The sequence below is a fragment of the Staurois parvus genome, unplaced genomic scaffold (genome assembly GCF_062004578.1).
Source record: "Staurois parvus isolate SC_StPar_1 unplaced genomic scaffold, SC_StPar_1.0 ptg000025l, whole genome shotgun sequence".
NCBI lineage: Eukaryota > Metazoa > Chordata > Amphibia > Anura > Ranidae > Staurois > Staurois parvus.
This window is the reverse complement of record NW_028317821.1, coordinates 4,593,884-4,853,344: the sequence shown is the minus strand read 5'-3', so window position 1 is coordinate 4,853,344 and position 259,461 is coordinate 4,593,884. Positions and strand designations below refer to the sequence as shown.

The window sequence follows — 259,461 nt, the reverse complement described above, 5'->3', positions numbered from 1 at the left end:
TTCTTAGATATGAAATAATAACTCCCCAGTCATTTTTATACATGAAATAACTCCCCAGTCATTTTTATACATGAAATAACTCCCCAGTCATTTTTAGATATGAAATAATAACTCCCCAGTCATTTTTATATATGAAATAATAACTCCCCAGTCATTTTTATATATGAAATAATAACTCCCCAGTCATTTTTAGATATGAAATAATAACTCCCCAGTCATTTTTATATATATGAAATAATAACTGTCCAGTCATTTTTACATATATGAATTAATAACTCCCCAGTCATTTATATATATATATGAAATAATAACTCTCTAGTCATTTTTATATATGAAATAATAACTCCCCTAGTTTTGAAGACGCTAAATGAGGTAAAAGTTGAAAATAAGAGCTTAAATTGATATGCCTTATCTGTTAATATATACGTAAGAGTGTTAACAGGTTTTAATTAGTGAAAGCTATCATTAATTAATTATTTAGAGGATCAATTCTTTAAAGCACCAAATTCTTTAAAATGCCCAATTCATGTAATTATTGTTTACTTTAATAAAAATCTACAATGTAAAAAATTTAAAAAACCATCGTTATTCACATTTGTTTAATAACAAACATTTAATTCAAAAATTTTATTTTATTTATTTTAAATAACTTACGCCTTTTTCTGTGTGGGAGTTATTATTACATATAGAGTGTTATTATTATGATTATATCATATAGAAAAATGACTGGGGAGTTGTTATTACATAGAGAGAGTTATTATTACATATATAAAAATGACTGGGGAGTTATTATTAAATAGAGAGAGAGAGAGAGTTATTATTACATATATATAAAAATGACTGGAGAGTTATTATTTCATATATATATAAATGACTGGGGAGTTATTATTACATATATAAAAATGACTGGAGAGTTATTATTTCATATATATATATAAATGACTGGGGAGTTATTATTACATATATAAAAATGACTGGAGAGTTATTATTTCATATATATATATAAATGACTGGGGAGTTATTATTACATATATAAAAATGACTGGAGAGTTATTATTTCATATATATATATAAATGACTGGGGAGTTATTATTACATATATAAAAATGACTGGAGAGTTATTATTTCATATATATATATAAATGACTGGGGAGTTATTATTACATATATAAAAATGACTGGAGAGTTATTATTTCATATATATAAAAATGACTGGAGAGTTATTATTTCATATATATATAAATGACTGGGGAGTTATTATTACATATATAAAAATGACTGGGGAGTTATTATTTCATATATATATAAATGACTGGGGAGTTATTATTTCATATATATATAAATGACTGGGGAGTTATTATTACATATATAAAAATGACTGGGGAGTTATTATTACATATATAAAAATGACTGGGGAGTTATTATTACATATATAAAAATGACTGGGGAGTTATTATTTCATATATATATAAATGACTGGGGAGTAATTATTACATATATAAAAATGACTGGGGAGTTATTATTTCATATATAAAAATGACTGGGGAGTTATTATTTCATATCTAAAAATGACTGGGGAGTTATTATTACATATATAAAAATGACTGGGGAGTTATTATTACATATATAAAAATGACTGGGGAGTTATTATTTCATATCTAAAAATGACTGGGGAGTTATTATTACATATATAAAAATGACTGGGGAGTTATTATTACATATATAAAAATGACTGGGGAGTTATTATTTCATATCTAAAAATGACTGGGGAGTTATTATTACATATATAAAAATGACTGGGGAGTTATTATTTCATATCTAAAAATGACTGGGGAGTTATTATTACATATATAAAAATGACTGGGGAGTTATTATTACATATATAAAAATGACTGGGGAGTTATTATTTCATATCTAAAAATGACTGGGGAGTTATTATTACATATATAAAAATGACTGGGGAGTTATTATTTCATATCTAAAAATGACTGGGGAGTTATTTCATATATATATATATAAATGACTGGGGAGTTATTATTTCATATATATAAAAATGACTGGGGAGTTAATTCATATATAAAAATAACTGGAGAGTTATTATATATAATAATGACTGGGGAGTTATTATATATAATAATGACTGGGGAGTTATTTTCCAGGAGAGTCATTATATGATACACCCGGTTCTACCAATGCCATTGGCGTTTTGTCCGTTTTGCAGTGCGTTTTGAGTTTTGTTTTTTTGGGGCCAACTTGTTGCCATGCAGATTAAGGGCCAGTTCATACTACATGTGTTTAAGTTGCTTTTTTTTCTTTGATTACATAGTTACATAGTTAGTCTGGCTGAAAAAAAGACAAAAGTCCGTCCAGTTCAACCATTTAAAAAAAATGATAATCCTACACCCTCAGTTGATCCAGAGGAAGGCAAAAAAAAACCAGCAAAGCAAAATCCAATTTGCTCCTGCAGGGAACAAAATTCCTTCCTGATCCCCCTAGAGGCTATCGGATATTCCCTGGATCAACTTTACCTATAAATGTTTTTATCCAGTTATATTCTGTGTATCTAAGAAAGAATCCAGGCCTTTTTTAAAGCAATCCACTGAGCTGGCCAGAACTAACTCTTGAGGGAGTCTATTCCACATTTTCACAGCTCTCACTGTAAAGAAACCTATTTTGAAGTGTTAAAACTGTCTCTAAGGCTATTAATGCAAACAAAAGAATTCCTGTCTCTTGAAGAGTGCTACTGTATATGACAAATCTCTGAGTATACCTGTCTGTGGTGACAGTGTGTGTACAGACGTTTATTCTAAAATCATAGTTGTTATTGCTAATATTGTGAGTTTCCTCCTTCTCTGTAAAAATGCAGTGGTGGCATTTAAAGGGTTAATCGTTTAATTAACTTAACCCAGTGACAATCGCTCTCAGGTTGCTGGCACCTAGATTGTGGAAGCTGGAAAATGTTTGTGCAGGGTGCAGCTGAGAGTGGCATTGTTAGGTGACAGCGTGGTGTGAGATTAGCCAGTCCTTTGTCACGATTTGGTGAGAAGTTATAATCCTATACCCACAGTTGATCCAGAGGAAGGCAAAAAAACCCAGCAAAGCATGATCCAATTTCCTCCTGCGGGGGAAAAAAATTCCTTCCTGATCCCCCAAGAGGCAACCGGATATTTCCTGCATATTTTCTGCATCCAAAATGCACAGAAAGTAGGTTAAGCCCTGGTTAACACTGGATGCAACTTGGCATGAGATTTGCATGCCCTGCGACTTGCAACTTGCATGCCAAGTCACACCCTATTGCCCGCAATTGGTGCGGTCATATTGATATGGTTCCGTCTTGGTCAGAGCAGCACCGATTTCTAAACTAGTACATGCACTACTTTTGGTGCGATTTGCATAGACATTTGTGTCAGATGTTTTGCAAATCGCAACTGAAATCGGCTTCACTGTAAGTCGCATGATTTCAAAGTCAGGCTTGATGTTAAGGGCCAGTGCACACTACAAAAAGTTTTGCGTTTTAAATCTGCCTAGCAACAAGAAAAAAAATGTAAAAACCCCCCCGCAAAACTCATAAAAAACGCATGTACAAAAATGCACTGCAGAAACGGATCAAACGCAAACTGCATAGGGGTAAACCTAGCCTAAGGGCAAGTTCACACTACAAAAATGCATTTTGCATTTTAAATCTTTCTACCAACAACAACAAAATTAAAAAACACCCCCGCAAAATGCATCAAAAATGCATGTACAAAAACGCAAAATGCACTGCAGAAACGTTTCAATCGCAAACTGCATAGGTGTAAACCTAGCGTAAGGGCCAGGTCACACTACAAAAAAGCCTTTTTGCATTTTAAATCTGCCTACCAACAACAAAATTAAAAAAAAAAAACCCACAAAACGCAGCAAAAATGCATGTACAAAAACGCAAAACACACTGCAGAAACGGATCAATCACAAACTACATAGGTGTAAACCTAGCGTAAGGGCCAAGTCACATTTTTTCCAAAAATTAGTTTTGCATTTTAATTCTGCCTAGCAATAAGAAAAAAATGTAACCCCTCCCGCAAAACGCATCAAAACCGCATGTACAAAAACGCATAACGCACTGCAGAAAAGGATCAATCGCAAACTGCATAGGTGTAAACCTAGTCTAAGGGCAAGTTCACACTACAAAATACAAAAATGCACTCCAGATATGTTTTTGCTTACAGTTCCCATCACACTCCGTTCCGGTGCAGTTTTGATGAAGTTTGCTATGTTCCAGTACAGTTCTGTGCAGTAAAAATGCAGCATGTTCTACTTTTTTTCTGGAATGCATAAAATATGCGTATGCAAAAACGCATCCGGAACGCATCTAGACTGCATTTCTATGGCGGGAACCGGCCCTAAGAGCCAGTTCACACTCCATGCGTTTCAGTTGCTCTTTTTCTGCATCCAAAACACACAGAAAGTAGGTTATATGGTTGTCAATGTCATAGCTCACATCAATACTTGCAGTTCCAGGGCGTTCCGGTTGCAGGAAAGAAAAGCAAAACATGCTGCATTTTGTCTGCACAGAACTGTACTGGAACGAGGTAAAATGTATCAAAAACGCATGTACAAGAACGCACTGCAGAAATGGATCAAAGGCAAACTGCATAGGTGTAACCCTAGCCTAAGGGCCAGTTCACACTACAAAAATGAGTTTTGCATTTTAAATCTGCCTAGCAATAAAAAAAAAATAACAAAAAAACCTGCAAAATGCATCAAAAACGCATGTACAAAAACACAAAACCCTCTGCAGAAAAGGATCAATCGCAAACTGCATAGGTGTAAACCTAGTCTAAGGGCAAATTCACACTACAAAAATGTACTCCGGCTACGTTTTTGCTTACCGTTAACACCCCACGGAGTTCCGGTGCAGGTTTGATGCAGTTGTTCCAGTATAGTTCTGTGCAGAAAAAAGGCAGCATGTTCTACATTTGTTCTTGCACCGGAAACTGACTGGAACTGACTGCATTGGTGTGAACTAGGGCTATTGGAATACATGGAAAACACTGCATGCATTTTTGAGGCAGAAAAAAAGCACACTGAGCTGCATCTAGTGTGAACTAGCTCTTATTGTCAATGTCATAGTTCACATCAGTGCTTGCAGTTCCAGGGCGTTCTGGTTGCAAAAAAAAAAAAGTAGAACATGCTTAATTTTTTCTGCACAGAACTGTATTGGAACAAGATAAAACACATAAAAAATGCACCAGATCGCACCGAAAACGCACTAGAACGCACATGTCTTTATTTAAATTGAAGAAAAAGGGGGGGAATGAACTGGAATGCATAAAAAACACACTGGAACGCGTAAAAAATGCACCGGAAACCATCAAAAACGCATATGCAGAAACGCATCCGGAACACATCTGGACTGCATACTATGGTGTGAACCAGCCTTAAGGGCCGGTTCACACTACATATGTTTCAGTTGCTTTTTTTCTGCATCCAAAACACACAGAAAGTACAGTTGTGACCAAAATTATTCAACCCCCAATGCTGTAAAGGGGTTTAGGGACTATAGTGTACATTTGGAATTGTATTCAGAATCAAATCCTACAAGGACGTTGTAACTACCCAAATGCAACTAAAATGACATCAATTGTTTATGTAATACAGTAGTAAATGGTTCTTATGTGGTTTCTTCATTGCCACAATTATTCAACCCCTTAAAGACTACCACTCTGAAGAACAGAGGTTCATACAGGTGCTTTCCATCAGGTATTGAAAACACCTGTGGATGTCACCGAGCAGCAATCAAGCATAATAAGCACCAATTAGGCAGCTTTAAAATGACTGTGATACTCAGCTCCTTCTAGACATTTACTGGTGTGGTTACAAACATGGTGAAGGCAAGAGAATGGTCCAGGAAGACAAGAGAAGAGGTGATTTCTCTTCACAGGAAGGGCAATGGCTATAAGAAGATTGCAAAGATGTTAAACATACCAAGAGACACCTTAGGAAGCATCATTCGCAAATTCAAGGCAAAGGGCACTGTTGAAACGCTACCTGGTCGTGGCAGAAAGAAGATGCTGACTTCGACTGCTGTGCGCTACCTGAAGCGTAGAGTGGAGAGAAGTCCCCGTGTGACTGCTGAGGAACTGAGAAAAGATTTGTCAGATGTGGGTACAGAAGTTTCAGCCCAGACAATAAGACGCACACTGCGTAATGAAGGCCTCCGTGCCAGAACTCCCAGGCGTACCCCCTTGCTGTCTCCAAAGAATAAGAAGAGTCGACTGCAGTATGCCAAAAGCCATGTGGACAAACCACAAAAGTTGTGGGATAGTGTTCTGTGGACTGATGAAACAAAATTAGAACTGTTTGGGCCCATGGATCAACGCTATGTTTGGAGGAGGAAGAACAAGGCCTATGATGAAAAGAACACCTTGCCTACTGTGAAGCATGGTGGAGGGTCAATCATGCTTTGGGGCTGTTTTGCTTCTGCAGGTACAGGGAAGCTTCAGCGTGTGCAAGGTACCATGAATTCTCTTCAGTACCAGGAGATATTGGATGGAAACGTGATGCAGTCCGTCACACACCTGAGGCTTGGGAGACGTTGGACCTTTCAACAGGACAATGATCCCAAGCATACCTCCAAGTCCACTAGAGCATGGTTGCAGAGGAAAGGCTGGAACATTTTGGAGTGGCCATCGCAGTCACCAGACTTAAATCCGATTGAGAACCTCTGGTGGGACTTAAAGAAAGCAGTTGCAGTGCGCAAGCCTAAGAATGTGACTGAACTGGAGGCCTTTGCCCATGAAGAATGGGCGAAGATACCCGTAGATCGCTGCAAGACACTTGTGTCAAGCTATGCTTCACGTTTAAAAGCTGTTATAACTGTAAAAGGATGCTGTACTAAGTACTAAGATTGAATGTCACTTGGGGGTTGAATAAAACTGATAATGCTGTGAGCACAGAAAAGACATTTGTGGTTATTTCATTATAACTGTTATGTTATATTTGTCTGACCTACAAGTGCCTCTTTAATGTAAATGTAAGCAAGATGACTGAATGATCAAAAGCAATGTCAAACTGGCCAAAACACTCAATTTCAGTGGGGGTTGAATAATTTTGGTCACAACTGTAGGTTATATGGTTGTCAATGTCATAGTTCACATCAGTGCTTGCAGTTCCAGTGCGTTCCGGTTGCAGGAAAGAAAAGTAGAACATACGTGTGTCCGCTCTCCTCTCTCCCCTTCATCTGCCAGCACCCAACATGGTGCTCCCTGGGCCCACAGATGGGCAAGCAGGGCCCAGATGCATAGCAGGATGTGTGTGTTACCGGGGGCTGTGGAAGCGGTCGGGCAGCAGCGCAGCCACTTGACTGCTTCCACCTGTCAGTTTTATACATTATACAGCTGCAGCCATCGGATTGTGTATAAAAAAAACCCGCTGTCAGGTCTGTACAATGTACGGACCTGGCAGCAAAAGGGTTAAAAATGACCTTTCCTTTTCAATCTGCAGCTCTGTAATTTTTTGTAAAATGCAATGCAATATGGCTACCTGGAGGCGTTCTTTACACAGATGCTGTATAGAACTCCCCCTGAAAATGTCATTTCCTGCTTGAGTGATTGGCTTATTGATTTTCCCAGAAGTCTTCACTAAGATACAAGTCAGATTTTTGGCATCCCCTGCAACAAAAATGTCATTTTTGGTGAGATACTCCCAAAGGGAAATCACATCTAAAGTGATGCAGACCCTGCGGTTTTCCTCAGTACAGCCCTGCAGGTGCAGCAGCTGACTGATAATTATAAAGCCGCTCCCATACACATTCAGTCTACACATGGACACAGACAAACAAACAGCTTTCTTCAGAATAACAAAAGGTAGGAATCTGCCACAAAGTTTGGTCAAATCCTTGCAATGTTCATAGATCACCCAGAGGGGAATGTTTTTCTTTCTCAGCAAAAGGGGAGTTACAGCAGCTCTGCAGTATAGCTCTTCATTCACCTGAGTGATATGAAGCATGGTTTGAAGCTTTACTAGAACATTAGCACTTGACACTAGGATTTCCATTCTATTGCCTGTTCACACCTTAGCAAAGTGTAGTTTGAAACATGTCACATGGAAAGTACATGAACTTCTTTCTTTTTTCTTTTTTTTGGCAGAGTTGTTTGTTTGGCTACATTTGACTCCAATGAGAGCAGCTTTTTGTACATTTTCTTACTTAGCGATTAGGTTTCTATAGCTTAAAAATATAAAAACACCTAAAGCAAGTGGACTTCAACATAATGGCGGCTGTTTGCACACAGAGAACCCTTCCATATACCCAGTGAAGTGACTGGCCTCAGGTGATACATAGAGATGAAACGAATCCTCCTATATAAGTTGTACATGTTTATCTGCAGACCACAACTACTTACAACCACTTTAAGCCCCTGTTCTCCACCTGTAGAGAACTCCTCAGATGCATTTTGCCCTTTATGGGGCTTATTTGTAGAGGCCCCTACAATTGAGCCAAGAAAAGGGTGAAATGCATCTGCAGACTTCTCTACAGGTGGAGAACAGGAGCTTAAAGTGGTTGTAAACCTCAGATGTGAAATATGAACAAAGCATATCCCTCTATAGTGTGTAATTGTCTAAATTACCCAGAAAGTTTTCCCACCTAAGTAATGGGACTTTACAGACAACATGTATGCATATAAAATACACTGCTCAAAAAAAATTTAATCAGAGTATAGCATCAAGTCAATTATACTCCTGGTTTATTGATCTGGTCAGTTAAGTAGCAGAGGGGGTTGTTAATCAGTTTCAGCTGCTTTGGTGTTATAATTAACAACAGGTGCACTAGATGGGCAACAATGAGACAACCCCCAAAACTGGAATGGTTTTACAGGTGGAGGCCTCTGACATTTTTTTCCCTACTCCTCTTTTCTGACTGTTTTTCACTAGTTTGGCCTCAGGTGATACATAGAGATGAAACTAATCCTCCTATGTAATTTGTACTGCCTCACTTTCTTTGTTTATCTGCCACACTTTCTTCTCTACATCCTTACAAAATGCCAAATTTATAAAGCTTGTCTGAGCTACCAGAAAATACGAGGCAGAGAGCTGACGTTACACACTGCAGAGCTCAATGAGGAGAGCTCAGAGAGCTGATTGGAGGGAAGGGACACACCCCTGTCACACAGCTCACAGGAGCAGAGCTGAGGCTGTCAATCTACGCATGGTCCCTCCCCATCACCATTTTTCTCTTGGTGTCAGTAAAACTCATCAGAAGTGATTTATGCTGATAACAGAGGAATTATGCAGCAGACAGAGATGACATTTAGTGCTCTTAATTGAGACAAGAGTAAATGATCCCACTACAGGTTTCACTGCCTAGTTGCCAACATCCAGAAAGGTATAGAGCAAAATGTTTTTATATGCGTGTATGTTGCCTGTAAAGTCCCTGTAATGGGACTTTACAGGTAACATACACGCATATAAAATATAAATACATTTTATTACAAAAAAAATATTAAAAAACGTATTAGAGCAGCACACTTTGTGCATGCAGCTGGAATATAGATCAATATTTGCAGGTGGTTGCAAGATGACATGCTAACTTGCTGTGGAAATAGAACCTCTTCAAAATGGTAGAGAGGGAAGGAATGCGGATATTTCTTCATCTGGAATATTCAGAACTCCTTGGATGGTATGTAACACAGATATACGCAGGGGCGGACTGACAACTCATGGGGCCCCCGGGCAATAGGGGATCATGGGGCCCCTGTGTCCTAACTCAAAAAAGCCTATGAAAAAGGTACCAGGAGCATCTCATGGGGCCCCCTACTGACCCTGGGCCCTCGGGCAGTGCCCGAGTTTACAAATGGTCAGTCCGCCCCTGGATATACGTCTTCAAATGTAGTACACTTATCATGTATGGAATCTTCCTGTTCTTTATTGTGTTCTATAGAATGTTTTCTAACCATCCTCTTTCTTCAGTTCAATCCTGATGAAAGACTTAGTTCTGAATCTAGCAAGTCAGCATGTTCTCTTGCAACCTCCTGTAAATGTTGATCTATATTCCAGCTGCATGTACAAAGTGTGTTGATCTAATACTTTTTTAATCTTTTTGTAATAAAATGTATTTATACAGTGCTCAAAAAAATTAAAGAAACACTTTGAAAACACATCAGTTCTCACTGGGGAAAAAAATATCATGCTGGATATCTATACTGATATGGACTGGGTAAAGGGATGCCCCATCGTTTGATGGAAATGAAAAGCATCAACCTACAGAGGACTGAATTCAAAGGCACCTCGAAAATCAAAGTGAAAAAATTATGCAGCAGGCTAGTCCATTTTCTGAAATTTCATTGCAGCAACTCAGAATGGTCCTCAGTAGTTTGCATGGCCCCCACGTGCTTGTATGCATGCCTGACAATTTCGGGGCATGCTCCTAATGAGACAATGGATGGTGTCCTAGGGTATTTCCTTCCAGATCTGGACCAGGGCATCATTGAGCTCCTGGACAGTCTGAGGTGCAACCTGGCCGTGCCAGAAGGACCGAAACATGATATCCCAGAGGTGTTCTATTAGATTTAGGTTAAGTGAGCGTGGGGGCCATTCAATGGTATCAATTCCTTCATCCTGCAGGAACTGCCTGCATACTCTCACCACATAAGGCCAGCAATTGTCGTGTACCAGGAGGAACCCAGGACCCACTGCACAAGCATAGGGTTTGACAATGGGTCCAAGGATTTCATCCCAATACCTAATGGCAGTCAGGGTGCCATTGTCTAGCCTGTAGAGGTCTGTGCTTCCCTCCATGGATATGCCTCCCCAGACCATCACTGACCCACCACCAAGACAGTCATGCTGAACGATGTTAGAGGTAGCATAACGTTCTCCACGGCTTCTCCAGACCCTTTCACGTCTGTCACATGTGCTCAGGGTGAACCTGCTCTCATCTGTGAAAAGCACAGGACGCCAGTGGTGGACCTGCCAATTCTGGTGTTCTATGAGCTCTGCAGTGGCAGGCAGTGAGCACAGGGCCCACTAGAGGATGTCGGGCCCTCAGGCCACCCTCATGAAGTCTGTTTCTGATTGTTGGGTCAGAGACGTTCACACCAGTGGCCTGCTGGAGTTCATTTTGTAGGCAGTGCTTATCCTGTTTCTCCTTGCACAAAGGAGCAGATATTGGTCCTGCTGATGGGTTAAGAACCTTCTACGGCCCTGTCCAGCTCTCCTACAGTCACTGCCTGTCTCTTGGAATCTCCCCCATGCTTTTGAGACTGTGCTGAGAGAAACAGCAAACCTTCTGGTGATGGTATATATTGATGTGCCATCCTGGAGGAGTTGGACTGCCTGTGTAACCTCTGTAGAGTCCAGGTATTACTTTGTGCTACCAGTAGTGACACTGACCGTAGCCAAATGCAAAACTAGTGAAAAACAGTCAGAATAGATGAGCAGGGAAAAATTTCCAGTAGCCTCCTCCTGTAAAACCATTCCTGTTTTGGGGGTCATGTCATTGTTGCCCATCTAGTGCACCTGGTGTTAATTATAACACCAAGGCAGCTGAAACTGGTTAACAACCCCCTCTGCTACTTCATTGACCAGGTCAATATCCCAGGAGTTTAAATGATTTGATGCTATACTCTGATCAAAATTTTTTGGAGCAGTGTATTTTATATGCATGTATGTTACCTGTAAAGTCCCATTACTTACTGTAGGTGGGGAAAACATTCTAGTTAATTTAGGGAAGTACACACTATAGAGGGATATGATTTGTTCATATTTTACATCTGAGGTGTACAACCACTTTAAGCTCCTGTTTTCCACCTGCAGAGAAGTCTTCAGATGCATTTCACCCTTTTCTTGGCTCAATCATAGAGCCCTCTACAATTAAGCCCCATAAAGGGCAAAATGTGTCTGAGGAGTTCTCTACAGGTGGAGAAGAGGAACTTAAAGTGGTTGAAGTGGTTGTGGTCTGCAGATAAACATGTACAACTTATATAGGAAGATTTGTTTCATCTCTATGTATCACCTGAGGCCAGTCACTTCACTGGGTATATGGAAGGGTTTACAACCACTTTAAGCCATCTTTTACTCATTTTATTCACAATCATGCAACAGGGAGTCAGTGTCTGTGTGCAAACAGCCGCCATTGTGTTGTAGTTTACTAGAGCCTGACAAGCCAATCCTGTTTGTCATCCACCAGTCTACGTACATGCTGATCCAACTGATACGGGATTGTAGGGGGAATTCGAGCAGTACTATTTTCATTGTTTTGGGCTACACCTAAAGCAAGTGACCTTGGAATTTCTCACTTCTCACCAGCATTCTCTACATTGCCCACAAGTTGTCTATTGCCAACAAGATTCAGGGGTTGGGATGTAAACTTGAGATGTAAAATATCGAGATGCTACGGGGTGCCTTTGACCCTTTACAAATGCTATTCCTAGGTCACTTCAGCTCGCTGGCTGTGCAGGGCAGATAATGGTACATTCTTACATATTTTTGGGGAATATACTTCTCCCAAAATCTTCTGGGGTAGGGTACAAGGGTAAAAATCTCAGACGTTGACCTGGGGGACAACCCTGCTGCCTTCTTTTTACACCGCCAACATTTATCCAGGAAGCAGAGGTGGACTGACCATTTGGAAACTCGGGCACTGCCCGAGGGCCCGGGGTCAGTAGGGGGCCCCATGAGATGCCCCTGGTACCTTTTTCATAGGCTTTTTGAGTTTGGGCAAGGACACGGAGCCCCATGATCCCCTATTGCCCAGGGGGCCCCATGAGTTGTCAGTCCGCCCCTGCCAGGAAGCGATACAAAAACTCCTTATTAACTCCTATTGGCTGCTGAGGATGTCAATCACTTGGTGATCGTTGGTAGGGCTGAGAGGGGATCGATCAGTGTGTAAACAACACAAGTATCCCTCCTGTCAGCATGGACATGCTGCTGTGTATCTCTCTGCACAGAAGAGAGATACAAAGCAGCATGTCCCCCTAGTAAAACACACACAGCACACTATTAACCCTTTGATCACCCCAGATGTTAACCCCTTCCTGCCCAGTGTCATTAGTACAGTGTTAGTGCTTTTTATTAGCATTGATCACTGTATTAGTGTCACTGGGGATGTCAGTGGCAGTTAGTCAGTTCCCACCCAGTGTCAGAATGCCTGCCGCAGTCCCGCTATAAGTTGCTGATCGCCACCATTGCTAGTATAACAAAAAAATTCCAGTATATATACTGCCATTTGTAGATGCTATAGCTTTCACATAAACCAATTAATTTACACGTATTGGGATTTTGTTTAGCAAAAACATGTAGTAAAATAAAGTTTGGCCAAAATTTATGACAAAATTTGAGTTTTTACATTTTTTTTATTGGATATAATATTATAATTTATTTATATGTTTTATAGCAAAAAGTCAAAATTATTGTTTTTTTTTTTTCAAAATTGTCCTTTTTTTTGTTTATAGCGCAAAAAGTAAAAACTGCAGAGGTGATCAAATACCACCGAAAGTAAGCTTTATTTCTGGTAAATGAATGACATAAATTTAATTTATGTACAGCGTTGCATGACCACACAATTGTGAGTTAAAGTAACACAGCTCCGTATCACAAAAAAATGGCCTGGTCAGGAAGGGGGGTAAATCCTCTGGAGGGCAAGTGGATAAACAAATAAATAACATGTCTATACTTACCTGCTGTGTGCAGTGGTTTTGCATCCTCCTCTTCTCAGGTCCCTCGCAGGCTGTCCTGGTCCCTTCCTCCTGTAGGGTGCCCCCATAGCAAGGAGCTATGAGGGCACCCTAGGGTTGCCACCTCATCCCTTGAAAACCGAACACATTAATTACACAGGTTCTGAGGCTAGTTTAATGCAGATAAGGTACTAAGTGAGTTTAATTACCACCTTAATCAACCACAGAACCTGTGTAATTAATATGTGTTTGGTTTTCAAGGGATTAGGTAGCAACCCTAGGGTACCCGCTGCTCTGTGTATCCATTCACACATGGAGTTGTGGCTTGGCCCCACCCACCTCTTCTGATTGGCTCACTGGATGTGATTGACAGTAGTGGGCTCCTGCTTCTGTCTCACCCAATGAGGAGAGGAAGTCCCAGGATAGCTGAGACTCCAGTGCACAGTGCTGGATTGAGAAGGGGCTTAGGTGAGTAGGTGAGTAGGTGAGGGGGCTGGGGGGATGCTGCACAGAGAAGGTTTTTTACCTTCATGCATAGAACACATGAAGGTAAAAAACTCTGAGCCTTTAGAACCACTTTAATGTTCTGGACAATGGAATGATTGAACACCCGAGCAACAGAAATGCTTAAATGCATTTGCAAAACACAGCTTTACATGAGTTTTCTAATGCTGCTTTCTCCTCACCCGGAGTGTAGGCATCCAGAGGAGGAAAAAAGTCTTATGTGCGTGGGGCCTTAATGTCAGACTGGTACTTTATGCTTCATGTGCATGCATACTTTCCACTCCCCTTGCATAACTCGTATGTTATGATGCTCTTTGGTATGTCTTTCTTCCTTAAGCTGCCTCATTCCTATATTTGGTTCTGGTATTAAATAAAGAATGAAAAAAAAACTTAAGCCTGAAATATGCACAAAAATGCCATACAAAACAAAAATGTCAAACACCAAGGACGCTCAGCTTAAGTGTGAAGGCCAGGTCACACTACAAGAATGGACTCTGGATGCATTCCGGATATGTTTTTGCTTACAGTTCACACCACACGCAGTTCCGGGGCAGTTTTCATGCAGTTTGCTATGTTCCGGTATGGTTATGTGCAGAAAAAATGCAGCATGTTCTACTTTTTTTTTTTCTACACTGAAAACTTACTGGAAATAACTGCACTGGTGTGAAGCAGGGCCATTGGAATACATGGAAAACACTAAGCATGCATTTTTGATGCAGAAAAAAAGCGCACTGAACTGCATCTAGTGTGAACTAGCCATGAGGGCTGGTTCACAGTAGTAGAAATGTAGTCCAGATGCGTTCCGGATGCATTTTTGTATGTGCGTTTTTGATGCATTTTTGGCACGTTTTTGATGTGTTCCAGTGCGTTTTTATGCCTTCCAGTTCATTTTTTCCTCTCTTTTTTTTCAAAGGGACATGTGCGATCCAGTGCATTTTGGTGCATTTTACCGCGTTCCAGTACAGTTCTGTGCAGAAAAAATGCAGCATGTTCTACTTTTGTTTCTGCGCCTGGACCACCCTGGAACTGCAAGCACTGATGTGAACTATGGCATTGACAACCATATAACCTACTTTCTGTGCATTTTCGATGCAGAAAAAACACAGCTGAATGCATGTAGTGTGAACTGGCCCTAAAAGTTTAAAGCCATTACACTTCATTGGAAGAAGCCCAATCCTCCCTCAGTTCGCTTCTGGATGAGACTGGTTAACCACTTCCTGTCCGGCCCATGTATATAAACAGCCAGACAGTGGCAGTGCAGGGTCGGGTGGCCGTTTATAAACAGCCTCCCCGCCCCCTGCTTGTGCGCGCTCCCTGGGAGCATGCAGCACCGCAATCCGGTGCCCGCTATGACACAGTGAACACCGATCGTCGTACAGGACCTCTGTGCGAGGTCCCGATCATGTAATCACTGATTGGCCAATCAGTGATCACATGAATAGTAGTAAGCAAGATGTCACTTCTGATATCATTGTTTACTACGTGTGAAATCTGTGAATGATCACAGAGGTCACATGGTACAAGGCTATTCACAACAGCTTTGTACCATGTGACAAGCTGTGACCAATCACAGCTCACACAGTATTTTTCAATGGCTGCAAGAATGCAGCTAGAGAGAAGGAGAAATGATTGCTTTTACAGCCTTTATGGGTGTAAAAGCAATGTGTAAAAAAAAAAAAAAATCTTCATCACCCCCCCACAAGTAGTACAGTGTCATCATGGTGACACTGTACTGCTAGGGTGACAGTATGTAAAAAAAAAAACATAAATAATAATATAAAAATATAAAAAAAAAGTTTAAAAATGATAATTTTTGGTTATAAACTCATTTGGGTATTTTTTTTTTTTTTTACTAAAAAGATAACGGAATACATTTTGGCCAAGATTTATGAAGAAAGATTATTTATTTGCAATTTTTATAAGAAAAACACATTTTTTTTCAAAATTTTTGGACATTTTCATTTACATAGCAAAAAAAATTAAACTCGAAGTGGTGAATAAATGCCACCAAAATAAAGCTTTATCTGTCTCAAAAAAAATGCTAAAAAATTCATATGGGTACAGTGTTGCATGACCGTGCAATTGTCATTCAAAGTGTGATAGCACTGAAAGCTGAAAATTGGCCTGAACAGGAAGGGGGTATAAGTGTCTGGACTGGAAGTGGTTAATATTACCCACGTATCAAGATACTTACTGTAATAGAGATTGTCCTACTAAGTTTAAATAAAGTTTGTTCATGCTGGATGGATAATTCCTCCAGTCACTTCAATGTTTTCCTAATGGAAAGTTTCCAAGGCTATGCTTAACCCCTTCACCAGGGTTGCCACCTCATCCCTTTAAAACTGAATGAATATTAATGACACAGGTTCTGGGGCTGATTAAGGTGGCAATTAAACTCACCTATTGCCTTATCTGCCTTAAATTAGTCTCAGAACCTGTGTCATTAATATGTGTTCGGTTTTAAAGGGATAAGGTAGCAACCCTACCTTTCATGCCACCCTCACACAAATATGAGGCCTCACTGCACTGGGCTTTATGCCGTGGGGCCACATATTTGTGTATCTCTCTTTGTGCTGGGAGCGCGCCGCACGGCACACTTCCAGCACAGAGACCGGGGTAGCACCATGAGCCCCGGGTCCCGTACTAACAATCAGGACCCGGTACTCCTGATTCCGGGTCACCTGATAGCTGTGATAGCCTCTGATTGGCTATCACAGTGATCAGTCACTGTGAAGCCTGCCCCTGTGTGTTTTTCCTCTCTGTATGGAGGAGAGAGATACATTGCATCTCTTTCTGTCCTGTCAGAGAAAGGAAAAAACAACAACACAGAGTTAAATAACTAAATAAATAAAAAATACCTAAAACAAGGTTTGATCTTGGTCAGTGCCAGGGTTAGTGTTTGGGTCAGGGTCAGGGTCGAAGGTCAGGGTCAAAGGTCAGGGTCAGTATATTTTGGGCAGGGTTTTTTTTTTTTAATTAGTATATGTGTTAGTTAGTGTCAGTGTGTTTGTAGGTAGGACGAAAAAAATAGCAAAATCTGCACTATTGTTTCTGAGCTGTACTACGGGTACAAACAACAACTAACATACAGATATGTGGTACCGCTGCAATCAGGAGCAGGAGAATTTATTTTGGGTTGTCCTTTGGTGGTAGGTTATGGTGGTAATGATAAATATACAGCTACATTTTTTTTAAATTCTTTCTTTTTTTACTATTTTTGGCCAATAAAAAGAATCAGTAGGTATCGATTTCCATTCAACACCAAATGAAAGCCCAATTTGTCCAGAAAAAAACAAGGTGTAATTCACTTGGAAGTACAAAGAAGATGTGATAATATGTACAGAGTTAGTAACACATGTCAAAGTTGCAAAATAGTGCTTAGGCATTAGTATTTGTTTTATCCTTAGGCATGAAGGAGTTAAGGTGACCTGGGATTCTAGATGGGCATACATTTCCCTATATAGTTTACTGTGTGGTGGGGCCTTGCACAGCTGGTAGCTGTTTTTTGTTTTTGTACTTCTTTTGGTACAGTAGTGTTTGTACAATTTTTTCTTTCTTTGTTTTATGAGGTACAGGTTATGCATTGTACTTATTTGTACCTTTTTGATGCTACAGGGCAGTGCCCCTGCGTAGACTGATTGTCTGCCCAAAAGCCTCTATCTAATGAAAACTACATAGCAAACCTAGAGGGCATTACAATCACAAACCCATATTTTATTCACAATAGAAACAGAAATTATATCAAATGTTTAAACTGAGAAAATTTACCATTTTAAGAAAACAATAAGGTATATTTGAAATTGTTAGAAGTAACACATCTCAAAAACGTTGGGACAGAGCAACAAAAAGCGGCCATAGTAAGTGGTACTAACAAGGAAGAGCTGGAAGAATATTTTGCAGTAATATGATTGGGTATGAAAAGAGCATCTGAGAGAGTCAGAGTGCAGCAAGTGACCAGGCATCTGTCTCTCCCAGAAGTGTTGGATTCTGAAGATTCTTCAAACAGCATTTTTTCTTGATTACAGCAGCTATCAGATGTGTGTGCAGCGAGAGGTAAGTATTTACTGTATGTAATTTTTTAAAAATATTTAATATAGCAAGAGAGTCATGGCTATGTTCACACTAGTCAGCGTAGTAAAATGTAGCATTTGACAGTCCAGGTTAGTGACAGTGCTGGCTATGGCAAGGAGCAGTGCAATGTGCATGTCAGCACATTGTAGTACTTGTTTTTTTTTTCTTAATTTTATTTGAAGTATAGTGACACTTTTTTCTTGTTGCACTACTGTGAGGTGACATGCTGTGCCATCCAGTCCACTGCCGAAAAATGCAGACATGCTGTATCTAACGCGTCATACCATATCACGCGTCACACCAAGAGTTTCAGTGTGAATGGGAAAACAATTGTTTGCATGTGCCCTAAAGGTGACCTGCATTTATCCAGTGCAGAAAAACGCAGGTCACCACTGATAGTGTGAACATGCCCTTAAACTGAGTGGCAAAGTACTGAAACCCAATTCTCAAAAGAGAAGTATGGCCAAAACGTTTTTGGTCATATTTCTCTTGTGGGTCACATTAGTGCACTTATTTTTTTCTCCTGTGACCCATATTTGGCTAAAGCTTGCTGTTGGCTGACATCACAGAGCTGGTCTAGGCTCTAAAAGGATCCCAATCATATTGTCAGGATCCACCCTGCTGCCTGCTGACAGCTGGGAGCCGAAGCCAGCTGCACACCCGCCCCTCTCCAGACCACCAGCATTCCAGTGAGTGCTGGAGGGGCAGAGTGGAGAGCAGTGACTGACAGTCACTGCCCTCCACTCTGAGAAGACCAAGAACTGAGAAATCACTGGTCATCTAATTGCTCAGTTCTTAGTCTTAGAGCTGTCGAGGGACAGCTGCAGCATCACAGCAATGCTACAGCATAGAAGTGAGAAGAGATGAGTATGTATGTTTGTTTTTTTAGTAACCCATACATACATACATACAGTTCCCCACACACGGCTAATGTGTAGGGTAAAGTCTACAGGCTTGGAAAAATCTGTATGTAAATTGATAGAAAACTGGCTAAAAGATCGTATTCAGAGAGTAGTGGTTAATGATTCATACTTTGAATGGTCTAGGGTTGTCAGTGGTGTACCCCAAGGTTCAGTGTTGGGACCATTACTTTTTAATATATTTATAAACGATATAGGGTCTGAGATTACAAATCCCATTTCAGTCTTTGCAGATGACACCAAGCTGTGCAGTGGAATAACGTCCTTACAGGATATCTCCAATTTACAAGCCGACCTCAATGCACTGTTTAATTGGGCAACTATGTGACAAATGAGATTTAATGTTGATAAATGTAAAGTTCTGCACTTGGGGGCTAAGAATATGCATGCATCATACATACTAGGGGGGGTACAACTGGGGGAATCAATGGTGGAGAAGGATCTGGGGGTTCTGGTAGATCACAAGATTAATAATGGTATGCAATGCCAAGCTGCGGTTCCTAAAGAGAGCAAAATCCTCTCTTGTATTAAAAGAGGTATAGACTCCAAAGAGAGAGATATCATATTACCCCTGTACAAATCATTAGTAACACCTCATCTGGAATATGCAGTTCAGTTTTGGGCAGCAATTCACAAAAAAGAACATTGGAGAACTGGAGAAAGTACAGAGAAGGGCAACCAAACTGATAAGAGGCATGGAGGAGCTCGGCTATGAGGAAAGATTAGAGGAACTGAATTTATTCTCTCTTGAGAAGAGGAGATTAAGGGGGGATATGAGCAACATGTATAAATACATCAGTGGTTCATATAGTGAACTCGATGTAGAGCTATTCACCCTGAGGTCATCACAGAGGACAAGGGGGCCACTCTTTACATCTGGAGGAAAAGAAATGTAATCTCCAAATACGGAAAGGTTTCTTCACAGTAAGAGCTGTGAAAATGTGGAATAGACTCCCTCAAGAGTTGGTTCTGGCCAGCTCAGTGGATTGCTTTAAAAAAGTCCTGGATTCTTTCTTACATACACAGAATATAACTGGATATAACATTTATAGGTAAAGTTGATCCAGGGAATATCCGATTGCCTCTTGTGGGTTCAGGAAGGGTTTTATTTCCCCTGCAGGAGCAAATTGGATTATGCTTTGCTGAGGTTTTTTTGCCTTCCTCTGGATCAGCTGTGGGTATAGGTTATAACTTTTTTTTTTTTTAATGGTTGAACTGGATGGACTGTTGTCTTTTTTCAGCCAGACTAACTATGTAATCATGTACACAGGGGGTTTCATTTTGTCCAAATATAATTCTTATTAAGTAAAATTATTTATATGTAAGGTTTATTTTCTGAATGAGTTTGGAGAACTATGACATTAAAATAGATCATGGACTGATTAATAGTGCCTGCCTTTAGCAGCTTCATCGTTTTTAATTTGTTTTATAGTCCAGCAAATTATTACAGCTCTTTTGCAGAGCTGTAAATATTCTTGCAAATTTCCTTCCTAAGAACTGGATTAAAGTGTTTTAAACATCTGATGCTTTTTGAAATAGAAATAGATAGCTCGACCGTCACACACCTCGCCCAGCAAAAGTTGTTAGCAGATAAAAGCAGCCTCAGCTCGATTCATCCAAGCCATGCCCCCAACATGTTTCGCCCCACCCCCAGCTTGGATTAATCAACCTCAGGATGCTTTTACCTGTTAATCACTCCGGTTGGGTGAGGTGTGGGGTGGCCGGGCTATTTCTTCCTATTTCTATAGCGTGCTTGGGTCTGGACGAACCTTTACCAAGCCTGCACCCTCACTAGTCAGTAGCATTCCAATTCATTGGACTTCGTTAGCCTGAGCGGGGGGCCATTAAGCATTTATCGTGGGTCACATCTGATGCTTGTTCTTTCATTTACTGAGTAAATAAAGTGGGCCATAACAGTGGTTGCTACCCGCAGGGCTATAGCTTGTCCCAACCCCTGTCACTGTCACCTGCTGGACAGCTTAGTTGGTATGTGAAGGTGGGGAAAATATTTCTTAAAAAAAAAGCATGAAAATTTTCAGGTATTTATTTAAATAGTAAAGGTAAAAGGTTACACTCATGTTCAGGCTTATTACAGGGTGTCTATTGAGGAAAGGGAAAAAATCACAAGGAAACAGAAAATGAAAAAACATTTGAAATTCCTAACTTATTAGAGTGAGAGATTGACACTGGACTGTTTGTCTTCATGGTAAAAAAAAGGGACTTCCTAGTTTTTAGAAGCTGGTAGGCTTGGCAGAGGAGGCATATCCCTCATATGCTCAGGGTTTGTATGTAGGGTTTATGTCTTTCACATACAGATGAATGTAAGTTCAAGTGGGAAAGAACTAAAAAAACACTACAGAAGGAATTAGATGACTTCAAAAAGGACCTTGAAAAGAAATCAAAGAAAAAAAAACAAAAGAACTTGAGAAGGACCTCAGAAAAACTCATAAAGAATATAAAGAGCCTCAGAACAAACTAGAAGGACCTTAGAAGGTAATCAGAAGGAACTCAAACAGCTCACAAGAAAAACTGTTCGATAGTTAGAGGTAGTTAACGATGAACAGGGGTGCAGGTGCGTCTATAGAATTCCATGAAAGCCAAAGTACTAGTTATGTAGGATAGCAGGCAGTGGTGTATTTAGGCTTTGTGATACCCTAGGCAACACAAAAATCATCTGCCCCCACGGACACCGACCAAAACAATCCCCCTTCCCCCTCCCACGGAAAGAGCCTGACATTGACCAATAACACCCCTGCCCCCCACCTGGGAGAGCCTTCCACTACCCCCCTCCGCTCCGACGATAGGGAGACACTCATCTTCACAGCTCCGGACATCCCCGGGAATGAGAGCCAGGCTCTACATACACCATCAAGCAGCCCGCAGCCTCTCTCGGATCCCAGCTGGTTCCCATGGTGCGCGAGTCCCTTCTTTCATTTCTTCTTCTGGTGGGAGGTGCTGCCCCCCTGAAAAATGCTGCTCTATGCAAGTGCCTTGTTTGCCTTGTGGTATATTCGCCCCTGATAGCAGGTCAATGGTGAAAATCAGCAACTGCCATATTTGGAATTGGAAAGGAATTCTCCCTCCTTGAAGGAGACCTATATTGTATATCTCTGGGATTTCTCTCCTTCTTCTGGAAAAAGATATTTATCTCTGGTTTGTGGCTTAGACCTGTTGATTACAAGCACAAGCTACCCGCAGACTGATCCAGGAATTCAGTTTTTTCTTTTTTTTTTTACTAGTACAGACTTATGAAACTACACATTCAACATACTCTTTTATTTCTGATTCACTGTGCTTTATGTGCCAAAACTATTTTTCTTGTTTGCCTTTCTGAACAAAGTAATGTTTATTGTAATCAATTAAAAGCCTAATTTATGACATTTTATTTTTTAGTTTTGGATAGGGTAGACTGAGATTATAACGTGTCAGATTTTAAAATCCTATCAGTATACACACACACTTACATTTTCCCTTACTTCCTGCACTAATCTGACATCACTGCAGGAATGATCTTTTTTTTTTAACCTACTGCAGACAGTTTAGAGGTCATCTAATCCTTCATAGTTCATATTTGGTGATCTGTTTGAGATGCAGAAATTCACTGTAGTAGCCTGTGCTACATAAAGTCAGGGCTGGTTTCTTCTGGATGCTGTTTGAGAGACTTGCCTCTGCTGAACAGAGGTGGTTTCTCACTAGGCACATCCGTTATCCAGGGAGCAACTTATATTTCTGTAGCTCTACCCTTTTGAGGGCCGCTGTATTGTGGGTATCCCTAAGCTTCCCTTCGCACAGCCAGGCAACTGGTATTTTCACAGAGACTTGAATCCAGAGACAGTGACCAGTCCATGAACTTGGTTTTGTTGTTTTTTTTAGGGAAATTCAACTTGGATAGGGAAAAAGGGATTATGGGAAGCCCAATTTGACTTGAAATAATGGAAAGGGGACACTTCCTTCCTATGAACAAAGCAGATCCTGAACTGTTCTTTTCCTGAAAGCCGTTAGTCATTGCCAGGGGCGGATTGACAACTCATGGGGTCCCCGGGCAATAGGGGATCATGGGGCCCCTGTGTCCTTGCTCAAACTCAAAAAAGCCTATGAAAAAGGTACCAGGGGCATCTCATGGGGCCCCCTACTGACCCCGGGCCCTCGGGCAGTGCCCGAGTTTCCAAATGGTCAGTCCGCCCCTGGTCATTGTGGATCAGTAGCAGCTGCCCCTTACGGGCGAGGAGCTAACAACCCCTCAAAAAGCACTTTACTTTCTGTAGCTACATGCAGAGATATCTTCTTTCCCTCTACAGAGCTGCTCCCAGCTCCCTGGCCTACAGAGACTACCAGCCCTCCTGGTTTCTCAGAAGATCTCCCAGATCAAGGATAAAGGGATTTAGCTCAATGCTGTCCTTGCTACGTGTGGCAGCCTTTCCCCTTGTAGATCCCAAAGTATGCTGCTGTACTCACACTGTCCTCTTTGCTCCCTACTGCTCCAAGCCTGATCCCATCTGTGCCTCTCCATAGAATGTATCCTCCAGAGTCAACCTGAGCATGGCCTAGAGGCTGCCACCCCCCCACCCCCCTCCCTCAGACCTAGGGGATCCTTCCTAGACTCTGTCAATCTCCTCAGCACTCCATCTTCCACCCACCTCCCCTGTCAGCCTGACTCTCCCACATTTATAGGACAGTCCACTACTCTACCAGGGCATCCAACCCTGGGATTGGCCAAACCCTCCATGAATATGCAGATTAGGCCACCACTCCTCGTTACCGACCTCTGGAAGATTCTATGGTCCTCCAGAGTCAGGAGGAGGCAATAGAGCCACAACCTGCAGAGTCGTCCAACTGACCTGCAATAACCTGACCTTAATCACATGACCTACACAACTACCATGAGTCATAAATAATGATTTTACCTGTAATACTCTACACTATTCTAGTAGCACACTACTGTAGAATGTGCTACATTTCTTTCAATAAATATTAGGCATTCTCTGATTGGATGAGGTAGAGATGGTAACAACATAACTCCTCTCTGCCTCAACCAGTTGGAGAATATATTGTTTTCATCAAGAAAAAAAAAAGACGCTAAAAAAAGACACTGTCTAAATGGCAGATATGCCATCTGAGTGACTCTCTGTGCTCACTATATTGAAGGCAAGTCTCTCAAGCAGCACTCGATGGAGACCAGCAATGACTCTATGTTGCACATGCTGCATCCCCATTGGTCCCTCTAGATGTGAGCTATGAGGGATTATATGTAACCAAGTTGGACCAATGAAACTAGAAAAAAAAACATTCCAGAAATTCAAACTTTAGGTTCCTAATATGGCATCACACTGAGAAATTACATTGTTAGGAACACAACACTGGTTTCTTCTGTAACAAAAAGGTGCAAGTCAAGTTCTATGGGAATATGGCATATCTCTGCCTTTTGTGACATAGGATAGTTGACTTGCTAATGGCTTTGTTTTTAGATTTATATCAAACCCCCTTTACTTCTTTCTACAGATTACTTAGGTATCAATAAAATATCTTGGTGGTGGGGTGTTATTGTCTCTCTTGAGTTTAAAAAAAGCTGATAAAATGTTTTAAAGAATGAGTGCATCTTCAAAAAGCCTGCTAGAATTTTAAATAATTTCCGTCCTTATCTTATGAAAAAATGCCCAACATAATCACTTCTGCCCAAGCTTTTTAACAATATCAAACCAGGTAGCACATTCGAGCAGGGATACCTAAGGGCCAGTGTCGATGAGCTTCTGTTCACATTGAAATGCTTCCTTCTTCCTTCAAGTGTATGGGAGTGCAAAACAAGTGAAATACAGTTCAACTGTAACTGCAATGCATTTTAAAGCAGTATTAAACCCAAAAGCAAACATTTAATATATCGCAGCAGTTCAATTCTTAGATGAAATTGTTGCATTTGTTTTCTTTTTAGGCTTTCTTTCTTCTATTTTCATCTGGTGATCCAGCCAGTAAGTCTGTTGGTTTTTAACAGAAAAGCTCTCTTTCAGCTACAGGGATGAAACAGACCATATCAAACTGGCAGGGTTGCTTACAACAATCAACTTTTTTATTTATGTAAAACTTCAATCCCAAAAGAAAACAAAATGTTTGCTGTAACTGATTATAAAGTATTAGCTGGAATTTGGCTTCAATTTGATAGTGTATCTAAATGTGCTAGTGCATCTAACACTTCCCCTCTCCCCAGACTGATAATGCTGCTGTTTGCTGTGCCTCCTGTGCTCATGCCTTCAGAATTGAGTCTGTATAATACAGGTGGTATTAATAGCCAGATCACCAAGTGAAAAACAAAGGGTAAAAAGATTAAAAAAAAAAAAAAAAAAAAAAACTAATGCCACAAGCACGTCTAATGATTGGTAAGCTGCATATATTACAATTTTGGTTTTCGGTTTAACACCATGTTAAATTATCTCAGAAGTGTCTTAAATTGATGTCATGACTCTGCATTTGCCCATTGAGGCCTGATGACACAGAGGAAAGAAAAAATGATCATATTAGCCATGCTGGGTAAAGGCCACTGCAAGGTCCAGCAATTGGCCAATGTCATTTTTAAATATTGATATAAATCTCTTGTAAAAATATTGACCAAGCACATCGGAGCAATCATTTGAGAAAACCACCCTGTGAAATGCCAAGCAGATATCACTGGAGTCATGCATGTAGAAAGAAAGTGGTTAGAAAGAACCTGCAGCACTGACTTGCAACAAAAGATAAAAAAGGTTAAAATATATATTTGCTTAAAACAAAATGGCAGTTTTTTATGGTTTACAGTGTTTCAGCTAACTCGTTCTAATTCAGTTAGGGTTTACATTTAACCACAGTCCATATCGCTAAATGTATACTCAATCAACCCTCTAATGCAGCCTTTCTCAACCTTTTCAACACAGGGGAACCTTTAAAATGATTTTCTGATCTCAGGAAACACCTGCTAGAAATGACTATATCTACATCTTATGATACAGTAGTGTGATGGTCAACATTGGGAGGAATTACCTTTTACAGAAAGCTAAAAAGATCAATAGTGTTAGTGGGAACTTATCTGAGAGGTAGAAACTGATCATTGCTCAAGGAACCCCAACTAACCTCTGGAGGAACCCTAGAGTTCCACGGAATCTGGTTGAGAAACCTTGCTCTAACGGTTTCCAAGGTTGTAGTTTAACAGGTATTAAGTGGATATGTTTTTTAGTTAATTTGGCTTATGGTTAGGGTCCATAAAATGATAATAATGGCAAAAGCAATATAACCAAAATTCCAACATTTATCTCTTCCGGAAGAAAATGTCTAAATACTGTACTGTATATATTTGTATAACCAATACAAGAAGACTCTAAATATAGACTGTTTGTAGGCAGGTAGAGGTCCCCTTAAGGGTTGCTTCTTCTACTGGTAGTGCCATGTGGGAGTTTCTACTTAAGGTGGGTGGAGCTTAGACTAGTGGTCCTTTGCTGGGAGCCAGAGAGAGGAAAAGAACTTACAAGGGTGCAGGAGCGGACTGACCATTTGGAAACTCAGGCACTGCCCAAGGGCCCGGGGTCAGTAGGGGGCCCCATGAGATGCCCCTGGTACCTTTTTCATAGGCTTTTTTGAGTTTGGGCAAGGACACAGGGGCCCCATGATCCCCTATTGCCCGGGGGCCCCATAAGTTGTCAGTCCACCCCTGCAAGGGTGTTTATGTTCCTCTTTTAGATGGAGGGGCTGCAGAGGGGAAAATAACTTAAAAGAGAGGCTGAGACAAATATCTGCAAAGAGTGATAAGGCTGGTGTTTCCCCTTGTTCTCCCCTGGGGGAGAAGTGGTCAGCACCTCCAGGGGCGGACTGACCATTTGGAAACTCGGGCACGCCTGACCATTTGGAAACTCGGCCCGAGGGCCCGGGGTCAGCAGGGGGCCCCATGAGATGCCCCTGGTACCTTTTTCATAGGCTTTTTTGAGTTTGGGCAAGGACACAGGGGCTTATGATCCCCTATTGCCCGGGGGCCCCATGAGTTGTCAGTCCGCCCCTGAGCACCACATGAGAATCTTATAACAAAGGACTGAGAGAAGGAGATATCTATTCAAGACAAAGCCATAATAAACCTGAATGCTCTTGCAGTTCTTGAATACTATCTATTTCATGCCATTATTTGGACCGTTCATTTCCATTTAGTGACTAATGCAAGTAAAGAGTTTTATTACAATGATAAGCCTCTGTGTGATGATCCGATGAAGTGAAGTGTTTAATACAGCCAATACCTGGTAGTGAAGTGAGTTATGTGCTTTACTATTAGTCAATTCGGTGCTGGAGTTGGTGGTGATGGAGGAAAAAGAGTCGCTCACCTGATGGTGAGAGAAAACCCCTCATTCAGCATGCAGCAGGTGGCCCATACCTCCATGTCACATGGGCTTCAGTTGGTCAGCTGGATTTCTGGAGCTTCTTCTGAGCCACATATCCAACATAGACTTATGTGTGTGAGTACTCCAGGTGGGAAGAGGTTAACTGTGAGTGAACCAGGAGGATGGAAAGAGGAAGTCTAAGACAACCATCCATGCACATTATAGTATGTGGTTTGGGCTGAGTAACCTGTGATGCCCCTCAACCTGCATGCTGAGGTGGTGACCCTATCCTGGTGAGCAAGCAAGCAATGCTGAAACACACCAAGGCTGGTTTTGGGTTGGAGACATCACTAATGGAGTCAATACACTGATTATTAAAAATACAAGAAGAGCTAATTGGAGTGTGGATAATTTTCTCTTATTTTCAATGAAGGGCTGAGATGCACTGTGTTGGCCGGCACCTAGTTTGTCCATGTACAGGAGAGGCCAGTTTTGAGTGGAGCTATGGGCCTGCGTGTGTTTCTGAGGTGGTGACTGTGAGCTGTACGTGATAGACCCGTGGAAAGTGTGAACTTAACAGAGAGGAAGAAAATGCTCATTGCTCAAGGAAGCCCTACCAACCTCTGGAACTCTGGTTGAGGAAACCCTGCCTTAGGTAACTGATATCAAATGCAAGCTATGGCTGCAGGCTTTTTCCATTGTCATATTTTCTGAGAATTGTAATGCATGACCTGGCACTGGTCTTTCTATGACATTCCTTGTTAAGAAAATGATCAATGCTATCAAATATATAACTGTGACTATATCACCATGACACCTACCTGACTGCTATAACATATGATACTGATATTCAAGTCAGAACTCTGAGTTGAACATTTTAAAACATGTAATCTCTTCTTTTTGAGCTACTATGTTGTTGACCTACTACTGTGTTTCAGGTCAATGTCATGTTGTATTACTCAACTTCTTAAAGTGTATGTAAAACTTAACAAAAGAGAGCAAATAAGTGGTTATTTGCTCTCTTTGGGTCTGCTAAGTACACATTTGAATGTGTTTTGCTTTATTTGTTTGATAAGTGCAAAAATTACCTGTTGATTTTGCCAGAAAACATGTGAGCTGATAACTTCCTGTACTTTGAACTCATGCAGCCCCAGACCATGACACTCCCACCACCATGCTTGACTGTAGGCATGACACATGTCTTTGTACTCCTCACCTGGTTGCCGCCACACACGCTTGACACCCTCTGAACCAAATCAGTTTATCTTGGTGTCATCAGACCACAGGACATGGTTCCAGTAATCCATGTCCTTAGTCTGCTTGTCTTCAGCAAACTGTTTGCGAGCTTTCTTGTGCATCATCTTTAGAAGAGGCTTCCTTCTGGGACGACAGCCATGCAGACCAATTTGATGCAGTGTACAGCGTATGGTCTGAGCACTGACAGGCTGACCCCCCACCCCTTCAACCTCTGTAGCAATGCTGGCAGCACTCATACGTCTATTTCCCAAAGACATCCTCTATATATGACGCTGAGCACATGCACTCAACTTCTTTGGTCGACCATGGCGAGGCCTTTTCTGAGTGGAACCTGTCCTGTTAAACTGCTGTATGGTCTTGGCCACCGTGCTGCAGCTCAGTTTCAGGGTCTTGTCAATCTTATAGCCTAGGCCATCTTTATGTAGAACAACAATTCTATTTTTCAGATCCTCAGAGAGTTCTTTGCCATGAGGTGCCATGTTGAACTTCCAAAGACCAGTATGCGAGAGTGAGAGCGATAACACCAAATTTAACACACCTGCTCCCCATTCACACCTGAGACCATGCAACACTAACGAGTCACCAGGGAGGGAAAATGGCTAATTGGGCCCAAATTGGACATTTTCACTTAGGGGTGTACTCACTTTTGTTGCCAGCGGTTTAGACATTAATGGCTGTGTGTTGAGTTATTTTTTAGGGGAGAGAAAACTTACACTGTTATACAAGCTGTACACTCACTACTTTACATTGCAGCAAAATGTTATTTCTTCAGTGTTGTCACATGAAAAGATATAATAAAATATTTATAAAAATGTGAGGGGCAGGGGTGGACTGACCATTTGGAAACTCGGGCACTGCCCGAGGGCCCGGGGTCAGTAGGGGGCCCCATGAGATGCCCCTAGTACCTTTTCATAGGCTTTTTTTAGTTTGGGCAAGGACACAGGGGCCCCATGATCCCCTAATGCCCGGGGGCCCCATGAGTTGTCAGTCCGCCCCTGGTGAGGGGTGTACTCACTTCTGTGAGATACTGTATATATATGCAGTATGTATGTAGTACTATTCCCAAAGGAGCCACTGGTTAAGATGGGTCCTCTGTTTCTGGCCTCAACTTTCTCAACAACCTCAGCCCCTCTGACACACCAGACTGAACACAAAAACACAGTATGAATGAAAAATTTCCGACCGTAACACCAGCACTCAAATATAATGATAAATTCAAAGAATGCAAGCACCAAGCCAACTAAAAAAAACAATATATTTTCAGAAAATGAAGTTGGTTAAGCCAGGTAATGTTAAAAGGAGAAATGAGTAATAACAATATTAATACACTTAGTATACTGTATAGGATATTTAGCACTAAGGACAAGATATAAGGTGACACTTTCTATCCAGAGCAGTATAAACAGTAACAACGCCACCTGAAGTGCAGCAATGAGCAGTAAACTACATGTACTACGTATATACCACTGGCACTATACTGTCAGAGTGCACTAATGGTGGCTATGCTAGGCTGAAAACCATCTGGTAAGCACTATCAATAGTTGACAGGTAATAAATGGGTATAGAGAGGTATAGGGGGTTTGCGTACAGGTTGCATGACAAAGGCAGCCCTTGAGATCTTTCTTCTGCCGGCTATAAGTTGGGGCCCTTTAAGAAGCGTTGCTGCACTTAACAGGAGTCCTGATTAATCTACATGCAATTAAGCATTTCTATAAAGGGTGGTATAGTAAACACAAAACAAACAAAAATGCCCAGCGCTCAAAATATTTGTGCATCTACAAGGTCCCAACTGTATGTAGAATGTGATCTTCAACTGGAATGCTTTGCCGATGTAGCCCTCCTCAGTCCGGGAAATCTTTACAAACAGCTGTAGAAACAACAGGATGGCACAAACAGAAGTAAACACAAATGTCAATTCCATACTCACAAAGGAGATAAGACTCAAGCAGTATATTACACCAAACTCAGGTCCAGTGGTAGAGTTGTGTCACCTGGCCCAATACGTCATTCCTCCATCCCGGGTCTCCACCGGGTTGTTCTGAATAATTGTAAAGAAATTTTGTAAAATAACAAACAGTTTTATACTTACTGTTGCACAGAAAGGCCCTGAACGCCCTCTTCTTGGGCCTTCCGCTGCCACTACTGGATTTTCCTCTCCTGTAAGTGCACACGTATCAAACCACTTGCTATGGAGGCAGTTGTGCATGCTCATTCCTGAGCTGCACTGTGCATACTGTATATTGACACACATGGTGTGGCTCAGCCACACACCCCACTCCCTCCTCACTGAATTTGACTGACAGCAGCAGGTACTAATGGCTCTCGTTGTTGCCTGCCAGTCCCTGTGTGAAGAGGGAGAGAGCAGAGAAGACTGCAGACAGGCACAGTACAGCAACAGTGAGGACTCAGGTATAATGGGGGTGAGGAGGGCAATTTCGCTACCTAAACATTTTTTACTTTAATGCAGGGAATGTATTAAGGTAAAAAATGTTTATTCTTTAGAACCAATTTAAAGCATATGTCAAGTCAAATCAAAATTAAGGAAAAAACTTTTTTTTTATTGATCATCAGTTTGTGAGTTTTTCAGTTGAATACTAACACATCTCTGCAATACCTGTACATGCAGTATGTTTAACGGGATAACATTTTGGGAAGTGTGCAAGTACAGAAAAATAACTGTAGATGTGCTAGAAATATAGTGTGCTTCTACCATTCCCTTCAACATGACAACACGGGTTGATTTACTAAAATTGGAGAGTGCAAAATCTGATGCAGCTGTGCATGATAGCCAATCAGCTTTTAACTTCAGCTTGTTCAATGAAGCTTTGACAAAAAAAAAACTGGAAGCTGATCAGTTTCTATGTAAGGCTGCACCAGATTTTGCACTCTCCAGTTATAGTAAATCAGCCCTGCAGTGTCATTTCTGGCTCTGAATTGCAAACATATGGGGAGGATTTACTAAAACTGGAGCATGCAAAATCTGGTGCAGTTCTGAAATTAAACCAATCCGCTTCCAGTTATTGTCAAAGCTTAATTGAACAAGCTAAAGTTAGAAGTTGATTGGCTACCATGCACAGCTGCACCAGATTCTGAGTGCTCCAGTTTCCATAATCTCACTCATAGTGTCAGCCTACTTCATTTCTGATAGATTACAAGGTACACATGCCTCTTCTCCCCAATCTCATTTTGATAACCCCATATTTTCTGAGAAAATCTATATTTTTTTTACACTTATCAAACAAACATAACAAAACTCATTTAATGGTATATTTACCAGACTAAAATGAGACAAGAATGAAAAGTTCAGATACACTTTAGGTAATTACCTTACCGCTGTCTCTTGAGAAAGCTGAGAATCACAGAGCATGTAAAAATACACTCCCGCAGAGGGCAAGAGTGCATTTTGATCTAGAGCTCTCTAGGTAGACAGAGGCTAGGTAGCAGCCTGGGATGAGTCAGCCTGGAAGTGAGGTGTGAGTTCACCGCAGGACAGGCTGGGAGGTTCCACAGGTGAGGGCTTCTGGAGCCCTCCCACCCTTCCAGAAGTGCGTAGGAGGGGAGGAGGCCCAGATCTGCATGTTTGCGGGACCTTGGAAAATCCCCAGGCAGGGAGTCAGGCATAGTGACCATGGAGAACCCTTACATTTGGCAGAGCCTAAGCAACAGGGGAGTCAGGTGGAAGATGGATTGAAAGAAGGCTGGAGTGTGGAGCCGGGGAGAGGGCACTAGGGAGGGGAGCCCACCTACAGGCTGGTTGCTGGGCAGAAGGATCTCCACTGTCCCACCGTCTCCTAGGGAGGGCAACCTGTCAGCCGGGAAGGAGCCAGCCCAGCGAAAGGCCTGAAAGCAGCTTCAACCCACCAAGCTAACAGGACAGGTCAGTTTGAGTACTTCTACAGCCCCTGGGCCAGATAAAGGGAGAGGGCAGTCAGCTGCAAGACCTAACTAGTTCTCACCCGGGACTACTTAACCACTAGATCTTGGAATCCCTTGCTCAGGGATACCCTCAGTGCAGCTGGGGTGAAGAGGAAGGATTCTTCTGGAGTCTGAGGAGGTATACAAAGAGGACATTAGAGCTCCTTAAAGAGACAGATGGATCTACATTTTGTACAGGGTACAGGTTGCTAAAACATTTATCCTCAAGTTCAAAGATAGACTGAAACTTTGATATGCAGTATTTTTTTTTTCCTAGCAATATACATTTATGGGTAGTTCATCATTGCTCAAACCAGCCCTTGGTGATTGTTTTTTTTTGTATTTTGTTTTTTTTTTTTAAAGGCAGACATATAAACACAAATCAAGTGCAATAGATGCTTGTAGATCCTTAGTTGCTATCCTGGAATCCTAGAAGTCATCTGACTGAGGAATAATAATTATTGATTGCATTATACTGTATAAAATCTACTCTTTGGGGGGCCAATTCAATTTGTGTTTAATACACCCTCTGTGAATTGTGAACTCCACTAAAATGTGGTTTTAAGGCCGGTTCGCACCTATACATTTTTTGCTTTTTGCAGAAACTCAATACAGTCCATTTAGCATGGTTTCCTATGGGACACATTCACATCTATGTGTTTTGAGGTGCTGAGTTTTTGGAAAGGGTCAGGGACTTTTTTTCTCACAACAGATTGCAACACACATGGGTGTGAACCAGGCTATTGGGTTTAAAGTGTTACTAAACCCACAACAGTAAAATCAGTCTGTATATGCAGTAAAGCATGCTTGTTATACTCCCTGTGGAATCTAAGGGGTTAATCCTCTGCATTGTGTAAAAACACTGTTTGATCCTGTCTTCTCTGATCCTTTCCTTCTCCCAGTGTCCCCCTCTTATCTCCTGATAAGACATATTGTGTGGAGCCACTCTGCACATGCTCAGTTTGTAGTGTGTTTCTGCAAACTGGAAAATGTACTGAACCTAGGGTAAAGGACCAGTAACTGAAGCCAAAGGATTAGGTGTTCAGACAAACACATGAACATTTGCCCATATGGCAGGAGCCAAGCATCATACAGTATATAGAAGAGGTATTCCTACCACTTTTATATAGGACAGCTTCCTGCTGACACTGGTCCCTAGGAACAGCTGACGATTCAGCACGTTGTCTCACGTGAGTGGAATTCCCCATGTTTGGGCAATGATCTCACACTATACCTACCCCTTCCATTATGTAGCTGATACAACACTGGGCTTTTCTTTTTTGTTTGGCAAGTTGGTAGGTATCGTAATTGACGATGGATTTACAAGGTACTTTTTTGGGGATATTTATTGTTTTTAAAAGTACTTGTCAAACGTTTGGGTGTCTTTATTTCTAGCATGCAGTTTTTTTATTTTGTGAGTAGGGGTACTATGTACCCCATAATCATTCACATAGGAAGGGGGCAGTATCTGAAGGCCCCCTTATTTTTAAAGGAGGGCTTCCAGATTACAAAACTCTCCCGCCTGTAGACCTCCACAACCACTGGTCAGGGTTGTAGGGAAGAGGCCCTTGTCCTCACCAACATGGTACCCCTCAGTGTTGAAGGCCTGTGGCCTGGTATGGTCCAGGACGGGAGGCCTGGAGTTTCCTGGAGGCCTCACTTTTTTTTTTTTTGCTTGAGGTACATTTCTGTATGTATTTTGTGAGGACATTCTACATTTTCTTCTCATTCTTGCTGTAAAATGTACTACAGAAAAAGTGACTTTTACAAAGAAAAACATACAGTTTAACTTGCCAGCAAATACTATTAAAATTCCAAATACATAGCAGACCCTTGAAGGGGTCCGAGTGCTGTGTTTTTTTAAAAAGCTGGCAATGAAATGTAATTTCTCTGCATTTTTAAACACTTTTTTCTTTGTAAATGTCAGTGCTGCACTTTCTGTACATCACAGAGATGTGTCCATTCACAGGCAGGTATAGGGCACCTCCCAGACAAACTATTTAAAAGAATTGGGCATTTTTAATGTTTCACTTTTAAGGTGTTATTAAACGCAGGACCCTGCAGTCACTATATCTGGCCTCCCACAGCACACACAACATGGAAGTGCAATTATTTTAGTAAATATAAACTGCTAAATACCTTTTATCATCAGCAGTTAGAGCAGTTGTGTGACTTCTATCTAGCAGAGCACTGGTAACAGCTTGTAGGAGAAGTTTTCATTCTGCTGTAGGAGGATGCAGGACCCTTGACCTCTGTCTGACAATGCTGATTGACCCTGTGCTGATCCCATGGAAAAAAAAAACCTCTCTAGCAATACACACTAAACTGAGCATGTGCAGAGTGACTCCACACAATGTTTTATCAGGGGATAAGAGGGGGACACTGCATATACATACTGATTTTACTGTTGTGGGTTTAGTAACACTTTAAGCATTTAAAAAAAACCCTGTTCCTGGCTCAATAGTTTAAGGCATGCTTGAGAGTGGAACACAGAACTGTGCTTGCTCTGATGCTGAAAGTGAGTATTTATTGTTCTGGAGCAGTCCTGACAAGGCAGAACATGGCTGATCACTTTCGTGGGAGTTTTTGGGGCAGGCTTTGATGATGTTGGTCACATACTAATTGTGAGGCATTAAAACTAAGGACACTATTTAAAGGAAAAGTTCACTTTTTAACAAAAAATAATAAAATGCACATTTTTTTTTTTACAGATAAAGAAATGTGCATTTATTTTTTGTTTCTGGAGCCTGTAAAGCGTTGCCCCAGCAATCAGCAGATCGCTGGTGCCATGCAGGTCTCCCTGTGACCTGTCCGTGCATCTGCTTGCTCGTACATTCCATATGAGCAAGCAGATACTGAGAGGAAGGCTCAATAAACTACCAAGGCGCTGTTGAGCGCTATCGTAGTTCATTGAAAAGTATAAGCTGACAGTTGCAAAGGCTGTTGGAACTTGTAACTTTCCCCTTTACAGAATACTGTGAACGAGTGACATGGCCAGGCGGGTGGAGCTCCACCCGCCTGGCCGCGGTTTTTTTTTTCTAATTGTGACAACTAGCAGGAAGGAGAAGATCCCCCGCTAGCTGTCACAACGGGAATTGGGGGAGTGCAGGGGCCAGTTCATTCATAACATGTTACACCCTGAATATGAGTGTAACATGTTATGAAAGGTGAACTTATCCCTTAAGTCTTTCTTTAATACACTGGGGTCCTTACAAAGCATAGTGTTTCTTAGTGAAAAGGTAGACCTAACCTTTAATACAGAAAAAAAATGGAGGAACCTTATGTTCCAAACTGTAGGCTTGAATGATGACTTGTCTAACGCACCTAGCAATCCACTCTATGGACACTTAGGAATGACAGTGAATCTGCTTGTCTAAAAGAAGCTGTGTCCTAGAGCAGGGGTCTCCAAACTTTTCAAAGGGCCAGTTTACTGTCCTTCAGAGCTTAGGGGGGCCGGATTGTGGCCAGTGGGGGTAGAAAATGTCCTGGGCCCAGCATCTGTGAGAATAAATATGACCTCAGAGTTGGTGTTCAATAGAAGTAGTAGTGCACAATCATTGGTATTATTGGGAGGACTAGTGCCCACGATTGGTATCAGTGGAAGCTTGCCAGGAATTATGCCCCACCGTTGGTGTCAGTGGGAGGGATAGTGCCCCATCACTGGTATCAGTGGAAGAATAGTGCCCCAGTGTTGGTGTCAGTAGGAGGAATAGTGCCCCATCATTGATACTAGTGGGAGGAATAGTGCCCCAATCATTAGTGTCAGTGGCAGGAATTATTCCACACTGAGGAATAGTGCCCCATCACTGCTACTAGTGGAAGAAACCATGCCTCATCATTGGGAGGAAAAGTGCCCCAAGGGCCAGATAAAGGCTAGCAAAGGGCCACATCTGGCCCTCGCGGCACAGGTTGGAGACCACTGTCATACTTCAGAGGTTGCTGGGGTTCCTTGAGGTATGGCTGATTGACCTTTCATTTGATGGTGCCTGCATGGTTACATGGCCAAAGCCACTTGGCAGAGCCAGCAGCATGACTCCAATGATCTTCTTAGCTATCTGTAAGGGAGGCGTTCCAACCACCACTATAAGAATGGTATTTCTCCCCCCCCCCCCCCCCCCTGACCACAGGTAAATTGATTCTATCAGGGTTGCCCTGAGACCTAAAATATTACTTCAAGGGTTTACCAAGAGTAACAAGGTTGAGGAAGGCTGATTTAGCCGTGGTTCACACCAGTGTGGCTTTGAAGTTGCACTACTTCAGCGTGATTTCAAATCCACAGATCAGTGCAATGTTGATGTGTGATTTCATTGCACCTTGCGACTTAATTTAGCAGAAGTGAATGCAAGTCGCAATGAAATCTCAGAAAAGTAGTACAGAAACATTTTAACAGTCGCTGCGACTTGAGTCACAACAATTTGAATGGTTCCATTGCTGCAAATGGGGTGCGACATGTCATGCAATTTTGAACTGTCAAATCACATGACAAAGCTCACTGATGTGAACAAGGGCTTAGAATGAGACAGAGAAGGCCAACAATTTAAGCCATGCACTGTAAGTCTAGAAATGGGAGTTACTTACTAGAGAAAAAACGCATTACCTGATCTGTGTGCTGCTTTTTTTTTTTATTGGCCAATCGGCCATCTGACAGTGGGAAGAAGGCCAAGAAAAGAAAACTACAGCAGTTATTGTCAAAAAGCAATAACACCGTTTTATGCAACTTGTGACATCCCAGCACCTATTATTTATATGCTTATTCAAAATAACTGATGCAGGAAGGAAGAATAAAACCCCCTGAACATGCATCTTCAAGATGAGAGCAGCCATCAAAACTCCCATTTCTTCGATATATTCCTTTTGAAGCGAAACTCCAACCAGCTAAATATGCAAATAAAATACATATGTAGTATGTTCACCGTTTTGCCTATTCTAACCTAGTGTTTCCTGTCTTGTGATTTGCACACATATTCCACTATGCCACAGGTAGATGAGACACGTTTAGTTGTTGATTAATCAATTCAGCTTATGTCACCTTTATGTAATTTTAAAGCACTAGTGACCAACCAGACGTAACAAGGAGTGATGTTCCTAAAAGGCTAAACTTACAAATCCACAGCCAGATAAAACATGAAGCATATGTATTTAGTCCAGTCTTTCTCAACCTGTGTTCAGTCAAGGCACACGTTAAAATTATGGACAGTCCAGAGGCACCCTTTAAAATTATGGACGGTCTTGAGGCACCCTTTAAAATTATGGACAGTCCAGAGGAACCTTTTAAAATTATGGACAGTCCAGAGGCACCCTGTAAAATTATGGACAGTCCAGAGGCACCCTGTAAAATTATGGACAGTTCCAAGGCACCCTGTAAAATTATGGACAGTCTTGAGGCACCCCATTCTAAAATGTGAAAAACTATTCTAATACTTTTATATAACATAGCAACATCCATACATGTAGGACACCCAACATTAGAGGTGATTTATTCTTCCAAAACAAATACACTTTTGCACACTGGTACTGACTAGTATTCCAGTGTTTCTTTTCTCCCTCAGTTTGTATCCATCACTGAGCTAATGTGACCCCAGCACTGATGGAGAAGGGCAGGGGAGGGTCAAACGAGGATGCTGTGCTGGCAACTGACATCCTCCTTATCAACTGATGATGTCATTGGTTGTCAGGATGCCGGCAGCTAGAAGGTCTTAATGGTTCACAATGAAAACCTGTGGCTTTGTGTAACTAAAAGGCAGGCTTGTTCCACCTGCTGGCTTGTATACAAGTTTTGGGCAATTTGTAGACATTTGGCCAAGGCATCCTGGTTGAGAAAGGCCGATTTAGACATTCGTATGCAGTTCTGTATCTTAAGCTGGGGCCTCTGAGGAAGAACAGTCGAGGATGCACAGAGAGCGAGAGGTTGCACCACGACATTGGTTACCTGGGCTTGAGAGGGCTAACCAGCTAGTAAGCAAGGCTTGTTAATACTGGTTGCCAACACATCAAAACACATTATGCATTGGACACATATGGACATACATTTTTCAAAATGCACTGCACTGCAGCACTGGGATGGGAACACACACTGTATTTATTATAAGGAAGGTGGACACATCAGTTTTAGTGTGTTATACCAAAATAAGGTAAACAGGCCCTTAAAGCAGAACTAAAGGACAAAGTATAAAACTTTTTCTTTCATTTTTGATAGGGAGGATTATAACTCATGTCAGTTTTTTTTCCCCCACCATCTTTGTCGCATTGGAGAGATTTCCCTTCACATCCTATCCATAAGTAAAAACATGAAGTGACAGGAAATTCCTCCAAAGTGAGAAAATTCCTGAGCATAACAAACACATTTTGGCCAAACATATCAGGATTTTCTGATATTACTCTTTCCAGTGTATGAAAAAGGATGTATAGTTACGAAGCTGTTATACAGTGGCAACAAATCACCCTAATTTTACAATGAACATCTTTATTAAAACAACAATACTCTCCATTTTCTCAATTCATCTTGATTTTATTCCTTAATATATCTAGGCCAATAATTTGAAGGGAAACACATCATAGACATGTATAGAGAGCTCTTCATAGACACATAAAATGAATCTGAAATGCAGTCTGAAAAAGTGATCAATTTTACTGTCATTTACGAATAGCCGAAAAGTCTTTATTAAATCGGTTGAACAGAACTATTACCAGTGCAGGGAAAACCCTTTTTCACGGAATGCCAGTATGGCATCTAAAAAAATATAGACGTTTCGTCCAGATAGAGTACCCAACATTTAGTCCATTATCTGCAATCTTTATTGACCCTTTATTCTTCTAAGTCAGAGATTCCCAACCAATGTGAATCTATGCAGCATAATGCCAGGCTGGATCTGGCAAAGTCAGGAAAATATTCGGATAGGCAATGAAGATTATGCATAAACTGTATTTAATTGCAAATGGCACCATTTAGCTATCATTCAAATATACAGATACTTATTCACAGTAGTGATTCTGTTTATAAGATTATTGTCATAAAAATGAGTTGTGTATTATTGTGTATGTAGGTATGTGTCACTATGTCACATAGGTTTGGAACCCCTGAAATGAGTTTTAGCTTAGTTTTTACTGTTTGTTGTTAAACTCCAGTAATTGTCTCAAATAACAATAAAAAGATACCTGCACTTTCTGTATGTTTTACACACCACTCACTGTTTTTTAGCACATTTGTTGACCTTCACTCATCCAACAACAGAAAATAAATAAATAAAAATGACATTTCAAATATAAAAATAGGAAGGTACAATTACAGTTACAATACTAGAATGATAACGCCGTCGCTGTAGAATGTGTAATAACTTTAGTTATTACCTGTTTTGTTTTCAAAATTCAATAACTTTGATAGAGGTCAGTGTGTGAACAAGTAGGTGGATTGCTTCACAAATGCCACCAGTAAGTATTCTTCAGGTGAAACAAACTTTTTGCAAGTTGTCCAAAAACACAGTGGAGGGAGCCATTTTATCGCAAGTAATGCAGTATTGTGTGTGGCAATTCAACAGACACAATGCAACCAGTGAAGGGTTAATATCCATCAGGCAGAGATGACAGAACCTATTTCCCAATCACTTGCACAGATTACCAGAATAAAACTGTAAACTTGCTATCTACTAGCAATCTGCCATGGATCAGTATAATACATCCCACTGGGCAAAAAAATGTTTAATACATTTACCACCAGTAAGTGCTACATTGTAAAAAAAACAAAAACAAAAAAAAACCCAATAGCTAGGAGCTGCAGGAATAGATACATATCCATTGACCCTTGCCACAAAAAGTAAAATATGGCGAGGAAGAATTGGGGCTAGTTCAGCAGATGCCATAAAGGGTGTACTTGGCAAGTGGTTTCAACATCTTCCAAATTATCTTCTCCCCAATCACTGGGTAGGAAAGGGGTGTGTTGAAAAAAAAAAAAAAGTGTTTGGTTTTACACAGCTATAACTCCAATGTTTGGGGTCTTCCTGGAGGAAGGTGTTAACATCTCAGGTCTCAGCTTGCAAAACATGGAGACAAAGCTATTCTGCACCAGAAAGGATATACGCCTACGGCATTAGAAAAACAAGGGCTGGAGCATTAAAACCCAAATAACAATGTAGCCACATTTGGTTTAGTATGGTGCAGATGTGTTACCAACTACTCCTTTAATTACCGACACATCAAAGTACAAAAGGTTGGACAGTTAATCAGATTCAGGCAATTTGATGCCTTTTTAATAGCCGATACCTGAAATGCACAGGTTCAGTGGCAGATAAAGAGAAGAGTAGGTAACCCTAATGAGGAACCTCTTGGGTTGGACTGTAGAGTTTAGGACTAAGGTGACAGATCCAATTCAATGTGGGTATTGGCAATACTAAATTACTATGTGAAATATTATGCTTTTTAATGGAGCAATAATGTATAGATGGCATTTATAGTCTATGGCACCTTGGATTGCCCATCATACAAGCTGAAAAGCGAGCACATTTTTGGACTAAAGTCTACTATCATATAACCATGCTATGAAGCCACATTTGTGTCACAAGGGCATGAAAATAGTGGGCTTGTAACTCACTGATTTATGCAATCTTCTTCACATCTCCAACAGAACAAAAAAAAAAAAAAAAAACACAACTGCAGTGTCTAGAGTCCCTTAGCCACAATCCAGTTAATTCAGTAGGGCAAAGAGCAATTTGCCAACTACTATAACCTAGACAAGCCAACCAGAATGAATATTTCTGGTCTAGAATCTGATTACTATGGGGCTTTGTAATGCTTTGCTGAACAGGCTTTTAGCAGTTTATCTATAAGAACTAACACTGGGCACAATTCATGATCTACAGTATATTCTAGGTTTGGTAACATTATTGTAAGTGAAAAGGACAGTGTATGTTAGGGTAATTGGTCCATCAAGAGCACTGGAAAGTATTTTCAGAATCTATGCACCAGCATTGTGTCTTTTCATCTATGGCATTTTGTCAAGCACCATTAGGGATTTATGCCCATAAGGCTTTGTTAATGAGGACAAACTAACTCTAAAAATATATGCATGAGAACCCCTCATCTTAATCTTTAACATTAAGCCCTGGTTCACACTATAGCTTGCATGTGAATCACACTGCATTACTGTGCAATTCACATGCGATTCTGTGCAGCGATTCATTTTGAATGGGCCCAAATCACACAGCATAGCACCAAAACATGCAGGCACCTTTTTTTGAGCTGCACTGGAACTGGGTCTCATGATCGTTTTGAACCATTCGATCCGGTGCAGGCAAACGCGCTGCGTTTGCGACCTGCATTTAAGGTGTTGTTACCTTTAAATTGACACCCGCAGCAGATCGCAAAACACAGTGCAATTGGGATCCCTGTGCATTGCAGAGTTTCCCCTCATAGCCTACGAGTGAACCAAGGCCTAAATAGTGTGTTAAACCAACAGCTGTTAACTACAAACCAACCTTTTCGCTCATGTACAAGCAGGGCTCAGTTCTCTGTTTTGTTAGTGAACGGAAAACCCAATAACATCAAATAGAAAATAGCTATCTCCACTGTGTTTCAGCAAAAAGTCTACGGCTTCAAATGGTTTGTCCATCAATATATTAGATATTGCAAGAGAAATGTTTCAAGAGAAGCAGTGCCACACTGCAAAGCAAACCATAACTGGACAGGTATTGGAGTAGATGGGATCACAGTTTCTGTTTAATGTAAACTTGAAGGAAAAAAAAACAAAAACAAAATAGCACACAGGCTTGCAGACGTGGGGGCCTGCACATAAAATCACAGTACGATACAGCAATTCAACTCCTTAAAAGATGTATGGACTTCAAACAAGGCATTGAATAAGAGAATTCAAAAGGTAATATGGACAACAGGGAAATGGGCATGAAATGATTATCAATGAAATGCTTGCAGAAACAGCCATTATTTGGGATACATCCAAGAAAATTTAGAATTGACACATTCATTACAGCTTTCAATCCCACCCACCGCTGGATAAGGAAGCACTCCAATTCAGCATATTAAATGGTTTATGGGCAGCTTTTGTAGTATAGGCTCCCATTAAGGATCAAAATACTTAAACCAGAAGTTTTTATGTAGAAGACCTACTGGTAACCTTCAAAAAATGTGTAATTAAAAAAAAGAAACTAACTCAAAATTGTGCATGGTACAGGTGATGGTCAGCCAGATTGTGGGGAAAAAAAAAAAAGTTGCTAACAGGAAGCAAGCACATCTTTCATCAATATTCTTCGTCAGAAGTTTGCCCATCTGTGGCCATCCAAACTATGGGCAAAAATCGCTCACCACCCTAAATTCAAATTAAACAGAGTTCGCGTAGCTCGGTATGCAGTAATGTCAAGAGCACGTTTATGTAAACCTGTCATTTTTACTGGCCACTTAACATCAGGAAACTACGATGACAGACAAAGCAGGTCAGCTCCTGCTCAGGATGTTGGATCAGGTCAAACCAATTCCAGTGTTTGCAGTTACTTCACTTCAGCAAACTATTCAGTATAAAGGGTTAGTTCACCTTTAATGGCCATTTTCAAAACTCCCAAATATTATAGATTTTCTGAAAGTAGAAGCCATAAAGAATAAAATAGTGATTGTTGCATTCTCATGTCATACAAGATTTGGGCAGCCATTTCCTGAACACAAATTTTCAGGAAAAAAAAATACACTTAAATGCATTTTAGTACACATAAACACAACCCAATACCCTTTTTTTCTGGTAAAATATAAAAGACGATGTGCCGTGTAAATAGCTACCATACATGTCTAGATTTAGAGAAATGGCGACAAACTACAGTACCTAAAAATCTCCATAGGCAACACTTTAGCTCTAAACTGGTAACCTGTAAAGGTTTTTAAAGTGGTTGTAAACCCTCGCATATACCCCGTGAAGTGACTGGCCTCAGGTGATACACAGATGAAACAACTCCTCCAACATAAGTTGTACCTGTTTATCTGCGGTCTTCTCTACACACTACAGAGGGATATGCTTTGCTCAAGTTTTATGTCTGAGGTTTACAACCACTTTAAACTTGAGCTCTGGCACTAGAATTATTTCTCTAACTCTGACATTTACATATGTGAACGAAACCTATGTGTGTGTTTGCATTTGCGCATGAGCATGGGGGACGAGGGAGCTTTAATTTTTTTTTTTAAATGTAATTTTATCTGCACTCTTTTTTTCTTTATTCAACTTTATGGCCATCGCAAGGGATGAACAATACCACTTTTGACAGCTGGAGCAGTGATAGGTACTCTTTATGGCGAGATTTAGGGACTATTAGACCCCCGGTCCTCTCTGCCCTCCAAAGCAGCTGATCAAAACACAGAAACTCAGTCTGATCAGCTGCTTTAAAACCAAAATCATTGTTCCACCTTCATTCGTCACAGAACAGGGAGAGGAACGGATGTTCCTCCCTGTCCTCTGCCTGAAGCTGGCATGACAAGTGTGCATTGATCCTTTGCGAACACGGGAAGGAGGGGCCCTTCTGATTCCTGTAAAAGTGATTGGGTCAAGCTGAAATCCCAACTGTGGCTGCAAGTTTTGAAACCAGGAATGTGGCTGGCATAAATGCTTCCTAACACACAAAAAAAATTGAAACACTACATGATTTGTAGGTGTGAAAGTGATGACATGTTTTGCGTTGAAAGAGGAAGTGACCTAACATTCTTTTGCTTTCGCTGTGTGATGAGACACCTAGCTAACAGGTGGGAAGCCTCACTTTCATCATTTACTGCATGCGCTGCTAATAATACGGAGTCATATCAGAACTTACTGAGCTTCAGAGAAGGTAAAAATTGTTAATGCCGCTAAGCTGGTGCCTCTGACTGAAGTTGCCAATTTATTTGCCGTGTCGTGAGGTACAGTATCAAAGGTTATGACAACATATACAGTTTCCGGGAAAACGTCATCTGATAAGCATATGGACAACTGACAGAAAGAGAAAAGGACATTGTGCAGGATTGTGACCCGGAATAAGAAAACAACTGCTGCAAAAGTGACTGCAATGCTCAATCTCAGTCCCGTGAAGACTGTTCCTGGAAAACTGTATATGCAGTCATAACCTTTGATACTGTACCTCACGACACGGCAAATAAATTGGAAATTTCAGTCACAGAGGCACCAGCTAAGCGGGCACCAACAATCTGCCCTCTTTGAAGCTCAGTAAGCTCTGACATGACTATTACTAGCAGCGCAGTGAAAGACGAAAGCGAGACATCATATCTGTTAGCTAGGTGTCTCATCACACAGCAGAAGCAAAAGAATGTTACATCATTTCCACTTTCAATGTGAAACATGATGTCACTTTCACACCTGAAAATCATGTAGTGTTCCCATTTTTTTAACATATACAATCATGGTCAAAAATATTGGCACCCCTGAATCTCGGTCATTTCGCCGAGAAAATTGTTGCACGTACAAATGTTTAGGAATTCTCATGTGTTTTTCTTTTGTTTCTATTGGCATGACAATCGACGCAAAACCCCCAAAATGGACTGGACAAAATTATCAGCACCCTCATATTTGGTAGCACACCCTTGGAAAAAATACCTGAAATCAATGGCTTCCTGTAACCATCAGTAAGTTTCTTACATCTCTTTACTGGAATTTTGGACAACTCTTCTTTCACCAACTGCTCCAGGGCTCAGATTGGAAGGGTTCCTTTTCCCAAATACTGTTTTGAGATCTCTCCACAGGTGCTCTATGGGATTGAGATCTGGGTGAAGTGGTGCATTATCTGACAAAAGTGCAGGGGTGCCCATATTTTTGGCCATGACTGTATATATTTCCAAGGGTAGACACGGCACTCTATGCTTGAGGTAAATGCCCAGGTGCTCACCCACAAAAAACTCCATATAAATCCAAAACTGGTTTAGAGGCACTTATGGGACTTGCAGAGGAGGAAGATTAAATACTGCAGTGTTTTCATTGTCAACGTTTCGATGAAGCTCAGTCCAGCTCAGGTTTTGAGAAAGATGGACTAAGCTTCATCAAAACATTGCCAAGAAAAACACTGCCATTTTTGATCTTTCGCCTTTGCAAGACCCGTGAGTGCCTCTTTCAGTTTTGGAATACACACACACACACACACACACACACACACACACACGAAGCAGTTCGATAGTTGCTCCTATCCCCCGCCACATATGTAAACCATTCGTACCTTGCCTGGGGGAGGAAAAAAAAAAAAAAAAACACAACCCCCCAACTTATTGGCTGACCTCAATCCATCCTGCTGATAAATCAGATGTATGACTCCAGTGGCTCCTCTGACTTGTCCAAAGATACATGTGGGATTTTTTAGAATGGCCATTAACGTTGAACTAAGCCTTAAAATAAATATATATGTGTGTATGTAGTCTGGGTTGGTCACACATGGGGAAATATTTACATGAAAGTATTACATTTAAAAGGTGGTAGAAGATTAAGGGCAAAAATAGAACTGGCATCTACAAGATGCAAATCTGTTCCCACTGCTTTCTCTTACTGCTCTCCTGCTGCTGTGTTTCAGCACATTCTGCATTATGAGGCCGACACAAAATTCTGAAATAAGGAGGCAGAGGAAACACAGAATTGGAGAAACTGTCAGGGGAACTTTAGATGTTTAATGTGTGCAACTACACACACAGGGGTAGATTGTGAAATGTGGACAAAGAAATATGGAGTGGTTGCCCATTCATACCAGACTCCATGCTTCATTAATTTCTCCATACAGGTTAAAGACTGAAAACTAAACCTGAATAACTGCATCATATGCATCCAAGTTCCTTGTTCAAAAACAAAAACTTGAAGAACCACAAGTACACAGATAAAGCAAGAATATCACCTCTGCTCCAGCCTATTCATTGGACAGTGAACCAGCATCTTCTAAAACCAACATCGCCTAAAAGCAGGGAGCAGAATCTAAGATTCCCCCAAGTACAATATACAGCATTGCCCTGCCAGCTGTCAAAATACCCAAACAGTGACTGCATCTGGTTGGATGTAGACACTTTTCGGACAATTTTCTCTCAATTAAAATTTAAAAATATTTTAAAACTGAGGAATGTCAGGCAGGAGCGTGAATTTCGCCCACTTCATGAGAAACCTGCCAGAATTCACTCCTTGTATGGCCAACTTTAGATATTCGCTTGAGGTTAAAGTTTGAAAGGGTTTTGCACTTTTTTTGAAAGTGAAAATCCTGTCCAAATCACTACTTTAAAAAAACAAAAAAAAACTTTATGACTATTGGTTTCAATGCTGCTGACCAACAGTCTTAGTGCTGCCAAGACATTTAACAGCAACTACTCAAAGTGCAACACATCTCTAACTTGGAAAATGACTGGTTTTTAATAAGGAGTGTGAAAAGCAAGGCTAAGGACAAGCTATGCCATTCCAATGGAATGGTGTTCACATTAGAATCCTCATATGTTAGATCAGACATTGATTTGGGAACATAAAGAAGCAAAAAGAGCAGGAAATTATTACAGGTGATACTTTTGACAGCCAAACTAAACAATTTTTTTTTTTAAACTACCATTTGTGACCTACAAAAAACAGTACAGAACTTTTGATTTGCCCTCTTTCTTTATGCTCCCAATCAAAATGAGCAGTAAATACAGAGCCACTCATACAAGAGCCCTTAGGTTACATTCACATGGCAGTTTTGCTGCAACCAAGGGTGGCTGCCAGCAAGAATAAGTAGGTTCCTACCAGCAACTGTGAACACTCATCTGAGTGATTACATGCAAACAGAGCCTCCGACTGACCGTCAGCTCAGCCAATGTTTGTCCAGGGTCTACATTTCCGCAGAGTTTTGGCCACACACAAATAGGCAGCAGCAAATTGTCCAGTTTGTATTAGGTCATAGCACAGAGGCTGTGTTTAGCCCCCTTTGAACACAGCAAAACTAAGCTACGGTGTTAATGTAGCCTTAGGGCTTTGCAGCGCTTTGATCCAATATGCATTACCAGTCACTATTGCATTAGGCAACACAAAAGCTAGAAATCTGTCATTTGTTCTATCAAATGTATGATATCAGAAGGCTTTGCTCCAATAGAAATGGGAACTTTTGAGAAATTGAGGCTAGAACAAATTGCTTACTGAAATGCAGTAAATCAGGTACTGTACAATGAGAACATTATTGGCAAATTAGACAGAAAAAGATATTCAGATTTTCTTGAATATCACTTTTCCCGTTCTTATTACAGCAGCAATCTCTTAGAGGAATCACGGTCAGGTGATTTTCCCTGCAATACTGCTATGCATAAACAATACACTGTTATTTCAGGATGTATGCTTTCATAGGTTTACACTGAACTGAAAATGCCGTTTCCCCATTACATAAAAAAACATGGTGAAAGTGCTGCATTTTTAGCATTTAAAGCCAAAACATTACGAGAAGAAAAAAAAATTAAAAAAAAGGAAATGGAGCTTTCAACTCAATGTACTAACAAAATGTTTATGAGGGCTTTTTTGCTGTGGTGAAAAACGTTAAAAATCCACTAAGGTGATGACTGGATAGACGCTAAAAAGTCTTCATCTCCTTTACGTGCTGCATTCTCAATACCTATCTTCACATTATATGCTTGTCATAAGCAGAATTTCTTTGGGAGGTAATCAAATTATTACATTTTAAGGCTTCATGCACCCTGAGGCTTTTATAAACACTTTCGTCCTGGCAGGAGAAAAGCAGCTTCAAATCCCCGTAAGCCACGTATTTGCACGTCAAGAGCTTGAGACTTTATTTCATTGGCCAGAATATTAAAGCGGAACTTCACCCCCCTTTCTCCTCTTTCACATTTGGCACATTTTTTTTTGGGGGGGGGGGGGGGGGGCACAAAGCAGGTACTTTGTTTTGACAGGTAACTGCTCACACTTCCACACAGAATGCCTAGGTAATCCAAGTGGAGGTTCTCCTCTCCCCTCCCTGCTCACATCCTTCTGGGACAAGTCAAAGGGTCCCAGAAGGCTACGGGACCATTCTCAAAGCGCAGCGTGGCTTGCGCATATGCAGTGAGCAGCTGGCTATGAAGTCGAAAGCAGTCACAGTCGGTTGCCCACAGTTAATATGTCGGCGGCAGGGGGGGAAAAAAAAAAAAAAAGTTCATATGCCTGTAAAAGCAGAGTTTTTGAGCTCAAGTGTGCATGAGGCCTAAATGGTAATATGATTATTAAAAGGCTCCATTTGAGTAATATATATATATATATATATATATATATATATATATATATATATATATATATATATATAAAATAAGTGATGCTCACAAACACTACAAATGATTGTCGTTCATAAGCTCAAGGAGCTCGAAGACTATTCTAAATTCTAAACCATGTGGGAATTTCACAAGACTTCCCTTTAATGACTGAAGTGTATGTAACCTAAAAATGTATTATTTATTCTACACATCTGTGTTCATGTGGAACTAAATAAATGCAATCTGTTATATCTTCATTTCATATCTTCATAATACTTGGTGATCTTGCCAGTCACACTTCTTTACTTTTCTATTCTGACCACGCAAAGCATAGAAGCAGATCCCTGCTGGTGTGGTCATTTGGAGTCTCAGGGTTTTGTTTTTTTAGATTTAGGATGTTGTGCTGGTATTTTCTGTAGCCCGTTTGGCTGCCTTGCTCCCTGCCCAGATCAGTTGATTCACAGCTGCTCCCAGCATGAGCCTCAATGTCAAATTGTAGCTGCTGATAGCCAGTAGAGAAGTGCAGTTGGCTGTCTGACATCATGAACGGACCTCCTCCCTAATGCGAAACAGTAGCTGAAAGTAGGCTGTGCGGTCACTTGACCACCAAATAAACCCTCATGAAAAAAGTAAAAGTTTATTTTTTAAATAACTAAATACGAATATGGAAATTAAAATATATTTCCTGTTTTACATCACGAGTTTGATGTAGTGCATTCACATATAGTTTAAATAGGAGCAAATAATGTAGACCATTAGATAAAATGGAGATTGATTATTTTTAAATTAGAGAAAAATCTTTTAAAATAACTGGATTTGCGACTAGGCAAATCGCTGGCAAGTTTTAAAAAATATCAAAAAGGAACAGAATCCACCAAGTATATGACCACATACACATCCACCAAAAAGTATAATGGCTTCATACACATCCATGTTATATGTAACTGCAAACACAGGCTGATTCCCATCCTTTTGTCAGGATATACCATAATACTTACTGTACAATACATTGTATATAGTAGCATACTATATACCAACAACATTCAGAGAGGACATGACACCTTGACTACTTCCTTCATTAAGCGGTTATGAGACACTGTTCTGGGGGGCTCATCAACACTAAAGAATAATACAATCATTCATACACCCACTGCAAGACTCATACCTGAGGAGGTAATGGGATGGTGACACCCAGGAGGGATTGTGTAGGCAGAAGAAATAAAAAAAATATAACACCTGTCTGAGGTAATGGCATGGCCATGTAATGACTAAGATGGCAGTGCAGGCAACATAGGTTCAGGGTGAACTGGAAGCTTCCTTTTAACTGGCCAGCAATGTTTAAGAACAAATTCATTACAGCTTCTAAAACATTTGCCACAGGCAAACATCAATAAAATAATGAAAAATAAAAAACAAAAAAACCCAAAAGTTAAAAAATAAAATAAAAATAAACACCACACACATACGACAATTGGAAACATTTGTTCTGTTGTCAGCCTTCTTCATGATGAATTGGAGAACAAAAGAAAGTGTTCTGAACGGAACACACGGGATTTGGCTTCCTTGGTGTGAAGCTCTAAACTCATGTCTCGGGGAATTCATTTGAAATCAAGGCCTCAGCCTTTGTGCACAACCAGATTTTCCATCTTGTTGGTTATTTTTTTTTTTTCCCAACAGTCAGTTAAGCATGAAGAATTAATCACACACCTATATTTGCATGTGATCCCCTCAGGGCAGTGCAGAACATCCTTCCAAAAGCCATCTGTAAAAAAATAAAGCAATCCCACAGCACCCTTTATGTGAAGTTTGTAACTCAGTAATGGGAGATCCCGATTCCAGCTGTATTACTGGGAATGGAGAAGGGTAGTTGGGGGTTCATATGACCCAGCTCCAGGCTTCTCCTTTAGGAAAAAAAAAAAAAAAAGAAAAAGAAGGACAAAGCTTTCTGCTCACTCTCTTTTGCCCTACACCCCCACACAATATCTATAAGTCATGAAGTTTAGAATGTTTGTGGAATGCTCCTGGTGCAAGTCTCCTGGCGGTGCCTGGCAGCCTTAGACTCTCACTATGTCCACCTTACAATAACTCCATTTGAAGTATGATGTTTCCTGAGAGTGTTAATTCTCTTCAATTAGATTTAAATCCAGGTCCGCAAAATCGTGCTGGAAGAGCATTGCCTGGGAGCAGGAGGAATGATCCCTCCTACCAATATCTTCTTCACTAAGTGCCAGTGTGCAAGTGGTGACAGGACTTCCAGAAGTGCAAGGAGACTCCCCATGGCAAGCCATAAAAGGAGATGAGCTGCCTTCATCCGAGTTGTCCAAGAAACACATAGCACCAGCATTCTGAAAAGAATAAAAAAACACTTTTAATATTTGGACATTTTTAAGGGAGACCAACACTACGTACAAGGCCAGGCAGCTCTACAAGCATCTCTACATGGCAAAATGCAAACCTAAGCCTTTAACATACTCCTGCTAAAATAAATTTCTAGAGTTTTCTGCAAAGAAGACATCTCTTCCTCTGCCCATGCCGCTGAAAAAAAAACCCAAAACCCTAGTGGAAGAATCTGTAGAGTCCCGACTCTTCAGTAAGTATTGATTTAATGGTCCCCCACTGCATGCTGTGGTTCCTCCCACTGGTTCCTACATTGCTACAAGACACAGTAGTGATGGAAAGACTGGTGGACCAAACCATAGCGAGCAGTGGGTGACGGCAGAAATCCAACCATCTTGGGAGAGGTCAGATTCTTCAAGCAGCAAGACTCATGGTAACAAACTTAAATTTTTGTTTCTGAAAATAGCCACTTCATAGCATGTCCTGGTACAGCAGATACTGTAGAGCTGCTGCTTACATATCAGATAATCCAATAAAAAATGCAAGAGAAACTTTGTAAAGTGACATTTCAGCATTTTTTTCTCACAGTAACAAAAATATAAACTTGTCAATGGTTAGATCGACAGACCTAATAGGGTTTATATACTAAGTAGAGCATGTTCACTTTGCACAGTGAATTTTTACTTTGCACAAGAATTGTAAAAATATTTTGCGAGAATTGTGAAAATACATTTTGCAAAAATTACCCGATCATGTGCAAGAGAAATTTAAAAATTAGATGGATTTTTGCTTGCACATAATTCTATGATCAACAGAGATTTATCTCATTAATTAAGCTAAGAAAAGTACTTTGCATAGTGAAAATTTAATTTGCCAAGTATTCAGCCTTACTATTTTAGTAAATCAACCCCAGTGTTTCATTGCCGTTTTTATCCCTGCTGTGAGTATTTCTGCCCCTTTTCTGTCATTTTGACACCCAGATCATTGTTGTAAACTGAAAGCCACAATTACTTGCTCTGGAGCACACTCTCAATAGGCTCCTATGGGGAACTGAAATACAGCTGGTGACATTCTTAAGAAGAACAGGACCTTAGAGACTTAAGCCGGCCATGGATGGATCGAATCTCAGCTGGTTCAACAGGGACCGGACAAAATTCAATCCATCTATGGGCAGGCTGGTTGTACTAAAGTTGATCCAGTACAACCAGTCGGTCAGATTTTTTACATGCAATTTTAGGTGGCAGCTATAGCTGCTAACCTTAATCGTGTTCTGCCAGCAGAGAAGGCTCCCTGCCGGGAGAACACAATAGCACCGCGATAGGAATAAAGCATTTTAATTTTCTGCTACCTGTGGTGGGGTCAAAGGCAGGGCATAGATGATGCGATTTTCTCTCCTGAGACCATGGGTTGCAGAAAGGGAAAAAAAAAAAAAAATTTAAATCGCTGGATTCCCCCATCAACACAGTGAGTGTTGATGGGGGAATCTTTCCTGCAGAGCTACTGTGCTCTCCTGCCTGGGGAAAGAGGGCGTGGAGAGCCATCCCTGCTAGGAGAACACGATGATTACTGCTAGCAGCTATAGCCGCTGGCAAAAATTGCATAATATATATCAGACATGTTGGTTATACCCAATTCGATCTTCTTGGGTACAATCAGCCTGCCTATCGTTGGATCAAATCTCAGCTGGTCCCTGCTGAGATTCGAACCACCTATGGCCAGTTGAAAGGAAGATTGAGAACAGGGCAGGAAGAAATTACATTAAAAAAAAGGTCAACAGGAGGCCTAACCATTTTTCTTTTTCTAGAGCTCTCCTAAAAGATTTAAATAATGATAAAAAGCATGTTGATTACAAGAATAAGGATTATAATGCCAATATCAATAACATATAATGAAAAGCACTTCTTGGGAGTCTTTACCTGGTTCATCTTGTAGAAGTCCAGAGAAGGACGATGCCACCGTGTATCTTCCTCGTGCCTTCGTTTGATTCCACATTTCCTGGTGTCAAGATCACAGGGTTGTGACTGGCTACGAGGCAGACATTGCTGTCTCCGGACCAGCTCTGGCGTGGAAGGTGGGGAGCTGCTGGCTGAAGGGAGGAACCGTCCTGCTTCCTTGATGAGTACTGGTGACAGTGAAAAACGGCGCTGCAATGGAAAGCAACTTGGCCCTTCTGTGTTTTCCCAAAATATAGTGGTTGGGGAAAGGGTGTAGGGACCTGGTGACTCCCGGCACAAAGCCAGGCTGAAGAAGGGAGGGCTGTTGGCTTGGATGCATCGTAAAGAGGCACTGGGGTCATTTTGAAACCTGAGATTGGAGACCCCTTGGGATGGACTTTGAGTCTGCACCCCTAGTACTGCTCCAACCCCACCACTATTACATCTCCTCTTGACAGGAGTCCAAACTTTAGACCCACTGGGCCTCCAAATAGGCCGCCAGCGTGATAGGTCCTCTGGCACTGATAAAGAGCGGCAGTGTCTCTTCGTAGGGGGAGCTGGAGGAGCCGCAGAGTTGGATGCCTCAGGCTCTTGGGAAGGGCTCCTGCGGTTAGGGGAGTTCTCCCTGCTGAGGACTGGAAAGTGGAGACTCAGGCTTGAATGGTGATGGCAACCAAGTCGAACTCCATCTTCAAGTTCAATCCTTGGACAATGACTAATAATTCCCCAGGAGCGTTCTTCTGCTACAAAAAAAAAAAATGCATGTTAACACAGGCTAAAGGTTTTAGATAATTGAATAAAAGCTGACCATTTTAAGTTCACCTGTCATTGTTACGTGGTTTGTGCCCTTTAGCTGTGACATCTGCTGTGTATTACGTACTGTACTACTTTTTGCATTGCACCTTCGTTAAGCCTTACAGCAGCGGCAGAGGGGGGTTTTACACACTTCTGGCAGCTGAGGTTCCCCTAGCTAGAATGAACATCGGAAACAATGTGTACAGCATTACTTCAAGTTTCTGGCATCACTTTCCTGTCTTTTGACCAGGGAAAAATCTAATGGAGAGCTATCTGTGCTCCACTGGCTTCAATGGAAGGCAGAAAAAAGGTCAAAAAGTAAAGTTAAGTTACACGTAAGTGCTTAAAAACACCCCCCCCCCCCCAAATTTTTTTTTAGCCTGCACTACCTCCACATTAGCAGACACACGAACACAACACACATCGGGGCACCTATATACGAAAATATCACTTGCCATACACGTTACATATTGACGCGCACGCATGGAGTGAGAGCAATAATTCTAGGCTTATTATTCATGGTTAATTCGAAGCCGATGACCTGTAGAGGCTTTTAAATCATCACCAATGGAAAAATATATGGTTTAAGTTATTGCAAAGTCAATTTTTTTCCCGAGGTTTATGCTCACCTGACCTGTGCAATAGTACTGCACAGATTTGCTCCTTACCTCTTTCTTCTGCAGTCCCCTGCTGTCGCTGTCTGCTCCTCCCCTCCTGTGTGTGCTCCTATAACAAGCTGGTTGCTATAGGGGAACAAGTACAGGCACGCTCCTGAGGCAGGCTGTGTGCGTCCACAGAAATACACAGTGCCCCATGTCTCCATCCCCCACTCCCTCCTCACAGAATTTGATGGACAGCAGCAACAGCCTATGGCTCCCGCAGCCATCAATTGTCCTCTGAGAAGAGGAACAGAGACCAGCGCTGGATCAAGAGAGGGCTCAAGTATTTAGAGGAGGGGGGGGGAGGGGGGAAGGAACAAGCAGTGGGAAATTTTTTACCTTAATGCAGGGAATGCATTAGGGTAAAAAATGTATGCGTTTACTTAGAGAAACCAAACTTTTAAAAATATTTTACACACACACACAAAAAAAAAAACCGCTGGGTAATTGTGTTTGTGCACCCTAAAATTAACTTTAGTATATTTTTTATTGAAATTTTGCACTTGATAAACCGGTGTGCAAATATTGCATGACATAAAAAACTGGGACTACTACCATTTTGTTCTACAGGGCGTTTGCTTTCAGAAACTATATAATGTTTGGTGTTTTAACTCATTTTCAACCCTAAAAGAAAAAAAACAACAAAAACAAAAGTACACCATACACACGCACACAAGGGGTGAAGTTCCTCTTTAAACACTACACTGTTCAAAAAGCATCTCAACTTTGATCATAGAAAAACAAAGATTTGCCTGCTCCTCCTCATCCCAGCTGGTTTGCGTGTGGTTCGTTATCACCAGCTCTTCAAAAAGGTAAGCCTGATTTTTGAACACACTTACCATAGCTACGCCTACACCCCCTAAACCAATCTCGGTTCTCTCCCACAATGCACAGGGACTAAAATTCCCCCGTCAAGCACCACAAGGCCTTTCATTATCTGTGGGGACTGAGGTGGTACTCTTTACAGGAGACCCATTTTCAGGATACATTTAATCCCTCCTTTCTCCATGGCCTCTACTCCCAAAGCTTTCTGGCAATTTCACCTGATGAGACTCACGGAGTGGTGATCTATATTTCGAAAAAACCTCTCCTCACCACTCAATGTAGTTAAGGATCCCAATAGGAGGTACCTGCTGGTGATGGCCAAGATTGAGGGGGCTAAAGTGAGTTTTGTTTCTTTTTACTCCCCTAACACTGACCAACTGTCCTTTTTGCAATCCACCCTGCAGACACTATCTCAGCTTTTTGTCGGATCCCTTTTCTTAGGAGGGGGCAGACTCCAACCTAGCTCTGGATTTGACCTTAGATAAATCTAGACTTCCGGGTTCTCAGATTTTAGAGTGGGCACTAAATACGCACAGCTGTTACATCACTAGGATTTGATCAACGTGTGGTGAGAATGTAACTCCACTCAGCGTGACTTTACCCTAAAGTTTTTTAGATGAGAGCAAAAAAGGGACATCATGGAATGGGGTCGAAATATAGTCAATCCTAGAATATGTGGAATGTACAGGGGTATAGTCCCCCTGTACATTCCACATATTCTAGGATTGACCATCCCAGGATGTCCCTTTGTTGTTCTCGTCTAAAAATGTTTGAGGTCCCCTGGTCTGACCATTCCCCCGTCTTTGCGATGCTCTGTGCCTTTTGTGAGATTGTTATTTCATTCTCGTGCAGACGGAACAAATTACTCGAGAGATTTGTTCCATTTGTTCTGATGTAGAGTAACATTTGAAGGAATTCTTTTCTGTCAATGACCCCACTAAGACTTCTCCCCAAATCAAACCAAAAGCTCCTGGTCTGGAAGGCTTTACGGATTTGTATTAGAAAATGTTTGCTCCCATTTAAATCATTATTTAGTGCTATATTTCATTGCAATCCGAGAAGGGGTCCCTATAGATAGTGACTCCAATGGAGCCTTTATTAGTTTCAATACCAAACCCAATAAAGACCCAAGCGACGTAGCTAATTATAGGCCAATTTCCTTAATTCAGATTTGAAAATATTGGCAAAAATCTATGCCACTCGCTTGAATGGTTTCATTGCACATTACGTCCATCGTGATCAGGTCGGGTTCAACCGGGACAGCGTCGGATCAGATCCGTTTGGCTACAAATAGCATCTCAATCCTTAATTTTTTGTGAGAATGGGGGGTGCGGGTGTCTGCAAAAGGGTCTATTGCTTTCTTTGGACATCAGGAAAGCATTTGAGATGCTATTGTCATGTTTGTTTACAATTTTATCCAAGTGGCAGTTCGGCCCTAAATTTATGTCCTTTTTGGGGACTTTATACAACAATCCTTCAGCTGAAATCCACATGAAGGGTTATACCTCTGCGCCCCTCAATCGCTTCAGCCACGCTCTCTCCACTCTTGTTCATCAGCGCGAAACTGGGTGTGAAGAGCGGGGTATCCAGCATAAATGCAAACTTTTCACAGACGATCTGCTTTTCGCACACACTCCCCCCCCCCATACCTCCTTGATATCACTTATGGGTTTGCTCACTCACTTTAAACATTTCTGGTCTGGGGGTGAATTGGGCGAAATATAAATCTGGATGAGGATGTCCTGTCAAGTTTGAAAAGACAGTTTAATCTTTCCTGACAAAAATCACATGCCCTTCCCTACATTGGGATCAAATTAACTCCCTCCATAGCATCTTTATATAAACAGTTGCTCATCTTTGATGCACAAATCATTATGGTAAGTGGACATATGGTCATCCATGGGACATCTTTACTGGATGGGTAAAGTTGCGGCCCCTAAAATGGTGTTGCCCAGAATTGTCGCCCCATGGCAACTTTTGTTAATGATTTGATAGTATGGCTGTCGATAATTTTCCTTAGTACCTTTATGATCACCACTTGGTTGGTTTTAAGGCTGATTATTATCTTTATTTCTATGTACCCACTGTATAGCTCCTGTGAGGCCATACCGTCCCAGTTTATGGTTGGATACCTCAAACTGGGCCACTTGCAGGCTGAAGGCCTTTATATTATTCTTTATTGGCTATATTGTATGTAAACATTCAATAAACATTATTGGAAAAGAAAAATGAAGAGGTCTCTTTATAGGGAAAGTGGATATCATTATCCACTGTACACCCACAGTGTTTACTTCACACCACACCTGAGTTTTAGGAGTGGTTTATAAAATGCAGGTCACCTTGTGCAGCCTGCGGTGTCCCACAGACTGTTCTCTGCATAATGCTGCAGAAAAGATACCGTGAATGTGTAGAGGATGATCATTTGATTTTGAGTGGGGGGAGAACCAGGTCAGATGACCTGTCACTTACATGAATAGGGATTTGTTTGACTTCACAAAATACATTTTTAGAGCACATCACTGTTTTTTCTTTTGGCTTTTTTTTTCCTCTGTGGCCATGCCACGGACTTTAACACTGGGCCTTTTAGTGCTTACATCAACTAAATTCTAAATAAATGAGGCTTATGTGCAATGCTAAACTATGAAAGATGTTTAAAGTGGTAGTAAACACAGCTTGGACACTTGTAACCTACAGGTTAGCATTATTATAAACTTACCCGTAGGTACAAGGAATATCTCCCACATATGCACCATTTGGGAGATATTCAGTGTTTCTGAAGGACTCAGGTCATCCCTTCAGAGCTCTATGCCATGGTTGTGACATGGGTGGTCAGAGGGCACGGACCCAGAGGGAAGACCGAGTGAGGATAGAAGCCTGGTCAGCGGTGACAGCATGCTGCTGGAGGGCTTCGTTGTAAGAGAAGTCTTTCATAATGTGTTAGTATGCGATGCGTACTAGCAAATTATATTACCTTGCAGAAGTCCCCCCCACGCAAGTTTACTACCACTTTAATGGCCCATTCACACCAGATGCAGTGGGACGGCGTTGGGCAGCTATTCCTGCATAGGACCAGTCCCACCAGTTGACATGGCAAAGTGCCTTGTCTCCTTATCTGCCCAGTTCACACTACTGCATTGTGGTGGTGTGCAAGCAGGCAATATACTGCCTCGCACTGTGCAGCAACTGAACTTTAGATGTGCGAGGTGCCGAGACCATGGTCAGACCACACTGCAAATAAGCTGCTACATTGTAATGCAGCAGCTTGTATGAATATACCCTAAACAAACATTTGTACCACCACGTATCATTTCTTGGCCATTTAATTCCTGTGCACACAGGAATTATCACCATGCCCATATACATTCAATATCATACCTATTTTTTATATCCACCTCTCTCAGGCACACACCCTCACATCTACCACTCACTGAATCACGTTCTCACATTGCTGGATATGTTGTGGGGGAGTAGTAAAGAAATCACCCCTTAACATCTGTGAAAGGAAGCATCCGATGTAATATACTACAGGTGAAACTCGAAAAATTAGAATATTGTGCAAAAGTTCATTTATTTCAGTAATGCAACTTAAAAGGTGAAACTAATATATGAGATAGACTCATTACATGCAAAACAAGATAGTTCAAACCATGATTTTTCATAATTGTGATTATGGTTTACAGCTCATAAAGACCCCAAATCCACAATCTCAGAAAATTAGAATATTGTGAAAAGGTGCAATATTCTAGGCTCAAAGTGTCCCACTCTAATCAGCTAATTAAGCCATAACACCTGCAGAGGGTTCCTGAGCCTTTAAATGGTCTCTCAGTCTGGTTCAGTAGGAATCACAATCATGGGAAAGACTGCTGACCTCACAGTTGTGCAGAAAACCATCATTGACCCCCTCCATAAGGAGGGAAAGCCTCAAAAGGTAATTGCAAAAGAAGTTGGATGTTCCCAAAGTGCTGTATCAAAGCACATTAATAGAAAGTTATGCGGAAGGGAAAAGTGTGGAAGAAAAAGGTGCACAAGTAGCAGGGATGACCGCAGCCTGGAGAGGATTGTCAGGAAAAGGCCATTCAAAAGTGTTGGGGACTTTTACAAGGAGTGGACTGAGGCTGGAGTCAGTGCATCAAGAACCATCACACACAGACGGATCTTGGACATGGGCTTCAAATGTCGTATTCCTCTTGTCAAGCCGCTCCTGAACAACAAACAATGTCAGAAGCGTCTTACCTGGGCTAAAGAAAAACAGACCTGGTCTGTTGCTCAGTGGTCCAAAGTCCTCTTTTCTGATGAGAGCAACTTTTGCATCTCATTTGGAAACCAAGAACCCAGAGTATGGAGGAAGAATGGAGAGGCACACTCTGCAAGATGCTTGAAGTCCAGTGTGAAGTTTCCACAGTGTGTTGATTTGGGGAGCCATGTCGCTGGTGGTAGTCCACTGTGCTTCATTAAGTCCAGGGTCAACGCAGCCATCTACCAGGAGATTTTGGAGCACTTCATGCTTCCTTCCACAGACGAGCTTTATGGGGATGCGGACTTCATTTTCCAGCAGGACTTGGCACCTGCCCACACTGCCAAAAGCACCAAAACTTGGTTCAATGACCGTGGGATTACTGTGCTTGATTGGCCAGCAAACTCGCCTGACCTGAACCCCATAGATCAGTGGTTCTCAACCTGGGGGTCGCGACCCCTTTGGGGGTCGAACGACCATTTCCCAGGGGTCGCCTAAGACCATCGGAAAACACATATTTCCGATGGTCTTAGGAACCGAGACACCGCTCCTCCGTCTCAGGCGATGTGTGGGCGGGATGATACGCTGCTCCTGTCACCTGGCCACACCTCCGGGATCGCTCAGCAGCTCCGCCTCCTCGCCGCTGATTGGCCACCGGAACTGTAGCTCAGGAGAGGCACACAGGCGGCCAATCACCGGCGAGGAGGTGGAGCTTGGAGAGGAGGAGCCGAGCGGCAGCGCGCGTACATCAAAGAAGATCGAGGGAGCTGCCGGAGCGAGTGAAGAGGAGAGCGGCCAGAGAAGGAAGACAGCTGACAGGTAAGTGAGAGAGCGAGCCCAGGCTGGAGCAGGGGTCAGCAAAGTAAGTATCATTGGTGTCAGTGGGAGGAATAGTGCCCCATCATTTGTGTCACTAATACCAATGATGGGGCACTATTCCTCCCCCCACTGACACCAACGATGGGGCACTATTCCTCCCCCCACTGACACCAACGATGGGGCACTATTTCCCCCCCCCCTGACCCCAATGATGGGGCACTATTCTCCTCTCCACCACACTGACATCAATGATGGGGCACTATTCCTCCCACTGACACCAACGATGGGGCACTATTCCTCCCCCCACTGACACCAACGATGGGGCACTATTTCCCCCCCCCCCTGACCCCAATGATGGGGCACTATTCTCCCCTCCACCACACTGACATCAATGATGGGGCACTATTCCTCCCACTGACACCAATGATGTGGCACTATTCCTCCCACTGACACCAGTGATGTGGCACTATTCCTCCCACTGACACCAGTGATGGGGCACTACTCCCCCCACTGACACCAGTGATGGGGCACTACTCCCCCCACTGACACCAGTGATGGGGCACTACTCCCCCCACTGACACCAGTGATGGGGCACTACTCCCCCCACTGACACCAGTGATGGGGCACTACTCCCCCCACTGACACCAGTGATGGGGCACTACTCCCCCCACTGACACCAGTGATGGGGCACTACTCCCCCCACTGACACCAGTGATGGGGCACTACTCCCCCCACTGACACCAGTGATGGGGCACTACTCCCCCCACTGACACCAGTGATGGGGCACTACTCCCCCCACTGACACCAGTGATGGGGCACTACTCCCCCCACTGACACCAGTGATGGGGCACTACTCCCCCCACTGACACCAGTGATGGGGCACTACTCCGCCCACTGACACCAGTGATGGGGCACTACTCCCCCCACTGACACCAATGATGGGGCACTACTCCCCCCACTGACACCAATGATGGGGCACTACTCCCCCCACTGACACCAATGATGGGGCACTACTCCCCCCACTGACACCAATGATGGGGCACTACTCCCCCCACTGACACCAATGATGGGGCACTATTCCTCCCACTGACACCAGTGATGGGGCACTACTCCCCCCACTGACACCAATGATGGGGCACTACTCCCCCCACTGACACCAGTGATGGGGCACTACTCCCCCCACTGACACCAGTGATGGAGCACTATTCCTCCCACTGACACCAGTGATGGGGCACTATTCATCCCACTGACATCAGTGATGGGGCACTATTCATCCCACTGATACCAACGATGGGGCACTATTCCTCCCACTGATACCAACGATGGGGCACTATTCCTCCCACTGATACCAATGATGGGGCACTATTCATCCCACTGACATCAGTGATGGGGCGCTATTCCTCCCACTGATACCAACGATGGGGCACTATTCCTCCCACTGATACCAACGATGGGGCACTATTCATCCCACTGACATCAGTGATGGGGCACTACTCCTTCCACTGACACCAATGACATGGCACTACTCCTCCCACTGCAAAATTACAGTTATGAAGTAGCAACGAAAATAATTTTATGGTTGGGGGTCACCACAACATGAGGAACTGTATTAAGGGGTCGCGGCATTAGAAAGGTTGAGAACCACTGCCATAGATTCTCTATGGGGTTCAGGTCAGGCGAGTTTGCTGGCCAATCAAGCACAGTAATCCCACGGTCATTGAACCAAGTTTTGGGGCATTGCCAAGAGAAAGATGAGAGACATGAGATCGAACAATGCAGAAGAGCTGAAGGCCGCTATTGAAGCATCCTGGTCTTCCATAACACCTCAGCAGTGCCACAGGCTGATAGCTTCCATGCCACGCCGCATTGAGGCAGTAATTGCTGAAAAAGGGGCCCAAACCAAGTACTGAGTACATATGCATGCTTATACTTTTCAGAGGTCCGATATAGTTCTATGTACAATCCTTGTTTTATTGATTGCATGTAATATTCTAATTTTCTGAGAATATGGCTTACAGCTCATGAAAACCCCAAATCCACAATCACAATTATGACAAATGACGGCTTGAACTATCTTGCTTTCCATGCAATGAGTCGATCTCATATATTAGTTTCACCTTTTAAGTTGCATTACTGAAATAAATGAACTTTTTCGAGTTTCACCTTTATATGGGAAATGGAAAAGCTTATATTTGGTATTCTTGGAATCACAAAGCATCGAAATAGGCCAACATCAAATTTGGCTATGACAAAATTCACTTTTCTGAGAGACAGCACTCGCTGTTCTTGAAATAGTATAGCACTAAGTGGAAATTCAAACACTAACTATACTTAAATCTACTCACACCTCCATTCTAAGCCTATTCTATCTGCCCTGTAAAGGAAAAGTCTGTTCTGAGGGTGTTCCAGTCCAGTCACTGGGACCTAATCATGCAACCGGAATAGAGCACCCTCAGAATAGGCAAGTAAAAGCTTCTTTCCTTTTACAGGGTAGATAAAAGACCACTGTTTCTCAACCTTTTTCCAGTCAAGGCCAACCTTTAAAAATTGATTACCGAGGCACCCCATTCTAAAATGTAAAAAACAAAACTAATATTACATAATGCAGCAGCATCCACATACGTAAGACCCCCAACACTATATGTGATTTATTCTTTCAAAGTAAATACACTTTTGAAAAGAGGTACTGAATAGTATTCCAGCATTTCTTCTGCCTTATTTGCTCACCCCCACGCAGCTAACATGACCCCATTGCTGACAGAGGGCTGGGGGGATCAAACAAGTATGTTGTGCAGGTGCCCAATGTCATCAGCAGTTGTTAAGAAACTTGTGGCTTTGTGTAACAAAGCAGGCTTGATCCACCTGCTGCCTTGTAGACAATTTTTGGGCAATCTGGAACAAATTTTAAGCATTTAGCCAAGGCACCCCTGAAGAACCCAGAAGGCACTCCAGAGTACCTAGGCATCCTTGTTGAAAAAAGCTGGAATAGGCTTAGAATGGGGTGGGAGTAGATTTAAGTATAGTTAAGTGTTTGAACAAACTTCCATTTATTGCTGCTACTTACTTACCCTGTTTCCCCTAAAATAAGACCTACCCCAAAAATAAGACCTAGTTGTGATCAGGGCTTTCTTTCACCCGGAACGCCATTCCGCCACCTCCGGCACTGGCACTGCGCACTCCCATATCTACTGTCTCTTATAAACACAGAAGCACGGCTGAAGTGACAGCACCATCCGCTCCCATAGAACCTCCCTACCTCTGTACTTACTGTGGGACAGTGAAGGAACAGATATTTGCGGGTGCAGTATGCAGTGTGTTTAGAGATGGGGCATCTCCTCCTGCAGCCTAACGCATGGAAGCCGATGCCCCAGGGGTGATCACCAGCCAGTAGGGAAGAGGCGGAGCAGTGAGTAAGTGCGCTTGGTGCACTGTGTGGGAAGATAGGACCCGAAACGGGAGTTACTATAGAGAGGGGCCGGCTGCTGACAGCTGTGTTTTGCAAAGCTAGCTAACCATACGAGGGCAGTGGAAGGGGAGGGATGTGCAAAGGGGAGCTGCAGTCAGGTGTTGCAGAGGTAAATTGAGTCAGGTGAGTTGCAGACAGGGTGAATAGGTGAGCTGCCGCTGGGGGGGGGGGTGCAGAGGTGAGCTGAGTTGCAACCCACCTTTGCACCCCCCCAGCAACAGCTCAGCTCTGCACCCCCTGGCCACAGCTTAGCTCTGCATTCCCCGGGGTCTGCAACTCACCCCTGCACCCAGTCTTTGGCTCATATCTGCACCCTGTCTGAAACTCACCTGTCAAGTCACCCCTGCAACACCTGACTGCAGCTCACAACTGTCATCAACCGGCCCTCTCCATTGTAACCCTCATCCACAACTGCCTGCAGCTCACCTCTGCATCCCGTCAATACCTGTACATTTAAAAAATAAGACCTACCCTGAAAATAAGACCTAGTGTGTTTTTTTGAGCCAAAAAAAAAAAAAAAAAAGAAAAAAATATATAAGACAGTGTCTTATTTTCGGGGAAACACAGTACTAACTTACTTCTAAAATTGGTGCCAAGTTCCTAAACTGGCACAAACTTCTCATACCTTTTCTACCTTCCACTAAAGCAGAGGGAAGCGAGATCTCGCACACACTAAAAATATGGAAGGGAGGATGCAGGATGGGAATAGGAGAAACTTACAATTTATGCAGTACCTTGCAATGCCCCTTTGCAGAGAGCCAAGTGTCTGGATTTACAGGGGGAAAAAGAGAAAAGCTCATGACTTCTAAAGCCAGGCAGCTAGAAATAGGCAGAGGTGATAGAGATTCTAAGGTCCTGTTCCTGCAAAACAGCTGGAACAGATCAAGGCAGAGGTCATGGAGATTCTAAGGTCCTGCACCAGCCCACCAACAGACATATTTGCTAAGCCACTTTTTCAATGCACCAAGGTAGATTTAGCAATAAATACAGTTATAAATGGTGAGGCTACAGATCTGACTTATACTGCTCCACAATCCAAGCTGTGCATTTACACATACTAAAGGAATTTCCAGGATAGTTCCCCGTACCCTGCATATCACAGTACACACCTGGAATGGCAGATGGCAACTAGCATATCTAGCTACTACAGTCACTTGCCACTGAGGGCAAGTCTAGGCAAAAACACATTTTGTAATCTGAACAAACAGGCCTCTGAATTGACGGCTAAGGTGACACAGCAGACCCACAAATGAATATTGTCCAAAATATTTAAAATAAGCAAAAAAACCAAAGGCTAATCACCCACACATTAGGCAGCTTTATGATATAGCTATATGAAGCTTAAAAACAGCAGGCTGCAAGGTTGTACACTCAAAAGACAACCTTACAAAAAAGCATAATACTGTTGTGGTCAGTTCCAACATCGCAATGCTATAAAAGACCAAAGTGTCCGTTCACAAAACTACACAGGATACTTTACATATGTTTGAACTTAAAATAATGTGATAAAATTCCGAAGTATCCCAAGCCACAAATATTGCACTAATATTGAACAATTTTTTTTTGTATAAAACGAACATTTAGTTACTGAAAGCCTCCGTGTCTGATAAAACTAGTGTTCAATCTTATGACTGCTCCTGCCACACCTTTAGGCTGAGGAGTTTTCAAAGCTTTTTGTGTTAAAAAAAAGCACCTGAAAAGCTCAAGAAAAATACTTCCCTATGTATGTGACTATATATCTATGTATGTTTTCACACTGAGGCATTGCGTTTGCGGTGTAAAAACTCCTGCTTGCAGCATCTTAGGGGGAATGTTAGGCGAGTTAAAAAAAAAAAAGCCCCAAAAACGCCACTTCCCATTGAAATAAATAGAAAACGCCTCTGAGAAGCATTTTTGGTTCAATTATATTTTAAGTCACGTGTCCTTTAAAAATGCTCAGAAAGCGTGGCAAAAGCACAGTAAAACCGCCTATGCGTTTTTGCGATGGATCAGTGTGAAAGTAGCCTAAAGGAGCTACTTTTCCTGCTCTTCTCAACAGACCTCACAGAAGCACACCATTAATGCCAGCCAGACAGCTAGCAATTTTTTTTTCCCAGACACAAATCCCTGTACAAAGATTTTTGTATATCTACACAAATTAATCCATAGGAAGATAAAGATGATAATCATAACCCTGGCAATATGGCTTTTATTGAAGAGTTAGAGATAACTGAGGAGCCCTGGGGCCAGCTGAAGCCAAGATGATATCTCTGACCTCCAGAGTGGTGTGTCACAGATATTTATGTTACAAAACGCATGCAGCAACTATCCATCTGTTTATGCAGCAAGTGTTTTCAAAATGTACAACTGACATATATATCCAGACAAGTTAAGGTAGATCGAGTTTCAAGTGGAACTTTTGTATCCAAAATTGTCCTGCTGGTCAATGCTCTGTTTTATCATTTCACTTTGAATGTTTTTTTTTCTTTTTTCTTACTTTACGCTGATCTGCCCATTTACGTCTTCCTAGAAAAAAGTCGGTTAATCTTTCTTCTAAAATAGTGCTTTGTCCACTGCTGGGCGCAACCATCTTGGATCTGGAGTCAGCAATCCAGCAGAAACACAGCTGTCATTCCAATTAAGTCTCCATTGGAATATAATACTGTATTACGGAGGCAGTTTGTACATTCATAAGACTTTTACCAGGTTGGCCTGCAAAATAATTCAGTCATGTGACCTGACTCACATGACTAAATACTTATACAATATAATAATGAAGTGTCATCCTGGAAAATGTGCCAGGTCGTTTTCCTATTGAGCTCTGGTTCACACTAGTGCAATTTCAGATGCAACTTGAGTTGCAAAGAATCACATGGCAATGGAAATCACATTTTCAACTGTGTCCCTTCACATCAATGTGACTCCATACAGAGCAGTTCTGGAAATGGTTTCTGTACTTTATTGCAATTCCAGCACAATTTTGGCCCCATAAAATATACAGACCTCATTCAAATAACATGGAAAGTCGGATCAAATTGCATTACAGTAGTGTGAACCTAGCCTTACAATATTTGTATGATTTACAGATGCCCGTTTTCCCACAACTAACTGCTATGTCTGTTTACTGGCCTCGGCCATTCCAAAAACAGCAAAAAAAAAAAGTGTTCAACGTCTTAGTGCTTTCCTTTACAAATCTGCCACATCTGAAGTAGTAAAGCCTTGACACCATACTGTAAAAAAGAAGCATCTCTGTGTGGGAACAGTGGTCTCTCTATAGAGGTCCAACACAACCTTGGCTGAGTCAGAGATAGAGCTCTCCAATCAGCAGGGAACATGAGCATTGTTGATTGCAGAGCTTTTAGGGAACACGTTGGACCTCTGCAGACAATGCTTTCGCAAAAGAGCAAGGGTCTCACAAGGGACAGGCTTTTCTATGTGGGCCGCAGCTGCTTTAGAAAGAAAATTAACTAAGAAATTGAACACCTTTTGTTTTAATGCACCTGAACTGTACTTAGCTGACTGGCTGAGAGTTCAGTTGGGATTTAAGGAAACTTAGGAAATTTGAACCAAGCATGCCAAGCACATGGCAAGAAAAAAATGCAAGGTCAAAATATTGGAAAGATCCAAAAGTATAAATAGATGAAGGTCAATATAAAGTCCCTCTTTCCCTACTGCTCCCCTACAGAAAACCTGCACTGAAATAGGCAGGTGATTATGACGGACCTCCCACATACATTATTCACTTGGTTAGCTCTAAAATACTTCCTGAATAACTGCCTTGAAACAAGCATGAAACTAAAAAAGCCAGAGGAAAGACAGAATTCCTCATCTACATACATGTTCCAGATTAGGGGCTTAACATCCTAAGGGAATTTTACCAATCTAATTGCCAGGCATTTTCAAAAGAAGAGCCAGCAATGGCAGCTTGCACAGAGTTTTATTTGTTTTTTTTATGTGAGAGGCAGCCTCACTAATCAATAAGAAGGCTCATGCAAGGGCAGAGCAAAGCTTTACATTTACAGAACTTGATATTTGCAAACTGCAATTTCAGCTGCCTGTATCTCTGGTTTGTTACAACATAAGATTTTTTACTGAAGGTAACCTTGCTATTTAGATCCTTTCATCATAAGCTTGGTTTGAATTGTCCAGGCTGGTCACAGCTTTCTTATGATAGGCCTGCCACAACCTGTAGTTTCCCAACTTATCTGGAAATACAAGTTCCTGCTTGCTATGTCAACCACATACTGTACATAGGGTAGCTGAGACTTCGTACCACAATAGCAGAACACATGGAGGAGACAGCTCTTAAGTAACTCACAGCAAGCACACTAAGAACAAGTGTGAGTTCTGTGCGATTCTTTAGCTTCCCGGCACATCAGACCGTGTAACCTGCAATATATATATATATATATATATATATATATATATATATATATATATATATATATATATATATATATATATATATATATATATATATATATATATATTACACACACACACACACACACACACACACATACATACATACATACACACACACGCGCATAGAAACACACATACACACTATATTGGAAAAAGTATTGGGACGACTGCCTTTACACGCACATGAACTTTAATGGCATCCAAGTAGTCCGTAGGGTTCAATATTGAGTTGGCCCACCCTTTACAGCTATAACAGCTTCAACTCTTCTGGGAAGGCTGTCCACAAGGTTTAGGAGTGTGTCTATGGGAATGTTTGACCATTCTTCCAGAAGCGCATTTGTGAGGTCAGGCACTGATGTCAGACGAGAAAGCCTGGCTCAGTCTCTGCTCTAATTCATCCCAAAGGTGTTCTATCAGGTTGCGGTCAGGACTCTGTGCAGGCTAGTCAAGGTTCTCCAAACTCGCTCATCCATGTCTTTATGGACCTTGCTTTGTGCACTGGTGTGCAGTCATGTTGGAATAAGAAGGGGCCATCCCCAAACTGTTCCCACAAAGTTAGGAGCATGAAATTGTCCACAATGTCTTGGTATGCTGAAGCCTTAAGAGTTCCCTTCACTGGAACTAAGGGGCCAAGCCCAACCCCTGAAAGACAACCTCAGACCATAATCCCTCCCTCCATCAAGCTAACCTTGGCACAATGCAGTCAGGAAACTACTGTTCTCCTGGCAACCGCCAAATCCAGACACGCCCATCAGATTGCCAGACAGAAGCGTGATTCTCCACTCTAGAGTCCAGTGACGGCATGCTTTACACCACTGCATTCCGTTTGCATTGAACTTGGTGATGTAAGGCTTGGATGCAGCAGCTTGGTCATGGAAACCCGTTCCATGAAACTTTCTACGCACTGTTGTGCTAATCTGGAAGTCTTTAGCCATTGACTTTCCAGACAGTTGCCGACTTCTGCACACTCTGCGCTTCAGCATGCGCTGACCCTGCTCTGTCATTTTATGTGGCCTACCTCTTTGTGACGGAGTTTCTGTTGTTCCCAGTTGCTTGCACTTTGTTATAATACCACTAACAGTTGACCGTGGAATATTTAGTAGCAAGGAAATTTCCCAGATGGACTTCTTGCACAGGTGACAACCTACCATAGTATCACGCTTGAATTCATTGAGCTCCTGAGAGCAACCCATTCTTTCACAAATGCTTGTAGAAGCAGTCTGCATGCCTAGTTGCTTGATTTTATACACCTATAGCCAAGGAGGTGATTGGAACACCTGAATCCAATGATTTGGAGGGGTGTCCCAATACTTTTGGCAATATGGTGTAATTTTATTTTTTAACAGGGCTGTTTAACCACCTTTCGCTCACCATATAGTACAATGATGGGTGCAAGGTGGTTCTCTCGTTCTGATAGGACGTCATATGGTGTCCTTCCATTCTCACCGCGCATGCACGGCTCAGGGAGTGCGCAGCGCGGCGATCGCAGGTGCGTGGTGTCCCTCGGACACAGCAGATCACGGAAAGAGCCGAAGATGTCGGCTCCATCATGTGATCAGCTGTGTCCAATCACAGTTGATCACATGTAAACACGGAAATGCCGGTTATCGGCATTTCTCTCGTCTCGAGCTGTCACGCTGACAGCTCGAGAGGTGAGGCGAGCCGGTAATCGGCTTTCCGCGGAGGGGACATGTACACAGATCATCAGGGCACTGATGATCAGTGTGGCCCCAGAAGTGCCACCTGTCAGTGTCCATCAGTGCCAGCAGTCAGTGCTCATCAGTGCCACATGCCTGTGCCCATCAGTGCCACATATCAGTGCTCATCTGAGCTGCCTTTCAATGTCACCCAGTAGTGCGCGTCAGTGCCGCCTATCAGTGCGCGTCAGTGCCATGTATCAGTGCTGCCTTTCAGTGCCCATCAGTGATGCCTGTCAATGCCCAACAGTGCAACCTACCAGTGTCTCCTCATCAGTGCCACCTATCGGTGTCCATGCGTACAGCCTATCAATGCCCATCACTGCAGCCTCATTAGCGCACATCAGTGGAGAAAAATTACTTATTTACAAAATTGTATAACAAAAACTTTCAAAATTTTCAGTGGTTTTTGGTTTGTTTACGAAAAAATAAAAATCCCAGAGGTGATTAAATACCACCAAAAGAAAGCTCTGTCTCAAAAAAATGATAAAAATTTCATATGGGTACAGTGTTGCATGACCGCGCAATTGTTATTCAAAATGTGACAGCGCTGAAAGCTGGAAAATGGCCTGGGCAGGAAGGGGGTATAAGTGCCCTGTAGGCTAGTGGTTAAGGACCAAGTTTGGGCCATACTTTTTCATAGTGACACTAAACTATAGTTACAAAAAAAATAAAACATTCTATTCAAGTATGTATTTCAGCTCAGCTAAGTACCTTCTATTGCTCCTAGCTTCCTCCAAATTGCTTTATCTTGCAGTTGTGATCTGACTTCCTCTTGGAGGTTGGCTACAGTTGTGGTCCCCAATGTATGTAGAACTTGGCCCCCTTCTCTTGCTTGCTCCTAAGATGGACTAGGGACCATGAAGTATAGGATTTGTAGTGTGCCCAGAGCAGTGCACATGACTGAAACCAACGAGTATTGCTCATTCCAAACAAACAGAAGTGCGGACATTACAATGTGGCCGAAAAATATAGAAAGAACCAATTTTTAAAAAAAACAGATTACAAGGCCATTAAATGGAAACTAAAGTCTCAATTTCCAAAAACGGTTAGCAGGTAGGCTCATTGCAGAAGAGACATGCAAGGTCTTTTCTGCAATAAAATAATCCAAACTGCCTGCTTGTAGTCTTGTTTATATTGCTCAGTGAGCTGTGCAAGTACAGTTCAATTTACATTCTCGCATAGATTCTGTGTGTCGGGATGACTGAACTCACGCACATGTGTAAAGTCATCCCGCGCTGGCCAATGAAGACTGTAGCTGCCCAGCACCCTGAAGAGGCTAGGCTAGCTTTTAGCGGCGAAGGATGGACAGTTGGAGAGGCAAGAATTCAGGACTTTAGTTACACCAAGTAGTGGATGTGTATGAATTATTTTTGGAAAATAAGGATATTGTTTAGCGTCACTTAAAAGGCAGGCACTTGCTCAGAGATTTTAGTCCTGGAGCCATATTTTACAAACCTTAAAATGCACATTTTAGGCCGGAAGATTAGTTAAACTCCCCAAACATATATTTTCTTAAAGCAGAGACCCTACAAATCAAAATGCTGGCAGTTGCAGTTTTTTGTCACATGAGATTAGCGGGATGGTTTATAAAGCCCATATAAAATTTAAGTTAATTTTAGTGCACACAAATTTAATAGATTACCCAACTGTTTCATGAAAAACAAAAGATGGAGGTTGTGCCGAGGAAATAGACACCCAACATGTCAAGCTTTAAAAGTGCGCACATCAGTGATACCCAAACCTGTCCATCTGCAGCATTTTAAAAACTCAAATAGGTCATCAGTTTCGACATACCCGTGAATGATGGCCCTAGAATAAATTGCTCTCACTCCAGCATGTGCAGCAATAAATAATGCGTAGGGCAACTGAGTTTATAGATGGCTCTGAACCAGGAACTGACATAATACATGCGCCCTCTGTCCCACCCAGAAACACCTGCCAAGATTGGCCCGGGTCTACTGGTGAGACAGCCAAGCTGACCAAAACAAACTATTTTCATTACATACTGAAGCACCTGCTGTGTGCACTAAAATGCACTGTAGTAGTATTAGCTACATAGAGTAAGCAGAGCTGTTCTGTTTGAGTGACTTCCTGTCTGTTAATGAACTAATCAGAGGCCATTTTGGGAGATGCCTTAACTTTTTATCAATTAATACAAGGCTTCCTCTAATTGGCGCAAGTGGAAATAGTGTAGTCATCAGTTTACCTCTCCTCTTTGGCCAGAGAAAGCCTTGTACTCATTAACAAAAATTACAAGGTTTCTCCTGAATGGCGGGGTTGCACTCAGGCCACCTGCATTTAGTCCCAGCAGCAGACGGAACTCACCTGTACTGCTGCAGAACACTTCACCCCATACTGTATGTACTAAAGTACATTGCAGCACACATAGTGGCTGCAATAATGTGTAATGGAAATAGTTTGTTTGGGCCATGTTGGTCCAAACTACCTACTCAAAGAGAAAGAAAACTGTGATTCTGATTTACATTAATGGTCTCTCTGCAGAATTGGAGCTTTTCAGTCAGCAGGGATAAAGAGCTTTGCTTGTTTAATTTCAGCTTGTGCTATTGAGCTTTGTAAACACACAATTGAGTGACTCAATAACAGAACATCTGTAATAAAGGTAACCACTTCTATTGTGATGAGAAAAACCCTTGAGAATTCCTTGTCACAAGATATGAAAACAAAATCAGTAGGTTTCAAAAATAAAATATACAATCCACTATAAACGCACTTTAAAGACCATCCAAATTTTGTTTCTGATAGACAAAGAACTGTTAAGAAAATTCTGTCAAGTTTTTATCTCTGTTAGTGACCTTACTGGGGCGATCTGCCTGTGACACTCATACAATAGAGAGAATGTTTGTTACAAATAGAAATAAAAACAAACATTGTTCTAATTCTTTACCACATTACTATTAAAACAAAAGAAGAAAAAACTCTGAGTGACACAGGTGGCAATAAAAGCCCAACCTGGTCTCTATTCCTTGATACTGAACCTGATGCCACACGTGGCCCTTTGGTAGTTGCTGTGTGGAACCTTCAGACCCTAATAATGGGAATTGAAGCACTGATTTGCAAAGGAGCAATACTGGCAGTGTTCTCTAGCATGTTCACAGTCTCTGACAGTCTCCTGCAGCAGGTTTTCAGTCTCCATCAATACCCACAATCTCTGTCCATCCCCTCTATGAAGTCTGCAGTCTCTAAAAGCAGTGTTTCGCAACCCTTTTCCATTCAGGGTATTTTCAGTCTAGAGGCAGCCCAGCCTAAGACTTGGTTCAGATTACTGTGCAACGAGGAATGCAAACAAAAATCGCAAGTGTTTCCAACTCACTTCTTTAGCAGATGCACAGGGTGTCATTAATTTGTATTGATACCCCCACATATTGGCAAAATGCAGTGGGTTTTCAGAGTGGCACAACTAAAAAAAAACCAAACAAATACACAACAGGGTTAGGGACATCTTTCCCTTTGTTTCTGCGGGCGTGAAAACCGACTTAAATGAATAGTCTGCCCTACAACCAGCTGCAAAGATGTGAACCAAGGTTTTGTTGACATGTGAGGTTGGGGGACAGTACAACCAAGTGGTTGAGCTTCGTTTCTACCATCCCCAACTGCTCCCCCCTTTAGCTGCAGTGAGAACAGTGAGGGAAGTATACATATAAAAACAGAAAAGATACGAGCGCTGGATAAAAAACCCAAAAAGCGACTAGCATGAAAGGCAAACACCAGGAGCCTCAAAAGTTTGATACAGGGAAGTATACATGCTTTGGCTGTGGCTGGAAGTATACCCTCAGGTGAATGAAGGGGAGACAGCGTGCCCAGCTCACTGTACAGGGGCAAACAGGCAGAAGGGTCATTTTAATGTGGAAGAAACAAAGCAGGGCTCTTCTGCATTAAAAATCAAGTCTGTTGACTCATTTTTGTTGTGACCATAAACTTTCACTTTAAGAACTTTCGACCAGAAGTGTTAAAGAACATTCCACCAATACAGACAACAGCCTAACACCATAGGCTAAAAACATTTAACCAGAAGAGGACAAAAGTACAAAGTGTGTGGAAATTGCTTTCCTAACAACAACAACAACAACAACAGTGTAATGGATCCGCTACTCTAAAGAGTGAACAGTTATACAGAATTGATACAATATTGCAGAGATGGAACTCCAATGTTTACCTTCGGTGATTTGTTGTTCAAGATAGACTTGCCAAACAAATGGAGCATTGTATCAATTCTGTATAGTATTTCACACTGAAGTTGCTGAGCACAGGAATGCACACAGTACAAATGTCTCCCTCAAATTATTTCCTCTTTTGGACAAATGTTTATCCCATAGGGGGAGATTTGCTAAAACTGCAGCACTCAGAATCTGGTGCAGCTGTGCACAGTAGTCCATTAGCTTCTAACTACAGCTTGTTCAACTAACAACTATAAAACCTGGAAGCTGATTAGTTTCTATGCAGAGCAGCATCAGATTTTCACTCTCCAGTTTTAGTAACTCCCCTCCTTATAGTGTTAGGCTATTTTCTCTATTGGTCAAATGTCATTCAACTCTTCTAGTCAATTGTTCTTAAGGCTTTATTCTCTGAGGAACGAAGATTGGGGAAGGTTACATTTGTCCTGAGAAAGTCAACACATAGAAACTGACATTTCACAGATTGTTTGAGATTTTTGTGTGGATGCAAAGCAATTAAAAAAAAAAAACAACAAAATAAAAAACAGACTCTTCGGTGCGATGCTTGACTTCAATTTAAAGTGGAATTCCAGGCTATTACTAAGTATGCTTAAACCTGCTCCCACCTCCTAAACCCTATTCTAACTACCCTGTTAAAGGAAGTTGCTTATACACTTACCTATTCTGAGCACTTCATTTTGGTCATGTGATCCACTCAGTGGCTGATTTTAGGGGAGAGGAGAGAGTAGCAACAACCAGGATTGAAAAAACAAAAACAAAAAAACAAAAAAAAACAAAACAAAACAAAAAAAACACTCCTTACCTGTTCTCCCATCCACATATTCAAGGTCATTGGGGGAATCCTCTACACTGTCTTTCTTTGTATTTGGACAGTGGGAGGACTTCCCCGCTGTCAGAATACACTATAGCCTGCAGCGCTCATTGAACGGGGGAAAATCCAACAGGGCAGTTGTACCACAGTACCCATGCCTGGATCGAAACTCTTCTGGTACCTGCTGAACTGGCAGAATTTTGATCCATGTATGGCCAGCTTTTGTAAGCTTGGAATTCCACTTTAACTCATATCTAAAACAACCACATTTACTTTTAATTTAACTCAAATCAACCTAATTATAGAACAGCCCTCCACTGCTACACGGCCAACACATGCAGAGCAGAATATTTACCAGCCATCTCCAGTACTGTAAATCTAGACTGTTTCCACATTCTCTAGTAAATAAATCTCCCATAATAACAAAAGACAAAGCCAAGTTGAATGGTAATATAATAATATGCTCACACTATATTTATGACAAACGCCTGCTGAAAAATCATTCCACTGCCCTCTGCATGATAACATGACCTACAATCCTCAGTAACATGAGACTATTAACAGCTAATCTCAAATAGTGGTAGTGGTAGTCCCAACATGCACCAAAGCAATGAGGGAAAAAAGGAACAATACTTAATTGCTGACATCTGTCTTGAAACAATCACCACATGTTCAAGAGAGTACACTGATTTTTTTTTATTGTTTTTTTTTTGTTCACCAAATATGAAATAATGACCACAGCCAGTCATCATGCAAACGTAAAGTGAACCTGTGCCCAGACTACGCACACTAATGAAGTTACATATTTTGAACTTGCAGCAACAGCCCTCATTCACCTCTATAGTTCTAGACACTGTGGAGAAATTAATCTTCAAAATTGACAACCGAGGCACTGAAATCTTCAGGCCCCTTTACTTTATATTGCACCAGAATTATGGCAGAGTGACAGCCCTCTGATCAACAATCATCAGGTGTTTAAGCTTTTAAAAACTAACTGAACCCAATTGAGTTTTTGCTGTTATTTTTTATAATGATTTACTTCACAGTACAAGCAGCTAGAGGTCGGGGATGACTTGTTTGAAACCTTTTAGTGCTTGTGAAAAATAGGAAAATACTTTAACTACTTGATATTCACATATGTTAAATCCAGCATTTTTGCAAGAAATGTATTAGAACCCCAAACGATTATATATTTTCTAAAAGCAGAGGTTCTGTAGATTAAAGTGGTGCAACTTCTTTTTATGTTGCACGATATTTGCGCAGCTATTAAAACGAATATTTTCAGGGAAAAAAAAAATACACCAAAACAAAATTTTAGTGCAAACAAATATAATACTCAATTCTCTGGTATCTGGCAAAATATAAAAGTTGGGAATATGTTCAGTATATAGAGAACAAACATGTCAAGCCTTAAAACTGCATGTACCTATGAAATGGAGAAAAACTAGGGTACCCAATATTGTCCATATGCTATGCTTTAAAACCCTTCATGGGTTATCAATTTAAAAGGTCAACCAAGAATTATGGCCCTAGAAGTTTTGCTTTCACATCTGCGTTCATGGTGATACCTCACATATATTGCTTCAGTTGCGGTTTACATACATTAAGATGCTTTTAAATTTTATTGTTTTTATTTAACACTTTTTCTCCATTTCACTTTATAGCAACTAGAAGGAAGCCAATGTGATAGCATGAGGAGATGACCGGTCCTCTTTATAGAGACATCAATTAGACCCCCAATGTCTTCCCTGCAACCTACTGCAGCTAATCAAGAACAGATCGTCCTGAAGCTACACATAAAGCTCATGGCTTAAGACTTCATTACTTGCAGAGAAGATCAGGGAAAGGATGTCCCTCTATCTCCTCTTGCCCTCACTTTTATGGCAGTTTACTGCAATCCCAGGCTCCATGGAGGAACAGGAAAACCTAGGAACCCCTACGATCAGCAGCAAGAGGTTGGGATGCCGCACTCTCACTACTGTGAAAGTGATCAGGCAGCTGTAGAGCCAGCCAAATCACTTTTACAAAGCATTTAACTGATAGCTAAAAAAAAAAAAAAAAAAAAAAAAAAAAAAATATAATAATAATAATAATAATAATAATAATAATAAGGATACCAGCTTTGAGCTTGCTGGGTGGTTTATGAACAACAGAAAAGAGAGTGGTTATTGTCCGCAGTCTATGTACAGGTGCACTTTGAAAACAGATATGGCAGGCATGCACAGATCACTGCAATCTATCAGAATTGCATGCATTTTTACCAACTTAGAAAGTAATTAATGTACTGGACAAATTCTTTACACATAGGCAGTGTCCTTTCTTGATCATTTATAGAACAAATAATTCTATACTTGTTTGTCTCAATCACACGTACATGTACCTGCAGTAGTACGCATTCCCAGCACAAAAGACAAAATAACGTGTGTGGCTCCTAAGTGACCCAAGAGTTGAAAAGACTCATTTACCTGTAACAAAATGGTAAGGACTGCTGCACGCCTCAGGGTCTGGATGATCAGGCAGTGGCTGGGAGAAAGACAGATAAGCATGAGAGGCACAGGGAAAGTCTTAGTTCCATACAGAAAACATGAAATAAATATTAAAACTTCAATCTGTGCAAAAAAAAAAAAAAAAAAAAAAAAAAAAAAGAAGGACCGACATACTAATCTAGTGACTACTTTATTCCCCACCGAGCTTAACAAAGCGTGCCAATTAGACAGTACATATGAAGTCGGCACTCCTAATCTGCATATTTGTTCCAGGTCAGTGCCTAAGGAGGAACTTCACTCGGCTATCCGAAAATAAACGTCAACAGCTACAAGTACTGTAGCTGCTAACTTAAAAAAACAAAAAAACCTCATGAAGTCCAGCACAGTGTTCCTTGCACCTGAGGTCTTTAAAAGTTGTTTTTTTTTTTAACCCCCACTGTCCTTTAGGGTTCAGGAGTCACTTCCTGGTCACTCAACTGGCCCCACCGCTGCTCATGTGTAAAATTGCCTTACTAGGGGGGACTGTCCTGAAGTCTCCTGGATGTGTAACATGTATACCAGGAGGCTTGGGGGGGGGGGGGGGGGGTTATACAACAAATGCAAACGACTTAAAGGGAGAGGAATTGAATGATGCTATATACTTGGATCATGCTAATCCAGCAACTAGACTATTCCAAGTACATAGCATTTTAAGAAGGGGGAATCGCCATATAAAAGTCTCTATATCTTCCTCTGTACAGGGTTACTTTTGGCTACTCCTTTGCCACGTTTGTTTTGCAGCAAAGCACATCTTCTGTACCCTTAAAAAAAAAATGCACAAAGATCTGAGAATGCAGTCTAACAGGAAAGCATTGGATAACTAAATAGCAGAAAAAAAAAAAAAATAAAACAAAAAAAAATAGGAGTGGGGGGGGGCAAATAGAATGTTTTTTTGCAGATATTAAAACATTCTAACTCCTCGTCTCCACCGATCTAATGAAAAAAGGACTGCAGAGCCCGGTCATTACAAAATGTGCAGCATGTAGAACTTTGCTCTCTGACCAGTTTTCACGCCACGTTCAGCGGAAGCACAGGATTCATTTCCTGCTGAGTACTGTTGTACTCTAGCTAATCCTATCCACAATTAAATCCTTTTTTTGTTGATGACAAAAACTGTAACCAAGCAGTGACAAGCCTGAAACATTACAATGTGCAGTGGGCTCTGCTTGTAGTAAACCAGTCTAGAAAACTCCATCAGCAAGGTTCTGCACCAAGAACCCACTTAGGAAATCTGCTGCCACACAGGCCAAAGTGCCAAAGTCTGCAGTAGGAGTGCTTCTATAAACTAGACCAGGTGCACAAAGGCAATATTCTAGACTCATTTGCACCAAACCGCATGCTAAAAAGCATGCCCACAGCATACGTTGGGAAAGGGCATTGCAATGTGTTACAACACATCACCCTTTTTTTTTTCTTAAATCTACTGAAGTGTCGTATGGAATGGGCAGCTTGCACATCTAGAAAGGCATCATCATTGCTGAAAAATATATCTAGGTTTTAGAACAGCATATGCTCCCATCCATATGTGTTTTTCAGAGAAGGCCTTGCATATTTCAAAAGGACAATGCTAAACTGCATTCTGCATCTATGAAAACAGCATGGCTTCGTAGTAGAGTCCAGGTGCTTAATTGTCCTTCCTGCAGTCCAAACCTTTCACCGATTAAAAAATATTTGGTGCATCTTGAAACAAAAAAATGCAACAAAGAAGACACAGGACTGTTGAGTTAGAATCCTATATCGAGCTTGAATGGGACAACATTCCTCTCACAAAACTCCAGCAACTGGTCTCCTTAGTTCCCAGACGTTTACAGAGTATTGTTAAAAGAGCGAATGCTACACCATGGTAAACAAGGTCCCAGCTTTTTTAAGACATGTTGCTGCCATAAATTTAAAAAATTACCTTATTTTGTTTCGTACATGCTCAGTTTAACTAGTTCCCGCCTGGCCAACAGCAGACTTCCGGCTGGTTGGACCTTTCCCTCTTCTGGGTGGACATGATTTGACCTCCTCCCAGTCACGCCGCTCAGGTGCGCCCTCGGGGGCATGCAGCATGGTGAGTTGTGTCCCTCAGACACAGATCATCACAGATCAGGATAAAGAGCCAAGGACGTTGGCACTTTTCACATGTAAACAAATGCCATTGGCTCCCGCTGCTATGATACAAATGTTATGGAGTTGCAGTTCAGTGAGTAAAATAAGTATTTGATCCCCTACCACACAGATTAGTCCTGTCAATTTAAGAAGGTGCTCCTAACGAAAACTCATGTATAAAAAACACCTGTCCACAGAATCTTTTTTTCTATTCAAACCTCACCATCATTGGAAAATGACCAAAGGGCCGTCAAAGGACGTCAGGGACAAGATTGTAGACCTGCACAAGGCTGGAATGGGCTACAAGACTATCAGCAAGAAACTTGGTAAGAAGGTGGCAACTGTTGGAGCGATTATTCACAAATGGAAGAAATACAAAATAACCATCAATCGCCCTTGGTCTGGAGCTCCATGCAAGATTACTCCTCATGGGGTAAGGATGGTCATGAGAAAAGAGAGGAACCAGCCTAGAACTACAAGGGAGGAGCTTGTGAATGATCTCAAGGCAGTTGGGACCACAGTCACTAAACAAACCATTGGTAACAAAATACGCCACTATGGATTGAAATTCTGAAGCACCTGCAAGGTCTCCCTCAAGAAGGCACATGTACAAGCATGTCTAAAGTTTGCCAATGAACATCTAAAAGATTCAAAGAAAGATTGGGAGAAAGTGCTGTGGTCAGATGAGATCAAAATTGAGCTGTTTGGCACTAAATCGACTCGCCATGTTTGGAGGAAGAAAAATGCTGACTATGAACCTAAGAACAGCATCCCTACAGTCAAGCATGGAGGTAGAAACAAAGGAGTTGCTCAAGAATAAACGCGTTGAGATCATTGTGTGGCCTAGCCAGTCTCCAGACCTTAATCCTATGGAAAATTTACAGAGGGAGCTGAAATGTTGAGTTGCCAAAAAAACCTTAAAGGCTTTAGAGAAGATCTGTAAAGAAGAGTGGACCAAAATCCCTCCCAAGATGTGTGCAAACCTGGTAACCAACTGCAAGAAAACATCTTACCTCTGTGCTTGCCAACAAGGGTTTCTCCACCAAGTACATGTCTTGCTTGGGGATCAAATAATTATTTTACTCACTGAACAGCAACTCAGTTTACTACATTTGTATCATATGTTTTTAATAGATTTTTTGGTTGATATTCTGTCTATCATTTAAAATACACCTATGATAAAAAATTATAGGCCCTTCATTTCTTGCACAGTACAGGTTTACGTGAGCTTTTGCACATAAACTCCTTTCCTCCCCTTGTTCAGCCCAGAAAATAAATGTCTGAAACTTAACACGAGTCCAAAAACCCTTGCACAAAGATTGCAAAAAAAAAAAAAAAGGGGACCAAAAAAATTGCTTCAAAATCACTAGGATTATGCTCTGCTCAGGTGTGACAGCAGGTGAATATCACTTCCTCTTTATTCTTTTAAATGACAGTCTTTTTAAAAGCATACAAAATTATGTTTACCACCCTTTAACCACCACAATACCAGACACTTTCACCCCCTTCCTGCACAGGCCATTTTTAAGTTTTCAGGGCTGTTAGAATTTGAATGACAATTACTCAGTCATGCAATACTGTACCCAAAGGAAAATGTTATCATTTGCAACTTTTTTTTGGTGGCATTTAATCACCACTGGGTTTTTGTTTGGCAGCCGAACAAGCTGCTGATTAGACCTTTACTTTTAATTCACAATGGAACAAACACCATTGGTGGTCCAGTCCGCTTCTGGTCTGTTCACGTTATTGCCAGTCAAGCCCTGATGAAGGGGGCGCTTAAACCCCCGAAACACGTTGGCTACTTCTCAAACTATACCCGACTTTTAAAGGGAATAAAGTTTTCTCTATACCTCTTAACAGTGGTTGGCACTTCAATTTCAACTCTTCTTACAATAAACAAACCAGGGCTAGTACATGTTGTGGCTGCAATGCTTTGCTTCATGGCTTTGGCAGGAATCATATCCCCTGTACTCCCGATGATCATAACCCATTCAAGTGAATGGGATTGCTTGTCGGGGTACAAGGGGTTAAAGCAGGTGATGAGGAAGCAATACAACACAGTTAACTATATCCAGGCTTGGAAATCTGCCCTCATCCCCAGCTAACTGCTGTGTGTATGGCTACATGCAAACAGCAGCAGCCACTGCCAGCCAGTCATTGGTTTAAATAGGCGGAGCGTCCACTGCTGATCGCGTAATATGGTCATTCCAGCAGTAAGAATCCACAATTTCTTGCCTCAGGAATCCAGCGGCCACACCAACCTGGCTGTGTGAAAGGGGCCTAACTGGTGTGGTGGTGATCAGGGTCACTGCAACTGGTGCGGCTGTAATTTAGGACAGTGGGTGGCATCGTGTGTGCACTGCCGATGAGCCGGCTGTGCTGCGATTAGACAGCACAAACCGATCAGCGGTCAGCCAATAGATGACCACTGACACCCACTGATTGGCGAGGAGAAAGAAGAGCTCTGCCTATTTACACAAGGCAGAGCTCTGTCCTGTCAGTGGAGTTGTGCTTGATTTTGTTTCTCTGCAAAACAGGGAAAAAAATCCAGCACATCCCTTAGTGAAAGCATCTGAAAGTACACACAAAAACACTGGCTAGGCACACATTTGACCTTTTAATCACTCTAAATGTTTAACCCCTTTCCAGCCAGTTTCAGTGCATATTTTTAGCACTGATCACTGTATTAGTGTCACTAGTTACTAGTATAAAAAAATAAATAAAAATTTCCGTACATTTAACAGTTTGTAGACAATATAACGTTCGTGTAAACCAAACAATATTAACTGGGAATATTTTTACCAAAAGTATGTAGCAGAATACATATTGGTCTAAATGTATGAAGAAATTTGATCTTTTAATTTTTTTAATTGGATATAAGTTTTATAGCAGAAAGTAAAAAATATTTTTTGTTTTTCAAAATTTTCTTTTTAAAAAAAGAAAACAAAAACCCAATGGTGATCAAATACCACCAAAAGAAAGCTCTATTTGTGGGAAAATAATAATATAAATTTTATGTACAGCATTGCATGTCCACGCAAATGTCAGTTCAAGTAGTGCAGTGCCCCTTTTGCTGTAGTAAGAGGTATGTGCTTATGCTGCTGGCAACCTGAGGGGGTTTTGTTGTGAGAATTTATTTAACCCCCCCTTCTCCCAGTCTATCATGAATGCTGCTGCCAGACTTATCCACCTAACTGCTCAAATCAAAGTACAAAGCCTTCCGAACTCATCAAGATATCACCCAAACCGTACTCTTCACGCCTCCCAAGACCTCCTGCTCTCTACCTGCTTTGACTTCTTTCAATGATTACCTCAGGATTTCGCCAGAGCCTCTCCCTTCCTCTGAAACTCCCTACCCTAATCTGTCTGGCTATCCCCTACTCTGTTCACCTTTAGGTGATCTTGGAAAATCATCTCTTCCTGGAAGCTTATCCTGTCTCCACCTAAAAATGAAACCTTTTTACCTGCTCCATCAATTGATCCACACACAGTTATCACCTTCTGCATCACTTGCCCATATATTTTACATGGTAAGCTCTCATGAGCAGGGACATTCTAACTAGGGCTGAAATAACTGATCAAACCTGTCAAAACTGATTACAATCAGTAAAAAAATAGTTGTCAACTATCTTCATCATCGATAGTTGGGCAGTACACTGTCCAGACATGTCAGTAAGTGCCTGAGAACTTGTGAATGTGTGAGGAGCAACACCTCATGGGACATATAGTCCTGGGCAGGAGAAGGAAGGTGTTAAGTGATTCTAAAGGATGAAGGTGTTTAAAGTGATAAGGTCGTTGTTTGTTATCTTTAAGAAGAAAAAAAAATGTCATACTTACCTGCTCTGTGCAGTGGTTTTGCACAGAGCAGCCCAAATCCTCTTCTCGGGTCTCCCGCTCGCACTCCTGGCCCCTCCCTCCTGTCAGGTGCCCCCATAGCAAACCACTCCCAAGCTATGGCTCTGCATGTCCCCCCCCTTCCTCTCCTGATTGGCTCACTGGTTGTGACTGACAGCAGCGGGAGCCGATGGCTTCTGCTGCTGTCTCAGACAATCAGGATTGAAGCTTCCCCGGGAACCAAGGCTCTTGTCGACATCGCTGGATTAAGAGGGGGCTAAGGAGAGTGTTGGAGGGGCTGCTACACACACAAAGGATTTTTACCTTCATGCATAGAATCACTTTAAAGGGTCTGTGCAGGGAAGATCAGTATCTGAAGCTAGAGAAGCTGAAGGCTTAAATTTAAGTAGCAGTATGGGATGGCTTTTTCTTTCAAAATCATACTTACCTAGGTGGATACAGCACCAGTTCGATGCTGCATCTGCCCCCTGCCGGCTCTAAGTGTGAGAACTGTCAGTCACCTGTCTGCTCTGCCAACTCGCCCCTACGCTCACTGGAGCTATGGGCTGTGAAGGGGACGGGAGTGGCTGGCTCAGCCTCTTAGCAGATCATGGAAAGGCTGAGAAAGGTGCTGCTCCAGACTCTGGGGTGGATCCTGACTTTAAAGTTAGGATCATTCCCCAGCCTGGACTGGCTGAGTGACATCAGCGGTCTTCAGCCTGCTGTCAGCTGAAAATGGATGACAGGAGTGCAGAACAAACTCTACTCCTGTGATCCACAGGAGAAGTACAGCCAAAAGAGCTTTGGCTGTACTTCTCCTTTAATGTAAAAGTTTACCAGTATTGTGCTTTATAATTAAAAATGACTATATCTATGCTAAAAAGTCTCAGCCGTTAGTCCTACTTTAATATAAAAAAAGATTTATATCCCCCCCACCCCACATGTCACTCCCAGGTAAAAGAACCTGTATATCCTACCTTTGGGTGGATATATACAGTCAGGTCCATAAATATTGGGACATCGACACAATTCTAACATTTTTGGCTCTATACACCACCGCTTCACAGTGCAGATGGACAATGACCCAAAGCATACTGCAAAAGCAACCAAAGAGGTTTTTAAGGGAAAGAAGTGGAATGTTATGCAATGGCCAAGTCAATCACCTGACCTGAATCCGATTGAGCATGCATTTCACTTGCTGAAGACAAAACTGAAGGGAAAATGCCCCAAGAACAAGCAGGAACTGAAGACAGTTGCAGTAGAGGCCTGGCAGAGCATCCCCAGGGATGAAACCCAGCGTCTGGTGATGTCTATGCGTTCCAGACTTCAGGCTGTAATTGACTGCAAAGGATTTGCAACCAAGTATTACAAAGTGAAAGTTTGATTTATGATTATTATTCTGTCCCATTACTTTTGGTCCCTTAACAAGTGGGAGGCACATATGCAAACTGTTGTAATTCCTACACCGTTCACCTGATTTGGATGTAAATACCCTCAAATTGAAGCGGACAGTCTGCAGTTAAAGCACATCATGTTCGTTTCATTTCAAATTCATTGTGGTGGTGTATAGAGCCAAAAATGTTAGAATTGTGTCCATGTCCCAATATTTATGGACCTGACTGTATATGTACTCCACAAAAGAAAAAAAAATTCCAAATATGGGAGAGGAAAAGCGGAAGTTCCACTTAATTTTTTTTTCATTATTCTACACTCAGTTCACCATAATGACAAAAAGAAAAAACAGAGTTTTAGAAAGGTTTTTGATTTTTTTTTTTTTTTTTAAAGAAAAAGCTGAAATATCACATGTACTTATGTATTCAGACCTTTTAGGCTCCATACATACTAGCATTTTTTATTTAAGCCCCTAGAAGCTGTTATCAGCATTTTTTTTCTGATCCTCAAAGCTAAAGAGTGTTATCCTATGTGTCCATGCACACTATTTTAGTGCTAGTAACGTTCAAGCTTTAGCATTTAGGAGTAGGAAAAAAAAAAAAAAAGAAGATAGGATCTGGAGAGTTTTTGGGAGCCCTTTTCCAGCAGAAAAAAACCCGCTAAACGCTCCCAACAAAGTTTCATCCAGCCTTTTGTCTAGAGCTTTTTGAGCTTATAAAAAACGCTAGTGTGCATAGAGCCTTACTCAGTACTTTGTTGAAGCACCTTTAGCAACAATTAAAAATCCTTTTTCGGTATGACGTGATAAGCTTTGCCCATCTGGATTGGGGGATTTTCTGCCATTGTGCTTTGCAAATCCTCTCAAGCTCAGTCAGTTTGGAAGGGGGCCATCAGTGGACAGCCATTTCCAGGTCTCTCTAGAGATGTTCAATAGGGTTCAAGTCAGGCCTCTGGCTGGGCCACTCTAGGACATCCACAGAGTTGTCCCCAAGCCATTCCTATGTTGTCTTGGCTGCGTGCTTTGGATCGTTGTCATGTTAAAAGGTGAACCTTCGTCCCAATCTGAGGTCCTGAGTGCTGATGAACAGGTTTTAAATCGAGGATTACTCTGTACTTTGCATCTTTCAACTTGCCCTCAACCCTGACCACTCCTCCAAGTCCCTGCTGCTAAAAAAACACCTCCACACATGATGTTGCCACTTCCATGCTTTACTGTAGGAATGGTATTGTGCAGGTGATGAGCGCTGCCTGGTTTCATCCAGACATAACATTTAAAATTGAGGCCAAACAGTTCAATCTTGGTTTCATCAGACCAGAGAATCTTCTTCCACACAGGCTGAGAGTCCTTCAGGTGCTTTTTTGCAAACCCTAAGCAGGCTTTCATGTGTTTTCAATGGAGAGGCTTCTGTTTAGCCACCCTGCCATAAAGCCCAGATTGGTGGAGGGCTGCAGTGACGGTTGTCCCATTTCCACACAGGATCTCTGGAGCTCAGTCAGAGTGACTATCAGGTGCTTTGTCACCTCTCTTACTAAGGCCCTACTCCCCTGAGTGCTCAGTTTGGCCAGGCGGCCAGCTCATGGAAGAGTCTTGGTTGTGTCAAACTTCTTACATTTGAGAATTATAGGAGGCCACTAAGCTACTGGAAATGTTAAGTGCAACAGACATTTTTTGTAGTCTTCCCCAGATCTGTGCCTTGCAATAATCCTGTCTCTGAGATCTGCAGGCAGTTCCTTTGGCCTCATGGCTTTTGTTCTTCTCATACAGTATGCATTGTCAGCTGTGAGACCTTTTATAGAGGTGTGTGCCTTTCCAAATCATGTTCAATCAATTTATTACAGGTGGACTCCAAATCAAGGAGTTGAAACATCTCAGCAACGATCGAGAAATGGGAGGCACATGAGCTAAATTTGAGGTGTTGTTGCAAAGGGCCTGAATACTTAGCCCTCATGCACACTTGATGTTTTTACAGCTGCTGTTTTTGGCGTTTGATGTTTTTTTCTACAGTCAATAAACTCCCCAGCATGTTATCCTATGTGTCCATGCACACATAGGCTGTAACCAACGTTTTTTGGCTGGAAAAAAACCCCAAAACTTGTGGGATTCTAAAGGTTTTTTTTAGCTGTAAAAACCGCTGTAATGCTGAAAAACGCCGCAAAGTGGCATTTTTGGACTTTTTTTGAGCAAAAAAAAAAACCGCAAACGTGGAAAAACCGCTAAATGCGAATGCAAAAACGCTGAAAAACTCACGTTTTTAACCGGGACTTTACACAGTTAACGTTACCAGCGTTATCGAAACGTCAAGCGTTCATGAGGGCTTATACCAATGTGATATTTCAGTTTTTTTCTTTTCACACATTTGTAAATATTTCTAAAACTCTGTTTTCATTTTGTCATTATGGGGTATGGAGTGTAGATTAATGATAAAAAAATTAATTGAAAACAACTGTAGTATCAGGCTGAAACATAACAAAATTGAAAAAAGTGAAGGGGGTTTGTAAACGTTATAAATGCACTGCATATACACATATATATTATTACTTTCACAGTATAAATTAACCCTATATAGTAGTGGATATCTGCAGCTGAGCTCCTCCCTGGACCCCGCCGACCTGAACAACCTTTGACCCATCTCCCTGCTGCCATTTACATCCAAACTCCTCGAGCGCTTAGTCTATAATCGCCTAAGCTCCCACCTCAACGACAACAACCTCCTTGATCCCCTACAGTCTGGCTTCTGTCCCCTACACTCCACCGAAACTGCCTTACTCAAACTCACCAACAACCTGCTAACCGCCAAAGCTAATGGCCACTATTCAGTGCTCCTACTCCTCGACCTCTCCGCGGCCTTCGACACAGTCGACGACCCCCTCCTCAAACTATACTCCCTTGGCCTCAGAGACTCTGCTCTCTCCTGGCTCTCCTCCTATCTATCCCAGCGCTCTCAGTGTTACCTACAATGCTGCCACCTCCCCCTCTCTGTTGGGGTCCCCCAAGGCTCTGTCCTCAGGCCCCTTCTCTTCTCCGTCTACACCTCCTCCCTTGGCCAACTGATACACTCCCACGGCTTCAACTACCACCTCTATGCCGACGACACGCAAATCTACCTCTCGCCTCACCCCTTCAGTCTCCGCCCGAATCACCAGCCTACTGAACGACATATCAGATTGGATGTCACTCCACTTCCTCAAACTAAACCTTTCCAAAACCGAGCTCCTAGTTTTCCCTCCAGCCCGCCCCCCCAACCTCTCCATCACGACCAATAACGCCATCATCAATCCCACCCCGCAAGCCAAAGTTCTAGGTGTAACTCTAGACTCCAATCTATCCTTCCAGCCCCATGTCCAATCGCTGGCAAATTCATGCAGGCTCCAAAATACATTTGCTCCTAACCCCAGACACTACTAAACAACTCATTCACTCCCTTATCTCACGACTCGACTACTGCAACTCCCTCCTCACCAGCTTACCTCATCACAGACTATCCCCGCTTCAGTCTATCTTGAACTCTGCAACCAGACTCATCCACCTTACCAACCGCTCCGTATCCACCACCCCGCTCTGTCATTCCCTCCACTGGCTTCCGATTGCCCAACGCATAAAATTGACGTACGAAGCTATTCATAATACTGCCCCAAACTACCTCACCGACCTGATATCCAAATACCACCCTACGCGTACTCTTCGCTCCTTACAAGACCTCCTACTCTCTAGCTCCCTGGTCTCCTCCTCCCATGCCAGACTCCAGGACATCTCCAGGTCTTCCCCTATCCTCTGGAACTCACTACCCCAATCCATCAGACTGTCACCTACCCTCCTCACCTTTAGGCGGTCCCTGAAAACCCATCTCTTCAGGGAAGCCTACCCCGCCCTCACCTAACTGCCGATCTCCTCCACTCCTCCTACCACTCCATCCCCCATAGCCATTTCCTCCAGTACCACTATCCCCTCCCTCCTAGATTGTAAGCTCCAAGGAGCAGGGCCCTCGAACCCCTCGTGTATTGTATTGTTACTGTATTGTCTCGTGTACTGTCTCCCACTATAATGTAAGCGCTGAGCAAACTTTTTGGCGCTTTATAAATACTGTATAATATTATTTGTTTTTGTACTATAAAAAAAGGGCTAATTTTTTGTTTTTTAACCCCATCATGACAGGCGATACAAAACGCATACTGCTGCTACTAAATGTCTTAGTGAAAGCCAGTGCAGGTAGCTTGTATCAAGCTAGCTGTTCATGACAAGGGAGTGTCATGCATAATATATTACCGTCCTGTCTGAAAATCTGCAAAAACAGTGTTTCAGGTCTTTTTTTTCTTTAACCACTTGACCTCTGCAAGGATTTACCCACCTTCCTGACCAGGCCATTTTTAATACGACACTGCATTATTTGCGTTAACGGACAACTGTGCGGTCATGCAATGCTGTACATACAAAGCAATTTATGTCATTTTTTCCCACCAATAGAGCTTTTTTGGTGGTATTTGATCACCTCTGGGTTTTTTTTTTTTTTTTTTTTTTTTTGAGCTATAAACAAAAAGACCGAACTTTCTGCTATAAAACATATCCAAAAAAAAAATTTTTTTAATCAACTTGCTTCATAAAGTTTGGCCAATATGTAGTCTGCTACATATTTTTTGTTAAAAAAAAATAATAATCTTAATAAGCGTTATTTATTGATTTGCACAAAAGTTATAGTATCTATATATATATTAGCAATAGCGGCGATCAGCCCACTTTGTGGAAACCAGTGACACGAATACAGTGATCAGTGCTTAAAATATGCACGGACACTGTATTAATGACACTGGCTGGGAAGAGGTTAAACATCTAGGGTGATCAAGGGGTTAACTATGAGTTTTTTTTGTTTGTTTTTTTTAAACTAGGTAATGCGCTGGATTCTATTCCCTGCCTTGTGAGAATCCAGCACATTGCTGCTGACAGGACACAGCTCTGCCTTGTTTACACAGGCAGAGCTGTGTTCTGTCAGTCTCCTAGATCAGGGGTCTCCAAACTTTTTAAACAAAGAGCCAGTTGACTGTCCTTAAGGCTTTAGGGGGCCGAACTGTGGCCAGTGTGAGTAGAAAATGTCCCAGCATCAGTGGGAGTAAACATTGCTCCACCATTGGTTTTAACAGGAGGAATAGTGAATCATGGTTGGGATCAATTGGAGGCATAGTGCCCCATCGATGGTGTCAGTGGGAGAAATAGTGCCCCATCGATGGTGTCAGTGGGAGAAATAGTGCTCCATCGACTGTGTCAGTGGGAGAAATAGTGCCCCATCATTGGTCTTAGCAGAAAGACTAGTGCCCCATCGATGGTATCAGTGGGAATAAGAGTGTCCCATTAATGGTGAAAGTGGGAGGAATGGTGCCCCATCATTGGGGTCAGTTGGAACAATAGTGTCCCAAGGGCCGGATAGAGGCAAGCAAAGGACCGCATCTGGCCCCCGGGCTGCAGTTTGAAGACCACTGTCCTAGATGATCGGCGGGTGATGGTGCTCATCAATTGGCCGGCACTTGCTGATCGGTTACTGCTGTGATAAATCAGAGCAGAAGCGGCATGCATGTGCACATGCGACCAGGAAGCACAGAATCACATTTATACAGTGGATATAAAAAGTCTACACACCAGTTAAAATGTCAGGTTATTGTGATGTAACAAAATTAGACAAAGATAAATTATTTCAGAACTTTTTGCACCTTTAATGTGACCTATAAACTGCACAACTCAGTTGAACAACAAACTGACATCTTTTAGGTGGAGGGAAGTAAAAATAAAAAACTAAAATAATATGGTTGCATAAGTGTGCACACCCTTACACTAGAACTTTGTTGAAGCACCTTTTGATTTTATTCCAGCACTCAGTCTTTTTGGGTATGAGTCTATCAGCATGGCACATCTTGACTTGGCAATATTTGCCCACTCTTACTTGCAAAAACATTCCAAATCTATCAGATTGCGAGGGCATCTCCTGTGCACAGCCCTCTTCAGATCATCCCACAGATTTTCTATTGGATTCAGGTCTGGGCTCTGGCTGAGCCATTTCAAAACTTTAATCTTCTTTTGGTAAAGTAATTCCTTTGTTGATTTGGATGTATGCTTTGGGTTGTAGTCATGCTGAAAAGATGAAGTTCACCTTTCTAGCAGAAGCCTGAAGGTTTTGTGCCAATATTGACTGGTATTTTGAACTGTTCCTAAATTCCCTCTACCTTGACTAAGGCCCCAGTTCCAGCTGACGAAAAACAGCCCCAAAGCATGATGCTGCCACCACCATGTTCAACCTTGGTTTCATCAGATCAGAACACATTTTTCCACATGCTTTTGGGAGACTTCAGATGTGTTTTTGCAAAATTTATTCAGGCTTGGATGTTTTTCTTCATAAGAAAAGGCTTCAGTCTTGCCACTCTACTCCATAGCCCAGACATAGGAAGAATACAGGAGATTGTTGTCACATGTACCACACAGCCAGTACTTGCCGGATATTCCTGCAGCTCCTTTAATGTTGCTGTAGGCCTCTTGGCAGCCTCCCACACCAGTTATCTTGTCTTTTTATCAATTTTGGAGGGATGTACTTGGTAATGTCACTGTTGTGCAATAATTTTCTCCACCTGATGATGACTGTCTTCACTGTGTTCCATGGTATATCTAATGCCTTGTAAATTTGTTTGTTCCCTTTTCCTGACTGATACCTTTTAACCATGAGATCCCTCTAATGCTTTGGAAGCTCTTTGCAGACCATGGCTTTTGCTGTAGGATGCGACTAAGAAAATGTCAGGAAAGACCTACTAGAACAGCTGAACTTTATTTGGGGTTAATCAGAGGCACTTTAAAATGATGGCAGGTGTGTACTGATTCCTATTTAACTTGATTTTGAATGTGATTGCTTAATTCTCAACACAGCTACATCCCCAGTTATAAGGGGGTGTGCACACTTATACAACCACATTATTTTAGTTTTTTATGTTTACTCCCCCCCACCAAAAGATTTCAGTTTGTTTTTCAAACTGAGTTGTACAATTTATAGATCACATTAAAGGTGGAAAAAGTTCTGAAATTATTTATCTTTGTCTCATTTTTCTTTTTACATCACAGAGACCTGCCATAACAGGGTAGTCTTTTTATGTCCATTGTATATGTGATTCTGCACAGCACAGCTGCCCTGTAGCAGTGTATCTTCTATGGAGTGGTCGGCAAATGGTTAAATAAAAATTTGGATCTGAGTCTAATGATATGTGCCATATTCAATCTCTAAAAGTGTGTTGGTTAGATATTTTGTTCTCTAACCATATAGCTGGGTTATTTATATTTACCGCTATATATATATATATATATATATATATATATATATATATATATTTCAGATTTTTTTTCTTAAACGTTACATATAAACTAAAGTGCACAACACACTTTTTTGTGAGGTTTTTATCACATTAATTGAAACTGTAATCAACCAACTAATTTTTCTGAAAAGCATCATTAGCTGCAGCCCTAAAGCTAACCCTCTTGTATTGTACTGTAACTGTATTGTCTCTCTTTATTTTGTAAAGAACTGCACAAACTGTTGGCGCTTTCCAAATCCTGTATCTCCTATTAACAAGACAATGGGAATAACTCTGAAAGCTATGAGTCAACCTTAAAGCAGTATAAAACCCCAAACCAAAAATTTAATATATTGCAGCTTTCCAATCAGACATGGTGGCTGCATTAGTTTTCTAAATCTGGCCGGTAACACACCTCCTGTATCAGAGTGCCCACACTCTAGATCAGGGGTATTGAATTAAAATTCACAGAGGTCTAGTCAGTAAAATATTCTTCCAGCAAAAAGGTCTGAATCGCACATTTGTGCAATGACTGATCCTTCACATCACAGCCCCCCATCCTCAGGCTAGGTTCAAATCTCTGTGGATGTGGAGCATGTGCAAAATCACATATGTTCCTGACCTGCAGAAAAACGTGATGCACTTTAGCAGATGTGTGGGGTTGCCATTGACTCATAATGGCACCCCCACACATCAGGCCCTACATCATATTTTCATGTGCACCAAACCAAATGGTGCTGCAGCAATATGGTGCATGGTGTGGCACAATTTTTTTTTCTTTTAAAAGGGTTGGGACTTCTTTCCTGCTTTCCCTGTATTTCTCACGGGTAGGGCAGCTCAATAAAATGAACTCACAGATTTGAACCGAACCTCGTATCACAAACCTGTTCTTACATTATCCTCAGTCACATCAAAATCCCCCCATTATCGTCCTCAGCTCCCCCCATTACTGTCCTCACCTCCCTAACCCCATCCTGTCCTACCTTAGACAGAGCAGAGGATGGGAGGTGCAGCAGGTCTGGACAGATTCTGGGAGATGCAAGCTGGCGATTGGTTGCTAGGACCACCCTGCATTCTGGCAACCAATCACCTGCTTAACTTGGGCAGCCACCGTCCTCCATCCACACCGGTCTTGGCTCCAGCTGCTGGCTCTGAGAATGTCAGAGGCGGCCATGATGGCTGTAAGGCAGAATGGCTCCTAAATGGTGGGACAGCGACTCAGATCTAATTTGGACCGTGGTCCACCATTTAGTGATGCATGCTCTAGATGAAGGAGCACAATGGAGACAGCGGTATTGGATCAACTAGCAGATTCAGATACACTATTAAATATAAGCCAAATTCCAGCTCACACCGCAGTTACACAAACAGTCACAGCAACAATTTTTTCATGTGGGATAAAAGGTTTTACAGAAATAAAAGCTAATTACTGTAAGCACCCCTGTCAGTGATAAATGGTTTGTCTCTACATACTTAACTGATATATTTGAAAGAGAGCTTGTTCTTTTGAAAAGCATGCAATAGCTGGATTACCAGTTGAAAAGGAAATAAAGCCTAAAAAGTAAGCTAAGACGTGAATCACGCATGTGCGGTGCGGACTGAAGCCCAAGTTTAACAACTAATTGATACAGTAGTTGTTTGGCGGTTCAGGTCATGTTTACATCAGGTTTAGCTCAGGATCTTATCCTGCTCACATATATGCAGTTTAAAGGTCAACAGCCTGTAATCTGCACCTGAAGGCACTGCTCAGAAATCACATATGACTCTTTTTCAAACCACACTGAATCTGCACCACCAGTGCATGGGAAATATGTGAACAGGCACCATAGGAAGCAATGTTATTTCACATGTCATGCGGATTGGATGCGGTTCAAACCACATATGTGAACCGGCACTACCTGCAGCCATCACATCTAAGAATTAGTAAGCTGTAATATCATAAAGGTTTGCTTTTGGGCTGAATACCATTTTAAATGCAATATTCTGGCAGCTACAACACATCCATACAGTAGTTTATTAGCTATCAAAAGTCACAGTGCAATAAAAAGGACAAAATTAAAACATATTGCTAATGCCGTTCATAATGCACATAAAAGTTATTACACAAGACTGAGGATCCATATAGTCATACTAGAGCTTGAGAAATAAGTCCCTCTATAACAGAAGTGAATGTTGAACTATTTCTTCACATACAAATTAGAGAAAAGCCACAAGGTCGAGTTTGTACATAGTTTCTCTCAGATTTCAACTGTTACATAAAAGAATTGCGTACATTTTTCATGGGATGGGCTGCACATACTTTTGCTTGCGTGTACTCATGACAATTTCCAGAAATAAAAGAGGCCATACAGCACAATCTATGATTTTTAACCACTATCTGAAAAGTAGCCAGACCTTTTTCAATTACAAGTTAGAAAATGAATCGGAGACATATAGACAGTATTTTCTATGACATATGCAGAGTCTCACATCTACAGTACATGTATACGTCCCCAGTGTTATTTACTGTTGACTTGACAAAGTGCGTTAAATCAGGGCTGTACAAGCATATGGAATTCAGGAACCAATCTGTCCAATTCAGGAGCAAGCTCCATTGACAACAACTAGAGAAAACCTCAAAAGTTAGGCACTAGCTGTACTTTTTAAGCTTTGGCTATCTGGGATTTGTCCAGCCCTGTGTTAAATACCTTTTGAAATGTCAACAACTGTATTGTTGCTGTATGGCTTTTGAATATAAAAGAACTGAAAAAAAGCTGTACGGTTTAAATTCTGTAACACAGCATAAAGGAGGCCTGCAGAATCCCACAAGCATTTGTGGAAAGTATTCAAACACAAACTAGAAAAACCCAACCATGTTGCGTCTTGCATAACAATCATGCGGTAACAGAACATGTCAAAAAGACAACCCTTAAAGAACAGAGGCTGTAGAATCCAAACTTTCAACAGTAGTGGGCTTTAACCACCAACAACCTTATATTAAATGGAAAAGTCAGTTTTCCCACATGCAATAAAGATCTTAAATGCATGAACTGCTATTTATGCTAGTTTCCAAAATGTCCTAACGTTGGCAACACGTGCAAATATTTGATTGTTCAACATAATGACCATTTCAATCAAAAGGACTGTGCCTCCCAGAAACCAAATGCACTAAATAAGTGTTTCTTCAAAGAGATGATCCATCCTAGAGAAAAGGCTCATCAAGTTCAACCGATTAGTTTTTTTTTTTTTTGCTTCAGCAAATATCTTTTTGAGCATAAAATTGTTTGCAATCTACTAATCAAAGTCTCCCTCAAATTTTTCACCTGGGAGGAACCCTTAAAAAAAAAAAAAAAGTTTCAGGTCTCAGGGAACCCCTTTAAATAATGCTTATAGCCACAGCTCATGGTATATTAGCATGATGAGTAGATTGTACAAAATTTTCCATACAAGAATGTGGAATTCCTAGATAATTTGACACCCAGAGCAGGTCATTTTACAACAATCCCCAATGTATAAGACAATCATTTTAGATCAAATAATAAATGGTCTTAAAAGGTGAAACTTTAGTTAGAAAATTAAAGGATATGTTCACCTTTGGAACATGTAACATGTTCCTGCAGCTACTCCCCGATCTTCGCACTTCCTGTGACAGCAGTATGCGGAGAAGTTCCCCGTATTAGCCGTCACGTTTTAAAAACAGTGCGGCTGTACAGGGCTCCACCCACATGGCTGCGTCATTCATTCACAGTGTTCTGTGAATTAATGAACAACAAGTCCATACAGCCTTTGCGGCTGTTGCCTTGTATTTCTCAATGAACTACCACGGCACTGTGGTAGTTCAAGTCTTCCTGTCAGACTGTATTTGCTTGCCTGTTCGAGATGTATGGTCACAAAGATATACTGACAGCTTTGCAGGAGTTCTGCTTTCCAGCATTATTAATAATTGTTCTATATATATATATATATATATATATATATATATATATATATATATATATATATATTTTATTTTTTAAATGCACATTATTTTACCTGCACAAAAAAAAAAAAAAAAAAGCCCATTTATTTTTTTTTTTTTAAGTGAATGTATCCTTTAAGTCCTGCTAGATCACTTCAGGCTGGCCCCTTTTGCAGGTATAGCTATGTAAACCAATCATTCAAAATAAATGCCTATACGGTTTAAAATCCAGTAATACACGGTCTCACCCTGCTCTGCACATGCTCAGTAACTCTCTATTTTTCAGCACTGTACTGAAAAATTAGAGGCTAATCTGTTGACAGCCTAAAGATTTGCTGCTTTTCAGGGGTTCTGAGCTTCGGCAAAATAGCAGCCTCCAGCAAGAAGAAACAGGGACAGTGCTGGAGGCAATTTACAACACACACTTGGCAGCATAATTAATAATGTGGAATGTATGTTCCTTGCTTAAAAAAAAACAAAAAAAAAAAAAAAAAAACACAACTTTTTTTTTTTTTTTAATCAAAAGTTGTTATGGGCAAAGTTCCACTTTGAACTACAGACTGAAATTTGTAGCATCCCATTACACTGGTGGTGGGGAAGTGTCCCCATATATTTTAGTTCAATGAAAAACTACGACAGTCACTGTAGATGAATCTAACACAGCTCAAAGAACCACTAGCAACCTTTGAAGTAACCGTAGTTAATAAAGCCAGATCTAATCTTTTATCAAAAACATTCATTTAGGCCTGTTGCAAACTGGAGTAAAAAAGGCTGAGTTTTTTTTTTTTACAGACTTGAAATGAGATTCATTGTTGTCTATTTACATTGCACACAGCTAAGTAAAGATCAGTAATACAGCATTGAGTACAAAGCAGTAAAACAAAAATAGAACATTTTTCATTTGAGCGCAGTAATTTACTTGCATGTTTACAAGAGTATAAGTGAGTATATTACAATATTGGCAATGGAGAATTTTACTGGTCGATATGCTTACACACCTTTACTCGCCTATACTGAAGTCTTTACACAGAGGTTTTGCCCCCTGCACATGGGCATCACAAGTTCCTGAGTAAACATTAGTAAGGCTGGCCACACACTATACAATTTTCCGTTCCCAAAACCATTTAATATGAGGTCAAACCTAAAAGGGTCCTTTTACATGAGTGTTCCATTTTTTTCATCAGTTCCTCACGTTTTTTTCAAAGAAAAAAACGGATCAGTTTACATCAGTTTCTTGGCCGTTTTTACATCCTTTGCCAATGCAAGAACAGGGTTTTCTTCTGTTCAAAAATACAGATGTTAACGGATGTGGACATTAACTGACAAACAGATGGATTGTATGTCCATTCATCCGTTCTGTTTTTTTTTTTGGAACAGAAGAAAAATAGGGGTTTCTTCTGTTCAAAAATACGGATGTTAACGGATGTGGACATTAACTGACATAAACAGACGATCATAATCTGTTTACATCTGCTAGTCCATAGAAATACATGGGTGTCTGTTTTTCAGTCATAAATGGACGAATGAAAAACGGACATACAGAACGCCCATGTGAATAGACCCAAACACGTTCAATTTGTATGCAATTAAGCAGGCCCTTGCACTACATAGTTGAAGGTAAATTTAAAGGAAATAGAATAAGGCTGGCCATAAATACACAATTTTCTGTCCGATTTCCTTTAGATTTACCTTCAACTATGTAGTGCAAGGGCCTGCCTAATTGGATACAATTGAAAGTGTTGTTAGGTTTGACCACCTATTATATGGTTTTTGGTAATTCTAAGCCAAAAATCTCAAGAAAATCATATAATGTATGGCCAGCCTAAGAAAATGGTATAATATATGGCCAGCTTAAGGGCCAATTCACACCATGCCAAAATGTATAGAAAATGCATGTACAGCTCCATCCATTTTAGTCATGTTTTAATGCACCCTGACATACATTTTGACATCTGTTGACAAACATGCGCAGCGTTATGGTGTGAATAGGACACAATGGAAATGATTGTTTTTCAGATATCCTTCCACGGATCTCCGTTTTACGGATGCGCTAAAACGCAGATCAACGCACTGGTGTGAATTGGCTCTAAATTATGACGCCCGTGTGCAAGGGGCCTTATTGTTAAGTTTACAGCCAGCAGGCGAGGACATATCAAAGTGTCTAAAAACAACCTGAAAACCCCCACTACAAAATCTTCTACCCACGAGTTGTTGGATGAAACCTTACCAGGCTTATACTGAAAGATTTGCATTTTAGGTCCTCCAGACTTTGTTTTTGTAATTGTTCAGTAATCATGGAGATCATGATGCCTAGGAAGGGCGTCTCATTTGTCTTCTTAGTAAGAAGCATAGGACATGATGCCAAACTTTGTGCCAGTCTTGACTGGGCTCGACAAAGTGTAAATTTCAGTTTGGCCCCATCATTCCACCCTGCATTGAACAAACACAAAGTCATTCATGCACACAATACAGGAACAACTAAAAACGTGAATTAGGACTGGTCAGCATGGATTACATACAAGCAAAGGATCGGCTTTGGAAAACAAACTCTCATGGGGCCTAAGCACTTTGTAGGTGTAAATTCGATCTCTCTAAAAAGTTGCCATGGCCTGGTTAAGGCGTCAGGCTAAATAAGGGGGGGGGGGGGGGAGGGGAGAGAAGGCCTTGTGTTAAACTTGAGCTGTGATCTGCATAGTGTTTGTACAGATTGATCAGTGAAATGTTGTGCATTGTGGTGTTGTAGGCCAAGCCGTCATGACATGGTGTGGAAGGAGACGGCTTTTACTAGCATTGTGGAGGGAGCTCACAAGTTGACCTTATGTGTGCTTTAGATGAGCATGCAGTGGGCCCTAGCAGCACTTCTAGAATGGGCTGAATGAAAACATGATGGTGTCATCTGAACATGGCTTGCTGATGTTACCAACACAAACACAGAGCAGCACAGGCACCCTCCAGGGGGGTCTCCTTCTCTTCTCCTGACTGCAGACATTGGATGTACAGATTGATGCTCGGGTATCATGACATGGGGATGCTGTGTATGAAGGAGGATGAAGGGGGAAGGAAGGAGGAGATGGGGGGGGGGGAGCAGAGCATCTCTCACCACCTCCAAACCATTGCAGTGCCGGCCTGTGTGCCCAGTGTCATCTTCCGCCAGCCTAGGAGAACGATGCTGTGCTGAGGGCAGCAATGACAGGCCCCCCAGTGACTGCAGCTCTTGCTCCGGAGCATGAAGAGTTAAGGGCTTGTTTATCTCCCTCCTCAGGAGATGGCCTGGCCGGCGCCTTTCCCGGGCCGCATCCTACACCGCCGCCACCATCCAGGCCTCCCCCATCAGCCCGCCTCCCCCCTTTACCTTGTCTCCGCCGCCCCCACCTGCTCTGTCGTTACCTGCCCCGACTACGACCCTCCCTACGACCCAGAGCAGCTCTGAGCCACCAGCGGCCCTGCAGAGCCCTTAAATATCGTCTGGAATGTTCCTCTTTTGCAGGGGGAGCACACGGCTATCGGCACCGAGGAGGAAAATGTAGAAGGCGCAGATACCCGTTAGTTTACCCCGACGTGAAGCAACTTATTCATTCTGGTTCTAATACGGCCTCGTTCAGGCGGCTAATGGGTCCCAAGGTATAAAAAGCGAAACGGGTTTATTGCAACCTCCCCACAGAACGATGGAGCGGCCCGGTCCCCCAGTGCGGAACAAACCATCTTACGCTATAGACGGGGCGAGCGGCTGCTGCTCGGTCAGGCTGCGGGCCGAGCTTCAATGGCTGGTCATGCAAGCGCGAGCTCAGAATACCTCAGGACCGTGTCGCCGTCCTCCGAACATCATTAGCGCCTGCTAGGTGGGAAGCCGGGCTTGGCCGCTCACCTTATAGGCCACAAACACACCCCCATCGGCTGTGTCTACTCCTGGAGGACAAAGTGCATGCTGGGAAGTGTAGTTTGTGTGCAGCTGGCCACTGTACTATGGCTGTGCTAAGCATCCAAGGGATGCTGCAGGTTTGACCCTCACTAGGAGCAGCTCCTGGATAGGCTCTGGCTGCAGCTACAGCAGTACCAAGATGTTAGAACAACACGAGCTTTATTTGTCAAAGTGTGGTTCTATTACAACTCACCTTAGGGACTATGTGTGGTCAATAGGCCAAGGGTGCAGGTGAAGCCATATAGTCACAACACAATAATACCTGAGATGAAAGATCTCTAGCCAGACTAGAAATATAAAAACTACTCCATTGTCCAGGAGTCTCTGTGGTTTTAGAAGGCTTCCAAATCAAAACACAGACATGCACAAGAAATAAATGTAATAGAGATCAGGTTGCCAGAAGGAACTGACACCCCTGAAAGGAACAAACCGTGGGCAGTACTATTCACACTCTAGCAGTAAAATGCTAAGGTGGAGGCAAGGCTACCACTACCCACTCCCTTTATTAAATCACCTACTGCACTCAGGCAAAAAAAAACCAAAAGGCATATAGAAAACAAATTTATAACCAAAGCAGTAGTAAAGTCTCTCTCTGCCCTGTGCAAAAAATAAAACAAATTGGGGGCCCTAAGCAATCATAATGTGCCAACAGGCACTGTCTACTAGCACCTGCTAACACTTCCCTTACAACAAAGGCTTCCAAGCAGCTTGCTCCTACCACTTTCATCTCCACCCATTCTTCCCCTGGCTGCTTGAATGGCCAGGCCACAATATTATCACTCTCACAGATGAACAGGAGTCACAGGCACTGCACAACCCTCTGAGTGAATGAATCTTCCAGCCTGCACTGTACAGTAACATCACCAGCCTTTACAAAATGCTAATATCTCCTAACTAGTACATACATAGGAGATATTCACTGTACCTACAGGTGAGCCTTACCCATAGGTGCAAGTCAATGTGGACCTTACTGCTTTAAAAGCCCATAAAAAAATATGAATATATAATACCAACTTATGGTGTCTGCTTTAAGCTACCCATAGCTTGATCAAAATTCAGCCAGTCCAGCATGAAGCAGCTGGATTTCAATCCATTCTAAGTCTCTATTAACTTTTGAGATACAAGACTGTTGGCAAAACTCCACTGACCTGCAAAAGCTTTCAATCAGAAGGGAAATTACAGTTTTTTTCCCCTACGCTTAAATTTAGCCACAAGATGAAGCCTGGGATAAATTTACTGTTTAGTTAATAAAAGTTCCCATCAACCTTCATTCTAAGGAAATGAAACAGGTGCCTCTGAGGTACATAAACTCCACCTTAAAGCAGAACTTCACCAAAAGGCAATGTTTCACTTGTTTATATTCTCCCCCTCAAATGCCACAATTGGAGCTTTCTTTGGGGGGTGGGTAGCAGGTACCCATTCCCACTTCTGGTCAGATACATCATGGCGATCTGATCATTCACCCTCCTTCCCCTGCAACCTTCTGGGATACTTCACAGGTCCCAGAAGACTGCAGGACCATTCACAAAGCACAGCACACTTGCTCATACACAGTAGGAAACTGGCTTCACTGAGTTCTCCATGAGATATCTACACCTGAAGCCAACTGAAGAATATGCTCAGACAAGGCCATTTGCTCAATCCCTGGGCAGGTAAGTGCCCTTATATTAAAAGTCAGCAGCTATTGTATATGTAGCTGCGGACTTAATAATTGTTTTTGGGGAGAGCCCACATTAAGAATTCAAAGAAAGGAACAGCTACAATTCTCTGCAGCACACTCTACAGGCAGCATCACTGATGAGTATGGACTTGCCATCCACAGCCTATTAATTGTGTTTGTATTTTAAACATTGGATTGTATGCATACCTCATCTGTTTAATAGTTTGACCCAGTTTTGTTAATAAAGCTTGAGGAATACATTCACTCCATTCTCTCTGTTGGAGATTAGGAGAGTTTAAGTGCATGTCAAGTTACACACAAACTGTGTAATAAGGACAGAAGTGGCTTGCAGCCACTAACGACCATATTCTGACAGGTAGAGTCCCACTGTCAGAATACAATGATTATCTACATAAAACTGGATGTGAAAATCCGCTCTGCAAGTTTTACCTTGCAAATACCCAAGCACATGCAAAGAGGTAAAAAAAACCCAAAAACAAAACATTTTGCTTGCACATGGGTAATGAAATTCCCCTCATTTACCAAGCTCTGGAGCAAATTCCCTTGCAGAGTGCATCTGCCTTTACAATGGGGTTGATTTACTAAAGGCAATTAGACTACTTTTGCAATCAAAATTCAGGTAAAACAAACCCAGAGGGCAAGCAGATTTTATGCCAATTGGCTGTTCAGTCCACATAGTTGGAACATTTGACAGTAGTTGAAGTTGTGAATAAAGTACCCATCTAATGTAGCAAAAAAAGTAAGCATATAGCCACACAAACACAGCCTAAGGCAAGGCTCACACCTCTGCAGGTTGTATTTGAGCAGTTTCTGCATTGCATTTTGGCACTTGTGTTTTTGATGCGTTTTCTGTGTTTTGCATTTTAAATCTGCCTAGCAACAAGAAAAAAAAAAAAAAAACAACACGTGGCAAAAATGCAATACATGCTTTTCTGCAGCATTTGCATTAAAGTCTATAGAACCAAAAACAACTTTGTGCATTTAAAAAAAGGCACCGGGTGGGGAAAAAACCCCCAAAAAAACAAAAACAAAAAACCCCCCAAAAAAAACGCAGAGATGTGAACCTGTCCCATAGGAAATCATGTTAAATGGGCTGTACTGCGTTTCTGCAAAACACTGCAGAAAATGCTTAGGTCTGAACCTAGGGTAACATCACACCATAGAGGTTGCTTTACTAAAGGAAAATAGTTTGTTCACTTTGCAAACTAGTTTTTTTTCCCCTCCAGCACTTTGTGAATTGGGTGAAATTTCATTTTGCAAGAGATCAAAATTACATGCACGGAAAACAAACGGTATTTTTGCTTGCATGCAATCAACAGAGCTTCACCTCATTCACCAAGCTCTGGGGAAAATGCCCTTGCAAGCCGATAGTATTTACCTTCAGCAAATCAACTCCCATGCACAGAAATCAGGGAACCTGCACAGTGTATTAGGTGCACCCAACACATGACAACTGGTATGGGGTTAAAATAAGTTATTTTGTTTTATAAAGCATTTGGAACCATCCACACTGTTTAATGCCCACATTTCTCTGATCAAATTACCTTCATACAGGTACCAGATGTGAGTACTGCATTTTTTTCAGCCAGAACATGAAGCATCTTGAAAATAAGATTTTATTTAAAAACTCAATGTATACAATCAATTGTACTGATTTTATAATTCCCAATGAAATCTTGAATCTGGCATCCATGCAAAATACCCGACAAAGAAAATGCCTCAAAAAGGCATCCAGATATGGAGGGCCACACTGAAATCACTGCAATGGTGACTTATTCCCCCAAATAATTCTGTTGTGAAAGGTTTCTTCCATTCCCCCAAATAAATCTGTTGTGAAAAGTTTCTTCCATTGCTGGCAGCCGTGTTAATCAGTACAGAGCATAAACTGATTATGGACCAATCTTCCCACAAATGTATCTGCGTTCCTGAGTTGACTTGCACACCAGCGTCTATTTTTCTCAGGGGCTCCAGCTACAAGAGCTCGGCACACAGGTATCAAGGTGCATCAACCATTGTAACACCCCAACCATTGTAACACTCCCGATCTACCATTACACTTCACTTATGCTGCTGGATTTTCCATATATAGAAACTGCAGCAGTAGAGAGACTCAGACACAAAGGTGAATGCACTAGCAGGGCAAATTTTCCAAGATCGAAAATAATTTGTGAACCAGTTATCCACCTATAAACACAATGCATACGTTAGGTTGGAATTCATTTGCAACTGCAATATTTTAAAATAGTTGTTTTACAAGAACACTGGTATATGTCTTAAATCTTCTACCAATGTCTCTGTAATACAAGTGATACAAATTGTAGAAACTGTATTTCTCAGTATGATACATTAACAAGACATTCAGCATTCTGGGTCAAAATTCTTACAATGTAGCAGAAAACTGAGTTTATGCCTCACAAGAAGCATTACTGAACCTAGACAGAATTTCATGCCACCACTCCACATACTTTACCAAGAGACATTTATAATACAAATTAATGTGATCCATTATTGCACATACAAGACAGACTCAATTACAAATGCATACATTCAGGTTCCATTTTAGAAGGAAAAAAGTAGTGCTTACATAGGAATTCAGATTTTTTTTTATTTTTATTTTTTTTTATACTAAAGAAAAATGCCCACTGATCTGTGTTTATAATTTACCATACCAGCTAGGTTTTAATATTCAAGCACACCTGTTCCTTAGGATGAACACAGATTTTATGCGAGCCATTTTAAATCGGTATCAGAATGCTGTTCATAAGTTACCACTGACCATTTATGCCACAAAGAATATTTATATGGCATCTACTGTTACAACTCACAAAAAAAGCCTCTCCAACACATAAGAAATAAGCGTGCTTTAAAGACCCCATTTAAATTATTTTCCTCTTTTGCAAAAGACAATCTATTGCCCTATCCAATATGGATAACTGTAAGTTTGTGTAGGGTCATAGCTCTGCATCCAGCTGAAGTAAGTCTGAGTTGGATCCTCCGAAGGGCAAACCACATCAGGTACATCTGATATCTGTAAGAAAAAAACACTTCAGAATGACACAAAACTGACATTTCTACTGTATATTAGCTAAAATTAGTACCGGCTGAAAACATACATGCACAAGCAGTAAAGCAGAAATGCTTAAATCCCATGAATTCAGAAGGGGGGGGGGGGGGAAAAAGCACAAGGGACAGTACTTAATATCAACATAAAGTGTCTCTTGTGGTGATGACTGCTGCTTTAGTTTAAATCTGAAGTCCTTTGAACCTTTGAAGTCCCCCACCACCACATTGGTAATCTTCAGTGCTGTGGGACTTACAGTGATACTAAACCCAGGACCCTGGATTTACTATATCGGGTCTCCCACAGTACACTGAAGATGGAAATGCAATTATGTTAGTAAATATAAACTACTAAATACCTTTTCTCATCAGCAGTTAGAGCAGTCTTGTGACTTCAGCTGAGTACTGGTTAAAGCTTGTAGGAGGAGTTTTCTTTCTGCTCTAGGAGGATGCAAAACCCCTGAACTCTGTCTAGACAGTGCCAATTGGCCCTGTGCTGATCACATGCGCTCTCCCACGGGAAAAAACCTCTAGCAATACACACTAAACTGAGCATGTGCAGAAGGGCTATGGGTTTAGTGTGTTTTAGGAGCGTGGACATTTGAAGAGGAGGGGGCAGAGAAGTCTGGATCAAACAGCCTTTTTACACAATGCAGAGGATTAACCCCTTAGGTTCCACAGTGAGTATAACAAACATGCTTTACTGCATATACAGACTGATTTTACGGTTGTGGGTTTAGTAAAACTTTAATAGAGTCATGGTTGCTGTGACAGGCACTAATCAAGAGTACCAGCTATGCCTAGACTCTCTACCCTCCCCCTCAGACAGGCTTCTGTCAGTCAAATATTTCAGGTTTTGGACTCCAGAGCTGACCTTTCCCTGCATCCCAGTCTGTTTTCATGCATACACATTTAGCTATATTTCTGCCTTGTAGGAATTGCTTTTTTGGTTGCAACTTTTATGAACACCAGTGATGGTAAGACTTTCCTGAAGTGTAGATGGCTGTACCAGTGGTTTCTAACATTTCTGAGCCGATAGACCCAAACATGTCCATTATTGCTAACACTAGACGTCTTAAAGCCTAACTCATGCCCAGTATTTATTTATTTATTGGTACTTATATAGCGCTGTCAATTTACGCAGTGCTTTACATATATATTGTACATTAACATCAGCTCCTAACCCTCAAGGGGCGTACAATCTAAAATCCCTAACTCCCATTCATACACACACACATACTAGGGCCAAGTTAGACAGGATCCAATTCACCTACCAGCATGTCTTTGGAGTGTGGGAGGAAACCGGAGTACCTGGAGGAAACCCACACAGGCACAGGGAGAACATGCAAACTCCATGCAGGTGGTGCCATGGTTGAGATTCGAACCAACGACCCTAGCACTGCCAGGCAGAAGTGCTAACCATTTAGCCACTGTGCTGCCCCAAGTACTGCTACAAACTCAAAATTCAGCATGATGTATTTGTCTGCTCCACATCATTTCTCTGGACCAGTTGGATTGTTACTATGGTGGACCATGCATCAGCACAGACACGTCTAGTCTATACCTGGGATGCATGCACCAAGGTAACAGGAGCACAGCTGGAAGACCATTGTCCCAATGTCCCTGAATAAGGCCTCACTGCAGGTTCACCAGGTGTTCTTTAAAAGCTGAGCTGCACACAGGTTTTTTTTTTTTCCTCCCCACTTTCATGCATAGGATGCTTGAAGGTAAAAAACCTTGACCCTTTACAACCACTTTAAAGACATTCAAATACCTGATCCCCAGCCTTCACATTTTGAAGAGTCATGACACCTTCTAATGACAGACTAATACAGAAGCCATAAATTAGCAAGACAAAATACACAGACATCTAAGGTGCCCAAGACATGCACAGTAGTGTAGTTTTAGCAAAAGCAGGCTCCTAACCCTATCATAGATGGATTGAAATTTGGCTGGTTCAGCAGGAATCGCTGAAGTTTGATCCATCGATGACCATTCTCACTAAACAGAAGTCAATCTGATGAGCATCTTATATCAAGAACAGGACTGCTGGAAATGTCTCAATCAGCAGCAATCCTCTGTTAGAATACACTGATCAGCAGCTGAGCCAGCAGTCAGAATACAACCCAGTGGGGAAGATTTCTCCATCCACCTTGAATGTGTGGATGGAGGAATCCATTCTTATTTTATCAGTCAGAGGACTGATTTAGAAAAAGGAGCATCTATGGCCAGCCTAAGCTCAGGTATATATCAATTATGCAGTTTTAACAGCTTTGGCAGTGCATTGTAAAAAGGTGAAATAGTATGGTCATACAGGCATAAATTCATGAATGAAAAAACTAGAATATAATTCCCTCTCCAAACAACCAAACAATGGCAATTTATAAGAAATTCCTAATGCAGAAGAGCGAATTGATGCATTAGAATAGTTTTAAGCCAACTGCCTTCAGTATAAATGAGTGCCAAGGAAACTTTTCTTGGGGCACTGTTAAGCAATGTGACAATTAGTCCTTTATTTTTTCTCCTTTATGCAGGGAGTATATTTCAGATGCATAAAGATGCTGGATCAGAACGACAGCCAAACTAGAATGAATGAACATTGCCTACTCAAAACACTTCTGCATAATACAGATAACAGTTACTGAGCATTCAGTTATAGGATCTTGCATACCTGTAAGTCAAACAGATCAGCCTCCAAACCTTGAAGGGAACTCCAGGATTCAAACAAACTTTGGTTTGTATCATATGACACTTCTTTCCTAAGTAGCAAATATAACAGTGATATTACAAGTGAATTTAACCGATGAAACATTTGCAGAAAACGGGCTGTTTCCACATTCTCAGCAGCTATGTTCCTGCTGTCTAATATCTTCTTGGATATTAGAAACAGTTTTCTGACACTGTTTTATACCTGAAGTTTTGTTTTTCCAATAAAAATGTACTAAAGTGAAACATTTGCAGAAAATGCAGCCTGGACTATAGCCTAGATTTATAAAAAGTCTGTTGGTATGTGGTCTGAGATGCCATAGCTTAAAATGTAAATATGGCATTTGTACTGGTTTGTTGAGTAGTTTTCGAATGGCATCCCTTCAGAGCTCTGCTGAAGGGATGCCCTTTGAAACGCGCCAGCTGCACTGAGTATCTACCCCCATGATGGGATCCGCGCTGGCTTTCTACTTTTCAGGTCCCTTTGAGGACCAATATGCCTGATTTTATTCGCTGTTTGTGAGTATTATTTTACAATTAATAAACTTTGGTTACTGAGGTAATGCGCAAGGTTGGTGCGCTTCTCGTTTTTGATTGCTGAATGGTAAATCACTGATGGAACAAATTGTTTCCTGTGGTGTAATCTACATGGTAGCATACACTCGCCAATCAAATTATACAGGTTTGGAGCATTATAAGTATAAATCAGCACTATATATATATACACACACACACACACACATATATATATATATATATATATATATATATACACACACACACACACATATACATACATATATATATATATATATATATATATATATATATATATATATATATATATATATACACACACACACACATACATATACATACACATACATACACACACACCTCAAAAATCCCTTAAAGTCATATCAATATCCTTCCCCTGAAGTACTAATAAAAATATATATTCATTGACTTAAACCCAAAAACCCACAATTATAGTGAAAAGATCAAAACCCAAAGAGTTTACCCAAAAAATACATATCAAATATATATAAAAGAACAAAAATAAATAAAGTCCCAATATGCAAAGTGTCCAAATAATGTGTCCAAACAAAGATCAATTTGATAGGAAGACGCTTCCTACTCCACTGAAGAAGATGCAAATCAATCACAGGTGCTCTTCAAATACCTCAAAAAACAAAATCTCAACATAGTATATTACCTTTTAAATCCCAGAACTAAAGTGCCACACGTGTATCATCAAAAAAAAAAAAAAAAAGAAAACACTCCAGTGTCACAGCACTCATGTGAGGAAAAAAAAAAAAAAAGAAAAAAAAATTTAAATTTTATAAATATCACTGCAAACTATATATAAAGTGCATAATTACCCTAAAACAAACAAATTCCAGCTTGTAATCAACCACATATGTACAGAGTTTGGAGCATTAGTTCACATCAAAACACCAGAATGATTGTTGGTGTTGAATGGGCTAGTATCAGTATTTTGTAACTGCTCATAGGATTTTCATGCATAGCCTTCAGAGAACGTAGGAAAATTCATCGAGTAGTAAAGTTCCGCAGATGGCATTACATTCTAAACACCTTAATGAGGAAGGTCAGAAAAGAATGGCCATTAAGATTCAGGCTGAAGGAAAGGGCTATAGTAACTCAACTCTAAATAGTCACCAGAAAAGCACTCCCAGAATGCACGTCAAACCTTGAGATGAATTCATTATCTACCGCAAAATTAAAGTTGGCCAGAACTAATTTAAGAGCATCCATTCCACATTTTGACAACTCATTGTGAAGAAGCCTACATCTGGAGAAAATTTTAACCTCCACATACAGAGTACCCCCTGGACCATTGTACTGACTTTAAAGTGAAAACAGCACCAAGTTCACTATACTGACCACTTATGTATTTTTCTGTAGCGTTTTCAGTAAAGGTAAGAGTACAAAAAGAGCCTCTGGGCATCCTGACTCAAGGTAATACAACAAAGTGCATAAACAGAAAGCAAAAAACCAAACAAAAACCTAACTCATCCTTGCTATTCATAGAGCACACATACTGCCACGCTGAGGCAATTATGGCTAATCAAAGAGTAATTGACCCAGGATAACTCATCCCTTCACCACCATCCAAGACACAGCCTCAGGAACTCTAGGATGATACAGCACTGATCACTTTATGGGTCAAGGAGCTCTCAGTACCTTTGTACCCAGGTTTGGGAGTGAACATAGGCAATGCTTTGATGGTCTGGTAGTGGCCCCAGAGTCCTGTTGATCTACAGTGGCAGCATCCGACTCTAGCCAGATATTCCACACCTTGTGGAACTTTTGTGCAGCCTTGAGACATACGTCTCCTTATAAAAAGGTGTATGGCAGAATTACAAGATGTATCCAAAATCCCACACTGGGAGCCTTTCCAAACTTCCATTTAATAATTGATTTCCTAGAGTAAAATGAAAACCTCAGTGGTGTATGAACAGCCCAGGAGGAGGCCAGAGCTTTCACCAGTCCAAGGCAGATGTCAGTTTGTTGTGGGATGGGGATAGTGGGATGGGGATAGTCGATTAAACCTTTTGGTCAGAGGCTTGCAAATTTTTTTTTTTTTTTTTTTAATGTTGGGGGCATGACCAAATTATATGGAAATAATCAGCCAGTTCTGCTTGACAATACCAGCAATGTGGAAGGCAGTTCAGGTAAATACTATGGAGTCTAGATAAAAATATAGAATTTTAAACTGGATCAGCTGATCCCTGGAAGAAACAAGTTGGGAAAATGGGCACTCCCAAATTTCCTCCCAATCCTCACTATCCAGCTCCACCAGCCAGGAAGATCTCAATTTGTCCAGACTATGATGCAGAGTAGGCTGCAAGGTCCTATATATGGTTCAGAGGGGTTGAAGAGACTCATCCCAGAGGAGTGATTCAATATCAAAACTGTTGTATAATCAGAGGTGAACTTCCAAATTGAGTGGACAAAGCCTGGTGTAGCTGAAGGATCTGGAAGACATAGAAGTTAGGCAAAACTGGCGTTTGAGGATGTCATATTTTAGGGATGCAATTCTCACAGATGTGGGCCAAATAATGCACACCACCAACAGCCCAGAGTGAAGGAACTGGAACAGAGAAAAATAGGAGATTTGGATTCATCCACAAGGGGGTATTGGGAGAATAGCATCTAGGAGGAATTCCCAGCGGGAGGGGTTACTTGAATCCATGCCATGAAGTAGTTTCTATAGCAATCCGGCAAGAAAGTCAGATGAGCGGGACTCCCTTATTTATCATATCACATAGAAGACTTCTTGTATGCAAGTTTTAGTGAAAAAGTTAGAAAAAGAAAAAAAATATAATAAATTATAAAAGGTTGGGTATCCATTTATATTTGGCACCTCATCTTTCATATTTCACCAAAATAAGGGGTAATACATGTATATTGCATTTTGTGTCCTAAAATTAAATATATTTTTACTGAATTTTGCACCAATAAGCCATTGCATAAATATTGTGTGACAAATTGGAACTTCACTTTATGCTCCATGGACTTTAGACCTAAAATGATTTCTTAAAAACATGAAAAAAAACTGCCCTGGCAGAAAAAGGGTTAGATTCCTTGCCCATGGAATATATTTTGCAGTGTTTTTACCTACAGTCTGTACTGGCAGAAGGGTGCAATTTTTGGTTTATTCCATGTAGTGACCTGTGTGTTAACCACTTCTAAAGGCTGAGCATACATTCTACAATTTTCTTATTCAATTCCTTTAGGTTAGGTTTGACCTCACATTGTGTGGTTTTGCTAAATCTATGGAAAATTGTACAATTGTATAATTTATGGCCAGTCTAGGCCCTGCACTTTGAGCTATCAACTTCTGAATGTGTAGGTACAACTATTGTGGCGTGCGTTGTGTATACAGTGAGTAGGCTCAGGATTTATTAACCGTACCCCTTTAAACCCCTCCCACTATTCATGTAATTTGGCCACACCCACAATCAGGTGCTGCAGACACTATTCTATGTGTGCAGGGGGAAGGAAGTGGGGCAGTGTTAAACGTTTTTGGCCTCCATTACCAGATATGACAGGTATGCCACTGATGTTATGATCACTGCTACCCATATGTTTTTATATGGACATTAGTAATAAGTTGTAAGTGTCGCAATGTAAGTGTCACAATCGTACACCCAGAGATTGACGCAGTCCTCCATTTTGTTAAGAAATCTCCATGTTGTCCCTCATTCTCCCCCTTCCCTCTGTTAATCCACAGGGACATGTGTGTTGGAAGTGTCTCAAGGTGCCTGGTTGTCAGAGAGCTGTGCAATATCACACCTCGGAAAAGATAACACAAGCCTTCCCAGGAGTTCAAGGCAATCCAACGAAGCAAGAACCAGATAAAACACTTTTAAAATCCATTTTCCCCTATGTCTCACATCTTGGAATATGAGAGACTTACATAAAAAACAGGCACATCGTCAGATTGGCCAAAAGGAGACGAACCGTTTGATAGGTCACTCCTTGACTGGAATACATAGGAAAGCAGAAAAGTAGATCTCGTGAACCATTCAGTGTAGAATTTCATATTTCATATCTAATCAATCCTCAGACGTGTCTGCATAATAATCTACCTGCGGGTGGAGTGTCACTTGTGCATATGGAAAGTTATGAGCCAAAATATGAACTAGAAGAGATTTTGGCTCTAGTTTAAGTCTACGCCCAGACCTTCCAGCCCTAAATGGGGTATTGGTCCGTGACTTCAGAGACACCCCCTGCTGGGGAACTACAAAATGAGCTGTTAGGCCTAAGAAAGTAAGTTATTATTATTATTATTATACAGTATTTATAAAGCGCCAATAGTTCACTCAGCGCTGTACATTACAAAGGGGGACAGAACATGTGACAGAACAATACCAATACAATGCAAAACATGAGGGGATCGAGGGCCCTGCTCTTTCGAGCTTACAATCTAGAAGGGATGGAGAGGAGATAGCTGTGGGGGATGGAGTGGTAGGAAGAGTGGAGGAGGTCAGCAAGTTAGCAGGGGGTGAGGTAGGCTTCCCTGAAGAGATGGGTTTTCAGGGTGCGCCTAAAGGAGAGGAGAGTAGGTGATAATCTGATGGGTTGGGGCAGGGAGTTCCAGAGGATGGGTGACACCCTGGAGAAGTCCTGGAGGCGGGCATGGGAGGAGGAGACCAGGGAACTAGAGAGAAGGAGGTCTTGTGAGGAGCGGAGTGTGCGTTGAAGAATTCTCCCTTTTTCTCAGAACCACCTGGGGAGACCCGCACCCTTTCGCTCTGAAACTTGATCTGCTAACCCATAGCTCTTTATTGCAAAAAACAAATTCCTTCCTCTAAAAGAGTGCTACTGTGTTTGTATAACCCTCTGTATAACCGGCCTGTGGTGACCACGTTATACAGACGATTATCTCAACCATTATATTGTTATAGCTGATATCGCAGAGTTTCCTCTGTACAAAAAGGAGGTGGCAGTGTGAAGGGTTAATTGCGTAATTAACCTGACCCAGTAACAATCGCATTCAGGCTGCTGGTACACAGATTGTGGTCCAATTAGCTGGAAAATCATTGTGAAGGGTGCAGCTGGGTGTGGCATTGTTACGCACGTGACATCGCAGTTTTAGATTGGCTAGTCCTTCAGCCACGAGTTTGGTGAGAAGGGCTGGGGTCTGACGCCACGTTCGTCACATATTGGTGGCAGCGATCGTCACATATTGGTGGCAGCGATCCTGGGATCGTCACAGTAAGTGCACATGCAACTCAATATCAAAGCATCTTGAAAGCCCCCCAATTGAGAACAATTGATAAGACACTTGTGATCATTTCAGATTGTGTGCAACATGTTGTACAGTCACCAATTCAAAATTCTCTCATTCCACTTTCAGGACATTATCGACAGTCAGTACCCAGTTAAAAATGATGTAAACTGACAACACTGTACCCAGGTTTCCAAACAAAACTAGATTTCTATCCACTAGCTTACCAACACAAACCACAAATTAGTAAGGGTCTCTAGCTATGCATCCTAAATACACCCATATTTTAGTACTCCTTAAGCTATTAACCTTTTTCCTGGTGCCCCAGGTCATTTACCACCCTTGCAGCACCCACTGATCAAACGGCGGTTAAAAAAAAAAAAACAAATCACATGACTTTTCATAAAACAAGGGCATTTTTAAAGTCATCAAGACCTTGGTAAACATGAATGGGAGACTTACTCAGATGACAGCTCTTCAGGGGGATCCCAAGCATGAAGAGCACGCCTCCAAAGTTTAATCTGCATGTCCCATGATCGCCGACTATATTTCCTATATTTGTTGGGCGTACGAGGGTGAATACCTGGCTCCCTTTCCGATCTGCATAAACAAAATCACACATTATAATAAACCTGCCAACTAACTTGAGACTTTGCATGTGGAATTTTGTTTAGCCATTGGGAAAAGAAAGCTGTGTAAGCTAGGAGACACGGATACCTATATAGCACTATGGACTTTCTGGACAAGTGCAGGCTAATGCTGTAAGCTACATACATCTACAAACGCCAACACCCACCCAGATGTACTGTATGTGATGAATACAATTCTCACCCTGTGCAGAGATTTCTAGCACATGGGACAACAGTCTAAGCCAGGGGTCCTCAAACTTTTTAAACAGGGGGCCAGTTCACTGTACCTCATACAGTTAAGGGACAATCTATAGTTTGAAAAAAATATGAATGAACTCCTACATATATGCCGGTGCAGGGGCATACTTGGCACACAGCTCAGCAGGTCTACAGACAGGAGAAGGCAGCCATTTATGTACTGGTCACCAGTCCTGCATACAGACTGCACACTTGAGGCTTCAGCATAGTCTCCCCTCCCCAGTATATTCTTGCGCCCAGCAGTGGTGTATTAATTTCTGGTGCTGCCCTAGGCAACACAAGAATCAGGCACCAAGCCTCCCCGTCACCTCCATCCTCCACCAAATAAGGAGTTTGCCTCATGGTAAATACACTGCTGGGGAGGTGTATTGTACATGAGGTGTACTGTAAATTGGGAGGTTATTGTAGGTCATTACTGGGGGGGATGTATTGTAGATCAGTAGGTGGGGAGTGTACTGTTCGTATTGGGTGATAGGGGGGAGGTGTACTGTAGGTAGATACTGGGGGAGGTGTATTGTAGGGTTAAGACTAAACCCTTAGCCTACAACACACCTCCATCTACATACAGATCTATAATACACCTCCCCCACTACCCAACCATTTAGGGGGAGGTGTATTATGGATCGGTGCCTCCTGGGCATGCTTCCTCAGCACCTTTTGCTTGTACTGGGTGATGAGCTGCTATTTGCCCTCTCAGTAGCTCCAGCTGGTGGCTCTGTACAGGCTGCCTCCAGGCTCTGTAGCACAGCCACCGCCAGCATCAACTCCTTCACTGCCTTCCCCTCATAGCAGCCGATCAGCCGCTCCTTCTCTGGGTATATGGAGGCAGTTGGAAAGTAAAAAGTACTAACCTGCAAAAGCAGCAGCATGCCATCCCCACACCCTCCAGCAGCACGCAGCCGCCTCACCAGGTCCCCGTTCCTACCACTTCTTCTGGGGGGAAGCGCCCAGGTCACTCGCCCACCCCTCCTCGTTTTGGCTAATGGGTGGGCTGGATAATTGACTTTGGTGGGCCATATCTGGCTCGCACACTGTAGTTCCATAGTTTGAGGACCCCTGATCTAAGCCCTAGTATAAAATCACTGGGGAAAGTACAGCTACAATACCACTCAATACAAGAGGGTTCAGATGGCTACATCCATCACTGCCACACCTAGAAAGAAATGTAACAGTTTACACTACATTAGCTTCTTTAGAGGTAAATGTCTTAATTTCCAAATGAAGCATTCAGAGCTTTAACGATTTGAAACTATTGTTGAAGGTTACATTCACTTTTGTCCAAGTAGAGAAAGGTCGGCACCCAGCCATTCAGTTCATAAAAAGTTGCAGTTCATAAAAAGTTGTGGCTATGACTTCAGCAGCCCATAGATTAAGCAATTTGCTTTCTTTCCACCTCAGATGGAAGAAAAGAAAATTGTTCGAATCCTCCATCACCACAGACAGCGTTGATGGGGGAATCGCTCCCACAGCACTATTTTGTTCTGCCTGTGGGGAACACAATAACGGCTGGTGGTTATAGCCACTGGCAGTGGTTACATGCAAAAAAAATCTGACCGGTATACTGAAGTCAATTGATGTACTGAAGATGAGCTATGATAGACTTCAGCACAACCGGCCTGCCCATAGATGGATCAAATCTTGGCCAGTCACTGCTGGACCAGCTGAGATTTGATCAATTTATGGCCAGCTTAAAGCCCGTAAGGGCAGAAACACGTCTGTATATATTGAGTAATTAATTTTTTGTCCCTATGGGTTTATAATAAGATTTTATATGCACTGAACGCCTGGGTGCTGGTCTTTCTGTACTTGGATGTATGTTTCAACAGCGTGTCTGGCTGTGGTCTCCGTACAGGTGAAGTAACTCCTATAATTTATAGGGAGTCCATAGGTTGTAGCACCATGATTTTGTATAATGGACATTCACACTTTTGTATGGAACAGACAGTATATATGCAAGAAACCCAGTGAGGGGGTCCCGGCGATTAGACCAATTGAAAGCATTGGGAGGCTACCAGCTCCCACAGCTAACTGCAGCAGTTATGTAATTGCTATGCAGCAACCACCTGTTACCGATTGGCCCTGGCCACACTGTTTGGATTTCTCATGTACACGTCACGTCAATTTGCAAGTATAAATGTGGCCTTAAACAGTGCATGAAAAGGTTACAGAAAATTACAAATACTGTAATTTAATATTATAATCTGTAAACTTAAAAAAAAAATAAATAAAAAAAAAATACTCAAGTCCGCAGGGTTTTTGCCACAGCGATGTCTGCAGCAACAACATTATACCCCGAATACAGATGTAACATGTTACAAAAAGGTTAACTTACCCTTTAACCACACTTCATGAAAGTAGTTCCATTACAGCAAGAAGAATAAAAAAAGTTTGGCTCTGGGAGATCAATTTCCAGTCAAACAGGTCAATACAGCCAGTCATGACAGATGTGTATGCCTCAAACTATTCTCTAGACTGGTTTACAATTTAACCATGTACTACAACAGGGCCACAGTAAAGTTTTTTTTTTGAAGATCCTGGGCTGTAATGTTTATAGGTCTCTGCATTCCAACATGAAAATGTGTTTTAAGCATGGTATGGCTTAAAGTGGTTGTAAAATTCAGACATGAAATATGAGCAAAGCACACCCCTTCTACGCTGTGTACTTCTCTATCCAAAGCACAGAGTGTGATTTCTCTCAGCTGCTCATTCATGTTATCCGACAGGTTTTCCCAACACGAGAAAAAATAAAAAATTCTCCAATCAGGGATCAGAGCTCCCTTCACCAAAATCTACACCGAGACAAAATCCTTTTATTTTTTAGAACGATCTACAGAAGAGATGGCTGCAGATGCAGCTGCAATTTGTGTAGGATGATTTGTTTCATCTGTGTATCACCTGATGCTAGTCACTTCATTGGGTATATGCGAGTGGTTTCAACCACATTAAGCATTGCCATGAGATTTAAATGTTACCATTTTTAAGGACTTTTGAGGTTTGGAGAAAATGAGGGTAGCATTGTTTAGTATGACCTGCCCATTCAGTCCACCCCTTTTGGAGTTTGTCAGACCTCACAGCTCCCGCCACTGAATGGAGACCTAAGAGAGCAAAGAAACCATGTTAATGCTGGGGAGGGGGGTTAAAGCATACTAACCTACTTGCTCTGAATGGACAAAAGCACTAGCGTGACACTAGTATGCTTTTTAGCATTAAAAGCAAACATTGCAGGTGCTAATATGTTTCTGAGTAACATTGTCCTCATTTTAGAGTCTAAGACCAGGTTCACATGTGTGGGATTGGTTTCAGTGCGACTTGTAAAAGGAGTCTGGTGCGATTTCGTTTAGCAGGTCAGGAGTGAATATATTTTTTTTTTTTTATTAAGTGTATGACACTTGAAAATCACATCTGAACCGGACACAAAAAAATAAAATAAAATAAATTGCACTGCCAACTCCATAGAGTGCTATTTTGGTTCACATATCATGCGAATTGGATGCAGTACAAAGAACGCATCCAATTTGCATACATGTGAACCAGGGATTAGACTTCAGGAAAAGTGTATTGGTAAGGCATGACCAGAGACAAGGCAAGCGCTGCTATAGGTGGTTAGCTGAAATTTATTATGGTGTGCAAACAGAAAAATAAAAAAGTATCCTGCTGAAAAGGACAGGCCTGTAGAAGACAGCAAATCCAACTGGCAGAATTTAAAAAAAAAAAAAAAAAAAAAAAAAGAAAAAAAAAAGGATTTCCATAAACACACCTTGTACCATGCAAAAAAAATCAGGTCTTCTAAAAGCCAAAAACTGATATGCTGTGTACAGGAGATATCCCCATGCTTTGGCCAAAAAGGTCCACTTTTTTGGCAAATTAGGTATCCCCATAGAAGCCAATACACGTGCAATCTTTCAACCACAGCACATACTTGAGTGGGTGAAAAAAAATAGTGAATGGAATGTTTTGGGTCAGTTTCTTTCAAGTTTACATATTTGTATACAGTTTTAAAGTACTTACCAATTATCCAAGAGTATGTAAACTTTTAGCAAACATAATATACAGTATGTACCATAGCAAAACAAGAAATTAGATGTTTTGTCTGCTCACTCAAAGGATTCATATTCAACTGTAGGTCATAACAGAATGGCACAATCAAAAATCTGCATACCCCTAGTTCAATACTGTGTATTGTTCCCTTTAGCATCAATGACAGCGTGCAGTCTTTTGTAATAGTCTATGAGGCCCTGAATTCTTGGTGGTATAGCCGCTCCTTTGTCTTGGCAAAATGCCTTCATGTCATGTGAAATATTTGGTCATCTTGCGTGAACTGCAAGTTTGAAATCTCCCCAGACTGGCTTATATTAAGGAGACTGATGACCACTCCAGTGGTTACAGCAGAAAAAGGTGAAGGTTCTAGAGTGGCCAACTTGGTCTTGTGCTGCGGGCCATTGTCATGCTGGAAAGTTCAAGGGCGTCCCGTGCACTGTTTTCATGCAGAAGAATGCAAATAGTCTGCAAATATTTTCTGATAACATGCTGCATTCACCTTGCCATCAATTTTCGCAAGGTTCCCTGTGCCTTTAGAGCTCACACCTTCAAAGCATAAGTGAGCTACCAGCATGCTTAACAGTGGGGATGGCATTCTTGTTGCTATAGGCCTTGTTCACCCCTCTCCAAAAAGGTAGAGTTTATGGTTGTGAAACTATTTTGGTCTGGTCACTCCTGATTATGGTGTGCCACAAGCTGTGAGGCATGTCAAGGTATCGAGGAATATTTTAACCAGGCTTTTGTGTTGCATTGGCACAGTATAGGCTTCTTTCTGGCAACTCGACCATGCAGCTTATTTTTGTTCATATATTATCATACTGTGCTCCTTGAAACAACCAGTCTTCTTCCAGAGCAGCCTGTATTTCTCCTGAGTTTACTTGTGGCAGAATGTGTGAGAGCAACAGAAGGAGGGCCAAAAGACAGATCCAAAAAACCTGACTGGTTGCTTTGGAGGAAGTTCCAGTATCAGATGTGTTCCAGGATCATCAGATGACTGGTAAAGGGGGGGGGGGGGGGGGGGTCAGTGGACTGGAGCCTGGCCTGAATAGAAGACTAAAGTCCTGAGGTGAGATCCCACTCACAGGTTTGGGCTGAGAGAGGAAACAGACAAAGCGAGTAAATTTCTGGGAGAAGAGTTATGCTTTAATCTGATCATCTTCAGTTTTTTCCTACTGCTGCTCTGGAGTGATGGCATCTGGCCACAAAGTATGACCGTTTCGGAGGACGTACTAATTGGAGGTGACTGATGTGGAGCCAGGTTTTCCATTGAAACATCAGGCTTTTATGACCACTCTAATTTGAGGGTCATATCCATCTGGTAAGCTGCTTGGCTCTATCACCATGGTGCAGTGTGTTAACTTCTCACGGAATTGGGGTTGAGCTCCTACCTTTGAATGAAGATTTTGCATTTATATTTGCATCTACAGGTGTACCTCGGTTTACAAACGCCTCGGTTAACGTAATTTTCAGTTTACAAAAGACAATCCATTGCAAATGTCTCGGTTTACAATTTTTTTCTCTCAATACGAAGTGCATGTCAGTGCCAATTTTTAAATGCAATTGCCGGCTTTTTTTCCCCTCACAGAATTAGTTGTCACTTTCTCCAGATACTTTGTTTCTTTTATCTCAGGAAACAAAGGAAACCTTGTTTCTTACAACTTGGGGAAATAAACGAAAGGAAACACTTTCTTTTAGCTTGGGGGAAAGTGACAGCTGATTCTCTGAGCTATCGTGAAGACAATAAAAAAAAAAAGCTGGTACTTACATTTAAAAACGGACACTGACCTATAGTGACAGCAACTACTTTTTTCTGACCTTTGGAATGGATTAATTGGTTTTCAATGCATTCCTATGGGAAACCACGTTTCGGTTTACGAATTTTTCACAATAAGAAATGTCCTGGAGAATACATTAAATTCGTAAACCGAGGTACACCTGTATATTTAAGGAATTGTTTTTAATTATAGGGACTGTAATTGTCAGCACTTTAGCGCTGCCACAAATTAATTATGTTATATTTGGTGATAAAAACAAGTTTATGCTGGCTGCTTTGGGGTGGTTTATCCAAGTTAATTAGGAAGAATCAATTAGTCAATTAGGAAAAATGCTAAAATGGTGACTTTTGGGGTGCTTCTATTTAGCCCCTTGTCTAGTCCTGCATGAAGAATGCCCAACATCAGGAAAAAACCAACAAAAAAAAAAATAAACTAGGAGCACTCAAAGGATCAACATTTTTACTCTTGAAAGTAGCGATTACTTTGTCAGAGACCACCTTTTGAGGGTCCCAGCTCAAAAGCACCAGGCAGTCAGATTTATCTGCTTTTGGATGCAGAACTGGTCATCGGAAGAAACCAATGTCGGCATGGGAGAGGAATTATCTGGCCACCATTATTGAAGCATAAATCTCACTCTCCTGTGTCAGCAAGAAGCTATAGCAATTACTTCCTCCCACTCCTGTCAGGTTTTCATTAAAACCCTTGGAAGAATAGGCAGAGGGGAATCGAAAAAGAACAGTCTCGTGCCTCTGAGGGCACTCAATCCATCTAAAAGGTCCCTCTTGTAAGGATACCACCTTGGAAAAAAGGGATTTGCCTCTTGTGGCAAGAAAATAGATCTGGGGATGCCCTCCATGATCTAGGAATTGTCAAACACCATTTTGCAGATCCAATTTCTTGTGGCTGGACTTTGTTTTACTCTCAGATGTACTGCTGCTAAAATATATCCCTCTGCCCAGAACATATCTTTTGGCTTAAATCCCACAATGACTCCTTGTACCACCCTGTGTTCACAAAATATACTATTGTGGTATTGTCTTAAAAGATTTACTCCTTTAATTCTTTAGCTTCTTCAGGGACAAAAAAAAAAAAAAAAAAAAAAAAAAAGTTATTTTACCACATCCTGCACCAGTTCACCTATACTGCCTGAGATTCTTTGCATGTAGCTTCAAACGCTTTCCATTCAGAGTAAGCTTTATCAGGTGACTGGGGAGAGAGATCCATAGGAGGAGACTGGACATAGTCCGCATAAGATTACAGAGCCGAATTGGTCTTGCAAACCTCCATCAACTACTGCATTATAGAAGGCAATACTTCTACAGCTATTTTGTCATTGCATTTAGTACATAAAGGTTTGGAGCGTGAATCAGTCTAGAACACTAGTCTCCAAACTGCGGCCTGAGGGCTAGATACAGCCCTTCGCTAGCCTTTACTTGGCCCTTGGGGCACTATTCCTCCCACCGATTAGAGACAACACTGACACCAACAATGGGGCATAATTCCCCCAAATGACACTAATGTTGGTGCATTATTCCTCCCACTGACAATAACTGGGCAACTATTCCTTCCACCAATGACTGTGTACTGTTCCTCCTGACCACCATCACTATGCAACTGAACACCAAATCTAAGGCCTTGTTTACTCACGGATGTTGGGCCTGGGACATGCTCTACTCCCGCAGGACGCAATCCAGCACCCCTAAAACTGTGAAGGACAGTAAACCAGCCCTTTGTTTTGAAAGTGGAGACCCCTGGTCTAGCACTACAAATAATAAATTGATAACTGGCTAAAAAGTTATTTTTCTTTGCAACCATAGTGACCATATTCTAAGGAAAACCGTTTATAACCGATTAAAGGTTTCAGGTAATGTCATCCTAAAGCAGAACTAAACTTAAAATATTCACCTTCCAGAGATGCAACAGTATTCTCTTGCCAGCTGCTGTGATTTTTCCTGGGTTCAGTTTCTGGCCTCTTGATTGGCCAGTAGGAGGATGGAGTCTTCCTGTGCATGCACACTGGAATCAGTCATTCAAGCATACAGAGTGTGCCAGGAATGCGCAGCTCCGTGTACATGCAATAAAATACTGAGCAGGCAAGTGAAGCTTTTCTACAAAGTGTGAAGAGTTACTATCCTCTTCTCAAAATCTCATTGCTTTACCACTCTGCTCCACTCCAAAGCTTATACACATCACCCTCCCTTCTACCATCTCCCTACTACTGCTCTCATCACCTCCTGCTAATACTTTACTCACCTGCTGACCCAATCACCAGGACAGGAAGGCATGTGCACTCATACATCCCGCTCCCATTTTACTTTCCTCACCCTCCTTCTCCTAACCTCTGGGGATATCTCCCCAAACCCTGGTCCTCCAGTATCTCACCCCCACACCAAGCACCCTCCTTCCTTTGGGAATAGTTGCAATCCACTCAACTTAATCTCAATCCCCGTGTTCCTAAAAACCACCCTCCCTTTTTCATGTGCACTCTGGAATGCCCACTCTGTAATAAGCTTACCTCTGTCCATGACCTTTTTTGTCTCACACGCCCTTAAGCTACTAGCAATTAGAAAAACTGGCTTCAAACATCAGATTCTGCTTCTCCCGCAGCACTTTCCTATGGAGGCCTTCTCTGGACTCACTCACCCAGACCCAGTGGTCAGAAAGGAGGTGGAGTTGGTTTGCTTCTATCCCCACTAATCACCTTTCAAGTCCTTCCTATCCTTTTCTTTGAGACTCACTGCATTCGGCTGTTTTCTCCAATTTCTGAGGACTGCAGTGATCTACCAGTCTCCAGGACTGGTATTGCACTTTGATTACTTCTCTGCTTGGCTACTTTTTCTACTCTCTCCTCTGAACTACCCACTATCATTTTTAGAGATTTAACATACCCATTAATGTGAACAACCCAGCTACATCCCAACTCTTCAACCTAACCTCATCTTTTGCCTTAACATAATGGATACAGTCCCTCCACTCACTCTGATGGGAATACATTAGACCATGGTTTTCTCCCATCTTTGAACTCCCTACTACCCCACAAACACCCCCTTTCCTCTTTGATCACAATCTCATCACCTTCACAGTGTCCTCATCTTCAAACACTTATCCCTCCAAGCAGCAAGCAATTACCCGCAGAAACCTTCACAACTTAAACCCTGCTCCTTTTCACTCTGCAACTGACCAACTCTATGACAGAATCTCTCCTTGTCCTGCCCTGACCACTGCTGTCTACAACAGTTCGCTTTCATCCACACTAGACTCACTTGCTCCTCTTATACAAAGCATCAGGCCCCGACCATTACAACCGTGGCAGACCGACACCAGAAATCTTAAGCGACAGTCATGCACTGGAGCGATTGTGGCATAAAACCAAATCTCTGCAAGCATTCACCCTATATAAATCTGCTTTCTTAAGATACAATTCTTCCCTTCTTCCCTCCATGCTGCCAAACAAGCCTACTTTGTCACTCTTATTAATACCTTGTCATCCAGTCCTCATCCTCTTCTAACACTCTACTTTCTCCACCTCCACCCAGTAACTCACTCACGGCTTACGAGAATGGAAATCATTTAAAAAACAAGATTGATGCAATTTGTGGGGGCATCTCTGCTATACAGACATCTATCCCACTTAGCATACCTTATACTAAACCTCCCTCAACACATTCCTCTTTTGACCTTACTACTGCTGAAGAGGTCACTAAAGTTTGATCAGAAGCCCGTCTCACCATGTGCCCCCTGGATTCTGTCCCCTCTCAACTACTACGTCACCCTCTTCTGTCCTATGCTCTTTCATATCTTCATTCTCTCCCCTTTACCTCTAAACTCTTAGGACACTTAGTGAGGTAGGAGCTCAGGCGATTGTAGACTGACCACAACCTTCTTTACCCTTTACAGTTTGACTTTCGCTCACTACACTCAATTGAAACTGCCCTACTAAAACTAATTTACTAACTGCTAAAACCAATGGCCACTACTTCATACATTTACTACTTGACCTTTCTGCGGCTTTTGATACTGTTGACCATCCCTTCCTCAAAAAAACTCCATTCTTGGCCTCAGACTCTGCTCTCTCCTGGTTCTCCTCCTACCTCTAATTGTCTCCTCCTCTCCACTTCCTTTCTGTAGGGGTCCGTCAAAGTTCTCTCCTTGGACTCCTCCATCTACATCTCCTCCCTTGGTCACTTGATAAACTCCCATGGCTTTAAGTACCATCTCTATGCTGATAACACAAATCTATCTTTCTACTCCTCATCCCTTTAGTCTCCTCTCGCATTGCTAACCTAAGTGACATATCAGCATGGATGTCACTCCACTTCCTCAAACTAAATCTTTAAAAAAAATGGAGCTCATACCATTTCCTTCAGCCCATGCCCCCTCCCCTGAATTCTCCATCAAGATCAATAATACATCCATCAGTCCCTCCCCTCATGCCAGGGTACTAGGTGTAATCCCAGACTCCCATCTGTCCATTTCAGCCCCAAATCCAATCACTGTCCAAATCTTGTAGACTTCACCTCCACAACATCTCCAAGATATGCTCATTCTTAACCTCTGAAACCAGTAAGCAACTTATTCCACTCCCTTGTTATCTCTCGCCTTGAATATTGTAACTCCCTCATTGGCCTACCTAATCGCAGACTATCCTCTGTTCAGTCTATCATGAATGCTGCTGCCAGACTCATCCACCTTACTAACCGTTCCATATCTGCCACCCCTCTTTGCCAATCCCTCCACTGGTTTCCCATTGCCCAACAAATAGCATTCAAAACCTTAACATATAAAGCCATTTATAACTCTGCCCCAAATTAAATCACCAATCTCATCTCCAAATATCACCCAAACCATCCTCTCCTCGCAGGACCTCCTGCTCTCTAGCTCCCTTGTCTCCTCCTCCTCCCATGCTCATCTCCAGAGCCTACCCCCCCATCCTCTGGAACCCTCTACCCAAATCTATCCAACTATCACCTACTCTGCCATTTTTTAGGTGATCTCTGAAAACCTCTTCAGGGAAGCCTATCCTGCCTCTAGCTAATAACGGAATCTATTCCTTCTATCAGTCCATCCCCCACAGTTATTACGTTTTGTACCACCAGCCCCTCCAGATTGTAAGCGCCAAGGAGCAGGCCCTCCTAACCCTCTTGTATTGAACTGTATCGTAGCTGTATGGTCTCCCTTTATATTGTAAAGCGCTGGTGCTAAATAAATCCTGTATAATAGTTAAGCATTAAAAAGCCTGCACAGAACGTGAAAGACAGTCTGTTGCATGGAATTCCTGTTAAGACACAATTCATCACTAATGGGGTACTTTTATTGCATGCTGGATGTCCAAGATGCTGCATGGGAGTTTCTAATTATTATATTATACAGTATTTATAAAGCGCCAATAGTTTGCTCAGCGCTGTACATTACAAAGACAAGTCTTTGACAAATCACATATTTGAAGCATACAGTTACAGTGTGCTCATAATACTACCCCCCCCCCCCCCCCATCAAGACCTTGCTTGTTTTAGTATGTATTACTGTATATATGCTAAAATGTAGCAGGCATGGTAGTGTCTGCTACACATCAAGTACTAAGTCCATATGTGTATCATTGAAGTTATGACCTCCTTTATGCCAGGTAGCATTGGCAAGCTGTTCTAATACAGTTTTTTTTTTTTTTAATCTATGATGCAAAGAGCTAGGACTGCTTACCACATCTGTTTTGGTGAACATCACTACAAAGATACATAAACTTCTGCTGTAGAGTGCAAACTGATGGGTCTTCACCTATCTAAAATGTATACCAGAAGCACTAGATGCGCAAAAACAGGAAAAAAGGAAAAAAAAGGAAAGGGCAATGGAAGAAAAAAAAAAAAACCCCACAGAAAAACACAAGTGCATTACATTGGGCTTACTTGGGTACCTGTTGACGATATCTTCTGTAGCCAACTGTGTTCTTGCCATAGTCTAGTTGCTTTTGCCGCCTCTGTAGAACAGCTTCGTCCGTCTCCAACCTATAAGAATGCTGTAATTTGTGGGAACTGCTAGAGCAAGTACATAAAAAAAATAGGAATACTAAAGACCAACATGTACAGAATTAACCAAGTGATAATTATAACAACTCTGATCGGTTGTTCAGAATCCCCATAATCTTCTTACATCCTCCATCCCACCATCCTACCTTACAGTTTGTACCCTTCCAGTATGGGATTGTTGTCCTATGAAACCTTGAGGCCACTTTGGCTAAATAAAGAGGGTCCTGTCTAAGTACTACCCTGTCCTCTAATTCCACCAGAAAGGGTCCCTTGATAGACAGGCTCTGAAAGTCACCCATCTTTCTTGCCGTTGTGATGGCTAAGTAGGCCAAGATTTTTTTATTTTTTTAAATTTATGAATACTTTACAAAGGATAATGTAAATATCAATGTAGAATACAGAGGTATAGACTTGATAACTACATCACATTTCAAACATTCGTCAAACGTAAGCGAACAGGAAGATTGCAGCACATTGAGTCATAAAACACGTACTTCATTTAGATGTTCCAAGTTATATGAGAAGAGAAACATTTTAACATGCTGTTCTAATTAGAGCTTAGCCATATAAAGCTGCCTGAATTTGTGGTCGATACAGACTGCATAGAGTCATAACAATTGATACCTACTATGGCAAGACAGCTGATATGATCTAAGTAACTAAGAAAATAAGGGTAGCAGGGAGTATGGAAGGAGAGAGGGAGAAAAATGAGAGAAACCGGAGAAAAGAAAAAAAAAAAAAAAAAATGGGGGGGCAGGGAAAGGCAAGTCACTCTCTTGGGATGTCTTCGGATCCATGTCTTAGAGGACAGACGTTTAAGCCCCCCCCCCTTGAGGTGCTTTAAGGTAGGTCAAGGTCAGCTTGTGACATGACCTGCAAATATTTATCGGTACAGGTAATGTGTCTCCATCTTTCTCTGAAGGCTTCCTCAGTGTTGTGATATTCTTCCATATGGAGAATATCCTTGACTTTGGAATACCCCAGTGGCCTAGTTTGGGGTTGTGCCTGCTTCCACATCCACAGCTGGGATGCAAGCCTTGGCCACATTCAAATTGATAGTAAGGGCATCCTTGTACTTTCACCCTGGGCTTTTTACTGAAGGAACCAGTAGCGGACTCCGTGGCCATCCCGCTCACCCTACAGGGGCGCTGCGTGACTCTACATGCTGGCCGGTAGTACTGATACCCAGGAGAAGCCGCCTCGTGGCCCAGTCCTCTCTTGACATGCCTCTCCGCTGCCCTGGAAGAGGGAGGAAGGACGCCCATCCCTGGAACACCAGGTACACCTCCCCTGCACAAGTTGGACTCTGATTGGGCAAGTTACAGCCTGCCCTCCCTGGCTCAGCTGTTTACCCCCCAGGGGGGACCTCCAGCCCCAGGCCTTATGTCCACAAAACAAACTTTTCGCTGCCAGGGAAACAATCAAACTGAGGAGTGGAGGTAAGGGTGGGGAATTTAAACTATCAATTGTTGATTGTGTTTTCTGTCAGGTGGAGCTAGTCATCTTTCAGGTGTGCAGTCCTGGAAGATAACTAGAGATAAAAAGGGCTTTACAATTTGTGCCCCTTACAGGCTGCAAAGTTTGCCAGTGCAGATTAAATATCAACAAAAAACCTGCACTAAGCGCTTAAAAAAGCACAAGAAATATAAATCAGTAAATACTTTCCACAGCTGCACTCAGTCACTCCTAAATACTAGTGCATAACAAAGTGTGTTGTGTCTTTAAAATAAAAAAAAAAAAATCTATGCGAGTATCACAACGGTTGGTATAATGCCCTGAATAAGGCTATTACAGCAGTATATTAGCCAATGGGTCTCACCACTATTTCAATAGTGCAATAAAAACATTACAAAATACATAAACATACATTTAGTGGGTGCCACAACCACTCCTAGCATGAATCAAAGTTGAAAAATAAAAAAAGCTTGTAAAATACAGATGAGTTCCAAAACCACTCTACAACTGCGAATAAACCATATTCTCCATGTTGAATTAGCAGCAGTTACTTTATGCGATTCACCACCACCGAAACATGCAACCTCTTACCATGTTGGGTAGACCCCAAATTATAGGTGGTTCAAAACAGCACTATCAGGGATCATCCACCCAAAGCTCAGACTAAAAAGGGACATCACAGAAGCAAGATGTTTCAGAGGCACTTGGGAACCATAGGGCAAATCAGCAGGGCTCCTAGATTGTAAGCTCCAAGGAGCAGGGCCCTCCTATCCCTCTTGTATTGAACTGTATTGTTGCTGTATTGTCTCCCGTTATATTGTAAAGCGCTGAGCAAACTGTTGGCACTATATAAATCCTGTAATAGTACCAGCACTTCTCTGCCATGCATGTGTTTTTGGCAAAATAAACAAGCAGGAATTCTATAGGGCAACCTGTTACTTTTATTATGCCAATATACTGTGTACTCACATAAAGAGGTAGAACAATCAGCACCGACACTTCCTTGCAGGCACCACCCTGATGTGTTTCAAAATGTCCCATTGGATGAAACGTGTTGAAGTGGTGTTGGAACGGTTTTCAGAAGCTTTATTTTTGTATTTGAACTTTGCTTCATGCTAGGAGTGGTGGTGAAACTCATTGAATATAGATTGAATATCTTACAAATTTTTACTGAACATTTACTGAACACTAAGCACACAGCTTGAAGGAAAATATTAGCAACTGTGCATAATGGGAAATACAAACCTGGGCTTTGACTTATCAAAGTCCAACAAATCCAGTTCTGTATCAACACCAACACTAACCCCTGTTACAGCACAGCCCCGTTCAGGAGAAGCTGGTTCAGGAAAAGGCAGCCTGAAATATTTAACAGCACTTTATTAGTCTTATAGTCACTTGTCAATACAGAATACAGTTTTTCCTACAAGATTTGCTAAACACACATGAAAAAAAACAAGTGTTGTAGGGCAGTTGACCAGAGCAATTTGTACCTTGTAGTCTGTGATGCATCTGACTGATTATAATCTCTCTTTGCCAGAAATCCAGAAGAACCAAACAAACGAGATCTTGATGGCACCCTGGTTGAGATATAGAACTATTTTAAAGATTCAACACAATATAGACAGTGGTTGAAGATCACAACGCATTTGAAACTTCAAACCAGGGGCGGACTGACAAATCATGGGGCCCCTGTGTCCTTGCCCAAACTCAAAAAAGCCAATGAAAAAAAAAAAAAAAAAAAAAAAAAAAAAAAAAAAAAAAAAAAAAAGGTACTAGGGGCATCTCATGGGGCCCCCTACTGACCCCGGGCAGTCCGTCCCTGCTTCAAACTGAATATTCCCATAATGAGGTTTTCTGTTTCTTATGTGACCGTATTGTGCTTTTCCTGTGTATGATAATTTCCACACATACATTGGAATAAGCTTTTACAATCAGCAAAGGGCTTAGTTCAACAAATCATTGATAATGGTATGCAAGTTTCTTCAAGAATTTTCTATAACCCTAAAGCTGGCTATAGATGGATTGAAATTCAGTTGGCCGAGCAGTGTACTGTGGATAGCACAGAGTCCCGCTGTCACACCACATGGGTGGTGTCCACCGAAGCATGAACATCTTCCAGATAAAACGTTGCAATATGTGTGCAGAAGATCAGGTAGCTGTCTAACATTCCTGGAAAATTGAGGCCTAAGGCTGTAAAGTCCACAAAGCACTGACACTCCTTAGTAATGATTTGCCAAACCCACCAAACAAGTGTAGATTGACAGGCAGCCTTCCGGTGACTGGCAGTTCAGAGCCTTGGCCGCAAAAGACTTGCACAGCCCTAACCACATCCAAACAATTAAGAGCAATCTCCCTAGGATATTTTGGAGCCAGACACAGGGAAGGCAACAGTGTCCAGATTTAAATACTCTGGTGCTTACCCCTAGAAGAGGGTGGAGGCGGCTGGGATGGAGTCACTGAACAATCCAGTTCACCAGTTCATAGGCTGCCAGGTACAACACCAGTTCCAAGCACACCAGCAAACAAGCTCAGTCTAGGGGTTGTGTTTTGTGAATTTATTGTAGCAATCAACAGGAGAGAGGGATGAAGGTGCAGAATACTCCAACAAGCAGAAACAAGAGAACAATCTCAACACAATTCCTCTAGCAGCCTTAGCTGGAGATAAAGGGATAGCCAGTTAACCTGAGACGCTTTATGAGCAGTCCAAGTCCTTACAGAAACGTCTGGCATTCAAGCCACAAAATACATGTACACCTTCAGCCCTCAATTGTGAAACGTACTTAACTTGTTATACTCGACTGCTCTATGGAATGGTATTGCACAAAGCAGCCGTGAACCTCTTCTGGTGTCCCCACCCAATCACACCAGGACCTTCTTCTGAGTGCTTGCTAGGGGGCACACCTACTGGCTTGATCCCAAGCCAGACTCTGCATCTACTGATAGTGTAGCTGAGCCCCACACCCCGCTTTCTGCTCACAGGATTTGACAGAAGGAGCCCAATGCTCCTGCTGCGGCCCAGCAATCTGTGAGAAGAGGGCAGAGAAGAGCAGTTCTGCTGCAGATGGGCAAGTGTTGGATTGAGAATAGGTTCAGGCAAGTATTTGAGGAGTTGCGAAGAGCAGACAATGAACGGTTCTTACCTTAATGCTGAGAGTGCATTAAAGTGGTTCTAAAGGCAGACGGTTTTTTTACGCATGAAGGTAAACCTGTGTGCAGCTCCCAGTCTTTGGAAAAACGAGTGCCAAGCTTTTGTACTTTTAAATAAAGTATCAAAACTATACGGTTATGGGGCCCTGGGTGATGTGAGGGCAGCTTCCGTGAACTGAAGAGCTGCCACAGAAGCCTTAGATTGTGAAAGTAATACTTTAATACTTCAGTGTGGTGCTTTAATCTTCATTTAAGTATAGAGTCCAAAATGTGGTTTTATTCCAAACCTACAACAGCCAATGCTTTTCAGGGGGTCACACCACGATTTAAAAACAAAATTAGACTAAAGGGTCTCACTCTTGTTTGCACACATCTAAAATATGCATTAAACCATTTCGTAGTAGTGGTGCATATGTATAAATTGTGAACCTGTGTGTGAAAACACAATCATGTCAGCAAGCCTGGCTGTAACTTAAACCAGCTACTGAACGTTGCCAAGTTTTCATTAAAATACCAATTTACTCCATCAGCACACGGCCACAGCACGGGCGTATCAGCAATTTTCATGTGCTGTACCCATGGTTTTCGTCACGGGCACATTGACTTTTAGGTCGCAGTTTCTGGAAATGAGATGCATGCCACATATTTGGTGTGCATTCAGAAACGACTTCAAAAACGTGCAACCTAATAGAAAGTCTACAGGACTAGCTAAAACCACAGGTAAGGCAACTGAAAATTGTGGATACACATGCATGTGAAACCAACCCAATTCATAAAAGACCAAACATTCATTGTTCATAGCCATACTCTAACAACTTCCAGAACAAGTTTAAATAATGGCGTCAACACCCTGATGATTTCACATCTAAGGTAAACACATTTGTACTGAATTTTTTTTCTCTTTTCCAATAGGTTTATTAGATATTCAGTAGAAATGTGATGATAGAATATGATAATTACACTTGCAAGAATAATAGCCTTCACATTCAGCATTTGGAAGTGTACAGCGACAAATTTGTCAAAAGGTAACAGATTAACTACTATAATTATTCCGCTAAACAGTCCAAAAGTTTTAATCCCTATACTGGGATATATGGGCTTAGACCCAGGTACATCCCCATTACAAAAAACAGGGGGATCTAGGGTGAAATCCCACATATTACCTCCTAACATGTGGCCCAAGGGCCTCATCAGATCCTTCATACAATAAGAACAAGGAAGAGGAAAGAATTCTAGAAAAAGAAAAAAGGGGAGAAGACTACCTGATCAAAAGAGGAATTACAGACCCTATTGTATCATGTTAGGCATCTGAGAGATATTTGATCCAGGGGTATCAAATCCTTTCAAAGAAATCCAGTCTGTCTTGCAAGACTGCAGAAAGGAGTTCATTAACCATTCTCCAAGACAACTTGGATTTCAATAGGTAAAAAAATTAGATGATTTCCAAGATCTAGCAATGGAGATCCTAGCGGCTTCAAAAATAAATGTAATGAGCCTCCTCGTGTGTCCCTATACCCCCTCCACTGGGCATCCAATTAAAGCTTGTAACGGTGATTTAGGAAGATTTACTTGTGTAAGGGAGTAAATAAAAATTATAGGTGCAGATCTTCTTACCTTGGGGAGTACTGAATTCTGTTTTTTTGCTTTTTTAAACCCATGCCTTAGCATACATATTGCCATTTAAGTTTTAGACTATTAAGATTAGAAATCATGTTCTGTACCGTATATAGGTTTTTTTCATAACTAAGCTATTTGACAATGTTGCATTATTTTTGTTTTAAATAATGTGGCCACTTAATCATAGGGTCATAAAAGGTAACTGATAGAAGTAATATTAATGAGTTCTAGCGTGTGTTCTGTGATCGATCTATCTATACACAACCACCAAGTATCTGTAATGGATATTTACATATGTACACATTACAAGACAGGCCCTTTTTAGTCGAATTTTAGGATTTTATATCATGTTTTAGCTCTGATGAAGTGGGTGATGTATGGCCCCTGAAACACATTGGCACCTATTAGTGGGTTGGGCCAAAACCCTCCAATACCAGTATTTGATCACCAGATTCAGCTTATGGTTCAGTAGGCTGGCATAAGAAGTGGCGGCTTAAGTCCATTTTCCACACTGTGAATGTGTAGAGCAGACCAGAACATGAATCTTTGCCCAAGTCAGAATGAGCTTCTCTTCTGAGTGTGAGCCGATTCTTGGTACTGCCTTTGCAATATACACTATGTTGCCAAAAGTATTGGGATGCCTGCCTTCTCATGCACAAGAACTTTAATGGCATCCCAATCTTAGTCCGTAGGGTTCAATATTGAGTTGGCTCACCCTTTGCAGCTGTAACAGCTTTAACTCTTCTGAGAAGGCTGTCCACAGGGTTTAGGAGTGTGTCTATGGGAATGTTTGACCATTCTTCCAGAAGTGCATTTGTGAGGTCAGGCACTGATGTCAGACGAGAAAGCTTGGCCCGAAGTCTCCACTCCTATTCATCCATAAGGTGTTTTATTGGGTTGAGATCAGCACTCTGTGCAGGCCAGTCAAGCTCCTCCACCCCAAACTCACTTATCCATGTCTTTATAGACCTTGCTTTGTGCACTGGTACGCAGTCATGTTGGAACAGGAAGGGGTCATCACCAAACTGTTCCCACAAGTAGGGAGCATGAAATGGTCCACAATGTCTTGGTATACTGACGTCTTAAGAGTTCCCTTCACTTGAACTAAGGGGCCAAGCCCAACCCCTGAAAAACCACTCCACACCATAATCCCCCCTCCAAACTTTACACTTGGCACAATGCAGTCAGGCAACCACCAAACCTAGACAAGTCCATTGGATTGCCAGATAGGGAAGCACTATTCGTCACTCTGGAGAACATGTCTCCACTGCTCTAGAGTTCAGTGCCAGTGTACTTTGTCACTAACTGACACTTTACATTGCACTTGGGGATGTAAGGCATGGATGCAGCTGCTCGGCCACGAAAACCCATTCCATGAAGCCATCTAGGCACTGTTGTGCTAAGCTGAAGGCCACACAAAGTTTGGAGGTCTTTAGCTATTGGCTCTGCAGACAGTTGGCGACTTCTGCACTCTGTGTGCTTCAGCATGCACCGACTCCGCTCTCTCATTTTACGTGGCCTACCACTTCGTGGCTGAGTTGCTGTTCCCAGTTGCTTCCACTTTGTTATAATGCCACCAACAGTTGACCGTGGAATATTTAGTAGCAAGGAAATTTCATGGATGGATTTATTGCACAGGTGGCAACCTATCACGGTACCACGCTTGAATTCACTGAGCTCCTGAGAGCAACCCATTCTTTCACAAATGTTTGTAGAAGCAGTCTGCATGCCTAGGTGCTTGAGTTTTTACACTTGTGGCCATAAAGGGGATTAAAACACCTGAATCCATTTCGAGGAATGTCCCAATACTTTTGGCAATATAGTGTATCTAGGGAATTGACAAAGGTATTCACCCTCCAAGGGAACATGTTCCAGCTGACACTCTGCTGACCAGCATTTCAGCCACAGCACTTGCCTCATGTTGACCTACATTAGGCCCAGGTGAGAGGTCAAGACTCAAGATAACTCCTGTGGAATGTTTCTCATCCTGCAATAAATCCTAATGGGCATATGCCAATTGCAGTAGCACAGTGGAAAATGCAGCTGCAAATTCCTCCTTGACATAGGTACTTGAGGAAGTGACCACCTATTGAGTGAAAACCTGGATGTCAATTCAGAGCCAGAATTTTGCACCAGAAATGAGTTCATGGAAGGAAAACAGTTTCCAACAAGAATGGGTTTCCCTTTCCCCTGCTTCTAGACCCCTTGGTGTCAACTGTGCAATGACCATTGGGTGCACTACTAACGGCACCAGACTAAGAGGGGAGAGGTGGCCATTCAACCCACATGTTGCAGGGCTGGATCAAGCTTTCCATTTGCCAGTGTCCAGTCACCTGGAGGTGGAAGATAACCCAATGGTCTGAGAATTAGCCGTCTCCTGCTATGTAGGATTACAAAAGGATGGCTCTTCAGAAGACAGGACTTTAAAGAGCTTCACCTGTTGACTGCATTTGGTAAATAAGAAAACCCAAATGTGAGTATGCACTGAAGGTGTTGAAAGTACAGTGTTGCATGTCTGGTGCAGTCTTAGAGAACGTTCACCTTTGGGAACATGTTGCACCTGTTTTTTGGTTGTAACATGTTCCCACTCCAAGAGCCGCAGCCTACTCCGCCCACCTGGCCGTGTTCTTCAGTTACAGAATTCTGTGAATTGAAAACTACAAGTCCTGACAGCCTTTGTGGCTGACAGCTTGTAGTTCTCAATGAACTATCATGACACTGTTTAGCACCGTGGTAGTTTATGGTCTCTTCCCATCAGTGTATCTGCTTGCACGTACGAGGTATGAGCACATAGATAAGCCAAGAAGTCTGCAGGAGTCCTGCATGGCACGCATGGTCGGCTGTTAGTGGATGAAATGCTTTCTAGGCTCCAAAAATAAAATGTTAATTTTTTACCTGCAAAAAGATGTGTGAACTTATCCTTTAAAGTCCAAGTTCATTTCTTTTTCAAGCGCTTACATTCAATGAGAAGTGTCCCTTTTGCTGGCACTAAACCTGTCACATGCACTAGTTGAGAGTGCAGACTATGCTTGCCCTTTCAGCCCTCCTCTATTCTAACAGCATGTACTATAGCTTACTAGAATGAAAGGTGCTTCATTCTGCACTCCTGTGATCTGTATTCAACAGACTAAAGTCCACGGACGTCATTCTGACGGTCCAGACTCTGGGTGAATCCTGACATTAAAGTTGTAATCTGTCCAGATACCTGGCTGGTGCTGCTTAGACCCTGAGGCAGCTGCTCATGCTCAATCCACAGCCCAGAGCCTCACTGCGCAATGGAGGGGGTAGAGCAGAGAGCCAGTGACTGTCAGCAGCTGTCTGCTCACTGAGAACTGGGTGATCAGCAATCTATGATCGCTCTGGTTTTGGTCTCAGAGGTGGTGGGGGACCAATGCTGCATTTACCTAGGTGAGGGAATATAGGTTTATATAGGTTTATTTTTTTCAAAACCAGCACCTTTTTTTTTTTTTTTAAACCAAAAGAGTTTAGGCTTTAGAACCACTAAGGGTTTTAAGGAAGTGGTTCCTTTGTATACTGTGCTACACAATAAAGGTGAAACTTGAAAAATTAGAATATCATGCAAAAGTTCATTTATTTCAGTAATGTAACTTAAAAGGTGAAACTAATATAGGAGATACTCATTACATTTAAAGCAAGATAGTTCAAGCCGTGATTTGTCATAATTGTGATGATTATGGTTTACAGCTCATGAAAACCCCAAAGCCACAATCTCAGAAAATTAGATTACATGCAATCAATAAAACAAGGATTGTACATAGAATAATATTGGACCTCTGAAAAGTATAAGCATGCATATGTACTCAGTACTTGCTTTGGGCCCCTTTTGCAGCAATTACTGCCTCGATGCGGCGTGGCATGGAAGCCATCAGCCTGTGGCACTGCTGAGGTGTTATGGAAGACCAGGATGCTTCAATAGTGGCCTTCAGCTCTTCTGCATTGTTCGGTCTCATGTCTCATCTTTCTCTTGGCAATGCCCCATAGATTTTCTATGGAGTTCAGGTCAGGCGAGTTTGCTGGCCAATCAAGCACAGTAATCCCACGGTCATTGAACCAGGTTTTGGTGCTTTTGGCAGTGTGGGCAGGTGCCAGGTCCTGCTGGAAAATGAAGTCAGCATCCACATAAAGCTAGTCTGTGGAAGGAAGCATGAAATGCTCCAAAATCTCCTGGTAGACGGCTGCGTTGACCCTGGACTTAATGAAGCACAGTGGACTAACACCAGCAGATGATACGGCTCCCCAAATCAACACAGACTGTGGAAACTTCACACTGGACTTCAAGCATCTTGCAGTGTGTGCCTCTACATTCTTGCTCCATACTCTGGGTCCTTTGTTTCCAAATGAGATGCAAAAGTTGCTATCAGAAAAAAGGACTTTGGACCACTGAGCAACAAACCAGATCTGTTTTTCTTTAGCCCAGGTAAGACGCTTCTGACGTATGTTGTTCAGGAGCGGCTTGACAAGAGGAATACGACATTTCAAGCCCATGTCCAGGATCCGTCTGTGTGTGGTGGCTCTTGATGCACTGACTCCAGCCTCAGTCCACTCCTTGTAAGAGTCCAACACTTTTGAATGGCCTTTTCCTGACAATCCTCTCCAGGCTGCGGTCATCCCTGCTGCTTGTGCACCTTTTTCTTCCACACTTTTCCCTTTCACATAACTTCCCATTAATGTGCTTTGATACAGCACTTTGGAAACATCCAACTTCTTTTGCAATTACCTTTTGAGGCTTTCCCTCCTTATGGAGGGGGTCAATGATGGTTTTCTGCACAACTGTCAGGTCAGCAGTCTTTCCCATGATTGTGATTCCTACTGAACCAGACTGAGAGACCATTTAAAAGGCTCAGGAACCCTTTGCAGGTGTTATGGCTTAATTAGCTGATTGGAATGGGACACTTTGAGCCTAGAATATTGCACCTTTCACAATATTCTAATTTTTTGAGATTGTGGATTTGGGGTCTTCATGAGCTGTAAGCCATAATCACCACAATTATGAAAAATCACGGCTTGAACTATCTTGCTTTGCATGTAATGAGTCTCTCATATTAGTTTCACCTTTTAAGTTGCATTACTGAAATAAATGAACTTTTGCACGAAATTCTAATTTTTCAAGTTTCACCTGTATATTCCAGACTGCTCCATTTTGCAATGGAGTTGGGTACTGGGGATGATGCAAGTTGTGTTCATGTGTCAGTGCCTGAAGAGAGACACTGTCGGACCCAAGACTGCTTTCACACTGATGAGTTTTTGATGCACTTTTCTGCAGCTTATGGGCCCTTTCACATTGATCAGTTAATAAGTTCACCTTTGGAAAAAAATGTAACATGTTCCCACTCCCAGAGCCACTGCCTGCTCTGCTGCATCTAGTGACAACTAGTGGGGGATCTTCTCCCGCTACCTGTCACTATTTTTATAAAACCCACCGGGCTGCATCATTCATTCACAGAATTCTGTGAATAGGAATCCTTTGCGGTTCTCAGCTTGTAGTTCTCAACAGGGGCGGACTGACCATTTGGAAACTGGCACTGCCCGGGGTCTGTAGGGGGCCCCATGAGATGCCCCTGGTACCTTTTTCATAGGCTTTTTTGCATTTGGGCAAGGACACAGGGGCCCCATGATCCCCTATTGCCCGGGGGCCCCATGAGTTCTCAGTCCGCCCCTGGTTCTCAGTTAACTACTACAGTGCTGTTGAGCACTGTAGTAGTTCATGGATACTTCCTGTCAGTGTGCATCTGCTTGCCCGTATGAGCACACAAATACACAGATAAGTCTGCAGGAGTCCTGCCTGGCACCTGCAATCCACAGCAATGCTTTGTAGGCTTCAAGTAAAAAATAAAAAAACCTGTAAAAAGTTTATTTTTTTAAAGGTGACCTTATCCTTTAAAGGAATGGCAAGAGGATAATGGTGGCAGTATCAGAACACAATTGCAGCCCTGACCGTCATTGCTGGAGGGCACACTGACAGGCAAGCGCGCCAAAAATGTGCCGTCCCATTATGGCAAAGCTCACCTGCACACAGAATTTAGCTTAGCTTTCACTTTCAGATGTGACTGGTAGGAATGAAACAACTTCATACTAATCATGTAGCCTTTGCGAAAGTAATGTCCAACAGGATTTTTTGACATGTGTATGCCAACTCAAATGCACATTTTTCATTTAAAATATAACTACCCAAATAAATCTTCCATGGCAGCAGTGTTGCTTATCAGCATCCATGGTTCTGGAAGGAGAGAGTCTGAGAGTGCAGGCAGTTGTTGCTCGTGGCTCTGTGGCAGCATATGAGGCGACAGCTGATGCTCTAGCCTAAAACAAAGATAAGCAACATGGGTAAATCCATCCTGAACGGGTGATAGGAGAAAAATCCTAAAGCCTCTGTCGGCAATACAGCCATTCTAAATACCATCAGTACTCATAAGCTGGACACTTTACCATATCATATTAAGTTCTTGACACCCCTGTATATTACACATTGAATGAACCACATAAGAACCATTAGGGCCCATTTTGAATGGGCTGCAAACACCAGTTAGATCACAGTGGTTATACAAGACCATCAAATGCCAGAGTGATCGTATCGCGAAGAATGGGAACAGTTTGGACTGTTTGAGTACAAAGGGTCCTATGGAGTTTCCCCAAGGGTGGGGGTGGGAGTGCCGATGGTCTGTCTCAGAAAGTGAAATGTGGCCTAGTCAGTTTGCTTCCTTGCATGGTAGGAAGTCCCTAGCCTTTCCCTACTCATCTGGAACCTTGCCATGCCACTAGTTGCTTTCCCTAATTGGGGGGTTTCTCCCACACTAGCCACTTGCAAAATGCATGCCAACACCCAGGGGCAGGAGCTTCTAAAGACCCCGTTGACCCAAGACTGCTGAAAAGGGTTAAATGACTGCAGCATAGCCAACCGGATTGCTGCTCCATTAACCCAGGGTACCATAGAGAAACCATGTTTCTCTTGACTTACTCTCCAGGTTGTAGTACCACCTACATTGGTGACTGCACCTGCCTACATGCTAAATAAATTTACTAAAGGTTTGCCCACCAATAAAATTAGAGAAACTGCTAGTATGTAAGAGAATGGGAAGCCACCATATAAGGATTAGGTCACTGAAAATTACGTATGGGCATGTCCAATCTTATTCGAAAAGAAAAGGCCTCCAGGATCTTAAATATATATTTACTTGCTGAGAACTCCAGACTATAGTAATATAAGACTTACTACTGGGATTAGGGGAAAGATGTTCCATTCCATAACTACAACATGCGGTTTTGTGGGATTATCAGACTGTCCTCACCAGGGGCTTAACCAACAAACTCCGTGCCAACTAACTTTACCCTAACCCGGTAAGACATATTACTCTACTCTTTGAACAGTTTGGAGTTCTCGGAAAGAGAATATATAGGTTTAGGATTCTGAAGACTTTGTACGACAATAAGCAGTGTTTTTAACAGAGTCCATAAATAATGAAGATTTGTATACATTTGTTTGGTGCCTCAAAAAAAAAAACAAACAAAAAAAAAACAAAACAAAACAAAACAAAACAAAACAAAAAAAAAAACTGTATTTGTAGTATAGCACACATTCAGGTGTCTGGGTACATGGTTCTTTCAAATGGAGGGCGGGAGGGAAGGAGGGAGGAAGATATACGTCTATATATATTAGATATACGTATGTCCAATAGGAGGCGTAACAGCTGCAGCACAGGAAAATTTTGAAACTTTAAATCGGCAAATGAGGACTTGCCTCTCCAGTGAGTGGCATATACCTCATGCAATGATAGGCCGCTAGCAGAACCTTTAGGAACGGACATGTCAGATGTTGAGCATGACGATTCTACTGAAGGTCGTAACTCTTGTGAGTGATAGCAGTTCACTAGTTAGGTCAGTATTATGCCATCAATGCCTTACGACTCAGCAACACATGTAACATGAGCGACATTCAGTGTAGTAGTACTACACCAATGTACGCTCAGAAGTTGCCTTATGCTGGCCATGATTCAACCTAGAAGACTGGCAACATCTTGTGGCAGAAAGACAATACTATGGAGGACAGCCAGATTAAGGTTAGGTTCATATCTATGCAGGTGCAGGACTGTAAATGGCATGTGTTCTTGCACCAAAATACATGCTACCGTTTAGCAAGTGTGTGTGGGGGGGCATTAGTTCTTAATGGAACCCCTATGAGTCAGAAACCACAGCATGTTTTCTCACGCAGCTACAGTTTTAGGAAAGGTGCAATAACCTTTTCCCTGTATTTCCCACAGGTACTGCAGATCACTCAAATGAATAAGGTGCTGTGCCCACACCAGATGCAGCCTGGAAATGTTGTGGGCCGGCGACAAACAGTACTCAGTATGATAAAATAGAAACATTAGTAGGAATAGGTCAGGCAAAAATAAATACAAAAAAAAAAAAATACAAAAATTCCTTTGTCTCTGGTTTTGTGAGGGACACAGGAATTCTGATATAGTTGCGATGCAAACAGAAGTCCAACTGGGAACATGTCACACAGACAACCACATGGAAGCCTTTCAAGTCAAGGAAACCATTGCTTGATGCCATAAAGATGAAGAAGCACTCACAGGTCTAGTAGGAATCACCTTGACAGAAAAAGGGAACTCAATCCATAAGGCAATTAGACAAAATGATTGTCTGAGAAAAGGGGGAAAAAAAAAAAGCCGTTTCGCCCTTATGGGAAGATCAGCAATGAAGAGTCCTTAATAGAAATAGTGGCTGTGGAGTAAATATAGACTGGAGCCAAACAACAGATTGAAGGATGTCCTGGTTGAGGTGAAATATGAAAACTACATTAGGAAGTTCTGGGCCTCACTGTATTGAGAAAGACCAAAAAGGCTACTTTACATGAGAGCCTGGCCATCTCAGCCACTCACCTTGGAAGAGGTGATGGCAACAAGAAATGCAACCTTGTGAGTGGAAATACTCCCAATAAGTTCAAAAGGCAAGTTTCTGAAGTGCCAAGAGAATAACAGTTAAATCCCATTCATGGAGGAGCCACCCTGTACAAAGGTGTTCAATAGGAAGCCAGCAGTCTTTGAACAAGATGGTCAACACTGAAACTGGACTCCTGATCGTACCAAGAGCCAAATGCTGATTGAGGCACATTTTCAAAAAGGCCAGGATTCGTTCCACTGAGAATTTACTGAACACAAGTTGTTTTGCTTTGTGCAAAGCACGCTTTCCATTTATGATGGTACACTTTGTGTGAAAGCACGTCCTAGCTTTTAGCATTGTGGGGGATCACCATTTCAGGTATGACTCCTGTCTCGGAACCTAGGCTTTGACAGGAAAGCCTTTAAAAGGATATGTTCATTTAAAAAAAAAAAAAAACCCACAAACCCCCCCCCCAAAAAAAAAAAACACCCAAAGAACCCCCCCAAAAAAAGAAAAAACCCCCACAGCTTTTACAGGTACAAAAATGTACTTTTTTGAGCCTGGAAAGAACTGCACCATCAGATTGCTGGTGCCGTGCAGGACTCCTGCAAACCTGTCAGTTTATCTGTGTGCTCGCACCTCGTATGGGTAAGCAGATACATTGTGACAGGAAGAATCAATTAACTGCATTGAGAACTACAACCCGACAAGCTGCTTCAAAAAAGTGACAGCTAGAGGGGAGAGAGGACAATGGGCAGAGGCTGAAGCAGTGGGAACATGTTATATGTTCCACCCTAAGAAACGGGTGGAACATGTAACAGGCTCCCAAAAGTGAACTTATACTTTAAGGCTCCATTCACACCAATGCATTTAGTGCTTTTTGCAGTCCATTTAACATAGTTTCCTATGGAACATGTTCACATCTATGCTTTTTTTGAGCTGCTGCGTTTTTGGAAAGGGTCAGCGACTTTAAAAGCAAAACAGAAGATTTTTGCTACAATAGATTTCGATGGAGAATCTGCTGAAATGCATGGTCATACATTTTTGCGTTTTGCATTTTTATATTTGGTCCAGCAACAAAAAATATTCTACTGAAAAAAAGACAAAAAGCAAACTGCATAGGTGTGAACGAAACCTAAAAGCCAGTGTCTAATGATGGGCTGCAAACTGGACAGAGCAGTGGATAGAAGACCAGGACAATCTTGAAGAAACCATGGAGTGTTCTCCAGGAGTTTGATTAGGCTGGAGTATCACATCAGCCTAGCAAGTCCAAAACTATTAGTATCACTTGACTGCCCTCTAGCCAAGATCTGCAAAAGCAACTGAGGAATACTTCAAGAAAGGAAAAAGCATAGATCAGTGCACTGACCACAAAGATCCACCACAGCATCTACCTCTTCTACTACACAGGCAAGGAACAGCTGAACAGGGAGCAGCACTGAGCAGCCAGAAAACTGACCATGCTGGGAAGGATGTGCTTCAATGCTTAATGTGGTCAGTTTGAAATAGGAAAGCAGGGGGACTGACAGGATGACCAGATATTTCACAGCAAGGAAACAATACATCAAAGCACTTTTACATACAAAATAAACAGACCAACATACACATATTCGGAGTATAAAATGTTAGGGCAACTCCTCTACACTGTAGTTCAAAGCTGCATGTATGAGCTCCAAATATTTTATGGTCAGTTCCCTTCTAATGGCCTTAGGTCAGCAAGGGTCAGACAGACTAATGTGACAGCCAAGACAAGTTGGAAAGCAGGCCATGTCAGAACAGAGTGTAGCCAGATGTTGCTGCTGCTGCCAGCTGTATGAAATCCCCTGCCTTTTCCCCACTGGTATATTGTGTGAGATCTGGGCTGCCTTATGTCTGCAGCCAACATCACTCTGCTATTACTGCTTTTGCTGAGTGGATCTGTGTAATTCTCTACTCGCGCTCTGCTCTCCCCCTTCCTGGCAGTGCAGTTTGAATCCTATCAGTGCAGAAGAGAGCCAATGAGAGCCTCAAAAATGACTCAATGTGCAGGCACTATGAAAGATGGGAACTGTAGTTACTAAAAGGAGCACAGCACCACCATTGCAAAAGAGGATCAACAGGCTACTGGAATTCAGTTCCCACACATCCTTGCACCTGGATAAGCTTCACTGTTTCCAGGCAAGCTGATCTTTATTGGTGGCAGTCGAGGGAGGAGTAAGACTAGGATAGGCCAACTGCTAGGGTCTGTGCCTCACATCTGAGGGACCCAAACCATGAGCAGAGCCAAGAGGACATGTTGCTGTGCCTTTTCCCCCATAACAGGAAGACAGGACAGACATGCACGCGAGCCTGCTGGAGCTGCTGTCAGACTGAAATGAGTGAGAATTGGTGAATCTTCAGGGTCCGAGCTGAGAGACTGGCCTGTGTGAAGATCCTGGACCCGATTGCTGGACGCTGCTGATCACCAAGCTAGTGGGCTATTAACTGTCTGCCAGGAAGTGGTGAGCTGAACTACATATTCAACATGCCCACCATACTCTTAGCACAAATGGAGACTGCTCCCATGTAGAAGCTTAGCCTCTTATCTACTAATACACTTAAAGGATCAGTGCACCCTCTAAAGAAGGACTCCACCAAAAGCCGGGCAAAGTTAATTACTAGGCACCAACTTTCAACTACCTCCAAGGGTACCCTCACACTAGGAACACGTACACCCACTTGTTGCAGGGGCTGTATCCACAAGGTTTACACCAGCATCCTTTCTATCCAGCTAAACTGGTTGAAATTGTTTAGAGACTAGTAACCCAGGTAAGATTCAAGTTAAAAGTGCTATAGTTTAAGTGCAAGTTAGTGGTTTTTTTCCCCCCCCATTTGTTTATAGTGCTCTTTTGTCTATGCATTTATCAGTGTGTTGATTTTGCACTGAATTGTCTTAATACATTCATTTAATTTACGATCAAGCCATTTGTGGCCTCATTCCTGTGCATTCATAGCTATAGTCTGCTAACCCTAAAATGGTCTTTAGTATATCACCAAGTGTCAGTGGGGACAGAGCAGTTTAGAGAATCGTGGCAGAGCAGAGAACCCATCATAACCAGTGGCTTCTTCAGGAGTAGCCCTACAAGTGGTTCACAAAAGGCTTATAGTAATTACCAATGGGGTCCTTAAAACACAAATATATCCTCTACTGGGATGTTCACTTTATTACAATGATAAACTATCAAATCTACAGAGGCAGCAGTCCACTTTAATAAAATCATCTTCAAATACTTCCTGTCTACATTCACTTGCTCCCACTACCCGCTAAAATTTATTACTCTGGACCAGCTTCCCAATAGTGACAACAGTGGACTATACATTCACAAACTGTCAGCAAGGTCAACTGTACTCACCACCATGCATCCTTGTGGGAGGGTGACAATGCAGTAGTAAAAATGGGATACAGTTGACTCCCCATAAAAGGAATGCCTGAATGAAGACTTACCTCAGCACTAGGTATTTTTCTTTTCAGTTTTTATTGAAGTTTAGAGAAGACATTATGGTAAAAGTGGATTCAGTTAGCCATCAAGCATATTCAGTTAGATAGCAACAGTATCATATAGGGAGATAAACCCCCTCATACTAGTCATACAACATCTGAAGCACTTAAGGTTGTGGGGTCAACAACCAACTGCGCCCTGAGGAGTAGAATAACTTACAAAAAGGTAGTGGTTGGTGTCAACTCTGACGATTAGTTTGAGGGTCAATCTAACAAAATATATTACAATTCTACAATGCGTATACTGTTCTTAAAAGACTATAGAACATATAAACAAACAGGTTTCATAGAACCAAAGTTCCCAGTGCCTAACGAGAACACCATGCTTTAATACTTGGGCCAGGCTAAGAAGAAACTCAAGCTTGCACTAATGTATTGAAGTAGTATGGTGAATCGTGAAGTAATATGAGAACTTCAAAGAAGGAAAAGAAGAATGGGATACGAGAGAAGAAAAAGGAAAAGATATGAAGTGGATCACATCCCTGACTACCGACCCTCAGGTCACCCTGCACATTACAGAGATTAGAGGCATCTAATCAAGGGGTTCCAGACTTTCAAATTGAAGATGTTTATCCCAGAAGATGCTAGTCAGTTTTTCATTATTCCCGACCAAAAAGATGGTATTTGACAAGCGCAAGGTTAATCACAGGTGAAGTCCATGCTTGTGCTATAGTGATTTTGGCTGTCAAAAAAAAAAAAAAAAAATTATGAAGGCAGGGGTTCTGAGATGTTTAGGCAACTCGCACGATAGGTCAGAAAATAATGCAGTCTTGACATTTTTGGAGACATTCAACCAGGTTACAGAGTAAATCAAAGTAAAAATCATGGTCCAAAACCACTGGACCTTTGGGCAGATCCACCAAATGTGGAACATGTTACCCACTTGCCTGTAACCCCTGAAACATAGGGGTGAGGCATCAGGGTAGATCTTAGCCAACTGTGCTGGGACGAGATACCAACAGGACAATACTTTATAGTTCACCTACACCAGGGAGGTATTGCATATTCCCTTGTGCACCATGGTCGACCATTGGGACCAAACGTCCTCCCTAGTTTCACCCAGATCTGAATCACAATCCAAATTGTTAAGAAAGTTTGGGGCCTTGGTCCACAAACAGTTTAAAACACTGAAATACTTTCACGATTCCCTGGAGCAAGCAAACACCTATTTTCATTTAAGGTCCTGGTAGAGATATCCGCCTGATCTCAACATAGCGTCTGTAAATAGTGAATGATTTGGCAGAGGTGGAAGGTCTGAGGGGGGCATTTGTAAAGTCTCCAGGAAATAGGAGGGCTGTCTAATTCCTTTGTGATCTATAAAATTGGCTATTCTATGGAGGCCCTTGTTAACCTACCATGTAAACTGTTGGTGTTTTGTCCGGGGGGGGGGGGGTAGATAACGCCTCTGGGAACACAATGTCCCAGAGGTGTAAGGAGTGAGATAGGGAGAGCCTGAGAATGGCCTTACATTCCTTAGGGGATAACCATAGTAGGAGGTCAATGGGGAGTGGAGAACTAGCTTGCGCCTCCAGCTGCACCCAATCAGGTTTGTAGGTAGAGGAGATTATTATAGAGCTGCCCAGTTGGTCCAGCTTTATCAAGAGGAGAAAGTGAGGGAACCCCCAACCCCCCCACCATTTGGAAACATACAATGTAGAGCAAGCTACCCTACAACATCCAGAGGTCCAAGTGAATTTGAAAAGTATCCCCAGGTATTTTTAATAAAAGCTGCAGTTTTAAAGAAAACAGCTGATGAAATTGGCATCAGTAAACTGTACGTGCTGTCATGCATTCTGCTCATATACACAGTTTTCTGTATTCTGCAAAAAAAAAAAAAAAATATGGGTTGTTCCCGCTGTTCCTTCACTGTCCCTCCATCCTGGTCTGTCCCTGCTGCAGCCTGTGATTTACTGAGCATGCTCCAGTTTCTGTTCCCATCTAGGTTTTTTATTTTCTCATCTCTACAGCCCACATGACAAGAAAGCCCCATATGAGGGTGTAGACAGGGGTAAATGGCAGCCTCCTCCCCCTCCATGCCCACTAAACAGCTAAACACAATGAGGGTGGGAGATTACATGTTGATAGATGGAGGAATCACATCTTTGTAATTCTAAACATATACAATGGACAGAGACTGGGGGGGCGTGAAAAAGGCTGTGATTTGCAGAAGTCCCCCTAGATGGCCCATACTATGTTCTTGCATAAAATAAAATACACTGCTCAAAAAAAAATTAAAGGAACACTTTGAAAACACATCAGAGCTCAATGGGGAAAAATATTATGCTGGATATCTATACTGATATCGACTGGGTAATGCATTAGGAAGGAAAGGATGCCTCATCGTTTGATGGAAATTAAAATCATCAACCTACAGAGGACTGAATTCAAAGACACCCCGAAAATCAAAGCTAAAAAATTATGCAGCAGGCTAGTCCATTTTGCTGAAATTTCATTGCTGCAACTCAAAATGGTACTCAGTTTGTATGGCCCCCATGTGCTTGTAAGCATGCTTGACAACGTCGGGGCTTTCTCCTAATCAATTGACGGATGGTGTCCTGGGGTATTTCTTCCAAACTCTGGACCAGGGCATCACTGAGGTCTGAGGTGCGACCTGGCGGTGGCAGATGGACCAAAGCATGATATCCCAGAGGTGTTCTATTGGCTTTAGGTCAGGCGAGCATGGGGGCCATTCAATAGTGTCAATTCATTCTCCAGAACCGCCTGCCTACTGTCACATGAGCCAGGCATTGTCGTGCACCAGGAGGAACCCAGGACCCACTGCACCAGCGTAGTGGTCCGAAAATGGGTCCAAGGATTTCATCCACATACCTAACTGCAGCTAGGGTGCCATTGTCTAGCCAGTAGAGGTCTGTGCATCCCTCCATGGATATGCCTCCCCAGACCATCACTGACCCACCACCAAGACAGTCATGCTGAACAAAGTTACAGGCAGCATAACGCTTCTCCAGACCCTTTCACATCTGTCACATGTACTCAGGGTGAACCTGCTCTCATCTGTGAAAAGCACAGGGTGCCAGTGGCAGACCTGCCAATTCTGGTCTTCCAATGGCAAATGCCCATCGAGCGCTATGGTGCCAGGCAGTGAGCACAGGGCCCACTATGGGAAGTCGGGCCCTCAGGCCACCCTTATGAAGTCAGTTTCTGATTGTTTGGTTAGACCTTCACACCAGTGGCCTGCTGGAGGTAATTTTGTAGGGCTCTGGCAGTGCTCATCCTGTTCCTCCTTGACAAAAGGAACACATACTGGTCCTGCTAATGGGTTAAGGACCTTCTACATCCCTGTCCAGCTCTCCTAGAGTAACTGCCTGTCTCCTGGAATCTTCTCCATGCTCTTGAGGCTGTGCTGGGACACAGCAAACCACCTGGCAATGGCACGTATTGATGGGTCATCCTTGACGAGGTGGACTGCCTGTGCAACCTCTGTAGGGTCCAGGTATTTCCTCATGCTACCGGAAGTGACACTGATCCTAGCCAAATGCAAAACTAGTGAAAAACAGTGAGAAAAGATGAGTAGGGAAAAAACATCAGTGGCCTCCACTTGTAAAACCATTCCTGTTTTGGGGGTCATCTCATTGTTGCCCATCTAGTGCACTTGTTCATTTCATTAATACCAAAGCAGCTGAAACTGATTAACAATCCCCTCTGCTACTTAACTGACCAGATCAATATCCCAGAAATATCATTGACTTGACGCTATACTCGGATTAAAAAGTGTTTCTTTAATTTTTTTTGAGCAGTGTATTTGAGTTCAGATACATATTTGTACGAGTATTTAAAATATTTTATATAAATTATGTGTTTTCCTCTGTATTCTGAAGTCTTTTCTTGAACATGTGACCTGCACAAGAGGACTAGAAGCTCTTCCCACTGATGTTTCTTTGCAGAGAGCTGGGTCACATGACAACTATAAATACAGCACCCTTACACAAAGAGAAGGGATCATTTACACTAAAAAGTCTGTTTGGTATCACTTTAAATCAATTGCTGAACTCTCAAGCTTTAGATGTATTTTAATTTGCATAAGTAGCTCTTCTTATGCCTTAGGATTCCTGGGAAGCTCTAAATGCAAGGTAAAGGAATCAAAGCAAACACAGGATCCCTAGGAACACTTTATTCAAAACTAGTCATTTTTTTAACAAAGCACTTGCCTCAGGTCATGGTAAAGCCAGTGCCTTCAAAGGAAGCAGGTACGAAGAGAAATATCCAGGCTGCCATAGCCTATCCGCTTTTTAAAAAGAAAATTTCAGAAGTAATGCTGACCCAGTGGCTTCAATCATTTAAAGCTGGGGTCTCCCAAACAACCTTTTGCATTATCTGGCCATTTTCTCCCATCAATATAATGCAGTATTTTTTTTTCCCCATTGACAATAGGGCACAATTTCACCCAGTGCCCCCTCCAACAGTGGTGCACCATTCAACCCAATGTCCCCTCCCCAAAAGTGGGGCACCATTCCATACAATGGACCACCCTTCCAACAGTGGGGCACCATTTCATTCAATGCCCCCCCAAGAGTGGGGCAACATCCCACTGAATGTCAACCTCCTCCCCCCCCCCCCAACAGTGCGACACCATTCCACCCAATGGCTCCTAAAAATAGAGCACCATTCCACCCCATGCCACCCCCAAAAAAAAACAAAAACCAGTGGGGCACCATTCCACCCAATGCTCCCCCTTCCCCCAACAGTGAAGCAACATTCCACCCAATGCTCTCCCCCCCCCCCCCACTGTAGGGCACCATTTCACCCAATGGCTTCAAATAGTGGAGCACCATTCCACCCAATGCCCCCCAACAGTGGGGCACCATTCCACCCAATGCCCCCCACCCCCTGCCAACAGTGGGGCACCATTTCACTCAATAGCGCCCCCCCGACAGTGAGGCACCATTCCATCCAAAGGCCCCTCCGGCAGTGGGGCACTACTCCATCCAATGGCACCCCCCTCAAGTGTGGACACCATTACACCCAATGCCCCCTCCCCAACAGTGCAGCAAAATTCCATACAATGCCCCCGCCCCCTAACAGTGGAGCACCAGTCCACCCAACAGTGCCCCCTCAGTAGGGCACCATTCCATTCAATGCCCCCCCCCCCCCCAACAGTGGGGTACCATTCCTCCCAATGCCCCTCTATTCTTCTCCCCCCCCCCCCCCAACAGTGGGGCACCATTCCACCCAATGACCCCAGCCAACAGTGGGGCACCATTCCACTCAATGCTCTCCTCCCCCACCACCCCCCAACAGTAGGGCAACATTCCCCTGAATGGCACCCCCAACAGTGGGACACCAATACCATTCCACCCAATGGCACCGAAAAATAGAGCACCATTCCACCCCATGCCACCCCCAAAAAAAAACAAAAACCAGTGGGGCACCATTCCACCCAATGCTCCCCCTTCCCCCAACAGTGAAGCAACATTCCACCCAATGCTCTCCCCCCCCCCCCACTGTAGGGCACCATTTCACCCAATGGCTTCAAATAGTGGAGCACCATTCCACCCAATGCCCCCCAACAGTGGGGCACCATTCCACCCAATGCCCCCCACCCCCTGCCAACAGTGGGGCACCATTTCACTCAATAGCGCCCCCCCGACAGTGAGGCACCATTCTATCCAAAGGCCCCTCCGGCAGTGGGGCACTACTCCATCCAATGGCACCCCCCTCAAGTGTGGACACCATTACACCCAATGCCCCCTCCCCAACAGTGCAGCAAAATTCCATACAATGCCCCCGCCCCCTAACAGTGGAGCACCAGTCCACCCAACAGTGCCCCCTCAGTAGGGCACCATTCCATTCAATGCCCCCCCCCCCCAACAGTGGGGTACCATTCCTCCCAATGCCCCTCCATTCTTCTCCCCCCCCCCCCCCCAACAGTGGGGCACCATTCCACCCAATGACCCCAGCCAACAGTGGGGCACCATTCCACTCAATGCTCTCCTCCCCCACCACCCCCCAACAGTAGGGCAACATTCCCCTGAATGGCACCCCCAACAGTGGGACACCAATACCATTCCACCCAATGGCACCGAAAAATAGAGCACCATTCCACCCATTGCCCCCCCCCAAACAAAACAGTGGGGCACCATTCCTCCCAATGGCACCCCCACCCCCAACAGAGGGGCACCATTCCACTCAATGCTCCCCCTTCCCCCAACAGTGAAGCAACATTCCACACAATGCTCTCCCCCCCCCCCCCCCCCCAACAGTAAAGCACCATACACCCAATGGCTTCCAATAATGGAGCACCATTCCACCCAATGCCAACCCCCCCCCCAACAGTAGGGCACCATTACACCCAATTTCCCCTTCCCAAGAGTGCAGCACAATTCCATACAATGCCCCCAACAGTAGGGCACCATTCCTCCCAATGGCCCCCCATCCCCCCCCCTACAGTGGGGCACCATTCCACCCAATTACCTCACCCAACAGTGGGGCACCATTCCACCCAATGACCCCACCCAACAGTGGGGCACCATTCCATCCAATGCTCTCCTCCCCACCCCCACAGTGGGGCAACATTCCACTGAATGCCACCCCCAACAGTGGGACACCATTCCACCCAATAGCGCCTAAAATTAGAGCACCATTCCACCCAATGACCCCCCCCCCCAAACAGCAGGGCACTGTTCGACCCAATGGCACCCCCCACTCCCAACAGTGGGGAACTATGCCACCCACCCCCAACAGTGGGGAACCATTTCACCCAATGCTCCCCCTTCCCCCAACAGTGAAGCAACATGCCACACAATGCTCTCCCCCCCCCCCCCCAACAGTAAAGCACCATACACCCAATGGCTTCCAATAATGGAGCACCATTCCACCCAATGCCAACCCCCCCCAACAGTAGGGCACCATTACACCCAATTTCCCCTTCCCAAGAGTGCAGCACAATTCCATACAATGCCCCCAACAGTAGGGCACCATTCAATACCCCCCCCCATGGGGCACCATTCTTCCCAATGGCCCCCCATCCCCCCCCCTACAGTGGGGCACCATTCCACCCAATTACCTCACCCAACAGTGGGGCACCATTCCACCCAATGCTCTCCTCCCCCACCCCCACAGTGGGGCAACATGCCACTGAATGCCACCCCCAACAGTGGGACACCATTCCACCCAATTGCGCCTAAAATTAGAGCACCATTCCACCCAATGCCCCCCCAAACAGCAGGGCACTGTTCGACCCAATGGCACCCCCCACCCCCAACAGTGGGGAACTATGCCACCCACCTCCAACAGTGGGGAACCATTTCACCCAATGCTCCCCCTTCCCCCAACAGTGAAGCAACATTCCACACAATGCTCCCCCCCCCCCCCCCCCAACAGTCCACCCAATGGCTTCCAAAAGTGGAGCACCATTCCACCCAATGCCCCCCCCAAAAAAAAGTGGGTTACCATTCTACCCAATGCCTCCCATCCCCTCCCAACAGTGGGGCACCATTCTGCTCAATAGAACTCTCGACAGTGGGGCACCATTCCATCCAATGGCACATCCTCCCCTACACTGTGGACACCATTCCACCCAATGCCCCCTCCCCAACAGTGAAGCACAATTCCATACAATGCCCCAACAGTGGAGCACCATTCCATTTAATGCCCCCATTCCAATCGTGCCCAACAGTAGGGCACCATTCCATTCAATGCCCTCCCTTCCCCAACAGTGGGGCACTATTCCTCCCAATGCCCCCCTAACAGTAGGGCACCATTCCAACCAATGGCCCCCAACAGTGGGGCAGCAGTCCACCCAATGCCCCCCCAACAGTGGGGCACCATTCCACCCAATGCCCCCCACCCCGTCCCCCAAGTAGAACATGCTGCATTTTTTCTGCATTGAACTGTACTGGAACGCAGAAAAATGCATAAAAAAATGCACCAGAACATGTCCTTATTTAGCACCAGTTCACACCATAGAAATGTAGTCTGAATGCATTTATGTAGGCACATTTTGGACTTGCCCCAGTTAATTTTTTCTCCTCTTTCTTCAACTGTAAGGACATGTGAGCTCCCTTGTGTTTTTGATGCGTTCCAGTACAGTTCAGTACAGAAAAAATGCAGCATGTTCTACTATTTTTTTCTGGAACTGGAACACACTGGAACTGACTGCACTGGAAACCATGTGACCCATCAATGAGTTTGTGATGCAGAGAAAACAAAAAAAAAAAAACGCACTGGACTGCATGTGGTGTGAATGGGCCCTTAGCATCACTTTAAAGCGATATCAAAGGTTCATTTTTTATTTATGATATACTTACCTGCTGTGTGTAGTGGTTTTGCAAAGAGCAGCCCGGATTCTCTTCTCAGGTCCCCTGTTAGCACTCCTGGCTCATCCTATCAGGCACCCCCATAGCAAGCTGCCTGTTATGGGGGAACCCGAGCAGGTGTTCCCGAGCCGGTACTCCGGTACACATGGAGCCGTGGCTTGGCCCCACCCCATCTTTCTCCTCATTGGCTGTGATTGACAGCAGCAGGAGCCAATGGCTCCTGCTTGCTGTCTCAGCCACTGACAGACCAAGGACACACAAGGCTGTCGTGCACTTTGATGGATCACGATGGGGCTCTGGCAAGTATTGAAGGGGCTGCTGCACACAGGTTTTTTTACCTTCATGCATAGAATGCATGAAGTTAAAAAGCCTTGAACCTTTACAACCGCTTTAAACATTTGTCTGATACTTCTATAGCGCCGCCAATTTCCGCAGCGCTTTACATATATATTGTACATTCACATCAGTCCCTAACCCTCAAGGGGCGTACAATCTAAAGTCAATAAAACTCACATTCATACATACACATACTAGGGACAATTTAGAGAGGAGCCAGTTCACCTACCAGCATGTCTTTGGAGTGCGGAAGGAAACCAGAGTACCCGGAGGAAACCCACGCAGGCACAGGGAGAACAAGCAAACACCAGGCAGGTGGGGCTATGGTTGGGATTCGAACCAGCGAGCCCTAATGCTGCCAAGCAGATGTGCTAACCATTTGGCCACTGTGATAAATAAAGTTTATCTGCTGAAATGCATGCCCAGAGCTGTCGATACAATCAGATGCAAATGACTTCTCTAAGAATCTACAACTTGCAATATCCTGGCAAGCATGTTCACATCATTTGCATGGCACTTTCAGATCATTGTGCTTATTACATACACTGCTTGCTTTGAAGGGTGGTAAATCAATTATTTTTACATTGATTTTCTCACAGCAGTCTAACCAATTATGCAGAGTGTGCCATTTGCCATAGATACACCTAAAAGGAAGGAAACGCACAGCTCTGTACAGAAAAAAAAAAAAAAAACAAAAAACTACAATTTAGACCTGAACAAGGCAGCTAACAAACCTAGACTATGAATGACGATCATACACCGCTTCAACTGCAGAGCCCAATGACAAGACTTTCAGAAATCTAGAACAGCAGAGATGCAACTACTTTTTGCATCATTTCAGGGAAAAAAAAAAAAAAAAAAAAAAAAAAAAAAAAAAAAAAAAAAAATCGGATTACCCTAAAACAATTTCACTTATGGAAACAAAGGCTCCATGCACACTGGGCGTTTTGATAACGCTAGTAACGTTAGCAGTGTAAAGTCATGTTAACATGAGTCTTTCAGTTTTTTTAGCCATGTTTTCCCACATTTGCACTCCACTAACCCAACGTATACAATTCAAAATACAAACCACAGCTTACAAAGCCATCCACAACACTGCCCCTAGCTACATCACCAACCTCATCCACAGATACCGCCCAAATCGCCCACTCCGCTCCTGCCATGATCTCCTGCTCTCTAGCTCCCTCATCACCTCCCACGCTCGCCTCCAGGACTTCTCCAGAGCCTCTCCCATCCTCGAACTCCCTACCACAGCATGTTCGGTCAGCCCCCACCCTGTCTGCCTTTAGGCGATCTTTGAAAATTCATTTCTTCAGGGAAGCCTACCCCACCTCCACCTAAGAACTGTACTTGAATCACCTCCACCAGATCATCCCCCGCAGCTATCACCTCCCCCTTCCTTTAGATTGTAAGCTCCACGAGCAGGGCCCTCCTATTCCTTCTATACTGAAATGTATTGTAATTGTACTATCTCCCTTATATTGTAAAGCGCTGCGCAAACTGTTGGTGCTACATAAATCCTGTATAATAATTTGCGTTAGCTTTTTTTTTTTTTACCAAAAAATAAATAAAAAAATGTGTCCAAAAACACCAGTTTGTGGTGTTTTACAGCATTCAAGCATTTTTACAGCTAAAAAAGAAAACTCTAGAAACCCACTAGTTCTGGTGGTTTTTTTTCCAGTCAAAAACGCTGATTACAGTCTGTGTGTGCATGGACACATGGGATAACATGCTGGGGGATTCACTGGCTGTAGAAAAAACCCCATCAAAAGCCAAAAACAGCAGCTGCAAAAACATCCAGTGTGCATGAGGGCTAAGATGCTCTGTTGCAAGTCCATTTGCACTAAGACAATGTTTCTCAACTATTTTTCAGTCAAGGCACCCTTTAAAATTATGGACAGTCTTGAGGCACCCCATTCTAAAATGTAAAGAGCTATTCTAACAGTTATACAACAGTAATATCCACATAAATAAGATACCCATCATTAAAGGGGATTTATTCTTCCAAAGCAAATACACTTTTGCACACTGACTAGTATTCCACTGAGCTACTGTTACCCCAGCATTGATGGAGAGGGACAAGGGAGGGCCAAACTAGGTTGCTGTGCTGGCAGCTGAAGTTCTCCTTATCAACTGATGATGTCATTGGTTATCAGGACTCCGGCGACTATAAGGTCGAAATAGTGCACAATGAAAACCTGTGGCCAGGGGCGGACTGACAACTCATGGGGCCCCTGTGTCCTCGCCCACACTCAAAAAAATCCTATGAAAGGTAATAGGGACATCTCATTGGGCCCCCTACTGACCCCGGGCAGTGCCCAAGTTCCCCAATTGTCAGTCCTCCCCTGCCTGTGGCTTTGTGTAGCTAAAAGGCAGGGCTTGTTCCACCCGCTGGCTTGTAAAAAAGTTTTTGGCAATTTTTAGACATTTTGCCAAGGCACCCTGGTTAACCCTAGGTTCACACCTAGGCATTTTCTGTAGTGTTTTGCAGAAGCACAGTACAGTCCATTGAACATGATTTCCTATGGGATACGTTCACATCCGCGCGTTTTCACCCAGTGTGTTTTTTGGAAAGGGTCAGGGACTTTTTTTGAATGCAAAAAGTTGCATTTTGTTTCTATAGACTTTAATGGAAACACTGCAGGAAAAGAACATGCTACGATTGTCATGTTTTTGATGCTTTTTAAATCTGCCTAGCAGCCTGGAAAAAAAAAAAAAGCAACACTCATCAAAAACACAGCAATAATGCGTAAAAAAGCAAGTGCAAAAAAAAAAAAAAAACAGAAAAAGCTCAAACGCAATCTGCATAGGTGTGAACCTAGCAAAAGAAAGGCTGCGATAGAGATGGGAAGAGCTATGGAGCAACTAGGAGGTTCTAATCATTGGTTAATCACGTGTTCAATCTGCGCTGTCAAGAACCGAACATCCAGTTTAACCTGGAAGCTCCCTTTAAAAAGCCTACCATAACCTAACATGGTTCATCTTCTAGACACACCAACCAAGGAACGGGGGCCATCCGCAGCCTCTCCCAGCCATACACATGCACTACCACCGCCTGCCCAGCCCCATTACCGATGCATGGCTCTACAAACAGCTGATCAGAGGCGCGCTACCACCCACCAGCTCTTTAAAAAGTCCCGCGACGTGACCTGAGGCGGAGCCTGCATGCATAATCAGGGAACAGGGGGCGTGACTGCGGCTGGAAGCTGTCATTGAACCTGAAACGAGCACCAAGCCAATCAAAGGCTCTGTTTTCTAACACAGCGCGGAGGCGACCAATCACTGATATTGTCGTTTTAAAACGGACAATCCTCTCCTATCCTGAGTCATCTTGCCCAGGCGTTTTTATCCCATTGGTTGCTAGCGGCTTCCTGACCCGGATACTGTCTGGTGATTGGTGAATAGCCGGGGCGGAAGATTTCAATTCCTCGAGTGTCCCCAGTCTTTTCGGCTGGTTGCTGCTGGCTATTTACATTTGATATCCGGTGTGGGATAGGAGAGAGCTGAGCCAGCGGGAACACGGCTTGGGGCGCTATGTGGTGATCTGGGCGTCCTGGTCGGCCATCACTTCCTGGATGAGGAGAAGCAGGAAACATGTGAGAGCCTTTATTTTGTTCATATGCCTTCACTAGGCTTTGTGCCAGTCCTGACTGATCAGAGCATTTACGGTAACCCCTATTCCTTACATTGCTTTCTGTAGGACATGCATAGTGGATTCAACTGTTTACATCTGAAGTGTTTTGGGGGGTTGGGGTTGGGAATGGCTCTAAACACATTAGTTATGTGTAGTGGTGTGTATCTTCTGTTCTGCAGGCTGCTGCTTCATAGAAAAATCTCCCATTCATACTGCCCAGCGATGCAAGGGTTAGCTGTGAGCATGGAGGACTTGTGCTGCTCCACCATTCATAGAACTTATTGTCTCACAATGTAATGCATTCTGTGATTGGAGGAGGAGCGGATAAATGATCGGAATCTCCTCTGCCCATTTCCAATATTATTATGACTTCTGTGAATAAATAGTGACAGGAGCAGACAAGCAGAGCAAGGCTTTTGTACTAACAGGTGCTGCTGTTGAACCCTACAGCACCAGGAGGTGACCGCTCGGGGCGGTACTGCAGCACCAGGAGGTGACCGCTCGGGGCGGTACTGCAGCACCAGGAGGTGACCGCTCGGGGCGGTACTGCAGCACCAGGAGGTGACCGCTCGGGGCGGTACTGCAGCACCAGGAGGTGACCGCTCGGGGCGGTACTGCAGCACCAGGAGGTGACCGCTCGGGGCGGTACTGCAGCACCAGGAGGTGACCGCTCGGGGCGGTACTGCAGCACCAGGAGGTGACCGCTCGGGGCGGTACTGCAGCACCAGGAGGTGACCGCTCGGGGCAGTACCTGGCTGTGCTGCAGCAGCAGAAGGTCCTCGCTCTGGGCAGTACCCAGCAGCATGAAGGGAGGTGTTGTACATGAAGCTGCAGCCTACAGGACATGGGATACACCCTATTACATGTAAAGAGTTTGGCTCTGTACCCCCCCCCCCTCCACAAATATTAAGCTTCAGCCTTAACGTGTTCACTTCAATGGAAAAAACATTAAGATGCACACCCTCCATACCTTGTCCCTGCTGGACCTACCTCCGCTGAGCTTTTAGCACTCCTGCAGTCAGTCCAGCGGTCCGGGGATTTGAGATTCCTACTCTTCTTCCTCTTCATGCAGCGCTTCCGGGATAGAATAGATCGGCTATGATTGGTCAGTGTTGTTACAGTAAATCAATCTGGCCTGTCCTGGAAGCACTGCATAGAGAAGAGGGAAAAGAGTAGGGATTTCAAATCCCCAGAATACTGGACCGGCTTCAGGGGTGCTCAGCAACCCCAAAGGTAAGTACAGTGGAGACTGAAGTGTCTGGTGTTAGTTCACCAATGCATTTTTTCTGTAAATGTGAACTAACCCTTTAATGCCTGGTTCACACATGCCTGCACTCTGTTTTCCTGTGCTGATAGCTGTAAATGTGAGCTTCAGCAGGGTGCAGTGCAATGCACGGAGCACTGCTCCTCCCTTTTTTACTTTTTGTTGTGGACACTTCATTCATGTCTTCACACAACAGCTTGGTGAAATGCAGTGCTGTCCACTATGCTGTGGGAAAAATGCAGACATGCTGCATTTCTTTTTTTCTCTTCCCATCACACCAGCATTGTGGTGTGAACAGGGAGCATAGAATGTTAAATTCAGTGTGTTTGTGACCTGTTCATCCAGCTCAGAAAAACACAGGTCATCCCACATACTGGGAAAGAGCCTTAAGGCTAGGTTCACATCTCTGTGGCTGGGGAATGCTTGTTCCTGACTCACAAAGAAATGTGCTGTACTTGAGCAGAATTACGGGGGTGTCATTAAAGTAGTTCTAAAGGCTACTAGTTTTTAAGCTTAATATATTCCCTGCATTAGGAGAAAAAAAAACAAACCAGTTTTTCTCCTCAACCCTTCCCCATCCCTAAACACTTATCTGCCTCCTCTTATGATCCAGTGCTTATTCCGTTTGCAGGTCTTCTACCCTCCCTTCCTCTTCTCATAGGAGACACAGGCAGGAGCGGAGCCATAGGCTCCTTCTGCTCCCAATCATCCTGTGAGGAGAAAGCAGGGGACATGGCCAAGCCACTCTGTGTGTGTGTCTGAGAATGCACACAGCCCGGCACGGGAGCGCAGAAAGGAGTGGACAACGCCAGCGTGGGATCACCAAAAAAGTGCATAGAGCCTTTGGAATTGCTTTAATTCTTAACCACTTTAGGACTTCCCCACAGCAGATATGCTACAGGTCAGCCCTCCTGTGCAAAATCATGTATATAAACATGATTCTGCACTTCCACCTAGGGGGTGCGCACATGCTCCGCCAGCGGGTCGCTCCTGCTGTGAATATTTGCAGCAAAAACCGGTCAGCAGGTGCTGGCCAATGAATGTCCTCCGACACCTGACAATCGTTGGGCAGAGACTCAGAACTGAGCTCTGCCTATCTAAACAAGGCAGATCTCCGTTCTGAGGGGGGGAAATGATGGATCTTGTGTCCCTACATAGCAGGGAATAAGATCCATCACTTCCCTTAGTAAAAACACAGTACACAAAACCCTGGCTAGGCACACAGTTAACGCTTTGATCGCCATAGATGTTTAACCCCTTCCCAGCCAGTGTCAGTACATAATTTTAGCACTGATCACTGTATTGGTGTCACTGGTTCCCACAAACTGTCAGTGTAAAAATGTCTTCCACAATATCGCAGTCCCACTATAAGTCACTAATCGCTGATATTACTAGTATTTAAAAAAAAAAAAAATCCAGTGTATATCCCATAGTTTGTAAACGCTATAACTTGTGTGCAAACCAATCAATATGCGCTAATTTGGATTTTTAACTAAAAATATGTAGCAGACTACACATTGGCCTCAACCTATGAAGAAATTTGATTTTTAACCGCATGCCGGCCAGCCACTGTACATGCAGGGCGGCACTCACAGGCAAAACCACGTTTTAAAACGTGTGTTTTGTAAACAAATAGGGGGCGCGCGCGAGGCGCACTGCCGCCCTATTTGTCCTGTGGATCACCGCCGCAGATGTCAGTTGCCGGGTCACAGCCGCTCGTTAGCGGCTATGTCCCGGCGATCGGCGGTAAACGGTGACAGAGAGCACAGCTGCAGTAGCTGTGCTGTATGTCGCCTCTCTGTCAGCTCGAGGATGAGCTGATCGAGAAAGAAGTTTCACTTTCTCGATCAGCCTTGTCCCGCCCAGCACACACCCCCGCCCCCTAGTAAAACACTCCCCTCACTCCTATAACCCTTCCCTGCTAAATAAAGTTAACCCCTTCCTCCCCATTGCCATTAGTACAGTGTCAGTTTTTTTTTTTTTTGCACTGATCACTGTATTAGTGTTTTTGGGGATGTCAGTGACCCCAAGTCAGTACCCCCCAATGTCAGAATGTTCGTCGCAGTCCCGCCATAAGTCCCTGGTTGCCGCCATAAGTCCCTGATCGCCGCCATAATTCGCTGATCGCTGCCATTATTAGTATAAAAAACCCTAAAAATCCCAGTATCTTTCCCGCCATTTGTAAACGCTATAACTTTCACGTAAACCAATTAATTTACACGTATTGGGTTTTCTTTTAGCAAAGACATGTCGCAGAATACATTTTGGCAGAAATTTATGACTAAATTTGATTTTTGCATTTTTTTTTTTACTGGACATGTTTTATAGCAAAAAGTCCAAAATATTGTTTTTTTTCCTCAAAATTGTCAGCCTTTTTTTTTTATAGCGCAAAAAATAAAAACCGCACAGGCGATCAAATACCACCGAAAGAAAGCTCAATTTGTGGGGAAAAAAAGGATGTAAATTTCATTTATGTACCGTATTGCATGACCGCGCAATTGTCCGTTAAACTAGCGCAGTGCTGTATAGCAGAAAAATGGCATAAATTGCAGTATTTATACCATAGTTTGTAGATGCTATAACTTCCACACAAAGCAATAAATATACACTTATTGGGATTTTTTTTACCAAAAACATGTAGCAGAATACATTTTGGCCTAAATTTATAACCAACTTTGAGTTTACTATATATTTTTTATAGCTGAAAATAAAAAATATTGTTTTTCTTCAAAATTTTTGGCTTTTTTTGTTTATAGCGTGAAAAATAAAAAGCGCACAGGTGATCAAATTACACCAAAAAAAAGCTCTATTTGTGTGAAAAAAAGGACGTAAATTTTGTTTGGGTGCAGCATTGCATGACCGCACAATTATCAGTTGAATTAGTGCAGCGCCAAGTAGCAAAAAGAGGCCTGGTCATTAAGGGGGGTAAATCCACTGGAGGGCAAGTGGTTAAAAAAATATTTTATTGGATGTGTTATAGCAGAAAACAAAACTTTTTTTTTTTTTTTTTTTTTTAGTGGTGGTCAAATACCACCGCTCTACTTGTGGGGGGAAGAAATTACAAATTTCATTTATGTACAGCATTGCATCACCGCACAATTGTCAGATAAAGTAATGCAGTGCCATATCACAAAAAATGGGCTGGTCAGGAAGGGGGGAAAATCTTCTGGAGTCCAAGTGGATAATGACGCATGCCAAACCACATGGTGCTGCGCTTTAAGGAAAGGGTTGGGGACTTGTTTCCCACTGACATGAATAGGCTGCCCTACCCAGGAAGTGCAACCGGAATCGTACAGTTCTGAATAGAACCCAAAATCCTGCCTCTGTTATAATACAATATGATTGCAATCTGTTCAGTCAGTAAGAGCAGAAGTAGCTACAAGCTGTTCCTATGCTGAAAAAAGACCTAAAGTTCTGTAGTTACCTACAATAGTATAAATGAGACTAGCAAGTGATATATCTTTTATAGTGCATTGATACCCAAAAACAAAAAAATATAATATATTGCAGCTTACCAGTCATTGGATGTGGTGGCTGCATTCGTTTTCTTTTTGCAGGCTTCTTTTGCCTGGTTTTCACCTAGTTATCTTGCACAATCATTCCTTTAAGGGTGGGGGGTCATGGTTGCCAGCCAGGCTGTACATTAAGCATGTCTTAATTTGTTCATCTCCATTATGTGGGGGATGGGGAGATTAGTAGTGTACACAAGATGAACAACTTTGTTTTTGCTTGCAGTTCAGTTAACAGGAAGTGACAAGGAGATAGCATTTTTAGCAAGATCAACAGGTATTTTCTGTATTTGTTGAAATCTTTTCAGCCTGAAAAAAGAAAACTAATGCAGCCACCACATCTGCAGACTAGTAGGCTATAATATTTTACATTTTGTTCTTTGGGTTTAGTTACATTTTAAAGTGGATCTCCCAGCCCCCAATACACTTGACCAGCTGTTCAAAATTTAAAAAATGTACTCGCTTATAAGTGTAGACTTCTGATTACCATATTTTTATTTTTTTTTCCTTAAGCACTGGTCCCTCCTGCCTGCACTCCTCCTCCTGTGCCACAATTTTAAAAAGACACATCATTGGTGAATAGCTTCTTGTTCTTTGAGGCAGCCCATCTGTGATGTGTGCTCAGTGAGAATCTTGTCCGCAGTCTCTCTATGCCTTGTTACAATAAGATCTTGAAAGATTCTGCAGTTTATTTCCGCTATGGCAATGTAGCCATACCAGGGAGAAGCAGGGAGGCCCTGGCTACATTACAAGTGCCGACTGAAAACCAAGATGGGGGGGATAAATATACAGTAATACCTCCAGTTTCCGAATGTAATTCATTCTGCAGGACTTTTCGTGTAGCGTAAAATTCGTAAACCGAAACACCTTTTCCCATAGGAATGCATTGAAAACCAAATCATCCGTTCCGAAGGTCAGAATACTAAATTTGCTACTAAAATACTGCATGAGTTATTTTATCAAGTCATGCAGTATTTTAGTAGTGACAACCATGTGTTAGTGTTTCAGCTGTCCCCCACTGACACCTGAATGTAAAAGAAGATCCTCCCTGAATATGGGTGTAACCTGTTATGAAATGTAAACTTATCCTTTTAAGGAGTAGAAAAGGTGTAAATGAACCCTTAGGGCCAGTTCACACCACAACAATGCACACAATGTGTTTTTTTTCCTTACATTTTTCATCACACTCCATTCCAGTGTCTTTTTGATGCATTTTGCTATATGCAGCATGGGTTGTATTTTTGTTTTGTTTTTGTTTTTTTTGTTTTTTTCTCTGCACTGGAAACTGACTGGAACTGCCTGCACTGATGTTAACTAGGGCCAATGGAATGTTTTAGTCTTGGACTTAAATCGTCCATTGCTTATCTGTTCCTGTCCTAATTTATGACGCTAGCTTTGAAATGTGCGCACATTGGAAGGGACTCACGCTGACACACAAGTTCAGTCTATGAACACTTCTAGTTTATTATAATGAGAAAGTGAGCTTATATATGAAGAATGATGCGAGAGTCATGTGACAACAGCATAAGCATTATATTACTCTTTGATTGGTCATTTCCACACGAAAACAATCTCCGTCATGGTATAGGTGTGATCTTCTTCCATCTTATCTCATAGAGAAGAAAAACATTCCTTTGTTTCCCAAATCACACGGTGGGAGGGGGTCTGTGTGTGTGAGCAGATATTTCTTAAGCAAGGATTTCTTATAGTACCACAAAGCCCAGCAGGCAGAAAATATTCACACAACATATGTATTAAAGTATAAAAGTAAATATTTATAAAACTTATAGAAATAGTGTATCTATATATATTCAATAGGAAACGAAATAGGCATTTTACCAAATCCATCACAGGAATACATGGCAAACCCTGTGCAGGCATTTTTGCTGCAGAAAAAAAAAGCGCAGTGCATCTGTTGTGACCGAGCCCTTAAGATTTTAGAAGGCTTAGGGAAGATCTATAAATATTTATTGCATATAACTTTTGTCTAGAATTTCTCCTGAAAAATAGTGTGCTTTCTGGTATGTGAGGATGTCTAAGCACTCCTGTGCCTACATTCTCATGTCTGCAGTGTAAGATCCAAGGCACTGCTGTCTCTAACTTCTAATCTCCGGAGAGTTGGAGTGACATTTGACAATGTCATTACCATGCAGTTCACTGTTCTCCTTCTGGATGTTCTGACATATGAAAACCATGTCCATCTAGCACAGTGGTTCTCAACCTTCCTAATGCCGCAACCCTTTAATACAGTTCCTCATGTTGTGGTGACCCCCCAACCATAAAATTATTTTTGTTGCTACTTCATAACTGTAATTTTGCTACTATTAATCGAAATGTAAATATCTGATATGCAGGATGTATTTTTATTGTTACAAATTGAACATAATTATAGCATAGTGATTAATCACAAAAACAATATGTAATTATATACTGTGAAATATTTATTTCTAATTACAAATAAATGAAATGTCTTGAAGCATGGTGTAGCATGGGTAACAGTCTTAATATAACAACAGTAAACTACATTGCCACATTTTGCGATGGGGTTGGCGCAATGATGTCATCACGTCGGGTACTCGTATGTGGGCGTATCTGCATGTGGGCGGACCCGCCTGGAGACGGATAGAGGAGCGGTGTCTTGGTTCCTAAGACCATCAGAAATATGTGTTTTCCGATGGTCTTAGGTGACCCCTGTGAAAGGGTCGTTCGACCCCCAAAGGGGTCCCGACCCACAGGTTGAGAACCACTGATCTAGCAATATGGCCGTCTCCATACAAAGTACAAAACAAGACCGAAGTAATTTAAAGTGTTACTAAACCCACAACAGTAAAATCCGTCTGTATATGCAGTAAAGCATGCTTGTTATACTCACTGTGGAACCTAAGGAGTTAATCCTCTGTATTGTGTTAAAAAGGCCGTTTGATACTGTCTTCTCTTCTCCTCTTGTTCAAATGTCTATTTCTGTTAAGACAGACTGAACCCATAGCCATTCTGCACATGCTCAGTTTAGTGTGTATTGCTAGAGGTGTTTTTTTTTTTTTCTTGGGAGAGTGTATGTGATTAGCACAGGGCCAATCAGCACTGCCCAGGCAGAGGTCAGGGGTCCTGTATCCTCCTAGAACAGAAAGCAAACTCCTCCTTCAAGCTTTAACCAGTGCTCTGCTGGACACTGATAGAAGTCACAAAACTGCTCTAATTTCTGATGAGAAAAGGTGTTTAGTAGTTTATATTTACTAAAATAATTGCATTTCCAAGTTCTGCAAACTGTGGGAGACCAGATATAGTGAATGCAGAGTCCGGGGTGTAGGAACACTTTAATGGAAAGATCAGCTGCAGAGAGACTACAGACCATACTAGTGATTAGTCCTTTACCCTATCCCCTTTTTTTCTGTTGTGTGAAAAGTACAGGAGGTAAAAGGAAATCTTCCTAATGGGACACAGATGACAACAAAATAAAACCTTTATCAGAGATTGAAAGCGACTGTCACTTACACGTTTAATTTAAAAAGGATTTACCTGCAAAAAAAGTGAACGTTTACTTACCTCTCCTACTGCCTACACCACCAAACCCTACACCAAGAATACCAGCTGGAATCAGTACTAATGAGTTCTGCAATGAACACGGGAGACTAACTCTTCTGAAAAGTGCCAACAGGGGATTACTTTTTACCAGAGTGGAGTTCAGCAATGTGGGCAATTTTTGATTGTATATCTTTATCATTTCTTTTGAGGGTATACTCCCTTTGAATAAACTATTGTGCCTGCAAATCTCAATGTCAGTTTGACTGTTCATTCACCAATGCCAAAACGGTCATTGCATAGACTTTGCTTCATAAACAAACTAAAGAAGCAGGTGATATTGTAGTTTTAGAATCAATGGCTGCAAACGCACAATAAAGGGTAGGCATGGACTTTCAAGTGTTACTAAGCCCACAATAGTAAACATCAGTCTGTATATGCAGTAAAGCATGTTTGTTATACTCACTGTGGAATCTAAAGGGTTAATCCTCTGCATTGTGTAAAAAGGCTGTTTTGATCCTTTCTTCTCTGATCCTCTCCTCCATCTGCTGGTAGTACAGAGCTCTAGGAGTCACTCTGCACATGCTCAGCTTAGTGTGCATGGCTTGAAATTTGTTGTGGTGTGTGTGTGTGGTGTTTTTTTTTTTTTTTCTCCTCTTCCTCCTTTCTTCCTTCTTCTTTCTTCCTTCTTTCTTCCTTCTTTCTTTCTTCCTTCTTCCTTCTTTCTTCCTTCTTTCTTCCTTCTTTCTTTCTTCCTTCTTTCTTCCTTCTTTCTTCCTTCTTTCTTTCTTTCTTCTTTCTTCCTTCTTTCTTTCTTCCTTCCTTCTTTCTTCTTTCTTTCTTTCTTTCTTTCTTTCTTTCTTTCTTTCTTTCTTTCTTTCTTCCTTCCTTCCTTCCTTCCTTCCTTCCTTCCTTCCTTCCTTCCTTCCTTCCTTCCTTCCTTTCTTTCTTTCTTTCTTTCTTTCTTCTTCTTCTTCTTCTTCTTCTTCTTCTTTCTTCCTTCCTTCCTTCCTTCCTTCCTTCCTTCCTTCCTTCCTTCCTTCCTTCCTTCCTTTCTTTCTTTCTTTCTTTCTTTCTTTCTTTCTTTCTTTCTTTCTTTCTTTCTTTCTTTCTTTCTTTCTTTCTTTCTTTCTTTCTTTCTTTCTTTCTTTCTTTCTTTCTTCTTCTCCTTCCTTCCTTCCTTCCTTCCTTCCTTCCTTCCTTCCTTCCTTCCTTCCTTCCTTCCTTCCTTCCTTCCTTCCTTCCTTCCTTCCTTCTTCCTTCTTCTTTCTTCTTTCTTCCTTCCTTCCTTCCTTCCTTCCTTCCTTCTTCTTTCCTTCCTTCCTTCCTTCCTTCTTCTTTCCTTCCTTCCTTCCTTCCTTCTTCTTTCCTTCCTTCTTCTTTCCTTCCTTCCTTCTTCTTTCCTTCCTTCTTCTTTCCTTCCTTCTTCTTTCCTTCCTTCTTCTTTCCTTCCTTCTTCTTTCCTTCCTTCTTCTTTCCTTCCTTCTTCTTTCCTTCCTTCTTCTTTCCTTCCTTCTTCTTTCCTTCCTTCTTCTTTCCTTCCTTCTTCTTTCCTTCCTTCTTCTTTCCTTCCTTCTTCTTTCCTTCCTTCTTCTTTCCTTCCTTCTTCTTTCCTTCCTTCTTCTTTCCTTCCTTCTTCTTTCCTTCCTTCTTCTTTCCTTCCTTCTTCTTTCCTTCCTTCTTCTTTCCTTCCTTCTTCTTTCCTTCCTTCTTCTTTCTTCCTCCTGATACAAGTCACAAGACTGCTATATACTTCTGATGAGAAAAGATATTTAGAAGTTTATATTTACTAAAATAATTGCATTTCCATGTTCTGTGTACTGTGGAAGACTGGATATAGTGAATGCAGGGTCCTGGGTTTGGTAAGACTTTAAAAATGATAGTAAAAAAATATATATTTGTGCTTTAAAAGTGTTACTCATTCTACTTCCTGCTGGCATGGTTGTGGTTTGATATTACCAGCAGTCAGCAAGTTTTGACCTTCGTGTTTGCAGCTTGTTTTCAGGTGTTTATCAGAAAAAAGTACTTCATTGTCTGCATGTCACATCAGCCGCATTTCCTCAGTGACCCTGTCAGCATGGAGTCCCGTCATATGTTAACGCATACCTGTAATAGTGGTAATCTATCCTTCTAGTAAGTTGTTTGTAGATATGCCATCTATTTGCTTCTGTCTGGCTGCTGCAAGTATTCAACCATTCACATGAGTAGAATACCTGTCTCCCTTGCTTCTACGTATATCCTGCGGTGAGTGGAAGGCACTACTGCATGTGTTGGGGAAATGCATAGCTACAAATTGGCTACTGGAAAATACAGATTTGCCTCTTCTATTTACCGGTACGCTCTAACATACATAGTGAACCTTCTAACAGGGTAACTTTTAGAAGATGTGAGTTGCTGAACTTGCCCTTCTTCTTTACCTTGCTATATTGCCTTCTATAATCTAGAAATGATGTTCATGCTGCAGCATTCCCTGTTGACAAACCTGGACCTCTTCTGGGGCCCCCTGCTGGTACTTCTGCCTCCTCTGTCTTGCCAAGTGCCCCCATAGCAAGCTGCTTGCTCTGAAGGCACTCAGGTGTACTCACTCTCCAGCCAGCTCTGTGCATCTGTTGACGCACACAGCGCAGCCCCGCCATCCGCTCTCTCCTCATTTGCTGTGATTGACAGCAACCGGAGCCAATGGCTCCCATTGCTGCCTTCTGTCCAGTGAGGAGAGAGATGCTGCTCTTGTGGACATCGCTGGATCGAGATTGGGCTCAGGTAAGTATTTAGAGGGGGGGCTGGGGAGAGCTGCATGCAGACGGTTATTGTACCTTAATGCATAGATTGCATTAGGGTAAGAAACCTTGTACTTTTCGAACCACTTTCAGGATTAGCTCATTCTCTGCATAGTCTTGGAGGCTTTACTTAGACCTTCCAGTGATAAAGATGCAGGGCTGGTCTGTAATGTGCCTCCCAACACTGTACTCTGCTCAAAGTGCTCACTTAGGCACATGCAACAAGATGAGGCAGCTGCAGAGTGCTTTACAGGTTCAGGGCTGTGGTCAACTCACATGAACAAAGAGTAAAGGTCTGCCCAACCCCTTTTTCTGGTGGGATACTGCAGGATAAGAGCTTTAGTAAGCCAGGACCTTGCACCCTTGGGAAGCCTGGATGTGCAGAGGTTGTCTTTCAAAACCCAGATTTCTGTGTTAACCGCAGCGGGAGTTGCAGGGTTGGGACCTTTTTTATGGCATTTACCGGGCCCAGGCTCTGTAATGGGTCTGTGTGGCCATCTTCTAAGTTGTGCCTACTGCGCATGCATGTACCACCACCTTACCACATCTTCACCGCCATCTGGAACAGAGCTCCCTGCTACCTGTAGTGGTCACTCTTTTATCTGTAGTTAATCCTTTCTGCTCCAGCAAGACAGCAGCCCTACAGCTGTTGCCAAACTACTAGTCCCATGAGGCATTGCAAGACTGACAGTTACAAGCATGACTCCCAAAGGCAGAGGCATGATGGGACTTGTGGTTTCACAACAGCTGGGGGGCCGCCAGTTTGATACCCCTGCTCTTGTGGGATTTCCGTAACCCATACATGGCTGATCACAGGAGCAGGGGAACATTGGATCTGACCGGTGTACAGTCAACTAGCAGTGTGGGGAGGGGGGCAGCTACAGTCATGCGTAAAGACCCTGATGACACTATTGTAAATAATTGTCCCCTGCCTTAGTCACAGCACGCCTCGGGGGTCTCCATTAAAACCCCTTCAGAGGTGAAACCTTCCTCTTGTTTATCCTGAGAGGAATTTTGTGCTTTCAAGTCAGAATGTATGTGCTAAATCAAAGCTACATTGGCTGATTCTGATTGCTGGACTTGCAAACATGCTTACAAGCCCTTTCTTCCAGTGTCTATCTCTGGCTTTCCTGGGGCTGTAGTTGCACAGTTAGCTGAGAATGAGGAGGATTGTACTTTTATCCTTATTACCAAGTCCTCCCAGTCTCCAGACATAACCCTAAAACTTAAAGATACCATCTTGATGCTTATTGATGCAATCCACACATTCATAGATCTGGAGCTGACTGTGTTAGGTACTCTTAAGGAGACAAGCCTTTTTGTTTGTTTTTTTTGAAGAGCCCTCACCCTCTTAAGTCTTTTCCAGCGCATTTCGTGTTACATTCTATCTTGTATAAGGATTGTCCGAGCCCGGAAAAACTCATTTGCTCAGCTGTTTTGCCCAGCTTAACATGTCATGGTCATGAACTCCATTTCCTGTCTTAACATGATTCTGACTGTACCTGCTGAGGATATCCCACGTTTAAAGACCATTTGGACAAAAGGCTAGAAGCCCTTTTCAAGGTCGTACTCTCCCTTGCAAGCCCTGCTCTGCTTTTTGCCTTTTCTAACTATTTCCATTTGTTAGACCTTAGCTGTCTGGTCTGAGGTCATGTCTCAGGATCCTGTTTTTTATCCTGGCTGATCCTTTTTGAACTTTGACAATTTTCCCTGCTTTGTGTTGATGGGTCTGTGGATAAATTATGTCAGAGTCTCCTTTTGACACCTATCAGGCCAACTTTTAGACTCAAATGTTGGTCTGCAGACCACTGGTGCGTGAAGAGTCTCTGACATATGTCCTTTCAGGGGGACCATGCTGGAACCATCTTATCACTTGAGTATTTGGGTCTGTTCTTCAAAATGGGCCCGTCCAAGGTTTTCCTTCCCCTGGGCAAACCTCAGAGTCTCCAGTCCATGACCAATTGACCCTTGATATATTTTTTTTTTCTTGCATTAGGGTCATACCCTTAATGGTGTCCTCCTTCAAGGCAGTTCTGTATACCCAATTTTACTCAAGACTGTTGCTTATCAACAGGGTGCAGTCTCTGGATTGTCCCATATGCTTGACCAGAAGGACCAGGCTTGCCCTGGCTTGGTGGGTCACAAATTCTGTGCTGGAATTGAGAAAACCCTTTTTTCCACTGGTTTAGAAGGTGCTCTTTGTCAAGGCATGCTCTACCAAATCAGATAGTGCTTCTTGGGTTTTTCTACATCAGATATCTGCTTCTCAGATTTGGAAGGCAGCCCCTTGAGTTTCTGTTCACACTACATTAAGTTTTACCAGGTTCAGGCCTTAGCTGATGCCAGCTTTGGTCCTATGGATAGTCGGGTGGTTCTGCTGAGCCATCTATCTGTTAACCTGTTGGTTTTTATTTTAGTCCTGTTAGCCTTTTGTTTGCTATGTTGTACACCCCATTGGTTCCTAAATACTCCATCCTTCCTTTTTAGAGAACATTACAGAACACAGGTTCCTCCCCTTTTTTTCTTATGATCCACTTTTGTTATTGCTTGCTAACCAAACTGAGGCATGCTGGGTATGGGAGGAATTATATTGGGCTGTCCCTACAGTTTTTTTTTGGCAGTATCCAATCTCCTGAAGAAAGCAGCATAACCAGTTGGTTCCTGGATTTTCAGAATATTCCATCCTTTGATCCTGTAATGTTCTCCTGGAAACTACTTTACATGTACAGTAAGACAGAAATCCTATTTTTTTTTTTTTTTTTTTTCCCTGCTGGATTTTCACCTAACAATTTCCTGCCATGTACCCATTGTACACAATGTACCCACTGTGCCTCCTGTCACAATGACAAAATTATAATTGAAACAAGAAGTAAGGGGAACTTTCCAGTCAGGGGCAGAAATGAAAAACTGGTTTGGGTGCTAATCTTTTCCCAATATACTTTACAAAAAAAATGTTTAAGCTTTACATGTCTCAACCAGATTTTTACTTTCTCCATTAGTTCCACAAACTAATTATGTATTGCAGGGCCTGAATGAATTGTTTCAGCAGGTCCTCCTAATACATAGGGCAGTCAGCTTGTAAAGTAAATGGCTAGCAGTGTTTTTTTTTTTGTTTTTTTTTTATTGCATTTCCAGTGTAAGAATTAAAGTGTTAATTTGTAAACTTAAACTTCTTTCATCTGTCCTTCAGCAACTGCTCTCCAGGTTCCACACAAGTGGTGAAGAATCGTAAAGCCATGGCAGATGGACACTCTTTTTCATCAGACAGTTACTCGAAGTCTACTGGCCTTAATTTCCGCACAAATTGTCGAATGGTACTAAATCTACTGAGGGACAGAGATGCATCTGTTGTATTTTCTCCAGAGCAGCCATTAACACCAGTCACTGACCTTGCGGTGGGCTTCAGTAACTTAAGCACTTTCAATGGGTAAATATCACATAAGTATTATGCACATGTTTTGTACGAATGTGGCATGAACTACAAAAGCTGCGGCTGTATGTATACCGCAAATGCAATTCTTGCAGCTACCAGATTTTACTGTGGTGTTTAAGAGCAATACAATTATACTGTCTGAGACCCTGGTTACAATTTTGCATTGACATAAAACTGAATGTAGAAATGAAAGCATAATTCAGGGCCAAGTTATATTGCCTTCAATGGAAAAGGCCCAGAAATGTTCAAATAAATTTGCTAGACCTCATATATGCCGGTAAGGAAAGGTCCCAGGCTTGCTTTTAAAGTGTTGCTGCAGGTCACTACAGGAGCCCTCAAATATTATAATATTCACTAGGTCTTATAGTTCAGAAATTATTTGTTTATTAATTAGTTGACCTTCAATCCATACTCCTATAGGAACCATGTCTTTCATGGAAAAGGTTTTTAAAAATAATTAAATGAAGACAAGTACCTTGAAAAATATATAAATCTGGTTAACAACAATGCAGATTCCACTTTGTGTGGACATTCAAAATATCTGGTCTTCAATGATGTAGTCCAACTCGGTCGGTTGGTGCAGACTGTCCAATCCCAGCCAAACGCAATGGACACTAGGAAGGCCTACAGGCCCATATACCCTTTGCCTCCCGGCACGGGTAGCACTGTAAGGAGCAACAGATAATCAATCAATCTCCTTACCTAATATTCTAGTCTGCCCCTATAAACGATAGGATCTTGGCCCCCAAATAAAGGAAAGGAGAAAAAAGAAGACGACGAGATGTTGGTCAGAACTATTGTAACCTTCTCTATTACCTGGAATTCTAATGGTGCACTATATCCTCCTGTGATGGTCAAACCACAAAAGTGACTGCGGGGTCCCCACTTGGTCAATAATACAGACCATATACTCCCATCCACATACAGTGAATGCTGGTAAGCCTACAGGCCTGTGCACCTTTCGCCTCCCACTGCAGGTAGCACTGTAAAGAGCAAAATACAAATGATCAATCTCCTTCCCTTGTAATTTGGTCGGCCCCCATAAACAATAGGATATGGCCCCCAAAGAAAAGGAATGAAGAGAGATATTGATCTGAGGTAATATAGCCTTATCCATTACCTGGAATCCTAATGACGCACTGGGATTCTCCTATGGTGATCAACCCACAACTGTGGTTACAAGAACAGAGTCACACTGCCTAACTCTAAATACCCCCCGATCTGGACGCGCACGCTGCATGTCGGCGGTGTGTGACATCACATGATCCGGCCTAGAAGACTGCGCAAGCGCGCTGGAAAGACGATTTCCCCCAGAGTCATCAACTGAACTGGGAAGACAGCACATGCACAGAGGGACCGGCCAAGAGCCGAATCCTGCAGTCGAGGTTGGGGGAAGGGGAGTCTCTCCCAACCCTCCTGAAGGGGCCGCAAAGCATGGCAGAGGGGGAACCAAGAGCCCTCTGTAAACGCACATGTACACCCGTCAGCCATGCAACACGCCCCCCACGGCTGCATGTCTGGACATGGAACTCACCCAAAACACAAAAGTTCCCCCCGGTAGACAATCACTTACATAAAATACAATTACAATTGCAAAAAAAAAGCCAGGCATTTAAATAGGTATTTTTTTAGGATGTAAATACATTTGATTATATATCTGGCTTAGGTTTGTTCAACACGTGTATTCACTACAATATAATATTACATACCCAACGTTCATAAGAAGTGCCAAACAATGTAGGGTGATTAAGTTGACATTTGCTGTTTATATAACCATTTTAACCCCTTCGCAGCGGCGCCTCCCGGCCCTTTAAGGGTTTCAGGAGGCGGGCGGGGTTTAGGGTCATGTGACCGCCATGTCATGGCGGTCACATGATCGGGAAAGGTCCCAATCGAAAGAGGAGATCGGGACCTTTTCTGTGAGTACCGGACATATGTATGCTGGGCGCTCGCTCTCAGCACAGATGTGTTTTTTTAATAGAACGCAAATGTGCGGCCGCTCGGCGTCTAGGCCCAGACGCCGGGAGGCTGCACATTTGTGTTCAGCCGGCGTGGAGAGGTTAAGAAAAGATCCTAATATACTACTGCATGTTTATTTGATACCTAATTTTTACAGAAACGGCTTATATGACAATATTTAATGCCAGTGCATGTAGGTGGCTTTGAGGCGTTCAATCCACAATGTTTCTTTTTGGAGTATTCTTTTGTCCCAGTTCCCACCTCATGGGTCCTTGGGCACAACATGCAAAGCCAAAAACCTTATCTGTGAGGTATCAAATTTGTGATAAAGGCCTAAATGTCTACTGACTGGGGTCAGAATTTTGCCATTACTGGAGTAGTATTTATGATCCTTGATTCTTTGTCTAAGCTGGTGAACTTTTTTTCCCAACATAAAACACCCCACATGAACATAACATAAGATAGATGACCCCCTGGGTGTCACAATTCGCATGAAAGCGTGAGTTAAATGACTCCTCATTAGGTAACTCGAAACGCGTACCACATTGTATCCAAGGACAAAATGAACATTGGCCGCATTGAAAAATGCCTCTCAAAGAGACCTTGGGAGTGGTTCGTAGATTATATAGGCTACATGTATTTTTATCTCTTATAGAAGGAGTTTTTTTAACCGCTAGCCTACAGGGCACCTTTACCCCCCTCCTGCCCAGGCCAGTTTCCAGCTCTCAGCGCTGTCACACTTTGAATGACAATTGGCGGTCATGCAACACTGTACCCATGTGAAATTTTTATCATTTTTTTGTGACCGAGCTTGATTTTGGTGGTATTTAATCACCTCTGGGTTTTTTATTTTTTCTTAAACCAAAAACCGCTGAAAATTTTGAAAACATTTTTCTTAGTTTTTGTTATAAAATCTGGTAAATAAGTGATTTTTCTCCTTCACTGATGTGCGCTAATGAGGCTGCACTGATGGACACTAATAGGTGGCACTGATTGGCACTGATGAGGAGGCACTGGTAGGTGGCACTGATGGGCATTGACAGGCAGCACTGATATATGGCACTGATTGGCGGCACTGACTGGCACTCTTAGGTGGCACTGATGCGCACTGATAGGTGGCACTGATTGGCAGCACTGATAGGTGGCACTGATAGGTGGCACTGATTGGCATTGATGGGTGACACTGAAAGGCAGCTCAGATGGGCACTGATATGTGGCATTGATGTGCACTGATGGGCACTGGCACGTGGCACTGTTCAGCACTGACAGCTGGCACTGATGGACACTGACAGGTGGCACTTCTGGGGCTACACTGATCATCAGGGCACACTGATCATCAGTGCCCTAATGATCAGTGTACATGTCCCCTCCGCGGAATGCTGGTTTCCAGCTCTCCTCTCGAGCTGTCAGCGTGACCGCTCGAGAGGAAAGAAATGCCGATAACCGGCATTTCTCTGTTTACATGTGATCAGCTGTGATTGGACACAGCTGATCACATGACCGAGCCGACGTCTTTGGCTCTTTCCATGGATCGGTGATCAGTTCGAGGGACACAGCGCACCGCTGATCTGCGCACTCCCGAAGCTGCGCATGCGCGGTGAGAATGGGAGGACGTCATATGACCTACCTTAGAAAACTAAAGCGTTTGTTCAAAAACAACTGAGTAGGGCAAATGGAAAATTCCCAACAATAAGTCCACAAGATATATAAAAGGCAGTGGCTGTAGCCCTGTGAATCACACAGAACGAACGTTGCAGAAGACATGACAGATGTTGCAGAACGAGTAAAGAGGAGGCTCAATGAGCCCCAAAACCGAAGGAAAAAAAATGGGACAGTAAAAAGTAAGAAAAAGAAATGAGTGGGAGATAAGTGAGTCGAATCGGGAAATATCAAGGCACTGAAATGTAATGAATCCATGGGTCCCATGTTTTATCAGATTTGTCAGTATTGTGTAGAATACAGGTGAGCCTGTCATTAACCATGATTCAATTTGATCTTAACATATTAAAGCGGGATAATTGATCTTTTCCAGTATTTAGCTATAGTGATTCTTGCTGTTGACAGCATATAAGTAAGTAACTTAAGGGATTTTTTGGGCACTGTAATTGGAAATTTATGAAAGAGAGAGCCGTCTCTGGGCTCCTGCGAACATTCACCCTCATCACCATGTAGATAAGGTTAAAAATAAAGATCCAAAATCTAGTTGCTATCGGACATCGCCACCAAACGTGGAACATCGAACCCACTTGACCACAATGCCAAAAGCACAATGGTGAGGCAGATGGATGCATCCTTGCAGTCCTGGTTGGGATCTGGTACCATCGCAATAATGTTTTAGAATTTGCTTCAATTAAGGTGGTATTGGCGCATAATACGAAGAGCGGCTATTGCACTAAAAAGGAAAACCATATTGCTTCAAAACAACAGATAAATATAAAGTTGTGTAGGGCTAAAGACTATATATCCTCAAAATGGACAAAAGGACATCAATCGATGATCCAAATATAAGAAGAAAAAATATATATGTGTATGTGTTAGTGAATCAGGGTTATAAATAAATAATAGTGAATGTCCAAATATAAATTATCACAGTTCAAATGAGTATCAGTGGTTTCAATAATTTCAATAATGGTGACTCTAGTATTCGCAGCCGTGCACGATCAAATATTCCGGTGAAGTGCGGGGTATAGATAAAATGCTAAATAAGCAGTGATCTGCCAGAAATCCCTCTGGTAGGATGGAATGCAGCCCTGGATGAATGGTCCTCATCTGGGATTGGGATAGTAGTCAGCCAGAGGTCCCCTTTAAGGATAAGTTGGAATGTGGTGGATTACCCTCTTCCGGATTCTGGGATGGTCACCAAGGTATTCTGGGAAATGAAATGCTCGGTGCAGAGCAAAAAGGGATATTGCCCATAGTGTAGTAATTTGAATCCAAGTTTAATTGTAATCAAGGTTAAAATGCCATAGGATAAAATTACATACAGTGGCTTAGCCAATAATGCATGCAGCTTAAAGCTGCTGAGAAAACTGATCAGCTGGTATTCCAATATGGCCGCCGGACCTCCGTGATCCAGCGGCATGACGTCATGGCGTGCAGGCTCCTCGATGCGTTTTGTACAACTGTATGTTCTCAAAAGGGGTGTGCCATTGCCGCCTGATGTCTGGTATGCTCCTTATATAGCCCAAAATTGCGTGCGCAATTAACGGGCGCCATCTTGCCGGAGATCAATGGAAAATGAGCATGAACGCGGCGTGCCAATTTCCGTTGGTCTGAAACAGTTACATTATGCCGGAGACCAACGGAGAGTGAGCAGGCACCAGTTGTACGAAATGCATCAAGGAGGAGCCTGCACGCCATGACGTCACGCCGCCGGATCATGTTGGTCCGGCGGCCATATTGGAATACCAGCTGGTCAGTGTTCTCAGCAGCTTTAAGCTGCATGCATTATTTGCTAAGACACTGTATGTAATTTTACCCTATGGCATTTTAACCTTGATTACAATTAAACTTGGATTCAAATTACTACACTATGGGCAATATCCCTTTTTGCTCTGCACCTGAAAATTTAATTTCCCAGAATGCCTAGGTGACCATCCCAGTATCCGGAAGAGGGTAAACCACCACCTTCCAACTTATCCTTAAATGGGACCTCTTGCTGACTACCATCCCAATCCCAGATGAGGGCCATCCATCCTGGGCTGCATTCCATCCTACCATAGAGGGATTTCTGGCAGATCACCACTTATTTATACATTGCACTTTTAAAATGCGCATCTGGTGAGTGTGCATTTTATCTATACCCCGCACTTCACCGGAATATTTGATCGTACACGAATACTAGAGTCACCACTATTGAAATTATTGAAACCACTGATACTCGTTTGAACTGTGATAACTTATATTTGGACATTCACGATTATTTATTATCCTGATGAGATAGAGATGGAGATATATATATATATTGTGGGAGCTCGCTTCAAATGGTAGGGCTTTGTTAAATGTACACAGCTTTCTTTTTTAGGGCCTTTTTAGCCCACTTTTATTTAAGAAAATGTTCCATAAAGCTTCCCACGCAGGGGTATCCACCATCAAACACATGCAAATGAAAATTCAGCCTCCTGGCTTGTACACCGTTTTATGTCTGTCTCCTACAGACTCTTTCCAAAATATGGCTCTTGCACACAGCTGGCCACTAGCACACAGCTAGTCTGGCTTCCACCTCTCCTTGGTGAAGCCCTCCTGACTCCAAGGCAGAGACCTCCTGTCTGCCAGGGTGGAGCCCTCCTGACTCAGTCTGCCGAGGTGGAGCTCAGAACCCTGGGTAGGCCTCTATGAAAAGGCCTGCACACACCTGTGCAATCAGTGTCCTGGCCATTCCCAAAACCTGGTCCCAGGATTGGAGATTTCATCCCTCCCAAATCGCTTTGAAATCTCCAGGTCCCAAAATGGACCTTACAAACAAATAAGGAAAGTGAAAATCCACTCTCCTCTGTGTCAAACACGTACCCCGGAGCCCCTCAATCTGCCTTGCCTTGTTGAGAATTCTGGGTGAAATAACCTTTCCACATTGTGACAGATCGCCACACTGTCACTAATAAATATGTTGTCACTGATAGAGATATATATATATATATATATATATATATATATATATATATATATATCTATATATATATATATATATATATGAGGGAGAGGGAGAGGGAGAGGGAGAGAGAGAGAGAGACTGACTGTATATAGATCATCTATTTATGTCCATTTTGAGGATATTTAATCTTTAGCGCTGCACAACTTTATATTTATCTGTAATTTTTAATACAATTGATCCTGCCAAACCAAGATATCCAGTAAGCAGCCCAACAACGAGGATCTACCTTAAGGTGTTTGAAAAGAGGGGGATAGTTTGCTTGGTAAAGGGTCTCAATTGAAGCTGTCAAGTTAATCCTTAAATAGGGCAAAGAGCTGCGGGCCCATTGAAGGTCCTATATATTCCTAAGCTGTCGTTCCATGGAAGAGGGTAACAAAACATTAAAGGCTATTGTTTTTTGGGAATTTAAAGAGAGCCCAGAAAGTTCAGAGAAGTGGTGCAAAAGAGACAGTAGATTAGGTATGGTAGTCAGAGGGGAGGTAACATACATAACGCCGTCAGCAAATAAATAGCATTTATGTTCCTGATGACCGCAGTGGACCTTGTGCATTTCAGGGTGAGAGCGTATCGCCATAGCGAAGTGGGGGGAGTGGACAACCTTGTCTGGTGCCACATCGATTTGGGAACACCGGGGATCTGTAACCTCTGATGGACACTTGAGCTGTGAGGGAGTGTTGTATAATGACTGTAGTAGTGTAAGGAATGTAGGACCAAATCCAAAAGCTTGCAAAATAGTAAACAAATATTCCCTCATTTCTTTTCTTTTTCTTAGTGGGTTAGCAGGGAAAGTCTACAACCCCAATCAACTTACTTTCAATGTGGAAGTAACCATGAAAGTAACTGCAAGGCTGCATTCACACCTGAGTGGCATTTTCATTTTTTGCATGTTTTTTTTTTTTTTTTTTTTTTTTTCAGGTGTATTGCTGTGTGATTATTTATTTATTTATTTTTATGCAAGTTTTTGCACATTTTTAAAGTGTTTTTGAGCTTTGGTGTTTCCAGAAGATGGTACCCACCGACTTCCCAACGAGTGACTCATACCTACTGTCAGCAGCAGGGATGAGTCATCAGTTGTTAAGATGCTGGCACCCGCTGGCTTCCTAACAATGATTCACATGCTTCTTGATGCATGTTACTGTTTTTTTTTTGTTCCTATTTTTCATCTGTAAGGAGACTCTGCGACAGAGGCACCATTACTATTAACGCTTTCTATGTTAACGTAACACTAAAGCTTTGTTTTTTTTTTTTTAAATAACAAACATGTCTATACTTACCTGCTCTGTGCAGTGATTTTGCACAGAGCAGCCCCAATCCTCTCTTTTGGTGCCCTGCCAGCTCTCTTGGATCCTCCTCCTCAAGCAGTGCCTCCAGGGAAAGCTGCTTGCCCTGGGGGCACCACTGCGTGATCGTCCCTGAGCTGCTGCTCTGTGTCCATTAGTTTAGAGTCCTAGAGTATACAGTACCATAGATGCAGCTACAAACATATAAACACTGCCATCTACTGGTTGAAGAATATATCTCTACTGAATACTGATGTCCTTGCTGCACAAAATACATAAACACTGTATTCCAACAGTATCTTTTTTTAAATCTACCTATATTTCAGTTTTAACAGAACAAAAAGGGACCAAGGGACTAACGGGTCTATGTATAAAAATATTTGCAGTGCAAATGTCATTCACACAGGCACAATTAATATTAACTGTAATTTTCCTAAAGTGATTCTAATGCCAAAACATTGCTTTTAAGTTAAAGAATGTTTGGATAAAATTATTGCCCCCTCATCCCCCAATGCTTACCTCACTCGATCCATCACTGTGCCTGTCTGCAGTGGTTTTCTCCCCTCGCTTTCTGGTTTCACAGGCTTTGCTGAGGCAGTGTTAGCCATTGGCTTCCGCTGCTGTCAATCCAAGCCATTGACCAGGGACTTGGAGCCAGGCTGAGTGTGTCTTGTGGATACAGGCAGCACCACTCTGGATCAAGCCCACAGGTGTGGCACACCAAGAAGAGGAGGAGCCAGGAGGGCAAGTGGGGGACCAAAGAAGAGAAGGTTCGGTGCCTCTCTGTGCAATTCCATTGCTCAGAGCAGGTAAGTATAAACCTGTTATTAAAAAAATGTTTTTGTGTTTTTTACAAACAATCACTTTAATAGGTTTATTTCTTATGTTTTTCAGTTTCATCTAGCATCTAGTGGCAATAGTGCAGTATTTCTTCTGCTGTACCACATTTTAGAAAAATTACCCCATTATTGCCACTAGTTGGCCCTGATGATTCCAGGAAATAAACTCCTTAAACTTTGACATCATTGACTATTTATAATCCTCGTGTTACTAATATTAGAAAACGGATAGAAAGATATATAACTTTTAGCTGTTTTAAAAAAAATTTTTTTTTATTCAGTTACTTCCTGGTTTCCATGCCTAGTCCAATATCATACATCCCATGGGTCTTCAGGAGGGGAGGAGGGGTTTCTTAGCTAAGCACACATTCCTACTCGTGCTAAGGGCAGATGCCTTTCAGATTCCAGGAAGTAAATTCATTTACTGCTACTTGAGATGGCTGCGGCTAGAAATGCTAGATGGTGCTTTTCAAAGTGATTTTTCAGCAATATTGGGCATGGAGCCATGAATGGATGAGGGAGTTGCTTTGAATATTAAAAATGAATTGGTGTTTTTTGGTTTGTGCTGCTCAAATGTCATGTAGCAGCTTACAGTAAAGGTTTGTGGTGCCTGTGTGAACAACTGACATTTGCAAAGCAAGTATAAAGTGTTTATAACCATCTCACAACCAATTTCAAAGTTACCAAACCAAATGCAAAACTCTACTGGTTGCTGCTAGCATTGATATGTATTCCAACACCTATAAAGTAAAAATAGATTGAAAAAATGCAGTGCAACCTGTCACTACATCCTACTTAACAATAAATATCAGCCCACATGTGCAAATGTGTAACTACATAAATGACAAGGCTATATGTGCATACTTAAAGCAGACCTTCAGTCATTTTATAAAGTTGATTCAGTATGATTTTGTTTCTCTATCCTTTTGCTATCATTGTTTGGGGAAAAAAAAACATTTTTACTGCCACTAAATTACCTTTTTTCTCTTGTACTTCCTCTTTCCATCTATGTCATTCGCCTAGGTGAATGACATAGGCAGCTGTAGTTCCCCTGGGATACTGTTGTCACAACTGCAAGAGTTATAAGACTTTCATCTTTCCCTTTTTTCTATTTATTTATTTATTTTTTTATTAACCACTTGCCTACCGGGCACCTTTACCCCCTTTGTGCGCAGGCCAATTTTCAGCTTTCAGTGCTGTTGCACTTTGACAATTGCGCGGTCAAGCAATGTTGTACCCATATGAAATTTTTAAAAACAATTTTCCACGCAAGTAGAGCTTTCTTTTAGTGGTATTTAATTGCCACTGGGGTTTTTATTTTTTGCACTATAAACAAAGGGCCAAAAATTTTGATTTGTTTCTAATATAAAATTTTGCAAACCGGTAATTTCTCTCCTTCACTGATGTGCGTTTGATGAGGCGGCATTGGTGGGCGGTGATGAGGAGGCACACTAATATGCAGCAATGATGGGCACTGCTGGGTGGCACTGCTGGGCTCTGATGGGCGGCACTGATAATGACACTAATAATCAGTGCCCTGATTATCCGTGCGGATGGCCTCTGTGACATTTGCCAGTTATTGGCAGTACTTTGCTCATACTGTAATAGCCAGAGAAGCTGAAGGCTGATAGACTGGAGGTAATATAAGGAATTACATTTAAAGATAAAGTAAAAGTTAACCAGTATTGTGCATTATATTTAGAAATGATTATATCCATGAAAAAAGTCTCCACCTTTTTGTACAACTTTAATATAAAAGATTTATATCTACCCTTCATATATATATTCATGCCCAACTGCAAGTTAAAATACCCTGTATATCCTACCTGAGTGTATATTTATTATTTTGTTTTTTATAGGGTAAATGAACCCTTTACAGTAGTGATGATTAGTGGTGCACCAAAATGAAAATTCTGCACCGAAAATTCAAGATGCATTTGGCAAAAAACTGAAACGGACAGTTTTTTAAAAAAAGAGAAAAATATTTGTTTTTTATATATAATTGTTTTAGATTTGACTTTAAAAAAATCATGAATTTTAAATGAATATAAATTTATTTTCAGCACCTTTTTGGCCAATAGGCTGCTCTCACACTGAGCAGTTTTTGAAACGCTTTTGTGTAGAGAAAAGAAAACCTCAAGAAAAATGCAACCCTTTAAATGCAATATACTGTATTTTTCGCCAATAGGCTGCTCTCACACTGAGCAGTTTTTGAAACGCTTTTGTGTAGAGAAAAGAAAACCTCAAGAAAAATGCAACCCTTTAAATGCAATATACTGTATTTTTCGCCAATAGGCTGCTCTCACACTGAGCAGTTTTTGAAACGCTTTTGTGTAGAGAAAAGAAAACCTCAAGAAAAATGCAACCCTTTAAATGCAATATATTGTATTTTTCGCCAATAGGCTGCTCTCACACTGAGCAGTTTTTGAAACGCTTTTGTGTAGAGAAAAGAAAACCTCAAGAAAAATGCAACCCTTTAAATGCAATATACTGTATTTTTCGCTCCATAAGATGCCCCTCGGTTTTAGAGGAGAAAAACAAGAAAAAAAATATTCTGAACCAATGGACTGCAGACATAGTACAGGAAATGACCAGAGACTGCGGACACAGTACAGGAGATGACCAGAGACTGCGGACACAGTGCAGGGGATGACCAGAGACTGCGGACACAGTACAGGGGATGACCAGAGACTGCGGACACAGTACAGGAGATGACCAGAGATTGCGGACACAGTACAGGAGATGACCAGAGACTGCAGACATAGTACAGGACATGACCAGAGACTACGGACACAGTACAGGGATGACCAGAGACTGCGGACACAGTGCAGGGGATGACCAGAGACTGCGGACACAGTACAGGAGATGACCAGAGACTGCAGACACAGTACAGGAGATGACCAGAGACTGCAGACACAGTACAGGAGATGACCAGAGACTGCGGACACAGTACAGGAGATGACCAGAGACTGCGGACCCAGTACAGGAGATGACCAGAGACTGCGGGCACAGTACAGGGGATGACCAGAGACTGCGGACCCAGTACAGGGGATGACCAGAGACTGCGGACCCAGTACAGGGGATGACCAGAGACTGCGGACCCAGTACAGGGGATGACCAGAGACTGCGGACCTTTTTGGGAGGGAGGGGGAGTGGGTACTAGAATTTGACAGGTATCCGCTCCCAGTTCCGCAGAGTTGTCCTCCCTTTAGTGTGGGCACCCAGCTGTGCCGGGTGCCCACTGCGCATGCACAAGAAGCGTTGTGCTTTGTGAATGGCCCGGTGTCTTCTGGGACCTGTCATGCCGTCGCGGGAAGACTGCACAGTGCTGGACCAAGGAATAGGTAAGGTCCTGCTGCAGAGAAGAGCTGAGCGGCCGGCCCAGAAATACCGGACCGGCTGCTCCATATTCGCTCTTTAAGATGCACTGACATTTTGGGTGGGAAAAAAGTGCGTCATGGAGCAAAAAATACGTTATGTCTTCACACTGGCCCACTGCTGTGTTAGAAATCCTGCTTACCGCATTTTTGGCGAGTTAAAAAAAAAAAGCGCAACAAAAACGCACCTCCCCATTGAGGCCTGGTTCACACCCATGTGTTTTTTAGTGCTTTTTGTGGAAATGCACTACAGTCCATTTAACATGGTGTCCTATGGGACACGTTCACATCTGTGCTTTTTTGAGCTGCTGCATTTTGGAAAGGGTCAGGGACTTTTTTAAACCCAAAACAGTGTGTTTTTGGTTCAATAGACTTCAATGAAGATGCTGCAGAAAACATATGTTGTGTGTTTTTCATGTGTTTTGAATCTGTCCAGCAACAAGTCCGTCCGAAAAAAAAAAATGTAAAAAAGAAAAAAAGTATAAAGTGTCAAAAACGAACAGCGTGTTTTTGAGGCACGTGACATATGAAAAATGCACCTTGAACGTGGTAACATCATGACCAATTCGCAGGTAAAATCATGTGTTTTCGGCGGCCATTATTGGCACCTTTTTTGCCTCTCAGCAAAATGCCGCTAACACTATTTTCGGCCAATGCACCCTGGCCACCGATATATCTGTGCAATAAAGTGGTCTTTTCGCTATATATGTATATCTATATATGAGAGAGAGACTTTATTGCTACGTTCTGCATGTGATGCAAGCAAGAACTGTAATGCTATGCACCGTACCCCATATCGTGCCGATCTGTGCTGTTGTGCTGTATGCCTCATGATGTGCTGTGTGCCCCAGGATGTGCCATGCTTTGCTTCCATGTAATGTGCCCTGCTTAGACGTAGTGTGCTGTGCTCTTGTATAATGTGCCCTGCTTCCATGCAATGTGCCCACTTAAGCCCCTATACTCTTCCCTGCTGCCCCCCACACACTCTTTTTTTCTACAGAGATGTTGATCCAACTTATATAAATATAAAAATATATATTACACAATCTCTAAATGTTTCAGTCATTTTTCATGTATATGGTTTTATTTATGCACATTCTATTATAGTTGTATAATGAGGGGGACTCACCATCAGTTTTTTTTTTTTTTATTTATGTAGTTAAATTTGCATATGTGGGCTAGTATTCATTGTTAAGTGGGACATAGTGATAGGTTGCACTGCATTTATGTAATCTTTTTACATTTGCAAAGCAAATTTTTTTTTTTTTTTGGATCCCTATATGGACCCCTAGAAGTTCATTGTTAGATTTTAGTTACACTTTAACTGTTCTCATCCTTTTTATGTCATTTATGTTTTCCTGTATTTTGTTACACATATGAAGACTGCTTAACTAAGTTAATAATCTAAATTTACATCCCTATAACCTCTTGCTTGCAGTGAGACCCCAAAACGTTGCTTGGATCTGTCTAACCTGAGTTGCGATGAACCTGGCTTGCAAGCTTTTGTGTCACCTGTTAAAACAGCAACAGGTAATAGCAGCTGCTTGACTTGCATTAATGGCTGTTAGAGAATGCGCAAAAAAAAACTTCTTTGTCCTCTAAAGTAAACTTTTAACAAGGGATATGTAGACCGCCAATGCATAGCTCCTTCTGAAAATTTGTTGTCTGGCTCTTAAACAAGTGTGTGGCTGGTTAAGTCAGGACACCTGTTTTGTGTGCTTGTTCAGTTGGTGATTTAGGACACACTAAAACCATTGAATGATGGCAGCTAGGCATCCAACATTTTTAAATGCAGACCTTGGCAATGGCAGTACAAGTTTCCTTTAAAGGAAGGCCTGCACCTAAGACATGCTAATGTAGCCCCTGAAACAATCATGACCCATCACCTGAAAGGTCACTTTAAACTGCCTAAAGTGGCTCTGCAGTTTGACTAATTGGGACCGAGTGTTATTAAAGTGTATCTAAACACAAGAACAAAAATGTAATCTCAAGTGGCTACATTCATAGAAAGTTGATCTTGCTAGAATTGCAGTGTCTTTGTCATTTTCTTTGAGCTAAACATATGGCAAAAACATCTTTCTTTTGTAAACTACTAGTCCCATAAATAAAGGAGAGGAGCAAAGGCAGACATGTTTGGAGAAGTGAGTATAGATATGATAGGAAGTGTGGTGTTCGCAAGATTACCAAGTAAAAATAAAAGACAAAAAACCTGAAGGATGAAAACAAATGCAGTTGCCACATATAAGGACTGGTAAGCTGCAATATAGGTTTTGTTTTTGGATTTAGATTTAATCCAGGGGTAGGCATCCAAAAAGAGGTGGAGATCTACCTGAGCAACATGGGAGAAGTCAAAGATCACCGGGCACAGTGCCGCCTCTTCACACTGGTTTTAAACCTTTAATTGTGTCGCAACTGCATAGCAATCATGGGTTTAAATCCAGTGGTAAGGAGGCAACATATCACCTCCTCACTACTTTAAAACACACTCTGATCTCTTTTCAGAGGAGCAGCAGTGTCTGCTACACTTGTGAATGAGCCCTTAATTGCATTTAGTAGAGGAACCCTTAGGTGGTTTTACCACCCCCAATCCCTACCCCCTTTAGCTGCTGAGGCAGCAGCTAAAGGTGTACACATGCCACAACTGGAATTAACCCCCCGTTGCTTTTGGTGGGTGCTACCGCCTGCCAGTCGCGTCTCGTTCATATAAATGGGGCCACTCTGCAAGGGCTCCGCGACTGCATGATTCTTGGATCCAAGGGGTTAAAGCAGGTGGGGAGAAAACAACACAATGCTGCCTACTTTAATCCCCTGTTTGCGTTACTGCAAAACGTTTCAGGAAACTTGCAGAGCGGATTCATTCACTTGAATGGATCATGCTTGGCGAGCTCTACACCCATCAACCATGACAGGGTGTATAACCCCTGCTGCAGCTGCGATATGTGTACACCCCTTGCCACTACAGCTAAAGGGGGTGCTGTTGGGGCGGGGTAAAAACACATCTTAAAGGAGAAGTACAGCCAAGGTTTTTTTGACATGAGTGCAGTTCACTCTGCCCTCCTGTGACCCATTTTCAGCGGACAGTGGACTGAAGTCTGCTGTCAGCTGACATCACTCAGCCAGTCCAGGCTGGGGAAAGATCCCGACTTCAAAATTGGGATCCACCCAGAGTCTGGAGTGGCACATAGCGCTGAGAGCCTGAACCAGCTGCTCCCTCCCCCTCCACAGCTCAGTGAGTGCTGGGGGGGCTGAGCAGACAGCAGTGACTGACAGTCCCGCTCTCTGCTTGGAGAGGAGAACTTTCCTCTGGCGAGAGACAGATGCAGCTTCGGACCGATGCTGCATTCACCTAGGTAAGCATAACTAGGGGGAAAAAAAGTCCTATTTCTCTTTTTAACTATGGAGTTTTACCACCCCTCAAACTCCAAACCTAAATAAACCCTTACTGTTCTGAGCCCCCTATAGGCTGCTTTCACACTGATGTGCTGCAATTTACCTGCATCGGGGGTGCAGTGCATCTGTGCCTTTCCTGGGTTAACTGCGCTTTGCCATAGACTTCTAATATATCCTGCAGGTGTGGTGCACAAAACCCACAGAATGTAATAATAGTCTATGGCTAAGTGTACCACACCCGCAGGAAAGCTGCAAATGCACTGCACTGCACCCGTGGTGTGGGTAAACCACAGCACTTCAGTGTGAAAGCAGCCCTATACCATTATGCCCAGTGCATTGCTTCACACTGACCTGAAGATCACTTCTTTCCTGCTGCTGGCAACACTCTACAGACCGCCATCTGAGATAAGAGGTGGAGTGCAGTTTGTATCACTCTGCATGGAACAGGAGCCAACACTACAGAGGCTTATGTGGCTTTTGCTCCCTACTACAGCTACAACTTTACAAGTAGTCACTCTGTAAGCTATAGTGAAGAAAAAAAAAAACTGGCAATTGCATTTAAGAACTGGCCCCAACATATAGTGACAGCCAGTGAGGGAACCTCTCTGTATACACTGCTCCCTCACTGTATACACTGCTCCTCTCATTTCCCCTCCTTGAACACACTGCCCCCTACAAAGAGGACCTGTTACTCATATGCTATCACATAGGGGACTATGGATCATAAGTTAAAATAAAAATTTACATGAAAGTAGAAAAAAAAAAATTGGAGCCTCCCCACCCTCATACACGCAGACGTTTCGGTTCGGTTTTCAGCCACATGCATTCTGAATTTTCGGTATTGGTTTTGGCACCAGAATTTTCATTTCGGTGCACCACTACTGGCTGCCATCTTCAGATTGCTCAACCTGCTTTAAGCCCTTATGCACACAGACGGATTCATTCCCTTGAGCCTTGAACTGTAAAATGTCCAGAGCAAGTGACTGGCTGTACACGGCCATCTTCTTGTATCACCAAACAATCCACGTTCGTGTTTGGCTAAATACACTGTACGCACGTGCGTGGGGTAAATGGTGATGCAGAAGCCATCAGCGGTTACAAGCAGCCGGCCACATAAAGCCATTTACTTGTATTTGTAGCTGTACACTCCTCCTCGGGGGCAGAAAAGTGCCAAACCATGTTATGATTCAGGACTCAGAAGTGTGTAAATGTCTAACAAACATTCACAATTTTAATATATATATTTTTTTTTTTTAGCAACTGAATTTAGGCAAGGTCATTTGTGGAAAAAGTTTTAACCTCTGACATCTTGAAAGGCAAGGGTAATTGTAGCAGTGTGTTGCCATTCCAACAGGAAATAGGAACAGAGTGCATTTTTGGCAGATCAACCAGTTTTTTTTTATGTATTTAACTGGACTTTGAAAGGGATGAAACCTACAGAAATGTGCATGTATTGCAGAGAAGTACTATGTCTTTCCTTTTTTTTTTTTTTCCTTTTTTTTTTCTTTTCTTTCCTTTTCTTGCCCTGTTACGCACTTTAAATATAAGACACACCATAATCATATTTATCTGTGCAGGTAAGGGGGGGTCGCCAAAGTCACAGTCTATGCAGCTAGAAGATTTGTAAGTATGAGCTTTTTTTATATCTGTATAGACTGTTTATTGTACAAAGAAGTATAGAATTGTTTAATTTAGTGATTTACATCAGAAGATATCCAAAAAAACTAGTTTTATTTTAATTTTTAGTTTAAAACATTTTCAGTTTTAAATTATCATACAATAAAGACTAGTGGTCTGTAGATGGAGCTGACAATCATAGGTAATAATCATATTGCAAAAAATACAACAATCGTTTGTTGTGCCTGTGCGAATGCTTAAAGGAAAACTAAAGCAAAGCTTCTAGTTTTGGATTGAGTGGAGAGGGATTAGAACACCTCTCAAGTTTTTACTGTGGTCTGTACCGTTATCACGAAGAGTGCATGAAAATCCCACATTTTGCTTTGGGTTCTGATGATACTCAGGGATTCTCTCACTTTGAAGGTTTTCCTCTCACTGTTTTTAGTACAAGAAGTGAAGGGGAATCTCCCCAGTGGGACATGGAGATGGCAGAAATAAACTAGTCGGTGATATTACCTTCCCTTACTATATTTAAAAAAAAAAAAAAAAAAAAAAAGCTTTTAGTTCTACTTTAAGAGATCCGAACAGTCACATTTTTATATATAGACCCCTATCTGTCTGGTTTTAACAACTACATTAAAAATACTTTTGTTGCTGCAATTCTAATTGCAGAAGTACTGTTTTCTGTGATCTAATAATTGTTTATTGTAAATCCCAGGACACAGGGTGTCTTCATCTCCATTATGATAGTTATGCTGCCACCTTCAGGTGTTCGGACACTGGCAGAAAAAAACACTAATCCATCCAAGGCATAACCCCTCCAATCTAAGCAAGGCCTCAATTTTTTTTTTTTGCTAGTTTCCTAGGTGACAGTCATCACTGTGCATGAAAAAAGTAGCTAACTTCTGAATGGTTCCATCTAGTATTAGGAGACTTACTTTTTCCTGATCCATTTTCCTACGGCTTTTCTACCCTCAGAGGGATGGTATCCAGACCCCACACTGGACACACAGGGATGGCCTGTAGCATTGCCAGTCGGCACTGCACCCTGTGGAATGGAACCCTGTGCAATGATATATTGTCTTTGGGATCAGTAGGGTGCTATACAGATCCAGGACAGCAAATCCTCACTTGGAGAGCTGAGTCTGTGAAGGCCCTTGTGGCATTTTCCACCTTGATGGGCGAAGACTGGACCTCCTAAGGGGCCCTGTGGCATGGAATGGTGAGTAACGTAGGGTTGTCTTTGCTTGTACCCTCCTCTGATGACCGCTACCCCACCATTCCCCAGGCAGTAGGGGACAAGGAATGAACTGTATGGTTCCCCAGGCTATCCCAAGAACTACATAGCAGCAGTGGAGCATAGGGGTAGTCTGGGATGGTAATTTCGTGAAATACCTTAGATTGTACACCCCTTGAGGGTTAGGGACTGATGTGAATGTTATATATATCGCTGCGTAAATTGACAGCGCTATATAAGTACCTGAAATAAATAAATAATGCAGAACAATAGAGTTTTTCTCTGCGCCCTGCATTCACTCGGGGCTGACTAGGCTGAGCGTGCATGCACAGTGCAGCCGGTGACATCTCTTTTGGGGTGGAGCACTCTGGCGGTGACCATCTTGGATCCTGATATTAGAACAGCAGGTGTGGGTTCTCAGTGGACTACAGGTCCAGGGCATTTCATTCAATGGGACTACAGTTTACGCAGTACAAGTCGTATTAAGAGGCCACAGAACTTTTCATTGTAGGTGTAGGGAGGCACTGGTTTTCACAGATTTATTTATTTTAAGGAAAACTCCTGGGGTGACCAGCGCACTGATGCTTACTGGCACAGTGCCCTCTCTAGTGTCCATATATACATGTCAGCAGGCCATGTCTCATTGATGGCGGAGGGGTTGGGGGATGTAAGTGATGAGGGATTTCAAATACCTTCATCAGGTTGGGAGAACCTGGGTGCAGCGCTGTGTGCAATGTATGCCCTGGATGTCAATATGTTCACTGGGACTCTGACTCCCTCCACATACAGTTGTGTCCAAAATTATTCAACCCCCAATGCTGTAAAGGGGTTTAGGGACTATAGTGTACATTTGGAATTGTATTCAGAATCAAATCCTACAAGGACGTTGTAACTACCCAAATGCAACTAAAATGACATCAATTGTTTATGTAATACAGTAGTAAATGGTTCTTATGTGGTTTCTTCATTGCCACAATTATTCAACCCCTTAAAGACTACCACTCTGAAGAACAGAGGTTCATACAGGTGCTTTCCATCAGGTATTGAAAACACCTGTGGATGTCACCGAGCAGCAATCAAGCATAATAAGCACCAATTAGGCAGCTTTAAAATGACTGTGATACTCAGCTCCTTCTAGACATTTACTGGTGTGGTTACAAACATGGTGAAGGCAAGAGAATGGTCCAGGAAGACAAGAGAAGAGGTGATTTCTCTTCACAGGAAGGGCAATGGCTATAAGAAGATTGCAAAGATGTTAAACATACCAAGAGACACCTTAGGAAGCATCATTCGCAAATTCAAGGCAAAGGGCACTGTTGAAACGCTACCTGGTCGTGGCAGAAAGAAGATGCTGACTTCGACTGCTGTGCGCTACCTGAAGCGTAGAGTGGAGAGAAGTCCCCGTGTGACTGCTGAGGAACTGAGAAAAGATTTGTCAGATGTGGGTACAGAAGTTTCAGCCCAGACAATAAGACGCACACTGCGTAATGAAGGCCTCCGTGCCAGAACTCCCAGGCGTACCCCCTTGCTGTCTCCAAAGAATAAGAAGAGTCGACTGCAGTATGCCAAAAGCCATGTGGACAAACCACAAAAGTTGTGGGATAGTGTTCTGTGGACTGATGAAACAAAATTAGAACTGTTTGGGCCCATGGATCAACGCTATGTTTGGAGGAGGAAGAACAAGGCCTATGATGAAAAGAACACCTTGCCTACTGTGAAGCATGGTGGAGGGTCAATCATGCTTTGGGGCTGTTTTGCTTCTGCAGGTACAGGGAAGCTTCAGCGTGTGCAAGGTACCATGAATTCTCTTCAGTACCAGGAGATATTGGATGGAAACGTGATGCAGTCCGTCACACACCTGAGGCTTGGGAGACGTTGGACCTTTCAACAGGACAATGATCCCAAGCATACCTCCAAGTCCACTAGAGCATGGTTGCAGAGGAAAGGCTGGAACATTTTGGAGTGGCCATCGCAGTCACCAGACTTAAATCCGATTGAGAACCTCTGGTGGGACTTAAAGAAAGCAGTTGCAGTGCGCAAGCCTAAGAATGTGACTGAACTGGAGGCCTTTGCCCATGAAGAATGGGCGAAGATACCCGTAGATCGCTGCAAGACACTTGTGTCAAGCTATGCTTCACGTTTAAAAGCTGTTATAACTGTAAAAGGATGCTGTACTAAGTACTAAGATTGAATGTCACTTGGGGGTTGAATAAAACTGATAATGCTGTGAGCACAGAAAAGACATTTGTGGTTATTTCATTATAACTGTTATGTTATATTTGTCTGACCTACAAGTGCCTCTTTAATGTAAATGTAAGCAAGATGACTGAATGATCAAAAGCAATGTCAAACTGGCCAAAACACTCAATTTCAGTGGGGGTTGAATAATTTTGGACACAACTGTATCTGGTATCTCCACTATCTGCGGAGGAGCCAGTAAAGGAAAAGGTAGTGGAAGACGATAATGTTCTGGTTGAAGGGGATGCAGAAGAATCTATTCCTTTTGCCAAGCTCAGGATCTAAGCCCAAGCCTCAATCCCAGTTCTGCAAGAAGCATTGGTCTCCAAAGCCCTCCAAGCCGAGGGACAAGTCCTCTTTACAATGAAGGGGCGCCCCCACTCGCTCACGTGGGGGGACATTTGCAGACCTTCGTGGAGGTTTGGCAGGGGAAGATTGTGGGTGAATGGGTCTGTAACACAATAGCTTGTAGCTACAAGCTGGAATTTCAGAGACCTTCTTCTCCAGGCTTCATGCTTTCAAATGTTTCTTTGAATCAAAAAAAAAAAAATTTCTCTTTTGCAAGCACTTGGTCATTTTCTATCTCAAGGACTGCTCATTCAGGTTCCAGAGGGCTAGTTTTGCGGTTTTCATTCAAACTTCTTGTTGGTCCCATCTTGGACCCAAAGAGATTTAGAGTGTTTATTTGTACAGAACCTCTGGATAGAATCGGGACAGTCAGTGGTGGCCTCTTTTAAGCATCCTTAAATATCAGAGATGCTTAACGGCATATTCTGATTTTTTCCGCTGTACCAAATGTTTCCATGTCTTGCAGTGAAACAGCCATTTCTCTTACGTTCATTGACTGTCACAGCTTCTCTTCATTCTTCACCATAGGGTTTATAGCACCACCTACAGGAGTAGGACACTAGGCAGAGAAAAGAAAAAAAAAAAAGACCCCGCCTATGGGCAGTCCTAGCTGGTATAAATCCCCTCTCTCTGCTATACGCAAGCCAGTTATTTCCGCCTTGTGTTTCAGGAGTAAGGACCTAGTTCCATGCTGGGACCTGTGATTCCAAAGCTTTTTTTTTTCTCTTGGGATTTTTTCCTAAGAAGTTGATCTTTTTCAACAGCTGGGCTGTGCAATGGGCTGGATAATCTACATCCAGTGGTCAACCCAACTCAGCTGTGACAAGCTCCATCTTGGGGTGGACAGATAGTTAAATGTATGGCCATGTCACAGTGTTTCCCTGGCCGACAGCCCACCCACTTCTGTGGAGAGGAGGGTCTGTCTTGGGAGTGTTACCTGCAAGCTCTGAGGATTAGTAAGTTGTTGCCCCCTCCCTTCCCTTCCTGTTCATGGTGTGGGGTGCAGGTACTCCCTGGGGTGGTCGGCCCTGCCGGGTCCCCTGCACCCTTCAGGTCATGGTTGTCAGTGTTCATGCCCTCTTTCCCTTACCTACCCTCCCTCGCCCTCCATGGGTTAGCAGATCTGGAGTTTCCTGTGCGTCTCCCCTTGAGTGGTGGTGGTTCTGATTCTAGTCAGTCCCTGATGACACCGCCTCTTTCTTCTTGAGCTGCTGGGACCCTGGAGTGTCTGACTGGTTGGTCCATGCTGGAGAGGGTCAGCTTTGGCCATAGACAGGCTTCTATGATCACAGTGGCAGAGTATCCTTCCGTTCAGGACCCCACGGATGGGAGGACAGCAGCTGGATCGTGTCTTTCCAATCTACGTGGAACTTGCAGTCCATCTGGTCCTCAGGTATATGTGGACTGTATCCTTGGATGCAATCCAATTGCTTCCCAACACTCCGTCTCAGTTGTGGTGCTCCTGCAAGTCTTCTTGCCTGTGTGTTGATTTGCGGACCAGCTTTCTATAACGGCTTTTGCTGATTTACCTTATTAGGGAGGTCTGCTCTTTGTTGCTATGTGGGGTGCCATCGTCAAGAACCTTAAGGGAGGGAAGAGCACTTCCCACTATCTAAAAAACGGGAAGGAGCCATGCCGCAAGCAGGGTCTCTCCTTTTTCCGCACTCAACAGGTTTTTTGTTCCTCTGGCTCCTCAAGCAAGGGCTCCAAGTCTTTAATGCTAGAAAAAAGGCATTCAGTCAGTGCTGGCAGCCAATGAATGCGAGTACTGATCGGTGTGTTCTGGTGGGAGGCAGTCCCCCTGTCAGAACACAAGAGCTCAGTGGGGAGATTGTTGTGCTAACATCAGATAATTAGTACAGCAAGGTTGTGTTTTTTGTTTTTTTCAACCTCAGCCTGCTGGGTTGAACAAAAAAAAAACTGGTAGTGTGTATCAAGCATTAGCATTATGCTCCCTTGGGTGACCTCAATTGGCAGGGAAGCCTGCACCCTAGCCCTCATCAGCATGAAGGCTTTCCTCCACCCGTTTTCAGGGCAGGGGGCTGTCTTCGCTGGCTTACAGACTGTTTTGGTCAGGCTGCAAATAGAAATGTTTTCCTATCCGCTAGACAAATTATTTCCCTCCATTTCTTCCCACGTCATCTGCAGTCTCTTCTGCTACAAGGAATGACTACCCTGCTTCCGACTCGGAGTGGGTTTGGGGGATACTCATGCAGATGCTATGCAGAGGCAGAAGGGATTCCAGACATTCTGGTGGCTCCGGATTGGTCTTGTTAACCCCAGTATGTTGACATGGTGTTACTGGTTGTGGACACTCCCTGGTGGTTGCCTCCAAGGACAGGGCTTTTATTCCACGGAACAATTTTGCACCCTGATTTGCTGTCTCAGGCTCGATGGCTTGGCTATTAAAAGCCTGGTTCTGAGAGCTAGGGGGTTGCCAGGTTTGGGTATTCCCTCCATAATAAAGGCCTGTGAATGCACTTCTTGGTAGTTTCCTCATTGCATTTGGAAGGCTTATATCTCGGGGTGCGAGGCTCACAGTGTCCCTCCCATGTGCCTCCTCATTTGCACATCTCTTGGCCTTCTTCCAGATGGGCATTGAGCTGGCCTTGTGTGCCTTAAAGGTAAATTCTGCCCTTGCACTCCTTCTTCTTTTTTTTTTTCCTTTGTCCCTTGGACACGCACCTTGCTTCATACTTTTTTTCCAAGGGGTTCGTCATGTGAGTTCTCTTCTGCATTCACTATTGCTATCGTGGGATGGGCATATGGTTTTTCAGCTCTTCAGAAGTCTCTTTATGGGAGGCGTGGCAAGCTAGGCATGTGAGCGGATGCACTGCACGAGGCTCCCACTGTTGATCCGCTCCAACAATCCTGTCGCTGGCTTTCCTCCTTGCTTTTACTTGACTGAGCTGATAAGCCTGTACCTTGGCGATCTGTCCGGTGTGTCCCCGCTCCATCCTGTGCTCCATATGACCAGAAAAAACCATGTGGAGGCAGCCGCCTCTGATCCATAAAATGGCGCCCAAGCTCCTCTCCCACAATGGTCATCTCTTGGCCTCGCTGACCAGCATGAGGACACAGTGAGTAAACCAGGCAAAACTAACCACCCTCTATGGAAAGAACAACAGCGGGATTTGCATTTCTATGCCCAAAAGCATGCAGGCCTACAGGATACTCAGGGGGGACTTGGCATCTACATTAGCTGCTGCACAGGCCATGCCATCACTATGAGGGGATCAGCATGACACAGACCTCGATACTGACGCTGAGCAGGAGGCTCCTGGGGGTGCTGCTGCTGATGGCCCAGATGAGAATCCTCTTTTGGGACCATTAGAGAAATTTCCTTGCTTCTGCTATGTGAATGGGTCACCCTTTTTACTCATGACCACTTCTGTGCAGTTAGTGTTGGAGCTAGCAGTCATGTCCAGTAAGCCTCTGTATTGGACTTGCTCAGGGACATAGTGGTTCTCCATCTGCATCCTTTTTCTTCCTTCCAGAGGGAGTATCCGATCTGGGCGATTTGTAGGTTCTTGTGTGCTGTGGCTTCCTTCTGCAATTTGGATTACTCTTTTGTTAATCTGAGTGGTCCATAAATAGGCTTGGTGGCCTCCTCTGCCATCATTTCATTTCTTGATGGATCAGGAGAATGGTGGTTCAGGCTTGTATCTTGGGGGTCTGGCTCCCCCCTTTCCCATTTCAGCACACTTGCCCGGGTGAGTAGTGCTTCTTGGTGCAGGTGGCAGTTTGAGGTTCCTGATTTCCCCAGAGAGGGGTTCTCTTGACGGTTGCCTGTTTTGACCTGTCGGCTCCTGTTTTATGTGAACCACTTCTCATTGAGGCACTGCATTGGGATGTTGCTATGGTCAAGAATGAAGAGAAACTGTGTCTGTCAATGAAAGTAAGAGAAAACAGGATTTTTTTTATGTTACTTACTGTAAAATCCCTTTCTCTGAGTTAATCATCGGATACAGCACTTGTTCCTCTTTAGTCATTTTTTTTTTTTTGTTTTCTCCTTGAACTACTTTGTGAATAACTCGCTTGCCTATAGCAGAGACTGGGTTTACGCCAGCTAGGATTGCCCATAGGTGGTGCTGTGATTTTTTGTTTTGTTGTTTTCTGCCTATTGTCCTAGGTGCAGCTCTAAACCCTATGGTCTAGAAAGCTTTGTCCATCAATTAACTCTGAGAAAGGGATTTTACGGTAACAAAAAAAATCCAGTTTTTCGGTTTGTGACTCTGCTGTTTGGCCTTTCCACTTCTCCTTAGTGTTTACTAAGTTCCTGCTTCTGGTTCTGTGGCTCTTGCATACCCAGTGTATCCGCTTATAGGATACCCGGACATCTTACTTCTCAAGGAGCAATCTACATCCCTTCTGAAGACCAATGTCTTACATGGTGCACACTGTGGACAGGTTTGGATGGGTTCTGAACTTACATAAGATGGCCTTAATACCAGTCCAGAGGTCAGAATATTTGGGCCTTATCCTGGATACCGTCCAGGTGAGAATAATCCTTTCTTTAGTGTTGCTCTTGCGACTAGGGTGGACTTGCTCATGATGCTGACAAATCCCTTGATTCACCTTTTCATGAGGGTTCTGAGAAAGATGGTAGCCTCCTTCAAGGCAGTGCCCTTTGCCTAGTTTCATTCCAGGCCCCCTCCCATGGAAGACCTTAGAGGCAAGGAACAGGAGGACTTTGGATACCCCTGTTATACCCCACCACAAGACAGTCCCTGGACTGGTGGATCTCCTGACAGATTCTCAAGATGGGAAAACCGTTTCTTCCTATATCCTGGAGGGTCCTTTCAATGCGTGCTAGGCTGGACTGGGTTGGAGTTCTGGACCCATTCATTAGAGGAAACTTGGTCATCGCAGAGGAGGTCGTTGCTCATCAACATCCTGGATTTAAGGATGGTTCACCTTACCTTGCTACATTGGTCAGTGCAGCTGAAGAGCCTCTCTGTAAGTTTTCAGTCAGACAATGCTAGGGCAATGGCATGCATAAATCAAGAAGGCACCAAGAGGAAGTGATGTAGCTTATGGCATCCAGGTTAAGTGAGAAGCTGGACAGGCTTGTCTCCAGGACCAGAGATCCTTGAGTGTTTGTGGTAGATACTCTGCTTTCCTGCTGTTACAGCTTGTCTTCTTAGCAGGATTCGAATGGAAAGAATTCAGGCGATTCTGATTGCCCCAGCCTAGGTCATGAGAACTTGGTATTCCGATATTGTGATCATTTCAGTAGATGACCCATTAACTAGACCTCCATTCTGATCTTCTATCCATTACAGTTGCTGGCTTCATTAGGGAGTGTAATTTTTTTTTTTGGTCATTCCTACCCTTCTGAGGGCTCAGAAAGAAAGCAACTACAAGGTAGATTTACATTGGACTTGAAAATCCTATCTTGCTGCTTGGTGTGAGGCTAGAAAAATTCATCCTCACAAGTATGGTGTGGGTCGCATCCTGGCTTTTCTGGAGTTTTTCTGGGACTTCCCTTAAGTATGATTTAAGGGTTACATTTCAGCCTTGGTGGTCCTTCTTCTTTTTTTTTTTTTTTTTCTCAGACCGAATGCCATATTTTGCTTGGTGTGTTCCTTTGTGCAAGGCGTGAACCTATCCATGATATGCCTTAGTCCTGACTCAAAAGGTTATTTTTCTGATTGCCATTATTTTGGCTTGAATAGCTTCTAAATTGCCTGCTCTTTCCTGTAAGGAACTGTTCCTGTTGCTTCACCGTGCTTCAAGCTGGATTTACTGCCTCAGCTGTCATTTTATCAAAGGTGGTTTCCATCTCAACCAGGACTTTGTGTTTGCCGTATTTCTGTCCTAAGCCTCAGATGCTGGTGTACAAGGCTTTTTGCACCTTGGATGAGGCTGTTATTGGGTGTTCCCTGAAGTAAACTGCTGCACTTTAGTGAAGGGTCACTCGGCTTCACTCGATGGACCAGTCAGCTTATTTCTCAAGCTTATGGCCTAATAGGAAAAGTTCTACCAGGAATGTCAGGGCCTTCTGGGCAATTTGTCATTGAGCTTTTGTATCTCAAGTTTGTAAAGCTGATACTTCATTTTTGGTTCATATGTTTTTACAAAGCTTTTTTTTACCAAGTGGATGTTTAAGCTGCTAAGGATGCTACCTTTTTTTTGGCATGTTTTGCAAGCTGCTGTTTGAGGATTTAGCTATTCTGCTTTAGTTGTTTGGGGCCTGTTGACTTGTTGCCCTTCCCTCTTATTCAGTGCTTTGCGACATCCCTACTGTAAAAATATGAGGCCTCTTGTAGATGGCAGGGGTTATGCCTGGGAGGGGATTTCCTTCTTTTTTTTTTGTGCTAGTGTTCAATCACCTGAAGGTGGCAGTATAACTCTATCATAATGCAGATAAAAATGTCCTGTGATGTACTTGGTGATAAGAATAAACCAAAAATCAATTTTTTTTTTCTAGGAGTCAATTATCACATTGTAAATTCAATGGCAAATATCTGTGTAATAAAATATTTTATATATTTTGATTTTACCTATAAATCTAAGAATTCATTAATATTATTATTACTTTTATTATTAAATCTATATATTTTTGTCTTACCAATTAGAAATGTAGTATTTTTTTTTAAAAAGCTTCTTTTTTTTTTTTTTTTTTTTTTAAATCACTCAACAGTCATACTCCAGAACATGAAAAGGAAGCAAAGTGAGTACCTCATAAAACATGATGTGTGTGTGTGTGTTTGTGTTTTTATAATATATCTCCTCCACAGCTAGCCTGCTGGATGCCATGTTTGGCTTACCATAAGAGCCTAGCTCAACCTAGGCACAAAAGATATATTGCAGTTTACCAGTCCTTGGATGTAGTGGTTGCATTAGTTTTCTTCTTCCCCTTTTTTTTTTTTTCTGGCTGTTTTTTCCTTTTATCTTTTATATTGTAATCATCCAAATATCTCACTTTGTCTGTTCTCCATTATATCTAAAGGAGCAGCCATAGTTGTCACACAGGCTGGATTTTAAACATGTTTGCCTTTGTTCTCCATTACATGGTGCATTGACGGGATTAGTAGTTTAAACAAGATGGAGGATGTTTATGCTTTCTTTCCAGCTGTAGAGATTCCCAGCCTGTCCTGAAGTGAACTCACTACCTTAATCCCAGGCTGACTCATCCCAGACTGCTACCCAAAAAAAATACAAAGCCTATTGCTAGAGGGCGCTACAGTTCATTAAAGGACACATGATCAGTATTCTGAGACAAGTGGGTTTTACTGCTGCCTGCAAGAGACTATACTAGCAAAAACAATGGTTAGTCAGCCAAATGTAAACCCTCCCACTCCCACCATACTCAAGTTGTACACTAGCATAATTCTCATGATGAGAGAAGCAGACCCTTTTCAATTGACTTTTTCTGCTTCAACCAAGCTTCTTCCTCACTTACTGCAGAGCCCAGGGGGCTCATTTATGCAGTTTTTGGCATGACTCTTATTGCGTTGCTTCCCTGCGCATGTTTTTTTCCATCTCCTATGTTGCACACACATGAACCCTCACAATCTTTGCTGCCTTTCCCTTGAAACCTGTGCCACCGTATCCTCCTGCAAGCGATTTTAGCCACGGTCTATCTCCTGCCTTACCGTGATGAAGTCACAGCCTGCCATATAACCTCCTCCTACTTCTGCGTTTTAGTTTGTGTGCACCTGTAGTGGGAATTGAAACACATTCATGCTTTTAGTATGTTGAATCAGAACATCTCTGCAAACACTAGCAGACCTTCATGGTGATTTGACATAACTCCTCAGACAGTTCTAACCCTGATGTTTAGAAAAAGTAGGGTTTGAGGCAGTGGTGTATTTACTGTGAAGAAGGGACCTGAGTCATGCAGGGCCGCCATTAGAGGGGCACCACTGGTACTCCTGTAGGTGACCCAGATAGCAGAAGGATCAGTGTGGTGGGGAAAGGCAGTTGCAGAACGATGCCCTGTGTATCTCTCCCTCCAGCAGCTGAAAGCTGGTTTCTCCCCCTCCCACCAGCTTTCTGCTGCTGGAGGGAGAAACGGACCTGGCCGGATCAAGGGGGTGTCCTGGTTTTCCTGAGTGTCCACTGAGCTCCTTCCCTGCCCACACTCAGAGCTGGGACCAGGGGAAAGCCTAGAGCAGGGAGAGAAGTGGCGGAGAGGAAAGAGCCAGGAGGAGGTGAGCTTTGTTGTATTCTCTGGGCTTTCCCTCCTTTATCCATGCAGCACATGAGACAGGATCACTGGTAGATTGTATGGGACTGCACAGTATGATTACTACCCCCTACCTCCTCCAAGGGCTGCTCATCTCCGGGCAGCAGGAAATGTGGGTAAGGGGTAGTAATCATACTGTGTGTGTGCAGTCCCATACGATGTATTGGTGATCCTGTCTCGTGCTGGAGAGAGGCTCATTGAACTCTGTCATTGGGGTAGGGCAGCACAAAACCTAAATACACCACTGGTTTGAGGGTTTCTACTAAAGTCATTTAATATTCTCTCTCAAGTCAATCCCTGCCACCTGTGTTTTGCTGCTGGCAGGAATACCTACTTCCCTTTTGGTCTGTTCACTGCACCTCAGGTCTTCGCCAAAGTGCTGTCCCATGGCCTACTTGCTGTGCTTGGTTCACACGACATACCCATAGTGGGATACTTTTACAACATCCTCCTGAGGGTTAGGCCTTGTCTACCCTCATCCATCAAACTGTGCAGACTCTCCAGAGGTTCAGAGGTTGCATCCCAAACCTTAAAGCAGAACTTTACTCTTTAAATCAGCATGTACTATTTTAATCCTTATGCTGCTAGCATTAGTAAATAAATAGGACAGTATATCATATTTCAGTGTTTTAAATAAATAAAAAAAATTATATTTCTTCAGATGCTTCCTGATTTTAATGCCTAGACAAATTATGTCATACATCCCAGGAGTCTTCAGGAGGAGAGGAGGGGCCTTGAACCTCCCCTTTTTCGCTCCCCTGCTAGCCCCCAAGAAGGCTGCTGCTTCCCTGTGCACCACCATAGAAAGTGGCTTCCTGTGGGGGAACATCTGCCGGCTCACTCTCAAGCTGGGCTGTGTGCGTCTATAGACACACACAGTGTGGCTCGGCCCTGTCCCCTGCTCCCTCCTCACAGGATTTGATTGACATTAACAGAAGCCAATGGCTCCCACTGCTGCCAAGCCTCCTGTGAGAAGAGAGAGGGGAGAAGAACAGCTACAGACAGGCACAGCAAGAACCGGCTCACGTAAGTAAAAAGGGTGGTAATACAAATACCAGGACATTTTTACTTTCATGCAAGTAATGCATAAAGGTAAAACATGTCTGGACTTTAGAACTACTTCCAGCCCAGGGAAATTCTGCCATTTCTTCCCCAGTATTTTATCAAATGTATTTTTTCCTGAGGATTTGCTCTTTAACCGCTTCCTGACCAGCGTATGCATATCTGTCTGGTGGAAGTGGTTTTTGCAGAGGCAATGAGCTTTCATGTAGAAGTGATCCATCTAGAGCCTGCGGATCGCTTCTACAGCGCTCGGAATGGGGCCCAACCCTCTCCCGTCTCCACATGCCGCCATTCCCGGGCTCTCCAGTGTGATCAAGCAGCCCAGGAACACTGCTCTCTGTTGGGCTAGTTGAACACAGAGGAGAGGAAGGTCAATCCGTACCTTCCCCTCTGCTATAACTTAAACCAGACGTCATGAGGATTTTCTCACTCCCAGTTTCTGTTTGTTGTTTACAAGCCATTACCAGCTATGGAAGCATCGGATCAAACTGATCTCATGTTTTTGAGGGCAGAAGAGAGATGTGGGGTCTACTAGACCCCAGATCTCTCACTAAAGAGTACCTTTCACTGCCCAGCTATCACAAGGGATGCTGCTTTTCCCTTGTGATAGCAATATGATTTTGTTTTTAGAATAAAATAAAAAAACAAATCGCTCAGTGTGCATAAGGTCTAAAATTTTAGCTCAATTAATTTTGTTGACCTGTTTTTTTTATTCAGATCTCTCTGCCAGCCATTATCAAAGAGTCAAGCTAGCCAATTGCCTGTTCTTGAACTATAACCGAACCATAACTATAGCTACCCCTCTGTTCTACTGTGCACAAGATCAGCGGCCAATATCATGACATGTTCAGATATAATAAAGTTGCATTTAAAATGCATTTGATTTTTTTTCAGTGATTTTTTTTTTTTTTTTTTTTTTTTCTCAGTGAGTGTATTTTTATACACCTGCCAGGTTTAGTGAAGTAATTAAAATGTGAAGGTTTCATGTGGATCGTGGATGTTAAAAGCAGAAGATTGATTGATTTTTACTCTTGAACAGATCAAATGTGCATACTAGATAACTTCCTGAACACTGTTCAATATGCTGTTGTATCACATTGGTAGAACTAAGGTGAAAGTAGACAATATAGGTTTCAATGGCAGTTAGTGACATCGAGGAGACTGGCACTCAGGAGTATGATAAATCATATCTCCATGAACCACAACTGACTATTCACTGTTGGCAATTGCTCTATAGTGATCTAGTCTACCTAGAGTCTCCAGTTTAACTGGCTCAAAATGTTTTTACGTTCACCTTTATTTAATTAACATGTCATTATAAAATAGGTGGAATTGTCAAACATAATCACAATCTGATCCTAAAAATGTGTTTTTTATTTTTTGGTTTTTTTACAGGAAATGCCCTAAAATAACAGTAAATGCATCACTGGTAAGTCATAGCTACATTTACAGCAATAAATATGTTTAGTGATTTAAAGCTGAACTCCAGTCTTCTCTTCAGTTTTGCACATTTGTTCAGGCACCTCTTCAGTACCTAAACTGCATACTCTGAATTCTCTGCTCACTGTAAGCCTCTCGCAGTGTGCCTTAGAAGTTGCTGCCAGAGAGACAGTCCATCTTATTTTCTGGTTGCAGGACATTCAGCATCATCTAACCCTTCCCACCCCTTTTCCCATCCCAGCCATACTGTCCCTGGCTTGCTCTTTGTTCATTAAATTTCAGTTCTTGGAGGCTCAGCATCACATGAGGGCTATGCATAGGACAATTACAAATACCCATCTGTCTAGACTTTCATCCAAACATAAAGACATTTTGATATTTGCATAACCTGTCCCAAAACCCAGCCCATTGCATGCATCAGGACTGAACTCTTGAGAGTACAGAGGAAGGGTGCTGTGATAGCTTCCTAAAAATATGTACCCGCACCTTGCTGGTCCACCCTACCAGCAATGATCTGTCTGCATTGCATAGAGAAACAGGGTCCCAGTGATGTAAACAGAGCTGTTATTAAAAATGTCATACCATCCTATAGCATCACATTATAAAGGCCAACCTTATTCAAATCTAGATGCCAGTTTCTTCCTGGTAATTCGATTGACTTGCTGGCTTCTTGGACAGCCCCACTAAATGTTCTATTCTTCCCGACTACCGTGATATTACAAATTATGTTGTGCTGCTCTTCCTGGCACTGTGATTCTCCTGCTAATGCTATGGATTATGACATTTTTGGAGCATAATTGTTCCCGTGTGCCAGAGACCTTTTCATTCCACTTTATAGAACACTGACATTAAACATGTAAATAAGCTAACATGGTGTTCAGATAAACATAAATATAGAGATTTCTTAAATGAATGTCATCTGTATTCTGTTTAATAGCTGCTTTGTTTATGTGTTTAGCCAAGACTTCTCTGCAGCACCCCAAGTTTTAAGAAGGCTTCTGGACGTCAAAAGGATTCTAGTAATAAAGAAAATGTAAGTTTGCTAACTTTTAGTATTGAGGTTAATCTATGAAGTAATTTTGTAAGCTGCTGTATTTTGATGCATTTCTTTTCTTACAATGGGAGATGCATATATCTCTTAGATTGTAAGCTTCAAGGATCTGGGCTCTCCTAACCCTCTTGTATTGAACTGTGTTGTTGCTGTATTGTCTCCTGTTATATTGTAATGCACTGAGCAAACTGTTGGTGCTATATAAATCCTGTATAATAATAATAAATAGAACGGTGGGCTGATGTTGAAGAGTATATGACCTGCTTGTCCCCTACACAAATAAAAATGTGGTGACTGCTGTCCATCCTTTTTTATTTCCCCCCCCCCCATCTCTTGATCACCTTTTCACTCTCTGTTATATGTGTTGGCCATTGTGTATATACTATAACAGTCCTTTTCTCCGGTTTTCAGGAGGGTGGGTTGTTTAAGAATCCAGGTAAACCTTGCTCTATGCTGCTTCTCCAGGAGGCAGCTGTGACACCCATATCTCCAACATTTGGAACCAAGGTGAGTTGTTGTGTGTGTGTGTTGTTTTTTTTTTTTGTTTTTTTAATATAGAAAGTAATCTTTTATAGGTAAATGCTGTGCCTTTTTTATAGATATCACTTTCTAAGATTTCCAAGAATGTGTATAGTCTCTCTACACAAAGGATACTGATTTTGTTACTAGTTGCTTTTCTAACCCAACCTAAATGCCTGCAGAACTATGAACAGAAAAAATAGCACTCCTCATCAGAGAACAGGGATTTGGACAAAATAAAAATCAAAGCCACACAAATAAAGCTTCAGTATTTGGAGGCAATCTCTTGTATTTTCACTGCACCATCGGAAATTCAGAATGTTTTGTATAGTTAGTTATTGTACAGCTCAACTCCCGACATACTGTAGGTAACTTTTGAACAGTAGATATCATGGTATTTTTTTTACTAAGGTTAACCTAGAACCACAGAATCTGTAGCCAGTTTTAAAATATTGGTGAACAATGCTGGTAGCAAGTTCTGCTGCTATATACTGTATACAGAAAGAGAGCATGTAGACAAATATGCTTCTGTTATACAAAATCTGTAAAAAAAATGTTCATTATATTTTGTCTGTAATGGTTATATTTTAAATTCAGTTTATTTTGAATTATGTTTCAAATCTGTTTCTTTGTACTGAACACCACCCGTTGTCTGATATATTAGCTGTCATTTTGTTCATAATCATCTGTACAGGATGACCTCTGTACAGTAGAGGACTCTGAGCTCCACGTCTTGGCATCTCCGATCAGTTCTACTTCAGCTGGTGTTGACGAGGACAAAATGGGAAACCTTGATGGGTTCTCCGAATTTTTTGCTATGGATGAGGAAGAACAGCCAGAGGTAAAGGCCTGAATCTATCTATCTATCTATCTATCTATCTATCTATCTATCTATCTATCTATCTATCTATCCCTTTTGTTAGAAAGTAACCAGTCATTTAGTTTTACCAATAGCAGTTTTGTATGCTTGATTGCCTATTGGAATGTTCCAATAACTGTTCTGTGAAAAACACTCTTATAACATGTTTGCTTGCTAGTACACTTTTAAACAATAAGCTCATATAGCTGGTTTATGCGAACAATGTCTCTTAGCCTTGTCATGGTTACATTATGTAGCATTGCATAGATATGCCTCTGTTTACCTCATTGCATTTAAAACAGATCTAAATCCAATCAATTTAATTGCTTCCCAAAACAATTCCATTCAAGGCAGTCTTGAATGATAACTGTCAAATGTGCCTATGCTCTCAACTGAACTGTGAAGCCATCAAATTGCTGCTGTCATAACTGTTCACATGTGTAGCACCATGGCAACTGCAGATCAAACAGGCTAAGATGGCAGCTTACTTAACTGTAGTGGATGGTTTAGTTCCACTTTCAGGATAAAACCAGTCCGTATCATCAAGATGTGTGCAGGCCTTGTATGGGCTCCTTTTTGAAACATAATGGAGATCTTCACATTACCTTCAGTAATTCCAGCCCTTTACACAGGCACTAACAAATGGAGAGTGGTGCATGTGGATATGGCTGCACAAAGACCTAATCATTTTGGTTGCAATGTAATAATATTTTTGTATATGTGTTAATTAGCCTCTTCCCAAACATCCATCTATGCCACATCTAGTTAAAGTAGAGTAACCCTTAACAACCCGACTTGAATCATTTTAAAGGCGTCCTGAATGTATAAAAGGTTAAATATAGCTGCTGTTCGTTTTGCACAATGCTAGGTGCATGGCTAACCGGATGGCTTCAGTAATCTCAGCCATTGACTTTAAGCAGGTATCCATATTATTCCTTCTGACTTTACTGGTTACATGCTTGTCAATGACCAGAGGAAGTATTGAAGCCAAATGTTCAGCATGACAGCCACGCAACGATCTCTCTTTTGATCCCTCTCTAAACATGGTAAAGAAAATTGGAAGAAACAAATTTATAGCAAGACATTCCTATATTTGGACACAGGTAACTGTACCCAAAAAGAGGTTTCTTTTTGGATGAAGTTAGGTAGGGTTTATCCTTTACTGGAATTTCACTGTTCTGTGGCATTATGGCAATAACCTACTTAATAATATACTTACCTGCTCTGTGCAATGGCTTTTCATGGAGCAGCCCCAATCCTCCTCTTTTTGGGTCCCCCGCCGGAGATCCAGACCCCTCCCTCCTGCCTAGTTCCCCCATAGCTAGCAGCTTGCCATAGGGACTCCTGAGCTGCTGCTCTGCGTGTCCATTCACACACGGAGCACAGCTCAGCCCCACCCCCACTCTCTCTCTTCATTGGCTCACTGGCTGTGAACGACAGTAGCGGGAGCCAATGGCTACTGCTGCTGTCTTGGCCAATGAGGAGGGAAAGACTCAAGAGAGCCAAGGCTCAGCTAACTTTTAGGGAGGGGGGGGGGGGGGGCTGAAGGAGCTGCTACACACAGATGTTTTTTTACCTTCATACATAGAATGCACTAAGGTAAAAAACCTTGAGCCTTTACAAGCACTTTAAAATGACCCCGCTGTGAAAATAAATTGTCCCAAAAATGTGTCACTGTAAAAGAAGGGAGCATATTCTCGCCTGTCCCACTTCCCATATTGCTGTATGCTGCTACGTTGAAAAGGAATCGTCAGATGTAGTCTACTGGGAAACACTTCTGTGAGTGTCAGTCTTCTGGTTACCTGCTGCATTCAGAAGTTCCTCTGACTGACCTCAATGTCACTAGAGTACACAGTAATATAGTTGAGGCCATGGGAACCCCTGGCAGCTGTAGGGGACCAGGAGATCCCAAGTGTTGGTTTTTCTAGCAGACATACTGGGATTATTCTTTGCAATGAAGCAGTGTTCAGCAGTACAGGCAATGGAATAGATGATTATATACTTTTTACAGACACACCTTTTTAATGGGGGAATTTTATTTTCGCAACATGATCGCTTTTAAGAAGGGACACCTTGCAGTGATCTTTTTTCGTGTATGCAAACTACTTAAAATTACAGGAAAATACAAGGCATACAGACTGCTGCAATTATGTATACATGCACACACTATGTATTTTTCCCTAAGCAATGAAGATTGGCAAAAGTCTGGGGACACCCCAAAAATCATTTAGCTTTTGCTATAGGTGGTCCATGATTTCCTTATCAAACAGGGCATCATTTCGCCACCATGAGACAACACTAAAACTGCACAGGAGAGAGACTACCAAGATCAAGAATGTGTAGAACTATAGCCAAAACTTTTTTTTTTTTTTCAGTTTGGATAGAACGGGGGAGTATAAACTCTGTCAGATTCTTTTTCCATAATCTGTGTCCTGTTGCGGAGATTTATCTTCACTTCCTGTCACATTGTCAAACAGGAAGTGAAGAAATCCCTGCAAATAACAGACTCCCAGGTCTCCAGAACTAGTGTCCCCATTGGAAGATTTCCCCTCTATTACTGCTATGGGGACAACCCAAAATTTGGGGTTTGCCTTAATTTTCACTTTCAATGTTAATGGTAAACAGGACAAATCGAGAGGGGGAGTCTCCTTAAAGGGGGCACAGACAGCAATAAAAACTGACAGGGTCCCTAATCCCTCTCCACTCTATCCAAAACTTTAAAAAAATCTTTTTGCCTTTAGTGCCATTTATGTCCAATGACAAGAACATTGATCTCTTGTTTGTCATGAGAACACTTCCATACTATTAAATTAAGAGTTCTTTTGTCATAGTATCCACTTTCATTTTAGCACATCAGCAATGTAATCGCAATATGAACGATGGCTATATTTGACATTCCAACATAAGATTACTTTAGAACTCTCCATTCCTGTTGTGAGTGTTGTCTATCTGCTTGCCATCTCTTTGCACAGCTTGCAGGTAATTAGCAAGTTGTTTAGCTTCTCTTCTGCAGTTTACTTTCAGTTTCTAAGGACTACATATCCTATGATACCTTGCTGTCTGTAAGCTGTGATTCCTGTACTGGCTCCGCCTCCTGAAATTCCTCCTCTCTGCATCTCTGCAGAAGGCTCTGTGCATTCTGTGATACCATGATGCCTATGCATAGGACATAGTTTGTGTCACAGAATTCAAGGATATAAATGTGTGTGATTCTTTACAAAGTAAGTTTTGAACATTCTTCTACTTCTTAAGATCAGGCTAGAAATAAATGAAATACAATGTGGAAATAATATATGATTTAACATTTTGACTATATGTACTTTTAAGTACAGGACCAGCTGCATTGCATTTTAAAATGCTGGCAAAATAAGTGAGTATTGGTTTTATGTGTACCATTTGCTGAGAAGGTACTGTTAAGTTTTCCCAAACTGTTCCTTTGTTTAACCACCTCCTGCCCGCCATATAGTCCAATGACGGGCGCAAGGTGGTTCTCTCGTTCTGGGAGGAAGTCCTATGACGTCCTCCCATTCTCATTGCGTATGCGCGGCTCAGGGAACGTGCGGCGATCGGCGGTGCGCTGTGTCCCTTGGACACAGCGGATCACGGAAAGAGCCGAAGATGTCGGCTTGGTCATGTGATCAACTGTGTCCAATCACAGCTGATCAAATGTAAACAGGGAAATTCCGGTTATCGGCATTTCTCTCCTCTCGAGCTGTCACACTGACAGCTCGAGAGGAGAGGAGAGCTGGTAATCGGCTTTCTGCGGAGGGGACATGTACACTGATTATCAGGGCACTGATGATCCGTGTGCCCTGATGATCAGTGTAGCCCCAGCAGTGCCACTTGTCAGTGTCCATCAGTGCCTTGTGTCAGTGCTCATCAGTGCCACATCAATGCCACATATCGGTGCCTACCAGTGCACATCAATGCCACATATCAGTTCCCATCTGAGCTGCCTTTCAGTGCCACCTATCAGTGCCAGTCAGTGCCACATATCAGTGCCACGTATCAGTGATGCCTGTCAATGCCCATCAGTGCCACCTACCAGTGCCTCCTCATCAGTGCCCATTAGTGCCACCTAGCAGTGTCCATCAGTGCCCATCACTACAGCCTCATTAGCGCACATCAGTGAAGAAGAAAAATCACTTATTTACAAAATTTTATAACAAAAACTAAGAAAAAAACGTTTTTTGTTTTTTTTTTAAATTTTCAGTGGTTTTTGGTTATTGTTTAGGAAAAAATAAAAAACCCAGAGGTGATTAAATACCAGCAAAATAAAGCTCTATCTGTCACAAAAAAAATGATAAAAATTTCATATGGGTACAATGTTGCATGACCGCGCAATTGTCATTCAAAGTGCGACAGTGGTGAAAGCTGGAAATTGGCCTGGGCAGGAAGGGGGTAAAAGTGCCCTGTAGGCTTGTGGTTAATGTTGCAAAACTCACATACTGGAGCCAAGCCTTATTGCATATGAAATGACTGAGACAAGTAGGAGTGGGGTTTTTCAGGTGTATATGTTATTAGATTGATTGAAATATTAGTTTATTTTACACATATACATAAAGTCTAAATGAAATGATACTCACGAAAAAAAAAGTGAAGCAGTTCACTAGGGAGAGCCAGAGTGCGGCAATGACGGTGATAAGTGGGGCCTATTAACTGGAGGAGTAATGAAAAAATATTCTAGAAACCTACAAGGAATGATTAAGAGGTTAACTATTAGGCAGAAATTAAGAAGACAAATGCATATAAAAGGGGAAGAAAGATCAATTTTTCCATAACTGTTACTATTAAAGGATAAGTTCACCGTTTGCACAAAAAAAATAAATGCACTTTTTTTGCAGGTAAAAATATGTGCATTTAATATTTTTGTCTGCAGGAGCCTGTAAAGCATTGAACCAGCGATCAGTATATCGCGGGTGCCATGCAGGTCTCCTGCAGATCTGTCAGTATATCAGTTTGCCCTTACGAGATGTACAAGCAAGCAGATATACTGACAGGAAGATTCAATGAACTATCACAGTGTTCCACAGTGCCAAGGTAGTTCATTGAAAATTACCAGCCAACAGCTGCTTAGGCTGTCAGGACTTGTAGTGCATTCATTCATGGAACTCTGAATGAATGGCGCGGCCTTGTGGGCGGAGCCCCGCACAGCCACGTTATTTTTTAAATCTGACAGATGATCGGGGGGAACTTCTCACTGTACTTCTGTCAGAGGGAGGGGGGGCAGCAGGCTACAGCAATGGGTGAAACATGTAACTAACATGTTCCCAAAGGTGAACTTATCTTTTAAAGCGGAGTTCCAGTGAAACCGTAAAAAAATAGTTTTTGTAGCTGCTGACTTTAAAAAAAAAAAAAAAAACAGCCACTCACCTGTCCCTCGATCCCACAGTATCCTCCCCGCAGCCAGTTTCACCAGCCGTCCTGTGTTCCCAGTGGTGGCATATTCAGTGTGGGCACCCAGCTGCGACAGCTTGTGGCTTCACAGCCGGGTGCCCACTGCGAGTCACGCTGCGCTTTCTGAATTGTCCCGTAGTCTTCTGGGACCTGTCATGTGTTCCAGAAGACTATGGGGAAGGAGGGGGGAGGAGGACCTCTTCTGCTTCCGATCTCCTAGGTGATCGCAGCTGAACTGGGAGCGCGTACTTGTCAATTTACGCCCCCCCCCCCGCTCCCCTAAGGTGCCAATCCTTACCGGGGAGCAGTCATTAAAGCGGAACGTCCCCTTTTGGGTAGAGCTTTGCTTTAAGTCCCACAAAATCCATAACAAATGCAGATTAAGGTACCTTATCCCCAGGACTAGATCCCAAATATGCCATAAGATGACGAGATTTATTCTGAATGTTTAAACAAAAATACTTGCTGCATAAGCAATGAACCCTTTAAAGGAGTATAAATGCAGTGTACTGTATATAAGAAGATTTTCTCAAAGTGTAGTTAACAGTAATAGTTATAGAAATTGCTCTCCCTTCCCCCTTTTTTTTTTTTTTTTTTTTTTATATGCATTTATCTTCTTTGTGTATTCCTAATACACTTTCTGGAGAACTTGCACTCCACCATAAATTATATTAGGCTAAAATATTTAACCTCTTAATGGTTCCTTGTCGGTTTCTATAATATTTTTCATTACTCCTCCAGTTAATTAGGACTTACTTATCACCGTCACTCTGGTTCCCCCTAGTGAACTGCTTTACTGACTTTTGCAGTGAGTATCATTTCATAACAATATACAGTGGTGATCTATATACAAGGAATATAAATATAGGATATGGTTGAATATTTTATAGCTAATAATCTTATTTCATTAGGACTATTCTCTGGTCATTATATCCCCTCTGCGGTTTGCCTTGTGCCACTGTGGATCCGCTCCTGTGGACCCCATGGGTTTCCTCCTAGGATTCCATCTGGTCGAGTCCTTGATGGGTTCTGGGTCTGAGGTGTGTGGGGACTGGACAGATTGAGTAGTAGGGGAGTCTTAATCCCCCCTTGTCTGCATGCATGTATACAGTATTCCTGTTATTGTTGGATAAATTCCTATTTGTGCTTTTGTATCTCTATCAGTATCCCACTCACAAGTTTGCTTCCTGAAGAAGCCAAGTAGGCGAAACATGTAGAAGAGCCTGTGCTTGAGGATCTCAATTTAAATCCATCAAATGGCAAATATTGGACATATACTATGGAACTATATAGGGTTCTTTAGAATCTATGTATTTGTGTAAAATAAAATGTAATGTTATATTCAATCTTTTGTTGGCGTGTAACATATGCACCTGAAAAAGCCCACTCCTACTTGTTTTATTCATTTCATATGCCATAAGGGGTGAGATACACTGTGTCAGCAAGAACCAAGGATGGCATTCATGGTACTATGCTGATATGTAGGGTATGCACACAGAAATGCTTCCTTCATAGAAAATTATGTAAGTGCAAAGGGCTCCGGCCATGTGAGAGGGCCTGAAAATTTTCTGATAAAAATCCAATTTCAGAAGGTGAGGGAGGACTTCACCATGGGGCAACATTAAAACTGCACTAGAAAAAGACTGCTATAATCAAGAAGAGTCAATTGCTTAATGTTTAAAGTCCTGGACCAACTATAACTTAACCAAAGTAAAGTGACTTTTAGTGTATCCCTATTAAATACAAACTATTGTGCATGTTCACTTGCTAGGGAAAGATAGATGGCATGTGTACAAGCATTTGCATGCATATTTATATCACTCTGTATGACCTGTAACTGTAAGTGGTTTTGTATATACATCATTCTTGTTTAGTAAAAGTGCAATAATCTACTACTCGGTTGGTTTCCTCGCTTTACTGCAACAATTAAGACAAACTGTTAGCCAAAATAGGAACAAAAAAATAGGGGAGTGTGTATGTTTTTATGATGGAGTCACTTTACAGAAAGGACCCTGTATGGCCCTAAAGCATTGGTCTGTTTCTGTCTTCACATTCTGATTGGAACATCTGTTGGCAGAGTGTTAGTGCCTGTTCTTTTTTTGCTTTTAATTTTCAATTCATAGCTGTGGATCTCTTCTAAAGTATTGTCATTTCTTCTCTTATGAAGAATCCATCCACAGCTGCTGCTAATTTGTCCTCCTCAATGGCCATCTTACTTTCTGGACCTTTGATGACTCAAGAGGTGGATGTCAGCAATGTAAGTAAAAACACTTTTTTGATTGTTTGTTTTTTTTGTGGAACAATATCAGAAAAGTGCAAGACTCCTGCATAGGAAAGATTTTTTTTTTTTTTTTGTTGTACATGTTTGAAAAAAAAAAAAGTACTTCTGCAAGTGAAGTGGTGAATGGTAAGTCTATATATTTCCAGAACTTCAATCACTATATGAAATTAGGTTCATGTTTCACATTTTTGTCTCCCTACAATAAATGCTGATTGCAAAGCCTAATTTTCTGTAAGATAAATCCGTCAAAACTATATAGGAACCTGGATCCTAGATTACATTTACCTTTTTATGTAAAATATATAATAGCATTTTTTTTATTTGCTCCTTTTGATGTTTCTTATAGACCCCTTAATTCTGACAGAAATCCAATGAACTCAACTTCCTGCATACATATGAGAGGGAGGTGTTTTGTAGTCATAACACTTCCCAAATGTGTTGCTAGCAGCATCACTAGATAAAAAGGTTACAAAGAAAATGAAAGTAGCCACCACATCGAACGATTAGTTAGTTGCAATATGGTACATTAGTTTAGATTAAACTTTAATACAGAACTTTGGGCAAAAACTTCATTATATCTCCTTATGACCCATTTCCTACTTTCACTGAATGTCATCCATCTTCTGGTTCACTCAGTAGTTGGTCTGAAATCACCTATTCATTTTCAAATCAAACCGTTAATTCTCTTTGGTTACCGGTTTGTAAGACCAGTGGCTGCTATGCCTCCTATTCCCCCAGCCACTGGTCTTGGCACATCCATTCTGCAGTTCTCTCTCGAGGAAGCACTGATGTACAGATGTTGGACAAAATTATGGAAACACCAGATAAAAGAACAAGATTGTTACCTGTACCACCTTTGGCATTCAAGAAGGCCTGAGTTCTCCTGAGAATTGACAAATCTAAGTCTTGGATGGTGGATAATGGAATCTGATACCACGCTTCATGCAAAAAAACATTCCAGTTTTTGCAGAGATGCTGGAGGTGGAAGTGACCATAGTGGCTCTGTGATATTGAGGTCAAGCGACTGCGGCGCCCAGGGAAGGTGAGAGATTTAATCTTCATGCTCGTCAGACCACAAGTTGACATTACCAACTGTGTGAATCAGAGCATTATCGCCTTTTATAAATTGCGCTCTCTTCAGAAAACAGTGTCTGAACCATGGGGTGCACATGGTTGGCCAAAATGTCTACATAGATGTTGGCAGTGACTCTACCTTTCAAGGTGGTGCTGGTGCGTGCTGAATGCCAAGATATGGCTGCCCAAACCATGCTTTACCGATGGCAAAAGATAGTCCTGGTCGTAAGCTTGGGACGGTGTTCACCAACGTAAACACATACGGTGTTTGGGAACAGTATGAAGCTAGATTCATCAGAGCATATTACAGTCTTTTGAGTATCACGCCAATTTAGTGAACACAAGCGGCGCATACACTCCACAGCGTTATCATTGAAACATTAGTGACAAATCTCCAATTATCACCCATGCATTGTATATCCTTCATCAATACATATCCTAAACATTATCTCTGTAACAATGTAATGTAAATAATGTTTAGGATATGTATTGATGAAGGATATACAATGCATGAGTGATGATTGGAGATTTGTCACTAAAGTTTCAATGATAACACTGTGGAGTGTATTCGCCGCTTGTGTTCCCTAAATTGGGGTGATACTCACATTTTGATATTTTAAAGCAAGGTATAGTGGCAGCAAGATCACTTACATAGTACATATTACAGTCTTCCATTGATTAATAGTTTATCATGTTTCACATGACTGTCATATGCCTTTTAAGTGTTCTTTTTATTTTGTCTCTGCTCCTCCCTTTCCTTTGGTTTAGTTCTTGCTGTATATTTAGCCCACCCTTTTTTTTTTCCAGTAATGCATTTCAGCTTCTAGCCTCCATGTCATGAAGCAGAGCACCTTATGATCTTTTGACCTATCCGAGGTTTATTGTTGTAAGATTCTCTCAGTTTATGGAATAAATTTCACAAGTTCTACAAGATCACACTTTCAATGCTTAGATTGGAGAGACAGAACAGTTTACAATTCTGAGTGTTGCACCACTCTCTCCTCTTCTGAGCATTACCGGTCACTAGAGGTTTGGCAATAGAAGCTTGCCCATGAATGTTTTGCTTATAGAGTTTTTGTGGACACAAGCTTTGGAAGACGGAGATTGAGCTCTGCAGTCACTTTTGCAGAAGTTATTTTCTTATTCCGGGTCACAATCCTGCACAATGTCCTTTTTTTTTGTCTCTTTCAGTCAGTTGACCATGTCGACTACACAAAACTGTTTTGACTGTGTCGAAACGGTATATGCTGTCATAACCTTTGATACTGTACCTCGCGACACCACAAATAAATTGGCAACTTCCGTCACATAGGCACTAGCTAAGGTCACCAACAATTTGCCCTCTATGAAGCTCAATAAGCACTGACATGACTCTGTATTACTAGCAGCGCACACAGTGAATGAGAAAAGTGAGGCTTCCCACCTGTTAGCTATGTGTCTCATCAAACAGTCGAAGCAATGTGAAACATCACTTTCACACCTGCAAATTATGTAATGTTTTCCATATTTTTGTCCAACCCCTGTATTTCAGCCCCACTTGCAGTCATGGGTAGACTCCGACACATTCAACATGAACAGGCCTAGTGTACCCACCCACATTCACTACAATTACCTGTGGTTGATGGGAACTGTAGTTTCCTTTTACTGCAGAGAGAAGATATGATGCAATCACTGTTACACCTCCTCCTTAGCAGAGCAGATGCTGTTATCTTTAGAATTACAGAGATGAGGTCATGTTTAGTGTTTTGTGTGTACTAATGGCTGATTTTTTTTTTTTTTTTTGTCTATACCGGAGTTTGGGGAAGCTTTGGAACTTATGGGTTATTTTTCCCCTCACTACTTGAGTGAGCAACATCATTTCACAAAAGCTGAGTTGAATAGCATAATTGTAGTGTGTGTGTGTGTGTGTGTGTGTGTGTGTGTGTGTGTGTGTGTGTGTGTGTGTGTGTGTGTGTGTGTGTGTGTGTGTGTGTGTGTGTGTGTGTGTGTGTGTGTGTGTGTGTGTGTGTGTGTGTGTGTGTGTGTGTGTGTGTGTGTGTGTGATTTTTCTTCTCAATTTCCATAGCCCTGTATATTTGTGCTTTTCTGAGGAAGATATCTAAAGGTTTATGAAGTTGTCGACACTCTCTGCTAGTACCACTTCCTTTACTGCCCTAGGGAGTTCCACATTTTTTACTGCTTTTAACAGTAAATAACTTTTTTTTTTTTTTTCCCTCCTAAGGTTAACCTTCTTTTTTTTTTTTTTCTAACCTCAAATCGTGCCTGCGTACCCTCTCCAGGGACCTTAGAGTAAACAGTTTATCACAGTTACTGAAGTCCCCTTTAATATATTTTCACACTGTAATAATATCCCTTGTTAAGCAGCCTGAACTGTTTGTAATTTAACAATGTCTTTTCCTGATGGCTGGTGACCAAAACTAAATGGCATATTCAAGATCAGGCTGAACAGTGTCTTGTTAACCATTGTACTATGATGATTTTTTATTTTTTTTTCAAACCAAAATAATATGTTCTTACATTTTTGTAGGTGTCTATGAATCGAAGCAGACTGTATCGGTCACCGTCTATGCCAGAGAAGCTAGACCGGCCTGTTTTAAAGAGGCCTGTACGGCCCCAAGATGGGGAAACTCCTGTTAAGGTGAAAAGAAGACGCAGTACAAGCAGTCCACTCCAGCCTGATGATGAAGAAAACTTTCAACCGAGAAGACGGGTGAGGAAATATTGGGCACTGAACTATATAAATGGAAATGGCGTATTGAAATTACACAAGGTGTTATCAATCTGCTTGCATTATGTATATTTTGTTCTTTCTTTTGTCTCAGGATGTAAGTTAGCTACTTCCAGAGAGCGTTTCTGGTCCTTTAAAGCGGAGTTCCAGACGTTTTTGTGTTTGTTAAAAGTTAGCAGCTACAAACACTGTAGCTCCTGACTTTTAATAAACACACTTATCTGTCCCAGGGTCCAGCAATGTGCTCACCTGCACTGTCTCTTCTCTTCTTCTCTCCATGGTTCCGGCATCTCAACTGTGGGCACCAGGCTGTGACAGCTTGCGGCTTCACAGCCGGGTGCCCACTGCGCATGCGTGAGCCGCGCTGCGCCTCCTGATTGGTCCGGAACTCTTCTGGGACCTATGAAGGTTCCCAGGAGACTGCCGGAGGAAGAAGGGGCCGAACTAGGTGCCAAATATTGCAGTAGAGGGGGGAGGAGGCAAACAAGCGGAGCTTCTACTTTTGGGTGGAACTCCGCTTTAAACATCATTGATTATAGATTATAATAAATCCCATATTAGACATGTATTTGACCTTGCAATGAAGGTACATTTTGCTGTATGTGTGTTTTTCACATAAACCGCAGAGCTGACTTAAAGGAATTCCCCCCCATATTCTGTGTACCACTGTTTTTGTGGAAATCGAGCTTGTGAATTTTTTTCTCTGTTGAATGAGGTCTTTCTATTGGTAATTGCATTTTCAATCTTACTGTAATTATAAATTACCAGTGGAAGAACTGACGTATGTGCCTTTAATGTTGGCCATACACATAGACTTGCAAATTCCTCCATCCGTGCTACACAGCACGAATGGACGAATCTCTTGCTGCGCCTGTTGTATTTTGACATCACAACCCCTCCAGCTGTCAGAATACCAGAACAGTGCCTGCTTGGACAATTTTCCACCCAGCTATTTGGATTTTTCAATCAGGATGTCAGGTGGAAAGTGACTTACAGGGCAACTCACTGAGCAGATGTAGGCCAGTTTATCAGAAACTAGCCAAAATCACTCTCTGTATGGTCATCTTAAAGATCTGACTGCTAAACAAATCATTCTTTATAAATGTGGTATCAGTAGAGTTTCAGGCTAATGCTCTATGCAGATACCCCTAGAGAAATGTTTACAAAATTGGTAGAAAAACTAATCTTGGAAGCCAGTTCTTTCCCTGCATTTGTCCAGTTTTATATCTCCCTTGGAAGTTTGAATGGAAATATAAGCAGGATAGTCCTAGCAGTTCACTGAATATTTTCACTTGTTGCCTAAAATTGTGCTTGAAAGCTGATCTCCAGGCAAACGACCAAATACACAGATAACATTAGCTATTAAAAAAAGTTCTGACTTTTCTCTGACTTTCATTTGCTGCACATTTTGTTTCAGGTTTGTAACTCAAAACATTTGAAGACAAACCTTGCCAGGTAGCTAGCACTTTCAAAAGGAGGTCTGGAAAACTGCCCACACATTTGTGTAGTTTAAGTGAGCAGCCATAATTAACTAGTTACACCAAGAATATTTGTTATTATGTAATTTGAAAGTATGCTTTGTTTTACACGGTCCCTTTTTATTTACAGGGAGCATCTCTGAAAAAGACCCTGTCTCTTTGCGATGTAGATATTACAAAAGCATTGGATGAGGACTATAGTCACAGACAGCTAATTGGAGATTTTTCAAAGGTCAGGTGTGTGTGTGTGTGTGTGTGTGTGTGTGTGTGTCAAAAAAATCAAATAAGTATATATACATTTTATTATGTAACGCTTTATGGACCCTACTATTTTTAAAATATTTCTAGTGCATGAAAATTAACATCATTGATTTTACTCAGCATATACGGCTACAGAGACCAATGCAAATTTAATTGTTCTTTCTTGTACTCCTTTTCTGTGCTTGTTGCTTTGAAACTTTTTGTATCACAGGTCTATGCTTTGCCTACTGTGACTGGACGACACCAGGATCTTCGCTATATCACTGGAGAGACTGTGAGTGTATATTTTACAACTGGAATGGCATGAATAATTGGTATGGGTTAGCTAAAAACGTGCAAAGCATTTTTCAGTGCTGTAAAGAGCCTGCTGAGGCATTTGACCAACATTGTGTGTGACTACCATATGCACACATCTTGTTTCATTACTGATATAACACAGGTTTCTGTTCTTTCATTACTGAAGTAACACAGGCTTTTGATTGTTTTAGCTGGCAGCATTAATTCAAGGAGAGTTTAGTAGTCTTGTGGAAAAATTCTACATTATTGACTGCCGATATCCTTATGAATACGAAGGGGGCCATATCAAGGTGAGCTACTGAAGTTCAGAAAGTACTAAAGTGTGACGTATCTGTTTTGCATGAAAAATTATTTGTTTTAAATTGGAGGTGTTATGAACCTTTATATCTGTTCTCCGGGCAAACCATTAAATACATGGAAGGAATACAGTTGTACATATAATAGCTGCTTTAAAAAAAAAAAATCAGAATTTTGTCTATCCAGTCTAGAGACTGCCTCCTTTTAAAGGTACGGTACCCATGGCAGCATCTTCTCCCTGGGTGCTGGTCTTTGGACATCTCTGTTGGCTGGTGTGGGATGGCATACCTCCTGCTTGTGCACAGGAGTCAGTCATCCTGGCACACGGACTCTCTTGGCGATTGTAAGTTGAGCTGTACATGAGCAGCTCAGTTTACATGCTGCAGTAGACTGTGTGAGCAGGCAGGTAGGTGTATTTTATTGTAGAAGAGACATTGCATGTCTCTTTTGCAATAATACCCTGCCTGCTCGCTGTCTGTTGTAAAATACTTTCAGTTCCACTATAAGGGGATCCAAGAACACCAGTATCATAATTTCAACTCCAGCCTATGAGTAACAATTTTAGGTTGGCAATAAAGGTCATTGTCCTCTATTGGCTACTTTATTTCCATGCTACCACAGACTGGTTTGTGGTTGGTTATTATCTGCTTTCATTACGTTAGTATGACAGTGGTCTAGGCCAACTCTGCTATCATGGCAAACTGCTTTTGTTAATTACAAAGCAGGTTATATTATAGAGATCATTGGCCATAGTCGGGAACAAAGTAGCATTTAGTGGAAAATACTGAATTGTTAATTGGAAAGTCAGTAACTAAAACCAATGCACATTGGCAATGGAGGATAGCTTTGTTGCTGTAGCACCAAATATGATAGGCTTTAGGTTATAGGAGTTTGTAAAAGGTCTACAGCAGCATTAAGTGCACTCTTTAATTTTTTCTTTCTTCTTACCGTTAAGGATGCATTAAACCTCCATCGACTAGAAGACGCGTTGGCTTATTTTCTAAATCAACCTCTGGTTCCATCTGTGGCACAAAAGCGCATTATTTTGGTGTTTCATTGTGAGTTCTCTTCAGAGAGAGGTCCAAAAATGTGAGTATCTTCTAAGATAAACATTCCTATCGTATAAAGGAAGCATTTTAATTTTTCATTGCGTTTTTCACATATACACATAAACAAATACCTGCACAGTCACAACACTAATAGCTTAAAATATTGCAAGCTGAACACTTAGATTTCACAACTTATAAATAACAGTAATATAATAAAGTGCAGTGCAAAATAATCAAAATAAAAAAGTCAAAATGTCTACAGGCAAAGTCCATAGATGTAATTAAAAGTACTGATCAGACTGTGAAAGGGAGACGTGACATGCATACACATTAAGGTGCACACAGTGTCCAAACCCCACCACCAAAAGTAAATGTGTTCGCTCACTTTAAAAAATATGACTCCTGAACTAACAGGCAAGTCATATCTCACATTGCCCAACAAGGGTATCAATTGTATGGAAACAATTGCTGATCCCAGGTGGAAAATCCTTACATGTCCAATGGATATGTAAAATCAAGGGAGAAACTAATAGTCTTTTAGCAGAGAGCACTATTAAAGGAAAGTCACGTCAGAAGCGTGGCTCCTTTCCGCAGCTGATGGGGGGAGGGGGTGTCCCCCGTGGCTATTTTCTGAATGGCTTTTATATATTGAGCACTCGAATATGCAATTTGATAAGTGTGTGTGTAACATGCACAAAGAGGTGAAACAGAATACCATCTTAAGAAGTACACTGAGTAACGATGCAAGAAAATGCCAAATCGTACAAAGTGTACGATAACAATTGTCGTAGCCATAAAAAGAAGGCTTGTGTGGCAGCAACAAACTATGGTTAGAAACATAGTCATAAAGAGCATCATAAACAAATCATATGGTAGTAGTGTTTGAAGATTACCTTGAGGTATAAAGGGTTAGGGCAATCTTTAATGTGGGTTGAAGCTTACCAATCAGCTGAGGGCTCTAAACAGCATGGGTAATGTTGCCGACTCTCTATACAGAGACAGGCTGGTGTTTAAAGTAGGGACTGGGGATGAAGAAAAATACTGTGGGAGCTGTGTAAGTGTGTTTTTTAATATTTCATTTAATAAAGTCTTTAAGCACAGAGCACTATTAGTTTCTTCCTTGACTTTACATATCCATTGGGCACGTGAGGATATTCCACCTGGGATCAGCAGAGTTTCCATTCAATTCATACCCTTGTTGGGGAATGCAAGATATGACTTGCCTGTTAGTTCAGGAGTCATATCTTTAAGGTGAGTGGCCACATTTCCTTCTGGTGACGGGGACTGAACACAGTGTGCACCCGGATGTGTATGCATGTCACGTCTCCCTTTCACCGTTCGATCAGTACTTTCCTTTACATCTATGGACTTTGCCTGTGGACTTTTTTATATTTGATTATTTTGCACTGCACTTCATTTATTATATTACTGCACCTTTTATTTGGCCTAAACATTCACCTCCTTAAAGTGGTTGTAAAGGCTGAAGGTTTACACAGTCTGCCAATGTCCATCGGACTGTGCAGACGCTGAGAAATCTGGGAGGTTCTTACCTTTCAGGAACTCTGCATAATCTCATCGTCTGAAATCCCAGACACTACCCTTTTGTTGCCAGCTTCCTGGAAGGGGTTAACGCTGTGGGATTGAGTGTTGACGTCCCCTGCTTTGGAAAGAACACAGACAACATATCACACAGTGTAAAAGAAGCATTTCCCTGCTGCTGCTTGCAACAATCTGTGTAGCAATTCGATCTTTAAACCTGTTGGCCTTCTACACTGACTTTGGTCACCTTCAGCTATCCAGCCCTCCCTTACATCCAGCTGTCCGGGTTTTGTGGTATTCTCAGCCTATACAGGATGTTGCCTTACCGCCACCTGGTTGCACCATGTCTGAATATAGATACAGAGGGGACAGACTCGCTGTACTGGGTGCCCCCAGGTCACTTTCTACTAATGGCTCTGGGGTTGCTTGCACTGTCCTTCTGATAGTTCCAGAATCTGCAAACTGGAATCTTGTTTCCCTCTGCACTGTAGTCTATTCAGTCTTTCTAGTCCTTAAGCTCCATTGGGTGTGCCTGGGTCCTCTGTCATTTCAGTTGAGATGTTTACCACAGTCATGCAAGACTTTGACCCAACTGATCCAGTGGTTTGCCGATTTATGATTGCAGAGACTGCAAATGCACTCCCATGCCCTCTACAGCAAATTCTATATCTGATTTCCCTGTAATCCTAACAGCTTCCAAGCCATCTGCGTCAGAGACTGTCTCTCAAGTTCTCAACTCTTGAAATTGCCCCTGAGGAGTTTCAATGTACTGCTATTCCTTCCAAATTAGAGAACACTATTTCAGCTCCTATTGATTAAGTGTGCACCACTCTAAAACCAGAGGCTCAGTCTGTTGCTTCTACCACTGTTTGCAGACTTGGGTTCGATAAAACTCATGCACTGTCCTACCTTATCAAGGCTCTTGTCATTCCGATAAAGGACACATCTGCCTTTTAAAGGCCTAACTAATAAGCAGTTGGAAGTCCTTTCTAGAGCTCTGCTCTCTCTGGTGGATTCTTCCTTTCCCCTGATCCTGGCTGTGACTTTACAGTCTGACTAGTCAAATTTCCTTAAGAGATCTAACCACTGCTGTGATTAACTATTTGCTTATTGAACACATGAAGCAGATGTCTATAGTGTTAAATTCCATTTTTGATGATTTGCTCGAAGCCTTCCGTTTTTGTCTCATTAATACAGATGCACTACTTTTGTGCAATAAGCATTTGATCCACATGGCCTTTGAGAAACATTTCTTTAGACTGGCTCTTGATAGTATCCTCAAGGATGCTACTGGTGGCAAGAGCACCCATGTTTCTCAGAGTAAGAAGAAACAGACTAAGGAACAAAGTATTTTCCCTCTCCAGCTGTTAGATGTTCTTTTTTTGTTTCTCATCTCTCTTGATTTCTAATAGAGAACCTCCAAGTTTGGCTACTTGTGCACACGCAAGGTCTGATGCTTAGTCTGTCAAATCTTCAGACAAGCCTTCATCTGCTTGAAGGAGCGTCCCACCTTTGAGAGTGGAGGGATGTTTGCTGACTTATGCTGATGCTTCAATAGCTTGCCTCCTAGATGCTTGAGTGCAGTGTTACACTCTGGAGTTTCATTCCCTGCCCCCTCAGTTTTTTACCTTCATCCTTCCTGTGTCACCACATAGACTAGTACATCTCCATTGAGCCCTTTCCGGTCTTCTGAATCATGGTGTCATTGCCCCAATTCCAATGGTTTCAGGGCTTTTACTCCAACCTATTCACTGTTTCCAAACCTAAACAGAGAATTTTCCCCATTTTGGATCTCAAGGCTCTGAATATCGTCATTCAAAATTCTGAATGTGCTCCATCAGATTTGTAAATTCTCCCTTTAGCATGGAGACTTTCTGGCTTATGTGGATATTAAAGATGCTTACCTACATGTCCCCATCTTTCCAGCACATCATCGATTTCCAACACTTTGCTATGAGGTCCCTACACTACCACTTTGTTGGTCAAATCCTTAAGCCTCTCACCTGCACCTTGAGTATTCACCGAGGTGCTGGCCCCCCAATGTTGACTTTGCTGCGCTCCTCAAAAGATACTTCAGACTCTGATCTTGGGTTCAAATTCTCCAGCAGCTGAATCCACTTTTGAAAGAGTCCTAGGTCTGATGTACTCTCTTAAGCAGTTTCCTTTGCCAGTTCCACTACAGGCAGCTGTTTGGAGGAAGTCTGTCTGTTTTTTGGACAGGCCAGCATAGTTGATGCAGAGAACCAGGTTACATCTGGCTTGGTGGCTCAAGAATTTGGCTCTTTTTGCAAAGTGGAGAAACAGAAAAGGTTGTCTCATGACAGACGCCAGCCTAGTGGGCTGAGGAAGAGTCCTGGTCAACATGTCGGCGCAGGGGTCATGGTTGTCAGTGGATTCTCATTTCCCCATAACCACTCTTGATTTTTGGGTGTTTTGCTGTCTCTAGAGTGTTGGACCATCCTGAAGGAGGATCATCTGTTCCAGAGTCTGACAGACAACTCCACGGTAGTAGTGTATATCAACCATAAAGGATACCCCCACAAGTCTTGCCACAGCAGAAGAGGTAGTGTCTTAGGCAGAACTTCAGTCTCGTTGGCTGTGTACAATCCAGGCAAAGACAATTGTCAGGTATTTTTTCTCAGTTGTCAGAACCTGGACCGAAAAGAGTGGTTCCCTGTCTGGAATTTGATACTGCTAGGAACGTTTAATGGAATTCATGGTGCGGGTTGTACTTCTACAGACTTCAAACAATTCTTTATTCCAAATATTACAAAGAAAACAGCACAGGATTTAAAGGATGTTAACATGTTTCACACAACTTATACACCAGCTTGGCCTTTTTAAAGGATGTTGAAAAATACTGGAGCCGCTGACGGCATCAGCAGATAATAAAACTAGTAATGCTATTGAAAGACTTCATTGTATATGTAATTTTTTTTATTTTTTTTGCCAGCAGTTCCACTTTATTAGTTTTTGCTCATGTATTCATTTAGGTTTTTTTTTTTTTTTTTTTCTTTGGTTGGGGAAAAAAATAAATTTTCTTTAGCTGTGGTCAAAACTGATCCTATTTTCCATTGTTGCGGTGCCTTACTTTAGCTCTTTTACCTTTTTATAATTGTTTACCATCATTTAACCATACAAGTGTCATCTATTAAAGGTGCCGGTTTTTGAGAGAGGAAGACCGGGCCAGGAATGAATATCCAAGTCTTCATTACCCAGAATTGTATCTGCTTAAAGGGGGCTACAAAGAATTTTTCCCAGAATACAAGGTAGGACTTCATAACTGTGTTGATAATTTTTTGTTGCTATTTGTTGCTATGTGAGGATGCCTAGAACCAGTTCCTTTTTAAGAAGACAATCAAAAAAAAAAAAAAAAAAAGGAAAGGCAAGCATGCTACGTTGGTCATTGTGTACTGTAGATATTGCCTTTTCAAGTAGTGTTTCATCATGTAGCTTTACAGTCGATGAAGTTAGCAGCATATGCCAGTGTTTAAAACAACATTGAAGTCTATTTTTATTTTTTTTTAATATAAAAGAGATTACACCTAAGTGCTTTGTACAACAGTAATGAACAAAAATGTAATTTTCCTCTGGTAGTCCCCATTGGTGCTGTCTACTCCCCCCCCCCTTCCGGGGCCTCCTGTAGTAAGCCAGATGCTAAGAAGGCACCCATGCATGCAAGTTTCCTTCGGTCCCTGTGCTGAGCTGTGAGCATCGAAACACACACACACACACAGCAGTGGTAAGCTACTCCCCGGCTTCCTCCTCACAGGAGTTAGACTGATGGCAGCAGCGGCTGATTGCTCAGTTGCCCTCTATTACTCTCATGGAAGCAGGAAGTGAGCCTGAGATGGTGCTCGAGTGGTGACACCTTAATGCCAAGAATACAACCAAAATTGTGTGTGTGTGTGTGTATACATTGTACAGATGCATCACTAAGGGTATCCCACTGACATGTTCTTAAAAAGATTTTTGCATATTTTATGTTAATCTTGAAGCATTATTAGAATTTTTCTGCCATGTGAATTTTTTTTGCTTTTTATATTTGTTTGTAGATGTTCCCCAGCGCAATGTTCAGTCTTCCCATGACATTTGTTTGGAAATCCCTTGCCTATTTGCCTAGAAAATTGCCATTTGTATTTAATATTCAGCGCCAATTGATTTCAGTCTGCTCCTGATTCTGCACTAAAACTTCAGTAAAGTTCGCTGAACCGAACACATGTATGTTTGGCACATCACTATTTGGAAACCACAGGGCCCTGAATGTCTCAGTGTTTGTTGATGCCAAAATGTTACCTGCATATTAGCGGTCACTAGAAAAAGCATGCTCCAGAACTTTCTAACTGGTTTTGTTGTTTTCTTAATTCTCATTGATTTTTTTTTTTTTCCCCAATAAATTTTTCTTAAATCAGAACTCCAGTTAATCTTTTTAGGGGGTGAGGACTAAGTTCATACTCACCTGACCTGCCGATCCTACAGAAAACCATGCTCCCCCACAGTCCAGTGGACTGTTCTTGTCTTTGGAGCACGTGTTGAGCATGCTGACATCAGGAACAATCCATTACAAGACCACTGGACCACGGGGGGGGGGGGGGGGCAGAAGCTGAAAGAATCGGTCTTGTGCGGGGAGGATCGTCAGGTGAGTATATCTTCGGTGTTCCCCTAGAACAAAACACACATTTAACCCATGCAGTTCTGGCACAGCCCCACTGTATGGGCAAAAAGATTTTTTTTCAGGAGTGATACTAGACATATCAACATCGAAAGATGTCTTTTATTATGGCAGAGCTCCAGCCAAAAGTTTTAATTTTGAATGAGGAGGGAAAGTTTCTGTAACCTTTTTAAGTTTTGTATTGCTGTCCTTGTACCAGTGGGAGAGTTTCTCTTACTTTGAATCTCTTGCAGTTGTCCAATGAAACAAAACTTGATATGAAGTCTAAATTTTTACAATTGTCACAGGAAGTAGTGTTGATTGGAAATCTACCCTCACTTTGGGTACATTTATTTTCTGTCCTTGTTTTTGTCTTCAGGAAAGGAAACTGGGTGAAGAGAAACGTAATATAATAGCACATGGCAGATACTGGGGAGTCTATCTACCTCGGGGATACTGATGCTTTATATCTGTACTGAAAATCCTAGATCTTCACACCTGCTGTGGCCATTTTTGATGGTACAGCCTGTAATTTGTGGCATCCATTGCTGACCTGTTGAAAATACTAGATGATTGGCTCCTAGGCATACCCTCTAGTTTTATTATACTCTGGGCCACTGACCTAGAACATATGTAGATTAGAAAAGTCAGAAGTCTTCATATGCATGCTTGTTCTACGTCAGTGACTGAAAGTATTAAAGTAACTGACTCGGACTCTGGGACATTTTTCCCTTGTGGCAGAAGTCAGGGAATAAACAGACTTTGCTTACCTTTTTTGTTCTTTCCATAGGTTTTGTGTGAGCCTCAGGGATACTGCCCTATGCATCACCAAGATTACAGAGAAGAACTGCTGAAATGCCGTACAAAGAGCAAATCCTGGGCAGGCGATCGCAAAAGGAGGGATCAAATCGCTAGACTGATGAAGCTGTAAAGTGCCAAATGTAAACCCAATCACACTCCCTGTAGCTGCTCATCCATTTTTCCAGCTCTGCTGCTTGCACTGCCATATAAGACCTGAAATGGGTTGACGCGTACCACTGACACTGTGAAATAATTTTATTAAATATATTCTTTGTGAAAATATGGCAGTGTGGAATATGCATTTGAGTGATGTGGACGGACACCCTGACAATATGAATGCAAGGGAGTGCTGGAAAGGATCAGTCCTGTATCTTGGCTTTCTTAGCTCTATTTATATAAGTGTCTACACATTTGCTTAAACTGTATGTAAAACCTAACAACAAACTTATTTTTTTCCTGTTGGTCTAGTAAATATACAGATGAAAGGGTTTTGTTATATCTGTTTGGTAAGTGCAAAAATGCTCTGTGAGACTGCCAGAAATTCAGTGAGCTTGTAATTTACTGTACACTCTGTAGTATTATCAGCTCACCTCTGCTGTAAACTATAGAATAACTCTGTTATAGAGATCGGGGAGGGGGTTTTCTGGGTTAGTTTAAACATCCTGTCCTAGGGGTACAATGCTGCTCTTCTATACATTACAGTGATTACCAAATGAAAGTAAATGGAGGGAATAAAGGTAATGAAACCACCACTTCTGAGGACTGGTAAGCTTCAGTATATTTAATCTGTATTCTTGAGAATAGCTATACTTTAAAATCATGTTTGTTAATGGTGGCCTACAAGCTGCTACTAAAATATCATTCCTAAAAGTATTTAATTTCCTAGAGCTGTTTAAAAGAGGTGTCAGATTTGGGAGTCTGTCCTTCATTGAGGATAGAGGTGCTCAATTTTGTGAGAGGGAAAAGGAGGTGGAGGTACCCATAGATGTCAAAATCAGATTTTAGCTACTGGTTTACTTTGGACCATGTAGGTAGCGCTCCTCTACAAAAACAGCACAGAGCAATTAATTTGACTGGCATTGCATAATTTTAACGACAAGTACTATATTTAGTGCATTATGTTATGATTGTTTGTATATCATGCCAAAGTTTTTTGTTTTTTTTTGTTTTTTTTACACAGCTAGGCGTCCTTTAATAAAACTAAACCAGTTCGCCATTTTAAAATTAAAAAATTTATTTTTTAAAAGTAATAACATATTCATACTGTTGCATTGTGGTAATTCGCACAGGTTGGCAGGGTTTAATTGCTAGACAAGTAACTGTGCTAGGTAGTGAGGCCAGGATAAGGATGACTGCTCAGGGACTTCTGTCCCCACAAGTGCACCTTAAAGCAGATGAGGTTGACAGCCAAGCAACTAGCATTTTCAGAAGAATTAACCCAACTGTAAAGCATTAAAATTACTTTGTACTATCCTGGCCTCAGCGCCTTCTGGCTGTCTTTAACTCACTTGTTCCCTAAACTGTGTGACATTGCACTTGATACAAAAGGGATAACAGGCGCATGGTGTAGTAGTCCATGTATGTTTGATGAGTTCCAAATGGGCAGGGGTGAAGGTAGTCCAGTAGGCACTAAGGGCAAGCTGCGTAGGAGCGAAGCATAATTCTGCAGAAGGAAAAACAAAGAAACACAGTGCCTCTAAGTGTGTACTGTATAGGTATTTAATAAAAAGATAAGGAGTAACTCACATCTTAGAATTTTAAAAACCGGCTCATGGGTAAGAGGGTGAGACGTCTGTAGCCAGATGATGTTGTGTGTCTGATCCAGAGAGGAGATCGATTGAGTCCGTCAGCAGGTGGTGCTGTGCATGTGCAACATGGATGGTAAGCCTGGTGGAATCTCCAAGGTGTCTGCCAGCAGATGGTGCCGTGCATATGCAGCATGGATGGTGGAGCTTGGCAGAGTCTCCAAGATGTCCGGGATCAGCACATTTGGTGTCTGACAGCATCAAAATGCGATGCGTTTCTGAGCATGTGCAGGACGAGATAAGTCCAGGCGCGCTCTTTCATCATCTGGCTACAGCCGTCTCACCCTCTTACCCTTGAGCCTGTTTTTAAATTCTAAGATGTGAGTTACTACTTATCTTTTTATTAAATACCTTCACAGTACACACTTAGAGGCGCTGTGTTTCTTTGTTTGATATTGCACTTGAAGCTGCAGAGCCACTTAAAAAAAAAACAAAAAAAAAAACTTGGCATATGCACACTACACTCTCTAATCCTATAGGGGGTTTGTATTGCATGCTTTGGTGGAGCAATAAATGGAGTGAGTACTGCACAGATGGATGGTATCTCTTTAGATGACAAGTGAATATCTGACTTTCAGGGGGGCAAGGGGGAGTGCAAAATAAGGTGTAAATGTACCAAAGGTGAAATTATACTTAAAGGTCTGTATTCAAGGCTTCTCAACTACACCTGAATGGTGCTTTTAAAAGTTTTATGAATGTTGTTCAGAGCTGGCCAAGTCCTTACTAAATACTTCATGAAGCTAATGATCATTGGAATGGCATTTGCAAGCCAAGATTAAACCTCACCCCTATCTTTAGGACCTGGAGCTGTTTCTCAGGAGTCAGCAGCTCAGATGTTGCTCCAAAGAGAGAAGGCAAGCTAGCTGATTGCTTAGTGGCACTAAATCAAAGAAATAAACGCAATTTTAGATCCCATACCTTTAGCGGAAGCGGTGTTCCCAGTAACTTTTTTACTGTACATCTGACATTGTATCCTTTATTATAAATTAGACCTCTAAAGTAGTCACTCTGAGAAAGGCCGTTGAAGACCTACCTTCAACTTCCTTTCTCAGGGTGGTCACTAGATTTAGATGAACCCACTGCAGGTGGGAAAGCAAGAAGGTTATGTTCCAACACATCCAGCCTTGTGCATTAAAGGAGAGATAATTCCCACTGGTAAATCTAGGTCCACATGACACTGCTCAATAACTACAGTTTTGGGACTCACATTGATGCCGGTCCTGAGTGTCAGAATAAGTATAAGACCTGCCAGCCCCAACAAGTGATGGCATATGCACAGTGTAATCAGTCGGCGCAAAGGCACATAGGATTATTCATTGAAGCGGAACAGTGCAGGTGACTGCAACGTACAGGTACTGCTCTTACCCATAGGCAAGAAGTGAGGGGAATGGAGCCACCATTGGTTAGAATTGTAAAAAAAAAAAATAGGAGACTGGGCACAATTTAAGAAACTTATTGATTGTGTCACTTAACTATACTTACTATAGCATATTTTTTTGTCAATTGAGGGATCTAGGAATTCAGAAACAGTTGGGTTATATTGCTACTTACAGCAGGTTGGGGCACAGGCAAATAATAGTAAACCAATGCCTGTATAACCCCTCCCCTATCCTGCATGCCTCCTGTTTTGCTAGTGTCCTAGGAAATTGAGTGCCTTTTCTTCAGCTCTGCTGGAAAAAAGTTTTATGTTTTTTAAAGCTTCCTCACTTCACTCTCAATTTTCCTCAGTGACTTCAATGAAGATTTCTTGCTACTCTTTTGGTTGAGCTGGCTTCTATATAGCAGCTATCCGGATCAGCAGCTCCATAGCACAGGCTTTGGAGGCCGTACCCAGATCCTGCTGGATTGGACAAGCGGGGCTAGCTTGGAATGAGACCTTCGAGCACTGGGCTCTGCATTATGGCAATATTCAGACCTTCATGTACTGTTGGTTAAGCACGGAATGCTTTCTGGGCCCAGAACCATGGCACAGCCCCAGATTTGGCCATGTTTCTGAAAACTAAGTCTGGCTGGGCTGAAACATCTGGAGCTACGTTACTATTTGCACCATTGGGTGTGTTTAACATCTGTGCCACTGCTAGTTTTACCATGTAAAATGTTATGGCTGAGTGATCGAGCACTGACTACATCTGCTGGGTGGAGTGTTGTGCGTGTGTGCTTTGTGCTTTTTCCTGTCTGAAGGAGGCAACATCTTTATTCTGATCCTGCACCACCATGTGGATCTCTGGTCTGATTCCACTGCCTATCGTGCCTTGGTCACCTCTGGCTGCCTGAAAGCCTCATCAGCACCAGCTTCTTGGTTTGTGGGTATGTGATGCCTTGCCTCATATTGGGCCTAGTTGATTTAATGCTGTGCTGATACAAAATGTCTTCACTAAGACACGGAAGACAGACCTGCTGCCACCGGTGACCTCATCCCACTTTCCCCTAGTGGTTCTGGCATCACCAGAAGGAACCAATGCCTGTAATCTCATTCTGACTCCCAATGGTCTACCTGTAGAATGACTGACTGTTTTTGAGGCACCAGTCTCCTATAGTTGACTCAGAGCTACAAATCATTTTCCCACTACACCCCGCTATTTGGCTTATTCGTCTACGAGGACTGGAAATGTCCTAAAGGTGCCTAGGCCCCTTCTGAGTGTCGGAACCTTTTCCCTTTTGAAAAGGAAATTATAAATTAGTGGTCCATTCCCAACATGCATCGGTGATCCACAATAACAGGTTACCACCAAATGGGTTGGGACAGTTATAATCTCTCTGTAGATGCCAATTTGAATTACCTGGAGTGTCTCTGTCCTGTGTTGGTGGTGACTTTTAATCTGCCAAACTGTGTCAGAATGGTTGGATTCTTCTGAACAGGATGCCTTCACCAGTGGGGTAGCACCCTTTTTCATTGAATGATTCAAGCAAATGCCTAGGATGCGGCTTTAGTTGTGACTTGTGGCATGTTACAAGCGTCCAAATTTGTGACTCGCATGGGACTAATGTCTGTTCAAATGCGTAGAGCATTCTGGTTATGCACTTGGGATGCTGATGAGGTATCCATGAAGAATCTTACTTTATTATCCCTTGAGGGATGTTGTCTCTTCGGAACTGCTCTTTAGACCATCAGTGGCAACAGCACAAGTGCCCAGAGTGTGCACCTGCCTCATTGCAGGAGTTTGTGAGAGGGTGGAAGAATCTCGCCCTTTTCCTTCATCAGCAGTATGTACACATATGCATCCATAGACTACCTAATGCACAGGCCATTGAGCTTGAAGGCAAAGGTCAGCTAATGCATCTGTCCTCTACATTAATGTGCCAGTTGTACAAACTACTTCCCAATGGCAGAAGTGGGGGCTACTTCTACAAGTTTAGAGTTGTTTGCACATCTGGATGGGTGCTTGGTTAGTGTGCCTTCAGTACTCTGGTCACCCCTTTTTAGCTCACAAGCTAAATCTTTGTATCTGGCATCTTCTGTAAGTGCCCTGACTATTTTCTGGGGTTCCTGCACACAGCAACGCATCTTCAAAGTCTGTCTAGAATCCCTGCTCCCCGGCACCTCTTGTTCCACTTTAGTAGAAAATGAACTTGGTACCCCACATTAACTTGCTTTATTCTAAGATACTATTGAACCCTCAGATTTCCCGCTCTCTTAAAACAACCCCTGATCTGCAAGGTTTCCTTTAGAGACAAGGCCTCACTATCTGGCTTTCCTCAACTCTTTGTCTCTACACTGATAAATTGGAGTTCTGTACCTAGGTGCTCCTCATTTCTTGAAAGAATTCACTGGATGAACCTGTACTTCCCTGGATTGTCAGCAGACATGTTCATGGCATCTAATCACTAGGAGATCCTCCATCTGTAGCTGTTTTGCCTTCTATTAAGGAAGTTCCTTCAGATTTCTTCCTCATCTCTGTTCTTAATCGAGTCACTGTTCTTAGCAAGATTCTTGCTCCTTGCTCCTTAGTTGAGGATGCTTCATATCAACAGGGCTAGTCAGATGATTCTTAGAACCATGTTTTTTGGACCAAGGTTAGGCAGATTTGCAGAGTTTGTCAGAGCCCAGAGACCCTTCCAGGTGTTTAGTTGAGCTAATCTGGTCTCTTTGGTGTTACACACACCAGTCTTGATTGCAGTATGCCCTCATCCCTGCCTACCTTTATACAGGTGCCTCTTGTTCATTCTTCCACTTCCTGTAATCAGTCTGACTTTGAGATTGGTACCCATGGGTTTTTCCACCAGTTGCTAGCATTCATTTTTCTGTTTATTGGGATATTATCAAGTCCTGTTGATATTTTGTTGTGAAATTGGTCAACTCCTTTTCCCAGAATTGTAAGGGGTAGGAGTATAAAGTGTGTGCCTTCTTATGTTGATTGGCTGGTCTTTTCTTGTTAACCTGTTTTTTTAAATCTCCAGGATTCCCTGTTGTCTGGTACTTGCCCCAGTGCTCTTTTTCTGTCTACCATATTTTATTGGTCTAGTTTACTTCTTTTCAGGTAAAATTATGGATTGCTGATTTGGTTCCCTCAGCCTCTTACTGGCTCAAGTGCAGTATTTGTCAGGTAGTCTCATTCCTCTTGTTGGTGATTTCTGTCCTGTCTGAAGCATCGGGTTGGTTAGTCTTTGTGGCCTACCCTTGGACATGGCAGATGAAACGAAGCCCTAGTAGAAACTGTTTCAGATTCCGGCACTGGTCCTTCAGGTACTTCTGAGTTGCAGACTATTTTCAAATTTTTTGGGGGGGTTTATCAGTGACTATTGCCCACCTTTCAGTTGACTGTTTTTGGCATCCTGACTGTTGTCTCCTAACAGGTGAGAAAACAAGTTTAAGATTGATGAACTTGCCATTAATCTTTTTCTTGAATTACATTTAGGGACACAGGTCCGCACCTCTGTTTTTTGCTGGTCCTTGGTATTGCTTTCTCAGAAAACTGAGGCATGCTGGTTTATTTGGGGTTTGGCCAACTTTTTTCTCTTTGCCAGTGTCCCAATCTCCTGTAGGCAGCAGTATAGCCAGACTCTGTTTCTCATTGGATTCCAAGAAAAGCAATATTTTTGGTAAGTACAGAAATCTTATTATATGACTCTTAGTGCTATTTAAAGAAGCAAAGCTACCACTATGTGCCTTTTTAGACTTTTACATGAAAGCGTGCTTTGTCGAAGCAGCTTCCTTTTAAATGGACTGGCAGTGTATGATCTAGTACGAAAAATTGTGCTGACCCTATTTTTAACACGATGCAATGCAACGGTTAGCCTATATTGCAGTATAGTGTTGGTAGAGTGTGCATTTTACTGCATGCTCCCTTAACACAAATATTTGTATGGTCCCTTAAGTTTTTAAACGTCCTTAAAGGCCAGGTTCACCTTTTCCAGGAAATAGCCTATGCAGTCAAATGGGGGAGGGAAGGGTTGGAGGGGGCAGTAGCTATTACAAAATTGTGGGAGATTTGTAAAATGTTTAATAATATTATTGTAATAAGCCTTTTTGAGTACCCCCAAAAGCCTGGATCAAAAATTTCATGATATAACCTCCATATCCATGCAGGGTGAACACCAGTGGTTTTCAGGTTGTAGCTACAAGATGGGAAGTGGGGGTTTCTAACTAGGAGTCTTTCAGCCAGGCTTTTGGGGTGACCCCAAATGGTCTACAAGTATGACAATATTATTGAACATTTTACAAAGCCGCATATTATTATTATTATTATTAATAATAATTTTTTAATATCTATGAAGGCCCTTTGGCTGCATAGGCTATTTTGTGGAAAAGGTGAACATAGCCCTTAAATTAAATTGAGACAGACTAGAATTTTCATCTTGGTAGTTTCTGGTTTTGTTTTGGGAAATTAACCAGGTGAAATACAGAAGTACATCCTTAATATGCAGTAAACTGTCTTATTTTGTATATGTTTCAATGTAATTGATCTGTATATACCCCTTAGATGTTTGCATTATTACTCATAAAGAAATAGGAAAAGGTTTTAAGCAGCATTATTCCATGCAGCGTAAATACCCTGCAGTGTCTCAAAGGACAGTTCTAAAGCTAAACTCATGCCAAATAATTGTTAAATGTGATTTCGTTTTTTTTAAATGCAATGGAGTGCAAGTACCTAAATTTGACTTGGCTTTAGTCTATTGCAATGTCCTGTACAGCAGAACTTGGCCTGGGAGAAGGAGCAGAAGAAGCAAGTCATTTGCACTGCACTGCTCATGAACTATCAAGGGACATGTCAGTAATGAGCTCATCAGTCTGCTGCTTCTCCTTTTAGCATCCAGTCACAGGCTCCGTGAAGGACAAGGTAATTGCAGCAGAGAAAGAAATTAGGTTACCTGCCCTGCTATATAGGGCTGTTCTGTGTAACTATCAGGAATAGATAGCTGAAAATACAAGTCCTATGGCTGATAAAACCGCTTCCATGTATGCCTTTCATCTGTGTATTTATCTGTCCTTGAGTCCAGCAAAAATTACTTAAATGTAACTGTGAAATTTGGTATTTTATTTTTTATTAAATATTTGCATGAACTTTAAATATGAATCCTCTGCTGATATTATTACACACTTCATTTCACATGAAAAATATGTCTGTGTTCTGGTTTGGTAATATGTTGTTTACAAAGGCGAAATACTCCATATGCAATGATAAAGTGTACATACTTAAAGAAGTACTCCGGGATAAGAAAAAAAAAATCATTGATTTACACGCCCCTACACAAAATACTAAACGGTTAATAACATTTTGAAAATTACCATTTAGGAGAAAAGTCTATTTTCATGACCTAAACTCTGTAATTTAAAAGATAACAGCATCTGCTGTGCCAGGGAGGAGGTGTAGAATCAGGGATTACATCATATCCTCTCCTCTCTATCTGCAGTAAAAGAAAACTTCCCATCAACCACATGAAATTTTAGTGAATGTGGGCAGATACACTAAGCTTGTAAATGTTGGATTTGTCTGAGATGCTCGGTCCGCCCACCACTGCTAGTGGGGCTAAATTACATCAATGCTTCCTGGAGAAAGCACTACAGAAGGGATGTACCAAGACCAATGGGGACCTGGGGGAATAGGAGGCATAGCAGCCACCGGTCTTACAAACCAGAAACCAGAGAATTAACGGTTTGATTTGAAAATGAATAAGCTATTTCAGAACAACTGCTGAGTGAACCAGAAGATGGATGACACATTCAGTGAAGGTAGGAAATTAGCAGCAAAGATACGTTAAGACGTTTTTCCCGGAGCTCTGCTTTAAGCCTGTTTTTAAATATTAAGAAAAAACTTTTTATGCAGTTTACAGACCTGTCCCTGAGAAAAGTCAACATTCTGCTCTTTACTGCTTGTTGGATGTGTAATATGAAATCTTGAAAACATCACTTTAAAACAGATTCTACCATTTGTAAAGGGACAGTCCACCCAAATATATTTTGTTTAATGGTGGAGCCACTGGCTGTGGGTATTTGTTTTTTTTTTTTTTTTGCCTCAAGTCCTATGTTCCTGTTTACCTGTAATCTCAGATGTTTTCTGAAATCTAGGTTTTAGTTCAAGAGATGCTCTCTTTGTGGAGGTAAATGACTAGAGATGAGCGAATTATTCAAAAATTCGGTTCGGCTGATTCGCCGAATTCGCGGAATAAATTCGCTTCGAGCCGAATATATTCGCTGCGAATTTAACTTATAAAAAGGGTGTTTCTAGGCTTCAGAGAGCCTTTATATTAGTGCAGAACACTGTACCTTTAATTTAAATGCCCTTGGAGTCTGCTGGGGAAGAGAAATAATACTGTCAGTCAGTATGACATGCAGATGAGTGCCGTCGATCTTAGAATCACCGCACACTTCACTCATTTGGGCAGTCACGGGGCCAAAACCAGAGTGTGGAGCCACAGTGTGGCGGTGGAGGCAGCAGCAATGGGAGGCCATACAGCACCCTATGACAAAATGGAACCCACCAGCAGTGTGAGGAGACCTGAAAGTGGCACATGGCAGAGTGTGGCGATGGAGACAGCAGCAATGGGAGGCTGTACAGGGACCCATGACACACTCTGGACCTGGCAGCAGCATGAGGAGGCGGTACAGGGGCCCATGACAGATTACGGGCCTGGCAGCAGCATGAGGAGTCGGTACGGGGGCCCATGGCAGATTACGGGCCTGGCAGCAGCATGAGGAGGCGGTACAGGGGCCCATGGCAGAGTGGCGGAGCGTAAGCAGCTAAAATTGAAGGCCATACAGAGGCCTATGTTAAAAAGTCCCCCCAGCAGCAGCGTGGGGAGACGACTATCAAGAGTCCAATGGCAGAGTGGCGGAGCAGAAGCAGCTTCAATTGAAGGCCATACACAGGCCTAGGTTTAAAAGTCCCTCACAGTTAATTCCAATAACGAACTCTACTCCTCCGTGCAATCTACTTACGAGACCCTGGGCAGGTCTGGGTCCAATTTGTGGTAGAGACTGGTTTTGTTCAGCCATGCTTGAGCGAGTAATAACAGGTCTGTGCTGCCCTTTGGTGTCTGGCTTAATGCGCACAACACTGAACGTCCCAGCGTTTGTCAACGATTTGCCGTTAAGTGATGCAAACCCGCTGAACCACGTTCATGAGGAGCCGGTACAGGGGGCCATGAATCAGTATGGACCTGGCAGCAGCGTGAGCAGACGACAGAGGCACATAGCGCAGGGTGGCGGTGTAGGCAGCATTATTCTGAAGCCATACACAGGCCTAGGTTAAAAAGCGGAAGCCATCAGCAGCGTGAGCAGACGACAGAGACACATGGCGCAGGGTGGCGGTGGATGCAGCAGTATTCGGAAGCCAAACACAGGCCTCGGTTAAAAAGCGGAAGCCGTCAGCAGCGTGAGCAGACGACAGAGACACATGGCGCAGGGTGGCGGTGGATGCAGCAGTATTCGGAAGCCAAACACAGGCCTCGGTTAAAAAGCGGAAGCCGTCAGCAGCGTGAGCAGACGACAGAGGCACATGGCGCAGGGTGGCGGTGGAGGCAGCAGCAATGGAAGGCCATACAGCACCCTATCACAAAATGGAACCCACCAACAGTGTAAGGAGACCTGAAAGTGGCACATGGCAGAGTCTGGTGATGAAGTCAGCAGCAATGGGAGGCCGTACAGGGACCCATGACACACTCTGGACCTGGCAGCAGCAAGAGGAGGCGGTACAGGGGCCCATGGCAGAGTGGCGAAGCGTAAGCAGCTTAAATTGAAGGCCATACAGAGGCCTATGTTAAAAAGTCCCCCCAGCAGCAGTGTGGGGAGACGACTATCAAGCGTCCAATGGCTGAGTGTCGATCCGGGAAGTCAGCGTTGTGATTGCAGATGCAATGCAGAAATTCTACGAAGTAATGCCGTGGGTGCGAAGAAGATCATATACCGTCGTACTTCCATCCATAAGACGGTACAACCTGCGAACCGGGAGCTTTATTGCCCTGACCCACTGAGCAGCTTCTGGGATACCCAAGAGTCCAATGGCAGAGTGGCGGAGCGGAAGCAGCTTCAATTGAAGGCCATACACAGGCCTAGGTTAAAAAGTTCCCCCAGCAGCAGTGTGGGGAGACGACTATCAAGAGTCCAATGGCTGAGTGGCGATCCGGGAAGTCAGCGTTGTGATTGCAGATGCAATGCAGAAATTTTATGAGGTAATGCCGTGGGTGCGAAGAAGATCATATACCGTCGTACTTCCATCCATAAGACGGAACAACCTGCGAACCGGGAGCTTTATTGCCCTGACCCGCTGAGCAGCTTCTGGGATACCCAAGAGTTTGGCTTCTGTGGGGAATATGGTTGAAAACTGAAACTTAAAGGCATGTTGACGGAAGGGCACCAGTGTCAGTGCTCCGGAGGGAATATAGCTTCAAAGCTGACACTTAAAGGTATATCGACGGTCAGAGACCACAGGAAGTGGAGCTTGCGTCTTAAATCGACTGAATGTGGCAGACGTGAAACGTCTACGGGCCGTATATGAAACGGGTTGTTCCTCTTTCTGGAATAAGTGTTGGAAATGGCCACTCTTTTTGGAGTGGCGTTTTGTCTATTTAATTCCGATAACGGACTCTACTCCTCCGTGCAATCTAGTTACGAGACCCTGGGCAGGTCTGGGTCCAATTTGTGGTAGAGACTGGTTTTGTTCAGCCATGCTTGAGCGAGTAATAACAGGTCTGTGCTGCCCTTTGGTGTCTGGCTTAATGCGCACAACACTGAACGTCCCAGCATTTGTCAACGATTTGCCGTTAAGTGATGCAAACCCGCTGAACCACGTTCATGTGGAGCCGGTACAGGGGGCCATGAAATAGTATGGACCTGGCAGCAGTGTGAGGAGACCCGAAAGTGGCACATGGCGCAGGGTGGCGGTGGAGGCAGCAGTATTCGGAAGACATACACAGGACTAGTTTAAAAAGCGGAAGCCGTCAGCAGCGTGAGCAGACGACAGAGGCACATGGCGCAGGGTGGCGGTGGAGGCAGCAGTATTCGGAAGCCATACACAGGCCTAGGTTAAAAAGCGGAAGCCGTCAGCAGCGTGAGCAGACGACAGAGGCACATGGCGCAGGGTGGCGGTGGAGGCAGCAGTATTCGGAAGCCATACACAGGCCTAGGTTTAAAACTGGAACCCAGCAGCGTGAGCAGACGACAAAGACGCACATGGCAGAGGATGGATCTGGCAGCAGTATGAGAAGGCGGTACAGGGGCCCGTGGCACAGTGTGGTGATGGGGGCTACAGCAACTGGATGCCAGAAAGTGGCCGATAGGGCTATATACTGCATGGAATTATAAAGTTGTAAAGACAGCGGCCTATAAGGCTATACACACTATAACAATCATGACTTGATTGACCATTGGCCTATAAGGCTATACACAGCATGAATATCATGACTTATTCTGAGAGTGGTTTGGAAGGCTATATACAAAAAGTAATTCATGAGCTGTCTGGACAGCGGACAATAAGTACATATATACAAATCAATTCATCAGCTGTCCAGCCAGCGGCCTCAAAGGCGACACATATAGAAAGCAATTCATGAGCTGTTCAGACAGCGGCCTCTAAGGCGACAGATATACAAAGCAATTCCCGAGGTGTTCAGGGAGCGGCCTGAACGGCTAGGTTATTACTAAATATATTTTTGTGGCCAAACATCGGCCTATAAATAGATGTCTACACAGTGACAAAAAATTATGTCGCCAGACAGCGGCCCCTAAGGCGACAGATATACAAAGCAATTCCCGAGGTGTTCAGTGAGCGGCTTGAACTGGTAGGTTATTACTAAATATATCTTTCTGGCCAAACATCGGCCTATAAATAGATGTCTACATAGTGACAAAAAAGTAGGTCGCCTTACAGCGGCGTATCCTACAAATTGACATTATAAGAAATGGTTTAGACCAAAAAAAAAAAAAACAAAACTTTGATGCGATGCTATACCTTAGTAGATTGTGGAAAGTCGACAAGTCAAGCGTAACTGTGTACATTACAGAAAATCTTAACAAGACAACCAAACGTGGCCAAACCGTGACCGATACAACAAGTTAACAATGTAAGAAACAGGTGGGGGCCAAACCGTGGCCAATAAATAAACAGTCCACCTCATTGATGAGATGGACAACACGTGTCAAATATTTAAAAAAATTGCTATTCCATTGGTCTGGAACTGGTCGACTATAAATAATTAAAAAGTTTAAACTCATGTGACAGTCGTCCAGCGACGTATAAATAATTTAAAAACACCAATTCATGAGGGGCCCGACCAGCAGAGTATAAGTCATTAAAAAGGTTCAATTCATGTGACGGTCGTCCAGCGAAGTATAAATAATTTAAAAACCCCAATTCATGAGGGGCCCGACCTGCAGAGTATAAGTCATTAAAAATGTGCAAAACATGAGTCGGCCGACCAGCAGCCTCTCAATAAAATATATATACAAATGTACGGATCAGGTGGAGGTCTTCCATTTGTCCCTAATAACATGTTTGGGGCATGATTCATGGCGGATTTAGTCAGCTGTGTCAGGAACTGGTGGTTTGAAATCCAGACTAATCCACGCCTGATTCATTTTCACAAACGTGAGTCTCTCCACACTTTGGGTGGACAGTCGTGTCCTCCGCGGAGTTACAATACCTCCTGCCGCACTAAACACGCGCTCCGATGCCACACTACTGGCCGGGCATGACAGCCTTTCAAGGGCAAATTCAGCTAGTTGGGGCCAAAGGTCAAGTTTCGTTGCCCAGTAGTCAAGGGGATTGTCTACCTCGGTTGGCAGGGTGCTGTCCAAGTAGGCCCAAGCCTGTTGTTTGAGGTCCTGCTCCAGGTCCACCTGATGCTGCTGCTGCTGCGGCTGGTTAGTAGTTTCCTCACTGCGCTGGTGAAGAAAGCTACTCATCATCGACTGCAGACTGAGGCAGCCGCTGCTGGTGGAGCTGCCACTGCTCCTACCACCCCACCCCTCCCCTGCTGCCATGGCAGCGGAACGCGAGCGCACAGGGCCCACAGTGTCTGAGGATGGATGTTGGCGCAGAAAGGCAGAGACCAACTGACTACATAGGTGGTTTTTATAGTACTTTATTTTGGCCTCCCTCTCAGCAGGTGTGAAAAAGGCCACCATTTTTGAACGGTAGCGAGGGTCCAACAAGGTGGACAGCCAAAAATCATCCCTCTGTCTGATGGTTATTATTCGGCTGTCGCTACGCAAGCAACCGAGCCTGCTATGGGCCATTTGTGCCAAGGAATGCGAGGGACTCCCTGCCTCCATCTCCACAGCATACTGCCACGGTGCGTCTGGGTCCTCTGTCTCCTCCTCCTCTACCAGATGCTCCTGCTCCTCCACTCCTGTCCGCTGAGTGGAAAAACCACCCATTTCACTCAATAATTCCTGAGCACCAATGTCCTCCTCTACCTCCTCCTCTTCTTCCTGTCCTGCCCCCACAGGGGTCATGTGGCGTTGAGATCTGTGCGCCACGTCTACCGCACCCTGACCAGCCATTGTTAACAGCATTTGTTCCAGGACGTGCAACAGAGGAATGACGTCGTTCATCCCATAGTCCTGCCGACTCACGAATAGCGTGGCCTCCTCAAAGGGCCTGAGCAAGTGGCAGGTGTCACGCATGAGCTGCCAATGGCTGACATCTAAGTTACACAGGGGAGTACCTTTTATCCGCTTGTAACATCAGGAAATCGGTGATGGCCTTTCGCTGTTCGTAAAGGCGGTCTAACATATGTAGGGTTGAATTCCACCTTGTTGCAACGTCGCAGATCAGGCGATGCTGTGGAATTCCGTTCTGCCGCTGCAGCTCAAGGAGGGTGTGCTTTGCGGTGTAGGAATGGCTGAAATGCATGCAAAGTTTACGTGACATTTTAAGGATGTCTTGCAGTGGGATGGTGGATTTTAGGAACCGCTTGACAACCAGATTGAACACGTGAGCCATGCATGGCGCATGGCACAACCTTCCTTGACGCAGAGCAGACACCATGTTCTTTCCGTTGTCGGTCAACATGGTTCCGATTTTCAGTTTGCGCGGAGACAGCTATCTGTCGATTTCTCTGTTCATTACACTCAGAAGTTCCTCCCCTGTGTGACTACGTTCGCCAAGGCATACCAGGTGCAGCACAGCGTGACACCGTTGCGCCCTGCACATGTGATATGCCGGTCGGGTAATGGGACTTGGCACGGGGGTGGCGGCTGAGGACACGGCGGAAGAAGAGGTGGTAGAGGCGGACATCTTTGCTGGACCAAGGACGTGCGAACGTGGAGGCAAAAGCGGCGTGACCTGTCCAAGTTGCTGGTGCGGCTGTGCCGGCACCACATTCACCCAGTGGGCCGTAAATGACATGTACTGTCCCTGACCGTAGTTACAGCTCCACACGTCGGCGCTGCCGTGCACTTTGGCAGAGACCGACATGCTCAAAGACTGGCCCACCATCTCTTCTACATGTGAATGCAGGGCTGGCACTGCCTTTTTGGTGAAGAAATGCCGGCTTGGCACTCTCCACCGCGGCTCGGCACAAGCCATCATTTCTCGGAAAGGTGCTGAGTCCACCACTTGGAAAGGGAGGGACTGCAGCACCAGCAACTTGGACAGGAGGACGTTCAGCTTCTGCACCGTCGGGTGCGTGCTCGCAAACTGTTGTCTCTTGGAAACGGATTCCAAGAAAGACTGCTGACGGAATCCGTGAAGAGGAGTAGCAGGAGAAGGAGCATCTGAACGAGCGGAAGATGCCAACGAGCGACAACTCCCCTCAGCAGAGGTGTTGGAGCCTCGACTGGCTGATAGAGGGCGATTGACGTCGGGTGACGGAGCAAGTAACGGAGCGGGTGATGGAGCGGGGGCTGGGACAGGCAGAACCGCCATATCTTTATCACGGTTTTCCCAGGCCACCGAATGGCGATGCTGCATATGCTGACGCAACGCTGTAGTCCCAACATTGGCCCCCTGGCCACGCTTGACTTTCTGGCCACATAGTCGACATACGGCTACGTTTACTTCCTCGGGCGGCTTGACGAAAAATTGCCACACCGCCGAGTAGGAAACTTTGCCCCCGCTACTCCTCACTGGCTGACTGCTACTTCCTCCGTGCACACCGGCACCACTACTGGCCGTGGTGGTAGGCTGCAGTGGAGCTGGTGCTCTACTCCGTGGCCGTTTGGCTCCACTGACACTGCTGCGACCCTGCTGCCTCCTGGGCAACCCACCGACTGTTTTGCTCGCTGCCAAGCTGGCACCCTCTTCTCCTGATGATGCGGAAGCAATAGCCTGATGACGACGAGGCTGCCAAGTGCGATCAGCCTCATCATCATCAATTAGGGTCTCCGCGTCACTACTAGCCCCCTCGGCTGCGTGTGGGTCAGGAGACAGACCTGTCTCTAGACCGGCTACCGAGCCACTCTCCTCGCCAGTACTTCTTCGCCTGGCTGCTGAAGAGGCGGATGTCTCCCCCCGTTCCTGACCGCCCTCTGTTAGCTCTTCCTCACTGTACAGTGGGGCTGAGCCCACAGCATGCGATACTTCGCTTGGTGAGGGAACACCAAAGGACAGGGGCAGGTCGAGGACACGTGATTTCAGTGGGCTTGCTCCCGGGCCATGCCAACTAACGGTTGTGTCTGACGTACCCACTGACCGTTGGCTGTAGGTGTCAGAGGTGACCTGGGAAGAGGAAGACGACCGAGTCAACCAATCGATGACGGCAGGGTTGTCGGTGGAGACACGACCGCTGGATGACACCGGGAGGACTGGCCTCTGGCTGCGACTAGTGCTGCCTCGACCCCTTCCTCTGCTGCCACGTCTGCTCGCTCCTGAAACATTGCCTCCTCTGCCACTCCTCTGCGTGTTGTCTGACATACTCTTTAATTCAATAAGCACCCCAAAAATAAAACCGGATTTAACTCTTTGAACGTACAATAGTGGTTGTAAAGCAGAAAGTCAGTTTATTTAGCACAATCGGTCAATTGCAGCTTGCCATTGGCTGTAAACTGTACGTTTCTGTCACTGGAATGCACTAATCACCCAAAAAATATTACCGCCAGCCGGCGTGTAAATGGATTTAACTCTTTGAACGTACAATAGTGGTTGTGAAGCAGAAAGTCAGTTTATTTAGCACAATCGGTCAATTGCAGCTTGCCGTTGGCTGGAAACTGTACGTTTCTGTCACTGGAATGCACTAATCACCCAAAAAATATTACCGCCAGCCGGCGTGTAAATGGATTTAACTCTTTGAACGTACAATAGTGGTTGTGAAGAAGAAAGTCAGTTTATTTAGCACAATCGGTCAATTGCAGCTTGCCGTTGGCTGGAAACTGTACGTTTATGTCACTGGAATGCACTAATCACCCAAAAAATATTACTGCCACCCGGCGTGTAAATGGATCTAACTCTTTGAACGTACAATAGTGGTTGTGAAGCAGAAAGTCAGTTTATTGTACACAATTGGTCAATTGCAGCTTGCCGTTGGCTGGAAACTGTACGTTTCTGTCACTGGAATGCACTAATCACCCAAAAAATATTACCGCCAGCCGGCGTGTAAATGGATCTAACTCTTTGAACGTACAATAGTGGTTGTGAAGCAGAAAGTCAGTTTATTTTGCACAATCGGCACACTGCAGCACCAACTGTGCACGACAGCCACCAAAAAAAAAGGGTGTATGTCACTTTAAATTTTCGATTCTTTGATAGCTGTGGCCCTAAGTAACGATTCTGTGTCCCTGAGTAACGATTCTGTGTCCCTGAGTAACGATTCTGTGGCCCTAACTCTGTCCCTTAATACACACAGGTCTGTCTCTCTTGAATGACCGGAGGCTAATGGAGAATTCTAAGATGGCCGCGATTTATAGCTCCACCATTACACAGTGCTGGCTGGCTGCTGATTGGCTAATGCGATCACATGTCATGAATGCATTATGGGTCAGCGCGCCTTGTCTGCGCGCCTTCCCAGAGATCCCCGCCCCATCTTCTCTGTCCATTTTCTCCGTGGCCACACATGTCGCCGCCATTTTTGGGAAAATTCGATTCGTGCATCCGAAGTTTGCTAATCTTCGGATTCGTCGCGAATAGAATTTTTCCAAATCTTCGGAACGAATTCCACTTCGTCATGTTCGATTCGCTCATCTCTATAAATGACTAGTCCTTTTTGCTGTGCACCATGTCACTCCCCTAGCTTTAACCAGTTGCCTACCTTTGGCGTGTTACATCCATCCATAAAATCTCCTCTGTACACTAGGTTTCTCCTGTACATCCAGGAGACTGCCTGCAGTTTTTCCTCTCCCATGCACAGCCCCATGAGACTTGGTGTCTGTAGAAAGAGGAGCTCCCAATCCTATGATTGGGAGCCAATCAGAAGCCTTCCTCATTGAATGATAACTGTGACAGCCAATCACAGTAAACATTCAGTGTATCATTTGTAAACAAAAACAAAAGTAACAATAGCTGTCTTATTTTATCAGTTCCTTGCCATACAACAAACTGAGTGAGAGAGCAGCTAACAGAATGTTTGTTTGCAGAGGGACTTGGTTATACCTCCTAATTAACCAGGATATGTCCTTTTATTTAACCTTTTATTTTACTACCTAACCCATTCATTTCACTAGATCGCCCTGTATAAGCACTATTTAGCAGTTTCATCTCCTGTTCCACATTTCAATTTCAAATTATTTGTTGAAAAAAAAATATTATAAAGCACATATACATTGGGTTTACTGGTAAAAATACATGGTTTAGGGTACAGCTGTTTTATTTTAAATCGGTAAGAACTTTAAATTACTGATGCATTATAAGAAAAATGAAATGTATGCAACATGTTGAAGAGAAACTTTACTTCTTTTGTTTATAACTGTAACATGCTTTGTTCCAAAAATGTAATTTCAAAGTTGCAGTAAATAGAACAAGCAGTATAGAACAATAAAATGTTTTTCCCACAGTAATGGTACTTGTGTTCAAAATATTACTGATCAAACTGATCTTTTTCAAATTTACTCCCCCCCCTTAAAACGAAAATAAATTAAAAAAACTTCTCAGAGGACCTTAGGTTCAACAAGATAGTCCTGTTTTGTCTTAAAAAAAAAAAAAAAAAAAGGATATTTTAATCAATTTTGTATCCTAAGTAATTACAAAGTTGTAAACTTGTGAAGAGACACATGGAAAAGAAAAAAAAAAAAAATATGGTCTGGTCCATAGGGGGTTAAACCGGTATGAGAGCCAAAGTCATTAATTTCCAGTTATTTTATTCTTTTGCCAACACAACAAAGGCCCCAGTAGATATTAAAAACAAAATTGTGGAGCTTTGTAAAATATTCAAAAGTATTGTCATTCCTTTAGGCCATGTGGGTTACCCCCAAAAGCCTGACTTTAAAAACTCCCAGCTAGTAATCCCAATGCCCTGCCTTCTTGCTAGGATGTGAGAAACGTTAGACACTCACTCCCAAAATTGCAGAGTGAAAACCAACAGTTTGAAAACCAACAAGTGGTTGATCAGGGGGAAGTTTTTAAGACAGCCTTATGGGGGACCCAAATTGCTTACAGGCATGAACAATTATAATGTTGTTGAACATTTTACAACCTGCACAGTTTAATATCTACTGGGATCCCCTTGACTGCACAGGCTATCTTCTAGAAAAGATTAACTTGGCCGTTAAATAGCTAAACTTGTAGGCTACCTGTAAATCCTGCCCCCCAAGCATATCCAAAGAACTCCTACAGGTAGCTGTGCTCTCTCCTGTCTGCTTGCTAGGACACTAATCTTTGGAGGCTTGCCCCAGCTTCACTGGAGCATTCCCATTCAAAACCCCGAGCATGCGTAGTGTGCTCTCGCTCCTCTTTTCACAGCAGCCACTGAGTTCAGCGATGTTGCAAGAGAAGGAGATAGAGTGCACTGCATATGCATGGGGGTTTAACCAACATGAAGGACATCTCTTTCATTCCCTTTATCCACGGCACAGGTGGTGAGTGGATTGTTACAGGACATTAGATATACGGTCCTCTGTGATCAATATGACCTACATATCTTATTGAGTGCAAGCTCTGTCAGTGACTTCCCACATTATTTGTTTCACTACAGGATGGGGACATTATGGTGCTTTGTGTAGGATACAGGACATACCGCATATAGTTCAACAGGCAGAAGATTCCTTGGGATATGTCTTGCTTTTCCTACAAAGGGTGGTGTGTAGTCCACATACAGTGGTGAAGACACCATTTCAAGCAGAGTGCTGCAATCTGCACCTTTTCTCCCATCCTGGGAATAAATGGGGCTTATTTCCATTCAAGAGCTTTATGACACAGTTGTTCACATTACAGATGAACGGGCCCCAACCACGTGTGCCGGCACAGGAATGCATTGCATCATATATTTGACATTTATGTCTTTTTCCAAACAGGCCTGAGGCTTACTGTTCCCCTCTTCACGCTTATTGTGCTTACTGCATTTCATACATGTGATATACGTATATCCATAGTATAATTTTTGGATTCCCTGTTCGGGATTCACCATCATGATATTGGTGTAAATTCATTATTTAATATTATGGTATACCTATGGTATATTTTTTGGATACACCTCTTTTGGGAAGTGTTTACCTATGTGTTTGTACTACAGAGATATTAGACTCTTGCAGTCACTTTTTCTGTTGCACATACATTTAGACCGGTCTTGATGTCATTTTATATGGTTTTAGGTCTGTGTGTTATTGTCTCATACTGAGGTGATGGTAAACCAGGGCGAATGCCCATATGTCATATTTATATCTGTGTAATAAAGCATAATTTTTGGAAAATTTTCTGAGTGTCACGGTCTGTTCATAATGTAGCCGCTTTTCTGTGAATCTCTTTTCACAAACCCCCTTTTTTTGAATGCCTTTTTTGGCTACTGAATGGAAACCAAACATTGGGTGACACGATAATTTAATTAACAACCTCTTAATAACTACCTATAGTATATATGGGTTTAACCACTAGCCTACAGGGCACTTATACCTACTTCCTGCCCAGGCCAATTTCCAGCTTTCAGCGCTGTCATACTTTTAATGACAAATGCACGGTCATGCAACACTACCCATATGAAATTTTTACCATTTTTTTGAGACCGAGCTTTCTTTTGGTGGTATTTAATCACCTCTGGGATTTTTATTTTTTCTTAAACCAAAAACCACTGAAAATTTTCTTTCCTTAGTTTTTTTTATACAATTTTGTAAATAAGTGATTTTTCTCCTTCACTGATGTGCACTAATGAGGCTGCAGTGATGGGCACTGATAGGCTGCACTGTGAGGAGGCACTGGTAGGTTGCACTGATGGGCATTGACAGGCATCACTGATGGGCACTGAAAGGCAGCACTGATACATGACACTGATAGGCGGCATTGATGCGCACTGATAGGTGGCACTGATTGGCAGCACTGATAGGTGGCACTGGCATTGATAGGTGGCACTGACTGGCACTGATGGGTGACATTGAAAGGCAGCTCAGATGGGCACTGATTTGTGGCATTGATGTGCACTGGTATGCACTGATATGTGGCACTGATGGGCACTGGCACGTGGCACTTCTGGGGCCACACTGATCATTAGGGTACACTGATCATCAGTGCCCTGATGATCAGTGTACATGTCCCCTCCGCGGAAAGCCGATTACCGGCTCTCCTCTCCTCTCGAGCTGTCAGCGTGACAGCTCGAGAGGAGAGAAATGCCGATAACCGGAAATTCCATGTTTACATGTGATCAGCTGTGATTGGACACAGCTGATCACATGACCGAGCCGACATCTTCGGCTCTTTCAGTGATCCGCTGTGTCCTAGGGACACAGCGCATCGGTGATCACCGCGCTACGCGCTTCCTGAGCCACGCATGCGCAGTGAGAATGGTAGGACGTCATATGACATCCTATCAGAACGAGAGAACCACCTTGCGCCCGTCATTGTACTATAGGGCGGCTGGAAGGTGGTTAAACAAGAACAACAATCTTCTTTCTTCCCCCCCCCCCTATAATGCTTGGGGCTAGCGCCCTAGTGTCAGGATGGGGCATAGCCATTTGTAGGAGTTTTTCAACCAGGCTTCACTTGGGGACACACGTGGTCTACAGCAGGGGTGCCCAACTCCATTTCATCATGGGCCACATCAACATTATGGGCCGGTTGTATCTGTAAGACTATATAAATGTCTACTCTTTATCATATTAAATAATTGCCCCTGCATTTGTATTACTGGTTTTAATAATGACTTAAGCTGAAAAGGGTGGCTGCAGCACTGACAGGTTTTTCACAGTCCTGTAGCAGATGATGCAAGGCTGAAAAGGAGGGTTGTATACCACTGATATAACCCACTTTATTGGAGACTGCTCATACAGAATAGGTTCTGCCTTGGTGATCTGTTTGAGCAGTCTCCAGTAAAGTTTCTAGTGGATGATACCTTTGTTGTGCAACCCTCCTTTGTCAACTGACATAAAAGTGAAGTATTCTCATATTCATTTTAAGTAGATGTACGTGGCACCCCCCCACGGCTGCATGGAGAAGTGCAGGATCTGTTCTGTCCTCTCTACTGGCGACTGCTGAGACAAGGAGGGGGGGTTCAAGAGAGGTGCAAGGGCCACATGAAATGGCCTGGCAGGCTGGATCTGGCCCTCGGGCCTTGTGTTTGACACGTGGTCTACAGGTGTGATTATAAAGGCTTTTTACCTTAATGTATTCTCTGTGTAAGGAGCTATATCTTTACTGGATTCATTCTAAATCACCTGGCATAACTACCAAAGGGCCTCTTGCCCAGGGGGTGGGGAATGGCCTGCCCATAAGAATTTCAAAAGGGGTAAGTTTTTAGTTACTTTATTAGGTGCCATTCTCATCTCAGCCAGAACAGCTGGCAGGTACACATCCCATCCCTTAAATGTCCCCTGTTGCCTTCCTTAATTTTTCCTTCAGGGTCCTATTTGCCCGTTCTACCTGAGCAGAATTCTGTGGTTGGTAGGGTATGTGACACTTCCAGTCAATTCTCATCAGTTTGGCTACCTGTTGTGTAACCTTTAAGGTAGATGCTGGTCCTTTGTCTGAGTCTATACTATCCGGACATCCCCATAGAGGGATGATTTCCTTTGCAAAGAATCCTTTTCTTTATTTCATCTCTCACTACCTGCCAACCCCAATGTTCTATGCCATGGAACTGTGCTATATTAAAAGAAGCACTGTGATGTGGGAGTCCTATTATACCTGCCTTTGACATTAGACCATGTGCGTCTAATGGCAACCGTTTTTGTTGCCAGTATTTTACATCCTCTTCAGCTGCTGCATATTGTAGTTCCTTAAGGAGAGAATGCTCCGGTAGCAGAGGTGGTTCTAGAATGGCCATAGACATTTGAGAGTTGTTGCTGTAAGGCGGCATTCTTAGCAGTGCAGTCAGCAAGTGCATTGCCTTTGGCTACAAAATCAGAGGAAGGTGTGTGCGTTGCATTGGATTACCGCTATGGACCTAAGTTTATGAATGGCGTCTAAAAGATTATTTATTCGGTCCACATATGATATTTCTTTTCCAACTGCAGTAGTGAATCCCCGTCTCTGCTATATCTTTCCAAAGTTAAGAACAACCCCAAAAGCATACCTAGAATCTATGTAAATATTTACATTATTGTTTTTAATATTATACAGGATTTATATAGCAAGAACAGTTTTGGAGTGCTTTACAAAATGAAGGTTGTTAGTAAATCTAAATTATGAATCGGCACTTATATTGATGGCAAGCTTGCAAAATATTTGGTTTTTATGATTAGTCATAATTAATATGTGTGAATGGTCTTTTGACAAATGGTAGTATTACAATTCTTCAATTATAGCTGAGACCAAAAGATATACAAGTTAAGCTGAGACAGTATATATGGGTAAGTTAGCTGAGACAGCTATACCAGCTGAAGGCTGAGTATACTATATTTAGGCTGTTAGTATATGTCAAGGTTATTAGAAGTGACTTACTATTACATTACGTATTTCAATAGTATCTGTGTGTATTTAGTATACGTTTCTAACATTGATACATATATAGTTTAGTGATAATACATTGATATGTTCTTAAGCTATATTATTCTTTAAATATATAGCTGAGGGTTACGTCATTAGCTTATAATATTATGTAGTCAGCATACATATGTTCCTGTCCATCAGAAACATTATGTGAGTGTCGTCCCCTCCCTTCTTTGCCATACAAGGTATTAACATCACTAACTATGACGTAAATTTGCCTCATAAAAGACCATGAGACAACGGACAAGGGGAACACTCACACACTAATATTAACACTTTGACATACACGTACACACACGGATGAGAAGCAGGAACAGGTGCTTACTGAAGACCAGATCATCATTTCCGGCTGCTTCTCAACAAAGTCTAGTAGGACAGCATGAAGGACATGTTCGCACATGGCCGGACTTCTAAGTCAAATAATGGTGACTTATCTGTAAACTTTTGCTTGTTATTTCTACAGTAGTTTTATCTACATGGAACTGTTCATAATACGCTTTACATTGTTATTTTACACTATTGTGTGATAGAATAAAATCACACTTCATTTTTTATTTCAATGGCTCTTTCATTCATAATCGCCTCAAGACACTAGAAGAAGTATTATATGTGTCTAAAAATCCAACAAAGGTAGACATTACAGTTACAATACACTTTGGCACAACAGGAAACAGAGGGCCTGCGCGTTAGGACCTGATTCTCAAAAAGTTCACAAGCTCTGGTTAAGGATATCAACTCTGCTGCTTGTTCTGACTTGTGAGGGAGGGGTAGTGCCTCATTGACAATATTGGGTAACTGAACCACTGCATACCCTGTTTAAAAAGAGATCATCTGAATGTCTAGAACAAGAACCATCTACAACTATATCCAGAGCCTCTGGAATGGGAGTTTGTTGCATGTCTATTCTGGGAGTGTATCCTCATGTATTACCTGGACATAGTCATGTTCCTCGGGGGGAGTTATCAGTTTCACCCTTTATCCCTAACAAACAATTTAGCATAGCTAAGGGATCCGAGTTAGAACCTGCATATTTTACCTTCAAATTAGCAGTTGATGTCAAAATTACCTCATAACCACTTGCCCTTTGTGCTGTGTAGCAAGATTAAGGACATGCAGTACATGATGCGTGGTGTGAAGAATGGTTTTATATCCCAGAGTCACTCTCATTGAGTCCTCCACTGCCATGCCACAGCTGGCCAGGGCTCTCAGACATGCTGGCATGCCCTGTACTGGACTTTGTACTACTTTTGAAAACTAGGCCACTGGCCTCATATGTCCTCCACGATCCTGAGCAACCACAGCTGCCATGGTTTTACAATTGTCATGAGCATACACATAAAAATCAACATTGTAATTTGCTAAACCTAGAACAGGAGAGGAAACAAGTGAGGACCTCAAGGTTTGGTAGGCATTGGTGGTTTCTTGGTCCAACTTAATGAGGGCTGGAGCCTCAGTTTTAGTGTGCTGCCCAAATATGTTATCATCATGGGAGCAGTCAGGTATCCATTGGTGACAATAGTTAACCATACCAAGGAAGGAGAGCATTTCCTATTTAGTTTTTGGGTGGGGCAGACCCATAATGGCTAGGATCCTTGACTGGCTCACCATTCTGGTGCCTTGTGACAGAGTGAAACCCAAGTATCCACTGTAGTTTGACAATATAGTATTTTGTGCCTTGCCACCTTGTGTCCCTCTGTACCCAGAAAATTTAACAGATATACTATCCTCCCTACAAGCCTCCCTGTTGCTGAACAGAGTAATAAGTCATCAATGTACTGGAACAATGTGGAACCATGGCATGGTGCCCAACCCTTTAGGTATTCTTGGACGGCCATGGAATATACAGCCGGAGAATCCACGTAGGCTTGGGGCAATGTGGCCCAGGTTAATGGATTGCCAGCCAGAGTGAAACTTCGCAGTAGTTGTCTCTTCGTCAACTGGGGAAAAAAAGCATTGCTTAACCACTTGCCCTCCAGAGGATTTACCCCCCCCCCCTTTCTGAGCAGGCCATTTTTTGCGCTGTGCAGGAGCTGACAGGGAAGAGATCTGCACTGTTTACGCATAGGTCCCCCCCCTTCAGAAATCCTTGAAGATCGCCGGATGCTGGCTGGGAATCACTGGCCGGAACCTGGTGATTGGCAGCCAAGGCCGCGAATATATATGTGATTTTGCACACTCGTGCCGCCCTGTAACAGTATTTCTGCTATAGGCTGGTGCCGAAGCGGTTAAATCGATCACAGTATAACACTGTGTATCATGTGGAATGGAGGTAATCAATGAGGGCACATCTGGAACAATGAGTGCTATCCTCCTCTTCCCCTATTTCTGTTTTAATCTCTTTCTCTAGGATTGTTACTATGTTGTAACCCTTGAAAGTATGCTTTGTTGGTAGATTTGGGGACCTCAAAACATCCAGCGTTGTCCTCCATCACTCGTTTTTCAAATATACTTGCATCCATCGCTGTCTAGGCTAAGATAAGCTGTCTTGTTAACAGCAAGATTTCAGGTCTGAATCCTGCCCTCAAGGTTTGAATATATAGTGCATCCAGAAAGTATTCACAGCGCTTAACTTTTGCCATATTTTTTTATGTTACAGCCTTATTCCAAAATGGATTAAATTCATTTTTTTCCTCAACGTTCTACAAACAATACCCCATAATGACAACATGAAAGAGAAGTTTTGTTTTGAAATCTTTGCAATTTATTAAAAATAAAAAAACGAAAAAACCCACATGTACTTAAGTATTCACAGCCTTTGCTCAATACTTTGTTGAAGCACCTTTAGCACCAATTACATCCTCAAGTAATTTTGAGTATGATGCTACAAGCTTGGCACACCTATTTTTAGGCAATTTCTCCCATTCTTCTTTGCAATACCTCTCAAGCTCCATCAAGTTGGATGGAGAGCGTCAGTGCACAGTCATTTTCAGATCTCTCCAGTGATGTTCAATCGGGTTCAAGTCTGGGCTGTGGCTGGGCCACTCCAGGACATTCACAGAGTTGGCCGGTAGTCACTCCTATGTTATGTGGGCTGTGTGCTTAGGGTTGTTGTCCTGTTGAAAGATGAACTGTCACCCCAGTCTAAGGTCCAGAGGAATAGGTTTTCATCAAGGATGTCTCTGTACATTGCTGCATTCATTTTTCCTTCAATCCTGACTAGTCTCCCAGTTCCTGCCTCTGAAAAACATCCCCTCAGCATGATGCTGCCACCACCATGCTTCACTGTAGAGATGGTATTGGCCAGGTGGTGAGCGGTGCCTGGTTTCCTCCAGACATGACATTTGGCATTCAGGCCAAAGAGTTCAATCTTTTTTTCATCAGACCAGAGAGTTTTGTTTCACATGGTCTGAGAGTCCCTCGGGTGCCTTTTGGCAAAGTCCAGGTGGGCTGCCATTTGCCTTTTACAGAGGAGTGGCTTCTGTCTGGCCACTCTACCATGCAGGCCTGATTGCTGGAGTGCTGCAGAGATGGTTGTTCTTCTGGAAGGTTCTCCTCTCTCCACAGAGAAAAGCTGGAGCTCTTTCAAAGTGACCATCGGGTGCTTAGTTACCTCCCTTTCCTAATCATGTCCAGTCAACTGAAATTCCCACAGGTGGATTCCAGTCAGGTAGTGGAAACATCTCAAGAATGATCAGTGGGAACAGGATGCACCAGAGCTCAATTTTGAGTGTCATGGCAAAGACTGTGAATGCTTATGTACGTGTTTTTTGTTTTTTCATCGTTTTTTATTTTTAATAAATTGCAAAGATTTCAAAACTAACTTCTTTCACATTGTCATTATGGGTTGTTGTTTGCAGAATGTTGAGGAAAAAAATTAATTTAATCCTTTTTGGAATAAGGCTGTAACACAACAAAATGTGGCAAAAGTTAAGCGCTGTAAATACTTTCTGGATGCACTGTATATAGTGTTCATTTCTGCAATAGTCATATCCATCCCAGCCTCTTCCTTCCAGACTTTTCTAAATATTTTTACATACTCTGTCACTTTATCCTTTTGGTCCTTGTTTACAAGCTACAGCAGTTGCTAAAGATTTGCTACCCTTCCATATTCGCTCCATCACAGTTGTCACCTTCTCCCACACCTTTTTTTCTTCCTTCAGCTATGCATGAGTGGATGCCGGGTTTCAGAATCAGCTAGAGTATTTATGGCAGGCACCTTTGTTAAGACAAGCCCTGAATCCATGTCATACCTCAAAATGCCGTCAATTATTAAGTTCATGTCCTTATTCTTTAAATACAATTGGATTCTTTCTGGGGTCTGGACTATAGCCCATTTAGAGCCCCCTGAAAACCATGGGAAAGCTTCCTTATCTCCCAAACACAGTCCCCTTATCATATCCAAATTAAACTTATCATTAGACCCATCTCTAGGAAAGAGACTACTGCTTTTCATGCCCAGAGACCACATGGCAATTTTCTGTATGAAAAGGAACACATAATAATCATCCCATGGTGATACCCTTATGACATATTCCTTACACGTTAACCTGGACAATTCAGGATTTTCTTTTTTTTTTCTTAGAAATATCACTTAACAGTTTACGCGGAGGCTTAGGAATGTTGGGCAGAGGTCCCTTACTGTGGCCTATACCCATCCTGCAGCAATACAGCTGTTAGGCAAAGCACTAAATATTACAGTGTCAGTGTTTATTCTCTTCCCTGGAGAGGCTGTACTGAACTCACCTAGAGCGCCGACAAAACCTCTCAACAGTTCAGGAATTTAATACTTAAAAGCACAGACACTGCAATAACCCTATTCTGTTACTTTCAAGCACCCCTTGCTTTCACCAGGTACCGGTCACAGGGTGTTAAACTTCTCAGGGTGGAGATGCAACTGATACTTTTACAGCAACACAAATATTCTACATAACCGTTTCTTAACAGGCAGTGAATAAACACTTATACTTCTAAAATGGCAGAGATAAACAAGGACTCCTGTGAATTCACAATATTATTATTCCTGCCTAGGCAATTTTTCCCAAAAGTTCCAAACCTGGGATAATTTCCTTTGCAGTTCCGAAGCTCAAATAATCCCCGTGAGACCAAGTAATCTCAAGCGGTTAATTTGGCTACTATATACTCAGATTTCAAAGGTGGACGATTAAGGTGAAGACTAAGGCTTATTGCTCAGCTTACCTGATTGGCCGCGCCTTTATCCCACTTCTAACACCAAAGTGATAGGATCAATTTCTGTCTGGCTGTAGCTCCAATTGTTCTCATTTATCTCTTACCACCGAATCCGGGAGAAATAAAGCCCTCCACACAGAAGTGCAAAAGCAGTATTTCTAAAAGTTTAATGCACAGCAAGAGATGATATACAGAAACTCAACAGGCATTTCTAAGTCAGGATAGCCAATGAAACATTACACTCTTATCAGTATAGATACATGAAGAACAGAAACTAGAAATGGCTGAGGGGTACCTAATAAAGTGCAACCGTTTACAGAGAAATGAGAGTACTGTTGAGAAACTAAAACTTACTGCTTACATGTAAGCTGTTACACATCTGAAATGGAGGCATTATACAAAATAGATGCTAGTTTAAAGATATATCTCCTTACACTCTGCATTAGGGTAAAAAAAAATAATAATTTCAAATGTTGCTCACCTACTTACCTGAGCCCAGTCTCGATCCAGCTCTGTGTCCGATAGCAGGGGTGCTCTCCTCACTGGACATGGAGGCAGCAGTGGGACCCATTGGCCTAATAACACAAAGCCCAGTTTGTGAGGGAGCCCACAGCATCTGTCCAATAGCAAGCAGCTATCTATGGGGGGCAGATAGAGGAGTGGAGAGTGCTGGTGGGGAACCCCAGAAGAGGAGGTTCATGGGCCACTCTGTACAATACCATTGCACAGAGCAGATATGTATAAAACATTTTATTATTTTGATTAAAAAATTAGCTTTAGTAATACATTAAGACTAATATTTTATATCTTCATTGGAAGTGCAGTAGCACTTAATTGCCCCAGAACTTTGTGAGTGTGGTGAAGCTCTGCTGATTTTCATATTTCAATCGTGTTCAAGCAAAAATGCTGTTTTTTTTTCCTTGCACCTGATTGGGTATTCTTCTTTATAATAGGAAGCTTCACATTAACTAGGCTGTGGGGAAAATTAGTGCAACTGCACTTGCAAAGTGACAGTCTATTTGCCTTTAGTAAACCAGCCCCCCATTGTATTTAACACTCCAGGCTTACTTGAATTTTATTGAAAAAGTGAACTAACCCTTTTAATATCTAGGATGAAAAGTAAATTGTTTCAGTGGATTGCTGTTTTGGAGAGTGTACCATTTAAAATCACAAGATGGTGCTGTTCATCTCTGTTTAGTTTGAGTTTGCATCTTTGGAGAATTTGTTTGATTTAACAGCTTTATAAATATGAAGCCTACTTTCCTGCACTGTATCATCATGTCTATCAGGTTTACCCTCTGCGCACTGGCCACATGCAAATGTGCGGCCTCCCGACGTCTGGGCCTTGACGCCTAGCGGCCGCATATTTGCTTACACTTAAGAAAAACATATGTGCTGAGAACGCACACCCTGCGCGCTCCCAGCACATATGTCTGGTACTCACGGAAAGGTCCCAATCTCCTCTTTCGATCGGGACCTTTCCCAATCATGTGACTGCTGTGACGGCGAATCACAGCGGTCACAGGACCTTAAAACCCTGTCCCGCCTCCCAGCTTCTGAAACCCTTAAAGAACCGGGAGGTGGCGGCGCCAAGGGGTTAAACAGAATGTACAAAGTTATCCAGTGTTAGTCACCTTGATGCGTATTTTCTAAGTTGCAAGGATTTCAAAGTTGCACATCTTCTTGGCTCAGGGAGCATGGTGCATAAGTCACCGGTCACACCGCTGCGATTTGTGTGCAATTTCAGATGCGATTTCTGAAGAACTTATTGCTACCTGTGAAGATTTTCAACGCTTTCTTGCAATTTGCGGTGTGATTTCCATTGTATGCTATGTATGTGAAATCGCAACAAAGCTGCAGAAAAAGTAATGCAAGAACTACTTTAGAAATCGCGCTGCAGCAAAATCGCAAATGTTAAGATACTGATATTCACATTCATTAGATGCGATATCAGGTGCGATTCCAATTCGCAAATCGCACTTGAAATCGCACCATATGACCAGGCACTAAATGATTCTTCTTATAAACACAGAATGCAATTTGAGTGCCATTCAGATTATATTTTTTCCAGTCCCTTTGTTAAAAGGTAGGGGTATGTTTTGTAAACGTTGTTTAGGTGTTTCAACACATTTTATTTGAACCACATTCTTTTGAAATATAGTTGTTAATAGTTGGTGCTCTTAATCAACTGGCCTTTCTACAGAAAGCCACACTTGCTTTTCTCTGTGTGTATTTCACATTTTCTACATATTGATTTTACTTGTAAAAAAAATCTGTTCTTGGATCGTAGTCAGTTTATTTATTATACTTTTCTCTTTTTTATGACTGTTCTTAGTAGCATCCTTCCCATTTTACCTTTTCCTTGGGTACTACTTCTGCTCATATTTCCCAAGCTTTGATCTAAGACCAAGTTCACATATGCATGCCTTAGAACAAGTCCTGCTTTCTGCATCTTTTTGTAGTTTCCAGCAGAACACAAATTACATAAAGTTCAATGTTAACGCATGCAAAATTCACCTAATTCAAACAATTCACAACACCTACAATGTGCAGATGTGAATGGTGTACAATTATCAAAAGCACATTAATTAACAGCGCTCATAAAGAATAATAAAAAATGGATTTTCCTTCAAGTGTGCTTTTTTTTTAACTGACATTGCAAACACCCCACCCTAATATGATGAACACTGCATCATTTTAGGGCAGCGGAAACAGCTGTGGTCCTGTCACATATGCAGTGTTGGCAGGATCCTGCCATGCGACAGGGAAGCAACTACAAAGCATTGGTAGTGCTATTGCATGGGACTTGAAACAACTGGGTTACACTG

At 42.5% G+C, this 259,461-nt stretch overlaps 3 protein-coding genes across 6 annotated transcripts; 1 reads left to right on the top strand and 2 right to left on the bottom strand.

Annotated features, from left to right (window-relative positions):
- Window positions 1-50,084: 50,084 nt before the first annotated feature.
- Window positions 50,085-99,422, bottom strand: FAM53C (family with sequence similarity 53 member C). 2 transcript variants are annotated; one of them, XM_089694034.1, is made up of 5 exons: window positions 99,217-99,422; window positions 98,344-98,546; window positions 77,486-77,543; window positions 53,097-53,857; window positions 50,085-51,188 (listed from the first exon to the last, which is right to left on the bottom strand). In XM_089694034.1, the coding sequence occupies exons 2-5, from the start codon at window positions 98,464-98,466 to the stop codon at window positions 50,961-50,963; spliced, it is 1,170 nt and encodes a 389-aa protein (XP_089550160.1). In that variant the 5' UTR covers window positions 98,467-98,546; window positions 99,217-99,422; the 3' UTR covers window positions 50,085-50,960. The 2 variants fall into 2 exon arrangements, with proteins under 2 accessions (XP_089550160.1, XP_089550154.1); XM_089694028.1 differs by lacking the exon at window positions 99,217-99,422 and having other exon boundaries at window positions 98,344-98,571.
- A 3,896-nt stretch (window positions 99,423-103,318) lies between these two features.
- On the bottom strand, window positions 103,319-156,424 carry LOC149471195 (oocyte-specific histone RNA stem-loop-binding protein 2-like). Of its 3 annotated transcripts, none has more exons than XM_089694001.1 (8): window positions 156,333-156,424; window positions 138,369-138,500; window positions 128,906-128,992; window positions 128,661-128,771; window positions 125,841-125,969; window positions 113,703-113,840; window positions 107,448-107,535; window positions 103,319-104,744 (listed from the first exon to the last, which is right to left on the bottom strand). In XM_089694001.1, exons 1-8 carry the CDS (start codon window positions 156,377-156,379, stop codon window positions 104,625-104,627), a joined length of 852 nt encoding a protein of 283 aa, XP_089550127.1. In that variant the 5' UTR covers window positions 156,380-156,424; the 3' UTR covers window positions 103,319-104,624. The 3 variants fall into 3 exon arrangements, with proteins under 3 accessions (XP_089550127.1, XP_089550135.1, XP_089550143.1); XM_089694009.1 differs by having other exon boundaries at window positions 125,841-125,966; XM_089694017.1 differs by having other exon boundaries at window positions 125,841-125,939.
- A 163-nt stretch (window positions 156,425-156,587) lies between these two features.
- On the top strand, window positions 156,588-228,019 carry CDC25C (cell division cycle 25C). Its single transcript, XM_089693991.1, has 17 exons — window positions 156,588-156,808; window positions 171,106-171,342; window positions 184,893-184,984; window positions 188,422-188,467; window positions 198,931-198,960; window positions 202,936-202,969; window positions 203,939-204,013; window positions 204,443-204,538; window positions 205,245-205,391; window positions 212,974-213,063; window positions 216,689-216,871; window positions 218,498-218,599; window positions 218,840-218,902; window positions 219,117-219,215; window positions 220,178-220,311; window positions 224,968-225,079; window positions 227,252-228,019. Exons 2-17 carry the CDS (start codon window positions 171,152-171,154, stop codon window positions 227,390-227,392), a joined length of 1,635 nt encoding a protein of 544 aa, XP_089550117.1. The 5' UTR covers window positions 156,588-156,808; window positions 171,106-171,151; the 3' UTR covers window positions 227,393-228,019.
- Window positions 228,020-259,461: the final 31,442 nt, after the last annotated feature.

Bases quoted from the DNA above. Each gene is read 5' to 3' on its own strand.
- FAM53C (XM_089694028.1), bottom strand. From the start codon at position 98,571: ATGACTTTGTGTTTGTTCAATGCAGGGTGGAATGATGGGGCCAAACTG. The intron at 53,858-77,485 runs GTAAATGAGTCT...TTTTTTTTGTAG, and splicing joins TCCTTACCATTTTGTTACAG to CAGAAGAACGCTCCTGGGGA. The intron at 51,189-53,096 runs GTAAAGACTCCC...TATTCTTTTCAG, and splicing joins ACTTCTACAAGATGAACCAG to AATGCTGGTGCTATGTGTTT.
- LOC149471195 (XM_089694001.1), bottom strand. From the start codon at position 156,379: ATGCAGGCTCCGCCTCAGGTCACGTCGCGGGACTTTTTAAAGAGCTG. The intron at 138,501-156,332 runs GTGGGTGGTAGC...TCTTTGTTTTAG, and splicing joins CGGGACTTTTTAAAGAGCTG to GCTAGAGCATCAGCTGTCGC. The intron at 113,841-125,840 runs GTAAGCCCAATG...TTGTTTATGCAG, and splicing joins TATCGTCAACAGGTACCCAA to ATCGGAAAGGGAGCCAGGTA.
- CDC25C (XM_089693991.1), top strand. From the start codon at position 171,152: ATGGCAGATGGACACTCTTTTTCATCAGACAGTTACTCGAAGTCTACT. The intron at 205,392-212,973 runs GTAAAGGCCTGA...TCTCTTATGAAG, and splicing joins ATGAGGAAGAACAGCCAGAG to AATCCATCCACAGCTGCTGC. The intron at 220,312-224,967 runs GTGAGTATCTTC...CATCTATTAAAG, and splicing joins TCAGAGAGAGGTCCAAAAAT to GTGCCGGTTTTTGAGAGAGG.